The sequence below is a fragment of the Schistocerca piceifrons genome, chromosome 3 (genome assembly GCF_021461385.2).
Source record: "Schistocerca piceifrons isolate TAMUIC-IGC-003096 chromosome 3, iqSchPice1.1, whole genome shotgun sequence".
NCBI lineage: Eukaryota > Metazoa > Arthropoda > Insecta > Orthoptera > Acrididae > Schistocerca > Schistocerca piceifrons.
Genome location: NC_060140.1, coordinates 692,629,612 through 692,917,969, shown reverse-complemented (window position 1 = coordinate 692,917,969; position 288,358 = coordinate 692,629,612). Strand labels below are relative to the sequence as shown.

General features: G+C 42.1%; 1 protein-coding gene across 1 annotated transcript; it reads right to left on the bottom strand.

Annotated features, from left to right (window-relative positions):
* Nucleotides 1-91,169: 91,169 nt before the first annotated feature.
* On the bottom strand, nt 91,170-271,823 carry LOC124788099 (ATP-dependent translocase ABCB1-like). The gene is made up of 23 exons (XM_047255214.1): nt 271,720-271,823; nt 239,336-239,465; nt 237,858-237,983; nt 237,691-237,757; nt 228,205-228,507; nt 211,898-211,998; nt 204,361-204,657; nt 188,285-188,480; nt 179,453-179,677; nt 175,888-176,013; nt 171,341-171,544; nt 158,403-158,573; nt 156,222-156,417; nt 146,502-146,758; nt 141,969-142,073; nt 138,223-138,384; nt 130,715-130,918; nt 119,966-120,207; nt 109,348-109,507; nt 98,200-98,394; nt 96,580-96,786; nt 96,325-96,471; nt 91,170-92,634 (listed from the first exon to the last, which is right to left on the bottom strand). Exons 2-23 carry the CDS (start codon nt 239,353-239,355, stop codon nt 92,440-92,442), a joined length of 3,906 nt encoding a protein of 1,301 aa, XP_047111170.1. The 5' UTR covers nt 239,356-239,465; nt 271,720-271,823; the 3' UTR covers nt 91,170-92,439.
* Nucleotides 271,824-288,358: the final 16,535 nt, after the last annotated feature.

The following is a 288,358-nucleotide window of genomic DNA, read 5'->3' as shown; positions in this document are numbered from 1 at the left end:
AGAAATGCAAAAATTATCTGCAAGATTGGTGCCGCGACCTTTGACGCTGGATCAAAAACGAATGGGAATGGACACATCGGAGCAATGTTTGGCCCGTTTTAGGAGAACTGAACAAGATTTTTTGAGCCGGTTTGTGACCATGGATGAAACTTGGGTGCACTACTATACCCCAGAGAGAGAAAAACAGTCAAAGCAAAGGAAACATGCTGATTCTCCGCCACCAAAGAAAGCAAAGACAATTCCTTTGGCGAGAAAGGTCATGGCATCAGTGTTCTGGGATGCGAAGGAGATTCTGTTTGTAGATTATCTCCCCACTGGGCAAAAATTACTGGTGAATACTATGGTAACTTCCTGGACAAATTGCAACAAAAGATACGCAAGAGAAGTCCAGGTTTAGCAAATAAGAAAGTCATTTTCGATCAAGACAATGCGCACCCGCACACAAGTGTCAGCGCCATGGCAAAATTACATGAACTAATGTATGAATTGTTGCCACACCCGCCTTATTCACCTCATATAGCTCCGTCAGACTTCCATCTCTTTCCAAAACCGAAAATTTTTCTTGGTGGCCGAAGATTCACTTCAAACGAAGAACTGATAACTGGAGTTCACAACTATGTTGCAGTCCTGGAGGAAACTCATTTTCAGGATGGGATCAAAGCTCTGGAACATCGTTGGACCAAGTGCATAAATCTACAAGGAGACTACATAGAAAAATAAAAGAAGTTTCAGTGATGTAAATACTTTTTTTCTATTTCGTTCCCAGAACTTTTCAAATCACCCTCGTATGTTGCTGTGCTAAGAAAAAAAAGAAAAGGTATAGGTCAAAGAGAAACTGGTGGCGATGTTATGTTGGCAACATTACAAACCACAATACACTCTGAGAAGTATGAATATAAACAGCAGACAGCGGTGTACGGGCAAGTGTGCTATGGAAAAGGTAAGACGTGCATAGTTCTGCAGAGCAACGGAAACTTAGGCCTAGCAGTCTCTAATGAAGAAAGATACAAAAGACGTGCCAGCAGACGGCATATCCTGATATATGCGAGGCGCCAAGCAGAAATCACTGTAAGTAAAACCGAACAAATTGTTAACGAACTGTTTTTCGCTCTTAAAAACAACTAAACTATAAATATCTTTAATTACAGAACACTGATGATGCTTTACCTCATTAAAGGGAAACGCTCTTGGTGAAATATATACGCGTTTTCTTGCAATTGTAATGACAGAACGAAAATACCCTCAGGAATTGTAAAGCAACTGCGGACAGTATGGCCACACAAATGAAGAATTTATATTACATGTTTAACAACTGTGATTGTTTTCTGACTGTGCAGGGCTGACGAGTAAGAGTATATAATTTGTCGCAGCGACATATACTTATAAGTTAATCGTAATGAATTCAGCGTCTGCTAAGCAGAATGGAAAAGAAAATTGAGAATGCGCTAGGTGACGATCAGTTTGGCTTTAGGAAAAGTAAAGGGACGAGAGAGGCAATTCTGACGTTACGGCTAATAATGGAAGCAAGGCTAAAGAAAAATCAAGACACTTTCATAGGATTTGTTGAGCTGGAAAAAGCATTCGACAATATAAAATGGTGCAAGCTGTTCGAGATTCTGAAAAAAGTAGGGGTAAGCTATAGGGAGAGACGGGTCATATACAATATGTACAACAACCAAGAGGGAATAATAAGAGTGGATAATCAAGAACGAAGTGCTCGTATTAAGAAGGGTGTAAGACAAGGCTGCAGCCTTTCGCCCCTACTCTTCAATCTGTACATAGAGGAAGCAATGATGGAAATAAAAGAAAGGTTCAGGAGTGGAATTAAAATACAAGGTGAAAGGATATCAATGATTCGATTCGCTGATGACATTGCTATCCTGAGTGAAAGTGAAGAAGAATTAAATGATCTGCTGAACGGAATGAACAGTCTAATGAGTACACAGTATGGTTTCAGAGTAAATCGGAGAAAGACGAAGGTAATGAGAAGTAGTAGAAATGAGAACAGCGAGAAACTTAACATCAGGATTGATGGTCACGAGGTCAATGAAGTTAAGGAATTCTGCTACCTAGGCAGTAAAATAACCAATGACGGACGGAGCAAGGAGGACATCAAAAGCAGACTCGCTGTGGCAAAAAAGGCATTTCTGGCCAAGAGAAGTCTACTAATATTAAATACCGGCCTTAATTTGAGGTAGAAATTTCTGAGGATGTACGTCTGGAGTACAGCATTGTATGGTAGTGAAACATGGACTGTGGGAAAACCAGAACAGAAGAGAATCGAAGCATTTGAGATGTGGTGCTATAGACGAATGTTGAAAATTAGGTGGACTGATAAGGTAAGGAATGAGGAGGTTCTACGCAGAATCGGAGAGGAAAGGAATATATGGAAAACACTGATAAGCAGAAGGGACAGGATGATAGGACATCTGCTAAGACATGAGGGAATGACTTCTGTGGTACTAGAGGGAGCTGTAGAGGGCAAAAACTGAAGAGGAAGACAGAGATTAGAATACATCAAGCAAATAATTGAGGACGTAGGTTGCAAGTGCTACTCTGAGATGAAGAGGTTACCACAGGAAAGGAATTCGTGGCGGGTCGCATCAAACCAGTCAGTAGAGTTATTTACGAGTACACAGCTACCATGACGTTCACACCGTTCAAGAGCGCAACACTGCTCTTATACTGATACATAAATTATTAAATTATGTTATCAGTGAAGAGATTACATTTCTTAATGAATTTAAAAAATACCTGCACAAAGAGAGAAAATGATTGCTACAAATCCAACTAGGAGGTGGGACCTTCGGATTTATAGTCTTACAACAAAATAAAAATTATATGAATGCATGGTGTCTGTTCCTACGAAAGAACCGACACCATGCAGATCCCGCAGTTGTGAAACACCATACGTAAATCGAAGGGGGATTACTGTTGTCAGCTGCAGCGCGACATTCAGAGGAATCAGAGGCGACGAGCGAAAATGTGTACCGGACCGGCCGCCGCTGATTCCGCTTAACGTCCCGTTGCAGCTGACATCAGCGATCCCCCTCCATTTTACAAAATAAAGATTGGCGTGGCTAGGAAAAACTAGATGAGACAGCTGGCATTCGCACAGCACACCTAGGTTCGATCTCCGTGATGGAGAGAGTGTCAGATTTACTCTCTCAGCTGACTAGACGTTTGCACATAGTATACCGAGACACCAATCTTAAAGAAATTGGTTTCATTTCTGGCACTGACAGTAGTTAGCCAAAGAGGAAAATAAATTTAAATAACATAGTCTATGGAAAACAGCGACCTGATGCCATATTTAAGTTGAAATGAACTGTCAAGATCACAATAACATTTGTTTTTTATCGGTTTTGGCTTATGTAAGAGCCATCTTCAGACTTTTTAGCCTCCTATGGCTGGTGCTGGTTGAGTGTACGATCATGGTATCACGAGACAATCAAGGGCTGCCAGTACCAGCCATACGGGGCCAAAAATTCTGAAGATGGCCTTTACATAAGCCGAAACCGGTAAATAAACAAATATTATTGTAATATTGACTGTTCATTTGAGCTCAAAGTGAAAAAGGTAAACAAATGTTGTACTGTACGATACGTCGTTGTTCAGCTTATGTAGCTTTAAGAAAAAAGTACAATAATGCATTATCAATTCATCTACGTTTTAACAAAAGGGTCTACTTTTGAATTTGTAATTAATTTCGTACCACGTAAATCACTGTTAATTAGTAGTTCATTGCCTGCGAAGGGCAGGTCATCCGGCTTCGAATCGCGGCCGAGCAGACACTTTTCACTTATCACGAGATTGTCAATCGTAGCGTATAGTCCACATGGACCAGAAGAATCTGTTTCAGTGGTGACTGTCTCACTGTGGTACAATAATATGACACTTGACATACTCTACTACACGAAACGGAGTTTCTGCGCTCTTCTATTTTGTAAGTTTTATAATACATAATCCTCTGCACAACCAGTGTCCTACTAGGCAAGGCAGCATTCGACTATTGTAAGCGGTTCATTTAGGAACACACATTACGAGGAATCGTAGCAACTAGCAGGTATTTTCAGTCCTATAGATTCACAACTAAAGCAATTTGCCCTAAATAAGTGCTAAATGGGTTCGGTCGTGGTAATAGGTGCACTACGTCTTGATAATGAACTGCGCTGCTCTGACATACTAGAGTAAAATCATTGCCCTGCCTCTTGCTGATTCAAGACAGTGAGCTTGTTGACTCATTGGGCAGTCTTCTCGAGTCTCAGAGACAATTACATCACAGCTGACGCACTTTGAAACGGTGCTTAGATGACGTCCTTCATACTCAGAACCGTGTAATGTTACGCAACAGACGTCTTGTTCTACAAAAGCCGAGCTCTTATTGACACTGCGCAATATTTACGAAACAATGTTCATCTCTACACTTGCTTGGAGACGAATAATTTCGAAGGGATGGAGTGTCATCATCATCATGTAACCATGAAAATTCAGGATGCATGGCACCTGCTACCGATATACATATTTTTTTAACTGTATGTAAATATTTGTAATTTAAATGCTTTCTTTTAATAAGTAAGGACATTGCTTCACTGTATGTGTACATTTAGGAATTCTGTTGACGTTTCGTTGTATTTATCTGTGTTTTACTGTGAAACTTATAAGCTCTGGGAAAAAGCCAAACGAATTGTTATTTGCATCGACTAGCAACGATAATAGCAGTGCTTGTGCGTTGTAAAACCTTTGGGTAGGGGGTTGTTGCGCAGAGCGCGCGGAGAGCGCAGGAGACGGGTTCCAGCGCTTGTAGTGTGCGGAAGTGTGGTGTTAACGCTCTCGGAGTAGAGAGTACCATTTCGGCGGCAACATGTACGCGCGCCGGCCAGATGACTAGTAGGAGAAGGAAAGACCGTGGACAGGCGGAAGAGGCTGTATTAATTACGATTGCCCGTTCCTGTAATTAGCCGTGGCCCCACAAGATGCTACCGTCTTCAACAACAGCAGCAATTCCAGCAACACAGATTCGTCCTCGGCTCCGAGTTTCGTCGCACGCACAGCACTGAAGTAAGACTGTTCATTGGTAGAAACTATTAACGGCTAACCCAGTAGCACAACTGAAAGTGATTTGATTAATGACCTTTATTTAAATAATAATCAGTTAAATTCAGGGCGATTGAGTCCTCTTTGCCCCCAGACATTGTTACCAAGCAGGGTCCTTGTTCCGGTTTTTCCTTATATGCTAATCGAAGTTTGAGAATCTATCACTGGAAAAATGCAAATCTAAAGACAATGCACAAATTCAGAGTGCGGAAGTTTTATTTACTTGAGATACAGCTTGGAGCACATGGATGTTTGGTTTGGTACGTATTCTAGTTAAAATTTTAATTCTGTTGAAGTTAGTAAAAAAGGCTCAGTTGTTCAGACAATAATATGAAATCCAATTTGAAAATTAAGTAACTGAAAAGTAAAAAGAGCTTGCCTTTCTCTAAATTTCTTTGATGACGTTATGTTGAGGTCTCTGAAAGTCATTGTTCACGTAACGAAGTTCAATACTAACATACAGTTTAAGTGGATATTTTTCAAATCATTACTCGATTGCCTTTTTCAAAATTTAATGACGAAATTAACTTAAAAGTGACTTCTCAGTTTTATTTATCATTACTTACTCACTTAAAATTAGTGTCAAAAAACATGTTCAACCTTTAGTTGCCACGTCAGTGTTTAATAATAAACGTTTTTCAAAAATGGTTCAAATGGCTCTGAGCATTATGGGACTTAACATCTATGGTCATCAGTCCCCTAGAACTTAGGACATCACACAACACCCAGTCATCACGAGGCAGAGAAAATCCCTGACCCCGCCGGGAAAAACGTTTTTCTTTCCCATCATTTTGTACAGGATTTTGGATGTAACTTGCCCTAGTGGGCTGGTGACCGTAATTATTTCCTTTTCGTTCATCTTGATCAGTGGTAGCCCTTTCATGTCCAGTGTTGTTCATGAATGAAAGCACAAAATAACTTTCATTTTTCCAAATTGTAGCTCTGTTCCGTTTAATTACTTTTTTAATTTTAGTAGACTTTTCTGTCAGAAAGATCGGTTGTACACTTTCCCCCTACTTATCGGTATTACTTCTTTGGGAAAGAAGGCATTATCCAATTAGAAAAATTCCATTAGGTATACACGCGATCCACGCTCATATTTTATATCGCAAGCAGGATAGGCCGATTAGTAAGGGTGATGTTACAGTCATACTCATCATTTTTCATATAGCTAGTGTGCTTCAGAGGTAAGTGGGTGTCACATCACAAATCCAAATGTTTGATGATCCTACGACTTATTCTATTACTAATCGCTTCTCCCGCCTGTGGAAAAGATATGTATCAGTTGAAAATGCTAATTTGTTCAGTGGTCCGGAAGCTAAGGTAAAATACACGTTCTCCAATGCTTAAATCGGTTGAAAAGGTAGAAAGAAGGCAGTATATTCCATTTCCAATAGAAAAGTGTCTAGTCAAGCATTACGGTGCTTAGCCCAACCTTCCGGTTGAGAACATCTTGACCTTATCGAATAAGATACTTTTCAAAGTCTTTGGTATATTTACCTCCATATATTCACATTTGTCGTATATAGTCTACTGCTACAAATCTGATTCATTCCTGGAAAGTCATCCATTAACACATGGGCCATCTTTCCAAATTTGCTGTGGGATTGCAGGTAACGTTATTAATTAATTTCATATAATGCGTTAATATTAATCAGCAACCAATGTAGATAAATCTAATTACTTTTCAATGTCATGTGCAATAATAGGCTAGAATCTGTCTCTTCTCTGTCAAATGTAAAACATTAAAAAAACACCAGCTGTGTAGAAGGGATACTGGATTTTAATTACATTACATTAATACTTGTTCCATAGATCATGAATATTGTGAATACGACATTTCGTAATGATGCGGAACGTGTCAGTTTAACGTAAGTTTTCTTTGCGCAGTATAATTAATTCTTTTATTTATTATTTATTTTTTACTTTTTTCTTTTAACAGTTACTGCTTCATCTATAAAAACTCATCTACTGGGTAGAAGGAGTTGCACATTCAGAAATTCGTTAAATAGTTTTTAAGTGTTGATTGGCTATATGTCAGACTTTCAATGCTATTTTGCAAATGACCAAAGACTTTTGTGGCAGCATTATTCACCCCTTTCTGTGCCGAAGTCAGATTTAACCCAGAATAGTGAAGACCATCTCTTCTTCTAGTCTTGCACTTATGCACTTCGCTATTATTTTTTAATTGGGTTGGGTTATTAATAGCAAGTTTCATAAGCGAATATATGTATTGCGATGGTACTGTGAGTATCCCGAGTTCCTTAAATAAATGTTTGGAAGGTACCTTGGGTGGGCTCCAGCTGTTATTATGATTACACGCTTTTGTGCAATTAATCCTTTTTCTCCTAATGACGAATTACCCCAAAATATGGTGCCATATGAAAGCAGTGAATGAAAATAGGCATATTAGACTAATTTACTGATATGTTAAACGAACTGACTTTTGAAGTGCCGGCCGGTGTGGCCGAGCGGTCCTAGGCGCTTCAGTCTGGAACCGCACGACCGCTACGGTCGTACGTTCGAATCCTGCCTCGGGCATGGATGTGTGTGATGTCCTTACGTTAGTTAGGTTTAAGTAGCTCTAAGTTCTAGGGAACTCATGATCTCAGATATTAAGTCCCATAGTGCTCAGAGCCATTTGAACCATTTTTACTTTTGAAGTGGTTACACCACTAAGGAGCTATTAGAATGGAGGAAAGAACATGAACAGCTACTTTAGCGAGATTAATAGATTTTGAAAAAGCTTATAGTGTCAATAACAACTCACTCGGAGTAACAAGCCTTTGATTCCACCAATACCATTGTACTGAATAATATAGAGTCAGTTACAGGAATTCCATTAGACTTCGTCACGACAGTGAGAAATTTTGATTTTAATAGGGTAGTCAAGCAACACTATTCTCAACAGGGAGTTCTTGAACCGTGAAAACGATGATGTAATATATGTTAGTAGAAAAGCCGTGTAGTGCATTCGTTTTTGAATGAAACTACAGTTTAGCTATTTGCACGTTCCATGCAACATAATTGTGTTCGCTTGCTACGATATGGTACGAGCTTGCAGAACATTCTTTCGGGTTGGTGACTCTTTTCTCCATGTGAGGACGAATCATCTCTTGCCTTTATTCCTCGTGCAAAATCCTCCTTTTATCATATCTGCCTTCCTCGTAGGATGTTGCTGTGAAAACAAACACAGAGTATTTATGGACACTAATTCCATTATGTTTGTGCAAATGTGACTTCTGGTCACGAATATGAAACGTCCCCTTAGAACAATTATACATTACTGTGCTTAAACTGACACACAATATTTTTTTTTTAGCGCAACGCAATCTGACTTTCAAAAATCCCTACAAAAGAATGGCCCTGACTAACATTAACCTATAAGTTTCACAAATCACTTACCTCACAAAAATCTTCGCTACTGAAGCTACTGCAATACAGCGAGCGCCACTACTGCCAGCTAAATAAAAGATTCAAACTACTGAAGGCACTAACTACTGATAAGGGTAGTTAGCAAATGAAAGATATTAATAGAGAACAAACAATGTATTTACCTTAATATCATCACAAGTCATAATATATATATCAGTTCATGACAAATTACAAATCTCCGCCATCTCTCTCCCCACATCCACCACTGCTGGCGGCTCACCTCCAACTGCGCAACGCTACGCGCTGTTCACATCCAGCTGCCGCTGCCCAACACAACAATGGCAGACAACAATGCAAAGCAGCCACAGACTGCACACAGCACAGCCAGTGATTTTCATATTGAGCGCTACGTAACATTGCCAATAAGAAAACATAAACAGCCTACTTACATAGCCCCCATGCTCCCCACAAAAAATTTTACAAATTGGGTTGGGCAGTGGCCAATACAGATTTGAAAAAAATTTTCATAATTGCAATAACAAAGATATCAAATGCACACACTTATTGATACAATGTTGGTCAAAAGCTAAAAATTTCTCACAGTCCATAAAGACAGTCCAGATTGTTCATCACAGTAAAAATGCAGAGTTTTTCTCAAAGTCTGAGCAGTAAAAGAAAATGCACACAGAAGTAGTGGATTTCCATGCAGTCTTGAAGAAGTAGTGTTGTCCTTCCAACAGAAAGACAGTGCTGACTCGACATGCAGACAGGTAATGGGCCACAACAGAGTAAACCCACAGCAGAGTCAGTCGACGTTTTGAAGAATATTGGTAGTTAGGTCATCACAGAGCAGACCCACTGGAGTCCTGGTAGAGATTGTGGTATTGGTGGGCCACCAGAGGTGCAGACCCACTGTAGTCCTTGTAGAGATAATGGTATTGGTGGGTCATCAAAGATGCAGACCCACTGTAGTCCTTGTAGAAATAATGGCGTTGGTGGGTCATCATAGATGCAGACCCACTGTAGTCCTTGTAGAGATAATGGTACTGGTGGGTCATCAAAGATGCAGACCCACTGTAGTCCTTGTAGAGATAGCCAGCAGCCATCTGTTGTGACTGTGCAGGTGCACAATCACCATTGAAGAGTCTTGCGGATGATATAGCAAGTCCATAACCACCACTTGTGCACTCACAAAGTTTTTGGAATTGTCCTTAGAACCAGCAATGGTGTTATCCAGTCCCTTGCTGAATTATTAACACACGTGCAAACACTAACAGTCCCTACTTCTCACATATTGTCCATATACTATGACCAACAGAAATGTGTGCAGTGAAATGTAACTTACAAGTTAATAATATGATGAATGATGACAATTACAATTTTATAACACAAGAATACAATTACAAAGATACAGAAAAAATCATTAAAAACATAATAATACAGATAACATTTGTAGCAATACAGGCTTTACAAAAGAATCGAAATAACATATCCATCAGAGTTACAGGAATTATGACATAAGTAAATATATAAAATAATGAGAATAGTTTTCGAAACATTAATTTGGCACATGAACATTGAAACAAAACAGAATTAATAATGTGTAAGCATATTTATAAGGTAAATAACATATTATTAATGCCAATTATATTCGAGGATAACAGTATTCCTCATCATAGTGAATATAGCTTAGTACTAGAAAAATTCTACAACATAAATCGTATTAGCTACACACATAAAGACAGGAAAAACACAAATACACAAGGGAACACAAACATATAGTGGGATAACACAAAAGGAAAGGACAGGGTTTGTTTCATTGCAGTATATTGCAAACAAAACTTTCTTTGCTTCTTGGAGATCTCCCTTCATTCATCATTATTCCCAAAAGTCCTATCTATACCTGCTTTCTGTATTCTATTCATATTTTTTTTAATATAATTATTTCTCAGTGCACAATACTCATTTTGGCCCAAGTCTGTTTCATATAACTTCGCAACGCATTCTTTACCTACTCTCCATAGTCAGTTTCTTATATAGTCTACCCCTCTTCAGCTAACTTAAATCTACTGAGCTCAGATGCTAAACTAAGGGACGAGGCAATGCAGCAGCACATAAAACAATTAATATAAACAGCAATGAAAAAAATGGAAAATCGCAAAGCAAGCTACAGTAAACCTAAATTACCAAGCAAATCTACATTACAACTAATATGAGCCAATGTACAGTAGCAAGAAAAATAAGTCAGTAGTAAAACTAGCTTAACAGAGTAACACAATTTAAAATTCAGTAGCACTATGCCTGGCAAACAGCAGCAGCAAATATAAAAAATATAAAACTTATATCTATACATGACAAAGCTCAAGCGGAAAAGATATTACAGTAAAAACAACAATGCAGATAAGGGAAGTGTATATTCACATCTTAATGTCTATGTAAATTAAAGTGGTGCACCACAACAACTTATTATAAAAAAAATATTACCATGAACTTGAAAAGAAAATTATGTATGCAGTTACTGTTACTAGTCCCTTCTTATTGTTCTTTCCTTTCCAAGTGCACCTTTTTTGAAGAATGTGGATCACAAAATTATTATTTAATAGATCAGTTGACAGAAAGTGTTCACATTAGCAAAGGCATTTCATTTTATAAAAACAATGCTGCAACACAGCTGGAAAACAGATGTCAAATGAAATAAGCAATTACGCAAACCAAAGCATAAAAATATCATTCAATAGTCATGTGGCATTTCGTAAGTCAGTAGCTCTCAACTCTCATAGAAAGACACTTGTCATAATCAGGTGTGCAGATGTACGAATATCTCCCATCAATTCATAAGCATTTCAGTAATTAGCACAAAGTACGAGTAATCATATGTTTTCAGGTATGAGCGTGTAATATTTGCGATGCTTTCTACAAAGGAATGTCAATAGCAAGGTTAATGGAAGTAATGAGGGTGTCGCATTTGCAATATTTTCTCTAAAGGAATGTTAATGGCGAGGATAAAGGCCTGCCTTTTTTCTTTTTTTTTTTCCTACCTGTGCTTCCGGAAAGGCACACCCTAATGGCTTGTTCTCCAGGTGTTAGACACAGCTGCGTGCCCACAACGCATTACGTGCAGGTGGTCACTTAACTTTCTTACGGAAATATTTACGACAGCAGTTTCCGCTACAGTGACATTCTCACATAAAAATATTTCACAGGTCAAGAATTAGCGTTGCAAATCTGTAGAAACAAAATCCTATGAATATAACAGTGTCCAAAAAAATTTTCAGTGGCATTGTGATACATTCACACATGTACACACATTTCATAATTCTAAAGTATGATTCTTGGTTTCCAACATCCTTTTCCATAAGTCAGAGTCCCTAATCATTATTCATTACTCCTTACCTTATTACACATATATATATTCGTCGACACGTCAATCTTGCGATGGCACTTCAATATTTCATCATAATAAATACATAGCATAACCAAATTCCTCATATAGCATCAGCTTATTGATCATAAACATACCTCAACAGCATAATACACATCGTCGTCGTAAAAATAACATCATAACACTTCTGTCAAATCTCAAAATCGTCGTAGCTTCCTCCAATAATTAAAAAAATTCTCTGCTCATGTCAAAAGTGTCATCTGCCTCAAACGTACTTTAAAAATCATGAATCCATACCAAATACATCATTCAAAGCTCTCATAGTATCACAATGGTTCCGAAAATATATGAACAGTTCACAAAGTACAAACAACATACAATTTTGTAAGTGTGAAGTTATCCAACGGTGTAATTACGTAAACGTCTGTCAATGATGTAGTAAAATAAATGCTTGTCTCTCTCAGGTAAATAATCAGACAGCTGTGTAATTTGTGTGTTAGAGAAATATGGTACCGATGTGTAAAGTTGTATAAGCAAATACCATATTAGCTAGGGTTCCTTGTGGTTGCCACACACATGGTACACAAAGTAAGCATGTACCCCCCTGAGGATTAATGTAATTATACCCTCAGGTGTTACAGATTACAGCAATGAAATGAAATATATCACGGAAAATTTTCTTTGTAATTCAAAAATCTTGAAAAATAAATGGCTTAAGTACAAAATCTCTCAAATGCGTGTCCTGTAGCGCTAAATGTGCGTCTTTCTGTAAGATAATTCTGTGGAAGTGTCGTACTTATCGTCCTCCGAAAGCCAAGTTCTGCAGAAGTCAATGTACTTACTTCATGATACACAAAAGTGAAATGCTTTGCGTATAAATGTCTTAGTTATTACGCTTATTGCCGTGATGAAGAAAGTACTGTGCTGTAACGTATTGTTATGCCACAAAAAAGGCTGTCTCATTGTTGCTATACCACAAAAGTTACTACTAAAACATGTTTTTCTTCCCAGAAGAATTCAGAAAACTGTGCAGATATAAAACAGATACACTGCAAAAGCAACATTGTAAATTGTCACTCATTAGTAGCGTCGTGATAACATCGTGTAGCTGTTACATAAACTAACTGTAGTGTCGGTAGCTGGACCGACACCGTGAAGTTTATTGTTGAAAATGAAAGCTAGACTAACGCTGTAGCCGATAGTGCACGCAAGGCTAAAGCAGACGGGCGTGAAGTCTGGAACATGAGAACTTATAAATGAATAAGAAGAAAAGTATGTAGATGCTTTTTACTTATCTTTTAATAATTCCTTAGAATACATCTCTCTTGAATACTTGTAAGCTATAGGCACTGATACAAATGGCTCCTTGCTAGTTCGTTGCCATTAACTTCTGATGGCTATTCTGTCTCTCGGCTAATGAGAGAGAAAGGCTTCGTACAACTGGGCGATAGCTAGGTTCGCGTACAACTGGGCGATAGCTAGGTTCGCGTACAACTGGGCGGTAGCTAGGTTTGTGGTGTCACCGCCAGACACCACACTTGCTAGGTGGTAGCTTAAATCGGCCGCGGTCCATGTAGTACATGTCGGACCCGCGTGTCGCCACTGTGATCGCAGACCTAGCGCCACCACCAAGGCAGGTCTCGTGATACGAGAGTGGATTCGTCCCAGTTGTACGCGAACCTAGCTATCGCGCAGTTGTACGAGAACCAAGCTACCGCCCAGTTGTACGCGAACCTAGCTATCGCCCAGTTGTACGAAGCCTTCTCTCTCATTAGCCGAGAGACATAATAGCCATCAGCTAAGTTAATGGCTACGAACTAGCAAGGAGCCATTTGTATCAGTGCCTATAGCTTACGAGTATTCAAGAGAGATGTATTCCAAGGAATAAAGAAAAGATAAGTAAAAAGCATCTACATACTTTTCTTCTTATTCATTCATAAGTTTTTATGTTCCAGACTTCACGCCCGTATGCTTATTGCCGTTCGTGCACTATCGGCCACAGCGTTAGTTTAGCATTCCTTTTCAGCAATCAACATCACGGTGTCGGTCCAGCTACCGACACTACAATTATTGGCGACGAGATAAAGAGTTTGTATTAATTCATTTGCACCATTGGCCGATTTCAAGTGTTCTGATTGCTTACATTTAATTGTGTCATGGCTTCGCCACAATCTCCAGATGTACTGTCCGAATTTTATCGCTTGCAGAATCAGCAGACGCAGGCGTTACTGGATGCCCTTGGACAGCTCGTCCAGGGTCAACGTGCGCTGCACACCGATGCGGCCGCCGCCGCTTCTTCGCTACCACTGCCACTGAACGCTGTTGCACCTCCCTTTCGACCATACGTGGCAGCCGATGAGACCTGGCAAGAGTGGTCTCGTCAGTTCGCCTTTCACATGGCTGCCTACAGAATTCAAGGTAATGAGCGGCAGCCGTTTTTGCTTTCTTGTGTCGGTGTGTCCACATACCGTGTGATAGTGAAATTGTTTCCCCGCCGCGACGTAGCAACTTTGTCATACGAGGAAATTTTGTCTGCATTAGATGTCTATTTCAAAGAAACAGTTAATGTGGTTGCAAAAAGGTATACGTTTTTTCGTACAAAACGTACGGCCGGTCAAACTAATAGGGAGTGGGTAGCAACATTGCAAGGACTTACTAGGGACTGTGCCTTTGAATGTGACTGTGGTCTTTCTTATTCAGATACAATGGTGCGTGATGCAATTGCACAGAACGTTTCTGATGTTCGCATACGGGAGCAAATTTTGAAACTAGTTAATCCCTCCCTTCAACAAGTGATAGACATATTGGATAGACAGGACACACTGGACTGTGCTCAGGAATCTTTTGAAACTTCGCCAGCCGTGTGTAACATTAACCGGCCCGCTGGACGCGATGCGCGGCCCGGTAACCGGGCCTTGCGCACGGCGACACAGCGACCGCCGCGTGCTAAGCCAGGTGTGCCGCGCCAGCCCACAAATGCAGTGAAATCATGCCCGCGGTGTGCTACTAGACATTCGCGTGAACATTGCCCGTCACGCCAAGCTATTTGCTTTTTCTGCAATAAGAAAGGACATGTTCAAAGTGTTTGCCAGAAAAAGCTCAGATCAGACAATCACAATCATTCCAGGCCCTTTGCTTCGCGCCGGAATCGAACCAAGGACACTCAGGCTCGTGGACCTTCGCCTATGGACATTCATGTCGTTAATTCCGCTTCGTCCGGTGACACTTTCTCTAACAGTGACTGTGTTCGTCCCACAAAAACTGTGCGTCGACGTCGCCGGAAATCACGTCAATTAGCAAGTGATTCTGTACCAGTGTCTGTTCCAATTGCACAAAACAGTCGCTCTTGTCGTCAGCAGGACAATAAACTTTTTGTGGACTTAGACTTTGACGGCCAAGTGATACCATTCCAGCTCGATACCGGAGCTGCAGTTTCATTGCTCAATCACGACACGTACAAACAACTGGGCGCACCTCCGTTGCGTGCCGCAAATGTTAAGCTAACTACATATTCCGGACAGAACATTCCTGTGTTAGGACAGTGCAGCCTTCTTGCAACATACAAGGGACAAACAAAACTTGTGTCATTTTACGTTCTTCGTTCTTCTTCTGCAGTGAACTTGTTTGGTCTAGATTTATTTAAGTTGTTTAACATGTCTATTGTAAATCAGGTCCTATCAGTGAATCAGACTGTGCCTACAGACAGTGTTTCTCGGCTGTGTGACGAATTTGCAGACATTTTTGCACCGGGCTTAGGTTGCGCTAAAACCTATGAAGCACATTTAGAACTGAAGGTAAACGCGCAACCGAAATTTTTCAGGGCGCGCAATGTTCCCCACGCATTGCGTGATGAGGTCGCAAGAACATTACACGATCTCGAATCACAGGGTGTAATTGAACGTGTGCAAGCTTCTCTCTGGGCCTCACCCTTAGTCATTTTGCCAAAACCTTCCGGAAAATTGAGACTTTGCGTGGACTTCAAGGCCACAGTGAATCCACAGCTAGTGACTGCTACTTTTCCTTTGCCCCGCCCGGAAGATCTTTTTGCTAAACTGTGCCCGGGAAAATATTTTTCAAAGTTGGACCTAGCCGATGCGTACTTGCAAATACCGGTGGACGACGAATCCCAGCGCGTATTGGTGGTTAACACGCATCTTGGATTGTACCGCTTCAAAAGACTGCCATTCGGGTGTGCATCCGCCCCTGCCTTGTTTCAGCAATATTTACAAACTATTTGTGCGTCGGTCCCTACTGCAGCAAACTATCTGGACGATATAGTGATCTCCGGACAGACAGAAGAAGATCATCTTGCGAATTTACGCACATTATTTCAGGTCTTGCGGCAAAATGGTCTTCGCTTGAGGAAGGACAAATGTGTGTTTTTTGCTCGTGACTTACCATACCTGGGACATGTCATTAATGCCCAAGGCATACATCCGAGTCCGGAGCACCTCCGTGCCATACAAGAATTGCCTTCCCCTCAAAATGTGAAACAGCTACAGAGTGTGTTGGGTAAAATTAATTATTACCATAAATATGTGCGCAATGCCTCTTCCATTTCAGCTCCGCTTCATCGCTTACGCCGTAAAGGTGTTCCGTTCGTCTGGACGACGGAATGTGAACGCGCCTTTCGCCAGTTGAAATCGGCGTTGCTTTCTAATACTTGCCTTACGCCATTCGATCCCCAGAAACCCCTTTTGTTGATGGTAGATGCATCAGATTTCGGGATCGGTGCTGTGCTTGCGCACAAAGTTGGCTCCCATGATCGCCCTATTGCCTTTGCGTCCAAATTGCTCTCGTCTGCGCAAAGAAATTATTCACAGATAGAGAAAGAAGCTTTGGCTCTCGTGTTTGGTGTTACTAAGTTCCATGATTTCTTGTATGGTCGTCACTTTACCATCATCACAGACCACAAACCTTTGACATCGCTTTTTCATCCGACCAAGCCTGTACCTCCACGTACAGCGCAGAAATTCATTCGCTGGTCTATTTTCCTCTCGCAGTACCGCTACGATATCTTGTATCGGTCCACTGCTAAGCACGGAAACGCCGATGCGTTGTCCCGTTTGCCTGTTGCTGAGGATAAAGCATTCGATTCTTCCGAACTTGCTTGCATGTTCATTGATTCGGAAACCGATGACGTGGTCGAATCGTTTCCGATTGATTTTCGTCGTGTCGCTACAGCCACAGCTGCTGACCCTGTCCTTGCTACTGTTTTACGTTTTGTTGCTACGCAATGGCCTTTGTCAAAGTCTCGGATCGAGGATCCGTTGGTTCGCCGATTTTTTGCTCACAAGGAGAGACTTTTTGTTCGACGTGGTGTTTTGTTGTTGCGTTCTGATAATGATCAGTCCAGAGTCGTGGTCCCACGTTCGTTACAGTCCTCTGTTTTACGGCTTCTTCATCAAGGACATTGGGGTATAGTGCGAACGAAACAACTTGCTCGTCAGCACTGTACTTGGTTCGGAATCGATGCTGCGATTACGAATATGTGTTCTTCGTGCCCGGCGTGTGCCGAACAACAGTCCGCACCGCCGCGGAAAGTCTTTGCGTGGCCAAAAGCCACTTCCCCTTGGCAACGCTTGCACATTGATTTTGCTGGTCCATTCTGGAATGCTCGATGGTTGGTTCTGGTCGACGCCTTCAGTAATTTTCCTTTTGTTGTCCGGATGTCTTCCACGACGTCCTCCGCCACCATCCGAGCGTTGTCTGCTATCTTTTGCATTGAAGGTCTTCCGCAGACTATTGTTTCCGACAATGGCCCACAATTCATGTCCGCAGAATTCCAGTCTTTCTGCCAGGCCAATGGTATTCAACATCTGACATCCGCGCCGTTTTCGCCTCAGTCCAACGGTGCCGCTGAACGATTGGTCCGGACTTTCAAGTCACAGATGTTGAAATTGAAAGAGTCGCATTCTCGGGAGGACGCATTGTTGCTCTTTTTGTTTTCGTATCGCTCTCAGCCCCGAGATGGTCGCTCGCCGGCTGAGTTGCTCCACGGTCGTCCTCATCGCACCTTGATGTCTTTGCTGCATCCGCCGCATCAGGTTCCTGCGCAGCGGCAGACTCATGCTTTTGCTCCAGGCGACGTTGTATTTTATCGCAACTATCGAGGTTCACGGCGTTGGCTCGCAGGGCGCATTCTTCGATGCCTCGGCCGCGCGATGTATTTGGTTTTGGGGGCCTCTGGTGAGGTGCGTCGGCATCTCAATCAGCTGCGCCTCTGTCGTCGCTCGGGTTCTGCCGCTCCCCGTCTGCTTTCAGCGACGGTGCCGTCCGGTCAGCGCCCTGGGGACCCATCTACTGGCTCGCCTCATCCCCAGGTGTTACCGACGATGCCTTCCATTTTGCCCCATGGCGACGCGCCGCCGCCGCCGCAGCAGCAGCAGCAGCAGCCGCCGCCGCCGCCGACCGCATTCGACGCTTCGTTGCAGCCGCCAAGCGCCTCCCAGGGTCACGCGCCGCCGATCGCTTCCCGTGACCAGCTGTCCTCCGCCATGGAACGCCCGCCCGCTCCGGACCACATGACGTCATCGCGCGTCGGCTACCCCGACGCCATGGACGTCGACCCTTCAGTACCTCCTGTCTCTTTACGGGCGCATACACCGCATGTTGACGTGCACCCTGGACTAGTTTTGCAGGCGTTTCCTAGCTCCCCTCGGACCGGATGGCCGGGTGCGGGTGGCACAGCCTCGCCTGTTGTTAGGCTCCCCACCTCATCGCATACGTCAACATGTGGTCCTCCCCACGGCGGGCGGAAGCCTTATTACACGACCGTTCGCCGATTTGCGGGGGAGGAATGTGGTGTCACCGCCAGACACCACACTTGCTAGGTGGTAGCTTAAATCGGCCGCGGTCCATGTAGTACATGTCGGACCCGCGTGTCGCCACTGTGATCGCAGACCTAGCGCCACCACCAAGGCAGGTCTCGTGATACTAGAGTGGATTCGTCCCAGTTGTACGCGAACCTAGCTATCGCGCAGTTGTACGAGAACCAAGCTACCGCCCAGTTGTACGCGAACCTAGCTATCGCCCAGTTGTACGAAGCCTTCTCTCTCATTAGCCGAGAGACATAATAGCCATCAGCTAAGTTAATGGCTACGAACTAGCAAGGAGCCATTTGTATCAGTGCCTATAGCTTACGAGTATTCAAGAGAGATGTATTCCAAGGAATAAAGAAAAGATAAGTAAAAAGCATCTACATACTTTTCTTCTTATTCATTCATAAGTTTTTATGTTCCAGACTTCACGCCCGTATGCTTATTGCCGTTCGTGCACTATCGGCCACAGCGTTAGTTTAGCATTCCTTTTCAGCAATCAACATCACGGTGTCGGTCCAGCTACCGACACTACAAGGTTCTCGTACAACTGGGTTCGAGTCCACTCTCGTATCACGAGACCTGCCTTGGTGGTGGCGCTAAGTCTGCGATCACAGTGGCGACACGCGGGTCCGACATGTACTACATGGACCGCGGCCGATTTAAACTACCACCTAGCAAGTGTGGTGTCTGGCGGTGACACCACACTAACCACTGTGTCCTCTGGTATCTCACAGAAAGTACATTAAACCCAGAATGTATTTTCAAGTAAACCAAAATGTTGCATTAAAATCTCATTAGCAGTACCAGTATGTGTCCTAAGTATGTAAGCCTGATAGTCGTTACGTAATCGTGCAACTAACAAGCAAGAATGTACAAATACAACACTGTGTCGTCTGTTCATTATAACAATGTGTAGTGTCGGTAGCTGGACCGACACCGTGATGTTGCTTGCTGAAAAGGAATGCTAAACTAACGCTGTGGCCGATAGTGCACGGCAATAAGCATACGGGCGTGAAGTCTGGAACATAAAAACTTATGAATGAATAAGAAGAAAAGTATGTAGATGCTTTTTACTTAACTTTTAATAATTCCTTGGAATACATCTCTCTTGATTACTCGTAAGCTATAGGCACTGATACAAATGGCTCCTTGCTAGTTCGTAGCCATTAACTTCTGATGGCTATTCTGTCTCTCGGCTAATGAGAGAGAAAGGCTTCGTACAACTGGGCGATAGCTAGGTTCGCGTACAACTGGGCGATAGCTAGGTTCGCGTACAACTGGGCGGTAGCTTGGTTCTCGTACAACTGGGGTCGAGTCCACTCTCGTATCACGAGACCTGCCTTGGTGGTGGCGCTAGGTCTGCGATCACAGTGGCGACACGCGGGTCCGACATGTACTACATGGACCGCGGCCGATTTAAACTACCACCTAGCAAGTGTGGTGTCTGGCGGTGACACCACACAATGCATTCGTAATTTCTGTTTAAATAAGTTCTCTTGGTTCTTGACTGGATATTTCACTTCAAACATTCTTACATGTTAACAGATTCTAAATCTGACAAAGCATACTAGAAATGTGAAGTAAAAAGTTTTATGGCAAAGACAAAGTTAAAAAGCAGATTATCTTTCAACAAACGGTTTTATATGTGAAATATGGTGTAAACCTTTACTCTTCCTAGTACGCAGAGTTTCAACTTCAACGCAATTATCATGTGGTATACGTCGTTAAAGAATACTGGAATTTTTCTTAATGTTAGCGTCTATGTTATTTTTTCCTGAGCCAGCCGGCGCAGGTGGCTGCCTGCGGCGCGAGTCATTGTCTGCCTCTTTGTTGGCGCGCGTCGTTATTGGGATTAGGAGACCTAACTTCTACAAATTCGCCTTGCCGAGAGGGCCCAGCTCTGTTAGAGTCCCGCCAGTTCTGATGAAATTCACGTCTATCGTTATGATTATATCGTCTGTCGTCATGTCGGTAGTTCCTGTAGTTTCTTTCTTGTCGGTCATGTGGTGGAGAATTTCTCCCTGAATCGTAACTGCGCGCTGGACCGTTGCGTCTGAAATTATTCTGTCTCCCTTGATAATAACAGTTCTGGTTACCATATTGTCTGTTTCTATGGTTATCTCTGTCATATTCATTTCTATGGAAATGCGATCTTTCTCTGTAACTATTATTCTGCCAGCGGTTGTCATAAGGGTGGTGTCTGTTTTGGTCACGATTTGTGTTGTGAGAATAGCCTTGTCGTGTCCAGTTATTACTTCTGTCGTCACTGAATTGTGACGGATATGACCTGTAGTGATTGTTTTCCCGGTTTCGCGTTCTGCGATTGTCAGTGTCAATTTCTAATTCCTGTAACAGTCCCTGAAATGCTTCAATGTCGTCTTTGCAACGTCCTGCTAAAATAATGTGTCGTAAATGTTCAGGCAATTTGAGTAAGCAAATGCGGATGAGTTCTGAGGGGCTGTATGGGTTTGAAAGATATTGATTCTTATGCAACATGTCTTCAAAATATTTGACAAGACTGGAAAATTCAGATTGTTCAAAGTGTTTCATCATCATGATGCTATGTTTTACACGGTCTTGTGTAGCTTGAGACCAATATGCTGAGAGGAAGGCATGGTAAAACTCTCCTTCACTGTGGCAATCGTGAATTACCGATCGCATTCTTACAGCTGGTTCATTCTCCAAGTAGCCACACATAAATTCTAATCTGTGTTCTAACGACCAGTTGGGAGGAAAACAATGAGAGAATTGATGGAGCCATGCTTGTGGATGAATGTCGTTGCCAGAATTCTTAAATGTTTTGAATTTACGTGTAGTAATGAACAGCTTATAGTCAAAATCATCATGTCGGCGAGTCGCATATCGGTCATTGTTAGGTCGTGTCGGCCGTTCCATCTCCTAATTCGGTGCACATTGCCAATTTCTTTCATAACTTCCGAAATGCCCTGTGTTATTATTTTGCGGCTTTTCCGTGTTTCTAAGTCCCTCTTCCCGTGTTGGAGCGCCAGTGTCCTCTGAAATACGTAATTCTTGTATTACCTGTGTCAGCTGATCTTGTACTTCCCGGATTTCTCTTTGGTGTTGTGTATTAATTTGATTCTGATTTTGTTTGAATTTTCTTATTTGTTCATACTCTTCTGTGTCAGTGAAGGCTACAGGTCTTGTGTCATTCAGATCATCATCTACCTTTGTAGATAAGTTAGTGACCTTATCCGAAAGTTCGGCTACTTTCTCCGATAGTGAACACATTTCCTCAGAGTGTTTTTCTGAACCAAGTTTCAGAGTGTCCATTTGTGTTGAAATCGTATCTACTGTGTCCTTTAAGTTTTCTTGAGTTTTTGCAAGTTGCGTAACCGAATCGGTAGATGCAACTGAGTCAATTTTAGCTTGCAAGGTGTTGTGATTTTCATGAACAATGGTTTGCAGTTCTTTTATGGCTGCTTCGTGATTCTGTAATACATTTTCATGCCGCGAAAAAATGGGTTGAAAATGCTCACAAATTTGTGTTTTTATGTCATTACAGACTTTTTGACATTTCGATTCAATGTTATGTAACTCACTAGTTAAATCTTCACGTGTTTGTTCAAGTGCGGTGTCTAACTTTTGAAGATTTTGTCCCATTGCGTCTAACTGTTGCTGTGTTTGTCTCTGGTGTTGTTCCATTGTGTCTAACTTTTGAAGATTTTGTTCCACTGTGTCTAACTTTTGCTGTGTTTGTCTCCGATTTTGTTCCATTGTGTCTAACTTTTCAAGCTTTTGTCCCATTTGTTGCATTAATTGTAATAACAATGCACTGGTGTCTGAAACATGTTCCTCAGTGCCTTTCGGCAGTGAATTTGCACCGGCAACATTCACATTTTGACAAGCGGAAAATGTGTCTTGACTCATTTGAGAAAACGGTGAGAACCCAAAACCTGAGTCTGCAGTATTTGCAATATTGTGTTCTGTCATTCCCGATTCCTGAGGCGAGCTGTTGCCGACCAATCGATCGATAACGCTTCCCTGTTCACTACCTGTTTCACTGTCTACACCATTGTTTGCCGCCCGCTCCATTTCCCTATGCGCAATTACCAAATTACTACTTTGAATATTAGTTAATTCATTACCCAGTGGTGCTGGCAAGCTACGCTCGTCGTCACTATCATTTCTCAATTTACTTTGGAGCCTAGTGTTACGTTTTTCACACGCCATAATTGTCACAATATTTCACACGATAACACAGAAAAGCACAATTTGAAGTGCAAAAATAGGAGAACACATTAACATAGCACTGAAAATAATATCTAGTTAATTGCAAGCGTAGCTGCGAAATACTTGGTGCAAATCTATATGCATGCCACAACTGTTTTACTGTACAACAATGAAAGGCTACAACTACAAAGGGGATTCTCTCTAGAATTACGCGCTAGCAATAAACAAAAGCTACACTAAATACACAAACTACAAGAAAAAATCAGAAGATTCCAGTGAGGTATCCTAGGCTAAGGGTCGACATATGAAACGTCCCCTTAGAACAATTATACATGACTGTGCTTAAACTGACACACAATATTTTTTTTTTAGCGCAACGCAATCTGACTTTCAAAAATCCCTACAAAAGAATGGCCCTGACTAACATTAACCTATAAGTTTCACAAATCACTTACCTCACAAAAATCTTCGCTACTGAAGCTACTGCAATACAGCGAGCGCCACTACTGCCAGCTAAATAAAAGATTCAAACTACTGAAGGCACTAACTACTGATAAGGGTAGTTAGCAAATGAAAGATATTAATAGAGAACAAACAATGTATTTACCTTAATATCATCACAAGTCATAATATATATATCAGTTCATGACAAATTACAAATCTCCGCCATCTCTCTCCCCACATCCACCACTGCTGGCGGCTCACCTCCAACTGCGCAACGCTACGCGCTGTTCACATCCAGCTGCCGCTGCCCAACACAACAATGGCAGACAACAATGCAAAGCAGCCACAGACTGCACACAGCACAGCCAGTGATTTTCATATTGAGCGCTACGTAACATTGCCAATAAGAAAACATAAACAGCCTACTTACATAGAGAAAACATAAACAGCCTACTTACAACTAATTCCATTATGTTTGTGCAAATGTGACTTCTGGTCACGAAAATCAACTGATTTAGATTTTTCTTGAATAAAACTATCTGTGGCTTCTTTTTACGCCCTTCACCTATTGTGACACTGTGGTGCAGAGAAGCAAGACCTCTTCTGGAGTTGATAGCCTTCATCTCCGACTGTATTTCCTTGTTGTTTTGTCTCAAATTCCCTTTGTTGTAATCTTGTCCTGCAATAGTTCATCAAACAAGTGAGCGGTTGTAAAAAAAAAATTCCATTGTAATATTTGTTGAGGTTCCCCTCAGTGTGTTTGTGTGACACCACCGATTCAGGGTCCAAAAATATATTCATTTCCTGCGACGTAACGTTCTGTCACTTTTTTCTTGATCATAGCAATGTGATACATCGTAAATTAGTACATTGTACGATCTCCTCTAACATTCTTCATGAGATAAATAGTCTTATGTGACAGTCAGGCTACCCACTACTGATTCAGATGGAATTTTCTTTGTATTGTTTATTTGGATTCTGCTGCATAGCGGCGGTGTTTTCTCCACTGAGCTCTACTTCGCAACTGATCTGTCATCAGCTAACATGGCAGAAGACGCGGGATGATTATCCTGGGGACCATTATTGTCTGAGCCACTGCCATCTTCCTGAAAACCTTCAACTATTCAGAAATTGTTGATTCAAAACTTTGATCGATTATGCTGGCTACACATGATGTACCAAACATGATTTGCCATTCAGACCAAATGTAAACAAACTATTCGACAGATTACGTGTCCGCTAAGAGGTCTACAAACCCCTGCCGTGCCTCAGAGGTGTAGTATTACAAAATTAACAAATAAACGCAATTAATTTGACTCGAAGCAAACAACGTTTTCCTAAAGAAAGTCAACTGTATGTCCAAGGATTACACATAACGTAAACTAAAATAAACAGTTCTGAAGACAGTTCATTGATAAAATAGTAGTCTTTGGGTCCAAAAGACATCTGTTATGCATCATAGATCAGAAGACGCTGTCATGAAAATATGATTACAATTTTTGTACATCACTAAAGAGGTTGACAACGACATTTATATCTGAGTACCTCACTTCTTTTTAAGGCTGAGTGATGGATCCCGCAATTTATTTTTCCTTCTGATATTATATTTGTGAATCTAATTTTTGTTTTTGAATTGTTATTGATTGTCGAGCTTCATAAGGGAGTGAATATATTTTGAGGTGTTGTCACTGTGTTTCACTGTTCAATAAATTGTCTACAAAAGGTTATGAAGTGGACACTGCGTATTATCCTTATCGCATCGTTCTGTGCACATACACTTTCTTCTTCAATCACGAACAGAATATGATGTTATGATGACGACGAACGAGTTGTCGCCAATGTTGACTGGTGGCCAATGCTAAATAGAAACAAATAAATCACAGGAAGTTTGTCAGTAACGTCGATAAGGTGCTGGTTGCATGGTCTGGATCTGCAACGACTAAAATAATTAGAAGTCGTGGGCAAAAAAATAATATATATTGTACTTAACTGGTTGAACAGGATTCTACTCGGCTGCATACATATAATTATAAACAGATAGCTATTGAGGTCTCACTTAGGCCTTTCGTTACTAAGCGCCTTGTTAGAGGTTGCTTCCTATCAGCTGAAGGTAACGCTACTTTACTACTTGACAACCAGAGCAAGAGTGGACGAGAGCTCGCTAGAAACTTGATACAAGCTGTGGAGAGGCGCTAGGGGCACTGGTAGCGACTCGCGGGTCCAACTATACTAATACGGACCGGCGGTCGATAACGGCAACCCCTAACAAGTATTGTATCGAACGTTGATATCACATATGATAACATATGACGTCAATGAATGAAAACAGGAAAATGAGTCAGCCCCTAGAAATTTTCATCTCGAACCATTAAGGGCGTTATGTAATGTGCCTACTAATTCAGGTTCTCATCAATATCAAAAAATCCAAGATTGTACCGTATTCTCGTTCATTTAATGATTTAACCCCAAGCATTATTTATAACTGTGTGACTTGTCTTGTGCACCAGAGAATTACATGTATTCCGAGTTATCTAGATTCAGTAACACACACCTGCAAGAAAACCGTTGTTAATTTTACTCTCCATCGTCAGAAAGGATAATTATTTTGATTCTTGCGGGTATGATGGCAGATAATTTGTATACGGGCTGATTCGTATTAACGTTTAAAAAAAGCCCGAAGTAAAGTAGATGACACTGAGACAAGTAATTTAACACAATACACATCGGGCCGCAAGTGTCGGGATACACCCCGAAAGTGGACGACAAATGTTGAACATGTGACGCTACCAGTTGAACCTCGCCATACGTGCAGCGGTGGCGCCTATAGGTCTGTCGCACCTGATAATCTTCCCAACCAAAGTCAAAAAATAACTCGTGTCAATGTGGCTCCAGACATTCGTGGATGACTTTAGAGCGGGGGCTCAAGGCGGTATTTTTCTTTTTTTTCCATTGCGTTAGACAGTTGTGTGTTAACAGTGAGGTAAGGTTTTGTAGTTTATTTACCGGTCTCGCTGTCTCCACACGTTGATCGCAAAGTTTACTATAGCAAAAACATACCGTATTACATACAAGTAAATAATAGCATCGCTAGCAGTAAATGATCTACGTGTTCTTTATTAAATAAAGCCTGTACACAAAAAGGACAAAAGAAAAGAAACACAGAATAAGAAGAGACTTCGCTTGGTTACAGTGAGGACACAAATATTAAATGCTCTGAATAACCGGACATCACCCAATGGTACTTTTTGTGATCTCTGAAAGGCCTTTGATTGTGTAAATCATGGAATTCTTTTGGTTAAGCTGGATCATTATGGTTAGAGGGGAACAGTGCACAAATGGTTCAATTCATACTTAACTGGAAGAAAGCAGAAAGTTGAAATAAGTGGTTCATGTAATGCTAAAACAACAGCTGATTCCTCAAACTGGGGGGCTATGAAGTACGGGATCCCACAGGGTTCGGTCTTAGGTCCTTTACTGTTCTTAATATACATTAATGAGTTACAATTCCACATTGATGAAGATGCAAAGTTAGTTCTTTTTGCTGATGATACAAGTATAGTAATAACATCCAAAAACCAAGAACTAAGTGATGTAATTGTAAATGATGTTTTTCACAAAATTATTAAGTGGTTCTCAGCAAACGGACTCTCCTTAAATTTTGATAAAACACAGTATATACAGTTCCGTACAGTAAATGGCACAACTCCAGTAATAAATATAGACTTTGAACAGAAGTCTGTAGCTAAGGTAGAATTTTCAAAATTTTTAGGTGTGTCCATTGATGAGAGCTTAAACTGGAAGAAACACATTGATGGTCTGCTGAAACGTCTGAGTTCAGCTACGTATGCTATTAGGGTTATTGCAAATTTTGGTGATAAGAATCTCAGTAAATTATCTTATTATGTGTACTTTCGTTCACTGCTTTCGTATGGCATCATATTCTGGGGTAATTCATCGTTGAGTAGAAAAGTATTCATTGCTCAAAAACGTGTAATCAGAATAATTGCTGGAACCCACCCACAGTCATCCTGCAGATATCTATTTAAGGATCTAGGAATCCTCACAGTAACCTCACAGTATATATATATATATATATATATATATATATATATATATATATATATATATATATATATTCACTTATGAAATTTGTTGTTAATAATCCAACCCAGTTCAAAAGTAATAGCAGTGTGCATAGCTGTAACACCAGGAGAAAGGATGATCTTCACTATGCAGGGTTAAATCTGGCACATAAAGGGGTAAATTATGCTGCCACAAAAGTCTTTGGTCACCTACCAAACAGCATCAAAAGCCTGACAGATAGCCAACTAACATTTAAAAATAAATTAAAAGAATTTCTAGATGACAACTCCTTCTACTCATTGGCTGAATTTTTAGATATAAATTAAGGGAAAAAAATATATAAAAAACAAAACAACTTAAGCATTAGTTGTTGTGGCGTAGCAAGACAGCCACGCCACGGAAGTAGCCGAAAGGCACGCGTTTAGCAGGCAAGAGATAGGTCTGTAACAGGATACGTAATGAATGCTATAAAGAAAAGTACGGAGCTTCTGTAATACTTAACTTTAATCCATCCTTGGTACATCGCTATTGACAATATAAGTGAGACTCCATAGATACATGCATTGTTACTAATGGCGCCTTGCTAGGTCGTAGCCATTGACTTAGCTGAAGGCTATTCTATCTGCTCGGCAAAGGAGCGAGGCTTCGTCAGTGTAGTCGCTAGCTACGTCGTCCGTACAACTGGGGCGAGTGCTAGTCCGTCTCTCGAGACCTGCCTTGTGGTGGCGCTCGGTCTGCGATCACACAGTGGCGACACGCGGTTCCGACATGTACTAATGGACCGCGGCCGATTTAAAACTACCACCTAGCAAGTGTGGTGTCTGGCGGTGACACCACATTAGTGTCATGCAATATTTTGTGTAATGTAATATCTTGTACAGACATCTTTTATGAACCTGACATGTTCCACATCATTACGAAGTGTGGTAATCATGATCTATGGAACAAGTATTAATCTAATCTAATCTAATCTACAACAATGTAGAAATTCGACGTCTCCAACAGATCATATTTACAAAAGTTCGAAAACAGTGTAGCCTAGCGGATCGATGTGTAACATTGCCCCCTACCGTGAGAGATTGACGATCCCAATCGCTGCACGTGTGGCGAAGTACGTCCTCTGGTGACGTCAATTGTCCAACATTTGTTATCCACTTTTGAGTTATTTAACGACATTTGCGGCTCCATGTGTCTTATGCTAAACTACTTGTCTCAACGTCATCTACATCACTTCGTGATTTTAATAAGAATCAACATGTATAATAAAAACAACGGCAGACCCATTACCCATCACTATGGCACACCCGTGATGATTACTTCCCACTTTGAAGAAGCTGTTTCGTTGTGTACACTCCCTGAGTTTATCAGTGATACCGCACCTTTTTCAGTTTACTGACTTTTATAAATCACGGAAAATACTAATAAGAACTACTTGTATAATGTCATTTTCACTCTGCATAATTGGATTTTTTAATTGAGAAATGAATATTTTGTGGAGAGAACCTTCCGTAATGCCGAGGTAGGTCGTTGATTACGTTTGATACAGGATCGCAGACGACTGAAGGACCTCTTCTCCTGACTGCTGGACAGTGGGTTGCGTCACTTCTGCTTCGTTAGTACGCGGTCAAATACCACATATATCAGATCTTTACTTTTCCAAGACCCTATCCAAAGTCGGTACTGGACAGCTACGTACGTTAAAATTACTTGCTCACGTCAGAAATTTCGCCACACTGTCCACTGTACACACGTACACAGATGTGCAGCGATCACACGCCCTGCTTCCACAAACTGCCTCCATTCCTTTCTGTTTTCTACTCGGTTCTTCCAGGTACCTTCAGTCCCCAACGCTGGCAGATACTTCGCTAGATCGGCCACCCAGCGCCGTCTGACGTTTGGTTTCCCCTGAAGTGCCTTCTTCACCTATCCTTCTCCTGACATGCGGGCTGCATGAGACCTCTACTGGATTCTTTTGCTCTTCAATTTTTGTAGGATTGTTGCATCAGGAGGCAGATTTCTCGTTCTTCCTCCTTCTCCGATCTCCTTTATCTACGATCGATGCCCATATCTTCCTCATTACTCTTTTTTTTCAAATGTTAATAGAATTTCCCCTTTTCGTTCAGTTTTGCTCCAGGTTTCTGATCCATATTTGACTGGTGGACATATCACTGTATATAGATTCTCAGTGTTCGCTGATATTGGTTTTCACCTGAGCATCTCCCCGAAGGAGTAATATGCATTTCATTCCCACAGCTGCTCTTTCTTTGATGTCCATTTGAATGTTGTTGTCACAGGTAAACCAAGATCTTAACCGTCTGAAATGGTGAATTCGCTTGAACCTCTTGTCACCTGTCTCAAGAAATTCTTACTGCTCTTCCCTTCTTCCTATCTGCATGAACCGCGCTTTGTCTTGATTCACATTTAGCCGAAACTTCTGTGCGTAGTTCTCAATTTCCTGGTACATTTGTTTCAACTCATGGTTTGATTTACTTAGCACTATTATGACATCTGAATACACAAGCGAATTGAAATTATCATTCATCTGTACTCCAGCCAACTTCCGTTGCGTACATGTTCTTATTACTTTCTCCAACGTAACACACGAGAGAGCATTCCCTCGTCTGTGACCTTTCGCGAAGTCGAACGTTTTTGGTGCGACCTCTCGGAAACGCAATGCTGCCCTTCACCCATCCAGCCAAGTTTGCACCATTGTCTCTAGCTCCTCAGGGAATCTGAAGTCATGCAGTACATTGTATAGGCGATTCCAGTGGATACTATCGTATGCACCTTGAAATCAACGAACAGACTGCAGATGTCTTTATCGGATACTCATTGATTTTCAAACTCTTGTCTTAAAGTGAAAATGTGATCTACTGTCCACCATAACTTGGGAAAAACTGCGCTTCGACATGTTTACTCACTTTTGCTTATAATTGTGTTGGTGTGACAGCTGCCTCACTCTGTAGCTACACTCAGGTTTCTGGCATAATCTCTACCACTTTCAGATATACCTGTCACATACACCGTAACTTTTCGTGGAACTGAATTTTATTATTTTCTTTTTGTTTCTTTTTCATATCCCTTACAAAATTCGAAATAAGTTTCCTTTATGAATTAGTACTGACTGCCCACGAACTGCTTTATATTAAGAAGCAACGTTGCTCCGAAACACCGACGGTTGGTCGCCTTCATTGCAATACGAGATATGCACACCACTCGAATGTTACATGTTCCGCAGGCTAAAGATTTACCTTTTTGGATGCCTGTCTACAATCTACACGCTATGCGAATGATGTAGGTTAAGCCAAAACCGATATTTGAGCGAGGACGGCGATTTTTGATGCTACGTGCGAAGTTTAGCGCTGGAAAAGCCTGCAAACTTCGTGGCAACTGGACAACTGTTCCACTGCGAGACAATGACACGAATAAAGGGTCCAGCTGCCCTTCTGTTAACCCCAATTCACTTACGACAGTCACACCAGTCTTCCTTGCTGACGACAGTAAACGAGGCTTCTTACTTCACTGTGCTGATCCCATAAGCGTAAACAAACTGCCCTCTGTTGCCACGCAGTCGCTCCTGTGCCTTTAGCTTTGTAGATTTTCTGCATGACTAATACAACTAACCACTGCGTTTTTTAACTTCCTCATGTGTGGATCTACAGCCTCGACGTAATTTTTTGGAAAATAACGAAGTCCGCATGCTGTCAAGTTCTATCACACAAGGTCACCGTGACATCTGAATACACAAGCGAATTGAAATTATCATTCATCACCCGAAATCGATGAAACTGGCGTTACTTCTCTACGTAACCGCCCTGCAGACGTACACATTTTTCACAAGCTGAAATTGGCAGTAATGTGATACGTATACTTGACGGAATAAAAGTCATCTTGCATCACGGAATTTGACATCCTACCGGGGATTTTTTGTAAATCTATTCATCATTCACAAACTGCATTTTTGTTTTGTTTTTCAAAATTGTAGATGTGGTTGTAATGCCAGCATTGCAGCTCGTAAAACCCATATGTAAGATATGTTCTGTACTGTAAGATCTCTTATCGCTTAACTCTTAACGACAGTGACAGACGATGAACGAGATCTCGGCACACTAGCGTTGCTCGCACCTTCCTGTCAGTAGCTGCTACAGGTACACTTTACACAGAAATGTCCAGTAATAAGTAATTGAGCATTGTAATCGAATTTATTCAATAATTATTTTCATCACATTTTTATCATAGGAATCAACAAAGTTTATCACATAATGTTATGGAGACTACTAACTGACTTTTGGACCAAAAATTTTCTGTCCGACAGCAGTGAATCGGTGAACTATTATGATGTATCATGCAGCGCAACTTGCTGTGACAGTGCGAGAGGGAGAGAGACGAAGATATTGTTTGTTACTCTGTGGAGGTCAGCGCTCACATAATTATTCTCAGGATATAGAGCTTTTGTTCTTGTTAAGAGTAATTTTACAAGAGGAGAGCCATTCTTGTGATGTAAAAATCGACGCCATTGCGAGATTTTGATTCACATTGTAAAATATACGTAGTGAAATAGTTCGATGCTTTCTTCGGAAAAGAAGTCACTTCATGGATCATTCAAATCCACAATTGTACCTGGACATTTCTCAGAACTGAAAGCAATCTGATTGCTATGCAACAGAGCCCCGAAGAATATTTCTCCGTACTTTGGTTACCACTTTTAGCCCAACACGGTATCTGCAGCACTGGAGCAATTTCTACAACAGCGGAAGCGTGTAGTCGCCATCAGTTTCACACATCGCCATGTGTACGCTGTATGTATTTACCCACAACAGTGAACATACAGTTACTCACACACATAGAAAGAAAGTACAAGGTGGTGTGGGAAACACTGCCTTTTAAAGGTCCTGTAGAGTTAAACAGCAATTAGCCTAGTAGTAGTAGTAAACAAATTAATTTTTTTTCAAAGGAGCCTTTATACTATTAAATCAGCTAGGACAATCCACCCAAAATACTCCCAGAACATATGAATGCATAGATGCAGTCCTGGCTGACAGTATATCAAATTTTCCGATGTACGCAACTGATTGTTATCGTTTGCAGCTACTGGTTTATGTGCCGACTTTTAAAAAAGGAACTTCTTTCTACGAGGTGCATTCAAGTTATAAGGCCTCCGATTTTTTTTCTAGTTAACTACTCACCCGAAATCGATGAAACTGGCGTTACTTCTCTACGTAACCGCCCTGCAGACGTACACATTTTTCACAACGCTGACGCCATGATTCCATGGTAGCGGCGAAGGCTTCTTTAGGAGTCTGTTTTGAACCACTGGAAAATCGCTGAGGCAATAGCAGCACGGCTGGTGAATGTGCGGCCACTGAGAGTGTCTTTCATTGTTGGAAAAAGCCAAAAGTCACTAGGAGCCAGGTCAGGTGAGTAGGGAGCGTGAGGAATCACTTCAAAGTTGTTATCACGAAGAAACTGTTGCGTAACGTTAGCTCGATGTGCGGGTGCGTTGTCTTGGTGAAACAGCACACGCGCAGCCCTTCCCAGACGTTTTTGTTGCAGTGCAGGAAGGAATTTGTTCTTCAAAACATTTTCGTAGGATGCACCTGTTACCGTAGTGCCCTTTGGAACGCAATGGGTAAGGATTACGCCCTCGCTGTCCCAGAACATGGACACCATCATTTTTTCAGCACTGGCGGTTACCCGAAATTTTTTTGGTGGCGGTGAATCTGTGTGCTTCCATTGAGCTGACTGGCGCTTTGTTTCTGGATTGAAAAATGACATCCACGTCTCATCCATTGTCACAACCGACGAAAAGAAAGTCCCATTGATGCTGTCGTTGCGCGTCAACATTGCTTGGCAACATGCCACACGGGCAGCCATGTGGTCGTCCGTCAGCATTCGTGGCACCCACCTGGATGACACTTTTCGCATTTTCAGGTCGTCATGCAGGATTGCGTGCACAGAACCCACAGAAATGCCAACTCTGGAGGCGATCTGTTCAACAGTCATTCGGCGATCCCCCAAAACAATTCTCTCCACTTTCTCGATCATGTCGTCAGACCGGCTTGTGCGAGCCAGAGGTTGTTTCGGGTTGTTGTCACATGATTTTCTGCCTTCATTAAACTGTCGCTCCCACGAACGCACTTTCGACACATCCATAACTCCATCACCACATGTCTCCTTCAACTGTCGATGAATTTCAATTGGTTTCACACCACGCAAATTCAGAAAACGAATGATTGCATGCTGTTCAAGTAAGGAAAACGTCGCCATTTTAAGTATTTGAAACAGTTCTCATTCTCGCCGCTGGCGGTAAAATTCCATCTGCCGTATGATGCTGCCATCTCTGGGACGTATTGACAATGAACGCAGCCTCATTTTAAAACAATGTGCATGTTTCTATCTCTTTCCAGTCCGGAGGAAAAAAGTCGGAGGCCTTAGAACTTGAATGCACCTCGTATGGCAATGGCAACAACTTTCGACGGTGATGGCAACGGTATAGTATGTGTAGAAGTTGATTAAACAGTAACAAGGTAACAGACTTGCAACCAATGTCCCACTGTCAGATTTTGCCTCACGAAAGTCTACTCTGCAGCACCAAATGCAAACAAACACGTAAAACAGGTATGGTTCGTGTGTTTATCATTATTATGCATGTCGTTTTTTTCACTCACCAGTCTTCTAACTGGTTTGATGCGGCCCGCCACGAATTCCTCTCCTGTGCCAACCTCTTCATCTCAGAGTAGCACTTGCAAAGTATGTCCTCAATTATTTGCTGGATGTATTCCAGTCTTTGTCTTTCTCTATACTTTTTGCCCTCCAGTACCAAGCAGGTCATTCACTGATGGCTTAACATGTGCTATCACTCTGTCCCCTCTCCTGGTCAGTATTCTCCATTGATTCCTTTCTTCTCCAAATCTGCGCAGAACCATCTCATTCCTTACCTTATTAGTCCACTCAGTGTTCAACATTCGATTGTAGCGCCACATCTCAAATGCATCGATTCTCTTCTGTTCTGATTTTCCCATTGTCCATGTTTCACTACAATAAAATGCTGTGTTCCAGCGTACATTCTCAGAAATTTCTTCATCAAATTAAGGCCTACATTTATTACTAGTACACTTCTCTTGGTCAGGAATGCCGACTTTGCCAGTGCCAGTCTACTTTTGATGTCCTTCTTGCTCCATCCGTCATTTGTTATTTTGTTGCCTAGGTAGCAGAATTCCTTAACTTCATCTACTTCGTGTCATGATGTTAAGTTTCTCGCAGTTCTCATTTATGCTGCTTCTCATTACTTTAATCTTTCTTCGATTTACTGTCAATCAGTGTTCTGTACTCATAAGACTGTTCATTCCATTCAACAGGCCCTTTAATTCTTCTTCGAATCCACTCTGGATAGCAATGTCATCAGCTAATCGTATCACTGATATCCTTTCACTTTGAATTTTAATCCTACACCCGAAACTTTTATTTCCATCATTGATTCTTCGCTGTACAGACTGCACATTAGGGGCGAAAGGCTATTTCCCTGTCTTACACCCTTTTTAACCCGAGCACTTCGATCTTGGCCGTCCACTTTTATTATTCTCTCTTGGCTATTGTACATATTGTATGTTACCTATCTCTCCTTATAGCGTACCAGTATTTTTCTCGGAATTTCGAACATCTTGCCCCATTTTACATGGTCGATTTCCATGTGGTCATATCCTATAAACGTTTCTTGACTATTCTTTAGCCTTGCTCCATTATCAATCGCAACGTCAGAACTGGGTGCCTTCACCTTTCCTAAAGGAAAACTGGTCGTCATCTAACACATCTTCAATTTTCTTTTCCATTCTTCTGTAAATTATTCTTGTCGGCAACTTGGATGCAAGAGCTATTAAGCTGATTGTGCGATAATTCTCGCACTTGTCTTCGGAACTGCGTGGATGCTATTTTTCCGAAAGTCAGATGATATGTCGCGAAACTCATACATTCTACATACCAACGTGAACAGTCGTTTTGCTGTCATTTCCCCCAATGATTTTAGAAATTCTAATGGAATTTTATTAATCCCTTCTGCCTTATTTGATTTTAAGTCCTCCAAAGGTCTCTTAAATTCTGATTTTAGTACTGCATCCCCTATCTCTTCTAAATCGACTCCTGTTTCTTCTTCTATAACATAAGATAGATCTTCCCCCTCATAGTGGCCTTCAATGTACTCTTTCCACTTATCCGCTCTCTCCTCTGCATTTACCAGTGCTATTCCCGTTGCACTCTTAATGTTGCCACCCTTGCATTTAATTTCACCGAAGGTTGTTTGGACTTTCCTTTATGCTGAGTCACTCCTTCCGACAATCATTTCTTTTTCGATTTCTTCACTTGTTCCTTACAGCCATTTCTACTTATCTTCCCTGCGCTTCTTATTTATTTCATTCCTTAGCGACTTGTATTCTGTTTTCCTGAATTTTCCTGAATATTTTTGTACTTGTTTCTTTCACCGATCAACTGAAATATTACTTCTCGTACCCATGCTTTCTTCGCAGTTATCTTCTTCGTACATTTGCTTTCCTTTCAAACTTCTGTGATTGCCATTCTTAGAGATATGAATTTCTCTTCAACTGTATTGCCTACTGAGCTATTCCTTGTTTCTGTATCTCATTATTCCTTAGTACTTCCGTATCCTACTTCTTTGCGTATTGGTTCTTCTTGACTAATCTGTTAAAATTCAGCCTACTCTTCATTAACACATTGCGAATTCAGTCTATATCTGCTCCTGGATAAGCCTTACATTCCAGTATCTGATTTCGGAATCTCTGTTTTACCATGATGTATTCTAACTGAAATCTTCGATTATCACCCGGTCTTTTCCAAGTATACCTTCTCTTCTTATGATCCTAGAACAGATTATTCGCTATTACTAGCTGAAGTTTATTACAGAACTCAATTACTCCTTCTCCGCTCTCATTCCTTGTCCCAAGTACATATTCTCCTGGAATCTTATCTTCGAGTCTTTCCCCTACAACTGCATTTGAGTGCCCCATGACTGTTAGGTTTCCATCTCCCTTTACCAACTGTATATCCTTTCAATATCCTCATATACATTCTCGGTCTCTTCATCTTCAGCTTGAGACGTCGGCATGTATACCTGAACTATTGTTGTCGATGCTGAGTTGCAGTCGAAACAACCCTATCACTGAACTGCTCTCAGCAACACACTCTTTGCCCAACCTTTCTATTCACAAGGAATGCTACTCAAGTTACAAATTTTTTGCTGGGCTGTTATTCCACTAAACTCATCTGACCAGAAGTTCTTGTCTTCTTTCCATTTCACTTCACTGACACCCACTGTATCTAGATGGAGCTTTTGGATTTCCCTTTTCAGATTTTCTAGATTCCTTACCACATTAAAGCTTCTTACATTCCACGTCCCAACTCGTAGAACGTTATCTTTTCGTTGGTTATTCAGCCTTTTTCTCATGGCCGCCTCTGTTTTGACAGTCCCCTCCCAGAGATGCGAATGGGAGATTATTCCGGAATCTTCTGCGAATGGAGAGGTCATCTTGACACTTTTGACACTTCTTCAGTTACACGCCACAAGTCCTGTGGACACAGGTTATCTGGCTTTTAATGCAGTGGTTTCCTTTTCCTTTCCTTTCCCTACAGCTACCTTGTGCCGTCGATCATTGCTGGCTCTTCCACCTTAGGGGGGGGGGGGAGGGGGAGTAGCAGAATGAGGGTTACTTCTTATGCCGGAGGTCTTCGGCCGCAGATGTTGATTATTAACAGAGATTTAAGTGGTGACGGGTCTCGAATCCGGGACCAAGGACGTACTGATTATTAATCAAAGACGCTACCCCTAGACCACGAGTGCATTACATGCCTATTCTACAGAGTGCTGAAAACGTTGCCTTCAGCACTGATGCATGCTGGAAAGCGATTGCATACAGTCGATATTGGCGACTTACCACACCGCAGGTCCTTGTGAACCAGCGTTTTATATTTTCGGGAGACAGGAATGTATAAAATCCTTTGCCATTGTGGCAAATTTTACATCTGCCAGACATGTTGGAATGTCAAAGACAGATGCAATGAGCATAGATGTCCGGGTCACTTGTAGCAAAACTGCAGAGAGACAAAATCCTCTCCTCCACCTTCACATACTAGGACTCCGTCATTAAAGAAGCTGTCGAAATACGAATAGTTATCGATTTAGTTAACAAGAGACCGAGGCCTTCCACTCAGCAAAGCAAGGGAACCAGCAGAGGAGTTAACACCAATAGCGATTAGAAGCCAGGACAAAGCTGGATAGCGCAGTGATCAGCACACTGGTGTCGCGTTCGGGAGGACGATTGTCTAAACACGCGTTCGGTCATCCTGGTTTAGTTTTTCCGTAATTTCCTTAAACCGCATAAGGCAGATGCCGGACTGATTCCTTCGAAAACGGCACAGCCGCTTTCCTTCTCCATAATTCCGTACTTATACCTTGTGCCCGGTCTCTAATGACCTCGTTGTCGACGGGACGCTCTCCTCCTCCTCGAAGACAGGACAGCTAAGCCAGCCACCCACATCCATCCCGCGTATGTACGCTGCCGTCTATGGCTTCCAGCCGGGCTTACCATGACGTAAAACTGCAGTCGGGGTTCGCTTCTCCGGCATTTTCTCTGGAAGTCAACGTCCCCTGTCTCTTGGCCCCAGCGCTTTCTAAGCGAACGAGCGTGTAAATTGTCGAGCCCTAGCAGAATGCCACAGTTGCACCTGAAGGTAATGAGCAGCCGTCTCGTGGGAGTAATTTGTAGTTTAGATAACATCCTGCGACGCTAGGCGTGTGAAGTTTTCAGCTTTTACATCTGCATAGCCTCAAACAGGACATCAAGTGCATTATATACACTGATCTGCGAAAACACGATGACAATAGACCTACTGTCGATATAAACCCGTCCAGGCGATAGCAGCGTCACGTGGAGAGGAATGATTGCTAGTCAGACACACGCACGGTGCATGTAGTACCAGTGAGCGTGCTCTCTATATATAGAATGGGGAAGGCGAGCGATCAAGCTCAGTTTGACAGAGGGCTGACTCCGATGGCGGGAGGCTAGGCACGAGCATGACCGAAACTTCACGACTTGGTGGGTGTACGAGGAATGCTGTTGTGAGTGTCTTCAACATGAGGCGAAACTATGGTGAAGCAACGTCCAGACATCGTGGTGTTGGGTAGCCACCCCTCGTTACAGATGTCGGACGTCGTAGGCTAGGCAGACTGGTAATACAGGAAGGACGAAGCACTGTGGCGGAACTGACATCAGATTTTAATGCTGGGCTCCACAAGTGTGGCTAAACACACGGTGCACCCAACGCCCCTAACGACGGGTCTCCGCAGCCGACGACCCACGCATGTGCCGATGTTAACACCACGACATAGGCAACTACGACTGAGATGAGCACGTGATCATCAGCACTGGACGTTAGCGTAGTGCCAGTGCCAGAGCGCTGCATTGCCTGATGAATTCAGATACGTTCATCGTAGTGCTTATTGGAGGGTGCTAATCCTTTGTCTTCCAGGGGAACAGCAACTTGACACCTGTACTGTGGGACTGGCGGCGGCTCCATTATGCTCTGGGGAACATTTACATGGGCATCCATGAATCTACTGGAGCTAGTGCAAGGCATCATGATGGGCATGGAGTATCGTACACTAGTTGCAGACCATGTACACCTCTTCATGACGCTAATACGGCAGTGCCATTTTTCAGCAAGATAATGCACCATGCCACAAGGCCAGAATGTGTAGGAGCGGTTCGAGGAACACAGTGACGGGTTTCAGTTGTTGTACTGGCATCCAACTCGTGGGATCCGAAACCCATCGGGCACATCTGGAATGTGAACGTGGCGTCAGAGATGGTTCAAATGGCTCTGAGCACTATGGGACTTAACATCTGTGGTCATCAGTCCCCTAGAACTTAGAACTACTTAAACCTAACTAACCTAAGGACATCACACTCATCCATGCCCAAGGCAGGATTCGAACCTGCGACCGTAGCGGTCGCGCCGTTCCAGACTGAAGTCCCTAGAACCACTTGGCCACTTCGCCAGGCGGCGTCAAAGATGATCGCCTCCTTCCAATGTGCAGATGTGTTGCCAGCTCCCTCCAGCGACCTACCAAGGCCTCATTACTTCCATGCCCCGATGCCTCGCGACAGTTATCCGCTCCGAAGGTGGATATAACGGCTGTTATGTAGGTGGCCATAATGTTCTCGCTGATCAATGTAAAATAGATGAACGTAGGAAATGAAAAGTTGATCATTCAGCAGAAGGACTGAAAAGCAGGAAAATCAAGGTCAATTACGGACAATATACAGAACAGATACAAACCGAACAAACAAAGATCCAAGACAAGTGAGCCAACAGGGTAGCCTGTACTAAACAAAAGTCAGATCAAAAGTATTGAAGGAGAATTTCGAGCAGTTATATCAAACTCAAGCACATCATACATGGCTAATATTGGAGCTTGAATTGGAATCCAATGAAACGACGGAACCTTCATTAAATACTCTCTTAAAAAAAAAGAAAAAATGAAACACACAACACGTACTAATTATCCGAAAGGTACAGAAATCGGTGAATGTGACATAGATATATACTCATACAAATCATTACAATTTCAGAAAAACTGAATGATTTATTCAAGAGAAAGAGCTTCGCAAATTCAGCAGGTCAGTAACGCGTTGGTCCTCCCCTGACCCTAATGCAAGCAGTTATTCGACTTGGCATTGACTGACTTTGTTAATTGATGATCTCCCGAGGAATATCATGCCAAATTATGTCCAAGTGGCGTGTTTGATCTTGAAAAGCCCAAGATTGTTGGAGTGCCCTGCCTGTAATGCTCCAAAGGTTCTCATTTGGGGAGAGATCTGGCGACCTTGCTGGCCAAGGTATGGTTTGGCAACCACGAAGAATAGAAATAGAAACTCTCGCCGTGTGCAGGCGTGCTTTACCTTGCTGACTGCAGGCCCAGGATGGCTTGCCATGAAGGGCAACAAAAGGGGGCGTAGAATATCGTCGACGTGCCATTGTGCTGTAAGAGCGCCGCAGATGATAACCAAAGGGGTCATGCTATGAAAAGAAATGGCACCACAGACTATCACTACTGGTTGCATGGCTGTATGGTGGCGAATGAGAGTAAAGGTGGTATCGCACCACTTTCTGGAGGGTCACGAGACACGTCATCAGTCTGAATTTCTTCTTTGAGTGTGTAAATTGAGATGTGAAGAGTAGAAGTTTATTAGCGTTCTTAGAAACAGCAAACCAATGTGCTCTGATAAAATATCAAATGACGCTCATTAGATCTTGTGAAATTGAGCAAAATTTACACTAACCAGGCTCATAAATATAACACATGACGAGGGCATTTCGCCTGACGATCTAGCTAAAACTTCAGCTCTTTACCAACGAAGTATGACGCCAAAATATCCAAGAGTACAAACAATTAATTTAATTTGCCACTTTGCAACAACCTTATGTAGCCTCATGCACCTTACAAAGAAATATTGAAAAAAAAACATGGCAGTGAATCAGTTTGGATTCAAGAAAAGGAAAGGAAAAGGAGAAGCTATTGGGTGTCTGAGAATGGTGGGATAATGAATGATAGCAGTTAACAAGAAGAAGCATATTTATTTTGTAAAATGGGAAAAATTTGACGAAGTGAACTAGAGTAGCCTCCTGAAGACCTTAAGAGATGTTGATGCAGACTGGAGGAACAGAAAACTTATAAACAATCTCTACATACGACTTAAAGTGATGGTAAAGACTGATAATGAAGAAAAAAAATTATGCAGAAACTGGAAGGGCTGTCAGAGTAGGGTGCACTGTATGTCACTGATGTCTTACAGACCAAACATTGCAAATGAAAAACACATACTTGTGGGAGTAGAAAGGATAAACACGATTAAATTTGCAGATAACTGAGTAAGAGAAGAAAGTATAATTTATGGTGGAAAGACTTGGAAAATATACGAGAATAGAATGGAAAAACTATAAATGTAGGAAAGATAAATGATAAGAAACGTAATTCCAATAACAAACTTCCAGGAATTGTAGAGGGGATTTAGCGGGTAAAGTTATGATACAGATCACGTTGAGCAAAAGTACCATTTGCGAGCAACATAAGTTTGAAGGTCACATCAGTTTCAATTCTCACACTTCAAAGGCACGCAAACAAACAGAAAAAGGGCGTTGTCGTCATTCTCTGCCGTATACTTTCATACTTTTTGGAAAATTCTTTTAAGGTGTTTGACACGATCTCTGCAACCTACATTCATTGTTGAAACTCACCAGGTCCACATCTGTCATCGTTGCGGGTTTGTGTATCCTGAAACTTACGTTTGGAGGATCTCTTCTGAATTCTTGCCTTCTTTTTCATTTGTGGGGTACGTTTCTCACCCTCCCACTCTTCAGCTGGTCAACTGACCGAAATGCATTTCTCATGTTCACTCCAAGTTCTGTGCCCATATCACTGAAAATTTAGAGGGTGCTGACTCATAATTCATACACAACACTACTTCCATGACACTGGTTTCTAGGGTTTTGAGGCCCACAAGTACTGCTTTAGGCAAGCGATTTCAAACATAGTTATTGAAACTTTCGTTGAGAGTTTGAAGTCCCGTAGGAGTTCTGTGAAGGGAAGTGGCCGACTCAGCTGTTCTCATTTCTTCTACATTATTGGCATTCGTCCTTACTATTCTGCCCACACTTACGCTCTGTGCGCACAAACTGTAACAATAAACATAATAAGAATACTTCCAGGAACCAAGCGCCCCATTAAAATAAGTATGACGAGTAAAACGTTAAAAGATCGCTGAATTGATGTTCAGCTGTTACCTACACTCGCTTAGCACCGGGGTAGCTAATTTGAAAAGCAATGGTCAAAGATCAATGAAAGACAGAGAAAATGTGCCGCAGCTGGGACGAACACAACTGAATTGGCAAAAGAGGATCTGTCATTGTCTAGAAAATGCTCTCGCTGTCCTATCAATACACACGAAACACAGAACACCCATACATATTCTCGTTCAGAAATGACAGGGGTATAACTTATTACAACAAACAAATTGTTATTTCGACGGACTTTCACTTCCTGGTTCCCTTAAAAAAAAGAGATTTTGAATACTGGTACATTATTTTTAGACCGCGCGGGATAGCCGCGCGGCTGAGGGTGCCTTGTCACGGTTGGCGCTGCTCCACCCGTCGGAGGTTCGAGTCCTCCCTCGGGCATGTATGCGTGTGTGTTGTCCTTGCGGTATGTTAGTTTAAGTCAGATTAAGTAGTGTGTAACCTTAGGCACCGAAACCTCAGCAGTTTGGTCCCACAGAACTTACCACAAATTTCCAAATTCTTTACACTATTTACAAATGATTACCAGAACGAATCCTAAACTGCGCAGTAGAGTGTGATCTGCTGTGAAAATGAGCTGTAGATTCAAACTGCGTGCCGGTAAACTGGGTTCGTTGGTAGGACAGTGGTACGAAGGGAACCAAAGCTGTGACTCGTTCCTCGGTACCTTAGTCGGTGAGGGCATTGTCTGATAAGGTTCCGGGTTCCAGTCCCAATCCAGGACACAGCTGCAGGCTGGCAGGATGATTTGTAAAAAATAACTGAAACCATAGTATTCTGGCTTTTCTGCAATAATTTCATGTCATACAGGATGAGAAAATTTGCTTACGTCTGTAAGTGTAGCACAGGTGATCAGTTTTTCATAACCGTTGTCAATTGCAGTTAACAGACTTTCAACAGCTTTTTATGGTTGCTGCCACATGACGTGACGCCCGTCACATGATTTGACGCCCGTCAACCATTGAAGCAAATAACTACCCGTAGCTTGTTCCGAAACAAGTTCAACGTATTGACCGAAGTAGGTGCACTTTCAGGTTTCAACGTAAGCCTGTTACGTGATGAGAGTTCCAGTGTCTATATTTCTGATACTATTTGTAGAGCTCTGTTAACGAACTGCACAGGTGAAGTGCTTCAGAGCAGTCTTTTCAGTGCCAGTTCTGGGAGCAGGGACCGAAGGAACTCGGCCGGTAGTAACCTCGAAGTTCGTCTTGACGCAAGAGCGTTCTTGGAATTGTGCCGCAGCCACGAGGCATTCGAGGGGGGCAGGGGGGGAAGCGGCAGGCGTAGTGATAGGCAGAAAATACGCCCGGCCGGACTGCAGCAACCTTGGCCGGCCCCCTCCCGCCGGTCAGAGACACGGGAGGGGAAGTTGCGGCAGGGCGCGGTTCAGCTGCCGCGCGACCTCCACTGGCGGCGGCCGCAGTGGGCCACGGCCGCGCCTCTGCCAGACGTCTCGCTTGGTGCGCGGGGACTGAAGGCAGCACACAGGGCACTGAGCACGGACTAGGATACGAGGGCGTCCATACCCGGGGGCAACGGCGGCTCGTGCCAATCCTCCCCCTCGCCTCCCTCCCTCTTGAGATAGCTTCAAATCAAAATAAAATAATAATAATAATACAGTGTAATAAGCTGTTTTCATCTCAGGAAAAGGGTTTGAAAGTCAGTATTCGCAGGATATTAACAAGACTCGAGCTGGAATCTTTTTATTGATACTTACAAGCTGCCATTCGTCTTCCAAAGTATTGAAATTAATCCATACACCATCGGTCCAGTCTAGGGATGGGAAAAACGGACCGGGTGAAATCGGTACCGATATTTTAGTTCTGAATAACGATATTTTTCGGCCTTTGTTTGATCACTATCATAAAAAGTTGATGTGGGCTACCAACACAAGTACAAGGATAGCATACCAATAGGGACAAGAAAGGAGGCATGAAGGGCGCCAAAACAGAAATAATAATCATTCATTTATTGCACCATTACACACGCACATCATGATATATGAGACATTATAACAAACAGTGTGCATAATGAAGGCCGCACAGTTTTACCAATGTAAGAAATTAAAATAATACTAGCATAAAATTAACTAAAGTGCCTTGAAGGAAATGTTTATGAGAAGAACATGACGGCGCCGCAAGGGAGGAGGCACCACAAGGCTTAACTCTGGTGCACCAAAACAAACAACGGACACCAGGCCGCGCCAACAACGGACACGTAAGACACGCAACTACTCTCTCCGTTGCGGTTCCGCGCGTTCCACCCAAGTAATAGCTACCTGAAACATTTTAAATCTTGGAACAGTACACCAGTGATCAGCAACTTTAAAAAACAATAACATGACATAAAAACACAATAATTTAAGAAAATCACATCATATGAGTATGAGCTTAAGGTCTTTCGGTAATTAACAGATTACGAAAGGTAAAGGGGCATGTGCCACTATTAAATCTTGCGTAATTACACTACTAAATTTCTCAATGCCCAAGTTGCAATTAGCGCAACAAGAATTAAATAATTTAAGTGATAATGTTACTTTAAAATAAAAATAAAATTATTTCATACAAAAGAGGACCAAGAATGGCCCGATCAGTACTCCCCAGTGAAACAGTTCACACAAATGGTACTCCACGGCTCCGAGTACCCAGCCCCATACAAAATGCAACACAACCACAGCGACCCGGCGTACTACCAGAACCATCAGGCAGTAAACCAAAATCGTACTAAGCCAAAACAAGGACCGACTTTTAAAACAACGAGACCTAGCCCGGGCCGGACAACAGACCAAATCCCGGGAAATCCATTAGAAACCTCAGCCAACTTAATACCAAAACAACAATTTATGAACAATATGCAAAACACAAGACCTCTCAGTCCAAAGGCTTCCGTTTAGTCGCGAAGGTGGACCGACCCGCCTGCTGAGGTGCCAAGCGTCGTACGGAGTGCCGAATCAAGCTTAGCCTTCGTTAACGGAAAGTGGAAGCACCACAAGACAAAATAAACTCCAATCTAACTGCGCAAGGCAAACCCTAAGGAGTGCCACTCGAAAACTATGCACTTGAAGATCAAACATAAAGCACCCAGACTAACGTGCCGCTGAAAGACGCACTTCCATCACCAGTGTCTAGTAGAGTACGGACAGCAGCGTAGCCCATCGATATACATCCATGGGACGGTAAACCATGATAGCAATCCCAGCGACGGAGAGACAGGAGGACGAAATGACATCCCGCCGCACATAGAACATATTTCAAACTCAGGCTCGACAAACTACAACAGGCGATTTTGCTGCCCTTGCGGATCAAGTTAAACGGCACACCACGCCGCTGTCCACACTATTAACCGCAAAATCACTGTCCGGTCTTCCCATCGAGCCCCACTCGGCGTGCCGTTGTGGCCGAGCGGTTCTAGGCGCTTCAGCCCGGAACCACGCTGCCGCTACGGTCGCAGATTCGAATCCTGCCTTGGGCATGGATGTGTGTGATGTCCTTAGGTTTAAGTAGTTCTAAGTCTAGGGGATTAATGACCTCAGATGTTAAGTCCCATAGTGCTCAGAGCCATTTGAACCCACTCGGCGTCCAGACGTAAACAGCCCCAGCCGAGCCGAACTGTCTTCACGCCAAGGCAGCCACCTCTCACCTCTTCACACGCCTCCAGCTAAGTCCCGGCCAGCGATCACACACGGAAACAACTGCCTAACGCCAAAGCGCCATCTGAGTGAAAACTCAGCACTAAGATCGATACGGACTTGCAAATAAGCGAGCACCGTAACAAAAGAGTTTTTTATTCTTTACTAATAATGGGAAGAAACGAAATATCAATTAGTCATAGTAGCTATACATCCAAACCCCCCCCCCCACCCCCATGAACCTTGGACCTTACCGGTGGTGGGGAGGCCTGCTCGCCTCAACGATACAGATGGCTGTACCGTAGGTGAAACCACAACGGAGGGTTATCTGTTGAGAAGCCAGACAAACGTGTGGTTCCTGAAGAGGGGTAGCAGCCTTTTCAGTAGTTGCAGGGGCAGCACTCTGGATGATTGACTGATCTGGCATTGTAACATTAAGCAAAACGGCCTTGCTGTGCTGGTGCTGCCAACGTCTGAAAGCCAGGGGAAACTACGGACGTAATTTTTCCCGAGGTCATGAAGCTTTACTGAATGGTTAAATGATGATGGCGTCCTCCTGGGTAAAATATTCCCGAGCTAAAATAGTCCCCCATTTGGATCTCTGGGCGGGGACTACTCAGGAGACCGTCGTTATCAAGAGAAACAAAACTGGCGTTCTATGGATCGGAGCGTGGAAAGTCAGATCCCTCAATCGGGCAGGTAGGTTAGAAAATTTATAAGGGGAAATGGATAGGTTAAAGTTAAATATAGTGGGAATTAGTGAAGTTCGGTGGCAGGAGGAACAAGACTTCTGGTCAGGTGAATATAGGGTTGTTGTTGTTGTGGTCTTCAGTCCTGAGACTGGTTTGATGCAGCTCTCCATTGTACTCTATCCTGTGCAAGCTTTTTCATCTCCCAGTACCTACTGCAACCTACATCCTTCTGAATCTGCTTAGTGTATTCATCTCTTGGTCTCCCCCTACGATTTTTACCCTCCACGCTGCCCTCCAATACTAAATTGGTGATCCCTTGATGCCTCAGAACATGTCCTACCAACCGATCCCTTCTTCTGGTCAAGTTGTGCCACAAACTTCTCTTCTCCCCAATCCTATTCAATACTTCCTCATTAGTTATGTGATCTACCCATCTAATCTTCAGCATTCTTCTGTAGCACCACATTTCGAAAGCTTCTATTCTCTTCTTGCCCAAACTATTTATCGTCCATGTTTCACTTCCATACATGGCTACACTCCATACGAATACTTTCAGAAATGACTTCCTGACACTTAAATCAATACTGGATGTTAACAAATTTCTCTTCTTCAGAAACTCTTTCCTTGCTATTGCCAGCCTACATTTTATATCCTCTCTACTTCGACCATCATCAGTTATTTTGCTCCCCAAATAGCAAAACTCCTTTACTACTTTAAGTGCCTCATTTCCTAATCTAATTCCCTCAGCATCACCCGACTTAATTAGACTACATTCCATTATCCTTGTTTTGCTTTTGTTGATGTTCATCTTATATCCTCCTTTCAAGACACTGTCCAATCCATTCAACTGCTCTTCCAAGTCCTTTGCTGTCTCTGACAGAATTACAATGTCATCGGCGAACCTCAAAGTTTTTATTTCTTCTCCATGAATTTTAATACCTACTCCGAATTTTTCTTTTGTTTCCTTTACTCCTTGCTCAATATACAGATTGAACAACATCGGGGAGAGGCTACAACCCTGTCTTACTCCCTTCCCAACCACTGCTTCCCTTTCATGTCCCTCGACTCTTATAACTGCCATCTGGTTTCTGTACAAATTGTAAATAGCCTCTCGCTTCCTGTATTTTACCCCTGCCACCTTTAGAGTTTGAAAGAGAGTATTCCCGTCAACATTGTCAAAAGCTTTCTCTAAGTCTACAAATGCTAGAAACGTAGGTTTGCCTTTCCTTAATCTTTCTTCTAAGATAAGTCGTAAGGTCAGTATTGCCTCACGTGTTCCAGTGTTTCTACGGAATCCAAACTGATCTTCCCCGAGGTTGGCTTCTACTAGTTTTTCCATTCGTCTGTAAAGAATTCGTGTTAGTATTTTGCAGCTGTGACTTATCAAGCTGATAGTTCGGTAATTTTCACATCTGTCAACACCTGCTTTCTTTGGGATTGGAATTATTATATTCTTCTTGAAGTCTGAGGGTATTTCGCCTGTTTCATGCATCTTGCTCACCAGATGGTAGAGTTTTGTCAGGACTGGCTCTCCCACGGCCGTCAGTAGTTCCAATGGAATATTGTCTACTCCGGGGGCCTTGTTTCGACTCAGGTCTTTCAGTTCTCTGTCAAACTCTTCACGCAGTATCGTATCTCCCATTTCATCTTCATCTACATCCTCTTCCATTTCCATAATATTGTCCTCAAGTACATTGCCCTTGTATAGACCCTCTATATACTCCTTCCACCTTTCTGCTTTCCCTTCTTTGCTTAGAACTGGGTTTCCATCTGAGCTCTTGATATTCATACAAGTCGTTCTCTTATCTGCAAAGGTCTCTTTAATTTTCCTGTAGGCGGTATCTATCTTACCCCTAGTGAGATAGGCCTCTACATCCTTACATTTGTCCTCTAGCCATCCCTGCTTAGCCATTTGCACTTCCTGTCGATCTCATTTTTGAGACGTTTGTATTCCTTTTTGCCTGTTTCGCTTACTGCATTTTTATATTTTCTCCTTTCATCAATTAAATTCAATATTTCTTCTGTTACCCAAGGATTTCTACTAGCCCTCGTCTTTTTGCCTACTTGATCCTCTGCTGCCTTCACTACTTCATCCCTCAAAGCTACCCATTCTTCTTCTACTGTATTTATTTCCCCCATTCCTGTCAATTGCTCCCTTATGCTCTCCCTGAATCTCTGTACAACCTCTGGTTCTTTTAGTTTATCCAGGTCCCATCTCCTTAAATTCCCACCTTTTTGCAGTTTCTTCAGTTTTAATCTACAGGTCATAACCAATAGATTGTGGTCAGAGTCCACATCTGCCCCTGGAAATGTCTTACAGTTTAAAACCTGGTTCCTAAATCTCTGTCTTACCATTATATAATCTATCTGATACCTTTTAGTATCTCCAGGGTTCTTCCATGTATACAACCTTCTTTCATGATTCTTAAACCAAGTGTTAGTTATGATTATGTTGTGCTCAGTGCAAAATTCTACCAGGCGGCTTCCTCTTTCATTTCTGTCCCCCAATCCATATTCACCTACTATGTTTCCTTCTCTCCCTTTTCCTACACTCGAATTCCAGTCACCCATGACTATTAAATTTTCGTCTCCCTTCACTATCTGAATAATTTCTTTTATTTCATCATACATTTCTTCAATTTCTTCGTCATCTGCAGAGCTAGTTGGCATATAAACTTGTACTACTGTAGTAGGTGTGGGCTTCGTATCTATCTTGGCCACAATAATGCGTTCACTATGCTGTTTGCCCGCATCTCGTGGTCGTGCGGTAGCGTTCTCGCTTCCCACGCCCGGGTTCCCGGGTTCGTTTCCCGGTGGGGTCAGGGATTTTCTCTGCCTCGTGATGGCTGGGTGTTGTGTGCTGTCTTTAGGTTAGTTAGGTTTAAGTAGTTCTAAGTTCTAGGGGACTTATGACCATAGCAGTTGAGTCCCATAGTGCTCAGAGCCACTATGCTGTTTATAGTAGCTTACCCGCATTCCTATTTTCCTATTCATTATTAAACCTACTCCTGCATTACCCCTATTTGATTTTGTGTTTATAACCCTGTAGTCACCTGACCAGAAGTCTTGTTCCTCCTGCCACCGAACTTCACTAATTCCCACTATATCTAACTTCAACCTATCCATTTCCCTTTTTAAATTTTCTAACCTACCTGCCCGATTAAGGGATCTGACATTCCACGCTCCGATCCGTAGAACGCCAGTTTTCTTTCTCCTGATAACGACATCCTCTTGAGTAGTCCCCGCCCGGAGATCCGAATGGGGGACTATTTTACCTCCGGAATATTTTACCCAAGAGGACGCCATCATCATGTAATCATACAGTAAAGCTGCATGCCCTCGGGAAAAATTACGGCTGCAGTTTCCCCTTGCTTTCAGCCGTTCGCAGTACCAGCACAGCAAGGCCGTTTTGGTTATTGTTACAAGGCCAGATCAGTCAATCATCCAGACTGTTGCCCTTGCAACTACTCAAAAGGCTGCTGCCCCTCTTCAGGAACCACACGTTTGTCTGGCCTCTCAACAGATACCCCTCCATTGTGGTTGCACCTACGGTACGGCTATCTGTATCGCTGAGGCACGCAAGCCTCCCCACCAACGGCAAGGTCCATGGTTCATGGGGGGGAATATAGGGTTACAAAGACAAAATCGAATAGGGGTACTGCAGAAGTAGGTTTAATATTGAGTAAAAAAACAATAGCGCGGGTAAGCTACTACAAACAGCATAGTGAACGCATTTTTGTTGCAAAGATAGACTCAAAGCCCATGCCTACCACAGTAGTTCAAGTTTATATGCCAACCAGCTCCACAGATGACGAAGAGATTGATGATATGTATCATGAGATAAAAGAAATTATTCAGATAGTGAAGGGAGACGAAAATTTAATAGCCATGGGTGACTGAATTCGATGGTAGGAAAAGGAAGAGAAGGAAAAGTAGTAGGTGAATATGGAATGGGGGTAAGGAATGAAAGAGGAAGCCGCTTAGTAGAATTTTGCACAGACCATAACTTAATCATAGCTAACACTTGGTTCAAGAACCATGAAAGAGGGTTGTACACGTGGAAGATGCCTGGCGATACTTAAAGGTTTCAGCTAAATTATATAATGGTAAGATAGAGATTTAGAAACCAGATTTTAAATTGTAAGACATTTCCAGGGGCAGATGTGGACTCTGATCACAATCTGTTGGTTATGAGCTGTAGATTAAAACAGAAGAAACTGCAAAAAGGTGGCAATTTAAGGAGATAGGACCTGGATAAACTGAGAGGACAAGAGGTTGTAGAGAGTTTCACAGAGAGCATTAGTGAACGATTGACAAGAATGAGGAAAGAAATACAGTAGAAGAAGAATGGGTAGCTTTGAGACATGAAATAGTGAAGGTAACAGAGGATCAAATAGGTAAACAGATGAATTGATGAAAGGAGAAAATATAAAAACGCAGTAAATGAAACAGGCAAAAAGGAATACAAACGTCTCAAAAATAAGATCGACAGGAAGTGCAAAATGACTAAACAGGGATGGCTAGAGGACAAATGTAAGGATGTAGTGGCTTATCTCACTTGGGGTAAGATAGATACTGCGTACAGGAAAATTAAAGAGCTCTTTGGAGGAAAGAGATCCACTTGTATGAATATCAAGAGCTCAGATGGAAACCCAGTTCTAAGCAAAGAAGGGAAGTCAGAAAGGTGGAAGGAGTATATAGAGGGTCTATACAAGGGCGATGTACTTGAGGGCAATATTATGGAAATGGAAGAGGACGCAGATGAAGATGAAATGGGAGATATGATACTACGTGAAGAGTTTGACAGGGCAGTGAAAGATCTAAGTCGAAACAAGGCCCCAGGAGTAGACAACATTCCATTAGAACTACTGATAGACTTGGGAGAGCCAGCCCTAACAAAACACCAACATCTGCTGAGCAAGATGTATGAGACAGGCGAAATGCCCTCAGACATCAAGAAGAATATAATAATTCCAACCCCAAAGAAAGCAGGTGTTGACAGATGTGAAAATTACCGAACTATCACTTTAATAAGTCACGGCTGCAAAATACTAACACGAATTCATTACAGACGAATCGAAAAACAGGTAGAAGCCGACCTCTTTAAAGATCAGTTTGGATTCCGTAGAAATGTTGGAACACGTGATGAAGTACTGACCCTATGACTAATCTTAGAAGATAAAGGAAAGGTAAACCTACGTTTCTAGCATTTGTAGACTTAGAGAAAGCTTTTGAGAATGCTGACTGGAATACTCTCTTTCAAATTCTGCAGGTGGCAGGGGTAAAATACAGGGAGCGAAAGGCTATTTACAATTTGTACAGAAACCAGATGGCAATTATAGGGGTCGAGAGCCATGAAAGGGAAGCAGTGGTTGGGAAGGGAGTGAGAAAAGGTTGTAGCCTATCCCCGGAGTTATTTAATCTGTATATTGAGCAAGCAGTAAAGGAAGCAAATAAAAAATTCGGCGTAGGAATTAAAATTCATGGAGAAGAAATAAAAACTTTGAGGTTTGCCGATGACATCGTAATTCTGTCCGTGACAGCAAAGGACCTCTGGAAGAGCAGCTGAACGGAATGGACAGTGTCCTGAAAAGAGGATATAAGATGAACATCAATAAATGCAAAACGAGGATAATGGAATGTAGTCGAATTAAGTCGGGTGATGCTGAGCGTATTAGATTAGGAAATGAGACACTTAGAATAGTAGAAGAGTTTTGCTATTTGGGGAGCACAGTAACTGATGATGGTCGAAGTAGAGAGGATATAAAATGTAGACTGACAATGACAAGGAAAACGTTTCTGAAGAAGAGAAATTTGTTAACATCGAGTATAGATTTAAGTGTCAGGAAGTCGTTTCTGAAAGTATTTGTATGGAAGTGAAACGTGGACGATAAATAGTTAGACAAGAAGAGAATATCAGCTTTCGAAATGTGGTGCTACAGAAGAATGCTGAAGATTAGATGGGTAGATCATATAACTGATGAGAAGGTACTGAACAGAATTGGGGAGAAGAGAAATTTGAGGCACAACTTGACTAGAAGAAGGGATCGGTTGGTAGGACATGTTCTGATGCGTCGAGAAATCAGCAGTCTAGTATTGGAGGGCAGCGTGGAGGGTAAAAATCGTAGAGGGAGACCAAGAATGAATACACTAAGCGATTCAGAAGGATGTAGGTTGCAGTAGGTACTGGGAGATGAAGAAGCTTGCACAGGATAGAGTAGTATGGAGAGCAACATCAAACCAGTCTCTGGACTGAAGACCACAACAACAACAACAGCTATGCTAAAATCTTTCATTTTTAAACATACCTTTGCCAAACAACAAATAATTTTTGTTCATAAAATTTGCATTGATTTGAAATATTGCGTTATTACAGAAAATGGGTAAAGGAATCAGTGCTGTTTTGGAAACAATACCGACAGAAACGAGCGAAAAACAATTGGAGTAAGAACTGGTGCAGCATTGTTTGGACAGTAATGTACCTATTGCATGTGGCGTGCGCTATAAGATGGTATACGTGTACATGCAATGTTTAAGATTTGGCCTTTATGGTACGAACACTTGTTCATCTTCACTAATGTGAAAAAACATTTCGCCTATTAGACAAATGCTCAGAGCTCTTATGGTATGCGTTTTAGACCCCATGTTTACTGGACACAGCAGTACCTGTACATGCTTTCCACTGTCATAGGTATCAGAATGATTTTCATTTATTACTTTCGTCTTGTTCGTTTCCGAAGAAAAGCCTGTTACCTCAAATTGGTACATTTATCCTTCGCCATCAACCATGAAAGTTTGGAACATCATCACGGAATCACCCAAAAAGAACCTGAAATGACGTGTGACGTGACTGACGTTTGTGAGGGTACTTTAATTGGAATAGCAGTGCTGCCTCTCGACCGTTTCCATCTGTTTGGTCGTATAAAAACACAATCTCTACTTGTTTGTGACACGAATACCGGACCATTATGCTGCTTACAGTACGCTGTGTCGATCACACAACCTAGAAAACACAAGGAACACACAGCACGTGGTCAGAGGAACGGTTATTCATCAGCGTCATCTACCATGACAACGATGTATTTTCCGGACACATGTTCATAGAACCCTTTTCCCGCCGTCCTTGCAGTTTGTCGAATGTATAATGTTCACCCTGTACACAGACACATAAAGGCGTCAGAGCCGATGACTTCGACGCTCTGCAGCGTCGTTGGATGGCGTTATCGGACACTGGTTCGCCTCCTCATTTTGTTGCTCAAGACATCTTCTACAGGCCCTCGAAGTTTGTCGGTGTAGTTTGAAACACGTATTGTCAAAACGTTTATTAGAGTAACATGTAAAAATTTGAAGTAAATCGGTAAAGTACATATAGAGACTTTTGGTAACAATGATATCCCTTTATGTATTACATATATATGTAGATGTTTCATACATTGAAAAATACATAGCCTACTGTCCGTCACAATGCTCATTGGAGTATCATATAAAAATTAGAATTAAATCTGTGAAGAACGTTTCGAGACTTTTGGTAACAACTTTTCCCGTTACGTAATACAAATTTATTTACAAATTATAAACATTTAAAATAAAGGAATTTAAAATGCGGGTGTATTTGTTTGACCTGTGTGTCAAAATTTCGACGACCTATTACTTTTCGAATTTTGCGAGCACAAATATACACAGCACAACGACCCGGCATCAATATCTTGGACTACACGCCGAAATCCTGTCTTGGTACTATGAATTTGGCTTTCGACAGTATGGCCTTGTTTCTGGTCTTGGTCTGTTCTAATAATATACCTTTGCACTCTACTTGCTGTTTCGACTGCCTGCGGCTGTGACACCATCAGCTTCCGCGGATCCACCACTTCAGCTTGTGAATTCCACAGCGTCGCGGCTCTAAGCATGTTAGTATTTGTACCGTAACGGATAGAAACAACTCAGTATCATGCGGAGTTCCAAGCTACATTTGAACTTCCGTTTCCCGAAAAAATCTGACAATCGGATGCTTGGAGCAGGTGGACTGCGTCCTGGTGGGCAGTGCAGACGTAAGTCCCTTTAATTTTCAGTCAGGTTTGCTCATCGATGACGGAATACCGCTACGGTTTGCAGCTTGCACAACCTCGGACACATGGTGAAAAAATATCTGCGTGCTGGTGTTTCGATCTTGGTATGGGGAGACAATAAATTAAGCTTCACTTCTTCAGCGGTGACGAACGTTAAGCCATGAAGTGTACAGTAGAGGAACTATGGCGAGATGTGCAACATTTTAGGTGTGCAATTTACTCGCATTACTTCTTCGTGGACCGTAATACCTGTCACCATAGGGTGTTCTGGAGGACTGCAAATTCCGGGCAGCTCTCACAACCGCACATTTGCAAGTAGCCGGCCAAAGTGGCCGTGCGGTTAAAGGCGCTGCAGTCTGGAACCGCAAGACCGCTACGGTCGCAGGTTCGAATCCTGCCTCGGGCATGGATGTTTGTGATGTCCTTAGGTTAGTTAGGTTTAACTAGTTCTAAGTTCTAGGGGACTAATGACCTCAGCAGTTGAGTCCCATAGTGCTCAGAGCCATTTGAACCATTTGAACATTTGCAAGTTCTGTGTTTACGCCGCTTTGGTACGTATCTGGTGGACAGTTATCAGTGTGGACCGGATGTTGATAACACACGCCTGTGTGCAATGCCCGCGCGCTGGCGCAGGTCGCGTTACAGCGGTGGTCCCCGTACTCAGTCCCCCCCCCCCTTTTTTTTTTCTTCCTGCAGCTGGAATCATACAGTTAAAGAAAGTGATAAGCAGTAGGTGCAGAATTTTTGTGCTGCGTGTCTCGTTCATGTAGTTAATGTTGGGGGTTACAGCCCAAGTACTAGATAAGGTGATACCACGCCCAGACGTCGTGGGATTGGACGGCCACCCCACTTCACAGATGTCGAAAGTCATAGGCTGGGCAGACTGGTAATAAAGGACAGGAGACGAACTGTGGCGGAACTATCATCAGGCTTTAATGCTGGGCGGAGTACAAGTGTTTCTGAACACACAGTGCACCGAATACTCCGAAGGATGGGCCTCCTATGCCGACGACCGATGCATGTACCAATGTTCACACCATGAAATAGGCCACTACTAATGAAAGGAGCACGTCACCATCGGCATTGGACGTTGAGCCAGTGGCAGAGCACTGCAGGTCTGCTGAATCCCGATACCTTCTTCACCTTGCCGACGGGTGGGAAGCTGGGGGGGGGGGGGGGTCCATCGTTTTACAGGGGAACAGATCCTTGACGCCTCAACGGCGGACGGAGACAATCTGTCGGTGGCTCCATTATGGTTTGGGAAACATTCACATGAGTATCCGTAGGTCCTGTGGAGCTCGTGTAAGGCACAATGACGGCCAAGTGCATTGGTTGCAGATCACATACACCCTTTCATGACGATTATGTTTCCTGACAGCAGTGGCATTTTGCAATAAACTAATGAGCCATGTCACTGGCCAGGAGTATGATGGAGTGATTTGAGGAACACCGTGGTGAATTCCAAGTGATGTACTGCCCCCCCCCCCACACCTCGCCTTACGCGAACCCGATTGAAAATGTCAGGCATGTGACTGAACGTGACAGAGTTCACCACCTCCCTCCCAGGAATTAATGGGGATTAGGTGACTTTTGTCATCAGATGTGGTGCCCGTTCTCTCCAACGACCTACCAAGGCCTCAATGCATCCGTGTAATGGCGCGTCGCCGCTGTTATCCGTGCCAAAGTTGGACATAGGTAGGCTGTCATAATGTCCTGGCTGATCAGCGTATATCCTCTCTGCTTCAGCCGTCACACTTACTCTGATGTCCAAATAGCAAATATCATCTACTAATGAAAGGTGGGCTCCATGTGGTTCCCAAGTTGTGCGGCGACCGTAAACCATAAAATTACCAAATAAGCAGCAACCAGTCGCAAAATTATGTTTTATTTATTCACTTTTGCAAATCTGTTTCAACTGATTAACAGCCATCATCGGTGCTTTCAACGAATATCTGCTCTGAGTAGTGATACTGTCTTAAGCAGAGATCAAACATCAAGTTTAGTTACTCGTTTTGTAATCTAATTCCCTCAGCCTCACCTACAGAATGACAGTCTCACAGGCAAATCCCAAAGATTTTATTTTCTTAATCCTTCTGGCCATATTATTCATAGTTACTTTATAATTCCTGAGAGTATCTTTACTCCATCGTTACAACTACAAGAAAATGCTTTTTTTTTTTTTTTTTTTTTTTCAACAGGGTGAGAGAGAGTCAAAGGTGAGTGATGAAGCGTGAGTTGGAGTAAATAGGTGAGGGGTAAGAAGTGATACGAATTTTTTTGGGGGGGAGGGGGGCAGGCAGAGTGAGAGACGGTGAAGGGTGGAAAATGCCCTTTTCTTTTTCGTGTAGGTTCTTGAATTATTCTATATAGTGTCTGGTTTCCAATACGTATTTGGATATTGTTTAACTGATTCTCTTCTTTTAATACTTTGTGTATATGGAAATTTTCTTAGAATAGGAGGAGGTGTCTATATTTACATGTTCTTGTGATGTTCATACCTCTTTCAATAGTATTTGGTCTTTGGTATTCTTGTTCTTGAAGGTGGTCTGCAAAAGTTGAATGGTTTGTACTGTATTTTAATGCGCTCATGTGTTATTTACATCTTGTGTCAAATGTCGTGGCTGTCATCCCGAAGCATATTTTCTTACAGCCTGCAAACGAGCTGATTTATACCAAACTCTTGGTGTCTGTTTGGTTTTGGTTTCAGCTTTTCGATGTGCTTTTATACTGAGTTGTTAGTTTTGTAAGCAATGTTTATGCCTCCTTTTTAAATATGTTTCCTGTTTTTTGTGGTTGTGTAAGGTTGTATGTGTTGATGTTCTTTGGTTACAGAAGAGGCACCAATGTTAGCACTGAATAGGGGATCATGGAGGAATTATATAAGGGTGACTATGCTCCAGACTGAACGCTGAAAGGCATAATCAGTCTTAAATGATGATGATGATGATGATGATGATGATGATGATGATTCGTATCCTCATTTTTCTGTTTAGTTTGTCTACTGGTGTTCCTTTGTTCCCACTTTAATGCTATTTGTTTTATAATGGCCAGCTCTTTTTGGCGTTCGCGGGGGATCCTGTTCAGTCCATTTAACAAGTCTCTGATTGTGGCCTGTTTCTGTTTCTGTGGGTGGTCTGGGGTTCGATTTAAGACCGTGTCACCCGTTGTGTGAGTTTTTTGTATATGTTAAATGTGTGTTTATGATTGTCTTTTCTTACAGTGATGTCTAGGAAGTTGTCCCTTGCCTTTTTAACGCCATACATATCGGTACGTAAAGATTTTCTGTAGTTGATGTTTTTAGTGTCATAATTTGTGTGACACGGAGGTATACCGTTTAAATACTAAGGAGCATTGATGAGCTATCAAAACAGGGTGTTTTTGGTACAGCAAATTGAAAATTTGTGGTAAGCTCTTATGGGACCAAACTGCAGAGGTCATCGGTCCCTCAGCTTACACACTACTTAATCTAACTTAAACTAACTTACGCTAAGGACGACACACACCCATGCCCCAGGGGGGACTCGAACCTTCGACGGGGAGAGCCACGCGGACCGTGACAAGACGCCCTAGACTACGCGGCTACCCCGCGCGGCTTTTGGTACAGCTTGCACATTAAATATTACATAATATCGTTTGTAGATAAAGTCTTTAGGCACTGTGTACCATATACGGAAAAGGGGTTGGCTTTCCATTGTGGTGCTCAAATACCAAGATGTCAATTTCACCAACTAAATCAACCTACCTTTTGCTGAAAGGACAGCTATTGAGAAATCCTACAGTGATAATTGAGGGCTCACCAATCCTTAGGCGACGGGAGACAAGCTACTTGGGAGTTATCATCGATGACAGGTGGAACTTCGGAAGGCACATTGAATCTGTGACCCAAAGTACATTATAACCTCATCTCTGTAGGACATAAAAGATTTCACCTTCCACCTCACCTGATAAAATTGTACCACAATAGTATACTAATGTCAATATTGGGTTACGGCTCGGGAGTCTGGGCACACAAGCTCACTCGGGTGGTGCCCGCCATGATAGTGGGAAGAGTAAAGAGAAACTTGTTAAGATCTGTGGGGGCTTATAGGACATCTCCAGGCGGGGGCCCTATTAGTGATAATGGGGTTCTGTCCTCTGGACATCAAAATTAGAGAGCAAGCAGCATTGTATTGGGCTAAGAAAGGTGATGATATGAAAATAGAAAACATTTTGGGATTTCGGGCTAGAGACAAAACTGAGATAAGGAAAAGGGGCGAAGATCTATGACAGGAATCAAGGGAAATGGACGAATCTTGTAGAAGAACGTCCCGACTCTTACCAAATGTAAAAGAAAGGTTAGGCATGAAGTGTTTTGAGCCAACCCGGGATTGAACCTAGAGATAGTAGAGATAAAAATATTATGAATTTAATTTCAGTTTTTATGTTTCTAGCTGAATAGATCTGATTTATAAAGAATAAATTTATTTGCTTGAATAATAAGACTTCATTTTGTCACTGGTCATGGGCCCTATCCGACATATTTATGCCGGTTTGGAAAGAGGGCTACGCCCGCGTGTGACTGTGGCGCATCGGAGGGTGCTCCCGACCATATGGTTTACGAGTGCACCATTTTCCATGATGTAGCAGCTACATTACGACAGCAACTACAGAACAACGACACTTACTACTTGCTGAGACACGATGAGACTTTCCAAACCTTGAATAATTTAGCTAACGAGGTATCACGAAAAGTTCTGAGAGCATACTTGAGGGACATTCGTGGTCAGTAGCAAACTACCGAACATGTCCTAGTTCCCTAATCCTGTACGCCTATGCGTGGACAGGTCGACTTGAAAGTTGGAATCCGCCATGTGCAGGGCTAGGGGGAGTGGGGTACATTAACTTCACAATAATTACATGCACCGCACTTGACGTAGGTTAGTCAATAGTTAGTAGGATTTAGAAATAGAAACCGGAATAGGAACCTGCAGCGATGAGCAATTTTCTCCTGCCGGCATTAGCTCGATGATCAAGGCATAGCAGTAGGTTTATATCCACACTGACACACCTGTAACGCTGCAGGCAGTTAATATTACTTACAAGTAGGTATTAGTGTGTATAGCTTAACATAGATCTTAAGTTTGCCCATTAACCTGTACTGTCTATACTGTCTGTAGTTTACAAGTAAAATGTAATTAGAGGCAAATAACAACATTGTACCACTTAGGACCCACTAATCATTATGGTGTTGGGTTATATTTGTATAATTATAATGTATTATGAATAACGATTTTTTTTAAAAAAAAAAAAAAGGGTGGTGGCAGGTTGAAACTGCTGCGCAGATGGTTGGGTCGTGGGCCTTGAAATACTGCGGAGACAAAGGTGCAGGTTGGCGTCCACTTCCATTCAAATGCTGTCGATGAGATCTGGCAAAGAGTTGAAGTAGTCAGGAATGACGTACCCACATCTGTCATCCAGACTCAGATCTATTCGATGTCCTGCTGCGTTAGAGCCATTCTTGGTGCCATCTCTGTGTGCTAACCCTCGCACCCTGCACACCTTCAAATCAAGTACTAGTTAAAACATGTAATCTTCCTACTACACTGTATTTAAGTAGTAAGTAAACTTTTGTTATTTGCAATCGTTCCTAGAGCTGCAAATGTAATCACGGACAACGTAAATTTCTAAAATGACATAATGAAATTATAATGTTATAAATCTCATCATGGTAAGACATTTTCAGGATCATATGTGGTCTCTGCCCACCATTTATTGGTATGAACTGTAGAGTGAAACTGAAGAAATAGCAAAAGGGTAGGAGGTAGGACCTGAATAAGCCCTACCAGCTCCACAAAGTTGGAAACGAAATTGCTAGTGCCCATCCAACGCTGACGATGGTCGTGAAGAATCTGACGGACATGGTGGATCACTCCCCCTAAGCCATAATCTACTGGTTCTTGACTATGAGCTCTTTCTGCTGCCACGATATAGGATGGCCAGCGGCAGTGGCTGAGCACACTAGCACTGGCACTTCGCCACGTGTAGTTCATGCTTAGTACTGCGAGTGTCATCCTAGTTGCTACTTTATGAGCTGGACTCTGTTTCTTGCTGCATTATTTGTATAAGTAATGAGTCATCGTATGCTTGGAGAACTACAAGTTAAGTAAATCTCCCGGTTGCTGTGTTACTTTTCAGTACTCATTTCTGCTCCTGTCCAGCTTTCCTACGACGACAGTTGTCACACTTCTCTGTAGCCCACCTCTCCTTACCATTGTGTACGAAGTCATACTCAACAGAAGGAACTAGAGATTGTTGAGAGTTTCAGAGGGAGCACTGGGTAACAATTGACTAGAACAGATCAGATGAAAGGAATACAGTGGAAGGCTAATGGGTATTTTTGAGAGATTAAATACTGAATGCAGCAGAGGATAGTGTTAGTAAAAAGACAAGGCGTAACAGAAATCTTTGAATATTTCAGGAGGTACTGAATTTAGCTGATGGAAGGAGAAAATATAAAAATGCAGCATATGAAGCAGGCGACGGGGAATACAAACACCATAAATAAGACTGACTGGAAGTGCAAAATGGTTAATCAGGAATGGCAGGAGGACAAATGTAAGGATTTAGAACAGCGTTTTACCAGGGTAGAGGAAAATTAAAGATGTCTTTGTAGAAGAAGAACTCAAATGGAAAGCCAGTATCAAGCGAAGGAAATAAAGCTGCGAGGTGGAAGGATTATATACAGGGTCTATGAAAGGGAGATGAAGGCAATATTTTGGAAAGGGAAGAGAATGTAGATGAAGATGAGATGGGTGATACAATAGTGGATAAGGAATTTGACAGAGCAATGAAAATGGAAATAAAGCATTGAAGTTCACAGTATTCCGTCAGAACTCCTGATCGCTTTGGGAGAGCCAGCCATGACAAAAATATTCTATCTGATGTGCAAGATGTATGAGTGAGATGAAATACCCTGAGCGTTTAAGAAGAATGTAACAATCCCAATTACAAAGGATGCAGGTGTGAATATTACAGAAATATCAGTTTAAGAAGTCATAGCTGCAAACTACAAAAGTGAATTCTTTACAGAAGAACGGATTAACATGTGGAAGTCGATTTCGGATAAGATCACTTTGGATTCCGGAGAAATGTTGGAACATGCGAGCCCATACTGAGACTTCTTTTTCTCACTCATCAGTCTTCTGACTGGTTTGATGTGACCTACCACGAATTCCTCTCCTGTGCCAACCTTTTAACCTCAGTGTAGCACTTCCAGCGTAAGTTATCAATAATTTGCTATTCGTATTCCAATCTCGGTCTTCCCATACAACTTTTACCCTCTACAGGTCGCTCTACCACCATGAATGTTATTCCCCGAGGTCTTAACAGATGCCCTGTCGTCCTGTCTCTACTTCTTGTCGGCGTTTTTGATGTATTCCTTTCCTGGCTAAATCTGCAGAGTACCTCCTTATTTCTTACCTTATCAGTCAACCTAATTTTCAACATTCTTTTGTAGCACCACATCTCAAATGCTTCGACCTTCTTCTGTTCCAGTTTTGCCACAGTGCATCTTTCACTACCACACAATGCTGTGCTCCAAACGTAAATTCTCAGAAATTTCTTCCTCATATTAAGACCTGTGTTCGATACTAAGAGACTTGTCATGGGAATAACCTATTTGCCAATGGTAGTGTGCATTTTATGTTCTCGTTTCTCCTTCCGTCATTGGTTATGTTGTTTCCTAGGCAGCACAATTCCTTACTTATCTACATCATGAATTGCCAATTATGATGCTAAAAAAGTTTCTCATTTTTCAAATTTCTGCTACTTCTCATTGCATTTGTCTTCCTCAGATTTACTCTCAATCCATATTTTGTACTCAACGGCTCAACGGGCTATTGATTCCATTCAACAGGTCCTGTTGGTTCAAATGGCTCTGAGCACTATGGGACTTAACTTCTGAGGTCATCAGTCCCCTAGAACATAGAACTACTTAAACCTAAATAACATAAGGACATCATACACATCAATGCCCGAGGCAAGATTCGAACCTGCGACCGTAGCGGTCACGCGGTTCCAGACTGTAGCGCCGAGAACCGCTCGGCCACATCAGCCGGCCAACAGGTCCTGTAATTGTTCTTCACTTTCACTGAGGGTACCGATATCATCGGCGAATCTTATCACTGAAGTCCATTAACCTTGAATCTTAAACCAAATCTTGAACCTTTTTTTATTTCCGTCATTACCTCTTCGAAACGTAAATTGAAAAGTAGACAGAAAAACTGCATCCTTGTCTTACCACGCTTCTATATCCTAGCACTTTATTCTTGGTCATCCACTATTATTTTACCTTCTTGGTTCTTGTACATATTGTACTTTACCGTATCTCTGTAGGTGACTCCTATTTTTCACACAACTCCGAACACCTTACAGCATTTGACATTGTTGAACTCTTTTTCCAGGTCGACCAATCCTAAGAATGTGTCTCTGATTTTTCTTTGGTCTTGCTTCCATTATCAACCGCACCGTCAAATCTGCGTCTCTGGTGTTTTTACCTTTCCTACAGCCATACCGTTCGTCAGCCAACAGCTCCTTAATTTTCTTTTCCATTCTTCTGTACATTATTCTAGTCAGCAGCTTGCATGCAACAGCTGTTAAGTTGATTGTGGTATGTTTCTCGCACTTGTCGACCCCTGCTGTCTTCGCAGTTGTGTGGGTGATGTTTTTGCGAAAGTATAATGGTATATGGCCAGTCTCATACATTCTACACACCAGCGTGTATAGTCAATTTGTTGACACTTCCCCTAATGAATGTAGAATTCTGACTGAATTCTATCGATCCCTTCTGCCTTATTTGATCTTAAGTAGTCCAAAACCAGAAAGCGTGAGTGCGGCGTGTGACCATTTCTAATGATTCTATTACGATTCTAGAAAATCTGATACGTCACCAAATGTAGTCACTTGACGGTAACAGTACTTCACTATTTTCATAATGCGATTCGTGTGTGGCCCTTCATCAGCTGATTAACAATACATTTTTACATTACAGATGTGAGCACATGCAGAATCGTATTTGTACAGGCGCAATGGTTTTTAACTAAAATTAGATGTGTTTTGTGCAGAAATACGTAAACCTTACCACAATGTTGTTGTTGTTGTGGTCTTCGGTCCAGAGACTGGTTTGATGCAGCTCTCCATGCTACTCTATCCTGTGCAAGCTTCTTCATCTCTCAGTACCTACTGCAACCTACATCCTTCTGAATCTGCTTGGTGTATTCATCTCTTGGTCTCCCTCTACGAGTTTTACCTTCCACGCTGCCCTCCAATACTAAATTGGTGATCCCTTGATGCCTCTGAACATGTCCTACCAACCGATCCCTTCTTCTAGTCAAGTTGTGCCATAAACTTCTCTTCTCTCTAATTCTATTCAATACCTCCTCATTAGTTATGTGATTTACCCATCTAATCTTCAGCATTCTTCTGTAGCACCACATTTCGAAAGCTTCTATTCTCTACTGGTCTAAACTATTTATCGTCCATGTTTCACTTCCATACATGGCTACACTCCATACAAATACTTTCAGAAACGACTTCCTGACACTTAAATCTATATTCGATGATAACAAATTTTTCTTCTTCAGAAACGCTTTCCTTGCCATTGCCAGTCTACATTTTATATCCTCTCTACTTCGACCATCATTAGTTATTTTGCTCCCCAAATAGCAAAACTCCTTTACTAGTTTAAGTGTCTCATTTCCTAATCTAATACCCTCAGCATCACCCGACTTAATTCGACTACATTCCATTATCCTCGTTTTGCTTTTGTTGATGTTCATCTTATGTCCTCCTTTCAAGACACTATCCAACCACAATACAGAGTTAAAACAATGCTGTGACAAGGAAATGTTTGAACTTAAAATAAACGAAGTTACTGTGTTCGCATTAGAACAGAAATACTCATATGACATGACAATCTAACAGACGAATGAGTGTGGCAGCTTTCGTCAGCGCATAACTTAACTCGCTTATACTAAATGGCGTGTGGTTAGTGGCGGTGCAGTTTTTCGTAAGATTTATTTTGCAATGGGAAAAGATATTTACATTAATTTTAAAGTGGTTGGTGTTTCATGGAAACATAAAAGCAAAACAAAAAGCGTTTAAGGCAAATGGTTTAAGATAAAAAAATTAAAGAAAGAAGGCGAAACCTATGCATAATGTCATAGTTACAAAGTAACTTTATATATTTGACCCTATGTGTACGTTACAAATAAAGCAGAAAATAGTACATCTGTACTAGTGCAACATGTTAAAGAGAAATTAAGCCAACAACTCAGCAAAAAATGCTGAAAAAGCATTGTCTGTTACTTCTTTCTGATTTTCTATCAGGTTGCAAAGTTAGGACTGCACAGTGTAACAGTTAACCAAGAAATTAATACCACAGCAAAGGTTTGTTTAGCTAACGGGGTTTCGGGAAAATCTGTTCGAGATTTGCATGAAAAGATTTTTGGTAAAGTGTTTAAATACAAGGTCCCCCACATTTCTGTGTCATAATTTTGCCCCTGACAACACTACTTTAGGAAGGCTAAAGTGGAGGTTCGTTTCCGTACAGAGAAAAACCTGTATTTTTCCTATTCCATAATTTGGATGTACAATTAGATAAATTCAGTCATACAGGCGTTCATAGACTTAGATATGGGTCCTGAACTAATATTTACATAAGGTAAACGGGAAGGGACTTTAAAACAAGACTCAAGGAGCACGTTTATACAAGTAATGACAGTACTTTGCGATGTCACTTGAGAGAAAATGGTCACCAGTTAGCTCTAATTGAAGGTCGTTTAAACGTTCCACAATTGGAACCAAAAGGGGGGATTTGGAAGTATTAAAAACTCTTGCAATGTGTGCTTATCGTCGTACTAACCAAGCTAACGTAATCAATAGACAATTATTAGACAATGGTTTTTCAGTGCTTTTGATGAGCTGCTGGCTTAATTTCTCTTTCACATGTTTCTCTAGTACAGATGCACTATTTTCCGTTTTATCTTTAACGCACACATACGATCAAATGTACAAAGTTACTTTGTAACTAAGATTTTATGCATAGGTTTCACCTTTTTACTTTAATTTTTTATCTTTTACCATTGGCCTTAAACGATTTCTGTTTTGCCTATATGCTGCCATGAAACACCCACCACTTTAAAATTAACATAAATATCTGATCATATTCCAAAATAAATCTTACAAAAAAGTGATGTACCGTCGCTCTGCACCGCCACCAACCACACGTCATCTAGTACAAGCGAGTTTTGTTACGCGCTGATGATAGCTGCTACATTCATTCGTCTATTAGATTGTCATGTCATATGAGTATTTCTGTTCTGATGCGAATACAGTAATGTCGCGTGTTTTAAGTCCTAATACCTGCTTATCACAGCGTTGTACTCACACTGCATTGTGGTAGAGAATACGTATCTCTGTAAAAAATATTTCTAATTTAGTTAAGACCCATTGTGCCTGAACAAATACGATTTTGCATGTGTTCACAACTGTATTGTAAAAATGTGTTATTAATTTAGCAGGGCACCTGATGGTGTGCAACGTCCGAAATGCGTTATGAAAATAACGAAGTTGCATTACCATCTAGCGATCATTTTCCGCGACCTATCAAGTTTCTTTTAAAATCGTAACAAAAACCTTCTACATCTCTTTTAAATTCTGATTCTTCCCCTCCCCTCCCCCCCTCCTGGAGGCCATCACTGTACTCCTTACACCTATCCGCCCTGTCCTGTGCATTTAAGGTTGAAATTCCCATTGCACTCTTAATCTTACCATCCTTGCTTTTAATTTTGATTTTTCTGTATGCTGACTCAGTCCTTCTGCAGATCATTTCTTTCTCGATTTCTTCACATTTGTCTTAGCTCCTCTTCAGTTCTTATTTATTTTGTTCCTAAGTGAATTGTATTCCGATCGTCCTGTATTTCTGTGAACAGTTTTGTACTTTCTTCTTTTGTCGATCAACTGAAGTATTTCTTCTGTTATCCATTGTTTCTTCGCAGTTACTTTCCTAGTATCTAAGTTTCTCTTTCCATCTTCTGTGATTGCCCTTTTCAGAGATGTCCACTCCTCTTCAACTGAACTGCGTAATGAATTGTTCATTATCGTAGTACCTACAGCTTCAGAGAACTTGAAGCATATCTCTGAATCCCTTAGCATTACCGTATCCCATTTCTTTGTGCATTAGTTTTTCGTGACTAGTCTCTTAAGCTTTAGCCTACTCTTCATCATTACCAAATTTTAAATTGAATATATATCTTCTCCTGGCTGCGCTTAACAAACCAATATCTGATTTCAGAATCTCTGTCTGACTATGACGTGCTCCAGCTGGAACATTCTTGTGTCTCCGAGTCTTCTCGAAGCATACCTCCTACTCTCATGAACAGAGTATTCGTGATTAGCATCTGAAATTTATTGCCAAATTCATTCTCCTCTCTTACTGCTACTGCCAGAGTCGTATTCTCACGTAACCCTTTCTTCTAATTCTTCCACTACAACGGCATTCCAATCCTCCATGACTATTATACCTTCACCTCTCTTTACGTACTGAATTAGCCGTTCAGTATTCTTTTATACTTTCTTCGTCTCTTCATTTTCTGCTTGCGGTGTTGACATGTATGCCTGAGCTATTGTTGTCGGCTCTGGCATGCTTTCGATTCTGATGAGAAGAACTCTCTCACTTAACTACACTCCTGGAAATTGAAATAAGAACACCGTGAATTCATTGTCCCAGGAAGGGGAAACTTTATTGACACATTCATGGGGTCAGATACATCACATGATCACACTGACAGGACCACAGGCACATAGACACAGGCAACAGAGCATGCACAATGTCGGCACTAGTACAGTGTATATCCACCTTTCGCAGCAATGCAGGCTGCTATTCTCCCATGGAGACGATCGTAGAGATGCTGGATGTAGTCCTGTGGAACGGCTTGCCATGTCATTTCCACCTGGCGCCTCAGTTGGACCAGCGTTCGTGCTGGACGTGCAGACCGCGTGAGACGACGCTTCATCCAGTCCCAAACATGCTCAATGGAGGACAGATCCGGAGATCTTGCTGGCCAGGGTAGTTGACTTACACCTTCTAGAGCACGTTGGGTGGCACGGGATACATGCGGACGTGCATTGTCCTGTTGGAACAGCAAGTTCCCTTGCCGGTCTAGGAATGGTAGAACGATGGGTTCGATGACAGTTTGGATGTACCGTGCACTATTCAGTGTCCCCTCGACGATCACCAGTGGTGTACGGCCAGTGTAGAAGATCGCTCCAAACACCATGATGCCGGGTGCTGACCCTGTGTGCCTCGGTCGTATGCAGTCCTGATTGTGGCGCTCACCTGCACGGCGCCAAACACGCTTACGACCATCATTGGCACCAAGGCAGAAGCGACTCTCATCGCTGAAGACGACACGTCTCCATTCGTCCCTCCATTCACGCCTGTCGCGACACCACTGGACGCAGGCTGCACGATGTTGGGGCGTGAGCGGAAGACGACCTAACGGTGTGCGGGACCGTAGCCCAGCTTCATGGAGACGGTTGCGAATGGTCCTCGCTGATACCCCAGGAGCAACAGTGTCCCTAATTTGCTGGGAAGTGGTGGTGCGGTCCCCTACGGCACTGCGTAGGATCCTACGGTCTTGGCGTGCATCCGTGCGTCGCTGCGGTCCGGTCCTAGGTCGACGGGCACTTGCACCTTCCGCCGACCACTGGCGACAACATCGATGTACTGTGGAGACCTCACGCCCCACGTGTTGAGCAATTCGGCGGTACGTCCACCTGGCCTCCCGCATGCCCACAATACGCCCTCGCTCAAAGTCCGTCAACTGCACATACGGTTCACGTCCACGCTGTCGCGGCATGCTACCAGTGTTAAAGACTGCGATGGAGCTCCGTATGCCACGGCAAACTGGCTGACACTGACGGCGGCGGTGCACAAATGCTGCGCAGCTAGCGCCATTCGACGGCCAACACCGCGCTTCCTGGTGTGTCCGCTGTGCCGTGCGTGTGATCATTGCTTGTACAGCCCTCTCGCAGTGTCTGGAGCAAGTATGGTGGGTCTGACACACCGGTGTCAATGTGTTCTTTTTTCCATGTCCGGGAGTGTATTTATAGTGACAAAGTCTCTGCACTACCTTCCTCTCATAACGAAGCCTACTCGCCATTACACCATTTTCTGCTCATCCAGCCGGAAACCCTTGTCTTCTTTTCATTTTGCTTCGCCTATCCGTACCATATCTAGAGACTTAGCATGTGCCTTTTCAGATTTTCCAGCTTCCCTATCATGTTCAGGCTTCTGAAATTCCACCCGCATTTCTTAGAATGCTAGCCTTCCGTTCGTTATTCAGTCATTTTCCCATGGTTACCTCACCGTAGGCAGTTACAGGCCACATGTCCTACCGATACACATTATGTGTCTTTAATGCTACGGTCGCAGGTTCGAATCCTGCATCGGGCATGGATGTGTGTGATGTCCTTAGGTTAGTTAGGTTTAAGTAGTTCTAAGTTCTAGGGGACTGATGACCTCAGAAGTTAAGTCCCATAGTGCTCATAGCCATTTGAACCATTTTTTTGTCTTTAATGCAATAGTTTCCGCTGCCTTCTGCATCCTCATGCCGCTGATCATTGCTCATTCTTCCTTCTTTTTCGGGCTAGTTTCCCACCCCTAGAGCAAGGGAATGCCCTGTAACTCCGTCGGCTCCCTCGCCATATGTTAAAAAGGCCGTTGGCAGAATGACGGTGACTTCTTATGACCAAGTCCTCGGCTGCCAGTACTGTCTATTCAAAACTTAAACAGTGGCGGTGTTCGAAAACCGGAGAGTGAATGTTTCGTCAGTAGGCAAAGACACTACCTCTAGTCCAAGGATCAGTTTACGAAACGACAAATCTACTTTTAAGCATGTACAGTTGTAGAGAAATCTTTTGACAATGTTGACTCAAATATTCTTCTCGAAATTCTGAAGAGAGAAGGGGTAAAATGCAGGGAGCGAAAGGCTATTTACAATTTGTACTGAAACCAGACATCAGTTAGAAGAGCTGAGGGGGAGTGAGACAGGATTGCAGCATTTCCCCGATGTTACTCAGCCTGTACAATGATCAAGCAGTTACAGAAAACGAACAAAAATCTGGAGTAGAAATTGAAGTTCAGGGAGTAGAAATAAAATCTTTGAGTTCCTGAGGGTATTTTTGTTCCTAGTTATAACTACAAGAAAATGCGTGTTTTTCTCACCATACACATTTCGCTTAATTGAAGTAAAGCATCATCAGTGGTTTGTAATTAAAGATATCTACAATTTGCTTTGTTTTCTAGAACGAAAAACTGTTCATTAATAAATAGTTGGATTTTACTTACGGTAATTTCTGGTTGGTTTTACGCCTACGTCAGAAAATGCCGTCTGCTAGCACGTCTTCGGTTTCTTTCTTCGATTGTGCGCCCTAAAACACTAATAATCATCATCATCTTCTTTCTTCGTTAGGCACTGATAATTGTGCTCCGATTTTACACTGCTTTGCAGAACTTTGCGTTTTTTAGATTTAACACACAACAATTTTGTACATCATTGTTCCCTGTTTACTTGTACACTTCTAAGCGTGTCTTATTTTATATAGTGGTGAGAGCATTGCCATTAGTTTTTCGTTGATCTACATTTTTTTCTTTCTCTGTAAGTCATTGTATGTGTGTTATTGTAGTTAATTGTGTTACTGTGTATTTACTTCCTGTGTGAGAGTAATGGAGGAATGGCGATGAAGGTTTTCTTAGGAGTAGTTAAGGGTGGAACAAGCAAAGATGAGTGGATAAAGTGCGTTGGGATGTGATGGAGATTTTTAACGCCATACAATATGGCAGCTCCGGTATTCAGCTTGTGACGTGAAAATACGTCGCATCTCATTATCCACGTTCCTCTCCACGAGGTAAAAATGCCAGATTCTTTATTTCAAGCTGCGCAGTGTAGTGGAACGTCGAGTTCCACGCTGTGACATCACCAGCTCTTCGTCAACGTGCGTTCACGCCTCGGGAGAGGATGGCTTTATACGAGACATAAAACGACCGTATCACAAACAATATGCTATTCGATTTCTGAATAAGAAACCCAAAACGTAATATTTCCTCACATACAAAATGTAGGTGGGAATAGTTCTACCTACTCTGCACGAACGTACTGAAACGTTGTACTTACGCATATCTAAGTACGTAATACACGTCTCGCCAATTTGACGTTTATTGCTTGCTGCTTTCAAAGTGTTGTAATACAGTAAGAAGTGTACATATTTATTATCTTTATCAGATACATCGAGTCTGAAAATATGTAATTAATAAAAGTAGATATGTACTGACAACATAAAAAGTTAACATGCGAAAATTATAGGAAGTAGTGACAAAAGGCCAATATGAAGTAGTAGAGACTCGTTCAGTATAAGGAGAACAGCCTTTAATAAATAAGAAAATAACTGAGGAATGACAGGTCACAACAGAAAAATGGAAAACACATGCAATAATTCCATTCATAACTTCGTTATTTCTACTGTTTATCAATAAATAAAATATATACGAGGGTTGCAACTTAAATAGTGGCAACTATTTATTCACAACCGATACAAAAGTGTTAATGTTTGCACCTGTTACTTTCCTTCAAAGTAGTCGCCAGTGTTGCATATAACCCGTTGCCAGCGACGTGGAAGGCGTAGTATACCGTTATCAGAGCCTGCTCTGTTGATGGCGCGAATGGAGCGGTCTAAAGTTATAGTGTTTCTCGTGTACGATTGTGATGGTGTTGTCCTAACGCATTACGTTCCTCCGCTACAGACCGTCACTGCACAGTATTACTGTTCGTTTATGGAGCATCACCTGCGACCAGATTTGCGAAAGAAGCGGCGCACTTTCGGCGCAGCCCTACACATCATTTCGGACGATAATGCGTGGGCGCATACAGCGCAAACTGTGGCTGCTCTGTACGGCAAATAGGACTGGGAAGTACTGTACCATCCACCACACTCCCCGAACTTAAGTCCTAGTGACTTTGATTTGATTTCCAAGTTAAGGGACCACTTCGTGGCATTCGCTTCAGAACTGTTCCAGAGATTCGACAGGTAGTAGACCGCTCCATTCGCACCATCAACAGGAAAGGCTCTGCTAACAGTATACTAAGCCTTCCAAGTCGCTGGCAACGGGTTCTACACATCGCTGGTGACTACTTTGACGGAGAGTAACAGGTGCAAGCATGTAACTCTTTTGTATCGGTTGTGAAAAAATAGTTGCCTCTGTTTAAGTTCCAACCCTCATATAAAAATGTTTTAACTACAGAGTGAAGAGCATATGTAGCAAGGAGAGGAATTAACAAGCAGTACAAACAGTATAATTCAGAAAGGGAGTCAGAGCCACGCTAATATAAGGGGTAGCCAAATGAAAACGAGACAGATGGAAGAAGCAATTAAATTGTTTATTATTTCAAAAGTAATCACCGTAGCTGTTAATACCTTTGTCCCTTTGTGAGACAAGGCGGTCAGCGTCTTAATGGAGACATGTGTGCGGTTGTCTACGGAATCACGGTTGTCTACCCGGGCAAGCATTTCTGCGGTCGAAACAAGTCGACAGCCATGAATGTCTTTCTTCAGGTTTCCAAAAATATGGAAATCATACGGGGAGAGATCGGGAGGTTGTGTATGGGCTTACCAGCGATTTGTGCAGCGTATACGAAATAACGTTGGCAACATATGGGCGGGCATTATCCTGCTACAAAATGATGCCGACCGTAACGTACCTGGGCGTTTGGACTTGATGGCGTGCTTTTTTCAACGTGTCCACGAATCCCTGTGTGATAGTTAGTGCACCTTGTTCCAGAAAGTCAATGAGCAGCTGGCTCTTTCAGTCAAAGAGAAAGGTCACCGTGTGTTTCCCGGAGCTGGCGTTTGGACTACGCTAGGAAGCCCTTAATATCTTTCACATAGTGCTGATCTCTCCCCATGTGGTTTCCACAATGTGGGAGTCCTGCAGAAAAACATTCCAGACCGTCGATTTGCTTTGGCCGAAGAAGTGCACCCCTGGGAACAATTCTGGCTCCGCAGGCAAACGCAAGACTTTATGAAGCAGTTGACCATCTTGTCTCACAGTGACATAAATGTATTAACAAACATCGTCTTCACTTTTGAAATAATAGACGGTTTACTACTTTTCTTCCAAATGGTTCCGTTTTCATTTGACTGCTCCCTATGCACACCTGACAATTTAACCTATAGCACCGTGAAGGGGGCGCGCAACAAACGTAAAATTAGCGTAAAGTGTACAACACCCTTGGATTTGCTAATGATGAGGTTTTCAGAGGAAGTGCACAGAGTAGATAGGAGTAACACAATCGACATTCCGTACAAATGGTAAGATTGCGATGAATCCATCTTAAATGATGAAATGGTCGTACGAGGAATTCCCCACTTCATCGCTGCCTCGGAGATGCTGTGTCCTATAGCTCGTGCGCCGACTATAGCACGAACGTTGAAACTCATTTAAATCTAGGTAACCTGCCATTTTAGCAGCCCTAAATGATCTAGCAATTGCACCAGACAGTTGTTGCCTTATATAAGAGTTGCCGACGGCAACCCCGTTGTCTACCTGTTTCATATCTCTGTATTTGAATACGCACGGCTATACCAGTTTCTTTGCCGCTTCAGTGTATAAGAGCCAGCTTATGGTATTTAACCGAACTTTTACCGGGAATTTTACAAAACAGATTTTCTGTGACAAAATGCTAGCACAAATATTGTGCAACCCGATCCCTGCGAATTTTCAGTTTTCAGTCCCGAACCTTCCATAACACGCCACACAGATTTTAGTCAATTCAAATGTCACAGTTTACACATAAAAATCGTAATTTTGCTTGTTCGTTTTTCTCACCGGTTCTCGATAACTTTGCGGTACCCCAAGGTCACGTTTTACTCATTTTTCTGCAAAATTATTACATGTATCCAGAGCTCTTAATGTATGCGTCCGAACATAACGATGGCTGAGCTCCGGACTATCCTCAGACTTCACAAAGCAGTTCTTCAGCTCCCACAATACACATGAACATACTGCCCTCTGATTAGCTGATACACGTTATAGCCAATCCGATGTCAGTATTAAACTGCGCATTCCTGAGTATTTTATATTTGATCAGCCACAATCTAATGGCTTTTCCGAACAGTTATTTAAATCAACAAATTAAAAAAAAAATCCACAATTACCAAAATAAGTCATTCTTTAAATATCAGAATTATTGTAAAATGTATCTTGTTTCCCCACACCCATAAACTGGCTAGTTGCATTTAACATATTTCCCCCGAAAGTATGATCCATTATCTCTGTATAACCACAGTTCTAAGGCTATCGTGTACTCAGCTAATGGACATAATATCATTCGCTTAACTTATTATTTATGTACCATATGGCACTTGGCTGCGAGCGTATCTGTAGCCTTTCGGCTCGGACCGGCTAGAGGTTTAGTTTGAAAGACCCGTCGGTTCACCGAGCGGGGTGGTGCAGTGGCTAGCACACTGGACTCGCATTCGGGACGACGACGGTTCAATTCCGCTTCCGACCATCCTGATTTAGGTTTCCCGTGATTTCCCTAAATAGCTCCAGACAAATGCCGGGATGGTTCCTTTGAAAGGTCACGGCCGACTTCCTTTCCCGTCCTTCGCTAATCCGATGAGACTGATGACCTCGCTGTCTTGTCTCCTTCCTCAAACAAACCAACCCGTCGTTTCGATCTGTCGCGCACAGGCTAAGCAGGCAATGCCCTCTGCGTAGGGCAGGAGTGGTAAGGAGCTCCGGCGACGGCACGGAGGCGACAGGTGGTTGGCGAGTGAGCTTTGCTGGACAGTGTTGTGTGCCACCTCGAGGTTTTAGTACTGTCTTTTCTGTTCCTTGAAACAAATTCTTGGACAGTTGTGTTGAGTGGCTTTGGACTTTTGTTCCAGTGTTAATGCGGATTTAAGTTTTGAAAGCGTCAGGTGGGCAGTTACTAAATTTGTGTGGGTTGTTGCAGTTGTGAATAAATTGTCATGTGGTTTTAAGTGCTGCACAGATCAGCTGGGGAGCCATTGTGTTCGCTACCTTTTAAGCAGTTTGTTGTTTAAATTTACTAGACGTTTTAGGCGCTGCTCATATGAGCTAGGCAGTTATTAATCTCTTTTGAGTTGTTGTACTTGTTGACTGAATTTCCGTGGGTTTTAAGTGCTGCACAGATCAGCGTGGCTGCCATTGTGTTCGTTAACTTTGTAGGAGTTTATTTTTTAAATATACCAGTGGTATTATGTGCTGCTCAGATCAGCTAGACAGCTGTTCAGTTCGTTTAAGTTGTTGTAATAGCTGGCTGGACTTCTGTAGGTGATGCTGCAGCAGAGTTTGGTTGTTACATGTTAATGTGTACTTAACTGCTGCCCAGCTCAGCCTAATAGATTTTGAGTAAATCAGCAACGCTACACTGGCGGTCTTCATGGCAGTTGTGGGCTAAAGGGAGCTATCGCTGATATTTTCCATTTCTGTTAAGGCCGCAGTAGTAGGCATTGGAATCCACGGAGATGATACTTTAACGAATTACGAAGTTGTCCGTTATTAGCGGCTTGAAATCCTTTTGTGTCGGAAGGTGTGGATGATAACAGATTTAGAACGGTATGAAACAAGTATATCCTTCAACCTTGCGTATCTGAAATTAATGTGTGCCCTAGTGGCCCAAGTGGTTGTCGGTTCTGACCACTCATTTGGTTGTTGAAATAAGTAGTTGTTCAGGTACTGTGTAATTGGAACAATTCCGCACCCCTCCACTCAAGAATCGCTAGTGGGATCGAGCTCGGGTTACACATAGCACTCACGCCTTCATTCACACTAATAATTAAACAAATTAAATTAAATATAATTAATAAACTATTAACAGAATGTACAGTTTTGTTTTAAGTTCGTATGATTTCACAGCCCGTAAGATACATGCTGACGCCTTTCGGCCTCAGCCGTAATTGCCTGCAGCTAGCTACTGAATCGGACGGCACATCTGCGATGTTAAAACCATAACTGATGTATGACGCTGTCTGCTCGCTACTGTACGAATTATACGAGGCGCAATACAAGGCTCTACGCCTCAGACAACAACAATGGACACGGGAGTGGCGCCACATCGTCTCTTCAGGTGTATTCAGGTAGGTAAGGTCTGTCCTTAGTGCTCCAGATGTCATCGCTATGTTTTGCTGCAAACAAGTCTGTTTCCTGTTTCAAGTAGGTAAACGAGGGTGTACGATTCAACAAAACCGAGTAAACAACATTTCCTCTCTGGCGCTAGTCGCATGGTGCTCCTGAGATTCAGCATAACGTTGAGTATGGCCCTCCAGGTCGCAGCGATCCAGTTTTCACATGACGTGGTGTAATCGCCACCAATTCACACCGTAGTATTGTGTCCCTTACACAAGACAGAACACGATCTTCTTACAACATTCCAATGTTATTTCTGAATGACAAGCTGCTGCGTAATTTATGTGTATACCGGGTGAGTCACGTAAGATGTGACATTCCATTTATTTCCTGAACGGTTCCAGATATCGGAACTGCGTTTTCTGCAATTGACAGTATGTTGAAGAGTGCATAATGTTTTGTATGGATAGTATTGTGAACTCTGGTATCAACTGAGATATTGAAAAAATATAATGTTTTTAATGAAACTGTATACTTTTCATAACTACGTTCAACGGTTCTTGGAAAGACAATTACAGTGGTATAGCTCTTGTAACTTGCCTTTCGCAAACGAGTCCGAGAAATGCACTGAAACTGGAAAGCAATGCCGCCATAGCTGGTTACTGCGGTGTAAACCGTGTTTAAAGGCCGATGCCGCAAGACAAGCCTATCTACTGAGATAAAACCTCACTTCCTACACGATCTACATACACGATCAGCCATAATTCTTGCAAATGGAAAAAAGGCATATTCTTGTTTCTGGTTCGTCAGATGGGGCTTACGAAAAACTTTTCAAATTCGTGTACATTTCCAGTTTGTTGTGGAAACAACTACAGTTTTGTCAGGCAGTTTTCCATTACCATTCCAAAAGCATTTGTTTGACTTCCGCCGTATAAAAGTAGGATGTCGAACTTCTCCTTATTGATGTACATGTCTTCATGCAAGAAATGTTGAAGCATTAATATAGTGCCTGCTGCTTCTGCAGTGCAGACATATAAACAGTGGAAACAGTCGATACAACGACATAGCCGATTTTGGCCTACCTCCTTATCAGCTTTAGAATACTTCTCGGATCCTTTTGCAAAGAGTTTCAATCTCAAAAATAGCAAGCATTATATCACTGTACTCATCTTTTCAAGCGCTTTCGCGTGTCGTTAAATAAATTATATCATTCCACTTAAAAATCGTACTTGCTTCAATATCTCGATCGATAAAAGAATTAAGGTTCTTTATTTCATGCCAAACTACGAGCCACTAGCGTACTAACACTTGCCGAAAGCCTCGTTTCTATATCTAAAACAGTTTACGAAGTAAAAGGGGCGTTATGTCTTACGTGACTCACCCTGTATACAAAATGTCAACTGTGTTACACCTTCCAACTTCGTGTGTTTACGCTGAAATGATAATCATTTGGATACCCAATCATGTAGCACGCTTCACAGCGATTTGTGGTTTGTTTCATGGCGTTTTATGCTGTTGCAAAATTTTAATGGCTAGTAGTATAACTGTATTCATCGCTCTTTTTGAACCTTGTAACTACTGAAACTCTCCGATTAGACAGCAGGTTCTCGGTTAATTTGCCGCATCAAATTCGGAAAAAATCCTAGGCTTCCGGTGACTGCCTTAATCATCGTCGTCAGGGTCTAATCCTGATTGTGGAGAAACAGACAAGACTTCCTCTTTTATGCCCAGATGATAGCATGTGATTGTCTAGACTAAGTCCCGAACGTGGCGTATGTTAATCTGATGCCCTCTACGTCCATAGATTACGGTTGCGGTCGCTGTCTAGTATCTCTGCAGCTGAATAACTAAAGTCAGGTAGTAACGCATCAGATGTTTTCCACTGTTCTCTTTCTTTATCAAGTGCACGCTTTCATGCATCACTAAGCGCACAGCGGGCATCTCTAATGAACTTCTTATCACACAGTCTAATTTCTACTGCTTCTCTAATCACAAGTCGCAAGGGTTTGATGCGTGGGCCAGCATTACCGTATGTTAAAAACAATAATTTTGCGTTTCTTTGACAGACTGTGCTCGGGCGCCGCTGCCTCCCTATCATTTTTCTTTAAGCCGAAACTCACCAGCCACCACATCTACTGTTACCACACGCATAAAAACTTGCCGAGCAACAGTTGCTATAGATGACATGCCGCACCACAGCAACCTTAGCAAGCACTGCTGAACGACCTGTATAACTCATAGATAACCCACATCAACGCCAAATCCTGCCACACTCCACCCCCCCCCCCCCTCCACCACCTTTCTTCCACAACCGTCCTTCCCTCCAACAGCCTTTAAGAAACCAACTGAAAATCAAAACAGCGATACTTGTCCCAATCCCACACCCAGGACAACCACAAACTTAACCTGACAGCTCTGGCCATTTGGACACATGTCCTCCACCTGCTACAAATGGTTCAAATGGCTCTGAGCACTATGGGACGTAATATCTGAGATCATCAATCCCCTAGACTTAGAACTACTTAAACCTAACCAACCTTAAGACATCACACACATCCATGCCCGAGGCAGGATTCGAACCTGCGACTGTAGCAGCAGCACGGTCCGGGCTGAAGCGCCTCGAACCACTCTGCCACAACGGCCGGCCCACTTTCTGCATCTTCCGCCACCTTACACACCATCATCCTCTCCAGCCAAAGCCAAACTTCCTCAAACCCATATCCCTCACACTCAAAATAAAAAAAAATAAAAAATATTTCCCAAATCTCCAAACCTAACAAATCATCCCAAGGCAACGCTCCGCATTACTAAAGTTCCATAACTTCAACTTCCACATTGATCTCCTCTCCAAAATATCCCGGATTACCCTTGGTCCCACAGCCTTCCTTGCTCTGCTCATAACACCACCTCAGGTCAAACAACCCCAAGCTTCCTGCAGTTATACCACTCTCACCATGACTGACCTTGAAACTGCAGATAAGGAAGTGGATTCTGGACTGGTCACACACCTCCGAAATTCCCTCTGAATCAACAATGACCTTGGCCACACTTACCTCATCCGTGTTTTAACTGAAGCTGCCTCCACCATAGGTCCTCTCCCTAGAGATTGTGCCCTGATATACCATCGATGTCTCAAGGTTGACCCTTCCAAATCCGATCCTCAGTCGTACTGCTGCAAAAGACGGCTCCACTACAGTGAGCACTTCTCATCCAACTGCAAAAACCCACCCACATGTCTGCAGTGTAATGTCTCATTCTTAAAGTTCCCATCCTATCTTCAATTCGTCCTACTGATAACCCTAATCATCCCAATAGTTCCTTCTGCCCACTTACCACTGCTGAAGACATCATACAATTCATAAAGATAACTCTTGAAATCATTCATCCATTTCAGTGCCCATGCACTCCAGAAAATCTACGTTGCTGCCCATTCCATTTCCCAACTCAACACCCTGCTCTAAACTCCCCTAGCCCTCACCTATACAGATCATGCCTAACTGCCTATCATCAGGTGATAGAATTACATCATACTCCGAAACATCTGAGCCCTCCCAACAAATAAATCCCTCTTTATGCATAACCTGTCACAATACAAAATCCATAACTTTTAAATTAGACTTTCCTTCAACAGCGTCCAGATGTCTCACTATACCCTGCCTGCGCAGATGATCCTCTTTCTCTGTGCAGATACACAGTTTCAATCGGCTACTAGAAGAATATTCCTTTTTGGCCGCAATCCCTATACCATACTTCCACTGAGCAACTTATCCTTATCCTTTTCTTCAAAAACAGAACACTTACCTTCACCTAAATCTACATCTGACCTAATCGCCCCATCTCCTAAGATTTCTCGACGCGCAACAGCTGTACCTTTCCCACGGATGTTATTCTAATAACCTTAATATCCACAGCAAATTCGCTGGAGAGCTCTAACAGTAGAGGCTGTTTACAGTTTCTCTACAAGCAAAACCGTCAAAGAGTAATGTTACTCCGTGTATATTAGCTTCCCCTAATCACCTTCATCGTCTCACTGCAGCAGTCTTCGATCCAGTTAAAAGTGATCACCTACTTGTTTTTCTTCGTTCTACTCTTTCCCATGCACTCCATTCCAAGTTCTGTCCAAAGATTACCCAAGAGTACTCTCGCAGTTGAGACAATGAATGATACATTTTTATCTCTGGGAACGTCCTTAACAGAAGTCTCTAAGGCACTGCTATTTCTTTCGTACTAATAAGGCCACCAGTTGTTACAATACTGAAAATCCTCACTTTCAATGTAGTAACTCTAAAATTATCTTTAACACTATTAGTTGATACAGGGGGGGGGGGGGGGGGGGGGGCCAAATGGCCTGCGCAGATCGGCGAACATTTCGTCGTTCTGCGCATGACGTCAGCATAGGAGCACGTTGTGTCGAGGCGCCAAAAGAGCTGCTTTACCGGTATAGTTGTTTTGCTTTAGTCTGTGGTGTTGTTGCAGTGATTTGTAAAAGTGTTGCGTTAAAATGCCTGGGTGTGCTGTAACAGGATGTCTGTCGTACAGCCGAAAGACAAAAGGCACGGATATAATTTATCATTCGTTCTCAAAAGACGTTAAAGTGCAGAAGGCCTGGATTATGAAGTGCCACCGAAAAGATCGCTTCAATGTTGCGACGTCAACTGTTTGTTCATTGCATTTCACATTCGATGATTATCTACGCGACTTGCGAGCAGAACTTCTCAATCTACCGCCGAAGAAAACACTTAAACCAGACGCAGTGCCGAGTGTGAATATACCAGGAAGTGTTCCCAGTGTTAGTGGAAATTCAGGCCCTGATGACACAGTTTCTCCGAATAGGGCAGACAGGTTGCAGGCAAGAAAGGCAATGAAAAATGCAATTGAGCACCTCGTTAGTGTGTCTCCGAAAAATAGAAAAATAGACCAGTCAACAGCGACAGATGACTGTGACACTGATAGTAAACAGATCAGCGAACTCTGTAAACGTATAGAAGAATTAGAATACAGGAACCGCAGACTGACAGCTATGTGTGCAAATCTCAGGTGTAGTGAGAAGCGTTTGAAACTCAAAGTGAAAGCTTGTGGTGAGAAAATAAAATATCAACAAAAGTGTCAAAAGAAGCAAGTACAGGAGAAAGTGACTCAAATATTAGGCAAATTGTTTTCGAAAACACAGATAAACTGCTTGTTGAGTGGAAAGAAACGAGCAAATTGGAAAAGGGAAGACATTTGTAAAGCGGTTACAAAAAAATGGCTCTGAGCACTATGGGACTTAACATCTATGGTTATCAGTCCCCTAGAACTTAGAACTACTTAAACCTAACTAACCTAAGGACATGACACAACACCCAGCCATCACGAGGCAGAGAAAATCCCTGACTCCGCCGGGAATCGAACCCGGGAACCCGGGCGTGGTAAGCGAGAACGCTACCGCACGACCACGAGATGCGGGCTAAAGCGGTTACACTTCGTGCTGTGTCTAGGAAGAGTTATTTGTTTTTAAGAAATCGGGTCAGTTTCCCAGTTCCAGGACTGTCAACACTTAAAGAGATGGACGTCACTCTCTTTCAGATGCTTTCCTGGTGTGCTGACAGACGTTTTGCAACTAATGAAAGCTCACTCATCTGTATTGACAAAAACTGAACGTGTGTGTGTGCTATCATTCGACGAAATGAATGTAGACAGCAATATTATTTATGATCCTGTTGAAGATGGTGTTGTAGGGCCACACAGTAACGTGCTATTTGTTATGGTACGTGGTTTGTTTTCTGGGTGGAAGCAACCCATTTACTATGATTTTGACACACAAATAACAGCTGATCGGTTAAGCAGTATTATGTGCTCTGTACAAGATGTTGCTTACGCTGTTGTTGCGGTAGTGTGCGACCTTGGAACAAAAAATCGATCTGTGTGGAAAGATTTAAATGTGACAGAAACAAATTCCTGCTTTTCCAATCCACAGTATGAAAATAAATGAATCTGGGTGTTTTCAGATGTTCCGCATTTGTTTAAATTAATGAGGAATCACTTTCTGGATGACGGACTAAAGCTTCCAAGTGGGAAAATTGTTAACAAATCTATTGTAGAAATACTGCCCGCATTAGATAGGAGTGAAATGAAGTTGTGTCCTAAACTGTCACAGCTTCATCTCAGTGTCAAAGGGAGAGAGCGTCAAAGGGTTTATTTGGCAATGCAACTGTTTTCGAGTACAACAGCTAAAACCATAAAGTACCAAATGCCTGAAGAAGAGCTAGCAGCAATTTTTTTTCAGTTAGCAAACGACGCATTTGACATTCTGAATGCTCGGAGGTACAATAAGAATGTGTTATCATGTGGTTATGGGATACAAAAGGATGTTCAAGAAAGAATATTGAGAGAACTGTATACGTGTGCCGAAAAAATGCGCGTAGGCAATGCAAATCACTTGCTCCCATTCCAGAAAGGCATTATGACAACTGTTCGGCCATTATTTGGACTGTTTTCAGATCTTCAGCCACTACAAATAACATATATTTTAACTGCAAGATTGAACCAGGATGCACTGGAAAATTTTTTCTCACAGATCAGAGGAATTGGTCATTTCCATTTGAACCCTTCTCCAACAGAAGTAAAATATCGATTACGGCTGTTACTGCTGGGACACAATGCTCATGACATTCCTCTGTCAAGTGATACATCAGTGGAGGCAGATGAGTGTAACGGATTTTTGACGTCACATCTGTTCACAGGAATTTTGCCTGACATGAGCGCAATGCAAATGATAAATGGTGAAAAAGAGATACGAGATATTAACTTTCCTGTTCAACCTGCACCAGAAGAATCTGCTGTCAAAGAGGGATGTGACTGCTCTGCAGAAGGATTCCGTTACCTGGCTGGCTACATTGCATATCGTGCGAAGAACTGTGACAAGACACTGGGAACGCCGTCTGCTGATATTTTAAGTCCTCCAACAAATGAAAATTATGGTTGGATTGAATTTCTATCTCGCGGTGGGCTTACAGTTCCAACAGATGAGTGGCTACATAAGGTGCCTCAGTTTGACCTAATTTTTAATGAATTTTATGGATTGGATAGTATATCCAAGGAAAAAAATATAGTGAAAACAATATGCACTGCTGTCCAAACTAAATATCCGGAATTTTCGTCACACGTTATAAAACTGTATGTCAGAACGCGACTTTTCATTCGTATGCGGTTCCTCAATACGAAGCATAAAATGCAGAAAGCAGCAGCAGCACAGAAGCGGAAATCAAGACAGTGGCACTCTTCTTCTACTGCAAACATCTAAACAGGTAAATCTAAATTGGACAGAGCACGTAACTGCAGTGTGCAAAAAAGCATCAGCATCCCTTCATGTCCTACAAAAATATAAAAAACTCTTCCCTTTCGATCTGAAAAAGAAATTAGTACAAACGCTTATACTCCCAATCATTGACTACAGCGATATTATCCTACAAGGCCTCTCTCAGGAAAATTCCCGACGTCTAGAACTGGTCACGAATGCCTGCGTCCGATATATCTGTGACGTTCGACTTTTTGATCACATTTCACCAGCATATGCAAAATTGTCCTGGCTGCGTGCAGACAAACGCAGAGATTTCCATACACTCTGTCTCATCTACTGCCTTATAAATGTACACTGTCCCTCATATCTCTCCTCGTCCCTAACACTCATGTCGGAACAACATGACAGAAACACACGTTCCCATCATAATAAAATCCTCTCCGTTCCACTGCATCGCTCAGTCACCTTCTCCAAGTCCTTTACAGTAGCGGGAACCCGACTCTGGAATAACCTCCCTCGTTATGTTAGAGAACTTAAAAACATGACCGGCTTCAAAAAACAATTAATGACGTATCTACTTAAGCAACAGTAATGCCTTCCTCTGTACATGAGTGCACTTCACCTCATTACTTCCCTCTCTCCCCCTCCTTAAACCTCCCTTACCCAAAACTCGCTATACTAGTAAACATCTACTTTACACACCAAAATATTAATGTACATCTGCACAAACCTTCATTACTATTGCGAATCTTTCTCATGTTTGTCATTATTATTTGTTTTTTTTTACTGTTATTATTATTGCTTTCAACATAATCTGTATGTATAGCACCTGATGTAAAAATACTGCCAGCATTTACTTTATTAGGTCTTAGTCATGTTTATCATTATTATTTGATTTTTTGTTTTACTGTTATTATTATTGCTTTTATCATAATCTGTATGTATAGCAACTGTTGTAAAAATACTTCCGCATTTACTTTATTAGGTCTTAGTCACTAGTCTTTATTCATATTGTCACTAGAGTAAGCTAATTTTCTCATTTAAACTATGTTCATGATGTTACTCTGATGTGTGAAATGCTGCATGTGTGGAACACTGGTCCGATGTAAGAGAGGGCCTGATGGCCCTAATCTGATCAGGTTAAATAAATAAATAAATAAATAAATAAATAAATAAATAAATCAAATGTTTTAAATAATTTCCTGAGAACTTATTGGTGTTATTAAGTAGTTGCTTGTCGATAGTAAGAGTCGCTTGCTGCGCTAGCCGCTGCCTCGCTTTGCTCCTACAGTGACGTCACTGCGCCAGCCAATCACAGCCGATTTAGCTTCGGGCCCAACCTCCCTTTTAAATAACCTTGAGTTGATACATGTTCTGCATAATGTAGAGTATGTCCAGAGCCTCACTCTTCTTCCCACTACCACAAAGTTCCTAACTGAATGCAGAAAGGAGTGTCCCCGGATAGGGAAAAAGTCTGATGCTCAAAAACGACTCTGATGACTAAGGGACAGCTATTACAAAGCTAATGAGAGTCTTAATGTTGTTCTGGCTTGGACATTCGTCACAAAATAACTGAAATAATTGAGGAGAAACCTGACAAGCAAAGAAGCTTAAGTCTTGACTATGGCAGTTTTGCCAGCCAACACGAATATTCTCTTATTGTAAATAGTGGATAGAAAATGTGGACTAAAGTCACTTTGGTATTAATCGATGCGAGTTGTGAACCTGAACATTGCTGTACTCACAATTCAGAGCCATGAAAATTTAGATTTAATTCATTTTGTAGATTCACCATTCAATTAGCTTGGTTCAAATGGTTCAAATGGCTCTGAGCACTATGGGACTCAACATCTTAGGTCATAAGTCCCCTAGAACTTAGAACTACTTAAACCTAACTAACCTAAGAACATCACACACACCCATGCCCGAGGCAGGAGTCGAACCTGCGACCGTAGCAGTCCCGCGGTTCCGGACTGCAGCGCCAGAACCGCTAGACCACCGCGGTAGGGTTCAATTACCTAACGTGACCTCGCTGTTTAGCGCCCGTAAACCTCAAACACACACACACACAATTAGCTAACGTGAATGGAAGACACCTATTCAGCTTCCAGCAACCTGATGATATTCCTCATGACACGTACTCGTCAGACATTGTCAGACGCTATATCCACCCACATTCCTTCCTGGACCACATAACCTTATCGCCCCACCCTCCTCCAAGCCGACCTCCACCTCTGAGAATCCCGTCGCTCTACCATTCCTTCGTACGGACTCGTGCCCAGGAAAAATTCACACGGCACAGGTAAATACAGAGATACATCAGGAACTTACGAAAAGCTGAAAAAAACGGAGAGACTAGCGCCACATTCAGTGCTATAATTCTCATTAAGTCTTCCAAGTACTGGAAAACATTCCATCGACTCAGTAACATCCCTCATTACGTCCTTCCGATTCACCTGCGTTGTTTTTGTTCCAACCTGTCCTTTGTTCATCAACTCCTGTGCCTCATTCACCTCTCTTCCTGTGAGTTAAAAAACTTAAAATTCCGTTATAAAAGTATCCCTAGACCTAGACAGACCCTGTGATCATGTACAGCACCCCAATCTCCTTTTCAGGCTCCATATTTATGGCCTTCCAGTTAACTATGTTCGCCCTAAAGCACCCTTCCTATCCAATTGTTCATCCTTTGTCACTGTTAATAATACCATTTAACATATCTTCCAGCCAATGCAGACTCGGTACAAAGTTCAGTCTTGCCCCCTCTCCTTTACCTTCTCTACACTGTCACTCCGACAGTACTCCCCTTTCAGTACGCTGATGACTTCGATTTCCTAGCCTCTGCCTTACACTCGAATTTCAGTTCCTCCAAATCCACATCAATGATTTTACCACCTGCCCAAAGGGTTGCAATTGATTGGCTAGATTTAGTTCCCGGTAAGCTGCAATAGTTTAATAATTAATGTTCATTATTTATTATGTTTATTTCGGCTATAGCACCATTCTGAAATAAGCATCTAGTTACAATAGATGCCCACATTGCATCAGTCATCTCTGACAGCATCTACAGTAAATCGTTAACCGAGCTGTCCCACGATGGGAAGGTCATCACACTAACTCTTAGCCACATTTAACCCCTTCTTCTGATGCCTGTGCGGTGGAGGTCAGAACCGCGACACCCAGCCTTGAAACCAAGCCGGTTTCTTGTTACACTGCAGGCACACCACCATTCAGAATCGACACTAAAAGGCACCAGGGGTGGCATAAAGATCGTCAATGAAACCACCTCTTTCCTTCAGGCGTTGTTTCCCGCACATTTCGCGGTCGGAAACAACAGCTCACAGTGCGACGAGCAACAGGACGACGTTCTTGATAACCTTTGACATTGCTGACATTCAAGTAGTACAATCACATTCAGTGGTGTGTTGCTGGCTAACGATGTTCTTATAGAGAAAATGACCTGTTGGTCATCGTACTGCCAACTACAGTTTCCGACCGCGAAATGTGTGGGACTCAATGCTCATTGACGCCCTTCATACCACCCCCGGAGGTCTTTCGGAGTCGATTCTGAGTGGTGGCGTTTATCAAATATTCTCCTCGGCGCCCCATAGGAAAACCGCTTCATTTCAACGCTGAGTGTCGCAGTTCAAACCTCCATCACAGAGGCGTCAAAAAGAAGCAGTGATACTTGGATAGGAAGGGATGTGACGTGCTTCCCAATATGTGACACGTCCAAGTGGTGTTGGCCAGAATTGCAGTGATATTTGGTGCCAAACTGACGTCACTAACCCACCTTACACGTTACATGAATTTGTGAGCCCTTGCTTTTTTCCCATTTGTTGACACCTTTCTGTTTGAGGCGTCGCCGAGCAGAGGGTGACATCGCAGAGTGCCACACTTTTTTCCCATACAGACGCAAAGGTATAGGCACTTTTCAGCCAAATTTCAAACTTTTACGTCGCAACTGGGGACAAATATGGTGTTTCGAAGAAGTGATCCTTTAATTGTGTGGCCCAGTATATAAGTCCTTCCAACCCATTCTAGTCTACATCAGGACTCCCGCCTCCCACAATTTCTCCACATTCCTTCTTGATAACTCTAGCCTTCCTTTCCACCAGCTACTCAACACCTTCCGTTTTCCAGCTATCCACTCCAACTACCTTAGTCTCCGTAGTTCCTGTGGGAAGGACCCGCATTTTTTTTTTTTTTTTTTTTTTTACCGACACTCTTCAATCTTATAACACATTTTTCCTGCCCAAACTCCTTTAGGTCTTAATGAAAGTGCAGTTTTGCTTTTTAGAAGAATGAAACCATTTCTGCAATGTGTATTAAATATGCAGGGTGATTCAGCTGACAGCTGACCATACCCATGGGTTATGTAACCCCCAACGCCTTCAAAAACCACACATTATATTTTCATATTCTCTCGCTCGCTTCACGCAAAGTATTAGTCCAACAGAAGAAAGGAACCGGAGGCCAAGGTTTTCGAGTTACGTTTTCCTTGAATAATTCGAAAACTAGAGCCTCTAGTAAAAATTTAACTGCTCTAGATTTCCTACAAAAAGGTCCTGTTTTTATTATTTATTTACGTTTTAGCGCAAATATCTTGGGAACAAGAATAGATATTGAAAACCGACTTTCGCGGATACGAATGTAAGGTAGTGATTCATGAAAGCAAACACTATGAAACATTCTAAAACTTAAGCAAATATTATTTTCAAAAGAGATTTCTTTTTTAATGGACATTTCTTACGCAATCAATATTACAAAAAAGCACAAAAAGAATGGCGTTGGTGGCACCGAAATATGTCAATTGCATTCCGAGAAAGTACAGTGAGAAGTTAGTGCTTGGAATTATCGAAACCCGGAGTTATTGCACATTCCGAGATTCAAGCATGAACTCCACATTGCTCGTAATCCTAGGTTTTCCTGCCACAAAAAAACAGATGTGTACATAACGGTTTCCTTTAGATGGATAGGACTGGGCAGTCCTGTTCAGAGATTTCAAGGGCAGTCGCTGAGCCTCATCCTTACGAACCTTTTTTTCCGAGAGCACGTGAAAAATGTAGTGTACCAGAAGTTTCAGTGGACAACTTGAAAGCCCGTGTTACCGCTGCATGTGCTGCAGTGACATCAGAAACACTGTCAGCAGTGAGTCGATCAGTGTTGGACCGTGCACAGTGGTATTAGCAAATAAATGGAGATCTCTTCAAACATACGTTCTAGCGTTTCTGCTGTCAGAAATGTGATTGTATACAGGTGTACACGTAGCGTGTTTTCGAGATGTACGTTTGTTTTGTAGGCACTATTGTACATTTATGCATTCGTGTCTTCACGTACAAAAGTTCATTTGTAAGGTGATCACTAAAAATGTTTAGTGACATGATCTGTACTTGTCATGCACCATTATGCAATTAATGTACGACTTCAAACAACTAGCATTTACCGATCTGTTAGATTCTTGGCCAACCATTAATGATGTTTATTCTGGCCGGTAACATTCGGTAATTCGTTACCGGTATGTCCATTCCACTACTGTAGTAAAGATCAATAAAGCACGAACGAGTGAACTCTTTCCTTATTTTTTATTGTGTGTGATTGGACATTTGTATTATTCCCAGTAAAGAGCAATAAGTACAGCTTTTTCGCATCGTAGTATATCAGTCACATCGCGATTACAAACAACTTGGGTTCACGCTTGCATCTCTGGATGTACAATTGCGGCGCGTTCCGTTTATTTCAAGCGCCAACTGCAACTTCGCTTTGCTATTCCTCTGGGATGTAATTAACATACTGCGATGCAGCCAACGACATTCTTTTTGTGCTTTTTTATGTTATTGTTTGCGTAAGGCATGATGCGGGGTGTCCATTTTTTTAAAAAAAACTTAAGTTTTACAATGTTTCGTAGTGCTTACGTTCATGAGCCGCTGTCTTACATCCATACCCGCGAAAGTCCTTTGTACAAACCTGTTGTTGGAGTTTACATAAAACATTATGATTCTTGATTTCCTTTAATACACAAATTAAAATCGAACAACTGGTATCTGCACTGAAACTTTTAAGTGTACGTGTGCACCAGTTGTTCGATTTTAATTTGTATGTCAAAGGAAATCAAGAGTCATAATTTTTTATGTAAACCCCAAAAATGTTCACTCTTTTTATAGTTTTGAGAAACATCTGTAAACTTCTAACATTTTAATAATATTTGCTTCTTCTTTGTTCACATTGTTAAAGCTTTTGGCTGAAGTGCTGACTCTTGTACCTCTGCAGCCCATCGCTCTCCATATAGGCAGAGGTATGAAATGAAAATAAATAAAAAATTTGGCACTGCTGTGCATCCTATGGTTGGAAAGCCTCCTAGGGAAACACCGCCGCATAGTCTGCTTTCAGGATTGATATCTCGTTAGAGAAAATTTGTCTCACATAATCGTCACTTTCGTCATTATGACCATCAGTCAATACATGCGGTGCCAGTCATGGTCTTCGCTGCCAGTCATCAACAGCTGTCATCTTTACTGTAGTTATCGCCCTCATCATCATGTCATCGCACACCTGTCACCGCCAACGTCCTTTCACCTTCCAGAGTCAGTGTTACTGCCCTCATATCTTACCCAGTCAACAAAATATTTTCAGAAATAAGTAATCACTGTGACTCTTGGTCGACTGATGTGTCGTTCCTTTCAAACTTTACGTGTTCCTGTAAGTAATATACTTATTAATGTTTGTGTCAATAGTGCGTTATTAGAAACCGACCACTGCTGACAAAATGATCTTTCATTTTCTACAAACTTAAGAAAAATACTTAAGTTACGCTTGATAAGCACAAAAGTGAAAAGCCTTTAAGATCCTAAATTGTCTTTCCTTTTGTTTCGCAAATTTGTTCAATTATGGACCAGGTCACTATAGTGCTACCACAAAGTCATGCCATAGATACCTAGCATGATGTACCTTCAATGGACAGAGGTGCCTTGAAAAATTTTGAACTATACCCTCCACATTGCACTCAAGAGACAACTCTCTAACGTGTTGGATGAATGGTTGAATGGTATAATTTCATCTGAATGTGAGGATGGGACTGCAAAATTGACTAGACTCTGTTGTAAATCGAGTTTGTACTTCCCTGAACGCGTGCATTTTGATAGAGGAATCCTTATATCGTTACGTGTAGATTGTCTGAAACTTCAGAAGCAGTTAACAGACAGTCAGCCTGTCGCTCTTGTGGCGTCAATCACATGACTTGTATGATGAAACCAGTTTGGCTAGTCAGTGTCAGAAAACACACAAGATAATTCTGCACATTACAGTCTACAGTACTAGGATCTGTTGGATCATGTAGTCTGAACTATACCCCGAATATGACAACATTCAGATGTAAAGCGGTTTTTATAAATTTGGGGAAAATGAGAAACACAGCACTTACTGAGAATATATAAATGATTCAAAACAAAATACAACATGCTGATGCTAGTGAAATGTTGAACTCAAGGTATACATTGTAACCAACCGCCCAGCAATCGTCGAAATCGTTTGCATGTAGCGGGCATCTAGAGAAGGGGAACAGGCCATTATTTAACACAGAATTGAAACAGAGCACAACTTACAGACTAAGTTGGGTAGGATGCTAAATATTTGGTATTTGTCGTTCCTCTGAATTAGTAACAACCTGGAACTTCTTTCCATTACGTGGATTTCCACATTATTTTCGAGACTTTTTGTTTCAGATACAAACTAAATTCAATACAAACGCAGAAAGAAACATAGGTAAACACAGAATAAATGTTTCATTCAATATTTGAAGGAATTTTCTCCAAAAGTCATGTAAATTTTACCTGTTTGCGTAATACATTCATGTAGTCTCATTAACTGTTACTGCTTTTGATGCATGGCTTATCATAGCGAACTGTCATGTGTTTATATATGACTATAGTTAGACAGTGTCTTTAATTTCCTTGGGATTAAAGTGCTATTCGAATGAAAGAAAGAACTGTGACAAGATATTTACAAAAATATATTTTAAAATTTAAGTACAAATAAAAATATTCAGATATATACAGTAGTTGCATATAAAAACTAACTTATGGAAGCACCATATAGGACACAAATTACATATTTGACCCAAGTTATATCAGAAACCGTGGATAAAGCATGTGCTTTCAGCATATATCAATGTCTGGAAGTGTTAACGAAAGACCACTGTATGAATGTGGGTAAAGATACAATTTCAGATCCATTAGAGCAAGATGCTAACAGAACATGCGCAAATGCCTTAGTGGTGTCTAACATATACCTCAACAATTTACTGGACAGTCAGTTGGTATCTACTGAAACATAAGATTGAAGGGACTAAACAAATCAGCACAAATCTTGGCATACATATTAATAAGAATTCATTCTATTTTTGGGTTTCTTGGTGAGACATTAAGTGTTTTATGAACCTTACAAATCTTTTTGAGAGTTTGACCACAATATTGTAGTCTCATGATCTCATATTTATATGTAATGTATTTTTAGTGCTTTTAGTAAATTAAAGATATTTTTTGGCATCTTAATCAGAATGATAATTTGCTAAGAAAAAGGTAAAAGTGATGAAATATTTTTTTGTGTTTCATATAAATCATTATTTTTGGTTCTGAAAACTGTTATACATGCATTGAAAGATTGAGGTAATTTCTTCCACAGTTACACAATGACACATAATATTATAAACGCTACAAAGGTTTTAAAATGGATAACATTGTTTTCCACTATATGCAAGACAAGCCCACTAGAAGTATGGCTTTAAGATTACAGTAGACCGAACATCATCATCACTCAATTATGTTTTGTTTTCATTTATGAAAAGGGAATACTGTAATTTGTACTCTGTTGCATACAAAACCAATAGTTATTGTTCATCAACCAGCCTCATAAAGTAAGTACATTCCATAATTTACAATCAATGAATGTAACTAGCACAGATTGCGAACTTACACCTACTTAGCATCCTAGTTAAGTCACCCATTATTTCTTAGAAATTCTTCAATATTCTGGATGCTCGTAACGTTTTCAATCATGAATAACACAGCTTTGCTTCACAATTCTCAATACTGTCAACATATTAATTAAAACACAAAATATTTGGCATTTGGCAGGAACGTGATTTGTACATAGAACAAATCAAATCCATAATTAAAAACCAATTTTGATCTCACAAATAAGATATCGTATCATATTGATGGTAAATATTAGACCAAGTGCAATATTCTTCCTCTTATCTATACTCTTCCTCTTATCTATACTTTTCTGAGTCTGTACCTCCTTCATGTTAGGTAACAGACTCTAAAATGAGAAAGTTAAGTACTCTGAAGACTATGGAGTTTGTAGTAAATGCCACGTTTAGCTAGCAGTTCTGCATGCTTTCCAATTTCAGCAACTTTTCCATGATTGATCACACAAATGACATCAGCATCTTGAATCGTAGATAATCTGTGTGCAATTGTTATGCAGGTCCTACCCTCTTTCGCCTTATCAAGTGCCTCTTGGACAATCTGAAGAAGAAAATTATTAATTTTGTGATTATTATGTATTCTCAGCAAAAGATAAAAACGAGAGAAAATAATGCAAAGACTATGATGGATAAAAAAGATTTCAGGTAACAAAGATATCTGAAACAATATAAAAAATTGACCTGAGACGAATAAATTTAAGGTAAAGTGAAGCTTAAAACTATTACTCTCAGGAGAATGTAAGCTCATAGGAAAAACATGAATAGATTCACTGCAGGACATAACTAGCAAATAGATGTATCATTTGGACAATTCATGTGCTACTCAAATGAGTTTTAACAGTAACAAAGAGAAATGTGAAGGCTTTCGCGGCTACTCGTTGACAAACTGCCTTTAGGCTTCTGTCTTGGGTTTTTCTGTCGATATTTGTCTGATGAGTTTTCTCTTGTTGGCACTGTCAGGACTTCAACCTCTATTGCTGTTGGTGGACTGGAGCTGAGCTCGTGGCTGCACACTAATTGCACCAGGAGTGCCAGCATGAACGGCCTTTTCCGTGGTCATTACGGCTGCGGTTCTACCCTTTCTAACTGCAACGGTCGTTCGCTGCAGCACGGGAATCCAGGATCCGTTCACTTTGAAGATATTTTCATGTTTGTTTATTTCTGTATCTTCCCTGAACAAGCAGGTGTGATAGCTCTTCTCTACAACAAGAACTTCGGTGTCAGCGAATTTTTCTATATGGTCGTTCTCACACAGCGCGTGCTCCGCAACGGCCGATTTCTCTACCTGTGCTACCTGCAATGCCGCTTACGTTCAGTGATTCTGATGTCGATTGATCGTCTAGGCTTTCGAACACAGACTTTTCTCCGCATTGCAAGTGAGTCCCTTTTCTTCTTTGCCGATCTGAGGCACTCTTTGATCTTCTTTCATGGTTTGTGTATACTCTTTACGCCATGTTTGCATAACATCTGTCGATTCTGTCCGTCACTCTGGGAATGTATGAATGAAAAGTAATACCCTACAATGCTTTTTCCGATGCATCATTTCACCGTGTGTTTGGTTCTGTGACACTTCTTATGGAACTGGTGGAGCACCCATTGCACATCAGAGCCCTTCCTAGGTGCAGCATCACGTGTCTGAGGTTCAGCGGCTCACCTACTCGTCGTGCTCGCGTAACGGGGGTATTAATTATGCCCTTTTCTGGCTTGATTGGTGATTTGAGAGTTTCTGCCGATACCGGTCCGCGTGTGTCAGATTTTGATACACGCTGTGTCCCAGGACTTCACCATCCCTCGGGACCACACATCTAGAAAGGGTAGCAGTTAGACACTTTCTACCTCGAAGGTAAATTTTTTACTGGTGTGAAGACAGTCTCAGGTGCACTAGAAAGTCAACGACCTGTTCCTCACACGGTTCTACACAACCAAGGTATCGTAGACGTAACTCTACGTAGGAGGTACGCATAAAAGTAGAAAAGCACCTAAAACTACCCTTTCAAGATGTGCTGGTCACGAGGGTTGCTGGAAACCTGCCACAAAATGTGTGTCGAAAACCGACACACTCGCCGTGGAATGGCCGCACGGTCACAGGCGCCTTGTCATGGCCCCCCGCCGGAGGTTCGAATCCTCCCTCGGGCATGTGTGTGTGTGTGTGTGTGTGTGTGTGTGTGTGTGTGTGTGTGTGTTGACAGCGTAAGTCAGATTAAGTGTAAGTGTAAGTGTAAGTGTAAGTTTAGGGACCGATGACGCCAGCAGTTTGGTCCCATGAGATCTTACCACAAATTTCCAAAATTTGTCCGACATACTCGGACCGATATCTGCAGGAATGAGGCATCATTAATGCGCTCGTAATGCGAGTAAGACAGATATGAACCTCAGCACCTCCTACGAGAGATGATACACTCAGAAAGGGTTCTCATGAACAATGCCACAGAAGAAGTGTCACATGATTAATCACTTGGCCTGGTAACACACTGCGAAAAGAATTGTCGGATACGGTCTTCCTGCCATACAGGGTGCTAATACGGCGTAAAGAGTATTTATAAACTGACATAAAAGGTGAAAGATTGTGTTCGATCGGCAGAGGAGAAAAGGAAACCACTCGCAACGTCGGCAATATATCGCACTCACGTACATGTGGAAAAGTCGATGTTGAATGACTGGAGTGTCAGTCAACACCAGGATTACCGGATATAAGCGACCTTGCGTTGCGGCACATGGCGATGTCGACCGTGGAGGAGCACGCGCTTTATGAGACTGACCTCAGTATAGAGAAGAGCTATCACCCCTGCTTGTTCAGGGAAGCAACAGACATACACAATTGTGACAATAGCTTCAACAACAAAGAATAAACCCTCCCAAGCAGCAGCGAACGACGTTGCAGGTAGCAGGGAGGAATCGCAGCGTTATTGACCACTGAAAAACACTTGGACGATGGCTCGGCAAGTACTTATACTATTTTTTTTAATGAAAATGGACACGATGAAGGAATTATCCGAATGGGACCGAAATAGGTAGATGGGATGTACGTATACAGACAAACAAATGATTACGATTTCAGAAGTTTTGCATGATTCATTCAAGAGAAAGGGCATAGGCTGATAGAGTTGTTGGATGTCCTCCTGAGTGATATCATGCCGAATTATGTTCGATAGGCGCGTTAGGTGGCAATAATTCCGATCTGGTTGGAGGACCCTGCCCATAGGGCTCAAAAACTTCAAGTGGGGAGAGATCGAGCGACCTTGCTGGCCGAAATAGGGTTTGGAAAAAAAAAATGAACAATTGCACCCCAGACCATCACTCCCACTTGTCGGAACGAATGGTGAACGGCAGTAAGGTTGGTAGCCCACCAGTGTCTGGGATGTCCCTAGTCCCTAGATCTTCGACGACACATCTTCGACGATACATCTTCGACCTGGAATCTCATTGATTGAAGTAGAATCGTCCCAATTCGAACTGAGCCCCGAACACATGCCTGGAGATGCCCCAAAAAGTGGTGGGATACCAATCTGTCACACACTATACGACTCAGCAACAAGTACTGCTGGTCTGGAGTTCCATTCCTCATCATAGCAAGACCCCTTTGGTTGTCATACACGGCGCCCTTACTGCACAGCAGTACGTCGAAGATATTCAACGTGACGTTTTGTTGCCCTTCATTGGAAGCCATGCTGGGCATAGATTTCAGCAAGATAATATCCACCCGCACACGGCGAGAATTTTTACTGCTTGTCGTCGTACTTCGAAAACCCTACGTTGGCCAGTAATTTGCCGGATCTCTCCCCAACTGAACATGTTCGGAGCATCATGGGTAGGAAGTTTCACATCTAATGAGCCAGGTGGACAGAATTTGGCACGATACCACTCCGCAGGACATCCCACAACTCAGTCGGTCCGTGCCAAGCCGAGTAACTGCTTGCACAAGGCTCAGAGGTGGACCAACGTGTTATTGACTTGCTCAATTTGTGAAGCTCTTTGTCTTGAATAAATTATACATCTTCTGAAACTGTCACACTCGGATAATTCCTTCGTGGTGTTCTTTTTTTGTTATTAAAAGTGTATAATCAGCGACCGCAAGCTCGACTACAGCCTGCCGCCAGTAATGGTCGGTGAATCGTTGACAATGCCAGCCAATCGTGCTGGCGAAACTTCAGGAAACTGATCAAACAAGGCCGAAGAACCTGAGACGGAAGCCGAGAGGTAATTTAGAAGCAATTACGTTTTCATGACGTACCTTTTCACTCTCTGTGTCCAAGGCTGATGTTGCTTCATCCAGTAGAAGCACGCGTGGATTACGCACCAAAGCCCTTGCAATTGCTACTCGTTGTTTCTGCCCTCCACTGAGCTGTGCGCCTTTTTCACCCATGCGCGTTTCGTAACCCTGTGTAAAAAATTCACAACTACATTTAATATTGGGCGAAGACACTGTGTATCAAAAAGATTTAAAGTATAATGTAAATTTCACCCTTCGTTAGTCAGTCAGTCATACCTGTGGCAAAGCCGTTATGAATTTGTGGACGTTAGCTTTCTTTGCTACCTCGATGATTTCGTCCATGGAAACATCGCGGTCGTTGTCACCATAAGCAATATTTTCGGCAATAGTTCTGTCAAAGAGAACTGGCTCCTGTTGAACAAGTCCCAGCTGGGATCGTAGTGCAGACATTTTGACTTGGCACACATGTCGTTCGTCTAGGGCCTGAAAAGAAAAGTTATTTTTGTTGTTAGATCACTTCGTAGAAGATTTCCTTTCAACACACAGCTTCAACATTTCTGCTGTACTTTGGAACAAAGAAAGAAAATGTATTTTTGAGTAACATGCTTTGAAATACAATACTAGCAAGAAATGATTTTGAAAATATCACACTCATTCAAAGAGAAACATTTCTTCTGACAGTACAACTATGAGCGTGAATTTTATTTTCGTTCAAATGATCACCGTTAAAGTGAGAAGTAGAAAGTACGTCACGTATTCAAAAAGTAAGTTTGTGGAAAAATAGAATCCCCGAATCCAACGAATATGCTGCACAAATGATCTCCATTTGGGAACTGTACCAGTTGAAAATAACAATCCTGAGTCCCTCGTGCCAAACCATCGGTGACTAAGACATTGATTCCAGTGCAAGAAGGGGCAGCAGACGCTGAGTATGAGCTGATTAGAGTGGGTGGTGGACGTGTTCCCATTTAAAATGCTGAACTTTTTCCTCTATATGGGACAGCGATGTGTGACTGTTCCATGCTGTGGAAAACTGTCCTGGATAACCGTTTCATACACTGACAATTCTGGATGGCACATCTCAGTTTGATGAGTTATAATAGTTGATCCACGTTCCATGAGATCAACCACAAAAACACTCTCTTCTTTCCAGAAAAGGATAGCCACCGTTTCTCGACTCGTATACATCGACATCTACATCTATTCTCCACAAGCCACCTAACCGGAGTGTGTGGCGGAGGGTAGTTGTGTACCACTGTCACCTGTCCCTTTCCCTCTCCCAGTCGCGCGTAATTCGCAGTAGGAACGATTGCTGGTAAGCCTCCACAGGGCTCGAATCTCGCTAATTTTATCTTCATGGTCTTTTCGCGAGATATGCGCAGGAGGAGGCAATATACATTGAAGCGCCAAAGAAATACTTGTAGGCATGCGTATTCAAATACAGAGATATGTAACCAGTCAGAATACGGGGCTGCGGTCGCCAACGCCTACATAAGAAAAATGTATGGCGCAGTTGTTAGATCGGTCACTGTTGCTATAATGGCAGGTTGTCCAGCTTTAAGTGAGTTTGGTATTATAGTCGCCGCATGGTAAATTTTTAATTTCGATTTGCATTTTAAAACTCACGCCGAATTCCTATCTCCATTCATACAGAAGAATCGTAGAACTTGGAGTGTTAAGGAAAATGGCGTTATCAACTTTCTACTCCTTGTAGGCGAACATCAATGATGGAGCGTTATCAGCTTTCTACTCCTTGTAGGCGAACATCAATGATGGAAATCTCACCTCCTACAGGGTTCAGATTGCCTCTGCGTTGGTCGTATGGAGGCAGATGAAGGGCAGGTGACAAACCGAAAGGTGACAGACACCAGAGCGCTGGTAGCTGCGCGTACTCACCACAGTGCCGGACGCAGCGTCGTAGAACCTCTCGAGCAGCTGAATGCAGGTGGACTTGCCGCAGCCAGAAGGGCCCACCAGCGCTACTGTCTGGCCTTTGCACACTTCCAGGTCGAGGCCCTTCAGTACCGTCAAACCAGGCCGTGTCGGGTACCAGAACTCCACGTTCGAGTAGCTCACATCCCCGGCTGCAGTCTGTAGAAGGTCCAAAATGTGTTATTATCCATTCGCTGACAAATAAAAACTAACGTGTGATTATTTAATCAAGTGAATATGTTCATCAAAACTTCCGAAGAAGAGTATTGGCCTCAGTCTTTCGTGGGACTCATCATAAGATGTTCCACAAATCACAGAGATGACAAGTACGCCTGGTGGAAACGAGAACGTTGTTCCCAAGTCTCATACCTAATTAATATTGCAGTTTCTGTGTCCACCAATCAAGGTTGTCAGTTTTTCTTTTTTTTTTTTTCAAACAAAGGTAGTATCTTTTACGAACCGGACATTTCTAAGCTGAACAAACTCAGGAAACTGACATCTTCCAAGGTAGAATCAACAAAAACTGATCTAAAATTTAAATGTACAGGGCGTCCCAAAATAAATGTTCAATATTCAGGGCCATGTCAGGAACGACCATTCGAAAGCAAAAATGTCTAGATCTAAAATTCATACCTTACAACCTATGGACACTTTCATATTGTGAAACATATTTCTTCTACTGCAGGCTCTTTGATTTCCGTATTTTGAGAGGTGGTAGTTTGGATTAAAAGAAAGGCCAGCAAGGATGGGATTTGAAAAGTATACCTTACAAGCCATGTACACTTGTTCATCTTCGACATTGTGAAACACGTCTCCTCTACTGAAAAAGTTTTCATAACTCTTAAGGTATGTATTTTAGGGCCCAATGTTACATGACTTTTGTTCTTGTTTTGGTCCATGTTACCTCCTCTTAAAATATGCCAAACAAGGAGCATGCAATAGAAGACACTTCCTTCGCCAGTTTGAAGATGAGCGAGTGCTCATAACTTTCACGGTCTGCATTTCAGAGCAGATGTTTAGTACATTTTTTGTTTCGATTGGTCGTACCTATCACATTCTTGAATATTGACCATTTCCCCTGGGACACGCTGCATAACTGTTGTTAAAGATTTATTATTTTGAACACTTAAAATTTAAACGACGCGAGTAAAACAATTTAAATCAGCCTGAATTGAACAAAAATACCACATATTACCTTATCGATATTTTTGCTCGTACTTCAAGCTCATCAGTTAAATCCTCCATTTTCCCTGTTGAGAAACTGCAGTCGAGTGCATAATACAGCTTCTTATGTGGCCCATGACAAACAGTTTCTCTCAGCCTGCCAAGAGATCTTCGGAGGATAAAACGTCTTTCCGAAACAGTTTTAGAATATGCTGGAGAAAACAAGGAACTCACAGATTTATACATATTCTCATGGTTTTTAAGGCAGCGATGAAACCTCATCTACTTCTCATCAGACTTCAACTTAAAGCAGCGCTTTTGTTAGTCTAAATCTCTTTGAACTAAAAGCTAATTTCTTGTTTGCTGTTACGTTTACAAGACTTCCTTTCATTTTAAACACAGATGCAATGAACAGAGTACTTTATGTGAAATAATATCCGCTTCGGTGTAATACGGATTTTTATGTATCCCGACAATGAGTCGCTTTTCATATGGATAATCTTGACAATCCCGCCGAAACGTGACTCCTGGTAACAATACCAAGCAACAAAAGCACCTATACAAATACACACACCAAAAAAGTTTTGCACCAACCCGGTTCCCAGAACTCCTAAAGATAGACGTTGACTGTGGATATTGTATCACAGACACAGTCCCTTTGACTGTTCAGAGATGTTACTAAACCCGCCCAAAGATGTATACAACCATGCATGAGTAGCGTCTATTCGACAGAGGGGTCAGACGGCCTATCAGTTCCAGTCATTCCACCAGGAAGGAAGTACACGGCTCGTATTGCCTGCAGTTCAGCCATGCCTAGACGTTCAATACCGCTGTTCGATCGCGTCTTCATTGTTACTTTGCGCCAGGAAGGGCTCTCAACAAGAGAAGTGTCAGGCGTCTCGGAGTAAACCAAAGCGATATTGTTCGCACATGGACGAGATAGACAGCAACTGTCGATGAAGCCTCGCTCAGGCCGCCCAAGGGCTACTACTGCAGTGGATGACCGCTGCCTACGGATTATGGCTCGGAGGAACCCTGACAGCAACGCCACCATGTTGAATAATGCTTTTCGTGCAACAACAGGACGTCGTGTTACGACTCAAACTTTGCGCAACAGGCTGTATGATGCGCAACTTTACTCCCGACCTCCATGACGACGTCCATCTTTGCAACCAAAACACCATGCAGCGGGGTACAGATGGGCCCAACAACATGCCGAATGTACCGGTCAGGATTGACATCACGTTCTCTTCACCGATGACTGTCGCATATGCCTTCAACCAGACAATCGTCGGAAACTTGTTTGGAGGCAACCCGGTCAGGCTGAACGCCTCAGACACACTTTCCAGCGAATGCAGCAAGGTGGAGTTTCCCTGTTTTGGAGTAGCATTATGTGGGGCCGACGTACGCTGCTGATGGTCATGGAAGGCGACGTAACGGCTGTACGATCGTGAATGCCATCCTCCGACAGATAGTGCAACCATATCGGCAGCGTATTGGTGAGGCATTCGTCTTCATGGACGACAATTCGCGCCCCCGTCGTGCACATATTGTGAATGACTTCTTTCAGGGTAACGACATCGCTCGACTAGAGTGGCCAGCATGTGCCCCAGACATGAACTCTATCGAACATGCCTGGGATAGTTTGAAAAGGGCTGTTTATGGACGACGTGACCCACCAACCACTCTGAGGGATCTACGCCGAATCGCCGTTGAGGAGCGGGACAATCTGGACCAACAGTGCTTGATGAACTTGTGGATAGTATACCACGACGAATACAGGCATGCATCAATGCAAAAAGACGTGCTACTGGGTAGTAGAGGTACCGGAGTGTACAGAAATCTGGACCAGCCCCTCTGAAGGTCTCACTGTACGGGGGTTCAACATGCAATGTGTGGTTTTCATGAACAATAAAAAGGGCGGAACTGATGTTTATGTTGATCTCTATTCCAATTGTCCGTACAGGTTCCAGAAGGAACCGAGATGATGCAAAACTTTTTTGATGTGTGTAGCACAGAGAAAACATTGACAACCCAGATTACATTTGAGGCGTTGCAAGGGGTGGCTAGCGAAAGACAGAAGAACGCTGTTTCAAAGGCGAAAGTGGTTGTGAAGGTGCTGTACCTTCTGTTTCATTGCTTGGATGACGCTGGAGATTTTATCATGTGCTCAATATAAGCTGCAAATCTTAAGCATTAGCAACTTTTCAAAGTAATACGGACCTGAAAGAACAAAATCTATTTCGCGGACCTGCTTCGGTCAACAGCCGTTCACTGTGTTCACAGAGAGTGTCCACATCCTTTTGTCCTCCGTTTGTCTCTTCTTCATAGTGCACCTGTCCCGCTCACCTCTGACGGTAATGTGTGACACGTATCTCAGTTTGCAGCCTTCCGTACTATTCAAAGCAAACTATGTTAAGGAGCAGTGGGCTCCAAGAAGGCCAACCAGATTTCACCAAGTTACAAACACTTCTGTTGTCAAGAGAAACTTATACTGCGTTCAAACAGTACGCGAAAGTATTTCGATGAAAATTAAGAGAAAATTATAACGGTGTTGAGAAGCAAAAACAATTTCATATACTCGTATATGTAGTAGAGAAATATCACGGCAGATTATTAGATAATAAAAAAGAAAACAAAAAAAGATTACAAAAAAGTCTTATAGCGCTTACACATACAAGATGATTCCGGTAGAAGTTCACATAATTTGGAAGGTGGTTCTGCACGTGAAAATAAACTGAAAAAGTCCTATGAACATGTGTACGATTTTAGATAGTTACGGAACTCGAGCAGGTTGAAGACTACAGACATCCATGAATGGATATGAAGACATATGTGAATATTGCTTACCAAAATAGTGTGTAGGCGCTGTGGTGGACAGAATTCTGGTGGGACAGATGACTGATCCATCCTACATGAGCGGCTCATATGTACCCCACACATCTCAATGCATTTACAAAGTGTTGGAGCGTATGTTGTGTTGCACATCAACATCATCTCGGCGGGCTTTAATGCGGGCAAAAGCGTCGGTGATGTGAACGAAAAGTCCTTCACGTGTGTCCAACACCGTAACGTACACATTCCCTTTTAACTAGCCTCCTGAACAGACGTCTAATGTGGTTAGGTCGGGTGATCTGGCGGGCCAGTTAATGGTGAGTTGATTTATAACAGTGATCCTATCTTCTCCAGCCGGACAGCGAAGATCAGAGTTGTTGTTGAAAATACCTGAGGATGTACACTCCATCTGTACCTGGACGCATATATGGGGTGTTTATTGTGGCACAGATTTTGTTTGGTATCCCGACGGTATTTCTCAACAAACTTTTAGAATTGATCTGGAGTGACGCCTAGGTATTTTGATGTAGGGCAATGGCGCCAGCTTCCTGAACGACCGCTTGTTCTTCAGCTGACAAGAATTAAGCAGTGTTCACGTCTCACTAGGCTATACCTATGTAAGTTTTCTTCCAATTTTTCGGAAGTTTTTCCCTGATAAATGTAAGCTGTACCATCGGCATGTGCAACACTTTCAGTACCAAAGGGCTGAACTTGTATAAATGATAAATAGTGGAAAAGCTACGATGCCGTCATGTGTTAGGCCATTTCATTCTGTTTTCCAGAGATTACGCTTTATTTATTATTTATTTATGATCTGCTGGCTAAGTACGACATGAAGTTTCAAAGGCGGTACTGTTGCGAATGTGTGTTGTGGTGGATCATTAAAGAGGCAACGACCCAAACACCAAGCATCTTTTATGATATAATATTATACTGTAAACCGTTTTGCGTGATATAAGAATAATCCTTTACTATACCTACAGCAAAACGTGATATTCGGACCCCAAAATGTGGAAGGTTGATGACTTCGTAGAACGTCACTCTCAGCGGCGTTGAAGAAAATACCCCATGAAGACCAGTAACACAGATATCTGGGTTTTGTTTATTAACCAGATCAATAGAATAGCAGCAATGGAACGGAAGTATGCGCCCTTTCCGATACGTGACTGCTGCCAGGTCTCATCGCAACAATGTACGGCGTTAAACGTATCTGTATTCGGCCAGTTGCTACAGGCAACGTTAAGCATCAGGATGCGTCTCTCCTGCTTGTCATTAGAGAACTTTGGCTCCTTACGATTCCTCCGGGAACGACTGTTGACGACTACAATACGGAACGAGATGACACAGCTAAACGACACTGATTTCGATTTATCTCTCTGGTAGAGAGCATAACACATAGACGTCTTTTATGTATTTCTCCGCTAAATTGTACAAACAGATCGTCACAAGTGTTCGTACGTTACTGAGTACGACTTCTGTTATAGTTCAGGTCGAAACAAAACTTCAAAAGACATTATTAGGCAGTTTTGATATTGGTGCTACTGATGACACGACTCGGTGCTCAGAGTCTCTCGAAATGGTGCAGTGGCAGCAGGTTTCACAGTGTGATGCAGCTCAGTACACCATCTGTCATCAGCATATGGTATGAGGTTATTTGGCTGGTTGACGAACAGTATTTCCGAGAATGTGTAGTGTCGCTAGAGACATTTGGCGAAGGTGGTGCCACGATCTGAGACTGATCTTTCTTGTTTCAACTCGATTGCAAAATGAATTCAGATAGTTTTGAAACACGTTAGCATACTTCGCATACATTTTTAACAATTTGGAATCAATTATTTTTTTGTTTCTTTAAGGAAACAAGAAAAATTAAATCAGGTAACTTTGCTGGGCTATCCTATTCACATCGGCACCTCACAACAGTTTACTGGATTAAGTTAAGTGTTAGTTACGCATCAGGTTAGTTCATTTAAAATCTGGCATCCTGCATCTCATGCCCTAAAGAGAATGGAACCAATTTGTCGTAGTTTGGCTGCAAGGATAGGTTCAGTTGGCTCGGGGTACCTAACGAATGTCTCAGAGTGGAGAGCTTTCTCCCAACATTAAACTTAGGTAATTACATCAATGAAGTCTATCGGATGAAATAGGGCGTTGTTCGTGGGCTGTTAGCCACACGGTTGGTTTATAATTAAGTTATTGTACTTTTATAGTTAATATTGAACTACATGGAAATGTACGTCGAAGTGTAGGCTTAAATTTTATACGTCTGTAGTTAATTAGTTCTGATATCACTTGAAAGGAAATATTCATGACGCAATGAGGACATTTTATCTTTAGCTTTCTGTAACTGCCAGTTACCAGCCGCATGCGTGCAAGCAAATTACCATAATGAACTACCTAAGTGGTATTTACGGACTACGACGTAGTTGTGAAACGCTTATAGTTCACGACACACACATCACGAAATTGTTATCATTCCACATTGCAACACCAACAAAATATTCATGGCATGTCAAAGTGCACTGAGGTGACAGAAGTCATGAGATACCTCCTAATAAGGTGTCGGACATCCTGCAGCTCGGCGTAGTGCAGCAACTCGACATGGCATGGACTCAACAAGTAGCCGGAAGTCCCTCGCAGAAATACTGAGCCACGCTGCCTCTGTAAACGTCCTAATTGCAGAACGTTATCAGTGCAAGATTTTGTGCACGAACTGACCTCTCGATTATATCCCATAAATATTTGAGGGGATCCATGTTGGGCTATCAGAATAGCGATCTTTTTCGCTAGAATTGTCCGGAATGGTCTTCAAACGAGTCGCTAACAGTTGTGGCCTGGTGACATGCCTCATTGACATCCACAAAACTTCCAACGTAGTTTGGCTGCAAGGATAGGTTCAGTTGGCTCAGGGGACCTAACGATTTTCATGTAAACACAGCCCACTCCATTATGGAGCCACCACCAGCTTGCGCAGTGCCTTGTTGACAAATTGGGTCCATGGCTTCACCACACTCTAATCCTACCATTAGCTGTTACTAACAGAAATCGGGACCCATCTTACCAGGTCACGGCTTTCTAATCACCTTGCACCAACCAATACGATCACGAGTCCAGGAGAGGCGCTGCAGACGATGCCGTGCTGTTAGCAAAGGCACTCGCTCGGTCGCCTGCTTTCTAGTCCGTTAACGCCAAACTTCGCCACACTATCCTAACGCATAGGTCCGTCGTATGTCCCACATTGATTTCTGCTGTTGTTTAAGCAGCGTTACTTGTGTACTCTACGCAAACGCCGCTGCTATCGGTCGGTAAGTGAAGCCTGTCGGCCACGACGTTGTCCATCGTCAGAGGTAATGCCTGGAATCTGGTATTCTCGGCACACTCATGACACTGTGAATCTCAGAATATTGAATTCCCTAAAGATTTCCGAAATGTAGTGACCCAAGCATCTAGCTGGAACTACCATTCCGCATTCAAAGTTTGTTAATTGCCGTCGTGCGGCCATGATCACATTGGAAACCTTTTCACATGAATCAACCGAGTAGAAATTACAGCTACGCTAATGCACTATCTTTTAATATTTTGTGTAAGTGATACCAGCGCCATCAGTATATGTGTGTAACGCTACACCGTTGCTTTTGTCCCCTCACTGTATCGTAAGCTGTTGCACTGGTTTCAGTCCGAAGGCGGGTTGACACAAATCTATGAGTCAGTCTATCCTGTGCAACTCTCTTCAGTCCTGCAAAACTACTGCTATCCATATGAACCTGCTTTTACTGTAGGCAGGTCTTGTTCTTCCTCTGTAGTCTTTACCTTTCCCCCTTCCCCTCCCTCCCTCACCCCTCCCATCACACACAGTTCCCTTCACTAACAAATAGATAATTTCTTGATTCCTTAGGTGTGTGCTATCAACCGATCCTTTCTCTCAATCTCTCTTCAGTCCAATTTGGTTCACTATCTCGCTATTAGTATTTGGAAGTATTCATCTAATATTCAACATTCTTCTGTAGCACTACATTTCAAGAGCTTCTACGCTCTTCTTGTATGAATCTTTATTGTCCATATTCAACTTCCGTACGAGGCTACACTCCATATGTCAGAAGAGATTTCCTAACACTTGAATTTATATTCGACGTTAACACACATCTCGTATTCAGGAACGCTTTTCTTGCTGTTGCCATTCTGCATCTTATATACCCTCTGCTTCAACCCTTCTCAGTTAAACTGCCTGCCCAAACGCAACAGTTTCAGTGCGTCATTTTCTAATCTCTCTGCGCCGCCACAGTTGATTCGACTTCAGTCGATCGATTCAACACATTGTAATACCACAACTCTGCGGATGATCATACATTTTCTACGTGTTTTGCGAAGTCTGCTTTATTAGTTGTGCTGAATATTATTCTTGCAAATAAGTTATCAAATTACAAATGCTATTTGTTATTTAAGAAAGAGAATACGCATGAAATTTTAACATTTTTTAAGTAGACTCGCTGGCCTAATCAGGGAAAAACTATTGTCAAAGAGTGTAATAAACTGTAAACACATTATCGCCGGGCGTGCGAGCGCACCAAAAAAGTAGAAGTTGGGAGTCGCGAGGAGGAGATTGGTGTCATTGGCTGTGCGTATTCGCCAGTGTGACTATGTAAAAGTGCGGAGACAAAAAGTCTGTTTCCGAGGTGTGGAGTACTGAAAACTGAAATGGTTGTTTTGGTGGATGTTTAATATGGGCAAGGTATGGCATTTATTGGGCACAGTAAAAATGCAGCAAGAGTAATTTACATAACATCAGGAGTACTGTTGGCCCTTGCTACTGGCTATGGAGTCGCAAGAAGATCAATCTGCGCCCTATTTACCGCTAAATGAAGCCACTAGACAAACCAACGGCATCATGAAGTGAAGTAAGATCTAGACTTTTTATAACTAGAAGTGTAATAGACTGAACAGCGTAGTTGCAATTTTATTGCTTGAGTAACATTGTTTTCGTGCATATTGTCAAGTAAATAATTTTCGTAAGTCATTATCCAAGTAGTATCCATCCCATCCCTTAATAATCGGAAAATGAACTGCAAATGAAGTGAACATCAATTCATTAGATCATCAAAACATAATTTTTCCAACTTTTGGACAGTTACGTTATAATGAAATCTTTCATTGTAGTAAGAATAATGTCAGCAGTAGAATGATGCAAAAGCCAGTATTAATTCATTTGCTAAAAACAGAGTAACGTTCATAATAAAAAAATTGAAGTAAAACTTTACGTAGCTTGGACATTGAATTTCATTGTCAAAGCACAGTTCTAGTTTACAGCTTGTGGCATAATTTTTAACTTTTATTACAAAGAAATATCACAGTAACTGCTAGATACATGACAGTCCTTGCCAATGAGTAAATTCAAACAATCTTTCTGCTTGCTACAACTACAACAGTCAGTATTACGGTGAGTAACGTAACAAAAAGTTTCTCTCCACAGCCAGTAAACAATCTTACTTTAATTGATCTCTGAAAATTAATATAATATGTTGTTTGCTATTTGATTATTATCTGACTACTGTGACATGTGTGGTGTGAAGTACTTGAAAGTGGTACAGTTACTAAGTCATGACGCCAGTAACTATTCTTACTAAGATTTCTTACGGGTATAAAGTTCAGTTTCAATTTAATTATTCTTGTTCCGGTGAGGAACTAGCGACCGTTCGTTATTTCATTAATGACATACTTAGAAAACCTTTCTTCCAAATTTTCCACTAACTACTGTTAATTAAAAACTAGTTTACACAATAAAAATACATAAAGTTAACACAAATGTGTTTCTAATCTTTATTGCTAAAGTACTGAACAGTGGAGATTCGGTTATAACTTCATTTACTTCTCTGTTTTGCATTATTCTTCGGAATAGATGCCTTTTCCCCAAAGATTACGGATTTTAGGTAGACGGTCAAACAGAAAAGCCCAATTAACCGGAGAGATAGGAGGGTTATAACATTATACAAATCCTTGACTGTTTCTGACAGCAGTGCAATGTCATCAGCAAGCCTCAAATTATTTTTTTCATCTGTTTGAACTTTAATTTTCATTTCTAATTTTCCCTTGCTATTCTTCATAGGTTTCTCAATGAGCACAAATTGTACGACATCGGAGATCGGCAATATAGCCTTGTCTCACTATCTTCTCAACTACTGTTTCCCTGTCATACACTTTGACTCTTATAACTGCTGTCTGGCTTCTGTTTTTTATCCCTACTAGTTTTATAATTTCCATGAATGTGTTCTAGTCTACGTTCTCAGAAGCTTTTACCGAGTCTACAAATCCCGCAAAGGCAGGTTGGCGTTTCTTCAAACTACCTTTAGGACAAGACATTTCTCCGGGACTCTGACTGATCTTGCCCGATATCGCCCTGTGTCAGTCTTTCCATTGCACTATAGGTCATAAGTGTCTGAATATTGTTGCCGAGTCTTATAAAATTGATAGTTCAATAATATTAACACCTGTCAGCATCTGCGCTTTATGGGACTGGTCTCATTACATTCTTCTGGAAGTATGAGGGTATTTTGCCTGTCTCATCTTGATTACCAGGTGGAATAGGTTTTTAATAGCTGGCTTCTGCAATAAGTCTGAGGGAACGGCAACCGCTCCAGGAACCTTATTTCGGCTTAACTCTTCCAGTACTCTGTCTCATTCTCTCGGTATCATACCTCATATACAACAGGAGTAGCATATCTACACTTGAAACTGGTAAATTCTTGTTCACAGTTACCAGGATTAATCCTAGTAGGCGTAAAAATCTTAGAATTTCAGTAGGTGTTTCCTAGACAATGGACCTGATAGGCCGGCCGCGGTGGCCGAGGGGTTCTAGGCGCTTCAGTCCGGATCCGCGAGACTGCTACGGTCGCAGGTTCGAATCCTGCCTCGGGCATGGATGTATGTGACGCCCTTAGGTTAGTTAGGTTTAAGTAGTTCTACGTTCTAGGGGACTGATTACCTCAGATGTTAAGTCCCATAGTGCTCAAAGCCATTTGAACCATTTTTGGACCTGATAGGAGGCAACAATGCGCTAACGTACAGCGTGTGTCACAAAAAATTTTACTGGATTCCAATATCGCCCCCTTGTTATTTACGTACCCATTCTTTATCCGAAGCATTGGTAGGATCAACTACTTTGGGCTGGCGGTTGAGCAGGTAGAAGATTTTGGATGCTGCGTTCAGGCCTTTCCTGAAGTTTGGAGCGAACGACAGGGCCGTTGCGACCATATACGTCCCGAAGAACAATGCTTCAGTTACTCTGAAAAAAAAGAAGAAATATTTAACGTACACTTACTCCTCTTAGCTAAAATGAGTATTTATAATGTAAACAAAAGGCAGTAACGTAGTGTAATACCCAAATATTTACAGTGAGAGTTCGGTGTTTATGATGTTTCGAGTTAATAACACAAGTCTCCTCTGTAGAGCTGTAGAGAGCAGTTGCGGAGAAGTCTACTTCCAACGATTGAGACTGGTGTTTTGAATTTCTCCTAGGCAATCCTTCACTTCTTTAACCTTGTTCCTATGCTTCTTTTCCACTGAATCCCAAATCTAACGTGAAAAACTGCTTTTGTGTAATTATACATCTGAGAAAAACTAAATTCAAACAGTGCAAAGTGCTAGCGAAAATTTTATTTTCCACCTGTCCCCGGTTTCTCTTGACATGAAGCATAAGGAAGGAAGGACGATTACGGCTTAATGACTCCTCGATGACAAAGTCATTCGAGACGGAGCTATAACTCGGACTGAACAGGAATGATGCATCGTTTCCAGTCGAACCATCCTTCGAGGTAGGACTCCGCCAAATGTACAGAAGAATATCTGTAATACATTAAGCGGTACTTCAGCTGATGGCTAGGACTTGTGTCATTCTAACCTCACTCATCAAATACAATCATGTAAATAGTGTGTATCACACGTCATACGATCTATGGATACGAGAAAAGATTGCGCATACTGCTTATGGAATCCATTACAAAGACGCAACAACGTTAGAAACGTGAGTACCACGTAAATTTTTACAGGTGAATTCTGAAACTTGCAAATACTACGCATATAGTGATACCTCCGTCTCAGGTAAGACCGTTAGAATGTTACTCACCTATCCCAGACATAATGTAATCGAGTACTGTTAGAGAGCAATTATACACTCCTGGAAATTGAAATAAGAACACCGTGAATTCATTGTCCCAGGAAGGGGAAACTTTATTGACACATTCCTGGGGTCAGATACATCACATGATCACACTGACAGAACCACAGGCACATACACACAGGCTACAGAGCATGCACAATGTCGGCACTAGTACAGTGTATATCCACCTTTCGCAGCAATGCAGGCTGCTATTCTCCCATGGAGACGATCGTAGAGATGCTGGATGTAGTCCTGTGGAACGGCTTGCCATGCCATTTCCACCTGGCGCCTCAGTTGGACCAGCGTTCTTGCTGGACGTGCAGACCGTGTGAGACGACGCTTCATCCAGTCCCAAACATGCTCAATGGGGGACAGATCCGGAGATCTTGCTGGCCAGGGTAGTTGACTTACACCTTCTGGAGCACATTGGGTGGCACGGGATACATGTGGACGTGCATTGTCCTGTTGGAACAGCAAGTTCCCTTGCCGGTCTAGGAATGGTAGAACGATGGGTTCGATGACGGTTTGGATGTACCGTGCACTATTCAGTGTCCCCTCGACGATCACCAGTGGTGTACGGCCAGTGTAGGAGATCGCTCCCCACACCATGATGCCGGGTGTTGGCCCTGTGTGCCTCGGTCGTATGCAGTCCTGATTGTGGCGCTCACCTGCACGGCGCCAAACACGCATACGACCATCATTGGCACCAAGGCAGAAGCGACTCTCATCGCTGAAGACGACACGTCTCCATTCGTCCCTCCATTCACGCCTGTCGCGACACCACTGGAGGCGGGCTGCACGATGTTGGGGCGTGAGCGGAAGACGGCCTAACGGTGTGCGGCACCGTAGCCCAGCTTCATGGAGACGGTTGCGAATGGTCCTCTTCGATACCCCAGGAGCAATAGTGTCCCTAATTTGCTGGGAAGTGGCGGTGCGGTCCCCTACGGCACTGCGTAGGATCCTACGGTCTTGGCGTGCATCCGTGCGTCGCTGCGGTCCGGTCCCAGGTCGACGGGCACGTGCACCTTCCGCCGACCACTGGTGACAACATCGATGTACTGTGGAGACCTCACGCCCCACGGGTTGAGCAATTCGGCGGTACGTCCACCCGGACTCCCGCATGCCCACTATACGCCCTCGCTCAAAGTTCGTCAACTGCACATACGGTTCACGTCCACGCTGTCGCGGCATGCTACCAGTGTTAAAGACTGCGATGGAGCTCCGTATGCCACGGCAAACTGGCTGACACTGACGGCGGCGGTGCACAAATGCTGCGCAGCTAGCGCCATTCGACGGCCAACACCGCGGTTCCTGGTGTGTCCGCTGTGCCGTGCGTGTGATCATTGCTTGTACAGCCCTCTCGCAGTGTCCGGAGCAAGTATGGTGGGTCTGACACACCGGTGTCAATGTGTTCTTTTTTCCATTTCCAGGAGTGTATTTACAGACACACAGCTCACTTGACGTGATGAATCTGTTTGAAGTTTCCGGGAGAGAACAATGGCAAGCCTCGTGTCACAGTGGAACTGTAATACCTTTACCATATCTCACAGCCTGTCGCAGTCAGTCGGTAGTGTGCCGATCAGTGCCACGTCTGCAAATGATACCCTCCTTGACCCGAGCTAGTGGCCCCATCGAGAGTCATAAAGGGAAAGAGTGAGCAAGTAATGCGATGTCGAATGGTGGGGGACAGTGCGGCAGCACAGTGATGACTCGTTACACGAGTAGTTGTTGAAGTAACTGCCCGACGAATATTCCTGTTAAAGTAACTAACGGCGAATATTACTAATTTGGGTTTTGGACTGTGTCAGTGCTTACTAGACTGGTGGCTTAATCTGGAGGTGTCTTACATTTGTGAATTGAGACCGGTAAGATTGAAGATCACGAGCTTCGTTGCAGAAGTAACACGATATTATATTCCTTGGTAGGTTAACTTGAAAATTCCCAGATCCCATGCTTCTGCGGAGTTGATAAACGTCTGGCAGTGGGTGGCTGAAGTTACTGGTGTATTATAAACGCGAAAATTATTCACTCTGTGTAGCTTAACGCCGACGGCTATGGTGGTATTGAGTAACTGACATTATGTGATGTCATTCTATGTTGCTTAGTATAGTTCTTCTCTCACCACAGTCTTCCTGAATTTCTCGTGTTTTTCATGCAGTTGCCGGCAGAGTGGTTCTAGGCGCTTCAGTCCGGTACCGCGCTGCTGCTACGGTCACAGGTTCGAATCTTGCCTTGGGCATGAATGTGTGTGATGTCTTTAGGTTAGTTAGGTTTAAGTAGTTCTAAGTCTAGGGGACGGATGACCTCAGATGTTAAGTCACTTAGTGCTTAGAGCAATTTGAACCATTTCATGCAGTTGTTGGTCTGATAAGGCATATGTTACTGTGCTACTTGTTGACATAAGGACACAAATTTGTAAAGGAATGCTTCTAGCACTTGAGGAATTTTATTTAATACTGTATGTTGTGTATATACGGGCTTACCTAAATGTACTATTATTGTGTGAGTGCTTAACTGATCATGTGATTACTGTGATGACTGAATCGGAGAATGAGTGAATCCTTGTTAATTCTGTCATTGCAACTATCTTGCGACTTGGGACTCACGGTGGCTATCGGTTGTAAGCTTCTTACTTTCTGGCTGTTAATTATTGTTCTTTTCAGACTGTGTAATGGAATGTCTGGTGTACGAGGTGTTGGATGGGCATCGGAGGTACATCAGATGTTTAGCTTTGAAATGATCAGATGTCAGTTGGACTGACTGAGGAGCCACGACTGTTAGTCGCAAAGGGCTGGCGCCGCTTGGTTGTGTTGGCCAACGTTCGGTCTTAGGCAACTACGTTTCTTGGGTAGAGCCTTGTATTTTATAATAATGTAAACCATTGCTACTGAATTTGCTTTTATTATGATTTCTGAATATTTAGTTGCTTTCAAGGTGCGTTAATGGTCTCTCAAAAATTTGTTGTTTATTATTTATGGATTACTTATGGAGTTTGTTCAGAAAAGATGATTCAGAAGGGAAAAGGGTATCTGTAGTAGAGTGTCGTAAATTTTACAGGAAGTTACTGTCGCGTAAATTTCTTCTTGTGAATGATTTTTAGTTTTATGTTTTTAATTCGACTGATTGGAAGTAAGATTTCTATGATAGATATTAATATCGTGTTGTTTCTAAATCGTCCGCTTGGATATGAAAAATAAGAGAAGTGTAATTATTTTTAGTTTTAATAAATGCTTCGACGTGTTAATCTTCCCTTGGACACCCAAACATCGCTTCAGTTCCTGCATGGTACAGCAGGTATGTGTTGTAACTGCTGAGCGAGAACACTGTATTTAGTAAATAGTCGTCTTGGGTGGTAGTTACAGGCTGCAATCTGGTCTTTTTTGACTGTGACAAAGCGAAGTGTCTGCCACTCCACTTCAGTTGCCGGCCGGTGTGGCCGTGTGGTCTAGGCGCTTCAGTCTGGAACCGCGAGACCGCTCCGGTCGCAGGTTCGAATCCTGCCTCGGGCGTGGATGTGTGTGATGTCCTTAGGTTAGTTAGGTTTAAGTAGTTCTAAGTTCTAGGGGACTGATGACCACAGATGTTAAGTCCCATAGTGCTCAGAGCCATTTGAACCATTTCCACTTCAGTTGGGTCAGAGTGCAGTTCTGCGCATGGTGTGGAAAAGTCAAGAAGAGTGTCTAACGATTGGGGAGCACAGGAACAACGGCAAAGTTCGGTTCACTGACAATTCATGACAAAGAAGTGATCTTATAAAACCTTCTTAGTGTATTTGGTACCTGTTTATCTTATGAACAGAATCGAAAGGTACGTTTACAAGCACATGTGGTGTGCCCCACTGACTCTCACGCGCAGTAGGTCAAGACTGCAGCGATATGGAATGACGACAACAAACGGCTGTGAGATATGCTGAAGTATTCAGATGAGTAGTGATTCGTTGGGAGGAGCAGTCTGTGGCGTCTGCTGGTGTGGAGTCGATGGGATGTGATGGAACATTACTGTCATTTATCGATAAACGGTATTGTTTCATTTTATGACGCTATTTGGTGGTTATCTTATTGACAGTGCGAGACTTGTGGGCTTGGTTGGAAGGTTTCGCATTTTTCGCACAGGGTGGATGCACTCCCGTTGTGCTCTCAGGGTTCTGTTGCCAGCAGAGGCCTGTGAATGACATCACATAATGTCAGTTACTCAATACCACCATAGCCGTCGGCGTTAAGCTACACAGAGGTCTGTGAACATCCTCAGCGAGACGGCGGGCAGTTTCCTCGGGAATGAGGTTGTGGCCTGCTTCGGGACCGGTGTCTGACCTGGCTGCGGTTTCGTGGTGCCCTGCCACCACTGTAAATATAAAAATAAATCAATTTCGTATTTCTGCCTGCACGAGCATCAAAGGTCGAGACACCACAGTAATTCCTGGCCAGAATGGGAAAAAAGTTGCTGTCACTCCATCATTTTGGTCATCCGGTCGACATGAGTCACCCTGCCACCATGTTTACGCAATGCAGCCAATCGAGGAGACACTGCTAAAGCCCAATAGTAGTCTCGTTTTTGTTAACGTGTGCTTTGTACATCAAGAATGGGAACTTCTGCTGGGTTCCCCTGTTTTGTTTTTTCATGAAATAAACGATATTATCATCTTTCACATTGGAAATAGAAACGGATCGTCCACTCCAAATGGTATATTCAAGAGTTTGAGCAGCTGAGACCCATGAACGAAGATTCCGAGTGGTCCTGCTCTGGCTCTCTGGTGCTGACAGGGGCCCTCTCGCTATTATTGGGGAAATGTGAGTGATGGAGTTGGGGCAGTGTGATCCGTATTATGAGCAGCTGGTTACTTGCTTACTGTACCTCGCAACTCGTGTTGCTTAATTTGCCTGTAATCTGTGACTTCGTGTTGTATCGTTAACTCTGATTTCTCGACTGACGAGATGAGAAGCTCTTGTTGCTCTTTGTCCATCTAGTCTTTCACACTTTTTAGTGCCTGCCCACAGTGTTAGCTTCATTTTGTCATATGAACTGAGGTTTACAGAACTTCTTCCTCTGTTAATTTTATTGCGGTTTGCTTCTATCATTATACCAAATAAATATTAATCTCAGTGTAATCTTAAATTACAAGATCCTTTAAACTGTACTACAACTTTTTCAAGGTTAGGCGACCCTCTGTAACTAAATATAATCTGTTCCACAAAATATAATCTGTTCCACAAAATATAATCTGTTCCACACCTAAGCCTGTTGTTCTCAAGAACGAATCTCAAGGACAATTTTTTATTACACGTTGAAGGTAACTAGTACTGCACTCACTCGTCTCATTTGATTATAAATCTGTTTATTGACCGGAGAGAGCTGAGTCGATTTCGCCAAGGATTATGTGTTTGCTGCGTGTTGTCTCATTTCTATTTGGCTAAAGACCTAGCAGTATTCAGACGTAATACCGTCAGTCATCCATAAGGTTTCAATGCAAACGAATAATGGAGCTTAACGTTGTACAGATATAGTGTCAAGGATTGCTCAAAGTATTCATGATCCAATAGATCGTCTCCTTAACTTCTATAAATGTGTAGGTCCATATGGTCACACTTTTACTGTATCAGCGGAGTGACCTCCCTATACGTTGCTCTTCACACGAGTATCTATTGGGAACCGTATGGGAAGCATACTTGCTGAGCACATGAAGTGTCCGAGACAGAAAAACACCGTTGCGCCGGTATCTGCTGTGGACTTACTTGTTACCAATGTTTCTGTGTGTCGGGAATAACGACAGCGAATGTCACAGTACGATGCACCTCGAAGTGTTTCCATTTTTTGTTGTAGGGGAGTGTTGTACCTTGGAATACTTACTAACTTTCTCCTCTGCCCAGCCCTGTAGCAGAAATTTAATACATTTTCTTATTCCATTTTAGAATGATACCATTCACTTTCTGTGTGCTTCAATCTTTTTCCGAAATTACAATAATTTCTCCAGAAACCTAAGGTTTTCGAAATAAAAAAACCTATTCCTAGGTTCAACATAGTCCTGTACCTAGGAAGAAACGTTATATTGAAATGTGAAGGTGCTGTAATTGGTAAAATCTTGCCAGATGATATTTAAAAGTCTGTGTGTTGCGTGGTTACGGTTACTATACACGAATACTCAGCAAATGAAACAAATTGAGAAGAACTGTTATCAAAGCCTGGTTACAAGTCAAAAGCATTTTCATATATAAGCTATTGGAAAATAACATAAATTTCCATTTTCAAGACAGGGAAAAATGTTAAGGCATTAAAGCAACTGAGCACATACGCAAATGTCACGTGTTCCATAGTAAAAGGCCTTCGTCCGTTTCAAGGCACAAGATGGTGCATAAGTGACAAATTATGGCTTCACCATCCACATTTTACGTTAAGTACAGGGACCAGCAGAAAGACGTCCCTTATTTGTAGAGGCTTCTGTGTGAGTTGTGGTGAGAATACTGATGTGAACTGGGTATCGATTGACAGCGATGTACGTGTCGTAGTGCTAGGTGAGGGCCGGGCGTTTATTACGGAGCAGTTCTGTGATTACTACTCAGCGAGTATTTGATATTCGTTTAGAACTTGGCCGATTCTGTCCCTGGTACAAAAATTAATCGAGTTTGGATATCAAACTTTAGACTGTCAGTTTCTGTTTCGAAAGTAAAATCTACTGGCCGACCTAGAAGTGTAACAACGCCGGGAATTATGATGCTTGTGAGAGCGTTCGTCAAGAATTCTCCGTAGCCTTCAACATTTAAACATACAGCTGCCCCAGGGATGTCTGAGAGGAGTGTCAGAGGAATCCTGCACGGAGATCTTCGCATGCACACATAGAAAGCGATGGTAACCCAACAAGAAAGTGAGAGAGATTTTCAACCTCGCACAGCTTTATGTGAGGAAATTCTTCACAGCATTCCCTGTGACACTTCTAATTTCCTCTTATGAGACCCAGTTTCAACCGTCAGGTGCTGTAAAGAAATAAAATTTCCGCTACTGGGTAGCAGAAACGCCTCAAGAACTTCAACATCGACCACCTAACAGCCATCGTGAGGCAGTGTGGTGCGCCAGCGATGAATTTGGAGTGTGGGGTCCGTATTTTTTTCGAAGAAGATGGCGTAACGGTACCGGTAATCACAAATCGCTACTTCACGTGAAGGAAGGCTTCCTGCGGCCTACGTTAAACTAGTTTGTTGAGGACCATGCAGGGGGAGTAAGCGGTCTGATTCCCACAAGATGGAGCCGCAGCTCACACTTCTCGGTGACGTATATAAAGTTTGCTGGACGTCTTCTCCTATCTCAACGAGTAGTTGTCTGGCCTACAAGAGACCCGATTTATCATTTTGTGATTTTTTTTCTCTGGGGACACTTAAAGGGTCAAGTGTACGAACGTCCTCCCACAACCCTGTAAGTACTTAAGAAGGCAATTATCCAGGAAGTAGCTGCCTCCCCACCGGAAATGGCACGAAGAACCGTCGACAACTTCTGGGAAAGGTTTCGTCAACGTGTCAACAACGAAGGCTGCCACTGAGCGGACATAATTTTTAAAACCACTTAACGTAAAATGGCATACAAGCTGTTGTTCATAAAAGTATTTTCTTTGTATCTTTATTAGTTTGTTCGTAAATACGTTTTGAAATACGGGAGGTGTTCCTTCCAGACTCTACAGTTTTAAAAATATACAGAAATTATAGTAATTTTAATTTGCAATATTTCACTACTTTTTAAACTATGTAGAATATGGAAAATATTTTTGTAATATATTGTTTAACGAAGTTCAATTTTATAGTAAAAGTGTGACTAACTAACATTTTTTTGTCTAGATAAAATGTTTCCAGGGGTAGTGGATGACTGGCTGAAACGTTACAGGAACTACATAGAAAGTTGTGCCACTGTACATTTCAGCTGCACTGATGTTAAAAGTACAAAACATTTCAGGTTCCATAATTTCCTTGGTACAGTACAATACCATGATTTTGAGTTTTATTTCGGTCCCTATAGGAACATCATTCAACCAGCCGCAAGAAGCACGTAAAATTAAATATCTGTCACGTTTGCCAGACCAAACCGCACAGTAGAGCTGCATTCCCTCGGGAAGAAACTGCGGTTATAGTTTGTCCTTAGTTTCCGACATTTGCAGTACCAGCACAGCTAGGCTCGTTGATTCGTTGACTTTACAAGGCCGGATCAGTCAAACATCCAGACCGTTGACACTGTAAATACTGAAAATACTACTGCTGTCCCTTTTCAGGAACCACAAGTTCCTCTGGCCTCTTAACAATACCCCTCCGGTATGGTTGCACTTGTCTCACGACTATCTGTATCACTGGAGCACACAAGCGATCCCACCAACGGCAAGGTCCATGGTTCATGGAATTTAGACAAAAAGTGAATAGAAGCTTTTGACATGTGGTGCTACAGAAGAATGCTGAAGATTACATGGGTAGATAATGAAATTAATGAGAAGGTACTGAACAGAAATTAGTAAAAAAGTCTGTGTAGCACAACCATTTGCTAAAAATGTGACCGGTTTCGGCATCTAGTAGTAAGCCATCTTCACATATTGAAAAATTAAAACTGCTGATTTACATAGGGAGTTCATAAAACATTAAAAAGAACATACGTTAAAATGATGTATCGTTACCCTTCCTGTTGACAATGATGACGCTTGGAACAGCTGTACTGATCAGTTGCAAAACTGCTGCTGATGGCTGAGCAGCAATGGGAAGCGATTTACGTCTCGTATGTTAAGTTTTCAACATCCGTTTTTAAAAATGTACATAAATTTAATTCTAAACGGTTAAAACACAGAATCTAAAATTATGAATTCTGAACAGAATTGGAGAGACAGGGAATTTGTAACACGACTTGACTAAAAGAAATGATCGGTTGATAGGACACAGTCTGAGACACCAAGGGGGTCACCAGTTTAGTATTAGAGAGAAGTGTTGGCGGTAAAAATTGGAGACCAAGGTATACACACAGTAAGCAGATTCAGAAGGATGCAAGTTACAGCAGTTATTTTGAGATGAAGAGGCTTGTACAGGATAGAGTAGCATGGAAGCTGTATGAAATCAGTCTTTGGACTGAAGGCCAATAAAACAGTTTGATTTCTGAATTTGTTTTAGCGAACACTGACACTCGAGACAAAAAATCTGTGTACTTTATATTGAAAAAAAATTACGGTTCATATGGCAGTTTTACGACATCTTGTGTTTATTTGTCCAGGATTTTTATTTCTGTTTCGCGCAAGCCCTTCTAGTTGACTACACTTCGGCGGCTAGCATGTCCGACGTTTTAGCTGCTGTTTCGCGTAGGTAACTATGATGATTTTGTACTTAGTGTAGAGCTGTGTGTGTGTAATTCACAACGATGATGAAAAGCGGAGGAGGAAAACTCGGCAGGCAACGCTCTAGGAAAAGCAACGAACCAAAGTCCTCGACGCCCGAGTTATCCACTTAGATTACAGATATCTTCGGGTATTTCAGTATATGTTCGAAGTGGATAAATTTGGATCTACACCCCGTATGATAGAAAAAAAGAGGCAACGAAGAAATATTTCGTGTGGCATCTTCATTGATTTGGACTCACTTGAAGACGTCTTGGTAGGGTACGCCGTCGGAGACGATGAGGAAGCCTCCGTAGTAGATGCAGATGGCGTAGACGAAGGTGCCGAGGCTGCGTGCCAGGCTGAAGACGGCTGCTCGCACGTAGGTGTTGCGCTTGGCGAGGCGGATGGCCGGCTCCAGCTCCAGCATGTACTTGGCGTGGAACTGCAGCTCACGGCACAGGCCCGCCACCGTGCGGATGCTGCCCACCGCCTCCACCGCCACCTGTCAACCAGGGCAGTCCATAAGCTGTAGATCCGCAGCTTAACTTGAGGATGTTGGTCTGACGAGACGCTCGCAGGCATACCAGAAATGCTGCCAACATGAGTTCTTCATACATACAACAGAGCGAGTAAGAAGGTGGTTGGTAAAACCACAATATAAAATGACAAAGTATACCTCCTAACAACTTCATTTCATTACCACCACCATCAGCAATATACACTGCAAGATAAAAAAAAAGAAGAGACGTAACACGAAGGAATTATTCGAAGGGACGAAAGTCTGTAATGCTATTGTAAAAATAATACTGCCATTAATCTGAATATTTTAAAATTATTTTTGTTCCATAATAATTTTGAAAAATTAAGAAAATACTATAACGAGAGTAAGCTTTTGTTAAGTGTAGTTTATCTATATAAAATAACCTCTTTGACGTAGGTGTATTAAAACATATTTTGTAAAAAATTATGTAATATTTCAAGTACAACTGTAATTAATTATGTCAATTTTGTATGTATATGCTGTCATGCAATTGTAGATGGTTCATACTTAGGGTTTTTGTAAGCAGAAGCGTAAATTGAAAAGATTTAGGGATCATAGATAGAACGGAACTCCGTTCTGTAGTGGAATGGAATAGGTGGTGGGTTGCGCGAGTGAGAATTAGCGCGCGAGTGGCACACAGTCGGTAGCTGCCCTGCAAGTGGTGAACACGCATTACGTTGGTCAAGCACTAGAAGCACCGAATTTACTTGCAAGACTGGGTTTTTGGCCTCGGACGTGTTCTACATCATTGGCGCAGTACGGGAATAAATTAATAGCTCAGAAATTTGCAATTTTATCGTCGTCACCAAGAGGAAGACAGAGCTATGTACATTAAGAGCCGTACCTATGCAATGTTAGTACGCAGTGCCGCCTCACGCCACCTTCGACATCAGTAACAGGCAAAGTACTTTATTTAGAAGTGTATCACAGAGTGAACCATCCATCTTCAATCAGTGGAATATAAGTGTTAAATTTACCTTTGTGTTTAACCTTGATCTATGTCATTTACCTCAGTAGAGTCCTTACCTAAACGAATTTTACTCCCGAGTATCCTGGTGTTTATTGAAGCTTGAATAATAGTATATTACTGGCAAGAGTACTGTTTTGGTAGTAAATTCTGAAAATCATTATTAAATACTAATGTTTGCACATCTCAGTTTAAGGTCCACCGCTTTGCGTGGCCATGAGGATAAGTTTTCAATAGTATTTCTGAAAGTAAAGTAACATAATTGTTTAATGGCAACAATCTTAACAGTAATTGTTCGTGTTACTTCTCCATGTCAAAGAAAGCCAGACAAATATTGGTGTTGGTGAAACGTTAACAAATAACAGTCCTAAAGAAATGAAATTTAGTCGTGTTAAATAATAGTTTTGGTCATATGAATGATAGCTATAAGTTTAATATTTTTTTGTATCCTTGTTGAAACATATGTGTGTTTTCTTTATATAATTACTGAAGTATAGTGATAAATTCTATAAGTAACAGAAAGTGGGATAAACAGTACTTACTGCCAAGTGACCGTAATGAGTAAAAGTAGTTATTTATTCAGTGTCGAAAATTGACTTCATCTTTTTGTGTAGACACTGTGCCCGATTTGGACTGGCGGCCGTTTTATTAAGCGAAACAGTTTATTGTTATAACAGGCTTTGTCTGATAAAAAGTCTCCAAAAGTAATTATTCTCACTGCTTTTCCCACAAACTGTATGATTCGAAGAAAAATAGTTCGATACTTTACCATTGGGTTGAACACGGTTAAAATCTCTCTCAGAGAGTCGATGGTTTGGAGTGTTGGTGCTGCGTGATTTTGTGACGGTGTTCCTGCCACTACTTACTGCACAGTTCTGACATTCCGAATCGCGGATCTTCCGTCTTTACAGTGGTAGAACTTAAACGTTCTGGTACTGTATTGACGAGAACGCGAAAGTACCGTTGCAAGTAAACAGGCGTGATGTGCACACACAGACAAACAAATGAGTACAGTTACAGGAAAATTGGATGACTTATTCAACACAAAGAGCTTCACAAACCGAGCAAGTCAGTATCGCGTTCGTCCAACTCTGTCCCTCATGCTAGAAGCTATTCGCCGTGATATTCGTTGAAAGGATTGTTGCATGTCCTCCCGAGGGATGTAGTGCCCAGTTCTGTCCAGCTGGCGCGCTAGATCGTCAAAAATCCTTAGCTCTGTCCATTATGCTCCAAACGTTCTCAACTGGGGAGAGGTCCGGCAACCTTGCTGCGCAAGATAAGGTTTGGCAGTCACGAAGAGAAGCAGTAAAAATTCTCGCCGTGAGCAGGCGGGAATTATCTTGCTGAAATGTAAACCCAGGACAGTTTGCCGTGAATATCGCAGACGTATCGCCATGCTGTATGTGTGCCGCGGATAACCAAAGGGATCGCGCTATGAGAAGAAATGCGTCCCGGATTATCACTCCTGGTTATTGGGAAGTATGGCAGGCGACAGCGTGGGTGGTATCCTAACACTAACCGAGTCTCCAGACATGTCTGCGCTAGTCGTAGGGGATCGTATGCGAATCGTCAACGAAGACAATTCTATTCCAGTGAATGACATTCCAAAACAAAGCCGCATCTGGAGACAACGGCGGGATACGAACCTCACTGTCACCCGCCATATGACCTGGCAACCAGTATTGACGATCTAGAGTGCCATTTCATTTCATAAAAAAGAAATGCGTTGTGGCTAGGGCCTCCCATCGAGTAGACGGTTCACCTGGTGCAAGTCTTTCGAGTTGACGCCACTTCTGCGACTTGCGTGTCGATGGAGATGAGATGATGATAAGCAAAACACCCAGTCCCTGAGCGGAGAAAATCTCCGACCCAGCCGGGAATCAAACTCGGGCCGTTAGGTATGACATTCCCTTGCACTGACCACTCACCTACTAGGTACGGACATTTCTTTTCATAGCAAGCCCTCTCTGATCGTCCGCGGAACCATTACTGCGCAGCGGCACTGTAAGTCGACGGTATTCTGCGGCCCGTTTTCTTGCCCTTTATGGCCATCCTGGGCTTGCATTTCAGCAAGATAATGCCAGCCCTCACACGGAGAGAGTTTCTATTGCTTTTCTCATGCTTACCAGGCCCTAACTTGAACAGCAGCCTTTTCAGTTGAGAGCGTTTGGAGCATTGCGGCTGGGCCCTCCAACCATCTCTCGATTTTAACGATATAACGTGCTAATTGGACAAAATTTGGAATGATATACCTCAGGAGAACATCTAGCAATTCTACCAATTAATGTCAAACCAAATATCAACTTGCTTAAGAGCCTGAGTTCGATCAACCCGTTACTAACTTGCTCCGTTTGTGAAGCTCTGGGTCTTGAATAAATCATCTATTTTTTCTTAAGATGCGATCATTTGTTTGTCTGCACATGTACATCACATCTACCCATTTCCGTCCAGTTCGGATAATACTTTCGCAGTGCGTCTTTTTTAACTTATATCTTTTGTCTTAGAGTGTACGACATTAGTACATGCGTGGAATCTCGACGGTAAAGGGCCAGGTTTACCCACATCTACATTTATACTCTGCAAACCACTTGAAGTGCATTGGCATCACCTACTCCCATATCATTTATTTGAGCTTCTTCCTGGTCCATTTCCATAGGGAATGCCAGAAGAATGATTGCTTATGTGCGAACTGTAATTAGTCTAATTTACTCCTGGGGGTCATTACGGGAGCGATAAGTAACACTTAAATTCCTCTTAAAGCTTGCTCTTGAACATTGTACGTAGGCTTTCGCGGGCGTTCATTCTGAAGCGTCTACTATTGCAGGCTTTCAGCATTTTCAAGCAAACCTGCGATTAGATTTCGGACGCGCAGACTGCAGAAACTCCATTGCTTCATTTCGTTTTTCGACGGTACACCATTCGGTCATCATCTGAGTGAGCTAACACACTGACGAAATAGTTTCAACGAGTGCGCCTCAGAAATTTAATGGATCAGTAAATTCGCAGCGAAACAACGAAGACGCACAAACGTGTAACCATTCTTGCTGTCATTTTTTGTATACATTCAGTATCCCTGTTAATCTTTTCGTTATGAGGAGATGAAGAAGCTTGCACTGGATAGAGTAGCATGGAGAGCTACATCAAACCAGTCTCAGGACTGAAGACCACAATAACAACATGAGTTCCACGTACTTTAATACCCTAGGCTGGGCCGCACGAGTGTTTTGTAAGCAGTCTCCTTTCTTGCCTAATTGCAATTTCTCAGAATCCAACAAGTAAAGCGAAGCCCTTTTGTGAAGTACTAACTGACAAAGCCGGCATTGCCCTTAAAACGAAAAGTAATGAACAGTGTTTATAGTGTAATATCCCAGACAGTTTCTGTGCGTTAGGCACAGCTGCTTCGCTTGTCTACAGAGCGATTTTGTAAACGTCTCTTTGGCAACACCTCTTCGTAGCTCTATAAAAAGTAATTGTTTTCACGTACAGCCGTTTCCGCTTCACAGTTGAAAGCTGTCAAAAGCGCTGCCAGTGTTTGTAAAGAATAAATGTATCAAGACTTCATGCATGATGCGGCATTTTTTCATGCATCTAAGTGTTTATGACACCTCCTGAATCACATGCGGTACACTGAAGGATGTGTGTACAAAGTTTGTTGAAATCACCTCAATGTTTTGGGAGGAGATGTGGAACACACACACACACACACACACACACACACACACACACACACACACACACACACACAAATACCCACACACGCACGCACCTGCGTACTCACGCACCCACGCACGCACACACCCACGCACACACATATTAACATACATACATTTTGTAACATGTATGGCTGTTCCAGGAATTTAAATGCTAGTTGAAGAAGTGTTACGGTCGGGTTCTTATTAACAGCGCTTTGTTATAAAAGCCACAGAGTGTCTGTTTTTCCTCGTGGGACACGTACTTAGGATTAACTAGTTGGTGCACAACGCTATCCATTTTCTGACTATTTTCGTATTAGTAAACATTTGACAACACCTATGTTAAACACAATGAAGTTCTGTACACAAACATGCTTTCTGTTACAGACGGTAGACTATCTCTGTCTCTAGTTTCTGTGTCAGGTTTTCAAGAAAAAGTCAGAAGGAAACGAAACAAACTAGTCACAAAATAATTTATTTTCTCTGTGCGTATAAATCATCACTCATTCACCTTTGTATGTGCGCGCTTTCCTAGTGTATGTAAAATCTGCAGCTTCAAGAAGAAGGATGGACGCTATATGAAATTTGGATCCCATTCATTCAAAGAAATGTACAAAATGCGGATGTTTATAATTACAGAGGTGGTAGCAAGTGAGTATGATAAACATTTTACGCTGAAAGATCCTGCTGTGCTTCTAATAATGCAAATGGTTATAAAGAATCTTATTGTCGCACAGGATTACCTACCAGTGGTGGAATGCAGTATAAGACATTACCATGTCTCATCAACACGGAAGGACATAAAGGTACTATGCTACAAAATTTTCATGAACATATATTTTCGTTAAAGCCCTGCGACTCATCATCTGTGTAGGTGGTGGCCTGCTTAAATAAGCAAGTGTATGAGGTGGACATTTATTACAATACTGCGACGAGCACAACTACGTATCAACAAATATTGCGTGGCCCAGCAGCATGTCGTAGTATTAAGTAACTAGAACGAAAACAGATGTTCGCCGATGCCCGAACTGGGTTACTATTGCCATTGTCCGTGTAGATAAAGGACAACGTTCATGGTAATACTAAGCTGGAAAACATACGTCTCTAAGCTGGTTGTAGGTTGTGTTCTAAAATGAACAGCATAGAGACAGAAGTGATGACACTTTCTGCAGGACCTGATCATCATTTTGGAGGACAATGTTCCAGCACGTACAGTGCAAGCTGTTACTGATTTGTTTGACTGTTGGGGCTGCTAAGTGCTATACCACCTACTGCACTCCCTGACTTAAGCCCTCGTGAGTTCAATTCGATTTCTAAACTGAAGGAAACACTTCACGGCATTCGCTTCAGAACTGCTACAAATTCGTCGGGCAATAGACTGCGCCGCTCGAACTTACAACACAACTGACACTGCTAAGAGTACCCTACGACTTCCACATCGCTGGCAACAGGTTGTACACAATGCTGGTAACTATTTTGAAGGTCAGTATAACTTTGACAAACGTACCTATTTTGTACGAGCTGTAAATAAATAGTTGCCAATATTGAAGTTCCAACCCACGTATGAAATAGTTTTCCTAAGCCCTCTGTGATACGCAAGATTTAGCCTATGTCGGTTTCCATATACAGCATTCGTAGGTGACCCTGCATCTAAGTCGTATGTCGGTTCATGAGAAAATAGAGCTTTATTCTCGGAGCACAGGCATACCTTACGTATACAACTACGCAGCCTGGACCGAGACGCCTGCTTGGCAGTCTTTGCATCGGAAATGCCGTTTCCGGTTACCATCCTCTCACGTTATAGGACATTCTTCGATTTTTTTTACGACGGGTTTCAATGTCTACATTAACAAACGCTGTATCGCTGTCAATGTTTTCTCAATAGCTGTCGAAGGCAGTTACAAAAAGTGTTTAGTTCCACTTAGAAAAGTACTTATTTCAGTATTTCAGTTGATACCTGCGCTAAATACATTAACCAAACAAAAACATACGTGCCTCACGACTCTCTAACATTTGCCGAAACCCGCGTTTCAGTACGTCTAATCATTCACGAAATAAAAGGAGTGTTATGTCTGACGTGACGTGACTCGTGTATATATATATATATTTGGGGGGGGCGGCGCGTCTGTTCTCAGCAGCCATTATGAATTAAGATACGAAGGAATTAGGAATTACAGACATTGGCTGGGGTGGGCACTGACCGAAATCAATTGGAAAAATTGAAAGTTTATAACGGACTGGTGTTCTAACCCGGGTCTCCTGCTTAGTAGGCAGACACCACATATATAAACAGAGATTGGGATCTCTACATCAACACAGATAAGCACCACAAATCGAATCGCCCTTTTTCCGTCGTAAAAATTTATTTACTTTCACTCTGTTCGAGGCAGCCTATCAATGGCTTTACTATGGACGTAAATATCTATGTCTACATCAATACCTATACTCTGCGAAGCACTTTGAAGTGCGTGGCAAAGGATACGTCCACTGCAGCACTTAGCAAGGCCTTTTCCTCTTCCGTTCACATGTGGAGCGCGGGAACAATGATTGTTTAAATGCCTCTATGCGTGCTGTAATTAATCTAATCTTGTCCTTACGTTCCCTCTGGGAACGATATGTTGCGGGTTGTAACATACTCCTAGAGTAGTCTTTTAAACCCGTTTCTTGAAACTGTATTTGTGAACTTTCTCGGGATAGTTTCCATCTATCTTCAAGAGTCGGCCACTTCGTTCTTTCAACATCTGTCTGACACTCTCCCCCGGGTGATGCAAACTTGTGGCCATTCCTGCTGTCCTTCTCTGTGCACGTTCAAGTCACCTGTAGTCCTATTTGGTATTGGTCCCACACACTTGATCAATAACCAAGAAACGGTCGTGCGAGTGATCTTTAAACAGTCTCCTTTGTAGACTATTGCACTTCCCCACTATTCTACCAATAACGCGAAGAACGCCGCAACTGCGGCGTTGTCCCGATCTCCCCTCGGACATTGAAATTCCCAGAGAGGGACGTTAACATCGAATAGGCGGGCTGCAAGAATTGTTACCAGTAGGTTCGTACAACACGTAAGTGTCATGGAGATGCTTCGGTAACTCAAATGGGAATCCCTGGAGGGAAGGTGACGTTCTTGTTGACAAACACCATTGAGAAAAGTTAGAGAACCGGCATTTGAAGCTGACTGCCGCCATCATACGTTGCGCGTAAGGACGAAGAAGATAAGATATGAGAACTTACGGCTCATCATGTAAAATGGTTCAAATGGCTCTGAGCACTATGGGACTTAACATCTGAGGTCAACAGTCCCCTAGAACTTAGAACTACTTAAACCTAACTAACCTATGGACATCACAAACATCCATGCCCGAGGCAGGATTCGAACCGGCGACCGTAGCGATCGCGCGGTTCCAGACTGAAGCGCCTAGAACCGCTCGGCCACACCGGCCGGCGCTCATCATGTGGATAGTCGTTATTCCCTCGCTCCTTTGCGAGTGGAACAGGAAAGGAAATGACAAGTAGTGGTACGTGGTACCCTCCACCACACACCTTACGGTGGCTTGCGGAGTATCTGTGTAAGTGTAGATGTAAACAGAAAACTGTCACCTGCTTTACCTATGTAAAGCCTATGGGATAGTTCTATTTCATGTTCCTCCTGAATGTTGCACCCAGATTTTTGTGTGATTTTACCGACTGTCACTGATATTTTATTCACTGGATACCATGATTTTTCGTTTTGTGAAGTGCACAGTTTTACATTTCTGAAAATTTAAAGCAACTATACAATCTTTGCACCACCTTGACATCTTATCAAATTCTGACTGAATATTTGTGCTGATACGTCTACGCCGTAATTCGTCTGCCACGAACTGTCGATAAATCGTAGAACGTCCTTGAGACAAAGTTCGTGGTGCACGGAGCGTATCAGCGAGAGGGCACACATATGCTGGAAAGGGGGGGATTTGCCAGTGCGGGGCAAGGTGAGGCAGAAGGAGCTGAGTGGCGGTTGAAGACTGAAGAGGTGCGGTTGTTAGCCCGTGGCCTACTAGCTTCCAAGGATTCTGGGTCCGATAGAAGACATTGGGGTCACATAAGACACGGGGCGTAGAGAGTGTGACGCTAGTTGGGACGTCTGGTTGGAATGGTGCAGAGGAGTCCCAATGACGTAGTCTATCTGCAGCAGGATCGGCTGCTGGAGGTGTGACCTGTTGGAATTACGTCCGCTGACGTTCCTGCCGCCACCAACCATGTTAGCTGTCTTCAACGCTGTCTATGAATCTGTTGAGGGCGTACTTTTGTGGAATTATTCGAAGTACGGTTCCATTTCTATGTTACATTTATGTGGCGGTGATGCTGATTAATTAGACGGCTAATTCATGACCGCGCAGTAATGGCCCCGCAGTAACAGTTCCCGCCAGAATCAGGGTGCTCGCTATAGCTGTACTGTCGGTAGCTATTTGACCAGGTTTACAGAGTGTTTTTGCTGTATTTATGATGTCGCTGTTATTCTGCAGTTTCTCTTGGTCGTAGAATTTTATTTTAACTTTGGTACAGCTCTTGGAGCACTTAATCTTTCCGTTTTTGGATATCTAATTAGTAAAGTTAATTATCATTCCTATAGATTCAAAAACTGCTTAATAATCATTGAATGAACACACCGCCATTTAACGGTTACGTTGTTATTTTAATTATGACCGCATTTCGGCGTTTTCTGCCTTTCCAAGAGATATAGTTTATGTCATTAACACATATAATGACAAACTTTACCACTTGAAAATGGCATAAAAGTCCGAAACATGGTCGAAATGAAATAAACAACAATACAGTAATGTGGTGGTGTGCTCATTTGAAAATTATTGTATGACTGTTGCTCAGAAACATCAAAAACTATTTTTTTTTAATAATCCTTGTTAAACTGCATTCAATTTGAGCGATTATTTGTTGTTAGCACCTGAGAATAATTGTTGAATTTTTATTTTCAAACTTTAACGAAGCATAAAGGCTCTTGATCTGCATTAATCAAAAATTGTTATCACTACTAAAATTCTTTTAAATGTTCTCAGAAGATAGCATTTCAGTCTTGTTATGTATTATTAAATAAATTGTCTTATCTATTTTGTGAATGGTGCTTAATCTTCATTTGGTCCCAACCCTTATAAACGTTGAGCAATCAATAAATCGCACGAAACGTATCAGTTACTATTAGTATTATTCACAATGATATTAATACACAACATGAACAGCAAGAAATCCGACACACTTCCTTGGGATATACCCGAAATTACTTATACGCCTGTCGATGGCTCTCCATCTAAGGAAACATTCTGCGTCCTGCCTAGCAAGAGGAGTCCAGTCATCTATTTAGTCTGTTACCCCATACGATCGTACTTCTGATAATAAGCGTAGGCGTTGTACTGAGTCAAATGCTTTTCAGCAAATCGAAAAGTACTGCATCTATCTGGCAACCTTGATCCATGGCTTTCAGAATGTCATATGAGGATCATGCGTTGGGTTTCACATGATCTATGTTTCCGAAATCCATGCTAGCTGCCATGGAGGAGGTCGTTCTATTCACGGTACCTCATATCGTTCTTCAGGCATTGAGAATGACAGTTTAGACACAAACACAATAATATGTATGGTGAGAACATAAATTGCGCCTGTCATTATGATGATGTGCGTGACTGTATTATAGAGGTGGATGGTCACCAGTTAATGTGACGAAAATTTATTTTCAAAACTTAATTAACCTAATGCAGAAGAACTTTGGCTTCTAAATAACTTTCTTACTCAGAGTTGATTGCCGATAAGTACGTACGATAGTGGCCTTCTCCATGGACTTCTGCTTGCGCTTGGCTTCCTTGAGCACCATCCGGTCGTCGAAGTACTGAGCCAGCACCATGACTGGGATGAAGGCGATGGCCACCAGACCTAGCCGCCACTCGAAGAACAGGCACGCGATCACAGACAGCGCTAGCGTGCAGAGGGCCTGCACCACGGCGCCGATCCGCTGTCCTGTGGCCTGTCGGAAACACACAGTGTTATTGGAGCTTCAGACGCCGTGACAAATCGCTATCCTACAAGTCTGCATTACTGAATATCTTTAATGTGATGTTTGTATCCTACAGTTTGCTGAATAAAGTAACGGGGAGTGGTCATCAGTCGATAAGCTGTGACATTGACCCAGTTGGCGCTTCAGGACCCGAATAGAAACTACAAACACACACAATATCTTCTCTTTCGCAGAGTGTAAGAACTATATTTTGTACTTAGGACAAAGATTCTACAAAAGTAAACATATTGATGTAACGAACGATTACAGCTATAGCTCAATGTTCTATTTTATACGTACACTGACCGAAAAAAATAGCAGCACCTACAGATAATTAAAGCAGATTAATGAAATTTTGGAAATAGATTTGTCTAGGTAATATATTAAGTGATTAAAATTGCAAGGACGCAGGTTAATATAAGCTCGAGATGACCCATTGCAAACGTGAAATGTTGGTACGTTAATAACCGGTGTAACTGCCAGAATGTTGAATGCAAACATGAAAACGTGCATGCATTGTGCTTTACAGGTGGCGGTTAGGAATCTGTGGGATGGAATTCCGGTGCCTGTTGCACTTAGTCGGTTAATACAGGAACGCTAATGCTGCTTGCTGATGACGCTGGAGTTGTCGTACGAAGATGTCCCATATGTGCTCGGCAGTAGACAGGTCTGGTGCTTCAGCAGTCCAAGGCAACACGTCCACATTCTGTAGAACATCTCGGGTAACACCAGCGGTACGTGGGCAAGGATCGCATTGAATGCTGTTCATGAATGCAGCATAGTTGGTCGTATCACGAGGCTGATACACATATTTGCAGTCAGGGTACGTGGGATAACCGCGAGAGTGATCCCGCTGTTATACGAAATCGTACCCCAGACCATAACTCCACATCCCAGACTTTAACTCCATGTAAAGGTGCAGTGCATCTAGCATGCAGACAGATTGGTAGCAGGCCCCCATGTGATCTCCATCTAACCAACATACGGCTATCGCTGCCATCGAGACAGAACCAGCTTGCATCAGAAAACATAACAGACTTCCACTCTGCCCTCCAATGAGCTCTCGCTTGACGCCACTGAAGTTGCAAATGGCGGTGGTTTGGGGGTCAGCGCAACGCACACTGCAAGGCATCTGGTTCGGAGCTGCCCTTGAAGTAACCTGTTTGTAACAGTTTGATGCGTCACTGTAGTGGCAACTGCTGGTAAGATTGCCGCTACAGATGCAGTACGATGCCCCAGAGCCATACGCACACACGATGGTCTTCCCTCTCAGTAGGCTCATGTGGACGTATGAGGCCGGTATTCTTGCAATCGTACATTCCGCGACCACCACTGCCAGCAGTCATGTACAGTGACTCCATTGGTACAAGTAGTTCAGTCTGTGCTGAGCTGCCAGATTGAAAGCACACAGCTTGGTATATTTTGGATCTGCAGTTGTTATCATGTTGGAGGAAAAATTCATAATACCACCCCCTGCAGTGGCCTACCAGCTTAGTTCACAATACTGCCATCAGAGGGCGCTCAAAATTGTGATGTCACGAGTTTTCCCCTGTCCCACTTGACAGAGGCAATTTTCCAAACTATTTATATAACAGTGTGGAATTTCAGCTCAGACTTGAGTGAGGGTTGCCTGGCCAAGTTCACAATTCAACCCCCAGCCAATGCTTTCCATTGCCAGCCTCCGCCCCCCCCCCCCCCCCGCCCCTACATTGGCAGGAAACTACAAGTCTGTGCAGTAGAAAGACATAGGGTAGCTCCTTTTATCCTTATTTGGGGAAGATACCAGTGCAAGTGTTATACTGTTTCAAGAAGTGAAGAAGAATTCAGAATATCACCCCTCCCCCACCCAAATTCAATCATTCTACCCACAGTTTTCTCGTATGTGTGTGTGTGTGTGTGTGTGTGTGTGTGCATGTGCGTGTGTGTGTGTGTGTGTGTGTGTGTGTGTGTGTGTGTGTGTGTGAAACGACTTCTCTTAACAATACTGCCACCAGATGGTGCTCAAATTTGTGACATCAGAGATTTCCTTTTCGTAAACTGATGGGGGAAGCTTAGGTGTTGGTGTGGAAGGTGTAGGTGTTATCCCACTTGGGCATGCCACAATTATGGACAGATTTAAAAAAAAAGAAAGAAAGGAAATCATGAACATTTATATATACAGCTAAAGATCCAAGCACATTGCAGATATTGTCAAAACCTCATCTAAGCTTTACCAAGAGATCATGAACATGTACCCTACATACAATATGTGATAAAAAGTATCCGGACATCCCCAAAAATACTTCAAACGTGGTCAGGTGATTGGGTTTCACTTCTGTCATACATTTGTACGCGAAATTTACACACTCCTAAACATCCCTAGGTTCACTGTTTCCAATGTGATAGTGAAGTGGAAACGTGAAGGGACACGTACAGCACAAAAGCTTACAGGCTGACCTTGTCTGTTGAATGACAGACTGCCGACCGTTGGAGAAGGTCCTAATGTGTAATAGGCAGACATCTATCCAGACCATCACACAAGAATTCCAAACTGCATCAGGATCCACTCCAAGTATTATGACATTGCGTCTTTCAACACGATCGAGCATCTGTTCATAATGCACGACCTGTAGCGGAGTGGCTACACGACAATAACATCCCTGTAATGGACTGGCCTGTACAGAGTCCTATCCTGAATCCTGTAGAACACCTTTGGGATGTTTTGGAACGCCGACTTCGTGCCAGGTCTCACGACAAACAGCGATACCTCTCCTCAGTACAGCACTCCGTGAATAACAGGTTGCCATTCCCCAAGAAACCTTCCAGCATCTGACTGAACGTACGCCTGAGAGAGTGGGAGCTGTCATCAAGGCTAAGGGTGGACCAACACCGTATTGAATTCCAGCATCACCGATGGAGGACCCCACGACTTGTAAGTCATTTTTAAGCCAGGTATCCGGATACTTTTGATAGGGCGTCTGGATTGGAGCTGTCCTTGCAGTAGCCAATTTGTGAAAGTTTATTGTGTCATGTACTTGCATGACTGCTGTATCGACCGAATTGTCGCTTAAGGCCACTCGTGCCTGTGTGCTGCAAGTCGTGGGTGGCATCTGATTGGGGGCTGGAGCATCACTAGCTCGTAGCTGCACCACGCTGTCTAGATGGAGTCACTTCATGGATCTTATAGATGTCCATTCATATGTGTATCGTTAAGTGTGTTCCCATTTAATGCAAGTGTCAATGACCATCGTTCCATATTGACCTTCATTCCACACTGAACATCATCTGCCACAAACAACCACACACAATGATTCATTGCCGTCCATCATTCAGTTTTCACTCCACCCGTATGATATCATTCTTTAAATAATTCTCGTTTTAAGTTTCGCTCTGAATCCCCGAGTTTAGAGTCCGAGATGCCAAACTGGGTGGAGGCGATCCCTCACGAACTTTGTTATATGGTTTCATCGTGGAGGCAGAGTGATGTCAGTAATTTATATATTCATGCTGTCAGTTCTTTTTTTGTAGTAGTAGTACATATAATCAGTTTTCTTTCTTTGCAGTTGGCGAGTTTAATTAGTGCCTAGAATGTTGTACTTACGTTTCTTATTCCTGCTCTCTCTCTCTACAGCTGGTGAGCTGACGTTGGGGGGTCCCTGCTCGAAGCCAACACACAAAATAGGGTAACTGTGCTATATGTGCGTGGGGGGGGGGGGGGGGGGGGGTGCATGTGTGTGTGTGGCTACAACTGAATAATACAAACACATTATCTTCTACAGCAACCCAAGTATGCCCATCTAAGTGTTTTAGCAATGACTTTGGCATTTAGTGTTGCTATTTGGAGGAATACATAGATAACTCTGGCTGGGATGCGACTCTGCATCAAAGTTGAATGGCATATAAAATAGCAACCCACAGCTGGTTATGTAAGCAATAAGAGTATTTTTATACTTGTACACGTATGGAATGTGGAAAAAATGGATAAATATAGAAAAATGTGGAAAATGTCAAAAAAATCGGTCAAAATCAGGATACTATATGGTCATACAGGACATCTGCATTGATACCTAGACTGTAGCAGAGATTTGACATAAGTATTAAATCAAAGTGTCTGTAGAGATGTCGGTGATTCTCTAGAAAGCTATGAATATGCGCTATCTGTTAGAATCACTGCGCAGTATTCCTCCAAATTAAGGGAGATTTGCGCTCAAGTTTCAGAGAGGGAGCAAGTTGTAGACACCGAGTTAAAAAAAAAGGAAAAAAAGAAAAAAAGAACCTACTTCTTGTTATTTACATAAATGAAGGATTCTGGACTATAAGAAACACTATTTACAATGTGCTCCACTTTACTGTGTGTCAATTACATCCGTGTGGTGGATAACCTGTAGAACAGCAGCAGTTTATCTACTGGAGGTAGTAAGAATACTCGGAACTTTCTCAAACCGTTCTGAGACTCAATACCGATGAAAAATGTGTTAATTGTATTCTGTCTGCATGTATTTTTAATTATCTACTACATGGAGATTCTTAACACGGTCTTCAACAAAGACGACGTAAGTATTACTCGGGAGTGCCATGTTGAAGCATGAGAAGTATATTTCTCTCAGTTCCGGACTTTGTTCTCCACAATACCGCCAAACAAGGATATCACCGAATTAGGGTTGGTGCCAACAAACAATACTGCCACAACAGTAGATCTGTGTGATAGCTCATGGTCGCTGTCGTAACCTAATCATCAAGGTCGCCTAAATCGCGCCCATCCGCCAGTCCATATCTCATCGCTACTGCGTACTGTAGGTCATGTCCATAACTGCTGAATCGTCCAGGACCGACGAAAGCTCTTTTTTGCCATCCTGCAAGGTTCTTATGTCATAGTTCACCGATTGTAAAAATATTTGAAAAGTTTTTAGCTAATGAACCAGATTTATTTTTCCCAACCACTGCTGTATATTCCTCATAAGCAAATTAGTACGCTGTAGAAACGAATATTTCCTCTCTCAGTGTGAAAGGGATGAGATGGTCGTCGGTTCGTTAGACACGTTAAAGCTGGGGGTCAGGTACACGCTATTGAATCAAGACTCTGAGAATGATTGTTGTTTACGGTTTCTGAAACCGTCATGGACCGTGCGGCTGGTCCCGGCGGAGGTTCGAGTCCTCCCTCGGGCATGGATGTGTGTGTTTGTCCTTAGGATAATCTAGGGTAAGTAGTGTGTAAGCTTAGGGACTGATGGTCTTAGCAGTTAAGTCCCATAAGATTTAACACACATTTGAACATTTTTTGAAACCGTCAAAAGCATAACGTTTTCCACAGAGATTTACTTGTGTGTTAACAGTAATGGGGAAAAAACTCTGAATGAGAATAATTCTGATAATGCAAGAGACAGACATAACTAGTGGTTGTGTGGATGTCTAAAGGATGTAATATGTTCAGTAGGCGTACATTAGGTGGTTGAAAGGGTAGCTACCCTATATGACCGAAAGCGCTTCCTTGTTTACCCAAATGTCGTTTTCTGTAATCGGTGCGAATAATCAAATGGCTCTGAGCACTATGCGACTTAACTTCTGAGGTCATCAGTAGCCTAGACCTTAGAACTAATTAAATCTAACTAACCTAAGGACATCACACACATCCATACCCGATGCAGGATTCGAACCTGCGACCGTAGCGGTCGCTCGGTTCCAGACTGTAGCGCCTAGAACCGCACGGCCACTCCGGCTGGCCTGCGAATAATCGTCTCCTTGTTTACCATACGCGAACAAAAGATGACACATGTGAGAGAGAAGTGGTAAATACTAAGACAGGTCAATGTGAGATCTAAGACACAACATTCCGGTGAGTTAAGGTAGACGGGAAAGAGTCACGCGTATTTCTGACATCAGGTCGGATAATACGTTATGGAAATGTATCCCCCATAGTTTATTATTACTTATGGAGCAGACCTAGACCATTAACTATTAAAGTATTTCATATATATATATCCCTAAAACCATTCTGGAACTTGTCCATTGTGCGGTGACCAATGCTAGATCATATGGTAATGATTGTGACGTCTTTTCCGGTTATGACTCCGAAAATTAGAATACATAAGTGTTACATTTTAAGCTGGCTGTGTACTTGGTGTGGAAGACTATAGTTTTAATGGATTATTCGGTAATGGTATAGTGTAATATCTCGATACTCTACTAAAAAAAAAAGACAATCAGGAACTTCAGTGGTTTATAAAACAATGTACTGTATACGTGGTGTTCCACGGTGCACATCCAGATCACTGTCTGTTCATCATAAGCAAGTCAGTATGATAAATTCTAATCACAGTAAATCTGAGAATGCAAACAGCAGCTACGCATCTGCTCTATAAGGTTTGTCTGGTTGCGATATAGAATAAATTATGCCTTCCTGAAACGTACTGGAGCCATTATTTGTCGAACAGACCTATTAAAATTGCCGAATACGTATACCTAAGATCGTTCTCCAATTTGTCTACTGGAAGTGACTAATACTAGTTCCAAAGGAACTGATCGTGATGTCTTCCCTGATTGCGAGTCCTAAAATTTGAATAAATCTTGCATTTTTAGCTGGATGTGTACATGTTGCGGAAGACTGCAGTTTTAATGAATTATTTGGTAATGGTAGGATGCAATAACTCGATATTCTACTTAAAAAAAGACTATCAGGAACTATAATATGTAATTTTAAAAATGTTACCTAATTCTGTCGAAAGTAATTTGAATGGGATTGGAGTGAAGAAATACTAGTAATTTGTGTGGCACATGTAGTTCGAGATTTATGCGAGTACATATCGACTGTCAAGTGGCGCAATGCAAACAACTGTTTACGGACTTATCTGTGCAACTATCGTCCTAGCTCAGTCGCCATTGTGCACCTACGTGAACGAGTACACTAGGAGACCAGCACAGCCTGATGTATGTTTTATATCTCAGGGTATTTTAATGCTTGAGTAATGTACACAGTGTTTAAATTAGGTCATATAATTATGTGTTAGCTGCCTTGGCTCGGAATGTTTGCTTATTAAACATTCAGATCCGATGATGACATCACAGATCTGTGGAAATCGGTTATCAGTATAGAGATTTACAAGCGATATTGGAGTACGCGATATTTCAGAATAATACAATTCAGATATACATTAATAAACTGACAAATATTGTTATTAGTCCTAGAATCAGCAATTGCAATAATTCAATCTTATTTGTTCTCAATTAGGTTTCAACCTTTAGAGCTAAGTCACTTCGTTTTAAAGGGAAGCCTGGAGCTTGAATAGGAATTCACCCACCGCCTGGACACTGGCAGCGTCACCGGAGAGACGGGCGCAGAGCGCTCCCGTGCTGTTGTTCTTGTCGTCGAACCAGGCCACCTCCTGGCGCAGCATCGCCGAGAAGGCGAGCCGTCGCAGCCGCGTCGTCAGGCGCTCACCGGCCACTCCGTAGGTGTAGATCTGCAACCCACGAGTACAGTCAAAAGGCTGCAAACGAAGTAGAGAAGCGACCTTTAAGTTCAATGCCTTAGGGAAAACTGCTACATAATTGCGCAAGCTCCAACGGCACACGTTACTACAGAACCCGGGGAAATAACGAATCATATTGTGCTTCATAGTAGATTCACGTTGTGCTTTGCTGTTAAGAGTTGGGATACAGATTTCGGCCCCCACGGCAGGTGTTAAGCACGCTGGCCCTGCTCGCCCTCGCCTATCCCTTTAAGCAGCCGAGCGGGGACCGCGCCTGCTCGTCTTCACCAATTTCGTCCAGATTTGTGATATACGCAGTTCTTGGCTAGAAATAAAAGAAGCTGAAGCTACAGATGGTCCTGTGTAAAAAAAGTAATAAAAAATGAAAAAAGAGAAGGACGAGGTATGAACCATACACATCTTGTCGTGAAATCTCAAAACTATTCCGCTGTTGTCCACTGTTTTCCCTGCAGATGAAAATTCCAGGTGACTCTGAATTCCAAACGCGCTCTTTTGCAGTGCGGATCGCTAAGAGACAATGAAGAGAGTCATTGAGGTTCTGGAAGATACCGGTAGGTATGTGGAGTCCGTAGCGCGAACAGCATGATCCAGGGGTGGGGAAGGGGGTGGTTTGGTGGCCAGGGCAGTGCGGTAAACACATCCTAGTGTTCTTCGAACAACGCGTGTACACTGCGAGCTGTGTGACATGTTACCTAATCCTGCTGGTAGATGCCATCGTGCCAAGGAAAAACAAACTGCAGGTAGGAATGGACATGGGTCTAAAAGATGGATAGATTGCGTCTCTCAGAATGACAAGAGCACCCGTGAATGCCACAAAAACTTCCCCCAGACCATAACGCTATCTCCTCCGGCCTGGACTCTTCTGGCGGTTGTTGCAAGTTGATACCTTTCAGACGTTTCATGTCGATGGAGCATTAAACGTGACAGATCTGAAAAAGCCAACTGTTGGTACTCATCGGGCGTCCAGTTGCGGAACCGGTTTTCCAATTTCTGGCTTGAGTCACTGTTGGTAGTCTCTTGGTTCCTCTGGGCTGTCAGTTTCTCATCAGTTCCACGTCTATTTCCTCGTCCACATCTCCGCAGCCGTCGGTCATCCATGTCAAGTATGGCCCGTGCTGCAACAAGCTGCCTCGGCGCCGTTTTTGTAGAAAACCACTCTGTCATGAACGGTAATCCTTAACTACCTTGGCACAGCTTACAGATTTATCCGTTTCGGAAGTGCTTCCACCCTTGGCCCGAAACCCAATGGTCATGACGTTTTGGTCACTAGATAAATTGCTTCATTTCTGCATTGCGACTGCGCTCTTATCCGCGTCCCCCAGGCACCCTCCCACTACTTGTATTACGACCTGCCGTTATCGAGAGGTTACTGCAGCACACTGTCGTCGAACTTAGGCGGTGTACGTTAACGTAGTTTCCAGACAGGATGGCGCAGCGCAAGAAATACATATTAGTAACCCGGGAGTCGTTGGTTGGAGTCGCTAAGCGGAAACCGTTTTATTTCTTTTATTTTCATTTTTTATGCTACTTACATTACATGTAAACGGTGATAGTGCTGAATATAGTGAACGTAATACTCTTATTTTGGTAGAAGGCGCGAAGAGGAAAGGCAAAAGAAAATTTGGGTCTGCAAATAACTTTCCAGGGAAGGATTTTAAAGCGTACACAATGGCATCGTAAATAAAATTCAATACTTTTATTGTTTTACAGTTCCTGATTTGCTCGGGTAACATTCTCGGCATCTTGCATACGTTGTAGACGCAGCATTTTTACAATAACATGGCTGTTTTAAAGTTTGTATTGAGAAATAAACCTGGTATACATTAGTACAAAGTTCGCTGTCATCGCATAATTTGGCAGAAAACCACATGCAACGCATCGTTTCGGCAAATATATCAAGGACGGCTTATGATATCTACAGCGGAATGTATTTTTCTGCAGTCTTCTCGGGACGTCATTTCTTTTTCTCTCTCGGTGCGACAGGAACACTTTGGAAGCTTTTTGATCAAATCGTTTACCTGAATCCAGAAACAGACACCGCAGAGTGCCACAGTGGATTGCATTGGGGGGGGGGGGGGAGTGAGGGGAGGGCAGCACTTTAAAGCTGCTCAATGGCAATCCTTCTTCAGACTAAAAACATCGTCATATGACGCCCCACGATTGGCTTAACAGAAGAAATTTATTCTCATACAGGAAGGGCTTCTTCATCAGATCAGTCAAAATATTTTCGTATAGCGCTGTTGTTAGTTTCCCAGATTTTTATGAAGAAATGAAGACATTCCTATATTTCTCCGCGTACTTCCGCCTACGCCGATGCATTCCCCTAACCGTACACCCGTACAGTCTCCACGTCCTCTGTCAGCGAAATACCAAACGTCTCCCTCTTCCAAACAATGATACTTGTCCTAACATTTACCGATCCTACCAGCTATAATTTCACCCCATATATCCCAGCTCACAACGGTTCCCTTTCCATTCCCTACCCGTTTTTCCCTACTATTTGTCCTCTTCCCTCCTCATGTTTGCCTATACCTTATTTCCCTTCATACTGCCAACACCCCGACCTTCTCGTCCCTTCCTGTCTCCCTAACATGCACTCCATTTCCATTGATACTACCCATTTGTCCTCCAAACTTAGTCTGCCTACTAAACACCTAACCTTTCCCGTTCCCACAACAGATTATTGTCTCCTGAACAAGTCCTTCAACTTTAACCGACGGTGTAGTGCATCCTTTATGTGATCACGGTTTTCTACATCATTTTTAAATATTTTAAATGTGTTACCTTTTAGTATTCTTGTTTTAAAATTAACAACGACCAAAATCAAGCTTCTTTTATATAAAACCTTCACTAAATTTTTGTTTACAAATTTTAAAATCACTTTTAAATTTCTCACTTTTTTATTTATAGACTTTTTTCGCCTTTGTGTACACTACATATCCTTTCGCTAAAGAGCGGCTTGATTGTACCGCTGACATCCCAACCCCTCCCCCCCCCCCCCTTCCGCATGACACACGTAATAATAAACAAGGAGGACTGCCTGCAACACGTCCTGTAATACTTCCCCTTTTTTACGGTCATCAGACTGAAATTGGCCAGTAGCAAATGAAAGTATTACACAAAGTTAGCGAAAACATGTCTTCATTTCACCAGTATTCAATAGCTCTTAACCTGGTTATGAAGAAAAAAACTGAACACCAAATATTACTTTGACGACGCCTCTTCGCTTTCATTGGTGCCAAGGAGGCTATTGAATGTAAGGTTCCCGTGCAAAGAACGCATATTTGAAGACAGTATCAGATGTCATCTCTCCAACAGGAATTTCAGAGAGACTTTGGATTTATAGAAAGGAAATGAGAACGGATTTAACGCCCCATCGAGCACGGGATCTTTATACACGGAGCACAAATTGCTGCTGGGAAAAGAAGGAGAATGAAGTCGGTCGCTCCATTTTTTTAAGGAAATATAGCAGCATTTGATGGAAGGCGGCCAGACGAAAGATATGTCGACTGAAAAAGTCGTCTCGTACCGTTGTGCAGTAATCTCTCACTTACCTGGAGGAAATATCCTGTGGACGCGAGGATAGCGATAACGAAGAACAGCACACTGTACCAGTTGGCCTGGCTGCGGACGTCTTCAGGGTCTGGGAGCGAAAGAACCTGTACAACACAACATTAGGTACCCGAGATGCTCCAACAAGTTGCCAGAATTTAGACAAAAAATTGTGTGCGGTGATTTAGAGTCTGTTTCAGATAAGATATATTTTGTGTTTTTCTTTTTAGATGTGTAACACATTTCTGACATAAAAATAGCAACAAATATGAGTCATCAGTCTCCTGAAGATCTGATGCGGCCCGCCACGAATTTCTCTCCTGTGGCAACATCTCAAAGTAGCGCTTGCAACCTACGTCCTCAATTATTTGCTGGCTGTATTCCAATCTCTGTCTTCCTCTACAGTTTTTGCCCTCTACAGCTTCCTCTAGTACTATGGAAGTCATTTCTTAATGTCTTAACAGATGTCATATCATCCTGTTCCTTCTACTTGTCAGTGTTTTCCACATATTCCTTTCCTCTCCGAACTGCGGAGAACCTCCTCATTCCTTACTTTATCAGCCCACCTGACTTTCAATATTCGTCTGTAACACCAAATCTCAAGTGCTTCGAGAATTTTCTGCTTCGGTTTTACCACAGTCCACGTTTCACTACCATGAAATGCTGTGCTCCAAACGTACAGTTTCAGAAATTTCTTCCTCAAATTAAGGCCTATGTTTGATACTAGTAGACTCCTCTTATCCATAAATGCCCTTTTTCCCAGTGCTAGTCTGCTTTTCATCTACACCTTGCCCCGTCCGTCTTGGGTTATTTTGCTGCCTACGTAGCACATTTCCTTGATTTCATCTAGTTCGCGATCGTCAGTTCTGTTGTTAGCTTTCTCGGTATTCTCGTTCCTGCTTTTTCTCATCATTTTCGTCTTTTTAGATTTGCTCTGAATTCTTTACTCGTTAAACTATTCATTCCATTAAGCAGGCTTGTAACTCTTCTTCACTTTCACTTAGGATTGCATTGCCATCAGCGAACCTTATCATTGATATGCTTTCACCGTCAGTTTCTTTTATTTCCGTCATTGTTTCTTCGATATCCCGACAGAGCAGTAGCGACGAAAGGGTACATCCGTGTCTTAGTCTTACACCCTTATTAACCCGAAAATTTCTTTCTTGGTCTCCCACTCATATTGTTTCCCCTTGGTTCTTGTACATATTATATAGTGTCCGCCTTTCCCTATAGCTTACTCTTATTTTCCTCAGGATTTCGAACATCTTACAACATATTACACTGTATAATGCTTTTTTCAAGTCGGCAAATCCTGTGAATGGGTCTGCATTTTTTTTTTTTTTTAGTCTTGCTTTGATTATCAATCGCAAAGTCAAATATGTTGGCCTTACCTTTCCTAACACCAGGTTATGTACGGAGATATTATCAGGACCGGTTTAGGGTCAAATATCTATTATCAGTGGCAAACAGAAATAATTTCTTTTAATTTCTAGATCGCAACGACTACTACAAGGTGCCTGTTTCAATTACATATGGAGAGGAACTTCCCACAGTTGTAGAAGCAGGTAATATGCAGCACACACCCTACGTCATACAAAAATTGCTGTCACACTGCACTCCAAAGGTGTGCGATTACGATCAATGGGGTTGCTTGCCCACGATGTCCCTTAGTGAAGAGTCTAATCGTCCTTGTGGTGCCAGCTGTGTCATACATCGTTAATTTCGTCGTCCTGTTACTCGTAATACAGTGAACTTTCGTTTTCGACCGTGAAATTTGTGGGAAGCAACGCCCCAAGGATAGCGGTGGTTTCATCAACGCCTTTTATGCTACACCGTAGTATCTTTTCGTGTCGTTTCTGACTGGTGGTGTATCTGAAATGTTTTCCCCGGCCACCTACATGAAACCCGCGTGATATCAAAGTTGGGCGCCGCGGTTCTGACCTACATTGCAGAGGCGTCAAGCAAAGGGTTGAAATGGGGGTGAGAGAGGTCGTGGCCATCGTCCCACATGTCCACGGTGAGGCTGGGTAGTATTATGTTGAAATTTAGTATCTATGTGTGATCATTAAACCGTCTTACAACTCACATGAACTTCTGAACCCAAGGTTGATGTTGCAACCCGCTACACTTTTGCACTGTTACAGATGAAAGTTGTAAGCACCTCTGAGCCCAATTTAAAACTTATACGTCGTAGTTGGAGGAAATTATGTGATTTCGACAAATTGATCCTTTAATTGTGGTGCACAGTGTATATGGTCAATTGAGAAAGAGGTATCGGGGCAGAATGTGGGTGTTCTGCATATTACCCCTCTCTTGTGGGACAATGAAACAGTTGTGTAAAATATTTAATAACCAATGCTTGTCAACAGTCGCAAATATCAATAGTCGCAAATTAAATCAACATTTCACTGTTGCAAGTAAACTTGTTGAACCCTTAAAATCTGATGCTGCAAGACAACTACGTCACATGCAGCTACAGGGAACAAAAGATGTACTCGAGTCCCTTATTACATCGTTAGAGAGTAAGGACTCGACGGGATATGATAAAATTTCAATTAGGATTATGAAGATTAATGTGCACATTAGTATATATGCCCCGTCACCCGTGTAACGTGTCTTACTGACGGGCGAGTTTCATGAGAGATTGAAATACTCGTTAGTGAAAGTACTAAATAAAATAGGTGCAAATGATTACGTATAAAATTACCGGCCAGTTCCTTTGTTGCCAAAGTTTTCTAAGCCATTTGAGAACGTTATGTTAAGGAGAGTAGTGTGACAATTCGGTACACATAATTTGCCGTCAGTTGCATGTTAACTTCGGAAGTACATTTACAGAATAAAAACCCGCTTCAGTTGACAGTAATTTCTTAATTTATTGCGTGACTGGTTTCGAAGCTTATAGCTTCATCTTCAGGTGCATAAATGTGTGGGAGCATAAATGTGTGGCGGTCGGGCCAGTCAGTCATGGTGGGTCACACCCACGTCGAACAAATGTCTGGGAGCGTAGCGTAGGACCAGCAACCATAGCGTCCGTCTGGATAGCACGACACAGAAGAATAAATATGGAAAGAAGTGAGCTGCTGAATTCCTGAGATGTGATGATGTTCACTTTAAGCTCCCTAAGAGTATACATACTACGACAGTGACTAACAGTAGTATGTGGTTCAGACCACGAATGGACAACTTTAAAAAGGATAATCATAAAAGTTAGGCGGACAAATACATCTACAAGGAAAGTAACTACGAAGATACCTTAGGTAACAGAATAAATACTTAAACTTATCGACGGAAGAGGGAAGTTTAAAAATGTTCAGAAAAAGCCAGGAATGTAGCAATATAAGTGACTGTGGAAAGAGTATATTAAAGTCCTCTACAAGGATGAGGGCCGTCCGACGACATGATAGAAGAAGAAATGGGAGTGCAGATGGAAGATAGGGGGATCCATTATTAGATTAACAGAGTTTAACTTGAGATCAAATAAAGTAGAAGGCATAGATTACATTCCTTTGGAATTTCTAGAATCAGCAGGTCATGGGGTAAGCAGACCAGTATTCAGGCTGGTTGTACACGCTATGAATCAGGAAATATGCAATCAGACTTTCCGAAAAATATCGTCCACACAATACCGAAGAAAGCAAGCACTGATAACGGGGAGAAATATTGCATAATGGACTCAACAGCTGATACATCCAAGAGCACAGGAGAGAAATTCGTGGTGGGCCGCCTCAAACTAGTCAGAAGACTGGAGACAGAAACAACCCTAAAACCTAGCTAAAGACCACTGCTCACAGCGGCAAGTATTCAGTGGTCGAAACAGCACAGAAACTGGAAAGTAGTTGTGGTATTTTGCCCCTTTCAAATATTGAAAACAATCGAGTACACCGAAGCCAAATGAGGGGTTTAGTCCGCAGTGTGAAGAGTCTTGTGATGTTTCAGGGGCCCATGCCATGAGTTGGGTCAACTCATTCCGGCTACTGTAGAACATAAACCAGGGTGTTTATTCCAACATTGGCGATGACCAGGTGCTACATCTTATTCCACATCTTCATAGTGAGTGTACGGAGGACACTCCTGTCTTCGAGATGACTACAGTTGTGTTCGATATTGCTGCATGCATACGTCCCTGATTTAACAAACTCTCGGACATCATACTGCACCTCCAGCGGCACGCTAGCCCATTGGATATTCATACGATAGAGTCTGTCGGGGACTAGGGCCTATATCGTACAGAGGGTGAAATGTAGCCATGAACATCCAGGTAAGTTGGTAACTATGCGTGATCTGTTCATCAATGAATGGCTTCAAATGAATATGGTTTACCTAGAGAAACTTACGGACTAATTTCCTCGACGAACAGAGGCTGATACCACGCTTGGGTGCGGTTTTACGCGGTATTAGCGGGTCTCCAGTGTGTGATTATTTTTTTGACTGCTGTTTTTATGTTTCCAACAAAGTGGGAGTGTCAGTTCCAGTCCTCACGAAACTTAACAGCTTAATTTGATGTTGTAATGTGTCCCAAGAAGCGCAGTGCTTACCCCGAGCACGTCCCCGAAGAAGACAGCGAAAAGTGGGAAGGCAGCGCCGGCGATGAGCGCGGCAACTGTGCCGGTGACCAGCAGGTGCCACTCCGGCGCGTTGAGGCGCACCACGGTTGTCAGCCCCACGTCGGGCACCTTCTCCTCTGGAGCCTCTGGCTGCACCTCGACGGGGCCCCCTTCGCTGCCCGCCATTGAAGAAGCCTCGCTGCGGACGCTCACCATACGCTCCAGCTCTGGCCGCTCGCCTCCTGCCGCTGCAGGAGCAACGGGGTTAGCACAAGTTCAAGAGGTTAGCGCAAGTTGAACATCTATAGGGTTTACTTACACTGTTGATAAGGGAAAGAAGTTTATCTCATGCTTGTAGTCATCTAGAACAACTATAAGCCGCGCGACCGCTACGGTCACCGGTTCGAATCCTGCCTCAGGCATGGATGTGTGTGATTTCCTTAGGTTAGTTAGGTTTAAGTAGTTCTAAGTTCTAGGGGACTGATGACCACAGCAGTTAAGTCCCGTAGTGCTCAGAGCCATTTGTCGCCCAACTATAAGACGCAAAAAAAAAGTTTCCGTTCGGAATCCGTACATTTCAGAATCGGTATGCCAATGAGGCAAATGAGCCGTGACCAGTAAGAAGAACACCCCACCGACACACCACGTTGAAGATACTCGTTTCGCAAAAGAATGTATCCTGCTGCGTGAAGAAGTCCTATACTGCCTGCTGCATATCCTCGTCCGTCGGGAATCATCGGGCTATCAAAGCCATTTTCAAGTGAACGAAAGTGTGGGAATGGCATGGAGTGAGCTCAGGACTATAGGCGGATGTTCGACTGTTTCCCACCTGAGTTGGTGTAACTTCTGCATTACGACATTTGTATTATGGGGAAGTGCACTGTCATAAAACAGCAACATCCCTTGTATCACCAGTACACAACGGTGGTTTGTGACAGACATGGTGCCCCATAGGAATTATTTATACTCCGGTGGATGTCTGCCGGTATTTCTGCTCCGGCAGCCAAGGAAAGAATAATACCACGTTGGTCCTGTTCGGACGCATTTGGTAATAACGTCGCCATAGTTGACGTTTCCGCATTGCGCCACACTAATCCCTTGCCTACAGGTCGGTTAATACGACCCCACTTCAGAGACGCGCTACATTGCATTCATGCTGCAGAAAGGCCCTCAAATGAGAACTTTTTGATCACCCCTCATACGCTCGATGAAAAACTCAAGGACGAAAGAAACTTTCGAATTATGTGCCACTGCCTAATAACTTAGTTCGATGGAACTTGGACCATATGTAGAAAGAACTGCTGCAGCATTATGCAAAAGGTAACTGAAAGAAATATGCAATGTCACGAATAAAATGGCAATTTCATTCAAAGACAGTACCTTATTGAAGCCATTGGGATTCATAGTGCTCCTCTGGATATTACAAAAAATAGGACCTAATTCATAATAGGATGTATTCACTTAAATCCTACCTCTAGGGACAAATTCTCAAGTAGATGCATGATTTGTCTTCAGGATTATTGTAAACAATGGTACATGTCAAATAAAATTAATAAAAATGAAAATTACTTAATTATTGAATTTGCTATTTTATGAAATTTTTGTTTTTCAAAAAGTTCAAAAAATGTATTTACATAAATATTAGTAACTAAATTAAAGCTTTGTTCAGGAAGTTTATGCTTGCTCAGGTTCATGATCATTGTAGAAGAAATAATTAAACTAGATGCAGCAGATTAAAGAAAGATGACACAATTAATTTAATTACATTACATAATTTATGTATCTCTACAAGAAGTCTCAATAATATGAAAGTAGATGATCACAGAACTTAGCTAAAACCTTGGTATTAGAGACTACCATAAATTAAGGAATTTAGAATTAATTGCTTCAGCTGTGTTACTAGAATTTCCATTCCACCCAAAAACGAGTATCTAATATAAATTATTTTTAGAGATTTCAGGGTGATGTCATTGAAAAAACTTGACCAATTAGACAATAAAAAATAGTGAGAGTAAATCAAATTTATCCTTACACAAGTAAACTATTTCAGCAAGGAAAAGAGGGCTAAATCTAAAAATGATTTATCTGAGGTTAAAGAAATTAGTTCTAAATTTAATGAAAATTTAAAGCTTTATCTGTTAACTATAAAATTATATTTAATTATGCTGATATTAGTAAATTAAATACCAAGAGAGAAAAGAGATTATGTAATGAATTCACTCAATTCTATGGTGCAGATAGCTAAACGAAGAACCAAATTCTGAAAAGAGAATAAATTTAATATAGACCTGCAGTTCCAAAAATGTTTTAACCAATTTCTACAAGATACAAGACATAGGTAGAACTAAACAATCTCTTCATGTTTTGTGCAATAAAATCACACACACACACACACAATATATATATATATATATATATATATATATATATATATATATATATATATAAAATGGTGGAGGTAACAATAAATTTATCTGATAATAAAAACGACAAAAAAATATATTACAAGAATTAAAATAATGATAATCTATGTTGTCCTAGGGCAATAACAGCGACACTAACCTACCATACAAGTACTATACTACCAAGACAACTGACTACAGGTGAGATTAAGAAAATTAGAGGAGATAAATACAAGTTACAAAACCAATAAACAGTAAACAACTAGGAGAATACAACAAAGAAGGAGAAAATTTCAATTCAGTTTCTATCATAGTCCCAATAAAGCAATAAAGATAATCTGTATAAAACTCACAACCTTTTTGATGTTGTTAAAAGTATGTCAGCTTCCTTAGGATCATCATATTATAGTAGTATATGTAATAAACTGTATCACAACAAGAACACGCACAGCAGTAAAGCAGAGAGAAAAGTCGGTGTACTGTACACACAACACAGTACTGTGGAAATAAGTTATATTGTGAAAACTGCAATAGATATTGTTATAATGAAGAATGCTTAAAAATTACCAAGAAGTTTTTGATACAGGTTGCAAATGTCATGAATGTAAGTGCATTTGTTTGAGATCTAAAGAATATAAATGCAGTTTTGAACAATGTAGAAACTGTACACACATAGTAAAAACTAGAAATCATAAATTTTACATACAATACAAACAGCAAAAAGGTATTGTGAAAGAAACTTTGGTGAGGATTTTATAATCAATGGTTCTCAATATTGCAGTAAAGACGATTCTTATATTAATGAAGACTTCCAAACTTATTACATTTTCCAGTGCTGAGAATGTTATAAAACAGTTACAGGAAAACAGTTTAACTGTAGTGAAAAGGGAATATCAAAGACAATTCTGTGTAAATATACTGAACAATATACATTGTTGGATTATGAAGCTCAACAAGAAACTGTTATACATATTCTAAATCCTACAATAGCTCACAGTCATAATGGTGATATTGTTTATAATAAGACGAATTATGAATTCCATAGGCAGATGACATCTGATAAAAATAAGAACTACATATTTATAACTCATTTTCCTAAAGGCTATGATCCACAATTCATTCTGAAGCATTGTGCTGAAAAAACAATAAAACCATTTATCCCAATGATCTCTTAGTAGCTCCACAAAAACGTTTGATTTGAATGAATGGAAGAGAGGTTACAACCCATATTTGTTCAATACAAATAAAAATGAAAATTAAATATAGCCAGTTCCTGATGTCGAATATTATTGTGTTGTCAACTATTTCTCAAATGGAATAGTGAAAATGTCAAAGAAAATTGTGTGTTCAATTTGATCAAAAGAAATTAATAATGATAGTAATTCTGAAGTATATACTTTGAGAATAGGCTGCTTACAACTAAGTGTTCCTAGAAGTAGCTAAATGCATCCAATATTTTATTTAACTATTGCCATAGTTTGTACAGGTATATACTGATCTAAATATTTGCCTGAGGGAAGCATTGATGTATTGGATAAAGAGTAAAAGAAAATTCTAGAAAAAATCTGTATTCAACATGCTGCAAATGATGGTGAAGTAAATATAGCTGGAGCTAAAGTAGATGGCTTTGATAAAGAAACCAATACTGTTTATCAATACCATGGCTGTTTTTGACATGGTTGAAAAAATGTTTTAAATGTGAGATAATTAACAAGAGAATAAAGAATTAATTGATGACCTATATCAAAAGATTTTAACAAGAACTAATAAAATACGGAATTCAGGCTATAATTTAGTAAAAATTTGGGAATGTAATTGTATCAACTCAGCATCATATAAAAACTTAAGAAACTCAAACAATTATCTGAAGCTGTTGAAGCTTTGAATCCGACAGATGCTTTTTATGGTGGTCAAACTAATACAATAACATTGAGAGCTAAATCAGATGGTGTTAACATAACAATAAGATGTGATGATGTTTGTAGTCTTTATCCAGCTGTGCAATGTTACAATTATTATCCAGAATGACAGGACACAAAAATATATAAACCAATAGATTATTGTAAAACATTGTATGGGTTTGTTAAACGTAAATTATTACCATCAAGAGGATTGTATCATCCAGTTTTGCCATTATGAATAAAAATCAATAAAAATGAAAAACTGATACTTCATTTATATGTCAAATGTGCAGAAGTGAAAACAAATAAATGTAATCATAATGATGACAAAAGAAGTTTTATTGGTACCTGGTAAGTGATGAAGTAAAGAAATCTGTAGGAAAAGAATATAAGATTTTAGAATTCTATGAAAAATATGGAACTGTAGTAAGAAAAGAACAAGTTGTTTCAAAATTGTGTAAAAGACTTTATGAAAATAAAATTACTAACTAGTCTTCATGATTTTGAAGCCAATGAGATATATATCAAAACAGTTAAAGAAAAATTGCATATTGATTTAGATCCTGATAGAATACAATAAAATCCAAAAAACAAGCTAGGAATTGTCTAAATTCATCATTGGAAAAATTTAGACAATGCACAATGCCAAAATGTGAGAAAACTGAATATGTGACAGATTTACAACTGTTTTTGAGACACTGTTGGATGGCAAATTAGATAATTTGAATATAAATTTTATTAATGAGCATGTGGTGGACAGAAGTACTATTTCAAGGATTATTATGTGGAAAATAATGGAGCTACAATTTTGTTTCCAACTGCATTCACCACAACAAATGCAAATCTTATGTCATATGACAGGCTGGATAAGCTAGGAAAAAATTTTATATATTTTGGTATGAACACTGTAATATATATCTATGATAGTTTAAAAATTGTAGAAAAATGATGTATGTTGGGTGAATGGACTGATGAGAAATGAAATAATAAATACAGATTTGACTTCAACTACATCTAAGGTTATTATTTTGAGAGAAATGATAAAAGCACAGTAATGAAGGTAAAGGATTTCACTTTCAGCTATAAAAATATTCAAAATTTGAACAGTGAATCTATGCTAAGATCAATTGAGATTGAAAAGAAAGAAAAGATACAATTAGAGTATAATCAGAAAATAAGAGATATAGTCATCTAAAATATCATAAATAAACAAGTTAAGAAATAATTCTCATTTTATTTTGATAAGAGAATATTGTAGGAAATTTTGTAACAATGGTTTATGGAAATTAAAATTAACTTAATTTACCAGACAATAAAATTTAATAAACTGAAGCTGAAATAAACTTTATGTCTTCTAGTATAAAAATAAAATCTATGTTTGCTATTTCATTATGAATTTAGTAGTTGCTTTTTATTGATTTCTCTGTTGTCTAATTAGATAGATTTAGATTTCTTTGTTATTGAGAGACAAATTTGAAAAAAATATATTAATTTTAATGTAATTTTCTAATATTTTTGGTAAATTATTTGTTGGAAAATGATAAGTTCATAATTCGTTATAAAAAGGAGAGAATTCTACTTTTCTATTTGTTCCCATATTTCTATATCAGTTTCCTCAAACGTCTCTTCTTCTCCATAAGCGTTATGTTTCATACTTTTCATATGTTCTATAACTGAAGATGATTTAAAATAATATTTGCAAACATTATGTGAAACTTGTTTATCTTTCACTTTAATATTTCTCCCAACAAAAATATCTTAGTCAAATTTAAATTTTTTCCATATATTAGTCATATTCATCATTATTTAGAACATTAATAATCCTTACGTTTAATACATTTATAAGCTATGTAAGCTACTGACAAAGCTGAATGTTGTAAACAGTTCTAATTTGTTTAAAAGATTAGTGAGCTGTGAGTAAATAACATATTACATTACTGGCTGTGAATATTTAAAAACTAGATATGGTGAAAAAATTTGTCTGGAGCTTGGTGATAAATTAAAACTATTTTGCCAAACACATACTTGAAATTAACCGGTAGTTGGAATTTTCATTGTTTTGAATATACAACTATTAAGGAGAGATATAATGGAATGAAGAAACTTAAAAAACAATGGTCATGAAGTCCATTATTTAGAATTTTTTCAGAATAATTTTAATGAAATGACCCCAAGTGCCTTGAATTACCCAAATTAGTAGTATTATCTCTGAATGAAACTGTCATTTTGTTCATAACATTGCATATGTCTTTCAGTTAACTTTTGTACAATGTTGTAGAAGTTCTTCCTATGTATGATTCTAGTTTCATTGTGCTAATTTGCAGTGACACATCATACAAAAGTTACTCTCCTCCTTAAGTTTTGCCCACAAGTCTATTTACTCTCTTTATTTTGAAATTAACTCCAGGCAGCAGCATTTGATGATTTTCATGTACTGCAGTCAATTTTGAAGCTCTAAAGGCTTTATCATCATGGACATATGATGATAGTCATATTACTGCACACCCACAGAATACATATATGCACAGTCATGGAATATTATCACAGCTTCATCTTAAGTGGCAACTACAACCAAAATGCCAAATCTAACACTGATTGTTATGCAAAGCATATATAAAATATGAATGTATATTTATGTAACTCCAATGCAGCTAAGTTCACTCACTCTGGAGCTACATATGTGTACACTTATATACTGTCCATGATAATCAGTGTTTTGACCTAGCATTTTTCTTGATGTGTCTAAAGTGCAATTGTACATAACGGCATTCCATGAACGTGCAGATTTTATATATATACAGCAGGTCTGCACCAATTTGATTCGTATGGTATGTGCATGTTGATGAAGTCGTGAGAGCTTCAGAATCTATGTAGTGAATGAAAATGATCAAATACAGAAATTTGGAATTAATTTCAAAATAAAGAGTATAAATAGTTGTCACCAAGTTACCTTCCCTTAGAAATTTGGGTGCACTCAACGACTGTTATATGACTTTCAAATGATAAAGCACAGCAAACAGTCCTCATTTTATTTCAGGTTTTATTAGACAAATCTAGATTTCAGCTAGTGCCCAGTCATTATCGATGCCTTATTTGACGGTAAGAATATATGTCCTAGTATATCAGTCACCTGTTGTTCAGGATTGTGTCACAGTTCGTTCAAGTCTTGAACGATTGATAGCTGTGCTCTATCATTTGAAATAAATAGTTGTTCTAAGCAACAATACTATATCAGCTAACATTTGGCTATTCAGCAAACTTGAAGATGAAAGATATTGCATGCGAAGTGTGTGGAAACCCACTACAACATAACGCGCAAAGGCGTGATAACTCCCAGAGAGAACTTTGATTACCTGATAAGTTTAGCACTTAGCTCAGTTACGAGCGTTTTTTCTGTTTTTGCGTATGAATTCGGTTGAAGCCATCACAGAATCATGCGTACCATTACTGAAAATTTGGGAACAGTCCTCATTTTGGTGGTTGTCTCCGGTGGAGATTCGTAATCGGAATAATGGACCGTGCCAGTTAGAAACTTTTTTGCATATTTTACTGCATGAATGGCTATAAATTAGGAGGAGGGGCAGTTCGTCAAAAGAATAATTCTTTAAAAGGTGTTCTATTTTTACAGCATTAAGCGGATGCTACAATTCTGGGAACCTGTGGTGAGCAGGAACACAACAGAAATTTCGTACATTTACTAAGAGCTTTCCACGCAATAGGCTGACTGGAGAAGGTGCGTGAGAGGTTTGTATTCTGTAGCGCGAACTGTAAACATCCCTAAGGTGTACCTTCGGTGGAATACACACTGTATAATTAAGGCTTTTTCTTTTACTTATTTATTATTATTATTTATTATAAATTGTATAAACTGACAGATCTGGACAGAGATAGCTAAAATTAAAACAATAAAGTGCTTCATTTCACGAGTAATTATACTTTTTTATGTAACGCTTTTCAAAAAGACATGCAGAAACGTGCTGAGGTGTAGATTAGCTGAAGTGGGCTCTAACTGGTCGGTATTCGACTGACGCTCTAGTACGCAGATTCAGAAATCTTTTGTATAAGTTAGACTAGGTCTTAAAATCATGTCTTTCAAAGAAAAGTCGACTGTAATCTAGCGCTAAGTTTCGTAATCAGCTGTTAAGCAGGAAAAGAACTGCAGAGATGTCTGGCAAAAGTAGGCTCAGAACAGTGGTAGACACCTGACAGATCGTTTGAGTGTATTCTCTTCACAGAAAACCAATAAAGGTGCCTGTGAATTCAAACCACATAGTGACATATGGCGACTGCAATGGATCTTCGCGCCAACTTGCATTTTTTACAGTACCCCACCATGTACTAGTGCCTCGTCACTTCATAGAATATTGCCAGGTCACATGTTACCAACTTCGATCCCAACCAGAAACCGAAGAACAAATGCAGAACGTTGCTGCAGATCCTGAGGTTTCAGTAGCTGCCTAGTCTGGATATGATGCGTGTAGCAATGAATAATAGATGGAAGCTTTTTCATACTGTTGACCACGGTACTGACAATTCTCGTGAGACTGAAAGAGCACTGTCACTACCCGGGCACGTGCTGCATGGTCAGTTACAGAAACAGCAACCTCTTCAATAGCTTCCACTGGAGCAGGATGCCTCTTTCTTCCTGGTGCCAGACCGAGCTCGGCCGTGATTTTGAAAACCATTTAATGACGTCGGGCCTCTCCTCAGGCCTTTCAGTTGGCGATACTCTCTCAATGCAGCACTGTAATTGCTGCCATTCCCGTAAGACAGTTTCACCAACAGCGCATGTTCCCTCTTTTCGGCTGCAGTACTGTTCACTCGCGTTATGGCATGTCAAAAAAATGGTTCAAATGGCTCTGAGCACTATGGGACTTAACATCTTAGGTCATCAGTCCCCTAGAACTTAGAACTACTTAAACCTAACCAACCTAAGGACGTCACACACATCCATGCCCGAGGGAGGATTCGAACCTGCGACAGTAGCAGTCCCGCGGTTCCGGACTGCAGCGCCTAGAACCGCACGGCCATCGGGGCCGACATGGCTTGTCAAATGGCAGCTTCGGTTTCATACAGTATGCAGCACTAGATTTCCAACTGGTGGCCACAATTGGAACTAATCTGTTTACCAATGTAAATTGGTTCCGCATTACGGCATTAGCATGTTTACCAAGTTATGATGCCATAAAATAATTACATTCCACACAGTACCTCTGTGAGTAGCTACACTTCATTATTACCACCACTTTGTTGCATGCTGTCTTCATCCAGTTGTAATTTTAATCTCCTGAACTGTACGCCATGTTGGGCACGCTCAGTAACCTAAATTAAAATGAAGTGCAGGAATTGATTTCTTTGTTTACTCGTCTTACTTGCATAGCTGAATACCCTAACTTGCTGGGACTCACCCTTTTCCTCGGCCTCTTTGACGGCGGCGGACAGCTGGGCAGTGACGAGCGCGTGGTAGTGGCCCTTGAGCTCCATCAGCTCGTCGTGGCTGCCCTGCTCGACCACACTGCCTGCGGACAGCACCACGATCCTGTCTGCATTGCGCACAGTCGACAACCTGTGCGCGACGATGATGGTCGTTCGACCAACGCTAGCCTGCAATTTTTTCATGAAAAAAAACTCGTTAGTGTGCAGTTATTGACGTTTAAAGAAAAGAGCTTTCAACTATAATTTGTATCTCATGTTCAGATATTCGAATAGTTTTTAACGATCTCTGGAGGCTCCAATCGGTATACAAGAGCAAAAATTGAGGTCGCACTCTACTACACTTCAGAGGGGTCAGATCACGTTCTTTGGCATTGTAGCCTCGCAATGTCTTTGCAGTACGGTTGTGTCGTCCATGGGGTGACAACCTATCGAACGTTGTCAAGAACGTCGCACAGTTGATCATCGCACTGTGACTGTCATTTTCGACAACGAAATCTGTGGAATCAACGCTCTAAGCAAAGGGGTAGTTTCATTGACGCCCTTTACGCCACCTACTGAGGGATTTTCTTATCAATTGGTAGTGTAGGTGTATTGGAAATTTTTTCTTCGGCCACCCGTAAGAAAACTACGTGATTTGAAAGCAGAGAAAAGAAAAGAAAAATGTGGGTAAGAGAGAGCGTACAGACCTTCCCATCATGTGCTACACCCACGGTTTCGTTGCGCGGCGTTTTGGTGAAATTTGGTGCGAATGTGACATCATTAACCTACATTACACCTCACTTGAGCTTCTGTGGCCTTTTTTGGCCTTTATCGATACTTAACTGTTAGAAAGGTAGCCGAGCCCGAATGCGGTGTCGCAAGGCACCATTCTTTCGCACCATTACAGAGGAAGATTGTACGCACTTTTGCCAGCCGCAGTGGCCGAGCGGTTCTAGGCGCTTCAGTCCGGAACCGCGCGACCGCTACGGTTGCAGGTTCGAATCCTCCCTCGGGCATGGATGTGTGCGATGTCGTTAGGTTAGTTAGTTTTAAGTAGTTCTAAGTTCTAGGGGACTGATGACCTCAGATGTTGAGTCCCATAGTGCTCAGAGCCATTTGAACATTTTCGTACGCACTTTGGAGCCAAATTTCAAACCTGCATGGCGGTGGGAGACAAGGGGTTTCGACATATGGTACTGTTCTTTTGCACAATGTATAACATGTAGTAATTAATGCGCACTTACGAATACATAGTTTTTGCAAATGGTAGTACGGCAAGGCGCTGGAAGGGGTACTGTACCACCTGTAGATACCAGCGGAGAGCATTGATTCTGGCGGTTTCTTGGAGTAAGCAGTGTTCAGTGGTGGGACTAGTGGTCGGACTGATTTTTCAGGGAGTTGAGGGTGAGGTTTGAGCGTGAAAGATCTCATTCTCGAGCTACCGCATTTTCAGCTTTCCACAGGACTACGAGTGGCGGCTGTTAGCAGCCTAAGGGTTTTTTCAAAATTACTGCAACCAGTCACCTTTTGTTTTGCTGCGGACAATCAATAAATATTTACTATGTGATAATGAATCGCTAGGCGGTTCGAAACCGGTAATGGGATTATAAAAATCTAAGAACAAAGCAAAAGGCGGCTAGTTGCAGTAATTTCAAGAAACCTTTATTCATCACAGGCACAGTGATACGCATCAATAATGAATAAAAGTTTTGTTAGTAGTCAGTTCAGCTAGCTCTGTCACTGTCTTTCACTGCTGCTATAACTGGGATGTATCTAACATAGGGTTTAAACTATAAAACTTCAGTGTGAGATACATCACCAATTGTCAACGACAAGCGGGAAATCCAGTTTCGAGTCCCGGTCCGGCACAAATTCTCGTTGTCTTCATTCGGTTATGCAGTTGATATTTGCCCCTATTCACAAATGCGAATACATTTCATGTATTCCATAAACGCTGCAGTCGACGCAGTGCTTGTTACTTCGGACATATATGCGTGTCCGAAGGAACTGTGCGTCGTATTTCTGAAGAACACAGGCACTTCAATATCGTATAGAGCCAGGAGTGGTTTCGTATAGAACCAACAACTGGAACGCTCAGTAAAATGACTGAAACTAGAATTACGTAAACAATGGCAGTAAAAAGAGGTACATCTGTATCGTGACCTTGGACTGACCTTGTCTAGCGCGGCCTGCACCTTGGCCTCGCTGCCGGTGTCCAGAGCAGAGGTGGCCTCGTCCAGCAGCAGGATCTTGGGGCGGCGCACCAGCGCCCTGGCGATGGCGATGCGCTGCTTCTGGCCGCCCGACAGCTGGGCCCCGCGTTGGCCAACCATTGTGTCGTAGCCCTGTGTACAGCGAAGAAAGGGGAAGGATTAGAGTTTAACATCCCATCGACAGCCTTGACGGAACGCAAGTCGGATTGTTTCAAGGTTGGGGAAGGAAATCAGCCGTGCCCTTTCAAAGGAACCATCCCGGAATTTTCCTGGAGTGAGTTAGGAAAAATCACGTAAAATCTAAATCTGGATGGCTGGACGCCCATTTGAACCGTCGTTCTTCCGAATGCCAGTACACTGCACCTGCCCGCTCGGTTCCGTTGGACTAGTAACTACGTTGGACAAGAACGGGGAAGAAAATCGGCAGTTGCCACTCTGAGGTAAAGATCCAGGTCTTTTTATCCTGATGGTCCCTAACATGACACCCGCGTCTTGGCCCTGAGCAGTAATAGACAGCATGCCCCTATTGCGTTCAGGAGCTAACGTAGGTGACCACTTCTTCTCCGTACACCGTCTATGACATCCGCGGAATATTCCTGTGAACTACTTACCGTATCCATGGGTATTATCAAAATGGATGTACCCTACATATGCATGTATGTCCCACTTCTCCCCCTAAACCACTGGACCGATTTCAACCCGATACACATACCCGTTACTGCCTGGAAAGAATAGTTGTTGGAGGAAGAACCACCTACCCAATATTGGGATGAGGATGGAACTGGTACAGAAGTGTAGCCGACGACGTGTGAACACCCAGATTTCATTCATCCATTACTTGAGAATTAGAGCACTCAGTGGCTTATAACAAACACTATACGTTATTTCAAACCTTTACGAAACATTCTCTCTCTGACAACTCCCACAAAGAAAGGAAAAAAGTTTATTGCTTTGTACAATTTTGTTGTTCAAGCAGTAAAACATCCGCATCAGGCATGACATTTTAATTTTTTACTACTAGCGGTATTCACAATACATTTTGCTGACAGTATTCATATATGTCACTGAATACATCTGCAAAAACTGTACGACACATTGTTCAGGAGATATTGCGTCTTAAAGATTGAGCTGTGAGAAAATGAAACTACAGGTCGAAATTCGTTAGAGATACAGTTGTAATTTGTGTGATATATATTTAAAAATATACGAAATAAAAGCACTCCGCCAAAAACATGTTGAAAATGTTGCTCCCAAACCCCTGTATTGATATCAACGGGACGTGGTGCACATACTACTTACTACCTGGAAAGAAAAACACTGTGGGTAAGAACAACCAGTCTGCTGCTGGAGTGAGAGTGATAATTTGGTGATGCAGAGAAAAGGTGGCGGAGCAGGAGATGGTCAGCGATGGGGAAAGAAGGAGAAGGACACACACAGGGGGATGAGGAGGCGGACAGATAGAAGGGTAGGAGGAAACGGATAGAGAAAGGGAAAAGGATAAGATGGACAAAGTGTGAGGGGAGGAGAAGATGGCCAGAGAAAGTGGGGAGTAGGGGAGGGACAGAGTGCGGTGGTGAGGAGATCGAGAGGGAGAAGGGCAGTAAGAGATGAACTGTGAGGGGAGTGAGGGGTGGGGGAGGGGGGTAAAAGAAGATGGACAGAGGGGGAAGGAGGTGATGGAGTAACAGAAGGTTGGAATAAATACGTATCATGGCAGTGCAGGGTACTCAGCTAGTAAAACAATAAAATTAAAGTATGAAATTGACACACTAATGAAGGTATGTCACAGAGAAACACGCAGTCATGCCCATTGTCAAATTACCATTGTGTACGTAATGTCTGGTGAAACTTTCTATCATGTGTATTATGTTTCACAGATTTAAGATTTTCGGGTCCTGTTTAACAGGCCTTTAAAGCCTAACGTACAATCAAAACATTACAATAAACCAATTTACAGGAAGTGTTTACGAATAATTTTAGTGCAGCATACTCATGGAGAACCACATATTGTTCACATCCCATAAGGGCGTCTTTGACTGTCTAGTGTATGTGCGTGTCATCCACTTAATTGCCATTTAAAATACATGATTCAAAAGTATTAGCTTTCTTCTGTAGACCTTTGACTTAAAACGTCTTAAAATACCACATATCTGACAATGGATCCAAAAACGTGTAGTGTGCCACTTCAATGATTTGTATATATATGACTTTTGCATATAAAAGTTGGCATTGGAACCTGCAAAGCGTTAAGTACGCCACGCACAGAGCTACTGACATGCGCCGTCTGCGTGAAGAGTAGAGGCAACAGCCGTAGGTTGCCTGTGGTAGGTGACTCTCCTGCGCGTCCTGTATACGCGTAGCGTAGCGTGAAGCTCTCAGCCTGCAAGATCCGGGCAATCACAGAGGGTGGGTTTATTGGTAGTTGGGAGCTGCAATTTTAGGAACGTAATGGGGCCCCTTAGGGAAGAAATGGAAGAAAGCCAATGTGGACTCCGGGTGCATACCGAGTGGAGTCACTCCAAACGTGGAAAGGATCTTTCTGTACGCATTGAAGAGCACAGGTTGCCGCCAGCTGTAGGTGGTGGCAAACGTCGATACCAACGATGTGTGTAGAAATTCGCCCTGGTTTCGATCGGCTAACAGAAGTGGTAAAGGCAGCCAGTCTTGCATGTGGGATGAAAGCAAACCTCACCATTTGCAGCATAGTCGACAGGACTGGTTGCGGACCTTTGGTACAGAGACGAGTGGAGGGTCTGAATCAGAGGCTCAGGCTGTTCTGCGGCCGTGTAGGCTGCAGTCCTCGACTTGGACCATAGGGTGGCTGGGTTTCGGGTTCTGCTGAGTAGGTCAGAAGACCACCCAAGAGGCGGTTACACGGGTAGCAGGGGCCGTGTGGAGCCGACTGGGTGGTTTTTTAGGTTAGAGGGTCTCGGGGAAATACAAAAATGGTCTTCAGTCTCAAAGAGTGCAGGTCGAACGTAGGAAGAACGTAGAGACAGGAATCATGGGTGTAACAGTTTTAAATTGTCGTAGCTGTGTCGGGAAAGTACCAGAGCTTCAAGCTATAATCGAAAGCACTGATGCTCAAACCGTTGTAGGCACTGAAAGGTGGGTAAAGCTGGAGATAAGTTCAGTCGAAATTATAGCGAAGAACCTAACTGTGCTCCGAAAGGATGGGTTAAACACAGTGGGCGTGTTTGTTGCTGTTGGAAGTAGTTTATCTTGTAGCGAAATTGAAGCAGATAGTTCCTCTGTGTTACTAAGGGCAGAGCTTATTCTTGGCAACCGAAATAAAATAATAATCGGATCGTTTTACCGACCTTAAATTTCAAATGATACAGTTGTTGATTGGTTCAAAGAACTTGAGTTTAATTTCAAACACGCAGCAGTGTCATTCCATTATAGTTGGTGGTGACTTTAATTTACCTTCGATATGTTAGCAAATATACGTGTTTAAATCCGGAGCAACGCTTAGAACATCACCTGAAATTGTGCTTGGTGCAGTCTCTGAAAATTATTTCGAGAAGTTGGCCACGTGAATGGTCAAAGGTTGTGAAAGCATATTTGACCTCTTAGCAACAAGTAATCCTGAGCTAATAACGAGTATCAAAACGGATGAATGGATTAGTGATCACAGGGTTGTCGTAGCGAGACTGAATATTGTAATCACCAAATCCTCCAATAGTAAACGAAAAATTTACCATTCAGAAAAGCAGATAAAAATTCACTAGATGCCTTCCTCAGAGACAATCTCCACTTCTTCCAAGTTGATAATGTAAGTGTACGAGGCTTGAAGTCAAATAAATAGTATCGACAGCAACTGAGACATTTATACCAAATAAATTAACAAACGGCGTAGTCGATCCCCAATGGTACACAAAACGGGTCAGCAACACTGTTGCAGAAACAACGAAAAAAGCATGCCAAATTGAAACGAACGCAAAATCTTCAAGATTGGCGATCTTTAACAGAAGCTCCAAATTTATCGCGGACGTCAATGCGACATGCTTATAATAGTTACCACAACAAAACTCTGCCCCGAAAACTGGCCGAAAATCCAAAGAGATTGTAGTCGTATGTAAACTATGCAAGAGGCAAGACGCAGTCAATGCATTCTCTTCGCTATAGCAATGGAAATAACGACGAGAGAGCTACGAAAGCAGAGCTACTCAACACAACCTTTCGAAGTTCCTTCGCCAAAGAAGACGAAATAAATATTCCAGAACTCGAATCGAGAACAGCTGCAAACATGAGAAACTTGGAAAGAGATATCCTCGGAGTAGAGAAGCAACTTAAGTCACTTAATAAAAGCAAGTCTTCTGGTCCAGACTATACACCATTTAGGTTCCTTTCAGAGTATGTTGATGCAATAGCTCCTTACTGAAGAACCGTATACAACCGCTCGCTCGACGAAAGATCCATACCCAATGACTTGAAAGTTGCACAGGTAACACCCATATTCAAGGAAGGTAGTAGGAGTAATCAACTAAATTACAGGCCCATATTATTAGCCTTGATATGCAGTAGGATTTTGGAACACATATTGAGTTCGTACATTACGAATTACCTCGAAGAGAACCGTCTATTGACACACGGTCAACATCGATTTAGAAAATATCGTTCTTGTGAAACACAACTAGCTCTTTACACACACGAAGTGTTGAGTGCTACTGATTTCAAATTGATTCCGTATTTCTAGAGTTCCAAACGGCTTTTAACACTGTATCACACAAACGGCTTGTAGTGAAATTGCATGCTTATGGAATATCGTCTCAGTTATGTGACTGGATTCGTGGTTTCGCGTCAGAGAGGTCACAGTTCGCACTGACGGAAAGTCATTGAGTAAAGCAGAAGTGATTTCTTGCGTTCCCCAAGGAAGTGCTATAGGCTCTTTGCTGTTCCTTATCTACATAAATGTCTTGGGAGACAATCTGAGCAGCCGTCTTAAGTCATTTGCAGATGATGCTGTCTTTTATTGTCTAGTAAACTTAACAAATGATGAAAACAAATTCCGAACGATTCAGAAAAGATATCTGAACAGTTAGCAAATTGGCAAATGACCCTGAATAATTAAAAGTGTGACGTCATCTACATGAGTGCTAAAAGGAATGCGTTAAACTTCGGTTACGCGAGAAACTCGCGAAATATAAAGGTCGGTAATTCACCTAAACACCTAGGAATTGCAATTACGAACAATTTAAATTGAAGAGAACATATAGAAAATGTCCTGCGGAAGGCAAACTAAAGACTGCGGTTTGCTGGCAGAACACTTAGAAAATGTAACAGATCTACTAAAGAGACTGCTTACACTACGCTTGTCCGTCCTTTGGAGTACGTCTGCGCGATCTGGGATCCTTACCAGATAGGATTAACGGAGTACATAGAGAAAGTTCAAAGAAGAGCAGCATGTTTTGTATTATCGCAAAATAAGGGAGACAGTGTCACTGACATGATACAGAATTTTCCATTGAGATGGAATCTTCTCACGAAATTTCAATCACGAACTTTCTCCACCGAATGGGAGAATTTTTTTTACGCCGGCCTACATAGGGAGAAACAATCATAATAAAATAAGGGAAATCAGAGCTCGCACAGAAAGATGTGTGTTCTTAATTTTTTTCTTTTTTTAGGGCGCGCGTTGTTCGTGATTGGAATAATAGAGAATTATTGTGAAGGTGGTTCGATGAACCCTCTGCCAGGCATTTAATTGTGATTTGCGGTGTATCCATGTAGATGCAGCTGTAGCTGGAATGTGCAGTTCGTGTGATATCACAACTATACGTTCATTACTAGAATTAACATATTAACTAAAAAGTTAGAAAGGGAGAGAGGAAGGTGATAAAAAGGTGAGCAATTAAAGTCATGGGGCTTATAAAGAACCCACAGGTTCAGGTAAACATAGCAAACTCTTTAACAATATCACAAAAACGCACGAGAAGTACTTGTGCGTGAATACTCACCTGTAAAAAGCATGAGTGTCAAAGCAAATAGGCTTCATGGAAATATTATCAGAGTATAAGATGCCCAATATTCGATGTATTAGCATGACGCCTAATGGGGAGGAATACTGTAAACGGACGCACTGTGACGGAGAAACTGCTGATATTAGAAGATAAACGCAAATCGGGGTAAGGGAAAGGGAAGGGAAGGGGAGGGAAGCATCATACTAAAGGAAGTGGTCGTAAGTGCTTCTAGTGAGTTTTTGTGACATTCTGAAGAGTACGCTATATTTACCTGAGCCGTATGACTTTCATGGCACACCTTTTTAGACCCCTCCCCTCTCCCCCTTTAACATTTTAGTTAATATATTAATAGTAGTAATGAACAAGTGAAATCTCACATGCTGCTCATTGGAGCTGCGCGCACAAAGGACACACAGGAGCGCCACCTACCACAGATTATCTACTCTTCAGCCAGTCGGTGCATGTCACTAGCTCTGTACGTGGCATACTTACGCTGTGCAGGGTCCGACACCACGTTTTAAATATAAATGTCATATACATATAAATCTTTGAAGTGGTACACTACACGTTGTTGGATCCAATGTCAAACGCGTGGTATTTTAGAAAGCTTCAAGACAAAGCTCTACGGTAGAGAGCTACTAATTTTATATCCCGTATTTGAAATGGTTATTAAGTGAACGACACGCACATGTAATAGGCAGTCAATGACTACCACACTGGATATAGATAACATGTGATTCTACATGAGTATGCGTCACTAAAGTTATTCGTGAATATTTCCTGTAACTTTGTATATTGTAATGATTCCATATATGTTTACACAAAGTGTCGTAATATTTGTTAATAGGTAAAAAATCTTCAGAAGAAGACAGTTTTAAAACTGTCCAAACCATGGTCAAGGTTTAATAAATCTGTACATTACAACTGGTTGATTGTTATTTCCAATTCATTGAAGCTCATTAAAATAATTTGGTCTACAGTGTGGACGGGATATGGAAACATAACTTTATAGGGAATGAGTACCATTGGTAAAAAAATATCAGCAGTGCTTTATGTACCTTTTCATTTTTCTTCTTCGGCAATACTCACATAACAGCGTTTCATTACGTGATGTCTGATCTTTTACGACTTCAGACCTTCTTACAATTAATTTAAACAGTCTTAATAAGATTCAAATAGATCAGCTTATTTGGTAATCTGGATAAAACGCGACTATAAACCATGTCTGAGCACCTCTCTCTAATGGCGGAGCCGCGCGGGATTAGCCGAGCGGTCTATGGTGCTGCAGTCATGGACTGTGCGGCTGGTCCCGGCTGAGGTTCGAGTTCTCCCTCGGGCATGGGTGTGTGTGTTTGTCCTTAGGATAATTTAGGTTAACTAGTGTGTAAACTTAGGGACTGATAACCTTAGCAGTTAAGGCTCATAGCATTTCACACACATTTCATTTTTTTCTCATGGCGGAATCAAATTGTCTAATATGGGTACTCACCATCTTCCTATACGGAAAGCAAAACATAAAACGGGAGGTAGAGATGTATATTTGATCATTGCCTAAGTCTTATGTAATCTCAGAGTCACCCTCTAATTACTATTTATTATATCATTAAAACTTAGGACGTAATTTCCACCCACTATGCAAAGCAGAAAACATACGAGATGTTACAATGAGACAAAGCGAAAGACAGAAGTGGGGCGATTATATGTTTTTGAAATGTGTTGGCAGAAGGGACGCCTGAAGATTGATCGTCTTCCAAAGGTCAACGAGAAAAAAAATCTAATAAAGGACATAACAATACGGTTGAACATGTATGGCGACACGTGTCGTTGTTGGATCCTGTTGATTGTCGATCTGTGGAGTGCAGAAGTTATGATTAAATGAAGGTATGTCTGGAAACCCACAGGAATGATCTGCATCAAATCAAATATAGGAAGTTATTAGAAACATCGCACCGTATTACCACGGCACTCACGATAGGTGTAATCCTCTGTGTCCTAAAATAAATAAAATAAAAAATGTTACTAAGATCTAAATCCAGGATGCGTATCGGCTATTGTAGATTCGAACCATTGTCCCCTGCATTGCGGATTCTGGGTTTGTCGATTGTTGAAAGAAAAAAAAAAAGGCAATACGGGGTTCGGAGGTTCATTCGGAGATAAGAAAAATGGTAAATGGCAGGAACATTGGGGCTTATTATGCACAAAACCACATAGGTTCAAAGGTCTGTGAATTCCTAAGGGACCCAATAGCTGAGGTCATCGATCCCTAGACTTACACACTGTTTAAACTAACTTAAATTAATTTACTCTAAGAACAGCACACACACACACACACACACACACACACACACACATGCCGGAAAGAGGACTCGAACCTCCGGCAGGAGAGGCCTCGCTCCGTGACCCCTAACCGCGCGGCGCACACAACCACAACCACGGGCAGTATCTTCTATAGCGTTCCTATCTTACTGCATTCAATAGCAAGGGTCGCAACCCGGGCCTTTTTAGTTCGACAGATTTCTGCTTTCTCTTTAATTCTGTTATTTACATTTTTTACTAGATAGCAAATAAGAATAATTGATTTCATAGCTGGGCCGGCGATACAAGTGACTACCATACGGACGACCGAAATACGACTCTGAATTTGCTTTTGTGCTTATAAAGCTCAGGCAGACATCGAAAGATATTAATAAATTGGCTGCATGGCGAAGTTGCTATATGTCGTTCAAAAAAGAACTAGAAATGAGTGTAGTTAGCCACATAAGGAAAACCGAGAAAATACATGAAGGACAAACAAAGTCTTAACTTAACGACATTAACGACCGAAAGAGTTGTGCGTTTACCATCTGTCCGTGCAGTGTTGTCGAGAATAGAGTGGACTTAGTCCGCAGATCAGAGTCGTGTCCGAAGAGTTGTGAGTAGAGTTTTAGCTTAGCTAAACCCTCCGAAATGACAGTGTTGTTAAACTCGCAGTCAGAGCCCGCAGCGTTCAACACTTCAGCTGACAACCCAGTGGGCGCAATTTCGATAGCTGAGGCGCCATGGTAACACGAACTGCAGCTCCGGTCAGCAGAGTCCGGCCTACGCACAGGGCGGGGATCAGCAGACTGCAGAGGTCTGTGCGGACGACCGTCGTCGCCTCAGCAGAGAGTAGCAGACAGCATCACTTTTTGCCTCCTTTCAGAGGCGCACTGGAAGTATCCCCGCGTAGACTTAGAGATGAAACGAAACAACTCGAATGAGTTATTAACGGGATCCATTCCACATTCATTCTGAGAGGGATTACAGGTTCTCCCTAGAAAAAGCTGTGTGTAATTATGGAACTTGTGAACAGCAATTTTAGAAGCTGTGTTTCTACACAGTCGAACCATCGGAAAAAAATGGCTCTGAGCACTATGGGACTCAACTGCTGTGGCCATAAGTCCCCTAGAACATAGAACTACTTAAACCTAACTAACTTAAGGACATCACACACATCCATGCCCGAGGCAGGATTCTAACCTGCGACCGTAGCGGTCGTGCGGTTCCAGACTGAAGCGCCTTTAACCGCGCGGCCACTCCGGCCGGCGAACCATCGGAAATAAAGTATCTACCACTAGGGATGATGTCTTCGGAATACTTCGTAACTGAAGGAACCGCATGTGTCTGTTTTACGATAGCTTCAATTTTATAAGGGTCCATAAAGGAATTAAAGGAAACCTAAGTTTATGGTCCCTCCTACAGTGTGTTTATTAGAGAGAAATTGAAAGCTGTGTTGGAGAAGGATGGAGTATAAAATCGACTGTGGCGTTTTAGGAGGAATCATTCACACTTTCACCAGAACAGATTAACGAAAACTGTGGAAAAAAACGGTTCAACGAATATGGCCTTTGCTTTGTAATCACGTTTTGTAAACACTTAACAGTAACGCGATCATTTTCTCAGCAATCGAGTGTATCTGAGTTAGTGGCTAACTTCTTATCTGCTCTATACTGCAGTCGGTCATGCAGTGAGTTAAAAAGTCAAGAAACAAATCAAAAGCTTAAACAGAATATTTTTACTCCATTAACTGTAAGAAAAAGAGCTGTAGTAAATACTAAAGAATGATTTCTGAAATGACATAACAGCTGCACTACTTTAAATGCGAACGTTTTAACTTATGTCTACACATGAAGGCGACGACTGTCAATTAATTACACAAATAACTATAAACAGTCACTACGTGTGTCGGAGAGCTATGTCTCTATCATCAAATGACAAGAAAAAGACAAATAGTACATACGGCTTTTAGTGTACAATCTGTGACATCGTCTGGCAGCAAAGAGAAAAAAAATTTTTACCACATGATTCAATAGGGATGCTTCCAATGGATACCCAAAAAGCAATAGAAATATAAATACGACTATACTTGTGCTAGAAAGGTAACAATTCAGCGGAAGTCATATCTGGGCCTCACCAAGGAAGTGTTATGCGCTCTCAGCTGTTCTTAATGTAATTTATATAAACTGTAACTGTGAACAGTCTCCGAAGCACTTAAATGTGAATTAAGGAGTTATCATGTAGATGTAGTTGTAGATATTTGGGGATAACTATTCAGTACAAAGGAAGAGTACTACTGTTATATGAGTGTACATAATTTCGTGTGGCTCAGTGACTTCACCTACATACACATTGATACTCTGCAAATCACATTTAAATGCCTGGCAGAGGGTTAAACGAGCCACCTTCACAATTGTCTATTATTCCAATCTCGTATAGAGCGTGGAAAGAACGAACATCTATATCTTACTGTGTGAGCTCTGATTTCCCTTATTTTATCATGGTGATCGTTTCTCCGTATTAAGGTCGGCGTCAACAAAATATTTTCGCATTCGGAGGAGATAGCTGGTAATTGGAATTTCGTGAGAAGATTCCGCCACAGCGAAAGACGCCTTTGTTTTAATGACGTCCACCCGAAATCCGGTATCATTTCAGTGAGACTCTCTCCCCTATTTCGCGATAATACTAAAAGTGCTGCCCTTGTTTGAACTTTGTCGACATACTCTGTCAATCCTATCTCTTAAGGATACCACACCACACAGCAGTATTCTAAAAGAGCACGGACAAGCGTAGTGTAGTCAGTCTCTTTAGTACATCTGTTATATTTTCTAAGTGTCCGTCCAATAAAACGCAGTCTTTCGTTAGCCTTCCTCACAACATTTTCTGTGTGTACTTTCCAGTGTAAGTTCTTCGTAATTGTAAATTAAATGTGTTTAGTTGCATTTACGGCCCTTAGATTTGACTGATTTATCGTGTAACCGAGGTTTAGGGGATTCCTTTTAGCACTCGTGTGGATGACCTCACGCTTTTCGTTATTTAGGATCAACTCTTCCCCATGAACCATGGACCTTGCCGTTGGTGGGGAGGCTTGCGTGCCTCAGCGATACAGATGGCCGTACCGTAGGTGCAACCACAACGGAGGGGTATCTGTTGAGAGGCCAGACAAACATGTCGTTCCTGAAGAGGGGCAGCAGCCTTTTCAGTAGTTGCAGGGGCAACAGTCTGGATGAATGACTGATCTGGCCTTGTAACATTAACCAAAACGGCCTTGCTGTGCTGGTACTGCGAACGACTGAAAGCAAGTGGAAACTATAGCCGTAATTTTTCCCGAGGACATGCAGCTTTACTGTATGATTAAATGATGATGGCGTCCTCTTGGGTAAAATATTCCGGAGGTAAAATAGTCCCCCATTCGGATCTCCGGGCGGGGACTACTCAAGAGGACGTCGTTATCAGAAGAAAGAAAACTGGCGTTCTACGGATCGGAGCGTGGAATGTCAGATCCCTTAATCGGGCAGGTAGGTTAGAAAATTTAAAAAGGGAAATGGATAGGTTAAAGTTAGATATAGTGGGAATTAGTGAAGTTCGGTGGCAGGAGGAACAAGACTTCTGGTCAGGTGACTACAGGGTCATAAACACAAAATCAAATAGGGGTAATGCAGGAGTAGGTTTAATAATGAATAAAAAAAATAGGGGTACGGGTTAGCTACTACAAACAGCATAGTGAACGCTGAAGAAGAGAAATTTGTTAACGTCGAGTATAGATTTAAGTGTCAGGAAGTCGTTTCTGAAAGTATTGGTATGGAGTGTAGCCCTGTATGGAAGTGAAACATGGACGATAACTAGTGTGGACAAGAAGAGAATAGAAGCTTTCGAAATGTGGTGCTACAGAAGAATGCTGAAGATAAGGTGGGTAGATCACTTAACTAATGAGGCGGTATTAAATAGGATTGGGGAGAAGAGAAGTTTGTGGCACAACTTGACTAGAAGAAGGGATCGGTTGGTAGGACATGTTTTGAGGCATCAAGTGATCACAAATTTAGCATTGGAGGGCAGCGTGGAGGGTAAAAATCGTAGAGGGAGACCAAGAGATGAATACATTAAGCAGATTCAGAAGGATGTAGGTTGCAGTAGATACTGGGAGATGAAGAAGCTTGCACAGGATAGAGTAGCATGGAGAGCTGCATCAAACTAGTCTCAGGACTGAAGACCACAACAACAACAGGGTCAATTGTCAATTATCGCACCATACAGATATCTTTTCTAAATTGTTTTGCAATTTGTTTTGATCTTATGAACTGACCCAGAGGAAATCTCTCAACTGGACGCCACTTTGGCGACTTTCGAGCCCCTAACCCACACCATTTATCCAACTGTGAAAGGTGATCCACAGTTTAATGTCGAATCCGAATCACGTTTCGTTCCGCTGTTGAGAGGCAAAATTTTAGATTAAGGGTGGCGTAATTTTCGTGGTCCGACCGGGAGACAATCACGCAACCTCTAGGATTCCAGGCATGCTCATTACCACTAGACTACCACGCCCACCAGTTATATGATTAATTACATCAATCATAAAAGATTGCAGTACAAACGTGTCAATTTTTATATTTTGTGGCACAGGATGAGAATTGTTAATCTCACCTGCGGTAACTTGGAGATGAAGTCATGAGCGTTAGCCATCCTGGCGGCCTCCTCGATGTCCTCCATGGTGCACGTGTCCCGCCCGTAGCGGATGTTCTCCGCGATGGTGGTCTGGAAAAGCACCGGCTCCTGGCCCACCACGCCGATCTGCGAGCGCAGCCATCCCACGTTCAGATTGCGGATATCATGGCCGTCCAGCTCCACCTACAAACATTGGGTAGTCAAGGCACCGAGTTTGGTTGAAGGGCCAGAAGCCTCTATGTTAAATGGTAAATTAGTATGCTAAGGGTATGAACATACATTCTGATACAAAGAAAAAGACGTGCCATGAATGAATTATCTAAATGGGATAGAAATCGGCATGTGTGATGCATATCTACAGACAAACAGACGATTACAATTTCAGAATAGTTGGATAATCTATTCAAGAGAAAGAGCTTCACAAAATAAGCAAGTCAACAACGCGTTTCACCTCTATCCAACATGCAAGCCGTTATCAAAATTGCTTGCCATCAGGGACAACAAAACGTAGCGTAGAATATCGTCGGCGGATTGCTATGCTGTAAGAGTGCCACGGATGACTACCAAAGGGGTCCTACTTTGAAAGGAAACGGCACCCCAGGGCATCACTCCTGGTTGTTGAGCCGTATGGCGGGCGACAATCAGCCAGGTACCACACCGCTGTCTGGGCCATCTTCAGACACGACTTGGCTAGTCATCGGAGCTCAGTTAGAGGCGAGCCTCATCACTGAAAACAGTTCCACTCAACGAGATTCCAGCCCGAAGAGGTGTCTGGAAACTCCTCGGACAGTGGTGGGATACCGACTTGACTGTCGCCCGCCATATGTTACGAGAATCTGAGGTGATGGTCTGCGTGCCATTTCTTGTCATAGCAGGACCCCTTTGGTTATCATCCGCCACTCCCCTATAGCACAGCGGTACGTCGATGATATTCTACGCCCCGGTTTGTTCCCTTCATGGTGAGTCATCTTGGGCTTACGTTTCAACAACATGACCCTCCCACACAGGGCAAGAGTTTCATCCACTTCTCTCCATGTTGGCCAAACCATGTCGTGGTCCGCAAGGTCGCTGGATCTAAATTCAAATGGTTCAAATGGCCCTGAGCACTATGAGACTTAACATCTGAGGTCATCAGTCCCCTAGAACTTAGAACTACGTAAACCTAACTAACCTAAGAACATCATACACATCCATGCCCTAGGCAGGATTCGATCCTGCAACCATAGCGGTCAGCCACAGCGGCCGGCTTTGCTGGATCTCTCCCCAATTGAGAACGTCTGGAGCATTATGGGTAGCACTCTCCAACCACTTCGGGATTTTAACAATAACGTGTCAATTAGACAAACTTGGCACAATAGTATCCATCAGGATGACATTCATTAACTGTATTAATCAACGCCTAGCCGAATAACTACTTGCGTAAGGGGCAGACGCGGTCCAAAGTCTTATTGACCTGCACAGTTTATGAAGCGCTGTCTCTTGAATAAATCATCCAGTTTTTCCGATACTGCAATCATTTCTTTGTCCTTACGTGTACATCACATCTACCGATTTCAGTCCCATTTGAATAACTACTGCGTGATGGGTCGTTTTTCTCGTTTTCTCTCTAAGCGTATAATTTACAAAAAGTTCTAATCTGAACTAACATATCAATGACATTATTTAATTCCTACTACATGAAATGCATGTAACATAGTATACAGAGAATGGCATAATATAACACATCAGGAGCAGGTTGTAATATTAAATGATAACAATTACAAAATGGTGGCACCAAAATTTAGATGTTCGGATTGAGTGTCTAAGTAAAAGCGTGTGATGAAATATCCAAGCCCTGTGTGAAACACGGTGCAAACTCGTCAACATCAAAGATCTCCAGGTTTACCCAATGTAAAATTTGAACGAGAGCGAATGGTCGAATACTATTGTCCGTGCCGTGAAATATCAGGCGATATAGAGGGTAACGCTACTCCACTACCAAGTGTGTGGAATATGTCGTGCGCAGAGAGCTGTGATAGTCGTAAACTTGGTAGTGGACCATTAAGATGTGATGTCAGCTGGCAGTGACAAAGGCGTAGCACGCCATCTCTGTCGTAGACTTTGACCTTTGCGACAGGTGAGCCATTATCTGGCCCAACAGTTTTTCGTCGTCTTCTTATAAAGATATGACTAATACTTTTGTAGGGTGTCCATAAAAGAATGTCCTAGTCATAAATTTTAACAGTGTCAACTGTCACAGTCGTAGGGTGTTGGTTCGATGTCATAGTTAAATAATAGCTCAGACAGTTTTAGATAAGTGTATGCGCGTGTTCAGCTTTGTGGTTTCCCTCGTTGCAGAGCCATATACGCCACACATGGTGACTCCTGATCATAAAATATTTTAAGTGTTTTGTTGGGGCTGATTTGGGGGAAGAGACCAAACAGCGAGAGCATCTGTCTCATCGGATTACGGAAGGATGGGGAAGGAAGTCTGGCGTGTCCTGTCAAAGAAACCAACTATAACGCGTTTAATGTGCTTACCCCTGCTAAAAATCGAAACTTGGTTGGTCATGAAACTTCCTGGCAGATTAAAACTGTGTACCCGACCGAGACTCGAACTCGGGACCTTTGCCTTTCGCGGGCAAGTGCTCTACCATCTTTTTTTTTTCATTTTGTTCGTTATTGATCGTTGTGTCTGGTCGTTGCGGACGTCGCAAGACATCCTGTTCAAGTTCGGTGGTTGATCCCTCCACTCAGTTTTTTATTACAGAGGCCAACCGGCTCTCTGACCGATCACGCTGAGCTACCGTGCCGGCTAAACCATCTGAGCTACCCAAGCACGACTCACGGCCGCTCCTAACCGCTTTACTTCTGCCAGTATCTCGTCTCCTACCTTCCAAACTTTACAGAAGTTCTCCTGCGAAACTTGCAGAACTAGCACTCCTGAAAGAAAGGATACTGCGGAGACATGGCTTAGCCACAGCCTGGGGGATGTTTCCAGAATGAGATTTTCACTCTGCAGCGGAGTGTGCGCTGATATGAAACTTCCTGGCGCTGCAGAGTGAAAATCTCATTCTTGTTTGGTCATATTTGAATGAATTAATGCTCATTATATGCACATAACATCATCTTTTCAAATAGCTGTGCTGTGGATTCAAACTGTCACCGTCTCCTGTTTCCTGAAATATGTTTCTCTTTGTTCAAAATACTGAACTGAGAATGTGGTTTTCGGATTACTTGTCGTGAATTTAAATATTGTAGCTGTTGCTTTGTGTACGCTTTTGAAATTGTAAATCACTTACTTCTATTCACTAACTATATTACCGGTTATCAATTTACTCCTTTCGGAATTATTTCAGTATGTACCTCTTCATTCTTTTCTTATTACTGTAGAATATTGTGCCCCGTTGCACAGCCACCATCTTGTTGTATATTGTGGTTTCATCTTATGACATTTGAATACTTTCGCACATCGGGGAATCGGGTATTGTCTTGCAGCGACAAGGCAGTGTAATAAGCAGTTTTTCGTTGCATGCTATGAGGTTTCACGAGCGGCTAATTCAGGTCGACGAGCGTTGGTCCGCCTATTGTCCTTTAAATATCGTACGGAAGGATCTCGCACATGTTTACAACTGACGAAACGCTGTGTGTACGCTAAGATCTTATGATGCTGAAAGCGAAATGCGTCATAAAAAGTAACTAAAAAAGGTAATTTTGGGGACCAAGCCAAGAGTAATTTATTATTGCCAAACATGGTCGGAAATTCCCAAAAGGAAATGTCTAATCTACGGGCAGATAGCGAACACTTGTTCAATTTGGGACCATTGCATTTACGAATCAGTGCTCTGTAATATTCAAATTTGCTCTGCAAGCCCATTTGTTATTTACGCGGGAGTGTGAATCTCTCTCTCTCTCTGTGTGTGTGTGTGTGTGCGCGCGCGCGCGCGCGTGTGTGTGTGTGTGTGTGTGTGTGTGTGTGTGTGTGTGTGTGTGCGTATAGCGTTTTAGCGTTTGCAAATTGTTTTCTAGGGCAAAAGAACTACATTTTTTGGACAGCTTGGTGATTACCCGGCTTAACTACTGTCACTTATGGAAGTAGGCACTGCTTTTTATTACAACACACATGTTTCAAATTAGTTTGAAGATGATATGTATAGCACAGAAAGGAAATTAAGAAACCCTGAGTTTACACATACATATGTTCCGTTACTGTTACACTGTCTCTATAAAACATGAATTAAAAAAAAAAAACATTCACACAACGACACCAATCAAGTGAAATTATCAACTTAAAACAGCATTGATTTCATGGAGTAAGGTGACTGTGCTAAACATCGGAATTGTCACCTGACAATGGACAGAACTCGTGACATGCGTCGCAGATAAAGAACTTAAAGGTTCGTGCCTGGTTTAGGTGTGCTTTCTGTTTATATCTTACTCAATGAGTGTGCCTTTAGGAGAGAGATATTCGCATCAGAAGATGCGGAGAATCTCTTTGTAAGAAATGACACACTATGAACAGTGAATACACCGCTTGAGCTACGCACCGCTCCTCGTAGTGGGTCGTAGAACCTCTGGATGAGTTGGATGCACGTAGACTTCCCGCAACCAGAACTTCCGACAAGAGCCACCGTCTCGCCACTCTTCATCCGTAGGTTCAGACCGCGGAGAATCTGGAAAGCAAGATATTTCATTATAACTTATTCTGTTTTAGATTGCGCGCAGTATAGACTACTATACGTCTAATGCTTTAATAAGGAATATCGATACCGGTAGTCCACATCCCCGTAACCTTTGATAACGATCTAGTTTAATAATGTCGTTGTCACGTCACAACTGCTTCTAAACCCGTAGGTTATCCTGCTCACGATTCCAACGCAAGAAAATGACCTCCTTCGAGAGACTTAAATGTCTAAACTGAATTAGTCTATTATTGGTATCACATGTATAAAACTGCAACACTAACACATTTTGACGGAAGGAACTCTCAGAATAGAAGACCGGTATCTCGCGAAGCGTTTTTCACTCGTTGTCCTTCAACCTGCTCTCACGGTAAGAGGGTATTACGAGTTGCTATTACGAAATGCGTGGCTGTCTTCAGCAGTCAACCGTTCCCCTGCTCCAATACGACAGCGTTGCTCAGATATGAGACAAACTTACTCGTTTAGTGTATCTCGCCTAGCTACAGCGTACAAAACAGCGAGGTGATCCCAGACGGTTAACATGTAGATATTTTAAAAGCTAGGCCAGTTTTAAGCGGCCCGCCACGACTTCTTCTCCTGTTCCAACCTCTTCACCTGAGAGTAGCACTTGCACCATGTGTCCTCGGCTGTTTGTTGGCTGTATTCCAATCTCAGTCTTCCTCTGCAGTTTTTACCCTCTTCAGCTTGCTTTAATACCACGGAAGTTATTCCCTGATGTCTTAATACGTGTCGAACCCTCCTGTCCTTCCTTTTTGTGTTTTATGTATGTTCCTTTCTCCTCTGATTCTGCGGAGGCCCTACTCATTCCTTGCCTTATTAACTCACCTAATTTTCAACATTCTTCTGTAGCATCACATCTTAAATGCTTCGATTCCCTCCTTTTACGATTTTCCCACAGTCCATGAGACACCACCATACAATGCTGTGCTCCAAACATACATTCTCAGAAATTTCTTCTTCAAATTAAGGCCTATATTTCCTACTAGTAGACGTCTCTTGGCCAGGAATGCCATCGTTGTTTGTGCTAGTCTGATTTTTATGTCCTGCTTGCTTCGTCTGCCGCATGATGATTTCCTATCAAGGTAGCAAAATATCTTAATTTCGTGTACTTCGTGATCACCAATCTGGGTGTGAAGGTCACTTATTGGAAAAAGACGGACACCCGAGAACAGAAACAGACGTACAAAATTTTGAACTAGGAAATAATCACCACATTTCTACTTTTCAAGTCGACCGTTGTTGCCGAGCGGTTCTACGTGCTTCAGTCCGGAACCGCGCTGCTGCTACGGTCGCAGGTTCGAATCCCGCCTCGGGCATGGATTTGTGTGATGTCCTTAGGTTAGTTAGGTTTAAGTAGTTTCTATGTCTAGGGGACTGATGACCTCAGATGTTAAGTCCCATAGTGCTTAGAGCCATTTGAACCATTTGATCTACTTTTCGATTATGAAAAATCGAAAACAGTTCCACTGAGTGAAGTACGACTATCATGAGAGCATATTACCTACCCGACCGTAATTGTACTTTCGTAACATGAAGCAAGGTCTCTACTGAAATACGTGATCCCTATCTAGCTTTATGACAGAATATTTAGTCTTCGTCATTGTGTCTATTTTTTTGGCAGTTCAGACGTCTTTTACTTCTCTTGTGATTTAGCAGAATAGAAGATAATTTACGTTAAGACGACAAGATAACACTCCACCACTCCAACGAACGATTCCATAAGGAAGACTGTTCATAGAATGTTCCATACTCATATGGGAGCAGAAACAGTTCATATGCCTTCTTAAGAGAGGTCTGGAAGAAATGTTGACTTTCACTATCAGACGAACCTGTAGGTATAGATATTCATAGGAGCGTGAGTGGGCTGCCGTTGTGTTCCAGTCGGTGTAATCTCGTGCAGTGAATCATAGGGAACATATAGAGGAAACCCCAGTGAATAGTGACTGCAAAATTAGAGTCACAGGCGTTAGAGTGAAAGCAGTTTCTGGCACTTTCGCATGGTAGAAATGAGCATGGGGGCAAACGAGAATACTGAACCTATTGAAGAAACAAAAGATATTTGCTTAAACATAATCCCTCTCATTTCACCAGGCCCTGACAGTGTCATGACGCTCACAAAAGCTGTTCTCTGTTACAAGTATATAAGAAACCCATATAGTCGAAGTTCACAGAGCTTAAAGCTTTGAATATTAGTGGATAAAGCGTTACCCACGCCTCTCAGGTAATACCAGTGCTGGAAACTTTATTTAATTAATAAAAATGTTAATAGTATGACAGGAAACAGACGGAGATTGGAGACATTGCAGTGTGGTTTTCTTATCTGACTGTAGCAACATCTATAGCGTGATGTCAATGGAGAACAGTGGAGGTCTTATCATGAAAATCAGTTAACTAGATCCAATATTACGAATTTGGCCATATGAGTGTCTTTACTGCTGAGCAAGTGACTACTGATCCAATTCTTTGACCACGATGGGTTTCCTGTACTGAATCGGGGCTCTCTTAAAATTCAGTGTCTTCTTCGGCATTTCCTTGTTGATTTAAAACACAAAAAATATATCCTCAATAATAGAAAAGGAGACTTGTGTTACCTGTAAAAACAAATCCTGAACCCAAAATTGGAGTAGTTGCTCTCGGAATTTTTAGATAGCGCACTCGATCACGAGGCCACCGAAAGCAGAAGAGACCGGTATTTATGAAATTACGAAACAAGTTTCCAAGACGGGTAATTAGTTGTGCGTGCGTAAAACTTGTGGGCTGGTATTTAGGTCGGACAGAGTTATATGGCCGTGCGTGATAGCCGTGCGGTCTCGAGCGCTTTGCCACAGTTCCCGCCCCCCCCCCCCCCCCCCGGCCGTAGAAGGTTCGAGTCCTCACTCGGGCATCGGTGTGTGTGTTGTCCTTCGCGTAAGTTATTAAGTAGTGTGTAAGTTTAGGGACCGATGACCTCAGCAGTTTGGTCCCATAAGAACTTACCATAAATTTCCAAAAAAATTGTATCTAATTTCTGGTTTGTTAAAGTTGTACGTTTCTGAAAACTATGGAACACATGTGGTCAACGTTACCGCGATTAATAATCAGTAAAACTGAAGCTTCCATAATCTAGTTGTTAGCCTTGCTACATACGAAGGTTCGATTCCCAATGAGTACCTTACATTTTTCTGTGGTGGAAAAACCTGGAATGATGTCTTCTCATCCTCGTAAGGGCACGTCAATAGCTGGTTGAGAAAAACTATCATATACCCTGCCGAACTGCCGTCGGACGTAAAGGCTTCCATAAGACCGAAATCGACATGATAATATTGTTAACAATAGAACAGTTATTGACAAAAGTTAAAGCTGCTGCTACTGAAAGTAGAGACGGCTTTACCATCTATGAGGTGTGTGAAATTAGAGCTCGCGCACTCACCTTCACGCCCTTGCGTGTCGGGTACTCGAAGTGTACGTCCTTGAAGACAACGTCGCCCTTGACTCCTTCAAGCCTCTCGCCTTCGTCGGACATGCTGTTGATGAGAGATTCCCGGTCGATGACGGAGTACACCTTCGCTGCAGCGCCTCTGGCTATCGAAAACGCCTCGATAAAGGGCGATGCAAGACCCAGCATCCAGGAACCCATCATCACACAGAGGAACACCTGTGGTGGGAAAAAAGCACTCGGTTAAGTGGCGAACGATAGAAGTTCTGCTGCTCTGTTGACCAGCATGGACTCCCACTGACCTGTATCTACTTGTTCTGAATCACTCCAGTTCGAAAAATCTCTTGATAAGTCCATACCTAGGATACAAGAACGTGACCAAGGCAGGATGGTGCTAACCATCAGAAAAGTGAGATTAACGTTGGAAAGTAGGAGATTACATAATGGCGGAAGTAAACTGTGAGGACGGGTCGTGAGTCGTGTTAGGACAGCTCAGTCGGTAAACAATTGCTCACGATAGGTAAAGGTCCCGGGTCAGTGTCCCGGACCAGAACACAGTTTTAAACTGCTAGGAAGTTTTACATCACCGCAAACGTCACCGCAGAGTGAAAAATTCAACCTAGGGATTAGGATTATTCTTCAACGGTTGTGTTTGCTTGAGCTGGAACCCACAGGATAACGTCCTCACCTTACTAATTCATTGGAAAATGCAAAATGTTGGTAAACAATGACATAATTTTGGTGTGTAGCTCGTAGGCTACTGATAACTGAGTGAAACGCCCCTAGGGTCGAATATCATAATGAACCGAACTGATACCGAGACTACAATGTCAGACACAAAAGTAAATATTACGAAATAGATTTGCATGTTACGACTATACCATGACGTCAGCAGCTTGCAACATGGGCTCTAGTCCAGGTCCGGCGCGAACTTTAATGTGTCGCGAACAACCCATGTCAGTGTATAGTCGTAGAACGCTACTCTATTGCCGGCCATTGTGGCCGAGCGGTTCTAGGCGCTTCAGTCCGGAACCACGCGGCTGCTACAGTCACAGGTTCGAATCCTGCCTCGGGCATGGATGTGTGTGATGTCCTTAGGTTAGTTAGGTTTAAGTAGTTCTAAGTCTAGTGGAGTGATGACGTCAGATGTTAAGTCCCATAGTGCTTAGAGCCATTTGAACCATTTGAGCTACTCTATTTCCTAAGTTAACCACTGCTGTAATCGTCGGTGACAGTGTACTGTCAGAGACAGTCACTGTACGAACACAAATATTGTAACCACCAACGAAAGTAAATTTTGCTAATAAGACTCCCTTATTAAATGAATGCGTACATATATTTTCTACGCTATACCTTGAGGATATGAAGGTTTTTTGTCTATCCATGACAGCTTTGTGCTGAGGTAGTTTGTCGTATGAAGTTATCTACTCTTGCTAAAACAGTAAATATGGGTCATAATTACTCACTCACAACATTTGACGAAACTAGTATTTACTAAATGAATTATCAAAAATAACGGACAGTCGTTAAAGGAAGGGAACACCAGATAGATGAAGTATACCACGAGTTAGATAGTATTTAACATACGTGACAGATCTGAAGAATGTAAAACCACTTAAAACTGCGAAAATAGCTTCATAAATGGTAAGTTACCATTCATTTCATAATTCTTACTGTCAGTAAGCTTTCGTGAAAGGAACCGAAGAAAAAAGACGAAGGAAAAACAGCATTCGTTAAGTGGCAAGAAGTGTATATCCGACAATCTGACGAAAGACAAACTGTTTTCAGCAAGACTCCTCCCCACTGCATTTTAATAACATTTTCATCCGGCCAGTATTTTGCCTTTGCCGGTTACCAGGAAATAAGGCACGTTCGTTACATCGCGTTGGGATTATTTTTTTCATCTTCATGATTCATCCCGATTCGTAAACGGCATGAGGAGATTTTATCTTACTTGTATGTTATGTAATAATGCCGTCCAGATGTAGGTAACACGCTTTATTTCAAGATGGTGGAGTAACCCAAAACACTGTTGGATGATAAAATCATTAAAACGCAATACAGAGGTATCTAGAATTAAAATATCTTTCATGAAAAGTACGCAAACTTCGTAGCACCGCACGTAAATAAATAAATAAATAAATAAATATTCATAATAATTTTTCTATTGAAACGTTTATACACTTTTTGCTGTTCGACTATCGTATAACTTACTTGCGGTTGGTGATCATTTCGGATGATTCGGATTCAACACGTTATGACAGATGGAATCGGACATAAGCATTCAGTCCTTCACTGAAAAATTCATACATCTGCAATATTCAGAAGAGTTGATGGAATGTGCTGCTCGAGTATAACTCTTATTAGGTAGTTGTAATGAAAGGAAAGCACTGTACACTGAGGTGACAAAAATCATGGGATAGCAATATGCACAGACACAGATGGTGGTGGTATCGGGTACACAAGGTATAAAAGGGCGGTGCATTAGCGAAAATATCATTTGTACTCAGGTGATCCATGCGGAAAAGTTTTCGACGCGATTAAGACCGCACGACGGGATTTAAAAGACTTCCAACGCTGTGCCAGGAGTGTCCCGAAAATACCAGATTTCAGGCATTATCTCTCACCATGGACAACACATTGGCCGACGGCCTCCACTTAACGACCGAGAGCAGCAGTGTTCCGTAATTACGTCAGTGCTCACAGACGAGCAACACTACACGAAATGGAGGCAGAAACCAATGTGGGACGTACGACGAGCGTCTCCGTTACGACAGTGCGGCGAAATTTGGCGTTAATGGGCTATGGCAGCAGACGACCGACGTGAGTAACTTTGCTAACAGCACGACATGGCCTGCAGCGCCTCTCCTGGGCTCATGATCATGTCAGTTGGATCCTAGACAACTGGAAAACCATTGCCTGGTTAGAATGATCCAATTATCAGTTGGTAAGAGCTGATGGCAAGATTCGAGAGTAATGCAGACCCCTCGAAGCCACAGACTGAAGTTGTCAACAAGGTACTGTGGAAGCTGGTGGTGGTTCCATGATGGTGTGGACTGTGCGTACATTGACTGAACTGGGTCTTCTGCTCCAACTGAACCTATCATTACCGGGAAATGGGTATGTTCGGCTACATGGATGACATTTGCAGCCATTTGACGATGAAATTTTTGTGGATGACAATGCCTCATGTCACTGGGCGACAACTGTTCGCGATTGGTACGAAGAACATTTTGGACAACTGGAGCGAATGATTGGGCCACACAGATCGCTCGAATTGAGTCCCACCGAACATTTATGTGACATTATGGAGAAGTCAGTTCATGTATAAAGTTCTTCAACGGCAACTTACGGATGACTGTAGGGGCATCATGGCTCAATATTTCTGCAGGGGACTTCCAACGAGTTGTTGAGTACATGCTACGTCGAGTTTCTGCACTGTGGAGAGCACAAGAAGATCCGACACGATATTATCAGGTATCCCATGACTTTTATCATCTCAGTGTATTTTGTCTTATGAACCTATCGCTCCTACACTCACATTTACTGGTAGTCTTTGAGACATTGCGGTTATGAGCTTGTTGTATTCCAAGCCCAAACAACTTCAAGCAGAAGAATGTTGTCAAGAAGGGCGACAAATCAAAGGACAAAATTGTCGACCAACAAGGAAAGGTATTCGGGTACATCGGCTGACGCCAGAACGAAGGCCAGCGGGAAAAAAATACTTACGAATTCATGAATCATTACACGAGTTTCATTTCAATCGGCAGAGCCCAAAGCACCACCTGAAAACGTTTTGTTAACGTTAGCCAGATAATGCGGAAAGAATTCAAGTACATATCCAGTAAGGAACTGAGGAGCTTGGTGTGCGCCCCTCCCCCCCCACCCCCTTAGGAAAAGAATAAAATCTCCAAACCGAATCCGCAACTACAGACCACCTTACGATGAAACACAGCGTGCCACTGCCACCCCTTCCTTTTTCAGTTACGAATGATCTGTGCGAAGAACAACTGATGGTAAGCCTCAGTGTGAGAGTTTTCTTCACGGTACTTTGGCGCGATAATACACAGGGGGGATAAAAATACAGGCTGACTGTTCTGGGAACGTACGCTGTGATGCAACACGCCTGTGGTTCCAGAGCCTGCCACTGGAGTTGACTATGCATCTCCGCGTCTCTTTCGCGGGTACTACACGAACCAGTTAAGAAACACGCTGCTCTTCAACATTCAGTACCATTTTGAAGAAAACCAGGATATGTCAGCGAAAAATGCTCCTACAAAACACAAATATGCTCATATTTTAAAAGACTCTGACTGAAAAGTGGGGTACCAGCTGAAACACTTTACCTTCCTCAGCAAGTATAAAAATTTCCCAAATGTTTTGAATTGCGAACACATTTGCGATCTCTTCAACATGCAATTCGCCTCCCACTCGCACGCACGACCTCTTCTAACTGTAGCTCACTCTCATCCACTAGTCCATTGCTGCAAGTGACTGACACTCATCCACTCTCACTTTCTTGTTCTCACTCACTTATTCAGCAGAACTCATTATGATTCTGTCTTTGTGTCTCACTGTCATAGTGTCACTCTCTCACAGCTACAGTCTGCTTCTTTCTGTCCTACTATTACCGTCTTCTCTCACAGCTCCTGTCTCCCTCTTCCTGCTGCTATCTCATTCCTTCCTTCTCACTGCTCCTGTAACTTCTCACTGTCACTATTCCACATTGTCGTTGTCAAAGACTCTCACATTATCATTGGCTCTCACCCAATTCCAATTTCACCTTCTCTTTACTCCTCTCACACTGGCACTGTCTTCACCACTCTTTTCCTAGCACTGTTCTGTCACTTTCTTTTTTGCTGTCATTTCGGCCTGCTATGGACCACGAACATTTTTATCTCTTACCTGATAGTGTTTTCCTCTTTTGCCAGTAGATTTTCATTTTGGCTGACTGTGCTTCTTTTCTCTGTTTTGACCATTTGCAGGCAGGACTTGGAAGTGGCGTAGTAAGCAAAATAAAGTTTTTAGTAATTTTTACTTTTTCTCTGAAAACTTCTCGATCCTGAATGTCATCAAATGAAATTTCAGCTTCCTGTAAATCCTTTTTAACTTGGCTTGCCCATTTTGGATACGATTTTGTTTTTGAAATTGGTGAATGTATGCTACGAGTAAGTCTTTGCGGGTTCATTCTTTCCAGATGACCAAAAACCATAATTCTACGCTTCCTCATGCTCGTAACAATGTCTCCTCTATGTTTGTATAATTCACAGTTGTGTCTTCGGCGGTATTCTCCGTTTTCTTTGATAAGGCCAAGGATTTTCCTCAAAATTTTCCGGTCTTTTATTTCAAGTTTTCGTAGTGGTTCTTTCTTCGTCGTGTTTAAACATTCTGATGTATAAAAAGCTGATGATCTAATTACAGTGTTATAATGACAAAGTTTTAGGTTTAAACACAGGCTGTTGCTTTTGTATAAGTTTTTGCACAGATGAAAAGCACCTCCTAGTTTATAACACCTACTATCTACAACTGCATTTTCTGAACCGTCAGGTACAATTATTTCTCCAAGATATTTAAATTTCTCGACTGCTTGATTTTCTCTTGTTGCATTTCAATATGAGGAGGAACGTGTTTGATGTTTGTAATCAATTCAGTTTGGTTAAATGCTATTTTTAGGCCAGTGTTAGCGGCAATTGATTGTATGCTGGACACTTGAACCTTAGCTTCGTCAATATTATTTGCAATGAGTGCCAGAAGATCGGCAAAAGCCAAACAGTTTCCATTATCTATTAACTATCTTCCACTGTCACTTTATTCCTCTCTTTCTCTCACACTGCCATTGTCTTCCAGTATTTATACACATTAGCATGCCAAAATAATTTTTAAATGTGATTAGTCAGGAAAAATGGGGCAGCTGGTATCCCAGTTCTGAGTCAGTCTTTTAAAACAGCCTTTTTTGGGCTCAGATAGGTGCATTTTATCACTGGATACCTTTCTTCCCTGCCACAGCACGGCATGTCATTCATATGAAAATAGCTTTATGGGTCGCTAACATTTAGACACTTTACTTATGTAAAATTGAAATAATGGAAAATTAATTTTACAACTCAGACAGGATTTTACTTGCACAGAATTTTGCATGTTTTTTAGTATTTTAACGTTGAATTTCCAGAACCCTTCCATTACTAACGGCGGCATTTCACATCATATTTCTCCGAACTACGTCACTTTCTAAACTATCCTTTCGCCTCACACCGGATATTAAGTGCATATTTTACGTGTGCAAGTAGGATAACTTTCAACCTCTGTATCTCGGAAACCGATAAAGATAACAAGGAAAGGATTAAGTCTGTTCGAGATCGGGATCTAAGGAATGTATCGTAAAAATTTCAGCCATTCGCTGATCATAAAAGTCTTGGGATCCGCTGCTCAGTTTTGGTAACCAGAAACCACACTTCTCTGGTTTTCTCTAGAACACACTTTTTAGCTTTTCTCTGGAACCGTCCATGAGCTAAATGGTGTCTCTATAAACCCATTAAGGTACGCCGTGGAGCATGCCTAATGCAAAAAGAATCAAGTGATTTGTCAAATTTTCCTAAGCTGGAGGAAGTGTCTAATATTCAAACTTTGATCCTGTTCTACAGCATAGTCACAGTGAGACTATCCTTATGTTGTGTATAGAGATGATCCCTAGCTCAAAGCCTGTCCAAAACGCTTGACCCTTCGTTTTCTGTCGCCAATAGGATCTGAGCCCTGGAAAAATCACGCTGTAACGCGCTACGTTGTGAAACATCTTAGTTAGCGCATGCTGTTGCATGCCAACCGACAGTTGACGATGGTTAGTAACAAGTTTATCCAGAAACATTGGTAGTGAAATCTCGAAACTATTTCGTCATTCAGTGCGAAATTAACATGTGTCATCGGCCCCTCTAGTCCAGAGTCAGGGTATGGTCTTGACAGAATTTAGTGTAGAATAAGGAACGCAGAACACATTCTTCTATTATGATTTCGTAAAGTAAACGGATACATTTGAGAAGCCTGCCTCCCTAGCAGAAATAGTCCAATAGTTCTGGACCCTATGTAACATTAACAATATGTTGTTTCGGGTCCGAATGTTCTTAAAATTTCTAGCTATAATTTTACCGACAAACTAGGTTCGAGGTCATTATACAAAATGAAGAACAGTGAAATTACAGAAAAACGTTCAATGCTATCTCTTAGTATGACTTTTTTTCGAAGATGGCTTTAGTTCTGGTATCCATGTAGGAAAATGAAAAGTTTTCTAGCTCGAATGTTCTATTTATTCCCGAAAGATGTTTTTGTATTTTAGTTACTTAACAACATACATGACACACTTCAGGTGGGCAATACCGGTTTATTCGTTAAAATTCAGCGAGAGATAAGGAATAAAAAATCTAAAAACTTTCATTTTTAGGTACTTCCTAGTATTGAGCTTCTGTCTACAGGGTCGTAACGAATGTGAACGGAGCGCGATTTCTGTCAATAAATGTGCTACGACTACAGTAAGCTATCATGGATTAATGTGTTCAGTGATTTAAAATCATAAAACGTTCCCTGTGGGAAAAAGTCATTTCGAACCCAAATTCATGTATAGGTCATGCATTACGACTTCCAAAATGTAAATAATTCTAAGTAGTTACCAAAATATTCATACTGACTTAGGTATAGCAATAGCCCATAGTTATGAAAGATAAATATCAAGTGTATAGTTCGAGTAAAAAGTGTGTATCTACTTCAGATAAAAATTTCCCGATAATTTTTAAAGGATATTAGTCACTTCAGTTCGCTAAATGACGAACCTAGTGTTCGAAAACGTTCTCAAACTATAATATAGAATGTGACAGATGTATTCGTCCTACTGAACTCTAAGCAGTAAGAGGTATGTTCGGTAAGTAATGCAACCCATTTTTTCTCAGCCAATTTCGACTGAAAAAATGCATAATTTGTTGTGGGACATTGAGGAATATTTCTGCTTCATCTCCTATAGTTTCCTGAAGTTCCGACAGGTGGCGGCACCTTCAAAATGGCGTCTGTAACGGAGATGCGTTCCAAGCAGAGAGTTGTCAATGAGTTTCTTTTGACGGAAAAAGAGCGTCACAGATATTCATATGTGCTTGCAGAATGTCTACGGGGACCTGGCAGTGAACAAAAGCACGGCGAGTCGCTGGGTGATGGATCTGCCATCGTCGTAACAACGTCGCACAAACCTGTCCGATCTCCCGCGTGTCGGCCGTCCGCACACAGCTATGACTACTGTAACCTTGGAACGTTCGAAACATTACAATCAAACATCTCACGGTGCAGCTGGACGTGTCTGTTGGTGGTGGTGACACCCTCGTAACAAGGATCAACTCTGAAGTGTACTGTGTTACCCTCAGGAAACTGAAGAGACGACTTCAGCATGTACGTCGCCACAAAAATGCAAACGAACTTCTCCATTATAATGCAAGGCCACCCAAGGAAAGCTGACCAAACTTCGGACTGTCCTTCCCCATCCACCGTACAGTCCAACTCCCCGACTTCCATCTGTTTGGCCCAATGAAGGCTGCACTCCCCCGGAACCAGTATGCGGGTGCAGCAAGCTCCGTCGTCGACCAATAGAGTCGTACCATGAGGCATACAGGCCCTTCTAGCAAGGTGGCGAAATCCGTAGCATTGAACGGAAATTTGTTAAAACTAGGGTTTTGTAGCCAAAGGAGTGCGAAACAATTTGGTGTATTGAAATCCTGTATAAAACTAACCTGTTGCGTTATACATTGGACGCTTATCGTAAAATACCCAGATTTCCACCGGCGTTCGGGTACGCACCGTGAGCATGGTGGCTGCGTCGTATTGCCTCTCGCTCTCTGGGTAGTCCCTGTCCCTGAGGATGAGGCCCACACCGTACCAGAAAGCGAGCCCGTAGCTGGCGAAAGCGCAGAACCACTGGACGGCATTGCCGAACCCGTTGATCATGTTCCTCTTCACGCTGAACTTCATCGCCGCCTCCAGTTTCTTGTTGTACCTGCCGAAAATGAGTGAAACGTAATTTATTCTCACATTTAAATTTTCAGTGGAAAGTCAAGCCGCTTCCATCGTTCCGTGCCTCTGCGATATGGAAGTGTACATAAAGAATAGGGGGGATATTAAGCCCTGCTCTATTCAACATTTCCTGAACGAACGTTTTCAAATTTTATCATAAGATTTAAATAGTGTTCCGTCTTAACTAAAGCTCTAGGTGTGCTTACTTATAATGAGAATGGCCACTCCAATGTGATATACAATGACGTGACGAAAGTCATGGAATACCCATACGCACTTCTTCAGATTGCGGTAGTATAGCGTACACAAGGGGTAAAAGGGCAGTACATTGGCGGAGCTGTCATTTTACTAGCGTGATTTATCGGAAAAGATTCCCGATGTGATTATGGACACACGACGGAGATTAAGAGCCTTTCATCGCGGAATGGTAGCTCGAGCTAGACGAAAGAGACATTTTATTTCGGAAATCATTAAAAAAAAAAAAAAGCACTCCGTCGTCAGGCCACGAGTGGCCTACCGGGACCATCCGACCGCCGTGTCATCCTCAGAGGAAGATGCGGATAGGAGGGGCGTGGGGTCATCACTACTATTCGGTCGAGTAGCTCCTAAATTGGCATCACGAAGCTGAGTGCAGGCCGAAAAATGGCAAAAGCGCATGGCGGCTGGATGGTCACCCATCCAAGTGCCGGCCACGCCCAAAAGCGCTTAACTTCGGTGATCTCACGGGAACCGGTGTATCCACTGTTGCAAGGCCGTTGCCTGGAAATCATTAGGGAATTCAATTTTCCGAGATACACAGTGTCAGGAGTGTTGCTGGTACACCAAATCTCAGGCATTACCTCTCACCACGGACACTATGCGGTTCTAGGCGCTGAAGTCCGGAACCGCGAGACTGCTACGGTCGCAGGTTCGAATCCTGCCTCGGGCATGGATGTGTGTGATGTCCTTAGGTTAGTTAGGTTTAAGTAGTTTTAAGTTATAGGGAACTGATGACCTCAGATGTTAAGTCCCATAGTGCTCGGAGCCACTTGAACCACTCACCACGGACAACGCAGCGACTGAGTGCAGCGACGTTTTCTTATAATTGTCAGTGATAACAGACAAGCAACGCTGCATGAAGTAACCGCAGACGTAAGAAGAACGTATCGGTTTGAACAGTGAGGAGAAATATGGCTTCAAGGGCCGTGGCAGCAGACGAGCGACGCGAGTGCCTTTGCTCACAGCACGGCATCACTTGCAGCGCCTCACCTAGGCTCACGACCGTATCGGTTGGACACTAGACGACTAGAACACCCTGGCCCAATCGGATGAGTCCTGATTTCATTTGGTAAGAGCTGTTGGTAGGTTCGAGCGTGGCGCAGACCCCACTTAGCCACAGACCCAAGTTGTTAACAAGGCACTGGGCAGGCCGATGGTGCCTCCATAATAGTATGAACTGTGTTTTCATGGAATGGACTGGGTCCAGTGGTCCACATGAACCGGTCATTGACTGGAAATAGCTCTGTTCGGCTACTTGGAGACTTTTTTACAGCTGTTCTTGGGCTTCATGTTCCCGAACGATGGACTTTATTATGGATGACAGTGCTCCAAGTCACCGGGCAACAATTGTTCACGACTGGTTTGAAGAGCATTCTGGACAATTGGAGTGAGTGATTTGGCCACCCAGATCGCCAGACATGAATCCCATAGAGCATTTAGGGGACATAATCGACAGGTCAGGTCGTGCACAAAATCCTGCACCGGAAACAGTTTCGCCATTATGAACGTTTGTAGCGTTAACATGGGTCAGTATTTCTGCAGGGGACTTAGAATGACTTGTAGAGTCCATGGCATGTCGAGCTGCTGCATTACGCCTGACAAAAGGAGGTTCGACGCGATGTAAGTACGCATTCCTTGACGTTTGCCCCCTCAGTGTATACTGCACATAAATGAAGCAGGCGAAAGGGAATACACTCGCTTAAAAAACTGAATTGATGGAAAATGCATAATGGTTAAGTGGAAATGGTTAGAGGGCAAATGGAAGGATGTCAAACCGCGAATAGTTAGGATATGGGTAGATTCCACCAACAGGAAAGCTGAAGTTTATTTAGGAGAAAAGAGAATAACCAGAGTGCACATAGCAATCCAGTACTAAGCAAGGAAGGGAAACCTGAAAAGGCAAAGAACTATCTAGAGAGTGTATGTAAGGGAAACAAATTTAAGAACTAGATTACTGAAAGAGGGTGCGAATGGGGTGACGCTGCGGTAAGCAGACTGGAGCATCATTCGGGTGTAAGACGGTTCGAATCCCCTTCAGACCATCCAATTTAGGTTTTCAGTGATCGCTTAAGGCAAATACAAGCTTGGTTCTTTGGAAGTGCACGTTTGATTTCCTTCCTCAAACTTACCTAATCAGAACGTTTACTGTAATGACCTCGTTATCGATGGGACGTTGAACACTAATCTTCCTCCCCCCCCCCCCCCACCTTTTCTTTTTAATTGTAAAAGGTGGGTAAGTAGATGAAGACGAGATTGGAAATACTGTGAGAAGAATTTGACAGAGCACTGAAAGATCTAAGTATAAACAAAGCCCCTAAAGAAGACGACCTTCATTTGGAATTTTTGAGAATGACAAACATACGTTCAGAACAGCGGTAACCAACCTGGTCCCCACCGTTCACTGGTGGGCGTTCCAGGTTCATGGTAGGTAAGGGATTTTAAAAATTTTCATCAACTATGTAGAAAAAGATAGATTGCTACTTACCGTAAAGAAGACACATCAAGTTGCAGACAGGCACAATTAAAAGAAACTTTCATAACTGTGCCTCTCTGCAAACTTCACGTGTCTTCTTTACCATAAGTAACAATCTGCCTTTTCCTACATTGTTGATATCCTTACCTAGAGTTTCCACGGTATGAAAAATTTTCATTAGGTTTTCATAAATTTTGATATAGTTTTCATTAAGTAATTATTATTATATGGCTTAGTTTGCTGTAACTCTGCATTATAACTTTAATAAAATAGTTACATTCCTAATTTGCTGTGGACCAGTGTGTGTGTGTGGGGGGGGGGGGGGGAGGAAGTTTTACAAGTGACGTAGACGCAAAAGTGGGTCGTAGGTAAAAAAAGTTGACTATCTCTGGTTTAAAGCATTTGTAGATTTACAGAAAGTTTTATACAACATTGACCTGACTAGATTCTTTTAAATTTTGAACCTAGCAGAGGTAACATAAAAAGAGCGAAAGGTTAGTTACAATTTGTACGGAAACCAGACTGCAGCTACAAGTAAATACTAATAATAATGGCGTGTGACGAAGGCCTCCCGTCGGGTAGACCGCTCGCCTGGTGCAAGTCTTTCGATTTGACGCCACTTCGGCGACTTGCGCGTCGATGGGGATGAAATGATGATGATTAGGACAACACAACATCCAGTCCCTGAGCGGAGAAAATCTCCGACCCAGCCGGGAATCGAACCCGGGCCCTCAGGATTGACAGTCTGTTGCTCTGACCACTTCTCATTTTGTTCGCTTTTGTTCGTTGCATCTGCTCGGGGCAAACGTCGTAAGACATCCGTTAAAGTTCGTTATTGATCGATTAACTCAGTTTTTTTATTACAGAGGGCAGCTAACCCTCTGACCAAACACGCTGAGCTATCGTGCCGGCTATCCACTCAGCTACCGTGGGCGGACTGCAGCTACAAGTGTCGGAGGATATGAAAGGGAACCTGTAATTGGGAGAAGATATAATTCAGTGATCATCTGACAATGACATAGGATTTGTCATCCAAAATACGATGAAAATAAGCTGCTCTAAAGTATACATGCAAATTGAATACATAAATATGCTCCATGAGGATAGGGCAGGTGATCTTTAAGAAATATTGAAAGAGTACAAGCGAAAAAAGAGTTATGGAATGTAGCCGAATTAAATCACGCGATGCTGAGAGAATTAGACTAGAAAATGAGTCACTAAAACAAGTTGATGAGTTTTGTCATTTGTGCAGTAAATTTACTGCCGCCTAAGTTGAAAGAAAAATGCAGACATGCTATACCAAGGAAAGAGTTTCTGAAAATGCGAAATTTATAAATATCTAATATAAATTTAAGTACTATGAAGTCTTTTCAAAACTCTTTTGTATCGAGTGTAAACTTATACAGAAGCAAAATGTGGACTAAGCAGTCATCAGCCTTCTGACTGTTTTGATGCTGGTCAGCTACAAATTCCTCTCAAGCGGCAAAATCTTCAACTCAGAACAGCACTGCAACCTACGTCCTCAATTGTTTGTTACAGTTCTTACGCTCTGCAGCTACCTCTCGTACCAAGGAAGTTATTCCCTGATGTCTTAATACATGCTCTTTCATCCAGTCCTTTCTTCGTGTCAGTATTTTCCATATGTTCCTTTCTTCACCTATCCTGCGAAGAACCTCCCCATTCCTTACCTTATCAGTCATTTCAACATTCCTCGGTAACACCATATCTCACACGCTTTGATTCTTTTCTATTCCAGTTTTCTCACAGTCCATGACTCTTTACCATAAAACGCTACGCTTCAGACGTACATTGTAAGAAATTTCTTCCCAAAATTAAGACCTATGTTGGTTACTAGCAGACTTCTTTTGGCCAGGGATGCCTTTTTTGCCTGTTCTGGTCTTCTTTTAAGCTTTCCTTCTCTCATTCATTGTGGGTATTTTGCTTCGAAGGTAGCAGAAATCCTTAATTTCTCCCACTTCGTGATCACTAGATCTGCTGTTAAGCTGCTCGCTATTCTCATTTCTGCTACTGCTCATTACTTTCGCCTTTTTTCGGTTTGTTCTCCGCACATATTCTGTACTCACCTGACTTTCGCTCCTGTTCAGCAGATCCTGTATTCTTCTTCACCTTCACTGCGGATACCAATGTTATCAAAGAGTCTTATGATTGACATCCTTTCACCCTAAATTTTAATCTCACTCTTGCTTCGTCGAGATGCAGACTGAACAGCAGGGCCGAAAGACAGCATCCCTGTCCTACAATTTTCTTTAATCCAATTATTTCTATCTTGGTTTTTCAATATTATTGTTCTCTATTGGCTCTTGTATATATTGTATATTATCCGTCTTTCCCTTTAGCTCATTCCTATTTTCATCAGAATTTCTAACGTCTTCCACCATTTTACCTTGTCGAATGCTTTTTCCAGGTCGACAAACCCTATGAATACGTCTTGATTTTTCTTCAATCGTGCTTCAGCCGCATCAGAACTGCTCCTCTGGGGTTATCCTTTTGTATATTATTTTCGTCAGCAAGTTGGATGCTTGAACTGGTCAGCTGATTGTGCAATGATTTTCACACATTTCGGCTCTTACTATCTTCGGAACTATGTGGATGATGGTTTTAGAAAGTCTGATGGTCTAATCTCGCCGCTGTCGTACATTCTATACACCAACGTGAATAGTCGACTTGTTCCTACCTCCCCAAATGATTTTAGAAATTCCGGCGCAACGTTAGCTATTCTTACTTGATCTCAAGTCTTCCAAAGCTCTTTTAAATTCTTATCATATTATTCCTCCGACTCACATTGGTCTTCAATGTACTCTTTCCAGATATCCGATCTCTCTGCGTGTGACAGTGTGAATTCCCATTGCACTGTAATGTTACCTTCGTTGCTTTTAATTTCACCGAAGGTTGTTCAAAAATGTTCAAACGTGTGTGAAATCTTATGAGACTTAACTGCTAAGGTCATCAGTCCCTAACCTTACACACTACTTAACCTAAATTATTCTAAGGACAAACACACACACCCATGCCCTAGGGAGGATTCGAACCTCCACCGAAGGTTGTTTTGACTGTTCTGTATGCTGAGTCACTTCTTCCGACAGTCATTTCTTTTTCGATTTCTTCACATTTTCATGCCACCACTTCGACTTAGCTTCCCTAAACTTCGTATTTAGTTAATTCCTACGTGACTTGTATTTCTGTATTCTTGAATTTCCCTGGACATTTTTGTACTTCCTTCTTCCGTTGATCAGCTGAAGTATTTCTTCTGTTAATCATGGTTTCCTCGTAGCTACATTACTTTTACTTTCCAACTTCTGTGATTACCCTTCAGAGATGTCCAATCCTCTTCAAGTGAGATGCCTACTAATCGATTCATTATCGCAATATCTACAGCCTCAAGGAATCTCAAACAGATCTCTTCACGGCTTAATATTTCCTGTCCGCAGCTCGTGGTCGTGCGGTAGCGTTCTCGCTTCCCACGCCCGGGTTCGATTCCCGGCGGGGTCAGGGATTTTCTCTGCCTCGTGGAGACTGGGTGTTGTGTGCTGTCCTTAAGTTAGTTAGGTTTAAGTAGTTCTAAGTTCTAGGGGACTGATTACCATAGCTGTTAAGTCCCATAGTGCTCAGAGCTCCCCCCCCCCCTTTAATATTTCCGTATCCCCCTTCTTTGCGCATTGAATTTTCCTGACTAGTTTTTTTTTTAATTCAGCCTTCTCTTCATCATTACTAAATTGTGGTCTGAGTGTATATCTGCTGCTGGGTACGCCTTTCAGTTCAATATGTGATTTCGGAAACTCTGTCTGACCATGATGTAATCTAACTGAAATCTTCCCGTAGCTCCCGGCCTTTTCCAAGTATACCTCCTCCTCTTGTGATTCTTGAACAGAGTATTCGCTACTATTAGCTCAACTTTATTGCAGACTTTCTCCTCCCTCATATTCCTATTGCCTAGGCCAAATTCTCTTCGTTCGTTCTCCTACAATCGCGTTCCAACCCCCCATGACTATTGCATTTGCGTTCTCCCTTTACAGGCGGAATTACTCGTTCAGTATCCTCGTATACTTCCTCTATCTCTTTTTCTGCTGCTTGCGACACTGGCGCGGACCTCGTATGGCATTGACGTGTACTAGTATACCTGAAGTATTCCTGTCGGCATTTGTTTGCTATAGAAACTAATGAAAACAGCCCTCTCACTGAACTGCTCACAGTAGCTCACTCTCTGTCCTACCTTGATATTCATAACAAATCCTACTTCGTTTTACCATTTTCTGCTGCTTTTGATAGTAACCTATAATCAGTGTGTTTTTTTTTTCATTTCTCTTCACTGACCCCTACTATATATAGTAGACTGAGCCATTGCATTTCCATTTTCAGATTGTCCTGCTTCACGGAGTGTTTCAAACTCCTGACATTTCACGCCCCGACTCATAGAACATTATCTTTTCGTCGGTTTTCTCCTTCTTGACAGTACCCTCCAGGAGATTCAGATGAAGTCTAGTCAGGAATCTTTTCCCAATGAAGAGAAATCATTGTACTTTATCAATTACAGGCCACATGCCCTGTGGATAAACATCATGTGTCTTTATTGCATTGGTTTCCAGTGCCCTCTGCATCGTTATGCCTTTGACCACAATTGAATCGTCCCTCTTTTAGGAGCTGTTTTCCGTCAGAATGGCAAGAGAGTGCCCTGAACTTCAGTCCGCTCCTACCGAGTGGAGTAGCGCAGTAGTAAGCACAGTGGACTCGCATTCTGGAGGATGACAGTGGACCTGCGTCCAATCATCCTGATTTTGGTTTCCCGTGATTACCCTAAATCGCTTTACAGCTCCGTCTCTAGTGACATCGTTGTCGACAGAATGTTAAATACCAATTTCCTCCTCAATTCCGCTCCTCCACCTTCTCTGACAAGGCCGTTGGCAGAATGAGACTGACTCTTTATGCCGAAACTCTTCGGACGTCGTTGCTGATGTTCTTTATTCAAAATTTAAGCAAGGCGTGGTTCCACCCATCCATATCCCTAGATCAAGGGGTAACATTCCTAGAAATATATTACAAGCAGCTCCTATCCTCCAATTGCAACCTAGATTTACAAAAGGTCTCTTTTTGTTGTAAAAGAAACGACACAATTTGAAACACTGTCCCAAATATTCCCAAACGGAAATTCCACTACAAGCTCGTCTCGTATTCGGTTAAAGATACTCGACTCTACAACGTCTTCGAGGTAGAGAAGTAAACGTATTAAAAAAATGGGGGCGGGGTGGGGGAGGAGGGGGACAGCTACTAAGTGGACGGTGCTGCGGTTCTGTTAATCGCGAAGCGTTTCGGAACCTCCGCTTTGTCTTCATGTGGTCAACTGGAACATTCAGCCAATTTGCAAGGATTTGAAACAGACAAACGATAAAGAATTTTCACGCCAGGTTCGATGACCCCAAAATCATGTGGTGCATACCTCTGTCTGTATCCAACACGTATTTCATTCATACTTCGATCCTGACTCACGTTATTTGTTACTCTTGGATGCAGCAACACATTTCTCACTATCTCTTCTTTTGATTAGGGGTTCCCAACGACTAACACCTATTTTAGTAATCCGTCTTCATTTCGCAGATTTGCGAGGCTACTATTTGTTATCTCTCGTTTTTCCCTCGTCGAGGTCCCATATCCAAACGACACTGCATTGCAGACGTACTGTTGAAGAAACAGTTTTTAGAACTTAAATTTATTATTTGATATTTATGGAGACCTTCTCACGTCGATTGTGCAAGTCGTGGAAAATTGCGTTTGACATGAAGGTAAGTCATATACATTACATGAAACTCGTTAACGCGAATTCTTCCTGATATTTATGTGGCTGCCTAGGTGCACTAGCGAATCAGCTTCAACTTCCCTTACACAGTAGCCGCATTGGAGATTATCCACAGATTGTAGGGGCCGGTTTAGCTCATGACGCTTTACAGGAATTCCGAAACCACCTACTCGTTGGAAACCTGAAAATATACTATTTATTTTCATTAATGATTACTTTCGCTGTAACTAAGCAAGAATTGTTAGCCCTTATAGTCCCAGAGTAGCATCGGACTGAGACTGTCTACATCTACGCTGCATTTCACAATTATGTGCCCGGCAGACGGTTAATCGAGCCACTTTCCCACTGTTTCTGGACTGTTCCATTTTCAAACAGCGCAGATGAAAAGAGAACATTTAAATTTTTCCCTGCGATCTCCGATTTCTCTTATTTTGTTGCAATGAACCTTTCTCCCTACGTAGATACGTGTCAACAGAATATCTTCGCATTCGAAGAAGAATGTTGGAGAATGAAATTTCGTGAAAAAATCTCCCCGCAACGAAAAATGCCTTTGTTTTAATGATTGATACCCTAACTCAAGTATCATAACTGTGACACTGTCGTCCATATTTCACGACAACACAAAACGTCCTGCCATACTTTGAACTTTTTCGATATCCTCCGTCAATACTACCTGGAAAGAATCCCATGCTGCACGGCAGTACTCTAGAAAACGAGGAACAAGCGTAGTGTAATCTCATTAGTAGACGTGGTACGTATTCTACGATTTTGGCCAATAAAACGCAATCTTTGTTTTGTTTTCCCCCCACCATTATCTACGAGACAGTTCCCATTAAAGTTGTTCATAACTGTAATTCATAGGTATTTCGTTGGATTGACAGCCTTTTGATGTGTATCCTTTATCGTGTAATCGAAATTTAACGGATTTCTTTTAGTATTGACGTGGATGACCTCACACTTTCCATTATTTAGAGTCAGTTACCAATTTTTGCACCATACTCGTATCTTGGGTAATTCATTTTGCAATTGGTTTTCATCTTGTGATGAATTTATTGGACGGTAAACCATAGATCATCTGCAGTCTAAGAGGACAGATCAGATTGTCTGCTAAACCGTTGCTATAGATTAGTTACAGTAGAGGGCCTATAACATTTCCTTGCGGAATGGCAAATATCAGTTCTGTTTTACTCGATGAGTTTCCATCAAAAATTGGTTCAAATGGCTCTGAGCACTATGGGACTTAACTTCTGAGGTCATCAGTCCCCTAGAACTTAGAACTACTTAAACCTAACTAACCTAAGGACATCACACACATCCATGCCCGAGGCAGGATTCGAACCTGCGATCGTAGCGGTCGCGCGGTTCCAGACTGAAGCGCCTAGAACCGCTCGGCCACTTCGGCCGGCGAGTTTCCATCAAGGCAACTGAGAAGATACTCCAAAGAATGCAATCTGATTAGAAGCTGCTTGTGAAGGTCGTTATCAAAAGCCTTTTAGAAATCTAGAAAAGTGGAATTAATTTGTGACAACCTGTCAATAGCACTCATTACTTCGTGAGAATAACGAGTTAGTTGTGTTTCACAAGAACAATATTTTCTGAATCCTTGCCGACTAATTGTCAAGAAATTTTTTTCTCGAAGTAAGTCTTATCTTAGAGAGTAGCAGAAAAGGAATACATAAGCCATCATTTATGCAGATGTGTGGCCATAAAATAAAGGAGGTATAGGTGTAAATCATTTTATTTAAAAAAAAAAAACAAAGATTATTGTGACTCTCAGTATACTCCGCTTCTCTGTTCCTACAACGTTCCATGCGAATTTTCCATTGATGGAAACTGTGCTGGAAGTCTTCCTCTGTGAGCTCCTTGATGACGCGTGTCACGTTTTTCTTTCGGTGCTTCATCGGACTGAAATCCTGTTCCTTTTAATGTAGATTTGATCTTGGGAAATAGATAAAAGTCAGACGGTGCCAGGTCAGGCGAATAAGGTGGTTGGTCTCTGGAATGCTGTACTTTCCGAGAAACCTCTTAACTGGCAATGCCGTATGAGAAAGCATTGTCTGGATGCAGAACCCATAACTCGTTCTTCCACAATTCGGGTGGTTCTTTTCTTATTTCTCTCGCCGAGTTGAGAAGAATCTCAAGGTAGTAATTATTTCTTAGAAAACAGACTACATTCAGTTCTGTACAACAATTTGAATCATACCAACAACTGATGTAGCGAATGGACACGAGTCACTAAACAGAATAGAGTGTTCCAAGTTTTTGGGTGTACATGCTGATGAAAACTTGAACTGGAAGCAGCGTGTTACTGAGCTGCTCAAAAAAGTTCAGCTTCTTTTTCTTGGAAACAAACAACACGACCTCCTAACATATCTTGCATATTTCCATCAATAATATTGTACGGAATAATTTTCTGTGGCAACCAACCACTTATAAAGAAAATACTGACACTAAAGCGAGCAATAACAATAACATGAGCTTTTCACCCGAGTCATCTTGTAGGTACTCCATGAAGGAGTTTGGCATTTTAACCGCACCTGCCGCGTAGGCGTGTGAGTCAGTTTTATCAGCACGTGATGGGGTTTAAAAGAGACTAATTGCAGGTCGCCATTTGGCCGGCAGATTGTGGGACACCTGGAAGTGACAGTGGCCTGATGTTGGACTCCGTGGGAACGTGAAAGCAGGCCTATTTGCCGTCAAGCTTCCAGTCGACCAAATCTCACCGCCACATGGGAGGATCGCTGAACTGTGCACCAAGCACACAGTAGCTCACTTCACAGCTGCGGCTGCCATTTGGGAACAAGTAATGGACTCCCTGCAACGTTCTGTGTCATCCCGCTCCTACAGTCACACACTATCAGCAGCCGGCACAAGGGAATTGGGCTCCCGTTGTGTAGCGTATAGGGGGCTGCCGTGACTGGGAAGCATGGACTGCTGATGAAGCGTGTCACATTCTCAGCAATGAATCGCGATTTGGCAATGCAATCCTTCCGGTCTTTTGCAGAGGCACAGTTGTGTTGTATTGTAATTTATTGTATGTTAACCGGGGGCCTAGAAACGACGGAGAGACTACGTCCCCACCGCAGTGGTCCACAACCCCATGTCGACTACTGCAGTCCACTTCACCCCTCCGCCGCCCCACACCGAACCGCTCTTTCAGGGTTATTGTGCGGTTCGGGCCGCGGTGGACCCCGTCCCCCAGGGAACGTCTCACACCAGACCAGTGTAACTTCTATGTTTGCGTACTAGAGTAATGGTGGTGTATGCGTACATGGAGAACTTGTTTGTGCAGCAATCGTCGACATAGGGTAGCTGAGGCGGAATAAGGGGAACCAGCCCGCATTCGTCGAGGCAGATGAAAAACCGCCTAAAAACCATCCACACACTGGCCGGCTCACCGGACCTCGGTACAAGTCCGCCGGGCAGATTTGTGCCAGGGACCAGACGCTCCTTCCCAGTCCGTAAAGCCGTGCGTTAGACCGTGGCAAATGATGATGATTCGGACAACACAACACCCAGTTCCTGAGCGGAGAAAATCTCTGACCCAGCCGGGAATCGAACCCGGGCCCTCAGGATTGACATTCTGTCGCGCTGACCACTCAGCTACCGGCAGTGGACCACAGTGGTGTTACTCATGGCGTCATGGAGTGGCGAGCCATCGGGTATGACTTGAGGTCACTGCTGGTAGTGATTGTGGAGGAGGAAGAAGAGGAGGAGATTAGGTTCAAATGGCTCTAAGCACTATGGGACTTAACATCTGAGGTCATCAATCCCTAGACTTAGAACTACTTAAACCTAACTAACATAAGGACATCACACACATCCATGCCCGAGGCAGGATTAGAAATCTGTGACCGCAGCAGCAGCGCGGTTCCGGACTCAAGCGCCTAGAACCGCTCGCCACAGCGGCCGGCAGGAGATTAGGATTTCGATACTTGTAAGATCTTATGGGACGAAACTGCTGAGATCATCGGTCCCCAGGAACTGAGGACGTGTTGAAACGGAGCAGCACTACTTAATCTAACTTAAACCAACTTACACTAAGGACCACACAGACACCCATGCCCGTGAGAGGAATCGAACCTCCGACGGGGGGAGCCGCGCGGGCCGCGACAAGTCGCCTTAGATTGTGCGCCTATCTCGCGCGCTCCAAGAAAAAAATGGTTCAAATGGCTCTGAGCACTATGGGACTCAACTGCTGAGGTCATTAGTCCCCTAGAACTGAGAACTAGTTAAACCTAACTAACCTAAGGACATCACAAACATTCTTGCCCGGGGCAGGATTCGAACCTGCGACCGCAGCGGTCTTGCGGTTCCAGACTGCAGCGCCTGTAACCGCACGGCCACTTCTGCCGGCCGCGCTCCAAGAGATTGGGGTTAAACGTCCCGTCGACAACGAGGTCATTGGAGACAGAGCGCAAACTCGGATAACGGAAGGATGGAGAAGGGAATCGGCCGTGCTCTTTCGAAAGAACCATCCCAGCTCTTACCTTAAGTGATTCATGGAAATGAAAGGACGCGGGTTTGAACCGTCGTTCTCCCAAATGTGAGTTCAGTGTGCTAACTACGGTAGTGACTGTGGTAGCTCAGACTACACCATCGTCCGTTACCAAATCCCGTGTCCTCAAGTGTTATACGTCTCATTCGAAGGCATCGTGGCGACGTTTCTCGACAGGGCAATGCTCGAAACTTTCGGGCAGATTAAAATGGAGTGCCAGATGGGGAATGGAACACGAGAACTTTGCCTTTCGTGGGCAAGTGCTCCCAGTCGTTAGCACGAAATCTTTTTCATGCGTGAATAGCATTTTAAATGTGGAATTTAATATTTCTGCTGTGCTATCAGCATCAGATAGATCTATGAGATATTAAATGGTCGGTTTGCACCCGTTCGTTGATCTTACGTATGACATAGGTATTTACGATAGATCTTTCGCCAGAATCTAATAGTAAAAATTATTGTAGACTTCACGCAGGATTCTTGTTACGGTTGCATGTATTGATAATTCTGAATGGTGCCACTAAACGAGTTTGAGTCTTTGCCTCCTTATATATTATTTGGATCGCAATTTTCCAGCCCGCTGCTCACAATTTCTTTCAGCTTTTACCCCAACCGCTCCGTATTAAATAACTTTATAGTGACTGTCAGTCAGGCCATCAAACAGTACTCTCTAATCAATCCTTATGACCTTTCTGCCTTTGTCTCATCATCATCATGGTCACTAATCCTGTCCTAACTGATGACACTCTCGAAAAGATCAGTTCTGTTTGTAACAAAGGTGTCTGAAATATTTCTTTCGCTTGTGGGATGATGGACTAGAACGTACTTCGAGATAGTGGTCAGATAATATTTTTAGTATTACAGCAGGAAATTGCTTGTGCTTGCTGATAAGAAATGAGAATCGTATCACGAATCGACCTACCGCACCAGGCCACCGTAAGCACTTATCTTTGTCTAGAGGACGTCCAAGGGCGGCCACTAAGAAGTCTTTAGCGAGCTGACACTCTCGCAGACAGTTCGCCGACGAGGCAGCTGTTACTTAGCTGGAAAACTCGCGGGGCGTGCGCAGCACGTAGCGGTCCGGCGTTTGCGATGTGCTTTCGACGATGGGCTAGTGGGCCGCGTCCGGCGTAGCTGGTGGTATAGCGGGAAGAGGGGCCTTTTCCACCGAAGCGTAGGACTGATGCCGCGACCCGCCGTCTGTGGAAGAGGTCCACTCTAGGTTCCGTAACGGCACCGCAATCTGCATGTTTACCGTTTCTCCATTAATACCCAGTGAGAAATTTTGAAGTGGTTTTTTGCATTTAGTAGTGCAGCAGCGTTGTCGTAACTGCAGTTACGACACGTTACACCAGATGAGTGTCTCGCAAGGGGTGCTGACTTAGGCAATGCTCGTTAACTGGGCGGATCTCTGAGAGAATCAGATACCCGCTAATTATCATCTCGCTATTTAAATCGCTTGATCTGTTTTACAAGGGGCTTGTTTATTTATTTAATTAATTATATTCAAGGTTGATATGACTCAAATTTTAAGATTTATCTTTTAACTTTTATTTTTGTAATATTTATTTCAGTAGTATTATTTTTCTTATACCCGTGGTAAAACTTACTTCTAATTACATGCTTGCTGTTTACTGCGTCGTTGATAAGAGAAGTGGATAAGGGCATACGACCTTACATTCACTACATTTTTTCGTTGTGAAGAGTGTAAAAAGTTTTGGTGTGATTTTTAACGCTCTACCTGAGTTCCTTGCGGATCCTCCTTATGGAATTGGCCCAGCCTGGGATCGCTAAGCTATTAATGGGATTATTTAAGACCAGTAGTGTGGTTTTTCCAACCAAAAACGTCTTGCAAATGCAGCGAAATTATCTTAACTTACTGTAGCTGTCCGTTAGATAACATGGTAGCAGGAATTTTTACTTGTCCTTTCTTATATTATAAAACAAAGTGTTAATGAAGGAAGGGTGCAGCTAATCCCTAAATCTAATTTCTAAAGGGTGAGATTCAGATATTTGTTGCGTCTCTGTATTGGGCGGGTTAGTTTTATTATGTCTCTAATAACAGCCTTGTGTATCTTTTAGACACAGTTAGATTGGGCTGCTTGGCCACGTTCTTGTGGAGTGTCTCGGGTTCTGCCGCCCAGTGCGAACGGCTTGAAGCACTAGGAAGTTGATCAGAATATTTTGTAAAACTTTCACCTTCAGATTTCTTATTACAGTTGTTGTAGATGCCTTTTCTTAAAACATTCATTAAATTAGTTTATATGTTTCGCGATTTGCCAAGTCAAGATTAATTTGGGTGTTACTGTGAGTTTATGTACATTATTTCATGCACTGCTAAAAGCTTCTAAGACTTATTGAGTTTATTTAATGCCTATACCGTTAAGATTATGTAATTTTACCCTCAAATGTTCTTTTATGTAAAGAATATTTGGTACATTTCATTGTAACTAAACGTTTGACTTGCAGTGCTCTCAAGTTAGAAATTGCTAACAGTGCCCTTTGGTTTTGCCGGCCGTCCTCGACTTTGCTTATTTATGTACAATCTTGTAATCTTAATAAATTGTGATTTAAATGTGCATTAACGAATTATGTTCAGTCCCCATTTGCCGAGGCCTTCCTAGTCATTCCTAGTAGAGGTGTACTGAGACGTCTCCGTGAGTACTTATAACTTTCTCTGATGAGACAAAAGGAGGAAAGGCACCATATAAGAAACCCTAGAGCTTATGAGATCGTCATACAGCAATATTCACAGTAACTGAAGGGAAGTTCGTCTACAGTCACCATTCCATGAGTGTTCTCTAAGTAAGAAGTGTGCATCTCGCCTTTGATCCTCCTTGTCCTGTCCACCGAAGGCGATGACGGTGCGGATGCCACTGAGCACCTCTTCTGCGATGCCTCCAGCCTTTCCGTAAGCGTGGAGCTCTTTCCGGACGAGACGCGACGATATCACCTCGGTGGTGACGATCGAGGCGATGATCAGTGGGAAGGACACGAGGCACACCAGGGCCAGCTCCCAGCCACGAACCAGTGCCATCAACACTCCGCCGATCACGTTCACCTGGTACATCACGAACATGGCCACCTTCTCCCCGATGCCGTCCTCCAGTTTAGTCAGGTCCCTGTGGACATCGAAGGCTTTATAATCACAGTGCTTATATGGTAAATGGACTGATCAGCGATGACCACCCGTTTAAAAGCGCGTTGGGCCAACATTGTAACATGATACGTCATCGATCCTACGTGACACAGATACATGACACTATTCCCATAAAATTACAGGCCGGTGGATTGCGGGCTTGGAACGGTCAAATGGTTCAAATGGCTCTAAGCACTATTGGACTTCATATCTGAGGTCATCAGCCCCTAGACTTAGAACTACTTAAATCTAACTAACCTAAGGATATCACACACATCCATACCCGAGGCAGGATTCAAACCTGCGACCATAGCAGCAGCGCGGTTCAGGACTGAAGGGCCTAGAACCGCTCGGCCACAGTGGCCGACTTCGAACGGTCTCTTGATAGCGTTATGGAAGTGTTCCATTGGGTGCTGATCAGGAGAATCTGGTGGACAATACATCAAACCACTGTATTGGGTACCATACTGGAATACGCCATCAATGACGAAGTGATGCGGACACAGGTTTCTGCAGAAATTTATTCAGGATGGCGCTAGATTTCAAAAGTGTCATTTCCTATATAACTGATTAGTCCGACGTTGTCAGGAAATACAGAAAGCTTACTCTATCTTACACGTTTGATCGTTATCCGGCCAATATTTTTTGAAGATAGATTACTGTATACCTTAAAAATCCATATATTTCATTTGTGTAACCAAATCGTCGTTTTCACATTTTTAATGTGAATGGATTTAGGAAACTTGCGAAAACAACTACAAAATTTGCCATTATACTGTTCACAGTCTGAAACTAAACCATAATGGTCCTGTTTAGGTCCGTTATTGTGTAGGCATGGCAACTGGACTACAGAGCTCACAGCTCCATCGCTGGATGTCACTCTCGGTTACACCTCACATTTCAAGAACCATTTAGTTTCAGGTGGTCCTAAGACCTTTTCGACTTCGATATTGGTATTTTTTATGCATTTCGATCCACAGATGAAGTATAAATGAATACATACAATACAGAATAACGATGTCTTGATGGTCCACTACAGTCACTCTACCGTGTAAGACAGGATAAATTCTCTGTAATTCTAGGCGGGTCAAATGCAAACCTACTGTAGAGGCTAAGATATGCAGCAGGTAAAGAGGCTGCAGGAACTGGGGACGTGCTGAAACGTAGCACCCCATTCTGAATGCCGTTTTCATAAAAATTAGAGATTGATTTTGTAATTCAGAGACTGACAACAGAGTAAATCAGTATGGCAATGTTAATGCATGAGATGTACTCATGGTGAAAGTAGGGTGCTCTATGAAACTGTAATTTTTCCCCTTCGTTAACACGTTGATGAGCTTATTTGGTTGTGAAAGTTTCTGATGTACATGCGAACAAACAGTGCGCTGAATCTGAAACGGCAACAAGGGAACGCAACGACCAAACGGGAGCGACCAGGTGCAAGGACTGGCCATCAGGGTGGTGAATTCGCGCCACGGGGCTGCGATGCTTCGGCTCATTACATGAAAGTAGGTATGTTAGAGTGCTCTTTACGAAAGTGTAACCTGTTTTCTTCTAACACTCAGAGTTTTTACGTAATTCCTGAAGTATTTTAAATATCCCGCATAATACTTATACTGCAATAGATCATAAAGCAAATCAGCATGATGGACTGTGGAAAGATCGATACTTCTCGAGTTGTTTAGAGGTATACAAACGCATCAGAGTCATTTGTGTATACATTTGAAGTAAAATTTGTGTGTGTCGACGTTACCAGATTATTTCAAATCGGACTAGTAATGGCCGCGCGGAGTGGCCGTGCGGTTAGAGCCGCCATGCCACGGATTGCGCGACCCCTCCCGCCTGAGGTTTCGAGTCCTCCCTCGGGTATGTGTGTGTGTGTGTGTGTGTGTGTGTGTGTGTGTGTTGTTGTTGTTGTTGTTCTTAGCATAAGTTAGTTTAAGTAGTGTATAAGTCTAGGAACCGATGACCTCAGCAGTTTGGTCCCTTAAGAATTCACACACACACAGCCTAATAACGGCGATTTCATAATGAAGATCGTTTGAATGGCCCTGATATGTTTCGTTACGTCTGCTGCTCTCGGACTCTCAGAAGCAAGGGAGAGGACATAACCATATTGGTCAAAAAAGCGTAACTATTTTATTTCGGTATAAAGTTTGGACACCAGGACAAAACTATTGCGCCACATACTGTTTGTCATCCATGCATTGCAGGTTTGATGAAATGAGCACAAGGCAAGCAGAACTCTGGTTCAAATGGTTCTCAGCACTATGGGACTTAACATCTAAGGTCAGCAGTCCCCTAGAACGTAGAACTACTTAAACCCAACTAACCTAAGGACAGAAAACACATCCATGCCCGAGGCAATATTCGAACTTGCGACCGTAGCGGTCGCGCGGTTCCAGACTGAAGCGCCTAGAACCGCTCGGTCACACCGGCCGGCGAGCTGTTTATCCACACCTAAAATTAGCCGTATCACCTGTAGCACATGTTCATAACATTCCCGTGCCTGAAACACCCACTGCTTTCGAATCTTCAGCATCATCATCGTCATCAAATGAAACTTCAGATTATGACTCCACATCCACAAAAGGACTACCAGTGCAGTTTACACAAGAAGAACCGAATGACTTGGTAAGAGCACAAGTTTTGTGGGCTAGATTAAAGGAAAACGTTTGCTTACGCCGGGCACAACATTCTACTGGTCTCGATCGAGAGAACCGGGATTTCGTGAGTATTTCAATACAGAATGCTCCCTTGTTTACTGCAAGATCATTGATGGTGTGTAATCAAGTTACGGTGTTACGTACAACACGAAGGAATGAAGGCCACTTATAGATTGTTACAAAAGAAGTCTCAAGGCCGTACTTCTACACAGTGGAAATAAATACGGCCCAGAGCACTGTGCACTTAAAAGAATATGGAGATGTTGCTGAAGGCATCAAACTACGCGAAACACCAGAGGGTTGTATGTGGAGATCTGAAAGTAACAGAATACTGCTGGGACAACAGTCAGGCTTTATGCAGTTTCCATGTTTTCTGTGCCTCTGAGACAGCTGTGTGCGTGAATCGCATTGGAGCAGAATGCAATGGCTTAGCAAAACAACAATAAATCTTGGGGAGAAAAATGTGTTAACAGAATCTCTGATGAAACAGTTCTTCGAAGCATTGACAAAAATGGTGATTGTTTTAAGTTCACAATTTTCTCTTCTACCTCAGGCTAAACTCAAAGAAGGAATATTTGTGGAACCGAACATTAGAAGTTTGAAAAAAGATGAAGTATTTGAAAATGTACAAACACAAGAAGAGCGACCGGCGTGGACAGAATTTAAGACTGTGGTTAATTAGTTCTTACGGAATAGAAAACACCAATATTTCAAAGCCATGGTGGAAAATATGTTGATTGCCTTGAAAACTTCAGATGCAATGTGAGCCATAAAACCCGTTTTCTTCGTAGCCATCCTAACTTCCTCCTGACAATCTTGATGGTGTTAGCGAAGAACATGGAGAAAGGGATCATCAAGACATAAAACTAATAGAATCACTTATCATGGCAGATGGAATGAGGAGATGGCGGCTGATTACTGTTGGCCTGGGTGACTACGTGCATGACGGAAATCTAGGTACACAGTTAACATCATTGCGACTGCTTACTGTACCCTTTACTACTTGAAAAAAAATCAAATTAGCAGTTTAGGTGTAATATCCGGGCAGGAATTGTATGTAAGTGGCTAAAAGGTGGGCCATATGTTCTATCAGCTTTTAGAAGTTTCGTCTACAAGAACTCCACTTCCAAAAATTTTGCAGATGTGCTGTATGATGGTTCCCTCCAAGTAAAAGGAACGATGTGGTTTACGCATACTGAGGGTCCAGCATATTTTACACTATTCGCGATGCAGTACTTAATATCTACCATGGGACATGAATAGGTAGAGGAGTGTGGGTTTCAAGAAGAGGAGATTAGTGTTTAACGTCCCGTCGACAAAGAGGTCATTCGATACTGAACGCAAGCTCGGATTAGGGAAGGATCCGAAAGGAAATCGGCCGGGCCCTTTCAAAGGAAACATTCCGGCATTTTCCTAAAGCTATTTAGGGAAATCACGGAAATCCTAAATCAGGATGGCTTGACATGGGTTTGAACCGTTGTCCTCCCGAATGCGCGTTCAGTATGCTAACCAATGCGCCACCTCGCTCACTGGCGGGTTCCATAGTTTGCATATCCTTCATTTACACCCTTTGAATTACAGTCTGAGGAACCATGTGGGGCCATTATCTCGTGCAGTAGACATTCCCAGCGTATAGACGCTTCATCAGTTTATTACGGGAGACAGTGAACTGTTTCACACTTTCAGGGAACGGCTACGGGGTGCGACAACCAAAGATCCGACAAGTGCGTGCATCTATATAATCAATCGAGGAACGGTCTCACACTTTTTTATTAGATTCTGTAGAACGATCTTTCAATAATATTAAAACTGATAGACTTTTCTCTTGTTCTTCCAAGAGGAATTCCCTCAGAGATATAGAGGGGATTTTGTCATAATTCCGGTAGAGGTTGTAATGGAGAATGGTATGATGTAGGCAACATGGCGCCATAAATTGCTGACATCATCAAGTAGCACCTCAAAAGTTCATTGTGTCATGTAACATTACAAACACGAAGATACTTTGTTCGCCGTCAAAGTGACCTACAATAGCCGCAGCCTAACAGACATTTGGTAATATGTATAAAGGAGCTTTTTGAAATCGGTATTACACGATTTTTAATTTAATATCACCGTATAAGTTACCTAGCTGTCTCTGATAGTACTATGTCTCTACCCGTTTCCCCCTCATCAGTCAGTCTGAGCTGCTTTAGATGGAAACATAATTTCCATTTTTGTGAATGATGGTGTTATCATAAATCTTGTTATTTTTAAGTTCTTTTGATATCCAAGGAATGACGCATTGTTACAAAATCCGACTAGTCTGAGTATACAGATGATTTTGTAACAGGATGTTGTTGGATATTCTTCTGCTAGACGATTAGTCGATCTAAATTAGTCCACAACTTAAAAAAAATGTTTACGAACTAACTAAAGACTATGGAGCACAACTTAATACCTTACTGACAATCACCGGTTTTGCCCCAGAGTCTAAAGAACTTGCAGTGCTGTCTGTCGCTTTTGAACCAGGTATACACACATTTTTTTAATGCCGTTTTCTTTGTTCCAGACCCATCGTAAGAGTCTGTGTTGCAGTTGTTCGCAGTATATAAGAAAACACCATTGCATTGCCCTGCAACTTGCATGTTTACATATAATATAGCTTTGCTTATCCCTGTGTTGGTCAACGTGATATGTTCTATCACTTAATTTTGCATGGAAGTGAAACGTGGACGATAAAAGGTTCAGACGACAATAGAATAGAAATGTGGCGCTACAGAAGAATGCTGAAGATAAGGTGATTATGTATCCAATTAGGAGGTGCTGAATATAATTGTGGAGAAAATTGTGGCCAACTTGACTAACACAAGGGATGGGTTGATAGGACACACTCTGAGCCATCAAGGGATCGCTAGTTTAGTATTGGAGTGAAATGTAGAGGATAAAAGTTGTGGTGGGAAACCAAGAGATGAATACAGTAAACAGGCTCAAAATGATGACGTTGCCGTTGCTATTCGGAGATGACGAAGTTTGGACAGGATGAAGTAGCATGGAGAACTATATAAAACCATACTTCGGACTGAAGACCACAACAACAATAACTATGAAATTACTCTGAAACACTCCCAGAATTATATCTCTTGTCTTTAGATGAGTTCCGTTTAGGAAAAAGTGTAGGAATTTTTAAATGCTGTTCTCTAGAACAGGGACTTCAAACTGTGCGTTGCTGCTTACAGGGGCGACGTGGCCATACAGTAAAGGCATCGCGGTGGTTTTACAAAAATGGTTACTTGGTTTATTTGCTTTCTGGGTAAAAGAACAACGCGTGCGCTAGTAGTGACATCTAGCGAGCCGGCAAGTAAGTGTTGTTTGTCTTCTTAGATCTGAGTCTGTTTGTCAGCATGGAAAATTTGTAAGTGAAAGTACAAAAATAACACAGAAGACTTTCTAGCCATGGCAGCTACAACCTGGATGTATCATTCTGAAGACAGAGTAAAACTTCTTCACCAGTAAGTACTGTATTTATAAGCACGACCAGTTTCGCAGCATTTTAGCAGCACCATGAGGTGCAATCTCTACAAAGTAATAAAAAAATAATGTAAGGCAAGAAACAGTAACTAAAGTGAAAAGATATACAGGCAGAACATACTCATAAAATCAAGTCATGTTCTGGTCAGGAAAGATAATTCGATTATAAAACAGCATAGAACGTTCCTGTCGTACCTAGAAAGGACAAAAGCGAAAAAAGAACTACCTAATAACAAACTACCAGGTAGGTAAAATAGTATTAAATTCCACTTATCAAGAGTACTAGTACCTGGTAAGCTAAGGACTCGCCATATACCAAAAAAGTGATCAAAAACCAATCGTGCGTGATCATCTACGGGATTATGTAAAATTAAGCGGCACCGGTCTTGGTAATATTTCAAAGTATGTTCCGAAGACGTGTGTAGACGAAAACGCTCGAAGTAGACAGGACTGAATTTCGATTATACGTTTACTACTGTAGGAAATGAAGAACAACCACAGTGTGCCACTTGTGTCGAAGTCCTAGCTACTGAAAGTATGCTTCATAACAAAATGAAACGATATTTGGAGTCCGAACACGGTAGTTCGGCAAATGCACCGCGAGATAACTTTTCCAGAAGTTCAGAGAAATAACAAAACTAACAAAGTCATGTGGAAAGGGAGCCACGGATCTTTACGTTCAGGTCACGGGAGCCGTGGACTCAAAGCTTGCCGGCCGTTGTGGCCGAGCGGTTCTAGGTGCTTCAGTCCGGAACCACGCTGCTGCTACGGTCGCAGGTTCGAATCCTGTCTCGGGCATACATGTGTATGATGTCCTTAGGTTAGTTAGGTTTAAGTAGTTCTAAGTCTAGGGCACTGATGACATCAGATGTTAAGTGTCATAGTTCTCAGAGCCACTTCAGCCATTTTTACAAAAAGCTTGAAAATGGCTGCACTTGGCAGCAAAAGGATGAATGCAGTTAATTCGTATTCAAACCATACTTAAGCAAGCTTGAGAAATGCTCTTAGCCGATTTTGGGCTAAACGTCAGCAGAACATACTTATACTTACTCGGACATACGGCTGGCGAACTCCCCGGTCTGCTGTGTATCGTACCAGCCAATATCCTGCTGCAGTGCAGACTTCAGGTACAAGTCGCGGATGCGATGAATCTGTGCAGAAGAAAGTCGTGCATTACGCTATACTTCAACGACAGATCACATAAAGTTCAAGTTTCCTGGACGGAGTATACAGATGGAACCTCTTACGATCGCTTTTCAGCACTCGGGAAGTCTCTGTATAGGGGCTGGACAAAAACGTGGAAACACCAAAAATGCAACACGTTACCATATATAATAGGGCGTAGAAAAACCGTAGCCATTCGAAACAAGTTACTGTCTTCTCGAAATGAATAAATACAAGTGCTAAATCATTTTACTAGGAATTATATACCATTCTTCCTGAAAAATAGTGGCAGTTTCAGGTAAGGATGGTAAAGCTGGACCAAACAACCCATAAAGGCCTAGAATCTACGTCTACATCTACATGCGTACTCGGTAAGTCATCGTACGGTGCGTGGCTGAGTGTATCCTGAACCATTACTAGTCATTTCCTCTCCTATCCCACTCGCACATAGAGCGAGAGAAAAAGGACTGTCCATATGCCTCTGTACGAGCCATAAACTCTCTAACCTTATCTTCATGGTCCTTATGCGAAACAGACATTGGCGGCGGTAGTATTTTTCTGCAGTCAGTCTCAGATACCTGTTCTCTAAATTTTCTCAATAGTGCCCCTCGAAAAGAGCGTCACCTTACCTCCAGGAATTCTCATTTGGGTTTCCGAAGCATCTCCGTAACAGTTACGTGTTGTTCGAACCTACCGGTAACAACTCTGGCAGCCCGCCTCTGAAATGCTTAGATGTCCTCGTTTTAATCCGATCTGGTGCGGACTCCAATCACTCGAACAGTTCTCAACAGTGAGTCACACTAGTGACTTACATGCGGTGACCTTTACAGATGAACCACACTTTCCTAAAATTCTGATGAACCACACTTTCCTAAAATTCTCCAAATATACCGAAGTCGATCATTCGCCTTCCTTACTACAGTCCTTACATGCTCATTGCACCTAATATTGGTTTGAGACGTCACGGCCAGGTATTTAAACGACGTGACTGTGTCAGACAGCACGCTGCTAATTCTGTACTGTTAACACCACGGCTTTGCTTTTTCTACTCATCTGCATTAACTTACCTTTTCCAACATTTAGAGGTAACTGTCATCATTCATCACATCAACTAGAAATTTTATCTTAGTCGTCTTGTATTCGCCTACCGTCATTCAATGACGACGCCTTCGCATACTCCAGGCATCTTCAGCCAACAGACGGAGACTGTTACTTACCCTGTCCGGCAGATCATTTATTTATGTAGAAAATAACAGCGGTACTAACACACTTCCCTGGAGTACTCCTGGCAATACCTTTGTCTCTGATTAACACTCCCTGTCGAGGTCAACACACTGGGTTCTGTTAATACTGATATCTGGTAACTGTAGTGGCCAGGGCAGATGGGACAATTCATCCTCCTGCTCACCAAACTAGTGCTGGACGATGTGAGCTGTATGGACGGGGTCCCGTCGTCTGGAAAAACAGCACCGCAACTGGGGAACGAACATTGTAGCGTGGGATGGACCTGATCAGCCAAAATTGGCACATAGCCCTTGGCACTAAAGTGACCTTGCTGGACTACCACGTTATGGTTGCCCAAATCATCACGGGACCCCCGCCATGGTTCACTCTTGGCACGTAAGCTCGGCCAGCAGTTGGAAAGAGCGTGAAGCAAGACTCGTCGAAACGAATTAAATTCTTCCTTTTCTGCATAGCCCTGGTTTGCTCACTTTGGCATCACTTTGGGAATTCCACCTCGCCCTGCAGTTCCTGGGGTATGGAGCTGTCTTCGTCTTGTTTTGTTGCTGACAGGGTTCGCGAGTGTGACATTGAGCTCTGCAGTGACTTTTGTACCTGTCTTCCTATTTTTCATTTTTCATCTCACTCCTCTTCAATGAACGTCTGTCACGATCACTCAACACACTTACATCCGCGTTGTGACTCAGTGGATGTTTTTTTTTTCTGCTTTCCATGTACGCGGTATAGATCTTCGGTTACCTCCGTTGAGGAAGCATCCATCAAACGAGTGCCAATAATTTGGCCACGTTGGAAGTCACTTAGCTCGGGTATAACGCACTCGCAACAACACAAAACGCTGTTCTGACCACGACTGACTAACAACGCACTGAGGACATTTCACAGGTGCCGTTCACGGTCAAATACAGCAGCGCTACCTCCATGCTTGACTATACATTTATTTTCACGCGTGTATTTCTTTCGATTTTCCTAAACTTTTGCCCAACCCCTTTATTTACATTCTAATTCATACAGTCGAACTGCAGAATTTGAACTCTATATACAGAATTAATTTTCCTCTTCTGATAATCACTAAGAATAATTTATCAAAGACATGATTTGCATTTAAAGGCCGGCCGGTGTGGCCGAGTGGTTCTAGGTGCTTCAGTCTAGAACCGCGCGACCGCTACGGTCGCAGGTTCGAATCCTGTCTCGGGCATGGATGTGTATGATGTCCTTAGGTTAGTTAGGTTTAAGTAGTTCTCAGTTCTAGGGGACTGATGACCTCAGATGTTAAGTCCCATAGTGCTCAGAGCCATTTGAACCATTTTTTTGCATTTAAAGTCACAGCGAAGTGCTGGCCATTAGATATTACAAACAATAAGGAGGCAGCAACTGAATATAGTCATGTCGACACAAAAGTCGCGGCATCGTCTGAAGAATGTAATGAGCGCACGTAAAACGTGTGTCAAATTGGTCGGTGGAGTTTTAATTTACGTCCGAGGTAATATAGTCAGTCATAAACGGGTGAACATAAATTTTATTGTTCACCCGTTAACAAACAGGAAAAAATCTCTTGCGCACGAGTTGCTAGAAACACATGCAACATATCAACTTGTAAAGCAGCTGTAATTTTGCTAAAAATAGCCCATTAAGCATTTTCTTTTACATATAACTCTTCAGATAGTAACGGATGTTTCAAATCTGTTAGCCGCGCGGTATTAGCCGAGCGGTCTAGTCGCTGCAGTCATGGACTGTGCGGCTGACCCCTGCGGAGGTTCGAGTCCTCCTTTGGGCATGGGTGTGTGTGTTTGTCCTTAGGATAATTTAGGTTAAGTAGTGTCTAAGCTTAGGGACTGTTGGCCTTAGCAGTTAAGTCCCATAAGATTTCACACACATTTTAACAAATTTGGTACGGGTGGTCCGTCTGAAGTTTATTGCGGTACTTTACAAACAGTCAATTGAAATTTGGTTATGAACACATTTCACGAAAGCTAGATGATAATCTCGGGGTTAACGTATGTCTAACAATGAAATTAAAAATAAAAATTACTTTCCACTCAACCCGTAGACATTCGCTTTTAGCTACGAAATAATACTAGACTTAGGATCAAGGCGCACAGTCGTCTAGCAACAGTGCATCCGTCTCATTCTACGACACACAAACTTCCAAACGTTTTTGTAGAAATGTGGTACCTAATGATATTGTAAACTAGCCAATAAGCGTACAGGCTCTTCAACATCTGTATGTATTTTGGTCAGTTTGCAAAGTATTACTAAAAACCATCCGCCATACTTGTCGTTCTGGAGGAATAAAGAGACTATATTATAGCACACAAGCATTTTAAGTAGTCTCTCGTACGTAGCTGCCCGTCGCGGAGGCAGATCAGCGTTTGACTCATTAGATCTCATCATTGCCGACACACCTTTATAATCTCAAACTTGAAAAATGCGTACGCAATCTCGATAGTCAGCCACCAGATGACGTTTGATATTTTCCATACCCGTCGAACTGTAACTACAGAAAGTATTTTGTCCTTATGTTTGAGATCTAAAATGACAAATATATCGTCACCATGTAACGAAATGCACTATTACTGTATTTCACAAACTTACTTCAATTAGTTATAAAGGCTACTAAATTGTTCCCTGGGTAGCGATGCCACATATAGCCACGAGCGCTACAGCTGGCGATTACCGGCATTGCGAACTGCTTATTCTTCATCAAAGTTCTACTCGGTAGCTACTTTAAAACAGCACAGAAATATTCTAATAAATAAAACCATATCGAATGACAACCTGCACTTTATGGGTTGAAAATACCATATTTCGCTGGAAAATTATTCATAAAAAAACAAATTTCTTAAAATTTCGCTGTCTGGTTATATGAATCATTCACATACAACTTGTACGAGGGACAAAAATTAAAGTTGGATTTACCTCACCGCATATCTCGCCATCCTGTCAACAATGTCAACCCAAACGGCGCTTGGTAATCATTCAGTGTTATCTACATGGATCGATGAATGGTTATGTGGATACACCGACTATGTCACTGATAAAGGCAGACCGATAATCGGAACCCTTTACTGGCTCAGTACTATCTACTTGCCACAGCAATACCTCGAAGCATTTTCATTGGTAGGACGAATAAATGAGCGACTACAGTCTTTATCTGTATTGCATAAATAATCACTCAGCAATAAAAGAAAAAGAAACTTAATTAAGAACTAAGAAAATATCCCTTTTCACAAGCTGTCTTTTTATTATAATTTTACATTATTTTTCCTTACTTTCAGTGATTCAAACTCATTGTTATGTCATGGCAGTTAGGTTTAGCAGCAGTGTGGACTCTATCGACAAGATTTGACAATCGGCTTTCACCCGTACTCGACCTTAAGAAGTTTTTTGGTCATCTTTAATTCGCTGAAATTACTTTCACAAGATGATTCAACCATTGCCATTGTCATAACTATTGCAGTATACAAGTAATCATCTCTTAAACCATACTTTGAAGAAAACTTCAAAATATCCCAATCGGAAACCGTGTAAATCCTCTTTGTCAGCTCCTCTATCTGTAACCTGGGAGCAGCTGTTGCATTTAGTACCTCCGCTGTATCAAAATCTCGGCTGTATGCGACTCAGAAGCAGAAGAAAATTTATCTACATTACGCACAGAGTTTTCATTTAAGGCCTTTCGTTACAATAAATTAAGGTAAGATGTAGTAGTGTGATAGGGGAGAGTTGCCTTCGTTACTGTACCGGCTCCGGATTTCTGTCACTACTACTAAATGAATTCAAAACTCTTTTACTATCCGAAATTTAGTGATGTCAGTGTGAACTACCTCTTTCTCGGAGCCGTACTGCCAGCTATGAGTTCTGTATATTGATGAGCAGATTTTCTGATGAAAACGTTGATTTTGCTGTAGCTTTGATCTAACTTTATGTACACGTGACGAGCAGAATTACTGTTACGAGATGGCAACATAATGTTTTATTTATGGTAAAATATATGAAATAACCTTTGGACAGTCATGAATCCTAATTGTTGTGGTTCGTTCGAAAAGATAAAATGGCGATTTTGCCTCTAACACACCGCTATAAGTTCCAGGGACAGTTTCAGAAATTTCCTCTTATGACGACGTTGAAAACATGCATTTAGTATTATTAATGGAACATAATGTTTAGAAATAATTTGGTTAATTTTCTAATTCATCCTTTATCCTAAGTTATTAATCAAATAATTATTTTGTATTCCAATATGCAACAGTAAGACGTTAGGGAAAGTCAAGCGCAGATGAATTACATTTTGCTGTGACAGTGTATCTAAATGGGAATCATGAATTAAATGAATGAGCACGTACATATAATGTGTCTAAGAAAATAGTTAAGAGGCTTGCTGACAAGAAAGAAAAAAGGGAAGTACTTTATTTGCCACTGTATTTTCCAACACAGCTATAAACGAATTGGGAGAGAATATACATACATTTGAAAGCACCCACAGAAACTAATTCGTAAAACAGAGGAATGGTAAGCGAGTTGCGCGAGGAAGAGTGAATGAAAGAAATGATTAGATGCATGAAATACATAATGTGGATTAACGTAAAGCTGCAGGGGTAAGGAGAACATTGAAAAAATTATACTGTAATGCCTGCAAATAGTCATGTAAGAACTCAAATATGGAACATATTCCTAAAATTATTCTCGTACATGAAACTGGAAATATTCTCGTACATGTCTTTAAGCTCAAGGACCGTCTGTAAGGGTGGTGCAATTTATGAACCCACTGGTACAATTAAGAAACCAGATTCCAAATTCGTAACACATGCAAACATTTATTAAAATAAGTTTAGTGAGTTTATCTTTCCTAGAAAGATGGTATTGTTTAAATAATTTTCTAACTTACTGCTTAGGCTATAATAAATAAAATACTTCAGCGTACGTTTAGCGGTTAGTGACGTCAGCAGTCTCAGATTAAGGTGGCAAAGTTAAAGTTCTTATACATTGAGGAATAGGACAGTCAATGTTTACAATGCTATAATATAGTATTAAATTTCATTTTCAATGAAAAAAAAAGGTGTTCACGTTAAAAAGAGGTAAAAATAAAGGGTACACGCCGGTGTCAGACTTTCAAAATTATGAAATTTTTTTCGTCAAAATGTGATACAATTTAGCCAACTCTCCCCTTCAGGTGAGATCTGTTTTCCATTTCGATTATTATTCTGTCACATTGAAATATTCCAGCTCAGTTTTGCTCCAGTCTTTAGTTGGTAAAAAACTGCAGAACTCGGAAGCTTTCGGTCACATAGGATATTATTTTGTTGAAGTACCCGCTCGGCGATCACCGAGATCTAAAAATCCCGCAGCATCAAGAGGTCCATTGTTGGACAGGAGCTAACTAAGTGAACGACAGAAGGGTAGGAGAACTGTCGCACCGCTCCCAGTTAATTCTTAATACAATATTTCTTTCTTGTTTTTCTTTTGTCAGTTTTTGCGCTCTTTCTACGGGTGCACCTTTGTTGGGGGTCTAACTCGCCACCCCCTCGGTACGGTCTCACTTCTAGAGTGGAAAAGTCATAATAAAACAGTTTATTGCTGAATTCTTTCCGTATACGATCATGATTTCATCGAAAACTGAGATCACTCTCATTGTGATATTTGTATCTTATAACATGTCCCGCGTGGGGTAGCGGCGAGGTCTGGGTGCCTAGTCACGGTTCGCGCGGCTTCCCCCGTCGGAGGCTCGAGTCGTCCCTCGGGCAGGGGTGTGTGTGTTGTCCATAGCGTAAGTTACTTTAACTTACATAAGCTAGTGTGCAAGTCTCTAAGCTTAGAGACCGATGACCTCAGCAGTTTGGTCCCATAGAACGTACCACAAATTTCCAAATTTACGTATCTTATAACACGTACATCACTGGGAATAGAACTCAGTCTTCCTAAAACATCCAACGTAAAACTTCAAATCTGTAATCACCATAAGGGTGTTTGGAAAACAGCGATAATTTGGAGGTGACACAACAATATTTGTACAGTAGAACCCCTCTAATCCGTCACCTTCGGGACCGGGACCATGGTCGGAACGAAAAAAGGGTCGGATTATCCGAAAAATCTAATATTTATTGCAAAAACTATAAAACGATATTTAGTACAAAAAATTAAAAGATTTAAGAACTAAAAGACGTCTACAGTAACATAAAAAGATGTATTTTACACAGTGTTAAACAATAAATTAACTAAAAAATGTCTACACACACTATAATATGTATTGGTTTTAAAAAGAAAAACGACAAACAAATTACGGTACTGTACGTACTTAATAACGTATAAACGATAATATATATATTGTAAACCAAAAAATGTTTATAGCACTGTATATAAAAAAGAAATTTTTTATAAAGAAATAAACTACTGTATGTATCAACTAAGAAATGATTACACTGTATTCATTGTTTTTACAGTAAAAACAAAAACAAATTACTTGGAAAAATAAGTCAGTGATACATTTATGTTTAGTAGATGCTATTCTAGATTTAGCTGCAGTGTCCTTCCATTTTTTTTATCCACAAAACGTCCATTGGAGTCGAAGCTGGGTTCTGCTCGATGTATTGAAGGGCTATGTCAAAAGCGTTTTTTGCACCGTTGTGTGAGATCCGGGTGGGGGGTTCGTCTTTGCCGTCCGAGTCCTCATTCACAGTTTCCTGGCTAACAGCGGCAACAATCTGGTCATCATTGAGCTCTTCAAAAGTGTCACAGCCTTTGTCACATTCGTTGATCCACTCTTCAACTTCATTGGCAGGGACGTTCTGCTCCAGAGTTTGTAGATCTTTAACGATTTCTCGTTGTTTCGCTCATCTTCGGTATGCTCATTTTCAGTCATAACTTGTGGCCAGCCGGTCGAAGTGGCCGAGCGGTTCTAGGCGCTAGTCTGGAGCCGCGGGACTGCTACGGTCGCAGGTTCGAATCCTGCCTCGGGAATGGATGTCTGTGATGTCCTTAGGTTAGTTAGGTTTAAGTAGTTTTAAGTTCTAGGGGACTGATGACCTCAGAAGTTAAGTCTCATAGTGCTCAGAGCCAACTTGTGGCCAAAGCTTACGCCACGATTTCCGCAGTGTGTCTGGTTTCAGTTCATCCCATGATGCAGCGATTGTATAGATAGCATCTTTCATTGCCTCAAATAAGTTATGACCTCCTTCAGATTTTTCCAAGATTGAGCAGATATACTTTCTGCGATATCACCTTTTCAACCATTCGATAACGCCCTGATCCATTGGTTGGGTGAGTGAGGTCACATTAGGAGGCAGAAAGAGAGCTTTTATGTCACCTTTCACAAAATCTTCCTCAGATGGCTGTGATGGTGCGTTATCCAACAGCAGTAGAGCACGAACAGGCAGATTTTTTTTGCTTCAAGTCTTTTTGGACCGATGGCACAAAATCATCGAAAAACCAGGATTTAAAAAGGTCGCAGTCCACCCAAGCAGATTTTTTATTGTGGTAATAAACCGGCAAGGAAGATAAGTTTATATTTTTGAATGCCCTTGGCTTCTTAGATTTGCCAATGACGAACAAGCGGAGCTTGTTGGTACCATCTGTGTTGCTTCAAGGAATGACTGTTATTCTATCTTTTATAAGTTTCGTTCCTACCACGGATTCATTTGAAGCTGCGAGCGTTTTTGTTGGCAAACATTTTTAAGTTCAGCCCTGTCTCGTCGATGTTATACACTTGGCAGGGTAACAGTTCATTTTCTTCTACAATTTATTGAAACTTAACAGAAAACTCCTTAGCAGTTGCGGCATCGGCAGGTAGTTCTTCACCGGAAACAGAAACATGTCGGACACCATGACGAGTTTTCCAACAATCAATCAGGCCTTCATTGGCAGCAAATTTACTTTCGGCTTCCAGTTTCTGTGCAAAACCATCGCTTTTTCTTTGAGAATTGGCCCGGATATTGGAGTTTCTTTCCTTCTTTCTTGACAAAACCACATCCACAGTGCGTTATCAAGCAGTTCAAGTTTAGACTTTTTTAATGTTTTGCGATTCTTCAGAGTGTTTTCACCATCAATCGTAACTGTATAGAATTCAATGTCTTTCCGATTCTTCCTTCAATCCTTAATTATCGTAACACCTACATTCAGTTCCTTTGCAATTTTTTGGAGCGATTCTCCTTCGTCCAGTCTATGTAGCACTGGTAATTTTTCATTAAGTGAAAGAGTTACGTGTTTACGTTTGAATCCAGTCATGTTGAAAAACACACAACTGTACACACAATGAATCTACAGTAATAAGTAATGTAGCGAACACTGAATAAAGCAAACAACGACGTTTTTTAATCCCAACAAAGGATGAAACTGCGCAATAACGTATGCACAGCGACAGACACCGCAACAATGGCCCGATAGGCGTCCAGTCAGTGACAAGTGGGCACAGGCTCGCGAGCCTGAGCATGGTCGGACTAACCGGAGTGACGGACCATACAAGGTTCGACTGTATTGTTGTATCCAGTTTCGACCTGCTTATCCATTCTCCATCAGACAATCTAGCTCATTAGTACATGTAATATCTTTAGAATCCTTGAGCGGATTGCTTATAGTCAAATAGGCTCCAGCAGACAGTTGTTTCTACTGATAATTGTTTCGTGGTACGATACGTGAATCTGGAGAGTAATTTTTGGTTTCTACACAAGACAGCATAGAACACAGTGAGACAATATAAGTCGTATTAACAAGGACTGGATACGTTCTAGACTGCATACAAACTACAAGTTTAGTACGTACAATTAAACGTATCCTAATATGATACGCACGTATGTTCTAAAACGTCCAGTGGCGGTTGGTTGTTTTCATGATCGGGTCATAAAGAAGACTTAAAGAAACTGTGGAGTAAACAAAACGAAAGGCGAAAGATGTTATCTTGACGAGATAAGAGTATCTTCTGCCTTGCTCTGAGTTGTCGGCGACCTTGCCACAAGACTTATTTTCCTGCTTACGGCCTGCTCGCAATTAAGTGCCGTGGTTTTACGTCCTTCAGCAGTTCACGAGCACAAAGCGTACAAGACGTTCCTTGAGTCCAGACAGGATTGCGTTCTCTAAAGATAAATGATATACCTTTATAATCGACACATCAGGCGAAGCACAGAGGACGTGAAAAACATGCTAGCGCAACAAAAGAGGGCATTCCTCGGCAAGAGAAGTCCACTAATATCAAACATGAGAATTAGGTTGAGGAAGTGAACATGAACTTCGCAAAAACAGGAAAAGAAGCAAATAGAAGTGTTTGAAATGTGTTACAGTAATACGTGGAAAATTATGTGCACTGATAAGAAACGAAGAAGTCCTCCGCTGAATCGACGAACAAAGGAATATGTTTAATTAGAGGAAGGCGCGTGAGAGAGAAGTTTCATTGGACACTGGTGCGCAAAACCTTAGAACGAAAGAGGTTCACTGCGGGGTAGCACAGCTAGCTGAAACTTCGACCATACATACAAATGACTGCTGCACCCTAGCAATGAAAGTAACTGAAATAAATACGCAGTGAGACGAATAAGAACGATCCTTCTACTCAAAAATAGTAATTTCATTGAAGTCAACGTGATTTATAATGGTCTTTAACTCTGCAACACGCTCCCACACTGCCCACACGATTGGAAAGGAGTTCTTGTGGTAAGGTGGTCCATGCCTCCACCAGTGCGGTTGACAACCTCCGGATGGTAGTTGATAAATGTGAACGTGCAGCAGTATGTCTCCCCAACCTACCCCAGAAGCGATCGAGGGACTGGCCAGGCTTGTTCTTTCGCCGAATAACCTCTCGATCCAGGAGCTTCTCCACGTTCACTCTTCGATGTTGGCGCACCCTGTACATCCTCCCAGATGCACCCCTGAAAAGACGCACATGTGGAAGGAGTATTGTGTCACAATAACGTTGACCGATGAATCTACCGTGATCAAGGACTTGGAGATTAGCACATTCGTGCAAAATTTGTCATCCCACAACATAACACCTGGGCCACCAAAACGATTACGTCTGACAGTGGTCCTGGGTGCAATGAGTGTTCGCACCTCTCATAAGGATACCGAAGAAATCACTAATCAGATTGAATCTGCTCTCGTCTGAGAAAAGCACGTGACCCCACTCCTAGTAGGTCAAGCCTCTATGCTCTTCGTACCATTGCGAATGTGTCAACGGAGCAGAACGCTTGGTCTTTGGTTAAAGAGCCTATCCTCGCACAGTCGCAGTGCCACATTTTACTGTGGAGAGAGAGACTGTGTGCCTTACAGTCCTGTTAACTGTTGTTGCAACTCCATCTGCGTTTGATGTGGCTTTTACACTATATATCTGCTATCCTTTCCTGTAGTATAGTGTGGTCGAACGCTTTCTCTCCTTCTGTCAGCAGGACCTCCGATTCGGAACGCTCCATATGCACGAGAAACAATACTGTAAGATATACCAAACTCATGGGTTATATTTGTCACGCTTCGTCCTTCTTCCAGTGTGCTAAAGATTCTTCCCGACATGAAGTCATCCAAATGTCACCGCGCCGCGTTGTACTGAAGACTATCGCCACTGTGCATCGTAACTGCTCGCTGATTGACACACTCTCTCTTTTCTAGTTCCTTCAACTGCCTCATGTTGCGGGGCGAGCCCCATTCGTCGCTACACTGATGCTGACCTCACGCCATGTCACGTCCAGCTTTCTGTGTACGACTGGGAGACCACCGACAACATGCTCCTCACTTTCATTCATTCCCACCGCGTATTTAAAACGTTATGGAACTTTATACATCTCAACAGTTTTGCAGAGCAGTATTCTGTAGAGAACCTCAAAGGGAGAGATCCCTGGCGAGGACAGAGATTTGAATATAGCCAACAACTGAGGACGTACAGGTTGAGATGAAGAGGTCGGTGGAGGAAAGGAAATCATTAAGGACCAAATCAAACCAGTCAGTAGAACATTGAAGAAAGGGGAGTGAAATCCGTCGCTTACCAACAGAAATCGATAATATAAACTGGAAACCTTATAAATCCTGTGTCCACCCATAGATAACGAGATCGTTTTGGACATCACAACAAAGGAGGAAGGTAAAAAAAGGCACACGCAGTGTCGTAGTTTACAAGGGCGTTCAATAAGTAACGCAACACATTCTTTGCTGAAAGCCGGTTGGTTTTATTCAGGATCCCAGTAGAACTATTTCCGTTGCGACGGCCCGGCCTTGCACCACCTTACTGCTCGCATGATCCCGTTCTACTGTTCGACGTCGGAGCCAACGTCTTGCTGCATCGTTAATCTCCACACCATCCACGTATTGCTTCCCGCATTCCTCATTGGGCCAAACAGATGGAAATGGGAAGGTGTGTAGTGTGGATGACGAAGAACAGTCCAGTGAAGTTTTGTGAGCTCCTCTCGCGTGCACGGCCTTCTCTATGGCATTGCATAGTAATGGAGGAGGAGGATTTCATTTTCGTTTCTGTGGCGAAGCACACGTTGAAGAACTTCAGTTTCATACGCGTAGCACAATATATTTCAAAGTTGATCAGTTCATCGTTGTACAGTGAGGGAGGACATCAAACACAATAACACTTTCAGATTTCAGCATATCCATCCTTGCTAAGTAGGAGAATAGGACCACAGCCAATATGATTATTGAAATTTTAGACACTACTGTCAGCTGTAATTTCATTATCAGTTTGGTGACAACCGGTTTCGACGATACACCGTATCATCACACCATCTGAGTATGTAGTGGCTGAATTTTCCCGAAAAACAGCAGTCAGGAAGTCCCAATTGAAAATAACCGGCACCACCTCTTCAGCTCTTGTAGAAAGAACCACACACGAGGATATCGCAAACAGAAGTTTGTTGAAAATCATAATTACCCCTTCAGAGTCCCAGAAGACCGTCACCATGACAGATGTCCGTCGTTGCTCTTTATGGACTCCTGTTAGGCGGCGAGGAACCCATCTGGTGGGCGAGTGTATCAGCACTACAAACAGAGACGTCCAGTTGTGCAGCGAATGGTTCAATTGCGATCCGCCGATCACCTCGAAAGATTGTCTGCACGTTCCAACATTGCACGAGTCACAGCTGTGTGCGACCGGCCGGCAAACGGGAGATCGGATAGACTTCGGCTACCTTGTTGCGATGGTAGGCGATTCGCCCAACGACTGACCGTGGTTTTTATTCACTGCCAGGTCTGCAAACACATTGTGCAAGCGCCTATGAATATCTACGATGCTCTGTTTTTTCGTCAAAAGAAACTCAGTTACAACTCTCTGCTTGAGCGCACGTCCGTTAAAGACGCCATTTTGAAGGCTATGTATAGCGGCACCACCAGTCGGAACGTTGTGACATCATGGAGGCTAAAAATTGCGCATGTTTCGAACCGAAATTGGTCGCGAAAAAAGATGTTGCATTAATTGTTGAACGCCGCTCGTATTTCTTTTCATTTTTGACAATCCTGCTTGGAAACAAACCAGCTTCACAGTCTGTCTCAAGTCTTGCCGGAATGCATTTCTCAAGACACTTGTTTCCTCATTTACAAACATTTCCGTTTAAGATCATGATCAGGTAAAAACTCGTATGGAACGAATCTTCAGGTGACAGTTGTACTATGTTTCACACAAAAGTCACTGGTGGCTCGTTAACACACTTTCGCAGTTATCCCACAAAAATCTCGTTTCCTTGGTCCAAATTTCCTGAAATGATTTGCTTCTGTTATAGTATACTTCCACCCACGTCAGTTTTCAATCTTAATTATGATGCAATCCGTATAAACTTCGACGGTAGAAAATAATGGCATAAGTTCACATGGTTATTCCATAAGTTCAGTAAACACAGTAGGTACACGCAACAGTCTTTAGTCATCCATAATATACCCTCCTTCACTATTAACAACAGCGCTGGGAGAACTTTCCGATTCCGTGACTGTAGAAATCAGGTAGTTTTTAGGCGAAGAATTGATCGAGCCATGTTTGGAGCGCATTCTCATCCGGGAAGTTCGTTCCTTGAAGGTCGTTGATCAGAGAGCGGACAAGGTGAAAATATGAGGGCGCAAGATCAGGTGAATAGGGTGGGTACGGAATGACTTCCCAACTCAGCTCATGTATGGCGTTTTTTATCAACCTAGCAGAATGTGCGCGGGCGTTGTCGTGGATCGGCATTACTTAGCGTCTTCCAGGAAGTTCCTCTTGGATTGCGTCTACAAGACGTCTCAGTTGTTGACAAGGAATGTCAGGAGAGATCGTAACACCTCGGAGGGGCAATTCGTAGTACACCACACCGTCACTGTGCCATCAGGTGCACAACATTATCTCTTGTAGATGCGCGCTGCTTTGTTTGGGCCTAACCATTCCTTTCTTTTCCTTAGGATAGACACTATTTCCCATCACCAGTAAGGATACAGGATAGGAATCATCGGTGTTGTTCACGAGTCAACTGATGATGAGCAAGTAAAGATGCACATATGGCCACCCGCTGATTTTAGTGATTTTGGCTTAGGGCATGCTGTACGCAAACACCCGATTTTTTGAATCATTCCCATTACATGCAAATACGGTACGATGGTGGAATGATCACGGTTCACCACATGTGTCAGTTCTTGCGTACACTGACGTCGAACATTGTGGATTGATGCATTTAAACGAAATAAATCAAACATTTGGTTGTCGTTATCTGTATCGCGACATTGCTGCTCGCGTTGGTCGACATCCAATGACTGTTAGCAGAATATGGAATCGGTGGGTTCAGGAGGGTAATACGGAACGCCGTGCTGGACCCCAACTGCCTCGTATCACTAGCACTTGAGATGATAGGCAACTTATCCGCAGGGTTGTAACGGATCGTGCACCCACGTCTCGATCCCTGAGTCAACAGATGGGGACGTTTGCAAGACAACAACCATCTGCACAAACAGTTCGATGACGTTTGCAGCAGCATGGAGTATCAGCTCGGATACCATGGCTGTGGTTACCCTTGACGCTGCATCACAGACAGGAGCGCCTGCGATGGTGTACTCAACGACAAACCTGGGTGCACGAATGGCACAACGTCATTTTTTCGGATGAATCCAGGCTCTGTTTACAGCATCCTGATGGTCGCATCCGTGTTTGGCGACATCGCGGTGAACGCACATTGGAAGCGTGTATTCGTCATCGCCATACTGGCGTATCACCCGGCGTGATGGTATGGGGCGCCATTGGTTACACGTCTCGGTCACCTCTTGTTCGCATTGACGGCAATTTGAACAGTGGACGTTACGTTTCAGATGTATTACGACCCGTGGCTCTAGCCTTCATTCGATCCCTGCAAAACCCTACATTTCAGCTGGATAATGCACAACTGCATGTTGCATGTCCTATACGGGCATTTCTGGATACAGAAAATGTTCGACTGCTGCCCCGGCCAGCACATTTTCCAGATCTCTCACCAATTGAAAACGTCTGGTCAATGGTGGGCGAGCATCTGCCTCGTCACAATACGCCAGTCACTACTCTTGATGAACTGTGGTATCATGTTGAAGCTGCATGAGCAGCTGTACCTGTACACGCCATCCAAGCTCTGTTTAACTCAAAGCCCTGGCGTATCAAGGCCGTTATTACGGCCATAGGTGGTTGTTCTGGGTACTGATTTCTCAGGATCTATGCACCCAAATTGCGTGCAAATGTAATCACATGTTAGTTCTAGTATAATATATTTGTCCAATGAATGCCCGTTTATCATCTGCATTTCTTCTTGGTGCAGCAACTTTAATAGCGAGTAGCGTAATAAGTAAATTCGAATAGTAATAGTGAACTACAAATAAAATGTGACAGTCAGTAAATAAACCCATAGCAACTGGAATACCAACACGCGAAACAAAAATGCTACCAACTTATGCACCAAACTTACATTCTGGGACGGTCTGTACATACTTCATAGAGTGAATCGTCTCCATTACACGAAGGCGTCTAATTCTCTTATCCCAGTACCGAGTGCCGCATTTACCTGCCGGTATCCGACGTAGTTGAAGGTGAAGATGCAGACGTAGGTGAAGAGGAAGGTGGCGGCGCCCAGGATGGCGCTGTAGATGAGGAACTGCCGGACGCCGTGCAGGAAGACACGCACCGCCACGTCGGGCACCTGCTCGCCCACGGCCGTGGCGTTGGCCAGCGCGGACCCGAAGTCCACCATGACGCCCGTTAGGTCTCCAAACAGCAGGTTGCTGAGCGGCATGCCCACGCCGGCGCCCACCGCCGCCACCACCCCGAGGGCCAGCAGCCAGCGCTCCCACGCCGTCGAGAAGCGGAACTAAACAGCAAGCGAGGCGGAAGCATCAGGGGGTAGCGCCACGTCGATGGCGGATTAAGGTGCTGTAAAACATTTCAGTTGCTAGCGTGTATATACTAGGTACTACTCCTATAGTCCGATTTAAAGTGTTTGACAGCTGACAGCCAGTGAGTTGCTCCTAGCATCAATGCAGCAACAGGAGCTCTCGCGTTGTCGACAAAAGAAAACTTAGCCAAGGCCCTATTTTCACGGTCCGGTCACGCTAATGTGACCATCGCTTATGTTCGACCTCAACATGCACTAATCTCTCACAGAGAGCAGGTGGCAGCACTAGCAGTGGAGGGCATAGAACACATATCTGGGGAGGTGGAAAAAGGCGTAGTCGTTGTAATGCGGAAACGGAAGGATTTATCTGTCGTCCAAAAGGGCATGATCGGCCTAATGGTGGAAGAATTTCCGAAACGACTATGTCTGTACACTGTTCGTGTGCTGCCATGTTTAAAGTATACAGTACTTGGCAAAGTGGTGCTATCCAAAACCTGCACCAAGGCAGCTGTATTGCACCACGGGCCATAGGTGATGTGTAAGGATGAGTAGACGTGCAGCTGTTGGGCAGCTGACTGCCCAGATGAAACACAAGGCTACCAAGTGTCTCCTCAACAAACGTTCAGCGTACGTAGCTGCGTATGAACCTCCGCGGCATGCCCCTGGTTCATGCACCCGTGATGACCACTATTCATCAGCGACAAATGCTGGAATTTGGGCGACAGTACCACAACTGAATCTCCACTGAGTGGCAGGAGGCGGCCTTTTCAGATGTCGTTGGCGTGTACGGCTGAAGGCCAACATACTGCAACAATCGTCGGAAGGATCCCGACCGGAGGAGGGAGAGTTATGGCCTGGGAAGTGTTTTCGTTGCATCCCCTGTTTGATCTCGTCGTTCTGGAACTCGCACTTATCGCTGGTAACCACGTTCACATCTACAAGCAGTATGTTTTCCTTTACTTGATGGCGTTTACCAGCAGAACTATACAACGTCTGACGTAGTTCAAAATGTATGTGCGTGGTCCGAAGAGCACCAGGATGAGTTTATTGTACTCCCCAGGCGTCCAGACGACCCAGATTAAAACCTAATCGAAAATCTGTGGGGTGACGTTGGTCGGGCTGTTCGCGTCACGGATGTTCAAAAGAGAAACCTGGTCATGCCACTGGAGTCGGAATGGTTCCGCATCCCTGTTAGTACCTTCCAGAGCCTCACAGGCTCTTCCTGCACGTCTCCCGCTGAAAAAGTTATTTAGTCAGGTTTATGATAGGTGGTCACATTACTGTGACTGACACGCTACGGTCGCAGGTTCGAATCCTGCCTCGGGCATGGATGTGTGTGATGTCCTTAGGTTAGTTAGGTTTAAGTAGTTCTAAGTTCTAGGGGACTGATGATCTCAGAAGTTAAGCCCCATAGTGCTCAGAGCCATTTGAACCATTTTTGTGACTGACAGCGTATAATTAAGAACACATTTTTTGCTTTCTTATAGCAGCTACAGAGATCCGTAAAAATACTTGATTTTCAGATTTTTTTAACATGATTCTTGTTCAAGACAGACTTTAAAGCGATTATTTATCACAGTGGAGAGCCAACGTTGGCTGGTGCTTAGAGACAGTGTTTGTCGTAATTTCGGAACTTAAGTGGCACAATCCATCTAATTGAAATAGGGCTGGTACACCAACAAGTTACAAGCGTATGGGTCCCATCGTCAATACTGTATTACTCTCTTAGCATCAGTCTATTTTGGGGAATTCAGATAATCAAAACGTAAAAAATTGAGAGAACAGTGTAAGTACGAAATGGAGAAACACTATAAATATCGGTCAAAGTCGACTTGGGAGAGAGTCAGCTTGAGTTCCAGAGAAATATAGGAAACGGCGAGGCGATACTGATCCTAAGGGTTATCTTATAGGACAGACTGCAAAAAGATAAACCTTTTCCAAGTGCACGTGCCGCCACCACTAAGGCAGTGTATCTGGGGGGGGGGGGGGGGGGGGGGAGGTTATTGAGTAATAAAAGACGACGGGAATGCGTCGCGACTTTTTCACACCCACTAACAGCGACAGTGCCTGCAGAATTGTAAAGAAATCTTCAGGATTCCTGAATTCCGAATAATGCTGAAGTTGGAGTAAGAAGAGGCCATTCTGCAGGTTGAGAGTTGGCACCAGCAGCCACCTAACTGGTGGCAAGTTAATTGAGGTTGTTGATTTTCGCTAAAAAGCAGTAAGAGCATCTACCATTGATAAACGTAAATAAATTCTGGAGTGGGACAACAGAGCTCACCTTTGAGTAGTTGGAGGAGGAAGCCTTTTTGACCGGAACTGGAAGGCGGGTAGTGGGAATGATATGTTGCCTGTTTCTAACCCCCCCCCCCCCCCCCCCCCCAGCGTAAAAGTACCCTCTTTTGGCTAATAACATTAAAATTGAGTTTGGGGAGAGATCGCTACATTATCAGAACCTATCTTATTGGTTCAAAAAATGATTCGAATGGCTCTGAGCACTATGGGACTTAACATCTGTGGTCATCAGTCCCCTAGAGCTTAGAACTACTTAAACCTAACTAACCTAAGGACATCACAAACATCCATGCCCGAGGTAGGATTCGAACCTGCGACCGTAGCGGTCACGCGATTCCAGACTGAAATGCCTAGAACCGCACGGCCACACCGGCCGGCTATCTGATTGGTCATCGGTCAGAGGAACCATTGTCATTTGCGATCAAAATCACGCTCACACTCAAGGAGAAACAGTAAAAGTTCACCTCTTGTTGGTATCGTTATGCAGAACACTTCGGTCGTAGACTTGAGAGGGGAGACATCCGCCGAGACATGGGTTCTGATTCCAGGCTTTGTGACAGAGCTGCCTCTGGTGCAGGACAAAGTACTGGGAGTTTTCCAGTCACCACGGCAGCCACTCGTGGACACCGCTAACTCTAAGTATGATGAGCAGCATTCACAAACCGAGGCGTAGGAGACACACAAGGCCTTCAGACAAAAGTCAGGAATTTTACATTTTTGCTACAAGTACGCTTGTTAGTAATCAAGGCTCAACATGCACTCAATCAAGTCGGCCAGTGCATGCGTGACTCATTCCGCTGTTCTTTCTTTACTTCTTAACTGAGAACTGGCAATCACTCTGCGGCTTCCGCGAACGTAGCTACTTGATTCTAATTTGGTCACTCCAGATCGATGATGCGACCTCTCCCAAGGTTTTGTTGGTTAAAGTCAGTTGTAACTTGTCTTCACACTTCATGAACGTAACTGCTCATAGTTATTTATGCACTTGTGCGTAACTTGGAATCCAAACGACTTCTAATAAATAGGGCCTTACTTACAGTGTCCATCGTTTCTTTCAATAGTCTAATGAATCCCCTATCTTTATCACCATTTTGAGTTACAGCACCCATGTTCCATGTATGTTAGGCTCACGCCTTTAAAATTGAAATCACTAAATTACCCATTGCATAACACCTGTAATTAGACTTACACGACTCCGTGTGGAACGATCTGCTTATCAGTACGGTCACCATTTCTCAGCTTCAACACAACATCAACAAAAGAAATTACAGTTCTGGAACAATAAACAGAATCTCTAAGATTTGCTGATGAAACTACAATTATGTAAGATAGGACAATAGAGGTTACAAGATGAATATGAACAAAAGCAACAACAAAAAAAACAAGGTAATGGAATGCCGGCAAATCAAACCAGGTGGTAAAGAGGGAAGTAGATTTGAAAATAGTACGCTGCGAGTAGTTGAATGGTATTACTATTTGGGCAGCAAAATGCTACAAATGGTCGGATTAAAGAAGATACAAAATGCACGCTGGTACCAGCAAGAAATTCGTTTCAGAGGAACAAAAACTTTTGTCGTCGAATATAAATTTAAATGTTACAACATATTTTTGAAGACATTTGTCAGCAATGTAGCCTTGTACAGATGACTGTAAACAATTCAGGAGAGAATAGAAGACTTTGGATTGTTAAACTACAGAAGAGTACTGAAGATAGGATTGGTAGAGAATCGAGGAGAAACGAAATTGATGGCGCAAATTGATAAAAGCACAGATTGGTTGACAGAAGACGTCGTAAGGCATTGAGGAATAATCCGTTTGGTAATGGACGGGTGAATTTTGGACGGACACCAGAGCTTGACCAACGTAAGCAGGTTGAAGTGGATGATAGTTGCAGTTGTTATACAGAGACGAAGGAGCTTATGAAGGATAGATTAGGGTGGAAAACGATGTTAAACACGTATAGGTCAATGCGACATCTGCTAAGGCATTCAGGAATAAACCTGGCGCTGGAGGAGCAATAGAGGAGAAAACTGGCACAAGCAGAACAAGCGTAGGAGACCCCAAACAGATTACCATAGATTATGAGTATAGTTGGTATAGAGAGATGAGAAACGTTTTCACAAGGTTGGTAATGGCGGAGGACAGCGTAAGTCCAGTTGAAGTACTAATGACTTAAAAGGAAAAGGCTGCGCTGCTATATGTGAATGCAGTGATCCACAGCTAGTTGTTTGTTTTAAGTTTTCTATAGCACTAACCAATTAGTCACGCTTCCCTTTCGGCTTTGTCACATCGTTCTGCTAGCTCAGCTGTTGATTAGCTCAGTCAGTTAGGGCGAAACGACAGCCGACTACGTGAGTATTGAGAGTCAATTTCGCTATTGTGCCTTGTTTCTGTTTGGCTGAGACAGACATTTTATCTGTGTTCTACGACGAACCCAGAACATCGCCTCCTCCAGACCTAAGTTTACTTCGCTTTTCTATTATGATCTAGACACAGACTGCTGATGAATTTGAACAGATTATTTTATCGAAATATCATCTTCATGTGCCAACTACGTGGAAATAGAGTGGTGCTCCTCATTAATGAGATTCGCCGACAAGACGATACAAGGTATTATGTGATGAAAACGTTTAAACCTAGAAGTATGTTTAAGTTAAAAGCTTTGAGCACAAACACGTAACCCGGACACCAAGTTTGTTCTCTTATGGTTGAACTCGACTGGAATAGCAAAGAATAAAACAGAGTAATGCATACATCTACCTCTGATACGATGTGAGAAGTCGACGATTAGGAGAGAGACTCTTGAATCACAGGAATTATTTTCGCGAGTCACTGCAAACAAATTGAAAATAGGAAAGAGAAGCATCGGTTTGTTCATCGCTACATTTCCTATGTTGAGTGTGAGGAACGTCACAATAAAGCCATTGTTATAAGTCTAAGTATATCATTTTCACCCAGCGTCTTTTGCCTCAACCACAGTTCAGTTGACGGCATATCGGGAAGATCTCTTTTCTATTGGGCTTAATTTCTTAATGTACCATTCAAATTAATTACATTAACTTTGATTGGTTGTTGCGCTTCAAAATTTTGTGCGTCACTTCGCTGATGTTTTTCTCTGTAATAATTGCATCCTGTCTTCCCAGAACATGCGCTCCTGATGTATACAGTCGCTTTGCTAATTTATTGTCCATGTCACTTCTTACGTACCTTACACCTTAACCGCACTTTTTCCCACAGAACAATCACGCAAGTCAGTAACTATCTGCAGTTAAGCTACAAGTACCGTACGGAGAATAAAACGTAAGAGTTACCAGTGCTGTTAACTGATTCCAAGACTTAACTGTTTATAGTCAGTATTAATTTCACTGCTAATTCTTCTGCCTGGTTGTATGTTGCCGTTTCTTTGAGATTGCTCGGCGTAGATTGGTGCTTGTCGACCTTCGATATAAAATAGACCTTCGAGAGCGTACGCTGCTGTTCACGAAAATTGCAGGGATTGTCGGGAATGATGAGGAATAGAACATATATGACATTACACTCTTAAAACGTATGAAATAAATCTGCATAACAAATATATAGTATTGCATGTGCCGAATGACGTTTTGTTTGGCTGAACAACACCTATGATTTACGACCTTGCAAGTATACCAGTGGATCGGGATTACTAGTAAAACGTTAAAGATCACAAGTGACTCGCTTACTGGTGATCTGCCATACCAGTTCAGTGCGAAGTACGTCAAATGAATGGGAAAGCAGGATAGTGACAGTTATGTGTCGTGAATTAACAGTCTTGAGAATTCTGTTCAACAATGGTCCTGCTGAACAGGATATTTAAAGTTTCACATAACGATGACCATGGCTACTATCAAGGATTAGTGTTACTTGAAGCACAGCAATATTCCTGTCAATACATCAACGTCTCGGGTTAAATACGAGAATACTCGCTGTTATTATGGGCTCTGGGAGTTAAGCGTTATTGGTCCAGATTTTGCTGAGAAGATATGTGTGGCGTAAATGGTCAACTGTGAATAGTAATTATTTCGGTACTTCATCAGCGGCAAAGTGGAATTTAGTCACGTACCTTTTTGATTTTAGTGTTCAACACGAGCTTAATGCCACAGTTACTTTATAACTGTCAATACTTAGAGCAATATACAGTACAGCTTCACACTTCGCTGATTCTTCTATTTCGTCAACAATCTTTATATAACGTAGGTTTTGTTTCCACTGCTTTTACAGAATTCCTTTTATAATTCACCAGGAATAGCTGGTTTATCTCTTGTCTAATAAAAGAGTTGCTAAACTCCGTCCGGAAAGACCTCAAAAGACCCAAAGGTAATGGCCGGCCGCCGTGTCATCCACAGCCGATGGATGTAATCTGATGGACTCTCTCGTCAGCTGTTAATTTTCGTGACATGGAACCGTTACTACTCGCTCATGTAGCTCCTCAATCGACCTCACGAGGTTAAGTGCACCCCAGTAGGGCCAACAGCGCATGGCAGGCCGCATGGTCAACTACGGCCGTCGGTGCTTATCTTCCGTGATCTGGTGGGAACCGGTGTATCCACCGGTCAACGGATTTTGACCATAAAAAAGTTAAAACTGATAAAAATTTCTACCCAAACGTTTCCTAACCTCAAGGAGCTTCTGCCGTCAGACCACTGTATCTAACGGCCATCAAGTCGTACATACACTACTGGCCATTAAAATTAGTACACCACGAAGATGACGTGCTACAGACGCGAAATTCAACTAACAGAAAGAAGATGATGTGATATGCAAATGATTAGCTTTTCAGAACATACACACAAGGTTGGCGCCGGTGGCGACACCTAAAACGTGCTGACATGAGGAAAGTTTCCAACCGATTTCTCATACACAAACAGCAGTTGACCGGCGTTGCCTGGTGAAACGTTGTTGTGATGCCTCGTGTAAAGAGGAGAAATGCGCACCATCACGTTTCCGACTTTGATAAAGGTCGGATTGTAGCCTATCGCAATTGCGGTTTATCGTGTCGCGACATTGCTGCTCGCGTTGGTCGAGATCCAATGACTGTTAGCAGAATATGGGATCTGTGGGTTCAGGAGGGTAATACGGAACGCTGTGCTGTATCCCAACGGCCTCGTATCACTAACAGTCGAGATGACGGGCATCTTATCCGCATGGCTGTAATGGATCGTGCAGCCACGTCTCGATCCCTGAGTCTACAGATGGGGACGTTTGCAAGACAACAACCATCTCCACGAACAGTTCGACGACGTTTGCAGCAGCATGGACAATCAGCTCGGAGACCATGTCTGCGGTTCCCTTGACGCTGCATCACCGACAGGAGCGCCTGCGAGGGTATACTCAACGACGAACCTGGGTGCACGAATGGCAAAACGTCATTTTTTCGGATGAATCCAGGTTCTGTTTACAGCATCATGATGGTCGCATCCGTGTTTGGCGACATCGCGGTGACGCACATTGGAAGCGTGTATTTGTCATCGCCATATTGGCGTATCACCCGGCGTGACTGTATGGGGTGCCATTGGTTACACGTCTCGGTCACCTCTTGTTCGCATTGACGGCACTTTGAACAGTGGACGTTTAATTTCTAATGGCTCTACCCTTCATTCGATCCCTGCGAAACCCTACATTTCAGCAGGATAATGCACGACCGCATGTCGCGGGTCCTGTACGGGCCTTTCTGGATACAGAAAGTGTTCGACTGCTGCCCTGGCCAGCACATTCTCCAGATCTCTCACCAACTGAAAACGTCTGGTCAATGGTGGTCGAGCAACTGGCTCGTCACAATACGCCAGTCACTACTCTTGATGAACTGTGGAACCGTGTTGAAGCTGCACGGGCCGCTGTACCTGTAGGCGCCATCCAAGCTCTGTTTGACTCAATTCGCAGGTGTATCAAGGCCGTTATTACGGCCAGAGGTGGTTGTTTTGGGTACTGATTTCTCTGGATTTATGCAACCAAATTGCGTGATAATGTAATCACCTGTCAGTTCTCGTATAATATATTTGTCCAACGAATACCTGTTCATCATCTGCATTTCTTCTTGGTGTAACAATTTTAACGGCCTGTAGTGTATAACTTGTCGCAATATTACAATGCAGAAAACACTCAAAAGAGATTATTATTGTGAACAAAAATATCACAAGATAGAAATGATAATCATTTAATCGGTGAATTCAGCTTCTCCCTACGCCCACCAACTTCATCAACGCAAAGTAATTTCATTTAATAAATTCATATGTAACACCCCGCTAACGATATACACTTAAACTGAATGAGAGCAGGAGATTCTCATCCAATTTGTCGGATCATCTACCTTAAAGCACTGTGTAATAAACTCTTACATGAAGTATATATTTATATAAACATTTACTGGTTTCGAAATATCGCTGTAAAATGGCGAGAAACAATCTACATCTTTCTTACTTCATGTGCTCATATCGTTACCACGGGACTGCTAAATTATAAAATTCAATGGAGAATAAAATAATAAATAACAAAATCTATTAGCCAACACTACTAAAATATCATGTGACTCGGCTAGACTAAAATAAAAGTGAATGACGTGTATTTTATTATGTTTCAATAGCTTCGTTTTTGAAATTATTACCTTACCAATGTCAGGGTTAATTTTATGTTCTCAATTTATTGTATGAAATGTTCAGTTCTGTTAACATCTACTAGAACCTGAACAAGTGAAAGCACTGACAATGATGATGGAAGGAATTAAGTTTTGTGCTTGGTTCAACTTTCACACAGAAAAGGCAAGAAATGAAAATAAGTGATACTGTTCAAAATAATGACCACGTCTTCGTCAATAAGATATTGTGAGTATCGCATTAAACAAATACTTACCAGCTGGAAGAAGGAAACTGGAGGAATCGACTCCTCTGTCTGCGGCAGAACCGGTTGTATGAAGGTCCTGTTTACAAATTAGCCTTATTAATTGTGAAGCTAAGATCCAAATACTGAGGGTAAAAAGTGTACGCAGTGGTCATCAGCAGTAAGAGCTGGTTGCTTACCCGTCGATTGAAGCGGATTTACTTCCCGGGGGTTTTCCCTCGACCGACACCATGCGTAATATTTTTCCCCGAACTTCCTCATTATTTTCTTCTGCCAGACTCGCCTGAGAACTGTGAAATCCGTACCTAGAGGAAAACAGTTTCATTAACATATATTTTTCGTTAGAATGACTGCATCTTATGCCAGAATATTAAAATTAGTAGTTAAGAAGTATTTCATTGTCGATTTAAGCAGTATGTCATTTACAAACTGTCCAATCAATATCATTGTTTAGAGAAAAATGAAATTTACCAGGAATTTTTTGTGTGTAAGTAAGAAAGATGAACCTCATTTCGAAACAAAGATATGCCTTTTTGTTCCTAATATTATTACTGACAATACCGGTTTTTAAAAAATAAACTTAAAATCGTTCAGATGGCTTCACTCGATTCGAGCAAAGATTAAAGAAACGCAGGACATTTTTTGCCGTCATGGTACGAAATATAAGACAGAAACACTGTTACCAGGCAGAATTTCGTCGAATTCTTCATGTGTTTTTCCTGTAGTTTCAGGCAAATGCTCATCAACTGACTTCTATATACATCCTTTAGTACAAATTACACGGCCGGCCGGTGTGGCCGTGCGGTTCTAAGCGCGTCAGTTTGGAACCGTGGTGGTCGAGCGGTTCTAGGAACTTCAGTCCGGAACCGCGTGACCGCTACGGTCGCAGGTTCGAATCCTGCCTCGGGCATGGATCTGTGTGATGTCCTTAGGTTAGTTAGGTTTAAGTAGTTGTAAGTTCTAGGGGACTGATGACCTCAGTAGTTAAGTCCCATAGTGCTCAGAGCCATTTGAACCATTTTGAACAAATTACACGAAGTTCCTTCTCCCTGTTTTGTCTTTTGTGTAATAACAGGATGCTTGCAGTGTAAGTAACAGAAAAAAGAAAGTCATTGCAATGTTAAGCATCAACGTTGCAGCCTTACAGATCTGCGTTTATGTCACATTGACACTGCAGTGAAGGTCGTTCAGTACTCATCTATAGCTCTCAAGATGATGGTATGATTCGATATGAGCATTGGTTGATAAAATAAATTAAAATTTTAATAACAGGTCATGGATTTTATCACTAATGTTGCACATTGCCTCGGTTTACCAACAAAAGCCACAATTTCTGCCATAAAAAGGTTATAATTTTCACGAGAAATGTATTTACGATTATATTATGGCACCAAACAAGTTACAGCTACAACAATTTGTTCGACGGACCTGAGCTTAATTTAAATGTTTCTTTCTCGTTGTTGGAAAAGAATCTAGTTGTCTTTACTGTTTCAAAGCTTAACATGAGGTAATGCTGATAACTTATGGATAATAAGCAATTACAACCAAAATCAGAAAATATTGAGTACTTCTGAAGTGAGAAGAGTTGACAATGACAAAAATATTTGTACAGGAATCTCTGCTTTGATTTAAAATTGTAGAATATATCAGAACTCACGTTCTTATCGAAGCAGGCATCTTTTTTTTGTGTGTTTCACACCAGTGGGAATTTCAGCTGAGGATATCTTGCAGTCCTTCTTCAATATGTGCCTGCAACAGCTGCGTATTGAGCGTCACCGGCAATTGTGCTGTAACGAGAAGAATCACAAGACAATTATGTTGAGGAAATTGGATCAAAGATGTTAATGGTTACTCTGTCTACCTCTCCAGTCGTTCCAGAACCTGGAGACAATGGAGATATTAAGGAGTGATTTTTACAATTCCCATGAGATCGTGTGCATGGCTGCGCGATAGTAAAGTTGAAGGTACCTCACAGAGCTGTCATATATTCCCTAATCTATTTTACTAAGCGACTATCCCGAAACACGGAATTCCAATTTCAGCTTTAGGTTGCCTATCTGAAGGTTTTCGGGTTTCCAGTATTACGCGTAATTATTGAGAAATTTTAAAATGTTGTCGTAATCTACTCATTAAGAGATATCATCTTCGTTAAGTGCAACTATTCGCTTCTAGGCCTGCTGCATAACAGACGTCTTTCATGGATATAATCTGTTCATATAACCAGTTATCTACCATAAACGTGAGACCTGAGTTTCTCCTGGCGTATACAATTTTCAAACAACTTACAGCAATTCAGCCAGGTAAAATTTACAGCGACCGCCGATATTTCGCCGGGAGTACACCAAGCCATTCTCAAGGCACAAACTGCAATGGACAGGCACTGTACAGGCAAATCTAAAACCTCGGTTCTGGAAGTAATTCAGGAAAGATAACACACACCCACTGAATACTAGTGCCACCAAAGATGACCAAAGTCTGAGACATCTATAGTGAGACTACGAACTAGCGGGTGAGGTAACATTATCTCTGACCCTCTACGTTTTGACAAGGAAGAGCAGGATTCCAGGCAGAGTTTAAGCAAAAACCTCCATCCCTGTTTACAAGGTTACTAGCTAATTTAATCTCAACTGTCTTCTTAATGACACTGTCCAAATAGCTGGACGCGCATGCCAATATTCAGTGTTATTATATAACATGGGGTGACCAGTATCCAAGCAATGTTCGGCAATAGCAGATCTACTTGGCTGCTGTAATCGTGTGTGCCATTTATGCTCAGTACATCGGTCCTCCACGGTCCTGACAGTCATGCCACAGCTTCAAGGAATGTGATATACACCCGCCATACGAAAACCACGATCGTCCTTAACTGAACCCAAATGCACTCTGATTTTACATGGAGGTCGGAAAACACATTTCACGTCGTATTTCCCTAAAACACGACCGATCTTTTTGGAAGTGCTTCCTATGTAAGGCAACAAGGCAGTAGACTTAGGAGTCGACTCAGTATTATCAATCACCCGATGCACAGTTGTTCGATAGCGCAACGCACATTTTCCGACCTCCATCTAAAATTAGAGTGCTTTTAGGTTCGGTTAAGGATGATCTTGGTTTGCGTAAGGCGAGTGTATATCACATTCCTTGTAGCTGTGTCATGGCATACATTGGTTAGACTATCAGGACCGTGGAGGACCGATGTATTGAGCATAAACGGTACACACGATTAGAGCAACCAAATAGGTCTGCTATTGCAGAACATTGCTTGGATACTGGTCACCCGATGCTATATCACGATGCACGTCCAGCTATTGGGACAGTGTCATTAAGGAGGCAGTTGAGATTAAATTAGCGAGTAACCTTGTAAACAGTACTGTAGGTTTTTGCTTAAACTCTGCCTGGAATCCTCCTCCCCCTTGTCGAAAAACAAAGGAACGGAGTTAATGTTACCTCACCCGCTAGTTCGTTGTCTCAATATAGATATCTCTGACTTTCATCATCTCTGGTGGCACTAGTGTTCAGAGGGTGTTTGTGTGTGTGTATCTTTCCTGAATTACTTCTAGAAACGAGGTTTTAAATTTGCCTATACATCGGCCGTCCTTTGCAGTTCATGCCTTAAGAATGGCGGTGTGTACTTCCGGCGAAATATCGGCGGTCGCTGTAAAATTTAGCTGGCTGAAATCCTGTAAGTTGTTTGAAAATACTGTAAATCTTATCTTTATTTGAACTATAGGCCTGTTTCGGCTATACAGCCATTATCGTGTTATCTGTAATAGAACATCTTACAAATTTTGGTATTTTTTATGTATGTAAGTAAATTATGAATAATATGGTTTTACATACGTTTTCTACCCAGACTTTCTCGCAATATCGTTGTTTCTGTTGCTGTATATTTGTTACTGATTATGTTTTACGTTAGTGTGGCATAATAGTCAGTTTTGTAGTATGTTCTGACATCTCATTTAGTAGTGGTAGGAAATAAATGTTATTATGTAGTTGACATTTGATAACAGCAGTTGTGACAGATGATCAGTGATATTATTATTTCTGTTGCTGTCTATTTGTTTGCTGTTTGTATTCTTTCGTTGTTATTCCAGTAGTAATTAGTTGTGTGTTATGTCCTGATATTTCATTAGTAATGGTCAAAAATAAACTTAATTTCCAGTCGAAATTTGTGCCAAACCAAAACTATTTTACACTGAGTGACAAAATGTACTTACAAAATGATGGAGTAGCAATGGGATTTAGCATTGCTGGCACAATAGTTGATTTTCTTAAATCCTTAGAGAAAACTTCATTGTAACAACAAAAACTTACCGTAATAAAATAATATATTACTACAGACATATCAACGAATCAATAATGATTAAAGAAGGAAACAATTAGGACATACATACGACACTCAACGCTCTCATAATGAAATTGATGACAGGGCTAGGAACGGAAAAAAAACTTTCTGGACTCGAGCACAACTTTGGCTCTTGGCTAACTTACCATAACATTAACAGCACTCATAAATTCGAAATATAGTAAAAGCCAACAACCGATAATGTTACCAGTGCAATTTCCTGTCAACTGAAATTACACAAACTTGTATATTTTCACGTCGTGATCAACACAATGATTAACCTTCCCACAGAACAGGTCGCAATACAAAAAGAAATTTGAACCCTGCAGTGCGTAGCGCAAGAGAATGATTACAATCCACGATTAACCACAGAGCTATGTACGAAATATACAAAACCCTCACGACCAACTATACCTGAAGGAATAACACTCATCAGAGAAACACCAATAAAACGTAAAATTACGTAGATACCTACTACATACTTGTGTACCGCTGAAAAAACACTAGTACACTTTTTATTAACCAAACGCGACATAGTATATAAAAAAGTAGTCATACTACTGGAACCACCAAATACTTAAATCCTGACATACATAAAATTCAGTGCAAAAACTGTGAAAAATTCTACATGGGCCAGACAGGCTGAAATTTCGCCACTACATATCAAACACATGTTAGACAACAGCTCATCCACCTTTTACGACCACATTAAACGTGAACGCCACACAACAGGTCGACTGCAAAGTACCATCGGTACCTTATAACACTAAAAGGACTAATAGCGAATATATTAGAGGAAACTGAGATATATTTACACACAGGAAATTATACACATTTAATCCTCAACGAATGAAGTGATCTTAATACATAAATAGTTCACTAAAACCTTTATTGGCAATATTCACCAAGAGTAAAGATGTATCATATTACAACCAGAGACAACATTTATCTTAAATAACACAACACCACAGATATTCATGGAAAAAACCCAATAACATGTCTGGTAGAATTGTCAACAAGTGGGTGAAACCATACAATATCACTGATCATCTGACATAATTTCTGTTACGGTATTTCCACTGGAAATTAAGTGTATATCTCACGGTTATTAATAAACTGTCAGACTATAACACAAAACTGATTACTACTAGAATAACAACGGAAGAATATAATCAGCAAACAAATAGACAGAAGCAGAAATAATAAAATCACCGATCATCTGTCACAATTGCTGTCACTAAATGTCAATAACAGAATAAGATTTCTTTCTGACCACTACTAAATGAAAAGTCAGAACATACTACAAAACTGTGTATTATTGCTACAATAACGTAAAATATAATCAGTGACAGACAGAGAGCAACAGAAACAACGGTATTGTAAGAAAGTCAGGACTTGAAGTTTGTAAAATTACATTATTCATAAGTAACTAACATGTGATACAACAAATGTACCAAAATTTATAAGATGTTCTATTACAGATAATCTGATGATAGGTCTATAGCAGAAATATACTTACAGTTCAAATAAAAATAGCAGTCATAGTAGCGCAACTGACAAAAGAAATATTTTGTGTCCTTATCTTAAGTAATTAGTACAGTAAGAGATGTATTATAGTTAGGAACGCTGTGCCTGTTTTGAGGCAGGGCAACTGACGGCGCACAAATACGCGGACATTATTCATTCGGTATACGAGAAAGAGAGCGACTTCCAAGAGACTTTACACATATTTTTAAATGTCTATGATCCTTTTTCTCGCTGCGACCACCCACATAACAATGAAAGGAACAATTTGTCGTTTACGACATATACGCTGTTCATGCAGTAAAACCTACGAATCAGAGATGACACTGTAATTTATTGTATAACTTTTTTAGTACCAACTTCATTCGCAACGTAGTCTGCAGAAATTATCCACACATTTCCGCAAAATTATATCATTGTACTGCGCATAGTTCAGCAAATGTGAGGTCGAAGAGCCGCGCGGAATAAGCCGAGCAATCTAAGGCGCTGCAGTCATGGACTGTGCGGCTGGTCCCGGCGGAGGTTCGAGTCCTTCCTCGGGCATGAGTGTGTGAGTTTGTCCTTAGTATAATTTAGGTTAAGTACTGTGTAAGCTTAGGGACTGATGACCTTAGCAGTTAAGTCCCAGAAGATTTCACTCACATTTGAACATTTCTTTGAGGTCGAAGAGATTTAGATGCGTGAACACCTAACGTCTGCTTAAAGTGGCGCGCAATAAAACTTCAACATCAGGAATGGCGTTCTAATTTATTATGCCTTTACTGCTAACTCTATTCGCAACACACTTTGTCGACATTATCTGGATATATTACTGACTCTACCTGCAAAATTATATCAGGGGACGACACATAGATCAGGAGAAATGACGCCATAACCATGTGAAACTTACTTTTATCTAACTGGCGCTCAAAGTACCCAGATTATATTCATCCAGTGTTTCATAATGAGAGCACTTAGTTACATTCTACAAACTTTACGTTCAAACTTTTACAAGCTTTCTCTCTCTGACATGCTTAACGACAAATACTTAACACATTCACTCATTTGTAATGACGTTTGAAGCTTTTTTATACATACGAGTTAAATTCTTTAAAGAAATCGGGGTCTACTGGTATTCTCGAAGACCAACGTGATGGTAGCTGAGGTTAACGTTCCTGTCCAATGACTAACGTCAGTGTTATGTGATCTCATTTCACAAAAGAAGGCGTAGGATATGAGATTTATATCACGATTATGGTGAACTGTTTGTTGCTCACTAGCCGTACGCCATTACCTGTTATCCTTCTGCGGACGAAACATTGCTGCTAACGATTTACCCACCACGAAGATCCGAAGTAGCTACCACCGGGTCTAGCAGCACTGGCGACCAGGATAATAGCCTAGGAGGGGTAAGAGGGGCTGATGGAATAGTGTTTACAAATATACTTTTATATTACTAAATAATCCGCGTCCTACAGTCCAACATTCTAAAAACTTTACCAAAGCCCAGTCCACTCTCGTTAAGATAGGAGGACATATATTTCGTTTCATGCCGTGTTTTTACATGTAAAGACGCAAGCAAGAATCTTAGATCACTAATATCCAAGTAAAGACCCCCTTGAATTTGTCATAGTGACTTAACAGTTTCTTAAGATTCACACAGACCGCTTAGTCGTTTATTCCTTCCCGGAAGATCTGTTATTTGTTAGCTGCCGTTAACGGTACTTTGCTTTGGTACGGGTCTCTATTTTTTTAGTCGCAGATACGAGAAGTGTGATTTGGATGAACATCTGCACACAGGCATATTACAGTTTTCGTTAATATTAAATATCGAATATAGAAAACTGTTTCTGCGATTAAGAGACAGAAAGTATGTAGCTTCTAGATGTGAACGCCGAGAACGGACGTGGGAAAGGAGATTACTGCAAAGTTTTCCTCGTGTACATTGACGGAAAAAAATTGTAACACAAAAAATAATTAATGTAGAACAACGAAGTTTCGGGAATACGTTTGTCTATATAACATATTTACGTGAGGAACATTGTAAGACAAGATCACATGTTAATGTATGCTCGAGATAAGACATTGCAAGTGCTAAATACTGGCACATTAATAAGTGATGTAACCGCCAGAATGTTGAATGCATGAATGCAAAAGTGCATGCAGGCTGTGCTATAGGTGTCGGAAGGAGTTCCATGCCTGTTGCACTTGGTCGCTCAATACATGGACGGTTAATGCTGTTTGTGGATGACGCTGGGGCTTTCGATCGGTGATGTCCCATATGTGCTCGACTGGAGAAAGATCTGCTGATCGGGCAGGCCAGGGCAACATGTCGACATCACAACAGCGGTATATGGGCGAGCGTTATTCTGTTCAAAACACCCTCTGCCGTGGTGTTAATTAATGATAGCATAAGCGATCGAATCACAAGATTGACGTAGAATTTGCAGTCAGGGTGCATGGAGTAACCACCAGAATAATAGCACCCCCATGCCGTAATTCCAGGTGTAGATCTAGTGTGTATAGCACGCAGACAGGTTGGTTGCAGGGCCTCAGCTGGCCTCTTTCTAGCCAATATACAGCCAACATTGGCACCGAGGCAGGACCAGTATTCATCAGAAAAGACAACAGGCCTCCACCTCGCCTTCCGATGAGCTCTCGCTCCTCACCCCTAACATAGAAATGACAGCGCTTTGGCGTCATTAAAATGCGCGCTACAGGGCGTCTGGCTCGCAGCTGTCCTCGAAGTAACCGATTTGCAAACACTTCGTTGCGGCACTATAGCGAAAAACGCTGTTCACATTGCTGCTGCAGATGCAGTACGATGCACCAGAGCCATACGCCGAACACGATGGTCTTCCCCCTCGGTAGTGTCACGTGGTCGTCCGGAGCCCGGCCTTCTTGCGACCATATATTCTCGTGGGCACAACTGCCAGCAGTTATGTTAAGTAGCTACATTCCTACCAAGTCTTTCTGCAGTATCGCAGAAGGAACATCCAGCTTCTTGTAGCCTCGTTACACGACCTCTTCCAAACTCAGTGAGGTGTTGATACTGGCGTGTTTATCCCTTAAAGGCAATTTTGACTAACATCATCACGTTCCATCTCAAAGGAAACTACCACTCACAACCGTTACAGCGTGTATCTAAAGCGAGCCTGGTTTGCATCCGCATAGTGGTGCTACTAGCGCCATTCTTCTGCGACTCTCGCGTAATTTTAATTGGCATCACCTTTCAGATACAGAAAAATGCTTACCGACTTTCCTTCCTGGCGCTGCGATTTTTTTCCGCCACTGTATAACCAAAGAGCTCCGTTGCCCACGACCATGAAGTAAGAACAGCGTTGAAGAGAATACTTACGAGACCTAGAGGCATACCACAACAGCATTAAGCAATAGAGACGCTGATAAACGTAACAGGAAATTTACTTGGAAGGAAACTGATGCTTAGCTATTCCTGAGGACTCAACTAAATTTGTCCCTTGAAGGCAGCAGTCATGATAACATTTTTTTTTGTAGTTAAGGTAAGTTCTTATCTAAGCCTATACCTTTCAACCCTACACGGTGAGACTGGCTGACAGGAACTAATAACGAAAAGAGTAACATAGAGAGTTCGGCATTGTAAAGTAGTCCCAACAGTTTACATACCCGACGTCGTGTCTACTCTTGATATTTTCGCTGTTTTAACAAGCTTAGTTGGCCGTGCGGTTAAAGGCGCTGCAGTCTGGAACCGCAAGACCGCTACGGTCGCAGGTTCGAATCCTGCCTCGGGCATGGATGTTTGTGATGTCCTTAGGTTAGTTAGGTTTAACTAGTTCTAAGTTCCAGGGGACTAATGACCTCAGCAGTTGAGTCCCATAGTGCTAAGAGCCATTTGAACAAGCTTAGGGTAAAAATTCTTTGAGATAGCATATATATGTAGAGGATCAGGCCTGATAATTTTTATTGTGATATCTGCAGAAAGAGATACTTTTACGAGTAACCTCTTCTGTGCACAAGGAAAACTGACCTGAAAGTAGAAGGACTATAAAATTCTCTACATGACACAGATACGTCGATTTAATGGACATTTCTCGTGTCGTGAAACTTACTTTGTCCCTGTGTATCAAAACAGGGGCAGCAACATTCATGAACGACAGCTTTTATCGATACTGTCGATTTCTTGGTTTTTGAAAAGCTGTTACAGAAAACGGAAATATCTTCAGGGCTTACAACATTTATATAGAATTCTGCGCATAAAAAGGTATTACAAAAACTCAAATTCATTGAACATGCAAGACAGATAAATACATAACAAAATATGCATACACAATTAAATCTGTTCATCTCTTGCAAAGCTTGGTAACTAGACCAAACAGAGTCAAATGGCTCAAATGGCTCTGACGAGTATGGGACTTAACTTCTGAGGTCATCAGTCCCCTAGAACTTAGAGCTAGTTAAACCTAACTAACCTAAGGACATCACACACATCTGTCACCGAGGCATGATTCGAACCTGCGGCCGTAGCGGTCGCGCGGTTCCAGATTGCAGCGCCTAGAACCGCTCGGCCACTCCGGCCGGCCAAACAGAGTCAAATTTCCAATAAAGCTATATCGAATATATTGAATCATATGGCTTACACAGTTGCGTAAGGTTAGAAACTGAAATGTCTATAAAATCAACAATAGTCCGTGTTACTAATAACGCTATTTAATTGATTTAGTTTAAAAAATCAAAATTTTAATTAATAATATTACAAACGACGCTGATATGCGAATTTTTAAAAGTGGGACAGGCTCTAAATTTTTGCAATTGTGTCTGCGTCGACCAAGAAGTGAAACTAAGTGAAAAAAATATAATATCCGTAACCTCAAAATACAGTAAAGGAAGCTGTAAGCGTATCACTGGATGGTGCGTGCAGCAGTGCCGAAAGCCAATTAAAAAAATAATAAAGAAAACGTGTAAACACACATTTGCATATAGCTAATGTGGTGACTGTTTGTAATCTGGACCATTAGAATCTACACAAATAGTCTAGTGATTTATTAGTGTCTGTGTGTTCTGTGTCCCTCACAGTAGTAAGTATTAGATATTAATACACATATGCTGCTACAGCTAGAGCTATTTTACAGGAATTATAATAATTTTGATGTATAATGCCAATAATCAATACAAATTAACACAACATAGATTCGTTGGGGTAATGCACATGTGAAACACTAATCTAAGACAAAAACAACCTACTTGAAGATTTAATTTGGAATCTTAATTAACTATATGTGTGAAGGTTAATTTGTAGTACTAACCAGTGATGTAATTGTAATGATTATTGTGACGTCATTTCTATGTAGTGCTGTTTGTTGTTATATTTCGTTGATTTCGAGAGAAATTATATTTTTAATCTTTGCTGTGCATGAGAAACAAAATACTGCCTCTTCTGTTTCGGAGGGAATTATAATATTTAGAAGATTTATCGGTCATTTCTCTTTGCAATAAGTACTTTTTAAAAATTCATACTGTCTATCGTGGTGTCCAGTACTGGTACATTAATAAGTGGTGTAACCGCCACAATGTTGAATGCAAGGATGCAAATGTGCGTGCATTCTTTTGTACATGTGCTGGTTGGACCTCCATGTCTGTTGTACTTGGTCGGTCAATAGATGGATGATTGATGCTGTTTGTGCATGGCGCTGGAGTTGTCGTTCGACGATGTCTCATACACTATGTGATCAAAAGTATCCGGACACCTAGCTGAAAATGACTTACTAATCCGTGGCACCCTTCATCGGTAATGCTGGAATTCATTACGGTGTTGGTCTACCCTTAGCCTTGATGACAGCATCCACTCTTTCAGGCATACGTTCAATCAGGTGCTGGACGGTTTCTTGGGTAATGGCAGACCATTTTCCACGGATTTCTGCACTGAGGAGAGTTATCGATGTCGGTCGCTGAGACCACGGCATGAAGTCAATCGAAAGATCCCAAAGGCGTTCTATAGGATTCAGGTCAGGTCAGGACTCTGTGCAGGCCAGTCCATTACAGGGATGTTATTGTCGTGTAACCACTCCGCCACAGGCCGTGCATTTGAACAGATGTTTGATCGTGTTGAAAGATGCAATCTGTTTGCCCGAATTCAACAGTGGGAAGCAAGAAGGTGCTTAAAACATCAGTGTAGGCCTGTAGTGTGATAGTGCCACGCAAAACAACAAGGGATACAAGCCCCCTCCAAGAGAAACACGACCACACCATAACACCACCGCCTCCCAATTTTACTGTTGGCACTACACACACTGGCAGATGACGTTCACTGGGCATTCGCCATACCCACACCCTGCCATCGGATCGCCACACTGTGTACCGTGTTTCGTCACTCCACACAACGGTTTTCCATTGTTTAATCGTCTAATATTTACGTTCCTTACATCAAGCGAGTTGTCGTTTGGCATTTACCGGCTTGGCGTGTGGCTTATGAGCAGCCACTCGACAATTAAATCCAAGTTTTCTCATCTCCCGCCTAGCTGCCGTAGTACTTGCAGTGGCTCCTGATGCAGTTTTTAATTTCTGTGAGATGTTCTGGATAAATGTCTGCCTATTACACATTAGGACCCTCTTCAACTGTCGGCGGTCTCTGTCAGTCAACAGACGAGGTTGGACTGTACATTTTTGTGCTGTACGTGTCCCCTGACGTTTCGACTTCACTGTCACATCGGAAATAATGGACCTAGGGATGCCTACCAGTGTAGAAATCTCGCATACAGTCGCATGACACAAGTGACACCTAATCACCTGACTACGTTCCAAGTCCGTGAGTTCCGCAGAGCGCCCCATTATGCTCTCTCACGATGTCTAATGACTACTGAGATCGCTGATACGGAGTATCTGGCGGTAGGTGGCAGCAGAATGCACCTAATATGAAAAACGTATTTTTTTAGGTGGTGTCCGGATACTTTTGATCACATAGTGTATGTGTTCGACTGGAGACAGATCTGGTGATAGAAAAGTCCAAGGCAACATGTCGACTCTCTGTACAGCATGTTGGGTTACAACCGCGCTATGTAGGTCAGCATTATCCTATTGGAAAACACCCTCTGCCATGCTCTTTATGAATAGCAGCGCAAGTGGTCGAATCACTAGACTGGCGTTCAATTTGCAGTCAAGGTGCGTGGGATAACCTCTAGAGTAGTAAGAAATAGCAACCCACACTCTAAGTCCAAGTGTAGGTCTTGTGTCTCAAGCATGCAGACAGGCTGGTTGCAGGCCCTCTACTGTCCTCATTCTAACCAACATACGGCCATGATATTTTGTATTTATGGTTTATGATTTATTACTAATAATATACATATATTTGAAACTGTCTATGGCAGTCCCCATTTGAGCTATACGCTATATAACTGAAGTGTATTTAATTGTAATTATTTACATCACAGTTACTTTTGAACTGTAGTGAGCTATTTACAACCAATTTCATGAGTGAATAAATATATTGTGAGGCAGTAGTCAGAATGTCCAACAACCTAAACAGATGAAAACTCCTGGCAGATTAAAACTGTGTGTCGGACCAAGACTCGAACTCGGGACCCTTGCCTTTCGTGGGCAAGTGCTCTACCGACTGAGCTACCCACGCACGACTCACCCCCCGTCCTCACAGCTTTACTTCTGCCAGTCTCGGTCGTAGCACACAGTTCTAATCTGCCAGGAAGTTTCATATCAGCGCACACTCCGCTGCAGAGTGAAAATCTCATTCTGGAAACATCCCCCCAGGCTGTCGCTAAGCAATGTCTCCCCAGTACCCTTTCTTTCAGGAGTGCTAGTTCTGCAAGGTTCGCAGGAGCGCTTCTGTAAAGTTTGGAAGGTAGGAGACGAGGTAATGGCAGAAGTATAGCTGTGAGGACGGGGCGTGAGTCGTGCTTGGGTAGCCCAGTTCGTAAAGCACTTGCACGCGAAAGGCAAACGTCCCGAGTTCGAGTATCGGTCCGGCACACAGTCTTAATCTACCAGGAAGTTTCATATCAGCGCACACTCCGCTCCAGAGTAAAAATCTCAACCGAAACAGATATCTATAACATGATCGTGGATGAGTGCCACATATTATTCATACAGCACGTTTTTGCGCAAAAACGACTTCCTTTCTTAATAGATGCAAAGCTCCAGAACATCATTCCATATGATGTTTTTGAATGAAATTATCTAAAATATGCCATCTTACTAAATTTTCTCTCCCCAAGTCCAAATGTGGCTGAACTATGTTGTTTTAGGTTTTCCAAAATGAGCTGTTTCTAATTTAAATTCTCATCAATATGGACTAATAAAATCTTTGATGTTTCCACCCCATTCATTATTTCCTTACAATGTGTTGCACTCATCATTGGCTTAATGTCAGTACATGTGCAGAATTGAATATGTTGTGAGAGGGACCATTTGCAGAAAACCATTCAACGATACTTTTAAGAAATAGGTATACCATTTCTGTGACTGAAGTCCCACCTCCTGAACTGAAACGCACACAGCTCAGACAACACTCAGCCGAGCACCAGCAGTAATCCGGTTACTTCTTCCAGCTCATTGGACCAACCTATCAGTTCTCTGGCATCAGTTGTTGTATGTCTGCTTGGATTGATTACAGTACTCGTGTCATCTGGAAAAAGAACTAATTCTGCTTGTTGTATATGAAAAGGAAGCTCGTAACCATAAATGAGAAACAACAGTGGACCTACAATTATGCCTTGAGAAACCCTATACGTGTTTTCTTCCCATTCAGAATCATGTTCCTGGAGTATATTTATTGATTACTAATGACAACTTTCTGCATTCGTTTGGTTAGATATTATCCATTGGTAAGCTAGACCATCAGTCCCATGAAACCTCAATTTATATAAGAAATAAATGTGGCTGGTGGTTTTTTAAGCCACAGGAATTTAAACGTTGAATCCAAATGTGATGCCAGGAGAAGAATTTGCTCCCAGTACTGCGACTGAAGTCTCACCTCCTGAACTGAAACGCACAAAGCTCAGGCTAGACAGACAACAATCAGCCGAGCACCAGCAGTAATCCGGTTACTTCTTCCAGCTCATTGGACCAACCCATCAGTTCTCTGGCATCAGCTGTTGACACTCCAACAGCAAAAAACTGAACATACTAGGCATTCTCAAAACGATTATTCGTCATGTCGTCTCATCCAGATGATGCTCGTGACGATGAAGCTCTGTGTAGGGATAGAGATGACTCTCCGCCTGATTTTTCATTAAGCAGCAGCACATCACATTCCGACGTTGACACATTTTTAAAAACGCTGTAAAGGACGAGAAAAGCAACGAGCATCGTTAAGACCAGTCACGAATCCGCGTGAGATCGTGGTGACAAAAAGTCTTTTCCAGTCAAAAGCAGCTCAACCGCCTAAGCCAAAAAAAGGTATCAACAACAAAACAGCACAAGAACGAACAACAGCAGACCAGTAAGAGCTAGACTCAGAAAAGTACAGAAGCCGAAAGATGGTACTGCAGTCCTTGTCAAGAGGATGCAATCAAGGACATGCGACTCGCTGTAGTCTACGGGAATTTCTACCATGAAGAGTGTGTTGGCCTCACTACTGCAGACAAAGATATTTTTATTTTTCCCAATCGTGTCTAGAAGTCTCCTTTAACAATTTCATTTTTGTCTTGCACTCTTCTCTTGAAAATTTCATGTAATTGCTTTTTTTAAATAAACTGTAAAGTCAAGTTTTCAAAGAATTTTTAATGTTATATCTTGTTTTTAATGCACTTTTGAAGAAATAAAACGATTAATTATTATGAAATTATTTCATTTTAAATCAAAATTATTTAATTTTAGCAAAACTGCTCTATGAAACTGAAAAAAAATTCACTATGTGTAGAATATGGAAGGAGAGAGGCTATGTGCACATACTCCTGATGTGGCGACCAGGTTTTTTTGGAACAATAAAACTATTTTCATAGAGAATGCAAAATTTATTTCAGGAACTTCCATTAGGCTCAGAATGATTTAGGAAAGAAATGGTTGTGACGTTTTACAAAATGGTGGCTAAAAAGCCGACGAACCGTAGCATGGCCATATGGCACTATGTGAATGTTTTGTAGCATGTAGTTGTTTTCCAAAGCGATTATGGAGTTATAAGTTATCATCGATTACTTGCTGAGCTGGGTTGCAGCATACAATCCGATTTCCCAACTCCAGCCAGACTAATAATTAGCTTGTAATGTAGTTTCATTAGTACAACTGGATATGATAAAGTTATGTTTTTTTTTTTCCTGAACTCAAGTTAAGTTTCAGTTAATGAGTGTTTAGACATTACAGAGACTCCAGGCACGTAACGTTCTTTAACACTGCGTGCATGCATGTCTGACGTTATGAGCGCTTCTGTATGTAAGTGGGCTGCTTCTGTGTTGGCAGCGCTGTGTAGCGCTTTGCATTGGACCTGTGACTGCGCTTTCTTTATAAGAGATTCTGTGGCTGCTTGGACTCGTTGTTGAAGTTAATCGCCAGTAGTGTTGGGCAGTTGGAAGCTAGTCGCCAACAGTGATGGAAGTACTGTTGGGCAGTTGGAGGTGAACAGCCAGCAGTGATGGATGTTAAATGTGAGAAGTTAGCATTGATGGAGGGTAGAGGCCTGAAGTGTTAGCGGAGGCTAACGATCTGTACATGTTCGACTTGGAGACTGAAAATTATTGTGGTTATATACCTTTGTACTGGATGTCAATGACGATTTGTATTCGTGTTTGAACTGGATGTCACATTATTAAGGTAGAAAATACATTATTTGGTTTGCAACAAAATCTTTTCTTTGCTAACCACATACCTATTAGTATTTAGTGGCTTTAGTAGTTAGAATATTTTATTTAGCTGGCAATATAGACGCTCGCTGTATTGCAGTAGTTCACGTAATGAAGATTTTTGTGAGGTAAGTGCTTAATGAAATGTGTAGGTTATTGTTAAGATTTCTTTTTAGACACGGCTATTCTTCTGAATTAATTATTTGAAATCAGGTTGTAATTTTTTTGAGTAGTCAGATTGCGTTGCGCTACAATATTGTGGGTCAGTGTTGACATGATAAGGAAAGTAAAGAGAAAGTAGGCTCAGTACGTTCAGTTTTACTCAGCTGTTTCAGAATCAAATAACGTAGAAGTTTCATCTTCTCAGTCATTCTGCAATTTAAGATCAGACACACTCATTTAAATAAAGAAGTTTCACGTATTCAGAATCCCGTCTCATTTCAACCAGACGTTATACCTAACCTTCCTTCATTTCTGCCTTAAAGTTGTACTGTTTTTGTTTTACCTTTCCCATAATTCTCCTACACATACGCATTTTGTTAACAATGTTTTTGAGTTGTAGTGTATATATGTGTCTGATATCACTTCCGTTGTATTTTTTTTTGTGGGTTAACTTATCGTCATTAATCGAAATATATTCCAGAGTCGCTTTTGGAAACGATGGTTTGTACTTACCATAGTATTGTATGTCTATAACTTCGTGTACACGTCCACCTCATATGCTAGTTAACGCAATTTTCTGTTTAATATCAGGTGTTTGTTGGAAGTTATGTGATAGCGTGCAGTTGTAGTGTACGAAATTCCGATCAACATCTAACTGCGATGTAAGTGTGCTTCTCCACTTTCAAACTGTAATTAAACTGCCATATTGCCGTTGGGCAGATAAACTAATAAGGTTCTTCATACGATATTCACGATTCGTTTCAGGGTACTGGAATATTCGTAGTCCCTTGGATTTTATGTGTGTACGTATTGTGTTAGGCTGTCAGTCGTCATCAGATCACAGACACTTAATCCGACATTAGTTACTAGTACTTGTCGCTGTCTCGTAAAGAGCCTTTATTTTATTAAGTGCGTAACTGATGATTAACTATCATTAATAAGAGAGATTCACATCTAGATGCCACCCGGTGTGGCAGAGCGGTTCTAGGCACTTCAGTCTGGAACCGCGGGACCGCTACGGTCGCAGGTTCGACTCCTGCCAAGGGCATGGATGTGTGAGCTGTCCTTCTAACTTCTAGGGGACTGATGACCTCAGATGTTAAGTCCCATAGTGCTCAGAGCCATTTGAACCATTTTGAACCACATCTAGATTTTTATCCTGTTTCCACATTTCTTGTAACAGCACATATTGGTAAAAACATGTAGAAAAACATTACTAATTACACCTTATACAAACTGTTGTCAGCGGCATGTGTCTGGAAAGAAATGGCGGCTGAGATTCTACAGCATGAACTTTTCTAACACGAGGGCGTTCTAAAAGAATTTTTTAGACTGGAAGTGTTAAAGTTTTTAAAATAACATTCTACGTCTTTATTCTTTATTTCTGCAGATCTTCAGCCATCTGCTGCTAAAGGGTCCGAATTTTAGCGTATAACTTGGCGATGTGTGAAGTAACTATGTCGGTGCGTGAGAAACAGCCTGCTGTTGTCGAGTTTCGGATTGGGAGAGTTCGTCCTCATGTGGAGCACATTTTCCTTCAGTACGACAAAGCCTGAACACAAACTAGAGCTGTGACACTTGCATCAGTGCGATGCCTTGAGTTGTCTGTCATCAACCATCCACCAGACAGTACCGACTTGGCCATTTCCGATTTTCATCTTCTTCCAAAACTTGAAGAAAGCGTTTGAGGACTGATGAAGCGGTGAAAGCAGAGGTGAGGTTGTGACTCCGCCAATAAAATATCAAACAACTGTCTCTCGATGGGAGACATGTCTTCGTCGCCAGGATGGCTATGTTGAGAAATAGGTATGTAGATATGAAGAATAACGATGTAGAATGTTAACAACGTTTGTTTCAATATAAAATAAGTAATGCTTCGCGGGGTAGCCGAGTGGTAAGGGGCGCCTTGACACGGTTCGCACGTTCCCCCCGTCGAAGGTTCAAGTCCTCCCTAAGGCATGGGTATGTGTGTTGTCCTTAGTGTAAGTTAGTTTAAGCTAGATTAAGTAGTGTGTAATCCTAGGGACCGATGACCTAAGTAATTTGGTCCCATAGCTGCGTACCAAAAATTTAAATTTAAATTTAAAAAGCTTTAAAAGTTTTCAAATAAAATATTCAGAACCAATAGTTTTCCATAGGTTCTCGTACTTGTTTATCGGACACCGAGTAGTGTAGAGCTGTGGTTAGCACACTGGACTTGAGGATTCGGGAGGACGACGGTTCAAACTCAGGGCCGGCCATCCTGATTTAGGTTTTCCCTGATTTTCCTAAACAGCTTAAGGCAAGTGCCGGGATGGCTCCTTCGAAAGGGCATGGCCAATATCCTTCTCTATCATTCCCTAACATGAGCTTGTGCTCCGTCTCTAATGACTTCCTTGCCGACCGGACGTTAAACGTTAATATCCTAAACGCTAATTCTCCTCTGAATCTTTTTCCAACGGTTTTCAATACCCTGTTGAATTTTCACAAGCAAGAGCGGCTGACATCGTCAAAGAGTGACGTTCAATGAGCGACCTTTCGACAGTGCTAGCAACTCGTGCTGTCGAAACGCCAGGAAAAGAAATAACAATTCTTAGAAGAATACCAGGAAGGAGCCCGCAAACGGTACCGGCGCGTATTTCCATTTTGGAACTACGGCAAGTGGGAAAGTTCCTATGTCCAAGGATTCGTTTGATAGCTTGTACCTAAGAACTATGTTTCGTTGCGCTTGACAACGACAGATTCATTTGTTTCTTTATTTTCCCATAGCTCACTGCAGGAAACAGAAGAGCACAATTACGGAACTTGAAAAGGGTATCATTACAAAACTGTGTTGTTCAAAATAGATTGCATTTCAGTGTACGGTTTTGATTTTTCACATTACACACTCTGCTTGTCCTCTTCAACTGATCACAAGGATCATGTTCATTCGACGACCGTGATTAACGTTTGTTACTTTACCACAAAAGTTAACTCATAACAAATGTAGTAATTACCAGAGATAAGTAAATTACTACCGTTACTTGCCAGGGAAATCGTATTGCTGCAGGAGTCGGATACTATTCAGGCTATTATCTAACCGTAGCTATATACAGTTTACATTTACATTTATAACCTTGAATCACTGTGAAATGCATGAGAAAAGTTAGTTTTTATTGTACCACATGTTAACGTTTCTTCATATTCCGTTCACGGATAAAACGTGGGAAGAATGACTGCTTGTAAGCCTCTGTGAGAGATGTTAGTTATCTGTTTTATCTGCTCGATCTCGACAGGATACGTAGGCAAAGAACTTGAGAATGCATTTAAGGCAACCAAGGTAGCCCCAACAATGGCAGGTGCTTATTACGAAACACAAATAGTTTTAAATCACGTGCTTCGTACGCATTGCTCATTCCACATCTCTGATCTAAAAATATGATGGGATCCTCCGTCAACTTTTCAATGATGGCCCTAGTATTTTGGGTATATGGTGGTATTGCAAAATTAGAATCAAATACACTGGAATGTATCTAATAGTTGTGTATAATCTACACTCAGACATTGTTACCTATCCATCACTACTTTCCATGATACCAAACGACCACAGATAGGAAATCCTGAAAAAAGGTCGCAAGAATCGCTAATAAGTTATACGTTATCAAACTGCGTCGTTATAATTAAGTATGTTGATCACAAAATTCATAGCCACTGTCCTTTAGTGAACATCCAAGAGTCATGATACATGTGGTAGCACGCAACTGCCTCGACTGGCTGTTCTTCCTGACGACTGACATTATGTAGGCGGGCCTACCGCTCCACACGAGCTTTGCGTGTGCACTACAGCAGCGTAATCATACTGAGACGAGGGCCGTGTAGATACGCACGTAACCTATATGCAGCAGATAGCAGTGTTGAACAACCTACTGCAAATAGGTAACATTCAAATGCCAGAATAATCTATGTTATAGACAGTTTAAGACAGGTCCTTCGAACCACACAGCAACGAAGAGAGACGCGGGTTTAGGGGGAAGGGAGGGGGGAGAGACCCTGGTTAAGGAATTCGGAACATACCAAAAACGTTACGAGGTTTCAACTTGTTTATACGACGAGAAAGTGTTAAAAATGGTGTGCCACCTATCAGAAGTGTTGATATTCTGAAAATAGATTCGACAAGACTATACTGATGATACCTCGTACCAGTAAAACATTGTATCTACTCACAATGCGAATTTTTCAAGCGCTGATTTTTTCAACTACACACGAAACACACGACATTTCAACCGAAAGACCTCAGGCCATTGAAGAATGGAACTATTGCGTAGTAATGTCAGCGAAGAAACAACCGGACATCATACTTACATTTTCAACTCTATCTTACAACGTTATAAAAATTTCTAAAAATTGTTGAAAGACATCGATTTGACGCAAATGCAAATAATTATGTTTCCTCCTGTTTTGATGGATATAACTGTCGCCTTTGACCCTTAAAATTAGTATGTAGTGCTCTTACAAACCTCAAAATTTAAAAATCATCAGATAATGTATTATATGTCATCGTCAAATTGTGCATCTTTAATGGCTATTCAACTAATATTTCTGGCATCTTTCGTATAAATAACAAAAGAATTGTTATGCATGTTTAACGTTTGAAAGAAAGTTGTACTAATGTCCACTGAAGTGGGCAAATACGTTTTGCAAGCACGATGGCTTCACTGTTCATGGCAGTAGACAAGACAGACCTCACATACTTCTTGTGACAGTATAATCGCCAGTCGTAGACACGTGTCACGGCTTCCATTGTTTTCGAATCCAAGCATACTGAATGACTCTTTATCGAGCCACACGACGAGGTACATATGCATCAGTTTGTGAAGGCAAACAGGTATTTCTCGGGTGAACACACTGTTCAGCAGAAGAGTGTAAACCTGTCCGCAGAAAGGAGGAAATATTCTTTCAGACATTTACTTTTTCGGTAAAAGTATTATTATGATAGTTACCCTTTCGTTTGTAATACTAGTCTAGGAAAAGTGTCGACCTGGACAAAATGACAACACCGTCGCTTTTACGGCCGACGAACAGAGATCTGGGGTTGGAAGCCAGGTACATCCCGCTGTTATTACGAGAAAGCAAATTCGCTTTAACAAATCTAATTGGACAAACTACCTTCTCTGCTGCTCATGCTATTTCACTGGCAGTGTTCCTTCTGTTACGACGGTATCATAAACTTTAACATCAGTAACCTTGCAACTGCCTCCTTCAGTTTCGGATGCGACGCTTCTTGTAATGGAATTTTAATATTCGTTATCCATCAAAGAAGTTTAGTTCCCTAATCATCACAGATTTTGCAAGTACTGTCGAAGAAGAAGAAGGATTACGTGCTAATTTTAAATCATGAAAGTAAAACGTTTGTTGCATAGTTTTGAAGATTCGATGTCAAATCTTTCGGATTTCAATGAAGATAACACTGGTAAAGATGTTGAAACTCCATACGTCACGGTGTGAACTCCTCATTTTACAAACGGTCGTCTTTTAATGGGAGCGCTTAGTTTTTTATAATATCTTGAAGATACATTTTGTCGTCTTTGTCATCGGTATTCCGCTCTTCTGACAGCCTAAACCTCCGTAACGCTTACAGTAAGCGCTCTTTGTCCTCGAATGCGGCACCTGTTACCAAGTGCTACGCTAATGCCACACAATAACAACGCGAGCCGCCAGTTTGCACACGAGCGCGTAGCCGCATTGTAACATGACCCAGCATATTGACTTTTGCTGATTAATAACCTTACTGCTTGCTGCCTTGGATAGCAATTGTTCTTCATTGTGTTCTGCGCACTCACTGTGTAAAAAGGAGGCAGTTACTCAGAAAATGATTTCAAGTGAGACTATAAAATGCGCTGTTTAGTACTTTAGACAACATTACAGGGGTTCTTTTATTTTGCATGCAAGTTACAAACCTGCGAATACCGTGCAGTGTGGATGTAGGACATAGTTAAGGCAAAGAACTGATAATGATTTGAATAGTAACCCGTTTCCACAGCGAGACTGTTTCCCTCAGTAAGACACGTCTATAGCATAGTTACTGGTCGAAGAAGCGGCAGTAACTTTCTTTGCTCTGCGTAAACGTCAACTGGTTGTTAATACTGACAGTAACCAGGAAGATAACATCTTCATACGCCGATCTGATCCAACCACAGACGGTTTACCAAATTTTGCTCTAGTGACAAACTATCATGGCCTCAGTGATTTGCTCATTGCTGGACGTGCCTGATTATCGTTTGAAAACTGAAGTTCCTTTATTATTACAGGTTAGATTTGAACTTTTCCAAGTATACGATACCCATGTCAGGAAACATCAAGCATATACAGAAAAGAGCAGAACGAATGGTCACTGGCGAAAGAATGTAAAAGAAATATGGAAAAATCTCAGCCGGCAGACACTCGCAGAAAGACGACGTACACCTCGTGAAAAGCTGCTTGGAAAGCTGTAAGTACAGTCTTTCGTCTCCACGACTAGTCGTTGAAGATGGATCATCACTCGTCACAAGAAGCTGCGAATATGTGTGTGTGTGTGTGTGTGTGTGTGTGTGTGTGTGTGTGTGTGTGTGTGCGTGTGTGAGAATTCCTAAGGGACCGAACTGCTGAGGTTATCGGTTCCTAGACTTACACAATACTTAAACTAACCTAATCTAAGAACCACACACACACCAATGTCCGAGGGAGTTCTCGAACCTCCGGCGGGAGGGGCCGCGCGATCCGTGGCATGAAGCCTGCGGATATGGATTTAATTTATGATTAGTAGAAGACAGCATCCAGAAACCCGAATAACTGTACAGAAAAGAGTTTTCCTACAAGCCTGTTACTCACTGTTGGAAACTACGAGAAAGTGGATCTTTCAAACGACTGTGATCAGTCCAAGACTTTCGACGAGTAATTGTTCACAGCCTCTAATCTGTGGTGATGATTTTGAATAAACACTCGTTAATTTACCAGCGAAATTCCGAGCGAGGTAGCGCGTGGTTATCACACTGGACTCGCACTCGAGAGGACGACGGTTCACACCCGCGTCCGGCCATCTTGATTTATGTTTTCCGTGAGTTCCCTAAATCGCTTATGGAAAATGACGATATAGTTCCGTCGAGAGGGAATGGTCGCTTTCCCTATCCATCCTTCCCTAACACGAGCTTGTGCTCCGTCTCTAATGACCACGTTGCTGACAGGACGTTAAACAATAACCTCATCCTTCTCCAGTGAAATCAACACTCCAAAAACTCCAGTGTGGAGAGTAAAGATGGAGCAGCAATTACACTGGTTTCATAAACAACGTGTGCAAGCAATGAAGCAAATTAATTTTGAAATTGAGTTCAGTCCCGTCAATGGGTCTTCTAGCACAGTACTGCAGTACTGAAATACGATTTGTATTGTTAGCGCATGCGACCTGTTTCGAGCATGGTGGTTTCCTCGGTTAGAGCAATAACTTTATCTGGACTATTGAGAATTAATTCTCCACCTCAAGCTCACTTCACCAGCAACGATGCTCTTGGTATTTACGGGATGTAACTGTACAATATCAACTGACTGTTATTTGCTGCCACACAAACTGAATGGTGCACGTTTATTCCAGAGCTGCTGATACAATTGCTCTAGGTAGTACCTTTTGTTGGCTTTGAGAATATGTGGTACTATTTAGAGAGTTATTGACGTGTAAGTAAGGCTCTAGACCTGTAACCTCTGAATACGAAATTCACTGTGGAAAATGTCATCTGCACATTAGATTTAAATTTTGGGTTAAGTTTAACTGAAAAATTTTAAAAAATAGGTGCATTGAGACTGGTGACAGGAATTTTGTGCAGATTATACGAGCTTAGGTTTCTACAATAAGTGGTAAGTTTTTTACGTCAGTTACATATTTATATAATTTCAAATCGGCGCCCGTCCTTTGCAGAGTTCAACTTCATTGTGAAATACATAATTAAATATTTATCTATAATAGTGAATCCCTTATTTCAAAGTTCTCAGTTAGGACTTGGATTCTGAAGTGTTGGATTATCGTACACACGATGGCGAGGAGAAAATTTCTCGAGATAGTGTAGAGATGATATTGATGAACCTTTCTATCCATTAGGTTGATTGGTATACATTCTGCAATAGCGAAGATCAAGTGTCAAATGTATGTGTGGATTAATGTTGTTAATGTGGGTGTTTAAAATGATGGATTACCAATGAATTTTAGATTTTCGATGGTTTATCGAAAATAGAAATTCATGCAAAGATGATGAACTTTTATATGAAGACTCTACTTTCAACGATTAAGACACTCGTTGTGGGTTGAAAGGCACCATAATTCACTTGAAGAGCGTCCCAAAAGTGCAAACATAGAAAAGCAGCAGAGAATGTTTACAAAATAAAACTGAGAATTGACGAGCAGCGGACGCCAAAGGTCTATAGGAAAAGAATAATACAATACTTGAAGATCTATTTTCGAAACAGGTGCTTGTGTCCATCTATGCAGAATTGGTTAAATACTGACAGAAAATGCGACTGTAAGTGAACAAAGTGTTTGACATGCCAATTTTCTACCACATACGAGATGTGGGTGCACCTATTCCTTCGAAAGCAGCCATATGGAGCTAGGAGCCCTGCACCAGATAGGGAGAATTCTATTTCTCGTGCCGAAAAGATTATAGTCAGATATTATTCTTACTGATGACTCTGAAAGAGTAATATACTTCCTGGCAATTTCGTCTGGAACATCTTGATTGCAAAACTGAATATACTTCTCCACCCACTGCACCTGACCACGAAGGTCGTTTTGTTATTATACATCTTAGAGATTAAATGTTGGTACATGCACCCCTGTTTCTTAGAACAGACACCTTCTGACTTTCTCCTGTTGCCACATCTATGACTGGAAATACGTTTGCATCCAATGAGAGTGTACTGCGGCCTTATGTGGATATTTTCCAGACCATGTATCACCGCACTACGAGTGTAACCTGGCCAGTAGAGAAACGTTGCTCAAAGTTTATTTACTCAAATATTGAAAAAGTGTACATGTAAGTCCGTAAATATGGAATCCGCTTAGGATCACTTTGTTGTCCGTCTGTCTATCCGTCTATTAAGACGCTTTCGTCTCTGGAATACATAGAGGTATCAAGCTGCACTTTGCGTCAAATCATAGCGGGCTATGGTCTAATACTGAGTCTACGGTCTCTTAGCGGTTAAAAAATTTCACCTTCTAAGCCACTGGACTCAAACGAGATGAATCAGGTTCGAACGGAGCACTCAGGGCACGAATCCTACTCGCACCTATCCGGTTTTGCATAAAAATCACTTTCATTCACTCCACGCCAAGATATTTTCACCTTGCCTCACATAAAGTAATATGTACAAATAGGATACTAATATTGAAATAGAACATTATCTTACATATAAAAAGCGATATTCAGCTTACTTTGTATCAGGCCGGCGGCTGTTCAGCAGAACATTAACTGACGTTACGCAAGTACGTACATCCACTCCAATATTTGCACCCCATTCATTGAAAGTTTTTTTTTATCTTTACTCCATAATCCATTTCCCTTGGGAATTACCAGCAGACTTCATCGCTGAAGCTCAACATCGAATTATGTGCTTGAAGTAACGCAAGAATCAACAAGCAATGACATAAAGTTTATCGAACTAAAGAACGGTACTCCTGCTTTCTCCGTAAAACGCACACACACATACAGGTGTCCGCCTTCAGACACTTCATTCGGTTCACTACATGCTGCGCACCTTCACATTTAAATAAGTTTCAAACATAGCATCTGGGCGCAGTATTCAGCTACTGGAGATAACTTACAACGTCCCGACCATAACTACTTGATTTCCACCTATAGACTCAATTTGTCAAGATATTTAGCGTCTGCTACACACCGGGAACACTTGGATATGAACAGATCCCGACCAGGATTATACTGAAGAAATATAATTCTTTTCAATTGTGCTCACATTATTGAATCTCTTTCCATTATTCTTGGACGATCAGAAGGCCTCTCAGGGGTGCCACGGATGGACCCTTCTGTCTGTCAACCACAAACAAAGGTCTCGGTTTCCACGGCCGTACATGTGACCGTTAGAAAAATACAAGTTATTGTCCACTTCAAAAAGAGGTATACAATGCAAAACATGTGCAGGCTTGCGGTTTGATTGTTACGTCAAAGAGTTCTTTGATTAACGCAGACATTGTTATCCTTCACAGCTCTAAATCATACAGATGCACTGTGATGAACGTTACTAGGGACAATACACCAAATATTAACGGAAAAACGCCGACACGTTTTTTGAAGTACTCGAACAAGCTCGAGATTTTCACATTTACAACCCAGAATATCCTACTCTGTTATTAACAATATGAATTTAAGCGTAAGGCAGCGTCCACTCAGTGAGCATCAGAGAGAGGGATAATCTACATTCTACGAGCACTGTTTATTACATCGCGCAGCGTTCTACAACGATTTTCAACAGTATTGCCAAAGAGATGACGTTTGGTAGAGACAGACAGCTGGTTGTCAGACACACGAAACCGACTTTTCTAAACTACTACTCCCCAACGAAAATGAAGGGCAATCAAAAAATTTCCGTTCGAAGTCCGTATACTCCAGAATAGGTAAGCTAATCAGGCGAAATCGCCGTGTACCCTGAGGTAATCATTCCACCGACGCACCAGCTTGACGATATCCGTTTGGTAAAACATCGTGCCCTGCCGCGTGAAGAGATCTGTAACTGCCTAGTTACAGATATCTAGTATCTAGTTCCTAGATAACAGAACGCAGCATGTCATTCTCAGTGGAGAGAAGTCTTCCGAAGTAAGAGTGATTTCAGGTGTGCCACAGGGGAGTGTCGTAGGACCGTTGCTATTCACAATATATATAAATGACCTTGTGGATGACATCGGCGGTATATCTCGCGAGGAGACCATGAGGATAAAATCAGAGATTAGAGTCTACACAGAGCATACTGAATCTTTCTTTCCATGAACAATACGAGACTGGGATAGAAGGGAGAACCGATAGAGGTATCAAGAAACCCTCCGCCACATTCCGTCAGGTGGCTTGCGGAGTATGGATGTAGATGTAGATGTGGATCCCTGTTTCACTTCCTCGTCCGACAGAATCATCGGCCCTACAAGGCCTTTTTAAAGTGGCCGAAGGCCTGGCAATGCCAGGGAAGAGATCAGGACTATAAGGAGGGTGCTCCAGTGTCTCCCACTGGAGTTGGCGTAACGTCTTTGTTACAACATTTGTGACTAGAAAACGTGCGTTATCATGAAAAAGCAGCACCACTTGTCGCATAATTTCACAACGCTGCTTTTGACACACATGCTACCCCGTACACATTCCTCATTCTCCGATGATTGTCTGTCAGTGTTTGTCCTTCGGCAGCTAAGAAAAGCATATCACCACGTTGGTCCTGTCTGGGCTCATTTGGTAATAACGTGGCTATACTTCATGCTTCCGCATTTACCGCATGCACGTCTGAAAGATACAAATGGCAGACTAATCCCTTGGCTACATGTCGGTGCTTGTCACATTGGAGTCGCGCTACGTTGCATATACGTTGCAGCCAGCGCCCTCTGACGGAAACTTTTGGATCGCCCTTTATCCATCACGTTAATCGTGTTATAGCAATTGTAACTCATTGCACTGACTGGAAAATAAATAATACTTTCCGTATACGGGTACTTTAGCTGCACTTGAATGTGTCATGGTAAAGCAGCTGACTAACATCTATTTGACTAACATCTATTAAAAATAGGAAATACTGTTCATGTAAAGAGGTTTGTAGATAGTTTGCTTATTCCAACCGTCTTGACTTTGTGCTATGAAACTGTTTGAGGCCACTGCTACGATGATTCACGACGATAAGCCATGATTAAAATAATCCCTTCTCATTGTTTATTGTTACATTTATAAAATGAAGAAAGCCTTCTTTAGGTTGTACTCCGCCGCTATCATAAAAAGAATTTTTAAGTATATAGCTTAAAAGCTGCTACATTGCTATTATGATCCAACTAGTCCCTGCAGTTCCCATCGTCAGCTGGCATAGTTTGCAGTTAAAATAATGCTGGTAGTTGTGGTGTGGGCTAGATTATGCGATGCCATTTATTGCCATACTCCCGGACAAGTCGCTTCCTCCTTACTAGGCTATTTTAAACACTGAAGTCTGCCACATGACGACATAAATTATCGATATTAGGTACACCAAAATGAAAGATTATATTAGATTTTTGATGATACACATAAATATAGCTCACATGATTCTACTGTTGTATGTTAGTTCCTCCATTTTTATTCTAATTGTTGTACTTCACTATAACTCTCAGTCCCAGGGAGTTTTAAAGAATTTTGTAAGTAGAATAAATAAGTTTCAACATACAGTGTTCGAAATTACTATTACAGACTTCTAGGAGTTGTAGAGAGGACTTAGTAGATCAAATTATGTTACGGAACCCACTTCGGAAATGTATCTTCAGGTATAAATTAAGTTGAAGATCGGACTAAGTTCAGATCTCCCATTGCGCTGTCCGATCACAAGCTTTTAAGAGGGTGCCGTCGTCTGTACCTGTCGTAAATATGACATGACACCTTCGTTCGGTTACAACAACGGGGTCGAGAATCTAGTATGTTCGAAACTAGAAGGATTGGCTGTGGTATTCCACGGTCGCGCTGCACTCTCGGCTTTGAAGACGACGTCCTTCGTCACGCAGGAGAGAACCAGCTGACTAGTACTCGGAACATTGTCCACGCCGCGTGCTCCTACGGCACGCATGTCACAGCTTAATGTCACCACTGCATAGCAGGAGATTTGGAAGTGATTCGATCCTCAGGCTGATTTTAGATCCAAATTCTACATTTCCGGACATGGGTTTCGTATCGAAACTTCCTCTATTAAGTCCACTGTATAATCCATTTTTTTTTTTTTTTTTTTTGGTCGTCAGTCTACTGACTGGTTTGATGCGGCCCGCCACGAATTCCTTTCCTGTGCTAACCTCTTCATCTCAGAGTAGCATTTGCAACCTACGTCCTCAATTATTTGCTTGACGTATTCCAATCTCTGTCTTCCTCTACAGTTTTTGCCCTCTACAGCTCCCTCTAGTACCATGGAAGTCATTCCCTCATGTCTTAGCAGTATTTTCCACATATTCCTTTCCTCTCCGATTCTGCGTAGAACCTCCCCATTCCTTACCTTATCAGTCCACCTAATTTTCACCATTCGTCTATAGCACCACATCTCAAATGCTTCGATTCTCTTCTGTTCCGGTTTTCCCACAGTCCATGTTTCACTACCATATAATGCTGTACTCCAGACGTACATTCTTCCTCAAATTAAGGTCGGTATTTGATATTAGTAGACTTCTCTTGGCCAGAAATGCCTTTTTTGCCATAGCGAATCTGCTTTTGATGTCCTCCTTGCTCCGTCCGTCATTGGTTATTTTACTACCTAAGTAGCACAATTCCTTAACTTCATTGACTTCGTGACCATCAATCCTGATGTTAAGTTTCTCGCTGTTCTCATTTCTACTACTTCTCATTACCTTCGTCTTTCTCCGATTTACTCTCAAGCCATACTGTGTACTCATTAGACTGTTCATTCCGTTCAGCAGATCATTTAATTCTTCTTCACTTTCACTCAGGATCGCAATGTCATCAGCGAATCGTATCATTGATATCCTTCCACCTTGTATTTTAATTCCACTCCTGAACCTTTCTTTTATTTCCATCATTGTGTATGTATAATCCATAGAAGCCTGTAATAGGATTTTTAAATCACGTCATGTCCTATTCGAGAAGTGCTGATACAGTTTCTAGCATGGCTTAATTTGTGCCGGAACGGTGTTCTGCCACCTCCGGAGCAGTATTTTTTTGAGCCACTGGAACAAGTCGACACCGGAGATTTAAAATACTGCATCACAACGTAATTATAATATGCCCCTGCGCCAGCAATAGTGAACGTGACAACGAGGGACCAACGGGCAGGGGCGAGCGGCAAGGTAGGCTACTCTCTCTCTCTCTCTCTCTCTCTCTCTCTCTCTATGCGCGCGCGCGAGTGTGTGTGTGTGTGTGTTTGTGTGTGTGTGTATACAGTAATACAGTATACCCAACACACGTTGAGCTTCCTTCTGAAGCTGTGAACGATACATACCACCTTGTGTTTACGAATGCGAACAATCTCAGCAATCTAGAAGCATGGCGACTTCTCGTGATGCGTGTGTCAATGACAAATAAGTAACTTGACGAATGTTTGAACATTAGCGTCTGTATAACCTGCGTTCACGAAATATTGTTTCTTCCGTCTTGTAATACACACATCAAAAAAAGTTTTCCATCACCCAGGTTCCCAGAACTCCTGAAGATACACGTTGACTGTGATTAGTTTATCACAGACACAGTCTCTCTGACCGTTCAGAGATGTAACTAAACCCGCCAAAAGATGTAAACAACTATCATGAGCAGCGCCTATTAGACGGAGGAGGTCTGACAGTCGATCAGTTCCAGGCATTCCACCAGGAAGGAGGTACACGGCTCGTGTTGCCTGTATTTCAACCTTGCCTAGACGGTCAATACCGCGGTTCGATCGCGTCCGCATTGTTGCTTTGTGCCAGGAAGGGCTCTCAACAAGCGAAGTGTCCAGGCGTCTCGGAGTGAACCAAAGCGATGTTGTTCGGACATGGAGGAGATACAGAGAGACAGGAACTGTCGATGAGATGCTTCGCTCAGGCGGCCCAAGGGCTACTTCTGCAGTGGATGACTGCTACTTACGGATTATGGCTCGGAGGAATCCTGACAGCAACGCCACCATATTGAATAATGCTTTTCGTGCAGCCACAAGACGTTGTGTTACGACTCAAACTGTGCCCAGTAGGCTGCATGAGGCGCAACTTCACTCCAGACGTCCATGGTGAGGTCAATCTTCGCAACCACGACACCATGCGGCGAGGTACAGATGGGCCCAACAATAAGCCGAATGGACCGCTCAGGATTAGCATCAGTTCTCTTCGATGATGAGTGTCGTGTATGCCTTCAACCAGACAATCGTCGGAGACGTGTCTGGAGGCAACCCGTCAGACTGAACGCCTTAGACACACTGTTCACCGAGTGCAGCAAGGTGGACGTTCCGTGCTGTTTTGGGGTGGCATTATGTGGGGCCGACGTACGACGCTGGTGGTCATGGAAGGCGCCGAACGGCTGTACGAAACGTGAATGCCATCCTCCGAACGATAGTGCAAACATACCGCAGCATATTGGGAAGGCATTCATCTTCATGGACGGCAATTCGCGCCTCCATCGTGCATATCTTGTGAATGACTTCCTTCAGGATAACGACATTGCTCGACTAGAGTGGCCAGCATGTTATCGAGAACCGAGATGATGAAAAGCTTTTTTGATGTATGAATTTGCCGTAGCTGCTGATCAACTACGCCCACGCTCACACGCATTGCAAAAAGTAAACAATCTTTCGAGCCGATGTCGGTACGTAAACATCCTTCCCCACGTCCCTTTGCTCATGGCGCTCGAGTTTCTCTTCTCTTTGCCTACTCTGCAACCTTGTTCAACATAGGTTACTGCCAGCGCAACTGAACGTTGCGGCTGCACAGGTTGAAAATATGATCATAGTCGCGAAGATTACCGACTTGTATTGATATGTAATCGATCAGATCTAGGGAGTAAAATAGTTGCTTTAATAGCTAAAAAGAAATATTTGATATACTTTAGATAATTCTCATAATTAATTATGTGGCTGTCAATCATTATTTCGCTAGCCTATTACTGTTGTCAAGTATAGCTCACTGAAGCTCATTAAATGCTGACTAAGATTATTTAAGTTCATTTAAGTCTGTTGTGTAGGTCTGTTCAAATTCCAAATACCAAAGAGAGAAAAAAGGATTTAAAGAAACAGATCTTTTTTGAAAGTAGCTTGTATTTATTATACATGCTGCTGGGTGTCTCTAGGCCTGAAACTATTAACAAGACGGTCATCGTAGAATTCTGATGGTGGAACTTGAAAACGGATTCAGCGAAGTACAGCAGACAGATTGGAGCCTAACATAGAACGCAACACTCTTCATGGACTAATGATGATTGGTCTGCACATGGAGAAAGTTTTTGTTTTACTTAATGACTTTAACGGAGAAAATTCTTCCATATATAAAATTGGACCTCGAGCAGGCTCGAACCTATGATCATACCTCACAGATTCCAACTGTCTGAATGCTATCTATCTGTAGTGGTAATTATGTCGGTAGGTTTCGTCGGAGAAAAGTATTTTACCATGTTAAATGACTTGGATTTATTCATAGAAAACCGTTTGCTAGATAACTGAACACTTTTACACCTACAGAACTCCGTAGTCCAAGAAAGAACAAAAGTATAATCATAAGTAATTTTTCTCGTTACATAAAATTAATAACAAATTAATATATACACATCGCGTCATTATATTTAATCCATTATAGGAGCAAAGTGACACTGCTACAGAGACAGACGGTAGCACTTGTTGCATACATTAATTCTTGCGTTTTTATTGATTTGATAAGAAATAAATTTAAAAACCTTAATTTCATAGTAATATTTTGAAACAAAAAAGATTTCTTATAGTAAGTTTTACAACAAGTTTTCAGAAATCGAAACTGGTGATTTTATGGCTGGGAGAAGGGGGGAGGGGAGGGGTTGTAGATTTAAGAGGTGTGCTCCTGCACCTAAAATTTTGGAATTTAAGCTTTTCGGCAGTCACAGCTATGGGATGTACAGCAGCTGTCTCAACGGAAGGATGCATCAGAGGGTATTTCACCACGAGCTGAGCTAACCTTGCAGGTAGTATGTGACTCTGCCGGTCGCTCCGACGCCTTTGTTCCTTAACCTCCCACGGCGTCCTTCCACAACCCACTTCTTATGCGGTGCCACGTGATCGCTAGCGCGGGAAAATAAACTGCACCGATAGCACAGTATCGAAAACTTCACTGGAGGCAACAACAGCTGCTCAGCTTATAAGGCACGAAATGCACACTGCATAGCACGTGGCACAGACGCAAACCCGCTCCGAAAGTAGCCGTTACCGCTACGCCGGTTGGTTGCGAAACAGACTCGCAAGCTCTCACATCTCCGGAGCGTCACTCACCGCACACCGCACTGCGACTGCCGCAGCACCACGTGCTCGGCCGAGCCACAGTAGACAGAAGTAGCCTCTTGCTGAGTTTGCGGCCGGCGACAAGACAAAAGCGAAGATTCGCTCTCCCGGCGCAATCACTGCGGTTCTGTGCACGCAACTCACCGTCGAGAATAGGAAGCGCAGCGCAGGCCACGAGATTCCGCGTCCGACGGTGACAGCCGGCGTTTGCGCGGAGGCGGTGGACGCCACGCAGCCGAGTCGAGCGGGCTGGCGGCTGGCGGCCGGCGGACTCGATAGTAACTCCCGCCTCTTCCCCCACACTGCGGCCCGTTCCCCCACCACCGCGCCCCGCGCCGCACTTCGCAGCACGCGTGCGGGACATTTCTCGCGGGATACAATCCGCTTACGCTTACTCAAGATGTCGCAATCTACGCGTCCGGCGCCGGCTCGCAAATAGATACCGTATTTGCCGAAGATTAAACCGAGCGAGATTCACAAACTCTCACGTCTTTACTGGCAGCATCTGATCTTACTGTTAGATTGCGCAATGCGTCACGTGAATGAGCTACAAGAGGCACTCGCGTGTGACTCCGGTATCGTACTAGTTACGACGTTCGAGGCGTTCTCGGGACAAAAATGAAAGTAAAAGTGAGTGCATGTGCTCCAAAGCTTTAACGTGGTTACGCAACAGAACCTTGCACAGTGCTACCATGACAACATTCGTAAGCACATAATGTATTAAAAAGGCTGTAAGCGGTCACAGAACGTTCATTCAAATACTTCACAGTTTAGTGGAACGTGCAGGGCCTGCAGCTGCCATCTTCACTTGTAACTACATGATTAGTCTGCAGTTCACACTTAGTGTTTGGCAGAGGGTGCATAGGACCACTCACAGAAGATATCTGTACGGTTTCCACCCCCGAATGGCACGTGGGAAAACGAGCACCTAAGTGTCCTCTCTCTCTGAATCAGCGAAATGTTTCTGCATTTGATGTAGAAAATGGGTTTAGTAATTTTGTGGGAACACTGCAACATAGAAAGAACTTTTAACGTAAAGTACACATGCTGTGTTGTGGGGCAATCGGTATGATTGAAAGTAATCAGACTTCGTACCCGGAGCCCGCGGTATAGACACTTTCATTGTACCAAGATGACCGAGTTCAACGATATAACTTACACATATTCTTGGGGCCATCTCTGCTTATATATCGCTTTTTTTACAGGTTTCGACATAATCGTGCAGTCCTCTTCAGACTGGCAATACACTTGGCGTATATGTTCACATATACGTGTCGTCGACATTTTGACGACATTGAGAAATGACAAATAACGAGACTTTTTTTCTAATGTATTTACACTTTGCTCTCAAAATGTCGACAATAGATGTATGCGAACATTAACACAAAGTGTTCCTTTACTTATTTTCTCAACTCATACCGAAGGTAGTACGTTTTAAGTAGCACTGACTATCATGACTTATGAAACTTCCTGGCAGATTAAAACTGTGTGCCGGACCGAGACTCGAAGTCGGGACCTTTGCCTTTCGCGGGCAAGTGCTCTACCACTTGCCCGCGAAATGCAAAGGTCCCGAGTTAAAGTCAAGGTCCAGCACACAGTTTTAATCTGCCAGGAAGTTTCATATCAGCGCACACTCTGCTGCAGAGTGAAAATCTCATTCTGTTATGACTTCTGTTGATGAAAAACTAAATAAAAAACAATAGAAAAAGTAAAACAAGTAACTAGAAAAATCGTAAAGAGAAATTCTTATACAGCTGAATCTGGAGATTCAAGAAATGCGGAACACATTTATAACTAAAAAATACATTAGATTCGTTGCTTGAACGACAGCTAAGTCAGAATGCGTACATAGGGAACTGCCAAATTTAGCACTCTGCTCTGTGTTCCATGCACCTACGAAACCGGTAAATCTGACAGTAGGGAAGAACTTTCATATATCAGTGAGAGCGAATTATAAGCTACCTAGAGACAGAGTTACAGTAGTAAACATACTCATTGGTCAAAGGTGCCCCAGGCCGGCACGCGTCTAGAAAACCTGGACAGCCAACCAAGCTTGATTTCACCTGCAGTATCAGCAATAATAGTACAGTGGTTGAATCATTCAAATGGAGCTGATAGTAATTAGGGCTCAGGACACCGAGTACTTGTAATGGTTCTTTATTTACGTGACCATTACGGCACTCCAATCCCAGTTCTCGATACCAGTAGTATCGTACTACTTTTCTGCGAAGTAACAGACATATTTTTGTGACAATATTCACATTTGGTTTTATTAGTGTATAAGTACTCCGATGTATCGATATATTACAGTGATATGGTTCTTGTGTGTCTCTGTGAGACTGTCATAATCTTTGACTTACTTGTAACCGTTTTGGCGCGAATGCGCACAGAGTACCATCCACAGTCAATAACTTTGTTGTTGCCCGATAAAGCGAACATATGCTGCGTGAGCCACATTATTAATCTGATTTCTAACCTACTTTGCAAGTGGTGGTATTGTTAGATATCCACGTACTGGTAAAATGACATTATGTAGATATGCTTTTACGAACGAACATTCTTGTCAAGTATGTCTTATTTTTAGTGTGGGAGAAGAGGGCGTTACACGAATCAACGGAAGATGCTGATATATAATTCGCCGGCCGGAGTGGCCGTGCGGTTCTAGCGGCTACAGTCTGGAGCCGAGCGACCGCTACGGTTGCAGGTTCGAATCCTGCCTCGGGCATGGATGTATGTGATGTCCTTAGGTTAGTTAGGTTTAAGTAGTTTTAAGTTCTAGGGGACTGATGATCTCAGAAGTTAAGTCCCATAGTGCTCAGAGCCATTTGAACCTTTTTTTGATATATAATTCAGTTGGCAAGATATATGGAGATTCACTGTGGCACTGCCTGCTGTGAGGTTGTCAGCGCGGTGTTTCACCACTGCTGGAGGAACATGCAAGGCTGGTTGTGCGTGAAGCGATCACTACTTTTACGATACTGCTGAGACATGCCTCGCCCGGTTCGACCTGTGCGTTTCCTTAATTCCACGCGCCCGCTAATGCGCTCTAAAAGTTTGCATTTCTCTGAAAACCAACCCCTTGATTTCGAGGACGCAAGTAAGGTTCGTTTGAAAGAGTTGTGTTAACAAATATGACAGGAAAACTATTACCTGCTAATGACACACCTTGTGCATCAGGAGGGCGACTGAAAATCAGTGTCCCCGATGTGCAGAGATCAATATTCATTGGGATTTATGTATTACATTTCACAAAATGGACAGCGTCGGCATTCAAGAAATGTTCAAAACAAACCATTCACTTGTACTTTGAACACCGAATGAAAAACGGCGCCCCATAGTGATCACAAAGGCTCGAAACAGGCCACAGCTAAAATTTTTGAATCGATTTCATCAGCATAAGAAGTCAACATCGTTCTGCCAACGCCCTTGTCAGAGAGGACTAGTCTCCCGTTCAGATCTCCGAGAGTACCAAAGGGAGGTGGCCTTGAGAATAAGATTGAATAACCAACGAAAGTAAAACGTTCTACGAGTCGGGGAGTGGAATGTCAAAAGTCTGAATGTGATAGGGAAGCTAGAAAATCTGAAAAGGGAAATGCTACGGCTCAATCTAGATATAGAGGGGGCAGTGAAATGAAATGGGAAGAAGAAAAGGATTTCTGGTAAGATGAGTATAGGCTAATATCAGCAGCATCAGAAAATAATGTAACGGGGGAAGGATTTGTTTTGAATAGGAAGGTTGGACAGAGAGAGAGTTACTGGAAACATTTCAGTAATAGTGCTGTTTTCATCAGAATCAACAGCAAACCAACAGTGTCAATACATGACAATTCTGGTATACAAGGCGAATTCGCAAGCCGAAGGAGAATAGCTAGAGAACGAATATAAAACTACTGGACGGGTAACACAGAATGTAAAAGGAGATGAAAATACAACAGTAATGGGGGACTGAAACGCGGTTGTAGGTAACGTAGTTGAGGAAAGTTTCGTGTCAGAACATGAGCTTGCTACTAGGAATGAGAGAGGAGAAAGACTGATTGAGTTCTTCAATAAATTTCAGCTAGTAATAGAGAATCCTCTGTTCAAGAATCACAGAAGGAGGAGGGGAGGAGGTACACTTGGAAAAGGCTAGGAGATACAGATAAATTTCAGATTACATCATAGTCATGGAAAGATTTGAAAAGCAGATACTGGAATGTAACGCATTAGCAAGACTCACATCACAACTTAGTAGTAAGGCTGAAGTTTAAGAGAGTAGCCAGTAATTAGTGTCCAAAGAAGTGGGATAGTTAGTGCTTAGATATACCGTTGAAGTTCTATAAGGCTACAGATAGGCGGAAAGCGGAAAGAGTACACTGAAGGCCTCTATGAGGGGAAGACTTGTCTGATGACGTGATGGGAGAAGAAAAGGATTCGATACAGAAAGGGTAGCGCATCCAGTGCTAGAATCAGAATTTAAAAGAGCTTTGGAAGAATTTAAAATCAAATAACGCAGAAGAGATAGATAACATTCCATTGTTGATGTTGTGGTCTTCAGTCCAGAGACTGGTTTGATGCAGCTCTCCATGCTACTCTATCCTGTGCAAGCTTCTTCATCTCCAAGTAACTACTGCAACCTACATCCTTCTGGATCTGCTTAGAGTATTCATGTCTTGGTCTCCCTCTACGATTTTGACCCTCCACGCTGCCCTCCGACACTAAACTGGTGATCCGTTATGCCTTAGAACATGTCCTAACAACAGATCCCTTCTTCTGGTCAAGCTGCGCCACAAACTCCTCTTCTCCCCATTTCTATTCAATACTTCCTTCTTAGTTATGTGGTCTACCCATCTAATATTCACCATTCTTCTGTAGCACCACATTTCGAAAGCTTCTATTCTCTTCTTGTCAAAACTATTTATTGTCCATGTTTCACTTCCATACATGGCTACACTCCATACAAATACTTCCAGAAACGACTTCCTGACGCTTAAATCTATACTAGATGTTAACAAATTTCTCTTCTTCAGAAACGCTTCCCTTGCCATTGCCAGTCTACATTTTATATCCACTCTACTTCGACCATCATCAGTTATTTTGCTCCCCAAATAGCAAAACTCCTTTACTACTTTAAGTGTCTCGTTTCCTAATCTAATTCCCTGAGCATCTCCGGACTTAATTCGACTACATTCCATTATCCTTGTTTTCCTTTTGTTGATCTTCATCTCATATCCTCCTTTCAAGACACTGTCCATTCCGTTCAACTGCTCTTTCGGGACCTTTGCTGCCTCCAACAGAATTACAATATCACCGGGAAACCTCATAGTTTTTATTTCTTCTCCAAGAATTTTAATTTCTACTCCAGATATTTCTTTGGTTTCCTTTACTGCTTGCTCAATATACAGATTGAATAACATCGGGGAGAGGCTACAACCCTGTCTCACTCCCTTCCCAACCACTGCTCCCTTGCATGCCCCTCGACATTTACAACTGCCATCTGGTTTTTGTAAAAATTGTAAATAACCTTTACCTCCACGTATTTTACCCGCACCATCTTCAGAATTTGAAAGGAAGTATTGCAGTCAGCATTGTCAAAAGCTTTCTGTAAATCTACAAATGCTGGAAACGTAGGTTTGCCTTTCCTTAATCTATCTCCTAAGGTGAGTCGTTGAGTCGGTATTGCGTCACGTGTTCCGGCATTTCTACGGAATACAAACTGCTCTTCCCCGCAGTCGACTTCTACCAGTTTTTCCATTTGTCTGTAAAGAATTCGTGTTAGTGTTTGCAGCCGTGAATTATTAAACTACTAGTTAGGTAATTTTCATAGCTGTCAACACCTCCTTTCTTTGGGATTGGATTTATTATATTCTTCTTGATGTCTGAGGGTATTTCGCATGTCTCATACATCTTGCGAAGCAGATGGTAAAGTTTTGTCAGGGCTGGCTCTCCCAAGGCTATCAGTAGTTCTAATGGAATGTTGTCTACTGCCAGGGCCTTGTTTCGACATAGGTCTTTCAGTGCTTCTTTCAAATTCTTCACGCAGTATCGTATCTCCCATTTCATCTTCATCTACGTCCTCTAACATTTCCATAATATTGCCATCAAGTACATCGCCCTCGTATAGACCCTCTATATACTCTATACATACTATATACCATCTTTCTGCTTTCTCTTCCTTCCTTGGAACTGGTTTCCCATCTGAGCTCTTGATGTTCATACAAGTGGTTCTCTTTTCTCCATAGGTCTCTTTAATTTTTCTCTAGGCAGTACCTATCTTACCCCTAGTGAGATATGCCACTACATCCTTACATTTCTCCTCTAGCCATCCCTGCTTAGCCTTTTTGCACTTCCTGTCGATCTCATTTTTGAGACGTTTGTTTCCTTTTTGCCTGCTTCATTTACTGAATTTTTATATTTTCTCCTTTCATCAATTAAATTCAATGCCTCTTCTGTTACCCAAGGATTTCTACTAGCCCTCGTCTTTTTACCTACTTGACCCTCTGCCGCCTTCACTACTTCATCTGTCAGAGCTACCCATTCTTCTTCTACCGTATTTCTTTCCCCCATTCCTGTCAATTGTTCCCTTATGCTCTGCCTGAAACTCTGTACAACCTCTGGTTTAGTCAGTTTATCCAGGTCCCATCTCCTTAAATTCCCAGCTTTTTGCAGTTTCTTCAATTTTAATCTACAGTTAATAACCAATAGATTGTGGTCAGAGTCCACATCTGCCCCTGGAAATGTCTTATTATTTAAAACCTGGTTCCTGAATCTCTATCTTACCATTATATAATCTACCTGAAACCTTCCACGGTCTCCAGGCCTCTTCTACGTATACAACCTTTTTCATGATTGTTAAACCAAATGTTGGCTCCGTGCCAAATTGTACAAGGCGGCTTCCTCTTTCATTCCTTATATTCACCTACTACTTTTCCTGGTCTTCCTTTTCCTACTATCGAATTTCAGTCCCCCATGACTATTAATATTTTCGTCTCCCTTCACTATCTGAAAAATTTCTTTTGTCTCATCATACATTTCTTCAATCTCTTTGTCATCTGGGGAGCTAGTTGGCATATAAACTTGTGGTAGGCGTGGGCTTCGTGCCTATCGTGGCTACAATAATGCGTTCACTATGCTGTTCGTAGTAACTTATCCCCGTTCCTATTTTTTTATTCATTATTAAACCTACTCCTGCACTACCTTATTTGATATTGTATTTATAACCATGTATTCACCTGACCAGAAATCTTGTTCCTCCTGCCACCGAACTTCATTAATTCCTACTGTATCTAATTTTAACCCATCCATTTCACTTTTTAAATTTTCTATCCTACCTACCGGATTAAGGAATCTGACATTCCACGCTCCGGTCCGTAGAACGCCAGTTTTGTTTATCCTGATAACGACGTCCTCCTGAGTAGTCCCCGCCCGGAGATCTGAATGGGGGACTATTTTAGCTCCGGAATATTTTACACAAGAGGACGCCATCATCGTTTAACCATACAGTAAAGCTGCATGCTCTCAGGAAATTTACGGCTGTAGTATCCCCTTGCTTTCAGCCGTTCGCAGTACCAACACAGCAAGGTCGTTTTGGTTAATTTACAAGGCCAGATCAGTCAGTCACAAAGACTGTTGCCCCTGCAACTACTGAAAGGGCTGCGGCCCTATTCAGGAACAAAACGCACGTCTGAACAGATACCCCCTCCTTCGTGTTTGTACCAGCCATACGGCTATATGTACCACTGAGACACGAAAGGCTCCCCACCAACGGCAGGGTCCATGGTTCATTAGAATTCCTAAAATCATTGGGGGAAGTGGCAACACAGCGACTAGTCAGATTGCTGCGTAGAGCGTAAGAGTCTGACGATATAGCGTTTGACTTTGGGCAAAACATCGTCCAGACAATTCCGATTATTGCAAGAACCGACAAGAGCGAGAATTATCGAACAATTAGCGTATTACAATAGCGTAGCTCGTTCATCCAAGTTGCTGACAAGACTAATATACAGAAGAAATGAAAAGAAAATCGAAGATGAGGATCAGTTTGATTGTAGGGAAGCTAAATGCACCAGAGAGGTTCTGACACTACGGTTGATAATGGAAGCAAAACTGAACAAAAGTGAATACACATTTACACTCTATATCAGCCTGGAAAAAGCGTTGTACAATGTAAAATGGTGCAAGATGTTCGAAATTCTGAGAAAAATAGGGCCAGGTTATAGGGAACAGTGGGTAATATAGAAGATGTACAACTACAAAACAGGGAATAATGAGACTAGGAGACGAGGAACGAAGTGCTCGGATTAAAAAGGGTATAATACAGGGATGTAGTCTTTTACCTCTACTGTTCAATTTGTACATTGAAAAGCAAAGACGGAAATAAAAGAAAGGTTCAAGAGTGGAATTAAAATTCAAGGTGGAAGAATGTCATAGATGAGATTCGCTTATAACATTGTTATCCTCAAGAAGAAGTGAAGAATGACAGAACCTGTTGAATGTAATGAACAGTCTCATGAATAAGAATACGGACTGAGAGTAAATCGAAGAAAGACGAAAGTAATGAGAAGTAGCAGGAATAAGAGCAGCCAGAAACTTAACATCATAATTGGTGATCATGAGGTAGATGAAGTTAAGAGATTCTGCTACGTAGGTAGCAAAATAACCCATGAAGGTCGGAGCAAGGTCATAAAAATGAGACAGTAATATAAAAAAGGGCATTCCTTGCCATGAGAAGTCTACTACTATCTAAAATAGGCATTAATCTGAGAAATAAATTTCTCGGAATGTACGTCTGGTGCAGAGTATTGTATGGTAGTGACACATGGACTACGGAAAAACCAGAAGAAAAGAAAATCGAAGCATTTGAGATGTTGTGCGACAGAAGAATATTGAAATTTGGATGGACCGATAAGGTAACGAACGAGGAGATTCTCCGTAGAGTCGGGGAGGAAGGGAATATACGGAAGAAGAAGAGACAGGGTGGTAAGAATCCGTTAAGACATCAGGGTATAACTTTTATGCACTAGAGAAAAACAGATACTGGAACACATCCAGCAAAGAAATTGAGGACGTAGGTTGCACAAGTGCTACTATGAGATGAAGAGGTTGGCACAGGAGAGGATGGTCGCATCAAAGAAGTTAGAAGACGGATGACTAAACATATATATAAAAAGCAGTTGAGCTACGCTCCGTAGCCGCATGTTGTGCTCCCAACTGGTTACTTCCAGACCCGCCCCCTGTTTCCATTAGCGACCAACGTTGCTGTTGCATGGCAGACAATAGGTGGGGCGTCGAATGCCGGGAACAGTAATGGCCTCTTGCTACCTCGCACTCAAGGGGTCCTTTGAGACACTGTATGGACATTGGGCAACACCCAGTGCTGGCTACAGACCATCGCCAGCTGTTTGGTGTTAATAATAAAACGACAATAAGGCACTATCGTAAGTGCCTGTCTGTCAGTGCTACGTTTGTCTTAAACTGGTACCTTAAACCTCAGAAAGTGGTCGTTTAATCTTCGTAAACATAAACAGCGTATTATTGTTTTCTTCTTAAACGTAGCGTGTGATGGGAAGACGTTGTCTTAGAATTTTGTAAACGATAATTTGATCTAATCTAGCTGTGGTTCACAACAGACCATTATTTGAAAATAAATTAATTGTAACTGACATTAATTATATCCATACCGTAGATGTACACAATCCTTTAGTTTGATATTAATCGTAAGGTCAGTATTCAAGTGCAAATGATTATCATCAACAAATGCAATTAATAAAGCTGAATATTGTTCGCTGCGTAAAATAGCTGGAGAGTGGGACATCAACCATTACATTTCTACACACCATATAAAACCATTAAGTCTACGTAGTCGGCAGCTGTGCAAATTCCAAATTCATCGGCATCTGTTGTTTGCAAGGTACGAATAAATAAAGCTAGTTTCCCTTCACAAAACTCTTTTTTTTTAGCTTTGAATATTCTTTAGTATCCTGCAACGGGCAGATGGTAGCGATATTAGCCTGTAATTCCGCGGATACGATATATTGCTCTTTTCGTAAACGGTAGTGACCTGTGCTCTTTTCGAGTCAAATTGGACTGTTCGCACTGCAAGCGACTCTCAATAAATATAAACCAAGAAAGGAGGCCGTGCCGGGGCGATTCAGTAGAAAATCTAACTTAAAATTCCGCAAGGGTTTTGTGTGCCTTGTCCGCTTTAAGAAATTTTTCAGTACCAGGGGTGCTAATATCGATATGTGTCATTTGTGAGTGTACGCGGCGGCCAAACGTAGTATCATCTTACGTGAAGAGATTTTCAGAAACGTGATGCGTGTGCTGTCTTCAGTTTCGACCCTAAACAGAGCCTCGAAAAACTGAAAAGAAAGTTTGGATCCATTCATAATTCGAGTAGAACTCCCTACCATTTTCCCGAGGATACGATTGAGAAGTATTGTAGGCTTCTCGCACGTCATTACAGAATTTTATTTTACCGACTTGTCACATTACCCATTGGAAAGTGGCTTTGTCTTAAGTTGTGGAGAGGCAACGGTGTGCCACAGATGTGGACTACAAGTGTCGATACGACGTACTTTTGCTGAGTGTGTGTTGTATGACGACCTGAGGGGTAATCTGAGTCTCTCACACGTCTCTGTTTTAATTGATAACGAGGCGAGTGTGGTTCGTGTTTCAAGATTTTATGTGCTGTTCAGAATTCCTCTTAAATGTTGGGTGTGAGATATTAAAAATGGCTCTAAGCACTATGGGACATAACATGTGAGGTCATCTGTCCCCTAGACTTAGAACTACCTAAACCTAATTAATCTAAGGGCATCACACATATCCATGCTCGAGGCAGGATTCGAACTTGCGACCGTAGCAGCAGCGCGGTTCCGGAGTGAAGCGCCTAGAACCACTCGGTCACAGCAGCTGGCGTGTGATATTAATATGTCACTCAGTGGCTCCGTCACCCCTTATTTCTAAATAGTCATCCAGCGACATTCAACTGTCCCTTTTTTAACCGTTCTTTTATTGGTATTTTATCCATGAGTTTATCCAGCTATCTTGCTGTTCCGTCTGAATTTTGTTGAGGTTTCTCTCATGCTCGCCTTATCAATATTGTCGTTTCAGTTCTTGTGTGTGACTGCAACTTGGTCTCACCAAGCTTGTCTGTACATCATTCATGCAAGGGCGCTGATAACCTTACTGCTTAGCGCCCAGGGGCACAAACCATCATCATCATTCCATAATGAGATTTTCACTCTGCACCGGAGTGTGCGCTGATATGAAACATCCTGGCAGATTAAAACTGTGTGCCGGACCGAGACTCGAACTCGGGATCTTTGCCTTTCGCGGCCAAGTGCTCTACCAACTGAGCTACCCAAGCACGACTCACGCCCCGTCCTCACAGCTTTACTTCTGCCCGTATCTCGTCTCCTACCTTCCAAACTTTACAGAAGATCTCCTGCGAGCCTTGCAGCCACGTCTCCGCAATATCCTTTCTTTCAGAAGTGCTAGTTCTGCAAGGTTCACAGGAGAGCTTCTGTAAAGTTTCGAAGGTAGGAGACGAGATACTGGCAGAAGTAAAACTGTGAGAACGGGGCGTCAGTCGTGCTTGGGTAGTTCAGTTGGTAGAGCACTTGCCCGCGAAAGGCAAAGGTCCCGAGTTCGAGTCTCGGTCCGGCACACAGTTTTAATCTGCCAGAAAGTTTCATCATCATTATCATCATCATCACCATCCTCACCTTGTTAAAGATACCCTAAACTTTTCTCTACTAGCAGCGAGAATAGTTGTCTCGGTTATTACAACGTTCTGCGAATCTTACCTTTAAACCAAGGTGAGTCTTTGGTTTTAAATATTTGTAACGAACTTATCCACACTACAGTTTAGAAAGAGTTGAACTTCAATCTCAATTTTTTCCCACTTGTATTAGATCTGATCTCAGTTCCTCTTTTAAATTACCTGTTCAGCCAAACACAAATACTCTCCTAAATTTCTTGAAGACCTTTTGGCCTTTAGTGATCGTTGTTTCTGTAGAAGCGTCAAGGGTTCTAATGCCCCACTCTTTGGTGACATACTCGAAAAGATTGGGTATGACTATAACTAGCAGGTTTAGAACATTTCTCTCGTACGTGGTGTCAGGACCAAAGAAAACGATGCTGCCCATCTCCATTTTACCAAAATGTTATTGGAGGGCAGTCTCGCTTTATTTTATATGTGCTGCGGTACTGTGGCGCGAGTGTTTCAATGAGAACCTGCAAACAAACAAAGACGTACATACGCAACTTTACTTTCTGAGACGACAATTTAAACTTTATATACGCTCTCGCAAACTGAGGTGCACCACGTGTGACTGGTCTTAACCGATTTACTGTGGGGCTGTTGCACCAACAGGCAACGGCCTTGCCACAGTGGATACACCGGGTCACGTGAGATCACCGAAGTTAAGCGCTGTCGGGCGTGTCCGGCACTGGGATGGGTGACCATCCAGCCGCCATGCGCTGTTGCCATTTTTCGGGGTGCACTCAGCCTCGTGATGTCAATTAAGGAGCTACTCGACCGAATAGTAGCGGCTCCGGTCAAAGAAAACCATCGTAACGACCGGGAGAGCAGTGTGCTGACCACACGCCACTCCTATCCGCATCCTCAGCTGCGGATGATACGGCGGTCGGATGGTCCCGATTGGCCACTTGTGGCCTGAAGACGGAGTGCTTAGAGTGCTTTTGTTGTACAGACCGTGTAACCTTGTGAAAAACAGACATATTGGCACATTGGTTATGTGAAAATCACAGTGTTCATTTAATATCAGTTTATTTCTGTCAGTTCTGAATATGGCCCCACAGATCGAAACATGTTATCCTTTAACTAACGTCAAACCGTGCCATCAAGCAAGCGGCTATTCGACAGCAAAATTTCTTCAGATCTTTGGGAAAATGTGTCTCAAAATTAACACTTAATTATTCACAAACAGGTCGTTATCTGTGACGAATTCACATATTCATCTTCAGACAGCATAAAACGTTTTATGTGAAAGACATTAAGAAATACTTGTGTCACCGTCTCGATACAAAACAGTACTAGAACTATTGCGAATAACTGAGAAAATTAAAGGAGGCAAATAGTTGATTTTGTTTCCAGCGAAAACTTTTACAACCTTCACTGTTTTGAGGTACAAAGAAACAATGAATATATCGGCTTGCCTGGCAAGAAATTTACACTCACATTAAGAACCGCTGCTGTAACATTCCTCTTTGTTTATAGACAATAATGTTCGATCATTTAACTGTAAGCAAAATGCATTTTTACTTATTAAGTGAAAAATTGTCGGCCAGTGTCTCAGACGGCTTTGCACCCTTTGTACAAAGTTTGCAATGAAAAAGAGTCAACACGAAGTAGCTAGCCTGAGAAATCTAAAACATTTCTGATTTAATAAGTAGAGTAATCATTGGTTCTCAGCTCTACTAGAACAAACACTTTCGTCTCTCTAAACAAAAGAAATATGAAACAGCTGAATACACATTCTTCTTGTATACGTGAATGCAAAACTACATGAATGAGAAGACATTCTACAGCATAAGAAAATATAATGATGTAGTCGTCACAGTGAAAATGCGGTTGTTGTTAAAGTCTTCAGCCCCAGCACTAGTTTGCTGCAGCTCTCCAAGCCCCCCTGTCCTACTCGAGTCCCTGAAGTTCTGCAAAACTGCTGCATCCTACATTCATTTCAAGCTGATTAATGCATTCGAGCCTCGGTCGCCCTGTTCAGTTTTTACGCCACATCCTTTCCTCAGTCACCAAACTGATGCTTCCTTGATGTCTCAGGGTATGTCCTACAAATCGGTTCGTTCTTTCATTCAAATTGTGCCATAAATTTCGTTTCTTTCTACTTCTATTCAGCATCCCTTCATTAGTTCCTCGATTTATTTATCTCAATTTCAGCATTCTTGGGCAACATTTCATTTTCATTTTATTCGCTTCTTTTCCGAACTGTGTATCGCCCAAGTTTCCCTTGCGTGCAGTGCTACACTCTGGACAAGCACCAAAGACTTAATAAAACTTAAGTTTATATTCGATGTTAACAAATTTCTCGGTTTCCGAAATGCATTTATTGCTACTGCTAGTTTGCATTTTACGTCTTCTGTACTTCAGTTATTATGTGTTATTTTTCTGCGCACATAACTCGGCGTTCAGTAACTAATTTTCTAATCCAGTTCCCTCAGAATCGCCTGATTCACTTACACTAAGTTACCTTACCTATGTTTTACTTTAGTGGATGTTCATCTTACAACATTTTTTGAAGTCACTATGCATTCCACCGCTGAAATGCTCTTCCAAAATGCTTGTCGTCTCTGACAGAAAACCTCGAAGTGTCTATTCCAACTCCTTGAACTTTAATTCCCATTGCAAATTTCACTTTGTTTTCCTTTACAGTTTGCTCAGATTGAATAACTTTGAGATAAGCTATAACCTTGTCTCAGTCTAATTCAGCTACTGATTCCGTTTCATATCCTCCGACACTCTGTAAGGGATCCATGATCCCACGAACATAAGATGCTAGTATCCGACACCCAGGTCGATAGTAGACAGGAGTCGATTGTCAAGCGCTGCAGGAGGCAGTGAGACTAGTGTCGAGTGCGCGGTAGTACTAGAAAGTGTCGAGTGAGAAGTAGTGCTGGAAAGACGGGCAAGAATGGTGGTCGAGTAAAATTCACCGGAGTATGACGTGTGAGCACGTCCCCCTGATCGTCGTGGGGTTGACCCTCACTAATACCGATTCGCGAGTGATATGAAACAGAAAGTGACAAGTGCCGAATTACGTGTATCGCGTCAACCGCGTCGGCCAACAACAACCATGGATTGCAGTGAGGATTGTTGTGAATGTTAACCATCAGCATTGCGTGTGACGAAGTACTGAAAATCAGCAATCAATAAAAAGAGATAACCACAATTAGACGTGTAAGGCGAAGGTAGCAACTGCCTCAGAATTTGTGTGTTAGTAGGAAATATATATCAGTTTTGTACATCGCAACCTTTGTGGTCCTTAATAATAGACAAACTTTCAATCATTAGCTATTCCGTATCAGAACAGCCGCACTAGGTTGAAATACCCCCGAAACCACAGCAGAAAACCCGATAGCCTTTCATCCATTAAGCACACGGTCATATAATCATAATAATTAACTGTTTGGCGGCTTCGATAATTTACTAAAAATCCAGTAAAGAATTTAAACGGGGGTGTTTCAACTCTAGCATGTACAAATTTCTGAAGCAAATACCGTGAAACAGAACACCTGTTTCATAAGTTTTGGAAATTATGTATTTTCTGGCAAAAAGCTAAACATTTACTTAAAAAAGTGTATACACTACATTTAGAGTCGTAATCCCAAAAACAGAAGGCACTGTCGTACGTTCTTAACTTACTCGTCACTGACTAGAGTTTCAAGAAAGTGATAGAAGTACATGAGATTGAAATTACGGGCACCAGACAATGATACCACGTGGAATCACTAAACTATCTCCAGCACATCCGCACTGAAACAGTCCATTATCAAAAGCCACAGTGATCGCTTTATCAAATGATGCAACAAGAATATCAACTACGAAACAAGCACTTTGGCAGGCCCATGTCAATACAGCTCTGTATCTCAGTTCAAGAAATTAGTAGTAGATAACAGAAAAACGCCGGATGATGAAATATCGATAATGTAATGTGACATGCCGTTTGTCAGCATGCAAAGGTACAACATTAGCAAGACCTATATCGTAGCGCTTCGATAGTATAAGAGATGCACATCAGGATGTTGGCAGCATTTCCGTTCTTTTCTTTTGTGGCAGTATTCTTGTATAATGATCGCGCTGGAAAAAAATTACTTAATCAGACTGTAGTGCTCGTGGCACAACAATGAATCGCAAAGTAATACACTATCGTTACCACAATGTTCACCAGGAACAAAATGCACAACAATATTTAGTAGTTTTATTCAGTTACATTCGCTTCAAGATGTACGTTTGGTGGATAAAATTGCAGTGCTTTCTTTGCAGCCTACAGACTGAACACTCCCTGGATTTCTGGGAAAGAAATATGAAATGAATACATCATTACATTCTTTTAGTTAAAACTACGCCTTTGAAATGCGTATGATTATTTTATTATTCAGTCGGCGTGCGGAACTAGACCATCATCAGGAATCTTACAGTCTCTAGTGACACACGAATTGGCGTCATGCGTACACATTTGTGTCAATATAAGATTCCTGATGTGAGCTAAACCCTAAAACAAGTCGAATAATAAACTGTACATGTTTTGTTTGAATAATGAGAAAATGTAAATTATCAATTATATAGTAGTTGATGAGCGCCATGCATCATAAATGTTCAAATTTAGAATACAGCCACATCTGTTGTACTGGGTGGTTGTAATTAAAATGCAGCTACTCACAGAGATCTAGAGTGGGCTGCAATTATGGTATGACAGCGAAACTTGGGAGGTATTCAAATGCGTTAATGCGTAACCGATTTACGCTCGAAAAAAATTTGTTCCAATTTTGGCCATCACGTGCAAATTTAGCATTGTGAATACAAGAAAGATGTGTAGAAGTGTTTCCATATGTTATGGATTAGGAACAGGATATGAAGCGGAAAAGTCAAACAAGTGAGAAAGGCATGACCTTGATTTTCTTATTAACTGGAGCTTGCACAATTTGTTCAATATGGGCACCGGGGACTCATCAAGATACTGTACAGTGCCAGACTTGCGTCTGGTTACCGAAACTGTACTAATTTTTTCCAGCCTAAATCGGTTCCGTTTTAACGCATTAGCGT

Bases quoted from the DNA above. Each gene is read 5' to 3' on its own strand.
- LOC124788099 (XM_047255214.1), bottom strand. From the start codon at position 239,355: ATGCCTGCTTCGATAAGAAC. The intron at 138,385-141,968 runs GTAAGTGAGAGA...CGTGGGTTGCAG, and splicing joins CCACAGGATATTTCCTCCAG to ATCTACACCTACGGAGTGGC. The intron at 92,635-96,324 runs GTACGTCATGAA...TTTCTTCTTCAG, and splicing joins TGGACACAGAGAGTGAAAAG to ATTGTCCAAGAGGCACTTGA.